This window comes from Ammospiza nelsoni, chromosome 2 (genome assembly GCF_027579445.1).
Source record: "Ammospiza nelsoni isolate bAmmNel1 chromosome 2, bAmmNel1.pri, whole genome shotgun sequence".
Taxonomy (NCBI): Eukaryota; Metazoa; Chordata; class Aves; order Passeriformes; family Passerellidae; genus Ammospiza; species Ammospiza nelsoni.
The window spans coordinates 68,975,114-69,263,471 of NC_080634.1; the positions used below are offsets into that span (position 1 = coordinate 68,975,114).

The window sequence follows — 288,358 nt, forward strand, 5'->3', positions numbered from 1 at the left end:
CTCCTTTTTTGAAGTCGGCATATGGCATATAAATGATATATGACTTCAGGGTGTATTTCCATGAAAAAAAACCTATTCCGGCCTCTCTTCTCCTTGAAACACCATCCCATTATAAATTTAGAGAATTGAAATATAAATATATGATTAAATGTCTCTGTACATTGTTCTCTTACTAGTGTTACCCTTTCAAGTCCTTAGTATAAGGTATGGACAAATTTCTGTTGTTTTTACTGAACTTTTCCAAATAGCCAGTCTGAACAGATCCCATGTAGTTGCTGTGCAAGGTACCCAAGCCCAGTGCAGAAAGTCCTTTACCCACTTGGGCAGAAAAAGAGCCCCTGAACCGAAAGAAAACCCCTAGGAGGGATATTTAAATCGTAAGTAAGTGGTCAGGTAAGTGCCTGCAGAAGTGAGAGGACAGATAGCATATTTGGTATGCTAATAGAAACCTATTTACTGGAGGAAGTGACAAAAACATCAATCAAATCAGAAAGGGCTATTAAGAACCGTTAACTCCCTTTCATATGAGCAATGATTTCCATTGGGAAGTAAATAAATATTCATGACAGGGAGCAGTGACAGAAGTTTCACCAAAATTACACTCTGGCAAGGTTTCCACACTAGACAAATCTTTAGGAGAGACAGTTGGCCTGCATGTTGGAAGGCGATTGAGTGTTTAAAGAACCCCACATGTCCCAGGAAATCTATTTCTGTATTCTCTTTTCCTTCCTTGGAAATCTGCTGTAGATACAGTATTTCAATATTGCCCAGTTAAGTCATCCAAATCTGAGATTTTTTAAGGATTTAAAGACCAGTTTAAAATCATTAGAAGCCCCCACTTCCTCATACACAAGTACCTTCTCAAAAATATATTCTTCTGGTACCTTCTCAAAATTATACTTTTATTTTCCCCAATATAAAAAATCTTGCAGAAACTGATAGCAGATCCTGTTATCTCATACCATTTGAAAACAACATTTGTTCCAAAATCCATTTGAAAACAACATTTCCATCAGTTCAGGAGTTTTTATGCAGATAGTTCTGTCTACAGAGCTCTGAATTTATCAACAATGCAAAGTAATAAAAGGTTATTATGCATTTACAATATCCCATAACCAAACTGGAAAACAAGTACCTGCTGGCTTTTCCTATATTTCTGTAAGAAATAAATAAATCTTTGACTCTTATTTCCTCCTTTTTAAGCTGGCACATGGGAAGGCAAATTCTAGCTTGGTATATCCCTTTTCCACCTGTTCAGAATAGGAATACTTTTGTCCTTTTCAAAAAAAAAAAAATCAATGCAAGTTAATAAATATAACAGCTCACATTGCTTTAGTGGATTAGTAATGTAGCCTGAAATGAAATAACCTACTTACAAATATGGCAGCCTTCCATGCCAAGTTTCAGCCTGGAGCAAATTTTTATGGTTAAGTTATGAACCTCTAAAATGATGACATGTCCTTAATACACAATCTTAAATGTCTCCATCTTTACTCTTTTTTTTTTTTTTTTTATCAATTAAGGTACTTTTTGCAGATCTCTTTACAGATTGGTTTCTTGCAGGGAGTTGGCTGGTAAGAATAAATGCTTATGCCTTGTCTCAGTGAATGGAAGAGATTTTTGCATAGAAAAGCAGAATATTTTGCCTGATATCTTAAGTGGAAAAAAAGAAAAGGATACCCTGACTCATTTCCTTAAAAGCCACCTCCCTTTTTATCAAGATTGTATGTCAAAGTCACAGGAGCAAAAGATTTCTTCACTTCTCTCTGCTGAGAAAGGTAGCAATTTGAGGAATAAAGATTTTCTTTTGTCCTGTGAAGATTCTCTGATCTTGTGAAAGGGTCTGGGGGATGTTTAATTTTGTACTTTTTTTTCCTTTTTTAGATGCATTGCAGGGGTTTACATGTAAATGTCTAAGACTGGTGCCTAAAAGGTGAAAATATTTGTAAAACTCACCTGTAGAATTTCATTTCAGCTTGTTGCTGGTATATAAAAAAGGTCAGGGACTCAGGGCAAAAAGAGGATTAAGGAAAAAGGTGGTGATTTTTATAGACTGAAGGAAAAAAGGTTTAACACCAAGAGTCGAAGACCATTTAGTCATTTGAGGTAATCTCCAAGAGTCACCTGAGATGCCACTTGAAAAGCTTACAGATGTGATAGTTATGACAAAAAAAAATATGGAAAGCTGAAGCTGGACTTACAGTTGGAGACTACGCAGGAAACCCAGGCAGCCTCATGCTCAAGCAGCTAAATTTTTGCTTACAAGGCAGGATTCAGTTGGAGATCAGATCTTCCATATGTCAGTATCTATGTTTAGGTTCTCCTCCAAAGTCAGGAGCTTGATTCAGCTCAGTCTAAACGTCAATATTCAGTACCATTTAAACTGTCTCTGTGCTGGAAGAACCAGAATGCTCTTCCAGAGGTGCTCGTGTCTCCCTTGGGTCCCACGTCACATTTGCCAGCTCTGTGTGCATACCAAGAATGTCTTAAATGGCATGAGATGAGCTCTCTGCAGAGTCAGTATAGGTGTGCCCACAGAAACTGAAGAGCTACTTGGTTTGCTCTAAAATAGACATGCCGGGTGAAATTCAGTTACATAAGGAAAGGCACTTGTGGCCATTTCGGAAGTTCTAATGGACCAGAGATATCCTCACAGGGCTGCTAGATATGACACACAATTTTGGGAGACCTGTGGCCTCCCAGGGCAGCAACTAGAATTTGATGAAATACCTCCCAGTATCCGACACAACAGTATAAACCTACTTTCAGGCATGAATCTCATCATAGGCCTTTGAGTCAGTGGCAGCCTATCCTATCACCATATCCTATGGACACCACAGGCACAGCTTAGCTGCTTAACCATAGGAGCCCTTTTGAGGTGTCCTTGGCATGCTGAACATTGACATAGGGTGTCAGAAGTTACACAGAACCTATAGGAAATCCATATCCTTCACAGCTGCCTGAGTGCAAGTACTCAGGTAAATGCTGGGATATCTCATGTAAATGCACACCCATGTGTGGGCATCTGATCCTGGTCCTAAATCTCTGCAGGCTGTTAAGGGCTTCTGGAGGAGAGGTCTGGGGGTTTTGTCTGTTTGTTTCTTTACTGGTTTTAGTTATTTTTTTTACTATCTATAAGAATAAAATCAAGGCAAGAGGAGGGGAACAGAATCTTATAACAAGAATCACCTGAATACTGATTATGTGCTAGGGAGTAAGCAGGCTATGTAAAGGGAGTTCAAGAAAACCTCTGCCATTCAGATATGGAGGGGAAGAGACATTAACTGCTGCGCATTCAGTGAATTTGAAAATTACTGTAAGTGCATCTACCCATTTTAAAACTTCAGCCTCAAGCAACTGCTTTATTTTTTGTGATCATTGTAGGCAGCAATTGATACTCGCATGGCGTGTATTGTCCAGCTCAACTGTGGCAGCTGCACAAAACACTACAAATCTGATTTGGATGACAGTCTAACACCAGCTGTGCTGTGGTTCCAACACAGCATCATCACACCTCAGTGAAAAACTGTACCATGCATGCAAGTACCTAAAGTATGAACCAAAGCACATGGATTTGCTTTGGTGTTATCAGTGGTAATCATGCAAATCATAAATTTGCAGTAGTATCATCATCAGTTCTGTCCCTAAATCTGGCAATATTTTTAACTTGACCCTCAATTTGCTGGTCATTAGCAGCATTTCAATCACAGTATGGTTACCAAATATATAACGTACTTATATGTAATTACGTTACTGCAGCCTGTCTTACCCTGGACAAAAAGGCAGATTCAAGTGCTACCACCTGATCTCTTTCTGTTTTGTAAAAGGATGTTGTCTCAAGCACTGTGTAACTGATAAATCATTACTTGGAGGAAGGCACCTGGTCTCATGTCTCTTTATTGTCCTTATCAATATGCACTTTCAGGCAAGGGATAGAGTTTCTTGATGCCAGCTAAACATCAATACCATGTCACGAAACAGCACTTCTAATTGTGGTGCTGCATTACACTAGTATTGAAAGTTCCATGCATTTCTTTGAATAACATATTGTAAAAGGTCTCAAAAATAAAGTGGTATTTTATGAGATCACCAGTCATTTAAAATTTCTTCATTCTAAACCCAGTAATATGTGGGCTTCAGGGAATGACAGACAATGCTAATGTGTGACCCTGAAGCCTGTGCCTAATGATTGTGGTTGCCAAGTATCCCTGTTCTTTCCACAGTGACAGTCTATATCAAGACAAGAGCTGACTTACTAGTCAAAGTCAGCCAGATTTGCCTTTTGACCACTCTACAGTTCAGCCTCTTTTGTTATGGAAGCTGTGAGATGAGATTAGATTGTTGCTACTCATAACATAAATAAATAATGTACAGCTATCACATGTATCAGCTTCATCTTCATTCAAAGGTCTGAAAAATATTATAGTTACTATAAGGTTTTAATAATGTAGATTTTTGAATCCTTTCTTTACACACACCTACCTTTGAAAATATAAATAAATGTAGACCAGCATATCAGGGTTGAAGTTTATCTCAGTTTTTACAGAAATGACAATAGACATATGAATTGTAGGTACTTTTAAAGATTAGTATTCTCAGGACCTTTGGAAATGAAAGAAAAGGGAGTGCCTGGAGTGAAACCATAAAAGCAGCTGCCAGAACTAAAGATATATAATTAAATCTATAATTTTATAACAAGATCAAAAGGGACCAGTCTGATTAGAAAATAAAACAACAAAAATTCAGTAACACTTACCTATCTGATCATATTCAAATATATTTAAAAACCAGTTTAGAAGATTCAGTTGCATAGATAAGTCAATCAATAACTAGTTCTTGCATCCCTGAGTGCTACTTGAGAATGTTATCCATGTAAAAACCATTTAGGTACACACCATATCACATGACTGGAATCTATTTTGTTTTACAACCAAAGAGATTATTCCCTGACTGGATTTAGTCTAACTCAGGACAAGTCTAATCTTTTTAATGGTTTGGTTATCAGAAATTATGTTTCCAATATAACTTCAAACATCATTTCATGATCTTTCTTATTGTTGACTTAGGGGAATATTTTCTATGCGAGTGTTTACTCACCAATTTTATACCTGAAAAATTACCCATGCTTTAGTCAAAACAGAGGGTGAAGACAATTTCTGCAAATTTGGAGTACCTGACTGTCCAAACTTTAATGACTGCAGCCCCTTTATGAGCTTCTTAAGGAACCCAGTAGAACATTGTCATTGTTTCGGACACTTGGTGCAGCTGTAGACATTCTTGTCCCCTCTGTGTTGTAGAGCCAAGACTCAGCTCATGTTTCTGAGCAGGAATGTGTGGGCACCACTGGAGCTCAGCTTTCCCACATGGTTCAACATATCTGCTCTTGCCATAAGGTAAAATCAGGCTGATTTTTATTAGACTGAAATATCCTACAGGAGGTACTGGGTGACCTTCACTGCTGGAATAAAAGAAATGAGCTGAAATGGATTACTGTAAAAAATGGAAGGTCACAAAACTAAGAACTAGTAACAAGAACTTGGATTCTGAGCTGGGAGCTTACAAATTAGAAATGACAAAGGAGAAAGGCTGTGTCAGTCAGTCACAGAATATTTATGAGTGCCTGTGTGTTTTATCTGCAAAAAGCCAGCTCCTAGAGCACATCACAGAATCACAGAATTTATGAAGATGTTGAAGAGCACAGGGCTGAGGGTGGAGCCCTGTGGAACCCCAATGACAGGTCCTCAGTCTGATGTCACCCCATTCACTGTAACCCTTTGTGCCCACCCTGTGAGCCAATCGCTCACGCACCACAGGATGTGTTTATCCAGCTGTGTGCTGGACATTTTGTCCAGGAGGGTCCTGTGAGAGAGAGTATTGAAAGTTTTACTGCAATCCAAAAAGATTTTATCAGCTGGCTTCCCTTGACCAAGGAGGGTTACCCTGAAAGGAAACCAGTTTTGATAAGCAGAACTTTCCCTTCATGAAGCCATGGTGGCTGGGACCAATGACTTGTGTTGTCTTTCAGGTGTTTTTCAGTATCTCCCAGAATAACCTTCCACATAACTTTACCAGGCACTGAAGTGAGACTGAAAGGTCTGTAGTTTCTGGGTCCTCCTTCTTGCCCTTCTTGAAAACTGGGATGTTCTCCAGATTTCAGCTGGGACCTCTCCAGACTCACAAGACTGCTCAAAAATCATTGAGAGATTTTGCGATGACATCAGCCAGTCTTTGAGGATTCCTGGATGAATCCCATCAGACACCACAGATATGTAGGAATCCAGCTGGAGCAGCAGATCCTGCACAATTTCAGGGTTGATTGCGAGTTGATCCTTATCCTAGTCACAGTCCTCCATCTCAGGGCACTGGGACCCCCTTGGTCTGTCATCCATTTTGAAGACAGAGGCAAGGAATGTGCTAAACACCACAGCCTTGTGTCTCTCCCTGTTTATGAGGTGACCATCCTCATCCTGTAATGGTTCGATGTTATTTTTACACTGCCTTTTGCCAACAATATGTCCTGGCAGCTTCAACTCCAGTTGAGCTTTGCCACACCAATTTTCTGCCTACAGTGGCAAGCAGCATCTCTGTATTTTCCTCTTAACTTTGTTTCTACTGGGCATACACCTTCCTTTTTTTGCCTTAATTCCAAAAGAAGATTCCTGCTCAACCAAGCCTGCCTTCTGCCTCAGGTGCTTCACTTCCAAAACTTGGAATCGGATAAACACCAGGGAAGTTATATCCATCAAATATAGGAAAATATTAGTGTCATCACACACAATTCACATTTCAGCTGGAATACGGTGTGGGGCTCTGCTTATTCAGGAAAGATGAATTCATATGGAGGGAAAATGTCTAGAAAAAGGCTAACAGAATATTCAGGGGAATGAGAAGGAGAGAGCAGAAAGGAGACAAAAGCAGTGGTTCCATGTCACTTCTGCCAGCAGCAACCCAGCCATGTGCTGTTCCTGATTGCACATCTCTGCCCACTCCTGCCAGGGAACCTGGACACCCAGACCTGCCAGCTTATCTCCTTGGAATTCAGCCAGGGAAAAGAACAGTGTTAGGAACTCTAAATCTGTACATGATTTAATTTGGGGGAAGTTGAAAGATTTCTCCTGTCCCTCAGAGTACTGAGCTTTTGGAGTTGCCTTCTTATAGGAGTGAGGACAAAATTTTTACTAGTTTTCAAGGCAGCTGTGGTAGGATAACAATTAATATTACATGGCACAGTGCCCTTAAAAGCAAGGAGATGGAAAGAGGACTGCTGCTTCTTTTACCAGTCCCATACTTGTTTCTATGTATATGAAAGACTTCAGAGATGTATGTCATTTTTTATCTTTACTGCATTACAAAAAAAATAAGTAATAGCACAGAACTAGAAGAGAAATATTCCTCCAAAGGAAGAAGAATGGATTCATAAAGCTTGGCAAATTACAGTCATTGACAAATTAACTCTCTCAGTGAGAGATCAATATCAAGATTGTGCTGTGACTTGGGCTCCATTCCATGTGTCCCACAAAAGGGTAAAACCCCTGCTAACCATTCCTTTTTATTGTCACTTTAAATAAATGAATGACAATTTTATCATTCAGAGGACCTAGGAGAAGCTAATTGATATTTAGGTCTCTCCTTTTGTATCTCACACTGAACACATAAATGTGTGCACACGTGAGTGTTTGGGTGTGTATAAACATGTATGAAGTTGAACTACTATTTATTGTTCCATGCAAATAATTCCTCATGGTGCACAATTGCTACTCTACCAAAAAGCCAACTGCTGTGTACCAGTTTATTTAAGAAATTTCTGTGACCATATTTATGAAACCAATGTAGAAAACCCTCAACATTTAAAGGAAAAAGTAGAAAGAGATTGAGTAATGGTGCACTGAATGTACCAGGGTTTGGCCCAGTACATCCCCACTGTTTTTTCAGGCCAATCTCAATTTGCCAGATGTCACATTCTTGTCCACATCAGAGTTTCCTAGCATATACATCTATATATTTTTGTACTAACGTAACTCCTATCTTTCACTTTGCCAAATCCACTATTGGAATAATACTGATCATTAAACATGCAAATTTCATACAGATCCCACCCTCTGAAGAGAAAAATCAGTAGTCATCCTTTCAGCAAATGGATAGAAAAGGAACAGCCATATTTGATAGCAGCCTTCAGATGATTTGGATGGCTGGTATTTTAAGTCAGTCATAAACTCAGCCTCACTGGCCTGTTAAAGAGGAATATGGCTGCTTTGCAACACCAAAGCAGTGCAAAATGGATAGAGCACATCAGTGGAAATGGTCCCAGATGTCTTAAATAATAAAATAATATACTAAATGCTTTGCAGTGCTAATGTGCCTTGTGCACACAGATCTCAAGGCACCTTACAGACATTAATGAATTAAGCCCTGTAAAGTGGGTAGGTATTATCCATATTATGCCCAAGGGGAAACTGAGAAACAAAGACGTAAGATGATGGTCCAGGAATCCTGTGACAGACGTGGGAGTAGAACCCAGGTCTCCTGGTCCCCGCTCCTGGGCTGGAGCAACAAAATGCTCTCTAAATTCATCTGTCAGTTACTTTTTAGGTAAATTTAGTCCTTATGAAATTGACAGCCTCAAAGACCAAAGTGCTCAGTTAAACCACAGGACAGGTACATCACCAGCACTGGCTGAGCACATCTTTCCCACTCTGTCTCAATAATAAGCGTTAACTGTACTTGTTTAAAGGCTGGGGCTGCCCCTTTTGCGTCCTGCCCATTCAGCTCTCAGGTTTCTCAGTAGAGTCTATTGAACTACAAACAAGGTGGAGCTTGTTCTGTGAGAGCTGGTAGTAATAACTGGTGGCAAATATTATTTCTTATTCAAACTAAGGATTGAGTGTGATTCATCACTTTTGTACACTGTCCAGCCCATGTTTAGCAGGCCAGATTTTTGCTCAGAACTACAAAAATCATATGTCAAATGCATCAAAACTCAATAATATTATTAAGAAACTGGACGGTGGAGTTTGCTTCTCTCATCACAGCTTTGAACTCTTGCAACTGGAAGATAAATTAATGCCAGCTTTACGAGCACTATCACAGGATCACTCATACATGAAGGCACTTCAGGATGCCTCTAGTCCAAGTAACAGTTCAGAGCAGAGGTAGCTCTGACCAGGTTTCTCAGGACTTTATGCAGTCAAGTCTCAAAAATTTCCAAGGCTGGAGGCTGGATGGCCTCTCAGAACAACCTGATCAAATGCTTGGCTCTCCTCAGAGTGCAATTTCTTTCCTCACACCCAGATGGAGTTTCCACTGCTTCAGTTTATGCCCTTTTCCCACCATATTCCTCTGTGAAAGGTCCGGCTCTGTCCCTTCCAAAATCATCCATAGTGCTGTTAGGTGCCCCAGCAACTTCCTCTTTCCCAGGCTGAATAAATCCTGGTGCATCAGGTTCACCTTTGCAAAGCCAAACAACCTCAGTGGCCCTGAAAGGAATTCACCTCAGCTTATCAATGTCTTTCTTGTACAGGGCAGCCAAACCTGGCTGCATCATTCTGGATACAGGTTGATGATTACTGAGAAGTCAGAGATTAATAATTTCCCTTTATCAGCTGTCTCCACTCCTGCTGCTACTGCTCAGGATGCTGTTAGCCTCCATCACTGCCAGGGTACAACACTGGCTCAAATTTAGCCCCCTTGCTCAGCAGAAACCTCAGCAATGTGGTAGGAGGAGATAGAAGCTCTAATCTATGGCCTTTGCCAGTTCCAAATCCATAGTGTTTCTGCACAATGTTTCTGTGTTCTCATTTGCACCCTGTCCTCACACACCTTGCCTTTATACTGCCTTTTGCACTGGAATTCAGTTGTGAGTTCTAAGTTCAGCCAAGCTGGTCTCCTGATACATCCACCTTCTTACCTGAGCATCAGAGCGGGCCAGTTCTTGAGCTGGAAGATGGTTTGTCTGAAAGACCCGACAGCTTTCCTAATCTCCTTTTTCCTTAAATGCTGCTTCCCACAAGAACTCCCCCATCACTTTCCTGAGGAAAATGACCAAAGTCTGGCCATTCTGAGCCTGTGGGCTCTGCTCTGCTCCTTGCCTTCCTCGCTCTTTTTAGGATGTTGTGGAGCATTGGTTAACAGTCAGCTACCATTGACTGGCACACCCCCAACCAGTTTGTCCAGCAGGGCAGTACCTCACTTAGCATTTGTGTTGTCTCCAGAAATGTTCTGGATTGCTTCTTTCCTACTTGTAAGTTTCTACAAGTGAAGTGATTAGGATTTCTGACACAGGATTTTCCAGTAGGCATTTTATAGACACATTGGAGTGTCCCAGACCAACAGCACAGACCAAAGGAGGTGAGTTTGTGATTTGGGACTTGCACTTATAACCCTCCTTCTCAAAACCAATTTTAATTAGAAATATGGTATTTTTCAAAATGAGATTAATTAACAGAACCATTTCTTCAGAGATGTTGCTGACACACTATCATTTGAAAGTTTTACGTTTAAATTAGCTACTTTCTGAAAAAATCATTAGCTAGCAAAAACTTATAAGTTTGATGTAAAAGCCACTTGGAAAAAAAATAAAACATCTATTGTGTCAGACAAGCATGCTTCATATTAGAAGTTTATGCTTGTAAGTATATCTCACTGTCTGGAAAACCCACCCAACTTACACATAAACCAATGGCACTCCTAAGAAAAATTACTCTTTGCTGAGCTGGTTTGGATTAAAATCAGTGACCTATAGGCAGAAAGCTTTGTACATCATTAGTGATTCCCCAGGGCAGCCTGGTAAACACTAATGTTATGCCTTCTAGAATGAAGCTTGTTTTCTGGAAAGATAAGCTTATTAATTCCTTTTTTGACCTTTATTTAGCACTCAGGCAAGGTTGTCCACCTGCTGGACACAAAGGTAATATCTGTTGCATACATTGCTCTCAATGCCATACACATTCTACAATTAAATATTCCAACTTCTTCCTAAAGAACCCATGTCCGTTAAGTAGCAAACAAGCATTGCAAAACAATATCACCACAGATTGCTTTCTGAATGTGTATTGCAAGCTAAGAGTTCAATCAATTTTGCAAGGAACTTGTATGAATTTCTGGGGAGTTGTACACAGGCACACCAAAAGATTCTGTCAGTCATAGAAGATTTTACTTTTTCGAACTTGAGAGACAGTGTAACTGGATGGAGACCTAGGAAGGAGAGCAGCAGTCTGCTCTGCTTTCTCAGGAACCCTTGCTTCCTAGAAATATTCCCTGACTCTGGATCTTGGTTCTTCATGGTGCTGAACCATCAGAACAGATTTTCTGTGGTTTTGGCCCAGGCCAAACAACCTTCTTCCAGACATTCCCAGGGACTATGTAGGAGCCAGCAAAGACCAAGGACCATGATTAAGTGGTACCAATTTACATGTGGCTGCCCTGGAGGGTAAGGATTTTAACAACATTGATGTCAGCCATTCCGTGTTAATTAGTCTTGGTGCCAGAGAGAAGTCCTAAAAGTATTTAAAGTTTACCATTTTAGATCTGGTCTTGTGAAGACATAACACAGACCTCTCTTTTAAGGTTGCTAGAGTATTTAAAAGGCAGCAGAATCAATTTAAAAGGCAAAGACATTTCTGTTTTATTTGGGGAGCAAATTGAGGACTAGGGATTGCAGACTTAACAGGCAAGCTTGATCATCAGTAAAAATAAAACCCAGAGGTTTGGATTTAAAACTATAAGCACTCATGGGGCTTTTTTGCTATACACAATGGTCTACTCTATTAATGAAAGGCTATGCACACAGCCTAGTTTCTCATCTTGTCTAAATCCACATGTTGTTTCAAGGTAAAGGAAGGAATAGGGTGAAGATCTGAAGATCTATGGGCTGCAAATCACATTATTTGGTTTATTCCATTTTATATTAATTACAGCACAGTCAATGGCATTGGGGTCTTCTATACTACAAGGCATATTCTGTCTATAGATTTAATTCAGCAACATTGTCAAAATCTTATTTTTCTTATTTTTCAAATGTGTGGGCCAGTTACCTAGAAAGATATCTAATAATAGAGATTATTGAGGACATAGAATTGGGTAAAATGCTCTTGGCCTGGAGCTCAGTGCAAGTCAACCTTGTGTGCAAGTTAAGGGATGAGAAAGAGGCATTTTCATCCAGAATCAATTATCACAAATGATCCCACAGTCATGGCCAAAATCACATTACTCACAATAAATTAAAAATACCTGGAGATTCATTTTAAGTGCCTCTAGTTTTAGATTAAAAAAAAAGAGTTCAAGTTCAATACAAGCAAGGAAGATTCCATCTTATTATGGCCTCTACTGTGCCCTACTTTCTTTCAGTCAGAGCCTCAGCCTGCTGTGTCCATGCCCCATAGCACCCTCCATGCCCATTTTGGTGCCTCTGCTCCTTAAATGTTCCTGTCCTTCACTCTTTAGCACTCCTGTTTTCCCTTGCCATTTCTCTACATGCTCTTTTCTGTCTACCCTCCTCATATTTAAGTTGAAGATTCAACTATTCCTTCTTTTACCTTGAAACAACGTGCATTGATTTATACAAGGCAAGAAACTAGGCTAAGAACTTTTTAAATTGCTCCTGTATTTTTTTTTCTCTGAAATTACATATAACACACAGCATGTAAAACTCCAGAGAGACTGGCAGGTACTGCTGGTCAACATGAGTTGAAGCAGGCACTGCTTCAGTAGTTTCATTAGGCACTGAAACTGGTCTCAGACAGAAGGATAATTCTTGACATAGTTACCCATACTGATTAAATTTTCATAATACATAGCTGGGTCCAGAAGCAAATGTCAGAAAAATAATTCTGTGACCATTTGCAGAATTACATATAGCATAAATAGACCTAATAGGCTCATTTACTTCTTAAATGTTCCTGGAAAGTAAACATGAGTTAAGACTAATGCTGGTTTGCTTGTGTTAATGCTAGAGGAGGAAGAGGTTTGAGCCTGTATTAAGGATGCAAACATCTAAAGCACACAGATTATTCTCTACAGTTACTGTGTCAGGAGCTGTAGGCTGGGAAATGCAAAATTAGTAAACTGGCAAATGGAATACATTGATTGCTTTTATATAACAGAATACAAGTTAAAATAAATGGTCAGTGTCCTCATAAATCTTTGCTAGTGCTTTTCCACGAAGACAATTAAATAATATAACAGCACCCTTCACTGCTACAGACATGCAGTCACGAGCAATGCCTTTGTGATGAAAGAACATCACATTTTAATTCTTCACACAGACACTAATTTTTAGTGGTCTACTTTCCTGTAAGAATGACACTTTGAACAAGATAGTAGCAAGACCAAAAATGGAAAGTTTCTGAAGTTTTTAGTCTTGCATACTCGATGGCAGATTCAAAATCCTAGTGTTATTTTCAAGTCATTCTTTTGTATCTAGGACACAGGAACCAACAGAGGGAAATATTGCCACATGAGCTACATGATCAGTCTGTGCCATAAAATGCAATTTGATTTTAGGCATGAACTTGCCAAAACCCTTTCCTACTTAATTCAGTAAGACCTTTCAAGCCACAAAGAATATTAAACAAATTGAAAAATGTATCTTTGAAGAAACTGCAATGTAAATATTCCAGAAGAAAATTAAGAAATGTCCACAAATAAAATGAGTTGCTGAAAAACCATTTGATTCATTCTAATTAACACTCTTTCTTCTAGCTCATATACAGCTGGGTGAGGAGAGAATAATATTGATGCAGACAGGAGTCCTGCTTTCAGTAGGAAAGTACTCCCGTACCATCTTGCTTAGCTAAAAATAAAAAGAGAACCTTCTTTTGTTTAGTTATTGTTATTTCTCCATGAGAAATACACTGGAGAAAGGAAAGTTGTTTTTAGAACAGCACTGAGGCAGAAAGAATGGGAAAATGTAAGGCAACTGTTCTCTGATCTTCATGTACATCAATTGCATGCAATAAATTCCCTGCTGTTTGAGCACAGACAGAATCTCAAATGCACATATACTTTTGCTATTAGAAAGTATAAACCAAATAGTGATAAACAGCGACTATTTGTTGTTTAGATTTATATTCTGAGTAATATAACTGGGTGAAAAAAAAAGAAAAAACAACCTAGTATTGAAGGATGTATCATTTTTAATCTCAGTGCTTTGGCTACTGCCAACATCAGATAGAGTGTCGTATTGCAATAATTCAAGGATCTCTCTATTAGTTTCTCTAAGCCTTTAAAGTAAGGGAAGATGTTACAGCGGGAAATGTTTGGCACATTATCTAATTCTCCTCAGGTCTGGGACTTAAATTTATTTTAAGGAGAAATTCAAGGTAAGCTGTATTTTACTTAAATGCATTAATCATTTTAACTGTTATTGTTTGATACAATATCCAGTTGTGGGGTTGTATTTTTTTTTTTCTTTTCAAAGCCTGCAATAAAAATTGCTGTTGCTCCCTTCTGCAGTTCAGCTGCATTAGCAGCAGCATATTACGGCTCTGAGCTCCTGCCTAACATCACCAACTTTGGGAAGTGATATTCTCTAATTGCTCACACCCAGCACTTACATGTACGTGGCACTCAAAAAGGGTTAAGCAGCTGAATTCTCTGGAACAGTGTCACCTAAGGAACAATAGAAAAATCATTAGTGTGTTAACTGAAACAATACCATACTTTTCTCTCTATTGTTTAACCTTTCGTCCACATTACAAATATCTCAGTGTAGTTCTTATCTTTGACCTTGAGGGACTGTAGCTTTATCAGTGCTTCCGTTTAGATCACAGATGACCTTCAGCTGATATCATTGAGCCCTGACCTGCCTCAGTGATCTGCTCGCGCAGAATACATATGCTGAACAGTGCTGGTGTGTGCAGTAGGGGTAAGTGAATTATTTACAAAAATTTGAGTTGACACCTTTTATCAAATGTGGAAAGATGAAGACAAAACAGCTGCTATTGCTGTCGTAAGCAATCTGCTGGTGATTGAATAAAAGTGTCAAGAAAATGGCTGCTTGATGGCCTTTTGTTCTCTCTCATCCAGCTTGATGTTAGTTTGAGCTGTCAGTTAGGAATCACGGCACAGTGATTTATCAATAGGCTGAGTGACCTTCCCGAGCAGCCGGCGCTACGGCGGGCAGACAGCACCCTCTGCTGCGGGCCGAATCCGCTTCCCGCCGGGAGCAGCGGGCAGCGCAACAGCGGCCGCCTTCTCCTCTCTTTTCCTTTCCCCCCTTTTCTTTCTTTCTTTCTTTCTTTCTTTTTCCTTAATTTCCTGCCTTTGTTTCGTTTTTTATCAAATCTCGAAAGCTTAGCTGTGAATGTTACCAGAAAAGAAATTACAAAAAAGGAACGCTACGAACTGCACTACGTATTTCCAGGCTTTCTTCCAACAAAAGGGAAAGTACCAAGTGAATCAGTCACTGCTGCTGGGGCAAAACAAACTTGCTGCAGTGAGACAACGAGCCGGGGACAGGCAGCGCTGTCACACGGGGCCCCTTTGTGACGCGGGTTTCGAACGCGGTGCTTTTCTCGCACCGCCTAATTCCCATGTTTGTCCCAAAGCTCCCAGTTTTGCGGCTGGCGAATATTGCCACGCAATGAAACACTCAATCCCACGCAGTCACACCGCCTTGCTGAACTGTCGCGGCCAAAGGAGCCCCCGGGGTGCTCCACGCCGTGCGCCCCTCTGCAATAACCCGGCTCTCCTCCCTCCCAGCCATCCCAGCTCAGGAGCATCTCCCTCCTCTCGCCCACGGCTTCCCGGGGGCAGCTGATCCCGGCGGGGCTCCTGAGCTGTTCAGCCTGTCCCGAGGCTCCCCTGTCTGTCCCCGCAGCTCCAGCAGGGCAGCAGTGCTTTCAGGGCAGCCCCAGCCCCGCTGCTGCTGCTCGCAGAGCCCACGGCACCTGCAGCAGGCAGGCGATGCTCCGCACCTGCCATCATCGGTACCTGGTAATGATTGTTACAGGCTTTCAAAGACATTCGTACAACAAATTGCTTTCTGCACCCGTTTTCCCTCTTCGAGGTTCTTTTCACGTGTTTTTGTTAAGATTAAATTTTGCTCGGTTTTCTTTCACAGATTTCCAGATTTCCAGAATATTCTGACTTGGAAGAGATGCTCTAAATGATCTTTTTATCCCAGAGTTTATGGGACCTATATTCCTGTGCTGAATAATATAATCTAAGGTCCATCTTCTGCTTGTGGTGATGTGATTTTTGCTGCAATTGTCAGGTTAAACAGCAATTGTTGATTGCTGTTCAATTTTTCAATTTTTTTCTTTTTAAATTTTTCAATTTTTTCAATTTTTTTGTTTTTGTTTTTTACAGCTAAAGTAAAGAGTGATTTTCTTTTTGGAGGACCCTGCTTTTCATATACGCATGCCTGCATGCACAACATCCAGATTGCCTTTGCTTTTTCCAAGAAGTGGATTAAAAAGGGAACTAGTGACTTGGAAGGACTAGTTTATTTTCTGTATACATGCTGAGTTGAAAAATAAGTCAGTGAAAAAAGCTTTTCTTAAAAATCTGCTATGATAAAACAACAATTAACTATCCCAGGAGCTATGACTTCTCATAAACAAGTTTTTAATTTTTCTCTCTTTTGTTAGTTTTTCACAGCAGTTTCTTCTTCTATTTATTTATTTATTTATTTGCTTCCTTTTAGGACCCACTAGTTAAGCCTGCTTTTAGCCAAGGTGTCAGGTTCAGGTGAAGCTTTGTGAGATTTGTGCATATTGTGCAGGCCAGTTCCTGTGGTTAAATCCACAGCAGCAAGAAATTTCCACTGACACTGGGACCCAGATTCCAGGGCAGGCACCAATGAAATTTGACTTGATCAAGGAGAGAGATTCTCTTGGTGGCACACAGGTGACCAGGTGAGAAGAATACAATTCAAAGGATATCCTTGGGAATCCATTTACTATCCTAAACTGATGGAGTGCTAAAAAGACAAGAAATATTTTACTTACAAAAGGACACGAATTTCCACATCTCTGTCCAAGGCAATTGTAGTCAGTGGCTGAATTAGGTGTACACAGTCATGTAATTTCTTCAATTCTCTACTGAAAAAAAAATAGCTAAAAGCCTTTTTCCCATTTATTTTTCATTGCAGTTTCACTCATTTTCCCTGGCATGATTTCCTTTCTGTCACTATTGAGTTAGAGCCAATGCTCTGGAATAGTACAGTTATGCCAGGGCGAATCTGACAGAAGTGAAATCAGAATAAGGGCCAGCATTTTCTAGCAACAGAGTTGAAGCAGTCTTTGTGCTCACAACATGGCTGCCGTGCTGAGAAGCACCTTGCTGGCTTCGATGAAGGTTACTGAACTGCAACTTGTGCATGGGTCTTAAAAGCAAAGTTCTTTGGATCATGAGAGCCTGTAATAGGACATAAATGGACATTTCATCTATAAAATGCCTGCTCATACACTGTCCTCACACCATAGCTAATGCATCAAAATCTGAAATGGGTTCTATGTGACAATTTATTCCCCTGGTTACAGAAAATAATGTCTTGTAATATCAGTGGATTTTCTGTAGTACTTATGTGTTCTATTAAGATGTCTTGCCAGCTTGTAGTGTGAGTTTTATTATCAGTTTATATTATTTCAATAAAACCTGTTATTTTTGATTGTATTTTCCTGGGTACAAATGTTTATTCATTTAATTTTCTTGTTGCTTAGGTGTTCACTTTATTTCTCTCAAACTTAATAACTGGGGAAAAAAAGATGTGTTGAATGCTCTAGTAGCAAAGATCAGAAAAAGTATAGAGGGCGTATCTTTGGTGTTTGGGGTCATTTTCATAGGCATAGCATTCATATTTTTAATGAAGATATTGATTATTTGCTTAAAGCCTATGTGGCATTTTTCATTGAAAGATCTGAAACAATTTTGAAACCATTCAATGAGCATAGCTTCCAAAGGAGATGAGGACTTTGTAGATGGCATGGCAGTACAATCTGTTAAGAAGGCTACCCAGAACTTCTCCAATCAAAACACTGTTTTGCTTGCAAGAATTTTTATGGCGAAAATTTTGATGCCGAGCATCTTCTTACCCTTGCTGTGTTTCATCCCTCGCCTTTCGGCTCACATCATCCACATTACAGCAGCACAGCTCTGGAGACTGTAAGGAAACTCTCCCATCTCTTTGGGACATGACATAGATGTTCTCAAAGAATGTCAGAAATGCATTTCTGCTCTGAATAAGGGAGACTTATGTGAAACTCATCTCTTGCAGGCTGAGGCTGTTGTTTGGGATTGTAAGACACAGCCTGCAGGGACATGGTACAGCAGTCTTGAGGTGGGGTGAAGGGAGGACTCTTTCAAGCACGCTCCCAACCAGACATTTCTGGGAGAATTTACAGAGCAATTAAAGTCCAATTTACCATTGCAGCGGGGATTTTCACCCTCAGTAAGCCTACCTCAAATTTGAATGTATTCCAAATCTCTGAAATTATGTAAAGTGTGTTTATAAGTGACTAACATTTACCAGATTAATTCCTGAGAGATTCTATCCATGTCAGGCATGCCCCATCACAACTGCAAAGGGCTTTTCTTGCAACTGGAACTGAAATTCAGGTTATCTAAATGAAGGTATCTACACTGCAGCTATGCCTGTGTAAGTAAGTGTGTTGGAAGAGGAAACATGGAGATATGGACTATGTGGAAAATTATTTGGAGGGGGACTGAGTAAATCTCAGGATAGGGATGCTGGGCAGTCATTTGGGAGAAGAGTTTGGACAAGAAGCTGAAAGGTGAGAAAATGGGGTTTATGCATCTGTTGTTGAAAACTCTGTGGGAAAGAGACTGAGCATGATTTGTGGAGAAAACTGGTGGAGAGAGCTGGTGTTAAAACTTTGTAGAAAAGCGCAGCTTGGAGGAAATGAGTGACCTAAGTCCAAAGTGTGAAGCCACGCATGGTTTGTGCCCAGAAGTGCTGATCTCCCAGAGAATGGCAGGAAACCCAAAACTCCTAGGTCTGATAAGAGCCAAGGTCTATGAAAACCCCCACATTATTGTCCGCACATGACATCTGCACTGTGAAGCTCTCTTTATTTGTATGCCCTGCATAACTCATGATGTATTCAGTGAAGAGGATGAACCTGCTGCGCTAACAAGACAAACACAGTAATCTGGTATTCCTAGCCATTAACTCAAGTGGCTAATGTTTTTGTGATTGATGTCCACCATCCAGAAAGCACTAGTGATGGCTGTTCATGTGACATAAAGTGACAGTTCTGAGTGGGATTTTTTCCATTTATTGTCTCAGACATAAACCAAAATGTGGTAAAAGAGCTTCACGGGATTATGTCAGTCAAAAACTGAAACATCAGAATTAAGGTTACCTCTGAGAACTTTAATTTGCTCCTGCATCAGCATTTTAAGAACTCTTAAACTGACATCATCCCATTCTATCTTTTTCCCTTGCTCCATTTAATTCGTGTTGAGGCAAATGCTTAGTTAACAAACAGGTTTTCAGTATTGTTGCCTCCTCACTGTTCAACATATGAACCAGGGTCTTGCTGCATACAATTCAAATCCTGCTCTGAACACAGAATTATTTGTTTCCCCAAGGGTTTCTTTGTAAAACTTTTCTAAAACCTCTGGGAGATGAGTGTCGTTATTGCCATTTTACAGTTGGGAATAAGGGTACAAAGAATTTGGGTCCCAAAGTATTCACTGGTTTGCAATGTTCAGTTTAAGAACAACAAAACCAAGTATTTATGAGCATGTAGCATTCTACAATAAAATTACAATTTACTTCAATTTCAGTTTCAAATGCTTATTGCTTCTGTAAATCAGACTCCAGACACCCATAACACAAGAAACACACAATTATTGACCACCTGTTCAGTGACTTGCCAAGCATCCCACAGGAATTCCCTGACAGATGCACAGATAGAGTAAAATTCCCTATGGTTGCATTCAGCTCCCTTAACCATGACACCTTCTCTCCTTTTTTTGCAATCTCTTATGTTGGCCACTGTGCATGGGATTATTTCATCAAATCTGAGCCACCTAGAAGTTAGCCCCAAGCTGGTCATCATGCCTCTCTCTTGACAAAAGGGACATTGGCTGAATCACTAAACCTCTGAAGGCATACATTGGAGAGGAGAGTAGGTGTCCGTCCTTACCCACTGGCTACAGAAAGATTCCAGACTAGCTTAATAATTAGCACCCAAAATCTAGAAGGCTAACTTATGTTAAAGCAAATACTTCCCAGTATTACTTTATTATCTGTTAGAAAATAAGTAGACAGCATAATTCTTCACAAAAATCTGATAAACCCAGTGTTCAGGTCCACTTTTAAAAATGAATACAGCAAAATTTATGCAGGTGGAGCATATAAATAAAAATAGTCTTATAATGCATATGTCTAGTCAGGGTAAATTAAACCATAATTATTACCAGCCTTAAATATCCAACCTTACATGACTTTATGCAGCTTCGGAAGGTAGCTTAGTCACATTCTTGCAAAATTGACTTTGCAAGTAAAACCCTGCTTAACTCAGGCAGGACATGTCCTTGTCTCAGTCCTCTTTTTCATCTCTTATGCACATTACTGCCTGTATTATCACATTTTGTGATAACAATAAAGAGCCCATGTTCCGTATCCTAACAGAGGGTGGAATTTTCAATCCATAGAGAATCAGCTCAAATTCAAAGCCTTTGCTGAAGGCTATGTGATCAGCAACCCTTAGATAAAACAGGGTAACTGAGCTTGAAACCAAATTTTTGAGGTTCTAAAAAATCAGTTCTGTCATGAGTGACTGTGTTCTCTTTCTAACTAATGGAGAGAAATAGATGGTTTTAAAGACCCTCAGAAAGTAACTTTCCCTACCTAAATCTAGGCATCTGCATCTTACCCCTGGAGTCTGACTCCTGGAACAACAAAAAGCAAAGTGATCCAGTCTTGATCCACTCTTCTCCAAGTGAAAATCATGTTAAGCCTATGATCTGGACACAACACTGAAATCTGTGAATAAATTCTGATGTTTTGGAAAAGGCTGCCTCAAGATTCCATAGAATGCCACCAAAGTCACACAAATCAGCAGAGAAGCCAGCACAGCCTTTGCAAGAGGTTACAGATAATGTTTGGAATGAAGGAGCTATCCAGCCTCCAACAAAAGTCAATGTACACTGCTTATTTGTCATTACCACTCCTCTACATAGAATTTGAAGCTTGGACAATTTACAATTGTTGTATCAAGTGTCTTAGCCAATCCCATGTATTGCATTTGTACTTTTGCTGGTACAAAATGATAGGGTGCTCTCCAGCAGCAATGTCTTGGAGCAGTGGCACAAATGCAGCAGAACAGCTGCTGGTGTGAACACCTGGTGCTTCTCCAGATATCCACAACTGACTGCACAACAGCCAGGTGCACAATATCAGCTGTACACCTGAGGTGTATCAGTCATAGAAAGTGCTAGACTGCAGCTGCTGCTCTCTGCTGTGGCAGAGAATGCATTTTCATACCCCCAAAACAAGAATAATTAAGCAGAGAGAGAGAAAAAAAAAAAAAGGTAGGACTGCTGGTACAGTGTTCAGAGTGGGTTCCAAGTGAGTATGTGCAAACACAATGCACAGAAAAACTCATCAATTTCTCATTGATGAAATCCCCAGCCTGAGTCTTCATATATCATATCAGTGCAAAACTTCATCAAACACAGGAACAGAGACAGGTAGGTCTTGTCAGGATTTACAAAAGACACAGGAATACAGCTAATATCCAATACAGCATTGTCTCTGTGTGCTCCATTTATTTTTTCTAAGACATTGTTCAAAAAGATGCAGCCAGAGTCATCCATTTCATGGATTAAAAAAGTGAATCTTTTCCCAACTGCAATATTTTTTATTTCACATTGTCTTCAATCTCTAGTCTTCAATGTGCAGGGATAGTTGTCTGCCCTAAATCTCATGTACGTATGCATCATGACTTCTTCATAAAAGGAGAGAAGAATGTTGAATAATATGTAAATTTTATGTTGTAATGAATTGGGTCCTAACATCTTTAAAGGTCAGACACCTGATATAATACATCATGTTCTTTAATATCAACTACAAAATAACTGTAATAAATTTTGCCAGTACCATATCCTCACACGCTGTTACCCACAAAGAAGCACCAAAGGAAATGTGTCATTTGTCAAAACATGTAGGGAAGGTGATGTGTGTACAAGTAATTTTAAAAGTATTGCTAAGGTTAGGCATAGTTATACAAGTTACAAGGTTGACTTTTCAGGGAAGTAGCACATTGTCAACAAGCCTGTTGCTTAAATTCCCTAGAAGATTCATAAAGCCACAAGGCTATTTCTTTTACAGTGAGCTCACATCTAATGAAATGCCTGTGAATTAAAATTAGCTAGCAAAGCCAGATACATTTTAAATAGAAATTATTGCTGTTGATGTAGAGGTAACACAACACCAGTTTTAACTTAAAAACCAGTTTATTTTGTCACACATTCAGTAAAGCCTATAAGAGTACTCTTTAGGCCCAAAAGTTAAAATGTTTTAATATCCCGCTGAACAGGAAAATCATGGACATATGTTTCAATTTAAGCACATCCCTAAACGTTTAATATAAAAGGTAGTGAGAAGTTAAGTTCAATAGGCATTTCCTTAGCAGAATATCTCCTGGCAGTACTGATGCTAATGGGAGGAGAGATAGACAAAAATGTGAAATATACAAAGATTTTGCCTACTGTGATGACTGTACCCAAGATTTCTTGGGCACATCAGAGTGTAAAAAGGATAGGGCAAGCACACAAAAAAGTATGTACCTCTCTGATAAACTTTGACAAAGATAATATGTGAGCCAATTTACTGCTTCTTTACAGTCTGTGCAGGTAGGCAGCAAAGCCAAGGACAAGCAGTACGCATCCTCACTGCTTCCTTCTCTGGCTCAGTTTGTGCCTACTGTCCCTGTCTTTGAAATGTGAGGACAGTGAACCAGTTACAACCTATGTGAGTGGCCAAATCACCAAACTGTACTTTACAGAAACAATAAAAAATATGACGTGTCTCTGACCTTCTCAAAGCAAAAGGAAACTCAGGGTCACATCAGCACACAAAAAAATGCATTCAACCGTAGGTAATGCCGCTGATAAAATTTTGACACTTAACTAAAGGGAACTTCTGTCCAAGTCAATAAATTGTTTTTTGCTGTACTATGTTCTCCATCACACAGGGCCAACAATATTGCACTTGATCCTGGTCTTCCAGTATGCTCCTCCTTGTATGGCTGCTCTTTCTCCCACAGACACAAGGTAGGATTTAGATTCTCCTCATCCAGGTGTAGCCACATCCAATACAGTAGCTACTTGAGAGCTAGGTGTCCAAGTTCCAGTTATAGCCAACAGAAGGATCTGGGCTTTGATTCCTTTGTGTGCGTGTGGCAGCCTCTGGTCCTACCTGAGTCACTCTGAAGTGTCCCGCTGAATCTCATGCTGCTGCTTCCAAAGGTCCCAGCTGACACACAGCTGGGAATGTATGGACAGAGCATGCCTGGTGCAGCTGACTGCCCTGTGAGCTTAAACACCCAACTTTGAACAGATGTCTGCAATGCAGGCCCAGTCATGTAGATAAGAGAGCTTTGAGGTGCTCCCACACTTGCTGTTTTTCTTTGATAAGACCTACTTGGCCAAAATCAAACTGTCCACCTCTTATAAATAATGGCCTCCAAAGATATTGTCTGTTGCTGGGAACATCTAGAACTCTGAAAGCCAGGCAGGAGTGGTGAATGAACAGGTTTCACTTCAGCCCTAAAGAACAACAGCTTTCTCATTAACCATAAAATGGAGCCCCGACAAGAAGCTCTTTAACAACTAAACCTAGGAGGAATGAACGTGGTGCTATTTTTATGCATTTCTTTGTTGCCACTCATAATGTATTGTTATAGTTCACATTATTTCTCTGGTTCTATGGAGTTACAGGCATGATCAATGACAGAAAAATAGTCCCAGAAGAGAAAGCCCCTCTTAACAGCAAGAAAGGAGGTTCCTTTTGGCCCTCTTGCAGCAGGAACAAACCTGAACAGATACAGCATGAGAAACAGGGAATAATCAATGAGGTTTCAGTCTGTATATTTGGCAGATTATACTTACCTACCTTGCAAAAGTCTTTGGAAAATTACTGCTTAAGCCTGTGCAGCATTTTACAGGGGATAAAATGTGCAAATTTTTACTTTTATACATATTTCCTAAGATACATTCTTCCTTTGATACCAGGACATAACTATCATGTATTAAAGAAATAAGATATTTCCTCATTAGTGTAAAACAGATGTATATTATAGGATTATCACCTGAAGAATATAATTTTAATTTTGCCATTTCATAAAGAAGCCTTAATTCATAAATGTTAATGACACTGGGGAGTAACAGTCCTTTCCCTGGAGAAAGATTAGACCTTATATCATACTGTATATTACTGGACAGAGTTTAAACTAGAATTTTATTGTTGTGTGCATTTGATGATTCTTTCAGAGTTTATTCTATTATGTAAAATATTGTCATTCATATGAAAATTTTAGATTTGAGTATACATGATATAAACATAATTTTTTAACCACTTAAACCATTTCTGTTAAGGCATCGCAGTTCGCTCTCAAAGAGTGTGTCTATACAATGCATTTTTACTTACTAGTGTTGTTTACCACAATGTGTGATGCACAGTCTTCTAAAACTGTTTCCTACATTTTAAATTAATTCTAATACAGGTTTATCAGTTCCTTGTTATGGTGCAGAACTTATATTAAATTCTGTGATCCATAAAACCTTTTTTTGAATGACACATAGTTTAGTTTTTCATTTAGAGGCTATAAAAGTGTTCACAAAAGTTATGTTGGAAAAAAAATGATTGAAAGTGCTAAAACACTGTACAGAATATAAAATCCTTTCATAGACTTTTTATGACACATGAAACATGAGTCTTAAAGGTTTAATGTTACTGACTTTTATACAAGGCTTTTTAATTCTTGATTCCAGTTATGGTTCTGCAAATGAACTGTGACATTAAAAAGAATCAGGCTGGAACTGCCTTAGCTTTCTCTCTAGATGAGTTTCTTCTGGCCATGAAGGGTTCACATAATCTGCCCCACCCTGCCCACGTCTGGTTAGCACTAACTCGCTATAGCAGCAGCCAAGTGTAAATCCTGCACTGCATTAAATCTGCCTAACGCAACACATCCTACTCAAATTTGTCATTTAGGTTAGGTGGGCTTATAAATTGTTAAGAAGGGTGAAGTGTTACTTAATTTCCCTTTCTCTTAATATTTAATAGTGTGCTACAACAATTGGGCACGTGATTTAATTGACTGAATACAGAACCAGCGCTGATATATACTCAAATAAAGAGAGACAAAGCCAGTTAATGCATTATTTGCATAGGGGTGAAGAAGCTCAGGCTATTGGGAGCAGTGGAGGAACAGGTTCTTACACCTTCCAACAGCTAAAGGAAGCCAAATATTCACACATGGACCACTCTCCAGCTCAGCAGATTTCAAGGGCTCCCCAAAGGAGTAGTGTCACACATTCTCTGCGCCCTTCTGTGGGGGGATCTGTCTGTGGAAGACAACTGTACATGATATGTTCTCAGCCAAACATAGCCATGGTGCAGCTGGAGGGCTTCCCCAGCCCCCCAAGTGACCTGCAGCACATACACCACATCAGGGACCCCTCATGGGGGAAGGAACCGCAGGCTTCTTGCTCTCCTAGAACCTACCTCTGCACCTTGGATAATCCCATTTTCCTGAAAACCAGATCAACTCCATTGCCCCAAAGATTTAGGAGACCTAAGAATGATTGAATCTGGGTTTTCTTTGGCCTGGACATTTGCAGCTGCCTGCTTCAAGAGGTTTATCTGAGCAAGTTATCTGGGTATGTTTTCTATACAATCAATAGAAAGGAAAAGGATGGGACTAACCCCATCTTGAAATAAGTCTCTTACACCATTGGAAATGCCTATTTCTCTCCACAAAGGCAGCCAGGATGACTAAGTCAGGTGTGGGTTTATATATTGGATCTTGGCCTTTCAGTCACTGACAGCAGCCAGTCGAGAGAACACTGCAGCAGCCAACTGTGCCATATTGCAATTATTCCCTACTGTTTGCATTTATGCAACTAAAATTCCTTTATCTCCAAACACAATAGCTCTGTCTCTGCTTCTTACTGAGAAGAGCCCTAAGCTCATGCAGAATTCTGCCCAGCTGTCATTAAAGATATACATAAGTGTCCGTTTCGGCTGTTTGTCTCTGCATGGACACGCGTAGGATGGCCCTGGGACAGCCCACGCTTCAAAGGACAAGTCTGGACTCTTCAGATTTTCAGTCTTCGAATTGTTTATTATTTCTTATCTATAAATTTTTCTTTCAGCCCGACAGAGGGCTGACCAGCAAGGCAGCCAAGGGCACTCTGAACTCCCACTGGGCGGTCGTCTATTCTTATACCAAAAACTAGGTACATCATATTTACCTATATTTCCCAATACCTTTCACCCATATTACAAGTGCACCTTCACCAAGAACCAATCCCAAAGTGCCAACATCACCACAGAAAATGGATGACAAGAAGAAGAAAGAAGAAGGACAAGATATGCCCTGATCCCTCCATCTTGTCTCCATAACTCCCCTGTACCAAAATCCTAAAATCTATATTTCACCCTGTAAATACATCATTCTTACACCATTCATCCCAAAGTGACTCTCATGTCCTCAAACAGGTGGCACATCCCTTGCAGGGTCAAAGTCCAAGCACCAGGCACTTCTGGCAACATTCCAGGATTTCCGAGCCCCCCAAGGGTTGTCTCGGTAACTCTGGACATCCGGAGTGATGTGCTGCGTTCCCACACATAAGAGCCCAAGTTGCTGTGGCTGCTTATTTGCCACAACTTATTTGGACAAGGTGGGGGATTCTGGATGGTGCTTAAGGCCAGGCCCCAAACCTGTTTAGTTAACTTGAACAGGTACAGTCAAAAGCTGCAGGTGAAGAGGGTCTTTAGCTTGCTAGCTGGTGCAAATGTAATATCAGCAGATGAAATGATTGGCTGGGACTAAGTACCAATTGACTTTGGGGCTTGATGGAATCAAAATATTTGCTATAGATTCTTGTTCATGCTTGCTTTATATTTCATTACAAAACTATTATAGCTGTAGTATGCACACTTAACAAATTTCAGAGTATGCCATATCATAAATTATTGAACGGGAACCTCACTATTCTCTGCAGGGTTCAGAAACCTCAATAAAAGTTATCTGGCTTTCTTTTTTCTTTTTAAATCCAATTACCAAGTGGCAAAAACATTTACAGCAAAAGTTAATAGTGCATGATTGTGAAGCAACAATCTAGTTCATGTGCACTCTGTCCAGCAAATGTTATGAGCAGTGTGATTCAGCTGCTGATGAAGAAAAATTAAATGCTGTTACCACAGTACATTGATCTATTCTGAACTAATTTCAAAATTCCAGGATTTGCTTTGGTTGCTCTTGAAGATTTGACAAGCATATTAAGGGCAGACAGAAAAAAAATTGTATATTGTACATCGACATTAGCATCCTAATTTTGTTTTCATTTTAATTTTTAAGGTTTTTTATTTAGTTTTCATCTAGAGAACATCTTTGAGTTGCATTTGTTGGAAGACACATTACCTTTACAGTGTGAAGGAGAAGAAAAGAAAAATAAAGCTGTAAAGTGCCATGAAAAGCTGTCTGCTACAAGAGCAGTATTTCTCTCCTGACAGAAAAGCTCCATGTTCTTTTTCCAAAACCCCTCACTAAACTCAGAAACATCGATCCAGACATTTCTATTGCTTCCTTGCTCCACAGGTTGATTACATACCTCACAAAAACTCAGAGCTGTTGTAAATTTTTGAACAACAGAAAGCATACCACTTATCCACCCTGCAGCAGGATGGCATTTTCACTTTCCTTACAGCTTCCCCACCCACCATTTCCATTCACTCTCAGGACAGATTAAAGTATTAAGTTATGTTAAGCTGTAATGTAATGTAAATACAAATTAGAAGTAAGGTCTTGCTCTCAAATATCTGTAAAACCAATCCAGTAATTAGAAGAGTGCTTTTTCATGATATATCACAAAAAGTGACAAAATTTAGCTGAAAGAATAAAGGTCAAAATCTGGATTTTTTTGTTTTGTTTTGTGGTGGGGTTTTTTGATTGTTTTGGGTTTTTTGGGATTTTTTTTTGTTTTGGTTTTTTTTTTCAGCAAGTGCTTGGATAAAAGTTCCAGGGCCCAATTTCAAGCGGAGGTGTACTGGGGAAGGGGTCATTTTCTTACAGTGAGTCCTCTTACAGTCTCAGGTCTCCCTTTTCCCCTGGCTCTCTCTTCAGGGCTTCCCCACTTCAACACAGCCTTTTGGAGCTTCTCTCTGTAAACCATACATTTAGTCAGAACAAACCCATACTCAAAGCTTCCCTCTTCCCTGTTCTCAGTGTAGTCTAATACACGACTTCTGAGGTTAGAAAAGATATTTTCTCAAGCATTTTGAGGAAGGGTAGCTTAGAAATGAAAATAACACCTAGACAAGCTTCATCTCTTGGGCAAATGTTTTTACTAAAGTGATAAGGCATTTTTTCCCTCAAAAAATTCAAAATATCAGAATCAAAATAATTGTTAATTACAGTCTAAAATGTTGAAGACATTTTCTTAAGCTATTGAATTAAGGTAGTGTTAAGGGGTAGGAGGAAGAGTGAAAAGATGAAGAATTACAAGATAGCAAAGAAATTTTTCTTATAGGAAAAAGTGAGTTAACTCCTTGCCAAAATTCAGTAAAGGTACCTAACCTGGATGAACACTGAAAATAAACACAGAAGGAGTGCCACATGGATGTAAAGCAGAGCAAGAGAAACAGCATTAAAGTAGGGATAACAGCACTAGATAGGAAAGCAGAGCTAGCAGGAATACCACGAGTTGTTCAGTAAGGTTTTCTGCTATACCAGGTGTAGGTACTTGCTACCATGGTTTCAGAATTCACTTTCATTCTGTGTTTCTTTCCTTGAAAATTTCTTTTACCTCTCATTTACATTTTCTGCTTGTCCCTAAAATTCTTTTCAGTATATATAATCTTTTCTGTTACATTGGGTTGTTTTTTAGATGTCTTCTCACTTTCTGTGCATAGAAACTCTAGTTTATATATTTTTAACTGGAAGAAATGCCGAGTCTCCTGTAGATTTGACTAGATAAATCCACATGTAGGTTCCTTACTTGAAATTATTTATTACTCTTTTTATTATTAAGATACCCAGCTACAGATAAACTTCAGCTTTTCTTTCCATTAAATTCAGTTTGAATCAAGTTGTGATTGCTTGATACAAGACCAGCTCTTTTATTTTTTTCTGAAAGAAAGTCTAAACTAGCACTGTCTCTTAGCTCAGGAGGAGTTGGGGAAAGGTGTGCTGGGCATGTATCACTGCATGTACTTTTCTAGGCACTTGCTGTTGTCTCTGTTGGGACTGGGCTAATGGGAATTCTGTTGGAGTGTGATAAAGTCATTCTCATATTGCTATTAGCACCACTTAATTTAGTACAGCCTGGCTTTCCTCTACAATGGGAAAAAAACAAACTCATACTGACTGCACTTCTAAGAGTTTCCTTCTCTCTTACTGCAATAGAGGACTGCACACAACTCTAACCAGAAGAAAAATGTTTATAGCTGACTCCTAGTACTACACCAGGATATCCTTTATCTTTTTTTTTTTATGATTCTGGGACAGATTCTTTCTTTTCCCTGGAAGCAGTCTCTCCTGGGATCTGCACAGACATATGGTTCATGGGAGAGGCTGGACCAGGAGGGTCACAGCTGTGGGAGGCAGCTAACAGAGACCAATAATTTCTTTGCCTAGACTAGATAACATTCACTCTTCCTCCTCAATATGGACATTTTTCTAGATGGTATTTTAACTTACACCTATAATTTTCAATGCTTTAAAGAACCCTGCAAATGTATTATTAAATATGGAGCCTGTGAAAAGCTGCCCTTGGCTGCTAGGATTTGAATCTTGTCCATGGTGTTGATCTATTCTGCCTGCAGAGGGAATTAAATTAATGTCAAAGTCTCCTGGCCAATACATATCTACATCCACAAAATGGAAAGCATCTTGATTCTTGCAATAGTGGCACTGAGCTGACTAAAATAATATCCTTTTCACTGCCATTATACTAACACAATATAATTGGGGAATTGCTAGTGTCCCTATATTTAATTTTAGTGCCTCGGCAAATGATCCTAATAGCCTAATGGCTAGATGCTGCTGTTGCTAATGCTGTTCAATTGACTAGGTTTCAAAGTGCATCAATGAGTCTTTTAAGTATCCACTAGAGCTGTAAGGTTTCAGATTACAGCTCTTAAACTATATGTGATCTCTAATGAAAAAAGGGGGAAAAAAAGGAATTGATAAAGCAAGCTAAGGCAGCAAAGTCAGCAAAAATTGTGCAGGCGATCTAACTTCACTCTCTAACCGGGTGAGCACAGAAATTACATTTGGTCACTAAATAATGCACCTGGGAAAGTAAGAAACAATGCAAATAATAATCCATTTTTTAGTAATTAAATCTTAGCAAGGGCACAATGATGATTTTTTTCATAGACTGTAAGTATAATCAGGGGATTTGTAAACAAAAAATATTGCCTTGTAACTTTTTATGAAAATTAACGCATATCTAGTATTGATCCTGATTTGTACATGTTAAAACAAGTCTCCTTGGGTAAAATATTCTTGAAGTCAATAATATGCTGTAATCTCATGTGACACTAATAAAATAGCACAAATGACAATTCATTTTTGTTTACTTGTCTCCTCTTTAATGGATTGATAAATGTTGTTAAAAAAACAAACAAACTAGATCTTGGTGCATAGTAGGCATATTTCTAAAACAGTTCTGATTGATTTTTTGAGTAATTTTTGAAGAAACAATCAATCTCGAGAATTCTTTCCTGAAACATATTTTAATGACTGCTGATGTATGTGGTGCATATCACAAACACCAAAAATGCTGCGCTGAAGGTCTTAATCCAGCAAACACTTCACACTTGCCTCCTCCAAGCATTTGATTTCTCCAAACATACAAGCAGCTCCAGTGAGGCACAGCTGATTTCACAGATTTCAAGTTAAGCATATGTGTTTGCAGATTCTAGCCTAAAAGAAGCTGAGATGTCACAGAAAACAATTCTGTCATAATCAGAGTTATCTGTCTGCAATGCCAGCTGTATTTATTTCAAATTACCCAAATTAAAATTGCAGCTATTACCATTCCTCAAGAAGCTGTACTTTGCAGCTTCTCAGAAAGAGAATGGGAAATGGTGAAAGTGCTGTCACAGTACTGCTAAGAACTACATGCATTCACTGAGACAAAATGAGCAAACATGAAACTCTTCTTCTGCCAAAAACAATATTCCATCTCCTCGGTTACAGGAGAGAGAGAGACAAAAATTAGCTCATTTACTCCACCTGTACAAACTGCTGAAAGGAAGCAGGGCTTCAAGGTGCTGCGATGCTTTTAAATTTTGTAGGTATGGGCAAACATCTTCACAGGAGTAATCTCAGTAGTCTCAGCTGATATTTTGATGCTCATATAACATATCTAAGAGCTCACTAAATGGCAGAAAAATAAAGCCTGAATGGGGCAATGCCACCAACCTATCTTTTCAGAGTGGAGGTGGATTTGGAAGAGTGTTCACTGGATCGGAATGCAAAGAGCTGTTGGGTCCAGTAGAAACGTTCACAGATCCAATCTATGGATTAACTTGCTGCCCTTTTGCCCTGACAACTCCAGATCTTTACTTTCCTACGACTGTGTATTTGAGCTGTCCTTACTCCCCAGTTACAAAGATTCAGGTGTGACTCAACAGCACTGAAATGAGAATGAGCTAAGCAAAGCAAAACTGTTTCCTCTTTTAAACAGAGCCTGTTGGAGCTTTTTTCTTATTTTCTTTTTTTTTTTGCTTTAATTCTAAGAAAAATCTCTGCCTCATAGGTTTTCTGGACCAGAAAGGATATTGTCAATGCCTGGCAACTTTTTAATAAAAGGCAGGAATTGCTGCAAATAAACAATACATTTATTACAAAATCAGAGTACTGTCATTTGTTTTAGTTTATTGCTTATGAAGTAATCTAAGAAATTATTCCTTGTCAACAAAACCAAAGAAAAAGTTTTTATATGTAAACCATATCTATTAAAAAAATTAAATATCCTGAAAATTCCAGTTTAAACCAACTGAATTCTCTGGCTAAACAAGTTTTTCAGTGTTGCTACTCTGTTGTGTAAAGATCTGCCCCAGAGACAGGTTAACCTTTATGCTTTCTGCTATCTGTAGGTATGCACTGGCTGAAATACCTTTCTACCTCTTCCTGATTCAATTTAAGGAAACAGATTAATTGAATTACGTTACTTATTAAGTCCTTTGCTTTTTTTTTTGCCCTAAACAGCCTCACTTCTAGTCCTAAGCTCCTAGAAATTCCATCTGGCCCCCCACTGTTCCTTAAAACAAACACTGCCTATTTTATATTTGCAGTCCTGCTATCTCCCTGCTGAAACAAAAGGGTAGATTGTCTGCTGCAGGAGACACCTGGAAAGTGCACAAAGTACAAAGGCCAGAATTCAAAGGAGTTCCCAGTGTATTCAACAAGCAATTACTTCTGCTTCTGATGGGAGACTGTCATCTTCAAACACGAGGCATTCTTTGGAAAGATTAGTCCAAATTACATTTTATTACATTGGCCTTCTTGGACGGCCTAAACTTCATCTCGTTCTTATTCTAATGGAATTCAATCAAGGGTATTAATATATTGTTTATGACATGTTTGGAGTTCTTGTGTTATCAGCACACATTCATGAGAAGAGCTTCAAACAGTATCAGATAACAGTGAGCTGGATGTTGGATGTTGTACAGCACAGGGGATTTTATCATCTTGTTGAACCAGTGGCAGTGATTAAATTAAACTGTCTGAACAAAGCTTTTGCATGTCAGACTGTTGAATGGCAAAATGAAAGAGTGACACACTTCAAAGATCAAGGAGAGAGAGAGCTGAAAAATCATACTTACGTAACTTCTTATTTAATATACTGATTAACTGAACCATTGGCTGCCTGAGCTTTTACTAAACAATAACCAGAACAAAATATTTTATGCATCCAAGCATCAATACACTACATGTGAATGCCAAGGTGCATACAAAGTTTTAGTGTTGTTGTTCTCTCATCTCTGTGAGCACCACACTGAATCTTATCGGTTTTTCCCTGCCATACTTCCAAAAAAATTTCTAGAAAATATGATTTATGCTAGTTTCCATTACAGCTTACTTTTCATATTTGTGAGGTTCAAAGGCAAAATTCTTACATCTTCTCTAAAAGTGCAATACCGATATGCATCATTTTATGGGCACAAGTAGGACTGTGTGGGAATAAAAAGTGTTCATTAAAGTAAGGGCTAAAATACCCTGACCCCAGGATCTTGAAATGCAACAAATGCAACGTGGTAAATAACTTTTGTTCTCTTTTCATATCATTTAGAAGAAAAAGAAAACAAACAAACAAAAAGTGCTAATATGGGAAGACTGGTTGAAAGAGAAGTAAAAACAAATGCAGGACCTATTATTGTCCCAGAATAATTTCTGAAAATAATGACTTCAGGCAAATTTCGTTTCTATATGTGAGAGCTTTTAATATGTGCAGCATGATTTACAGTTTAGCATACAGATTGCTGATATTTTTGGTATAAGCTCAGATATCTTCCTTCTGCCAAATCTTATGTAAAAAAAAAATCCTGCTACCATTTCATCTATTACACTGCAATCTCCATAAAAAATGTCTTTCTTCTGAAATCCCAAATAAGAGAGTCCTAGATATAAAATAAATAGGCTGAACCAAAAGGCAATTTCTGTTGCAAGGTTTAGCTGAATCTTCACTGAGGATGGATTATTGGTCAGGTATTCATTTTTTTAAATATTCATTGCTACCATAAGTCAAATTTTAAGAAACATCAGAATGATTTTCTTTCAATTATCTGAGAACCCAGAATAGGTTTTGACCTTGTGCACAGTGCTAACATAATAGGAATTATCACTTCTTATCAATATTAATTTCATCTGATTACTTTACTTTGCACACTTAAACAAGCTTTAGTATCTTTTCTGCATAAATAAATAAATTTCCCTTATTTATACAGCAAGATTAATTTGTTTTCATGGGCAAAAATGAAAGCATCCTTATTTTTGTCAGAGCTGTGGATTAAAAAGCATCTTCTTCAAAACTTCCAGTGTTTTTATTTGATGGTAATATTCTTCCTTCTTATAGAGCCATAGTGCAATGACATGCATTAACATTCAAAACTAGAGAACACTTTCAAATTCAAATACACTTGAGATGGCACAGTAACAGAAATGGAGCCTAAGGGAAACAATTTTGAGAATAAACAGAGGACCAACCCATTAGAATATTCCACTGTGTATATCAGTTTTTATAATTGGTGGTACATATGTGTGTGTACATGTTTGTATTTCATTGCAGCTCTATGAATAAATCAAGATTTAATATTTATGGTAAACTGGCTAAATATGAGATGTTTCAGTGCACTACAGTGTTAATGCTATAGTACAAAGACACCTAAAAGTAAATATTACATATTAGCAACTTTTGAGGCATGGACAATCTAACTAAAATATTTGAAACTATTTTACTAAATAGCAAGTTTATTTTACTATTTTCCCAATATTTGGGTGTTTTTTTTTTTTTTTTACAAATAATTATACTTAAAATGCCTGTATATTTAAAATGCCTATAAAAATGCTGGCTTTATTATCATGCAAGTTCCTAACTGCTGAGATGAGCAGCATTATAGTAGAAGGAATTAAGGAAGCTCTTTTGTTTAATTTCAGTACTGCTACCAGAGAAGGCCAAAAAAATGGGTCTCATTATTCATATGCATATTCATGTAAGACAAAGAGAGTGTGACCCAGGTTGTACACCAAGTTACTGCATCCCTGTATGCTGCAGGTTTTTTCAATTTATAGACTGGAAAAAAAATGCTTTGTAGCATGTACACAGGTAACAATATATCTTTCACTGTGTCTAAGCATCTGTACTTATATATATAGTGCTTTGAGGTTTTATTCTTTTGCTTGCCCAATACAGGTGTAACTCACTAGTAAGGAGGGTGAAAGTACTGAATAGCCATCAGATTATAACAATAGTTTCTCAAATAACTATTTCATTTGATGTCTTTTAGCTATTATGTGATTTACTGAGACTTCCAATAAGACAATTTCCAGACATTTGTAGCATAAGGCCCTCAGCATGTAGGCATTTATTCATTCAAACAGTTGCTCTGCACTCAGCTCAAATACTATATGACTAATGGTAGTTGTGTCTCCAAGAATGAAATTCATCTGATCAATAATAAAAGGCTGTGTCTAATTTAATCTAGATAATTAGCAAATTAATATAATTTGATTTATCCACAAAACAAGTCAGACTGTGCCCCAAAATTGCATCTTTCCATCAACAAACAACGTCCTTAAGGCAAGCAGCTCAGCAGTAGACCTCATTATGGCAAATGTGAAGTTAGACAAGGTGAATCTTCATGCTAAATATCTGCAAAGTCAGGTTACAGCATGTGGGAAGCAGGTCTCCATCACAAACTGTTCAAGCGCATAGGAATTCTATTGTAGCTTGTAAAAGAAAAATAAATATATTCCATACAGGATTGCAACCCAAAGCAGAAACAAGATGAGTGCTTTCATGGGCTGTATAGGTATGAAAGAATACAGTAACACTCTGAGACATTTGTTCTTTGTCATCTTCTTCTCTTAAATAGGTGCACTTCAAATAATTGTAGTTTTTAAAATTATGTTCTCAACAGCAAAATTCATACTGTGTTCCTAGATCTAAAATAGAACAGTGTTGTGCTTTGGTAGTATTATTCCCCATGGAAATGTGTCAGGAAAAATGGCATCTAATCTTCATTTCCTGTATTGCTAAAGACTTCCATACCCTGGATAGAGTCTGGGGAAAGCTGCTTCTGAATTCCTTTCCTTACCATGCTATTCCCTACAAAGTCATACAGACACAGGCTTGAACAGTTCCATATTCCATATTGGAAGTAAAACCAGCAAAGAATGGAGTCCTGTTTGTCCAGTAAAAACCTCATTTAGTAAAGAACTTTACAACATGACTTTCTGCAGCTGGAGGACGCATTATTTCAACTAGAATGCCTGAGGAGTCCATTCCCATTCCTAATACCTAGGAATGTACTCATTATTCTTAAGCATGGCCATTAGAAGTGTTAGCACATCAACATAAAGCAAAGAAAAAGGTGGTTTATAGTGTGCAAAAGGAGCAAGGCAGTATGTTACTGCCTAAACTGTATGCTTGCATTAATACTTGTGGTCAGAATCCATCATCACACATCAATGCATTCCAGGTCATGTGGGAAGGGAGCACAGCTCTGAGTGGCACCCATAGCATGGATCAAAAGACCAGAGTGATATGCTAATTTGCTCTAAGATGAATAAGCATGTCAGCCACAGCATTTTATGTAAAACAGAACTTGTGAAGTTTTGTAATCAGGTAGACACCAGAGAGGAATTACAATAATCCACGTGGAGGTGACAGAAGTCCTGCATGGATTAACATTTCAGTTGTGTCCTGAGAAAATATTATCCCCAGCACCACAGCAGCAGGCACATAAGTGAGTAAAAGGCGTCGTGAGGATGGCACGTAAATGGCCACGGAAGAACACAAAGAGTAATGTGACTATGATTGCCTGTGGCAAGGGATACAGGGAAAAAATATAAAAAATGTATCTACAGACAATTCAAGGAATCCATTGAAGAACTTACATGTGTCTTTTATCCCCATACTATTGAAACACCTTTGTATCTTCATCTGAAGGCTCAGATAAATGCATCATCAATGTACTTAAACTGCTAATTTGAGATACATCCAGGAGAGCTGGAAAACTCCAGCCAGTGCCTGGCAAGAGAGAGGGCAACCCCTACTACATGCAGCACAGGGCTACAAAAGGTGTTCGCTCCTGAAATACTCCTGAGAGGAATTCTCTTTTTCATATATGGTTAAATACAGTGTTCTAATAACAGTTCTTACTTCTTTGCAGAAAGATTATCAACAACTAAAGGAGATCAGCAAAATCACTGGTGTGCAAGATGGCTGCTGCTTAGAAATGGAAAGTCACAGTGAGAGTGTGGTAAGCGAGTGAACGTGGATTGAAGAGACTATGAATAACCTTATAGAAGTGATTAAAATATTTGTTTAACATTCCACCTCAAACGTTTGTCCTCAACGAAAGACTTGTACAAGACTGGCAGCTCTGGTTAGGCCTCCTACCTTCCAGTGACAAAAATGGTACTCTATGCTGCTTATAGGGCAATTATTTTGGGCATGGCTTTAAAACACAAAGCTCATGTTAAATGTGTATACTGATGTTCCTCTGCTTCACTTTGTATGAAGAAGGATTTGCTGAGTGTCAATTAATCAAATTATATTTCCCCAGGGAATTACTGTCCATGCTGGACATGGTGTGAGTCTACTTTAAAACATACAGACACACACATACACATTTATATATATAAAACAAAACAAAGATTTTGCATTTTGATAAATATGGATATAATTTCTTTTTGCTTAGCTGGGATAGGTTGCATCTGGACAAGTGTTTTTTACGGGGACATTCCCCATGAAACTGGTTATCCTTATTCTACTGAATGCAATCAGGTATTTTAATTGAGAAAATTATTGCACATTCAGTGTCAAGTAGTTCAGTGGTATTTAACCAGATGCTAAATAAGTGTCAAATATGAGGCTTCACATTTTGAATATGTACACTGCAAACTAAAGATTAAGCATGTATAATTCATTATGTACATTCACATGTACATAACCAGGCATAATCTTTGTACTGAAAAGTAAATAAACATATAAGGCTTAAGTAGGACCTAAAAAGTGAGCTGGATTCAGGGCTTTACTAACAGATGAAAATTATTTTATAGGAAATATGCAATCCAAACCCATCAAAGTAGCATGTGTATCTGCAATGGTATTCAGTATATTCCTACAAGTTTTGTTTTTTATGAATTTACTACAATTAATACTTTGATAAGCATGAGTACAAGAGATGTATGAACTCCATTACACAGCCTCATAATTTTTTGTCACTGTCATTGTCAGTCCCCTGTCTTGCTACTCTTCTCTGGGTTTCAGATTTGAAATTGGCTTATGAAGTTTTTCAGAACTTCATCAGAAGCTGCATTACATTTAAATGAGTTTACCACTCCCCTGTTTCTTCTTGATTTTGATAATGAAATATTATAACTGCCCCTACCATTCTGTCTGACTCAGGGAAGCAAAAAACAGAACGTTTTCCCACACATTTTTGTGGCTTGGGACACTTTAAATCTTGCTAGGCTGTGCAGGAGCTGCTTAAGCTTCTCACTCTCCAAAGAACAAAAAACATTTTGGACAATTGAAGAACGTCATAGTCTTGGCCACCACTTAAGCCACTTGTGAGGTTTGTAGTCTGTATTATGTTTAGCTTGTTCATAGGCAAAGCCTTTGGACTATCACAAAGCCTGTGAAATAATCTTTAGCTTGTTCTAGATTTTGTCTGGGCTACTGTAAGGGAAAAATAAACAAAAAACAACTAAGTATATCTTTCAAGGCCTATTTGTACAAAGTCTTCTCTAAGACAAAAGAATCAACAAGACACTTGCAACAGTGCCATCTGCTGACTCCTATACAGTTAGCCCTAAAACAGGATTCATTTGCAACAGCTACAAGTTTGCAGAAAAAAAAGATACCCACAGTAATGCCTTAATTTTCATTTTAACCAGTAAAAACCAAATTAATTTCCATAGCTGGACACTGTCTGTGGCCAGAGAAGTGTGCTATATGTTTTCTAGATTTATAAACAGCAGCTAAAAGAGCAAGACATACAAAATTGTAGAACACAGAAATATTAAAATAATGCATCATATATTAATGTATCCATGTTTGGAGCTACAAAGGAGCTAGTTATGCATAGTTAAGGAAAATAGTGGGATTAAGAAAAAAAGCAAGAGGTCTTAATTCTACTGCTCTGTATTTAAAACTCAGGAGAAATTAGATAATTTGTGAATTAGCACTTACATTGTACCATTCTTTTGAAAGGGAAACTGTGATGACCCAGGTAACTTAAAACCAGTAAGCATCACAAAAAAGCCAGGGAAAATTAATGGAAAAGCTAATAAGCTGATGTGGGATTCAATTAATACAAAATTGAAGGAATGAATGTAATTAATGATGGTCAACATGGTTTTGTAGAAAATAGGTCTTGTTAAATAAAACTTACTTCATTCTTTGATGGGATTATTAATTTGGTTTATAATCAAGTCACTACTCTATCTGTAATTGCATGCTTTTGGACTTTCATGGGAGTTCTGACTTTAAAAAACATGACAGGCTTTTAATTTTTTAATGGCTTTCTCAGTCTCAATGAAAACCCCTTTCATGGGCTTCAGGAATTGCTTCAGAAATCTTCCAAAAATCAGTATTCAAAAGCAAAGCCAATGTTGAGACTTGATTTTAATAAAGAAAGGGCATATAAACAAGGACACGTTGTGGCCATATTATATAATTCAAGATCACACACAAGTAAGAGCAACCAAAATGATTTTTGCAGGGTGCTACAAGGTTCTGTAGCTGAGCTGATGCTTTGTCATGCATAACCTGGAACTAAATGACAAAATTTTGGCTTATATGATTTGCAGTTTACAAAAAGGCTGGCCGAGTGGTAAATGTAAAGGGAAGGCAGACAGAAAGAGGGTTTTGAACTGTTCAGCAAGGTGGACCAATTTGAACAAAAGGCATTTTAATGCAGATATATGAAAAGCTAAGGAACTGGCAACAAGTTGGGCCATCCTTGAAAAGTGGGCCACCAACTTCTGTGAAGCAATGAACTCCAGAAAGGACTTAGGGGGTTGCTGAGGAAGTATTAAGCAAAAAGAATTGTGAGTGTGATCTTGGAGCAAATCAGAGCAAATCTTTTCTCCACACACCACAGGTGAGATTGCTATCAGACTGAAGGGAAGGGGAAAACCCCACAGGTTGCAAAGAAGACAAGAATGAGTACTGGAAAGAAAAAGAAAAATGTTTTACAGAAAGGAAAAATCCTTTCAATTTATCAAAAGGAAGATATAGTGGTGACTTGATTATAATAGCTCCCTCAGGAGAAAATCCCACACACTAGAGGGTTATTTAGTTAAGAAGGAAAAAGCGTAGCAAGCAGCTGTGTACTGAGCTCGAGCCGGATAAATTAAAGCAAGAAATAAGGCACACAAAGTTTAACAGAGGAGATGATTAACTGTGGAACAAACCAACAAAGGAATCAGTGGATACACTATCTCTATTAATGTCTTCAACTAAAGAATAAATGTCTTGTTGGATATGCTTTATCTAAACAACTTATTGAACTCAATAGAGAGGTTGTTGGGTGAAATTCAAAGGCTTGTGAAATACAGGAAGTCAGAGTAGGTGATCTAATGGGAATATTTGCAAAGACTAATCTTAGCCTCAGGATACTAGTCTCCTTGGGTTACCTTTTCAGTCAGTAGAGAGTTTCCTTTAGAGAGCAATTCAGAATAACTTCAGTGCTCTCTCTACCCCTCTCCACTGGGAGCTTCCCTCTCTCCACTGACTGCAGAGAAAAACAGAAGTTAAAGAATAGTTTAAATAATCTGGGGTTTGTTTTTCTTTTCTACAAAAATACCACCACCATAAAGTATAAAATTGCAATTTCATTAAATATTTGGGAAAGGGCTTAGTGGGTGTGGGGAGTACAGGGACTGAGATGAGGACAGCTCTCTTTTCACTCATTAACCCTTGATAAACTAATCTGATTATACCTTGTTCCTGAAAGATTATCATCTATGGAGAGAGGCTGAAGATTAATATGGTACTTCTATCCTACCCTCTTAAATATCCTACTTTAGGAAATCTCCACCCTACCACCATTCCCTTCTCCTTTTGGAGAACAAAGAGAAGAAAGAGATTCAGAAACATATTTGGTGGAGACAAATGACCTCCTCACCAGAGGGTAGCTAGGAGTATTCCTCCTGCTTCTTTCTATTTTCATTGCTGGAAATAGTAGGAATTGTCTTAATTCTTATGTAACTTACCACATCCAATAAACTTGACTATTTATTTGGTGTTTATTTTAAACTGATGCTGCTATGATATGGGTACATCCATTGGTATATTTTCAGCAGGAGAGGTATATCTTCCTACACTTGCCAGGATGTGGGCACCCTTAGCTTGAGTGTGCCTTCTTGTCTTAAACACTGCAGATTGCTGAGTAACCACCAGAAAGTATTTAAACACACAAAAAAGAGAAAAGCTAAAGTGGCTACGAACTACAGTGGGTGACAGAACTTCCTTCAGTGCAGCTTCTAAGACACTGAATGAAAGGAAAAAGATGCCACTATCCATTTGCCATGCTGAAAACTCTCTCTTCTGTGGCATTTTACTACTGCTATAACCCTTAGTAAAATTTAAATACAAAAAATACAAAATGTTACAGTCTTAAACCTCAATTTTCTCTTTTGTGAGCCAAAGTCATGCAATCAATAGCATGCTTTTTTATTCTTCTTTCTACTATTTAAAATGTTTTTAAAATAAATCAAAAGGTTAAATTGCACCACTCCTTCATTAAACTGGAAATTGATTCTAAAATACTATTTATTAGAATCCATACAAAACTAATAGAGGGATATTTTACAATGCTGCAGCAGTGGTTGCAAATATTTGCCTGCCATCTAGTGGAATATGCAACAGTTTCCAGTAATACTTCTATTTATTCTCCTACTTTTTATTTTACAAATATTGGAAGGGCTTAACAATTACTGACATAAACACAAAGAACATGCATGATAACGGTACCCTTTCAATAAAATTATTAAGCAGCAATCTTTAATTGTTGCACAGGCAAAATAGTCATTTTTGTGGATATCGAGGTATGCAACACAAATCAGGTTCTGTCTGCTGATCATCTCAGATGTTGGGACAGACAAAGATAAAGCCAAATAAGTTGAAATTAGGACAAAGCACTGCCTGTGTTTTTTTCCTAGAGATTTTTTGCTTAAACTAAAAACAGATGCCAAATGTGACTTGGGCACATCATAGGACAGTAATAGCAAAACACAAATAAAAGGTGTATTTTAGAAGAATGAAGGATGTCTCTGATATTTATGTGATCTCTCTACAAACAACCCTGGCATCCATATACCAACGCATTGGATACCTACACTGCACAATGTAACATTCTAGATATATCTTGGGGATACCTAAATAAAGATGTTGGTGCACCAGGACACTGAGCAGATTTGAGCATGCAAGGTATTGCACAACTCCACTTTCTCTGATAGTTGTGCACATTTGATGACCAATCAAAACAGTTCTATCAAAACCATTTCCAGCAGAAGCATCAGTCTCCAAGAAAATTATTATTGAATAGTGCCTGATTATCTTGAGGAAATATTGTAGAAATGACTGCTGAGAAATTGGAAAACATTGAAGCCTGACCCTCTCTAATGAGAGAATTAAAATTGAGGGGAGAGGAGAGAGGAAAATAATGAATTGTGGCAGATGATGTCAGAAAACCCAACTCACAGAAGATAAATGGAAGAACAAGACATAGAACAACAAATTATAAAACTACACTAAGTTATAAAACTACACTGAAGGAGATCTTTGGAGTTTTAGTAAAATAGTTTTCCTTTTTATTTTAATTATTGTTATTTTTTAATATTTAGATGAAGGAAAAAAACTATTCTAACAAGTGTCCTCCCAAATGAAAATGAAAGTATTTTCCCAAACAAAATCATGCCTTTATCTCCCCCATCCAGGCATAGTTAAGATGAACAAAGTCCACATTCCCCTTCGATTCATGTGCTCTATTGCTTTTTTTATTAATTTTTGTAAAACTTCACAGGGTTAATGCCAAATCTGGCCCAATGTGTCTAAAAAAGGAACAGCTGCTGTGAAGTCATCTAATGAGAGCAGACAGCCACTGATGGACAAAGACTGGTGGCTTTACCACTGATATCGTGCTTACCAGTGAAATGCATAGCCTGAAATACTATGCTAAAAATGCCGGCCAGATTATCAGTTTGCAGAGTTATTTTTCTGTTTTCAATGAGTGCAATCATCATGGCACATGAGGATAAATAGCTGTGCATGTACCTCGTTTTGTTCCCATGCCTGTAACAGGTTTTGCCTGAAGTGAAGATAAACAAAACATTCCTTTTTGAATTAAAAAAGCACTTGCTCTGAAAAGAGCCTTTCTTCAGTCTGTATCTCTGCATATCCAGTATCTTACACAATTCAGTGTATCCTGAATTCTGCCTAAGAGAATAGCAAGGCTCCTCTTTACATGTCCTAGGAAATGAATGTCCAGATGTTTTTGTATGTTTACTTTCCAATGTGCAAGACCAGTGTACGATTCTTCTTCAAATCCCTCCTTGAATCTCATATGTGCCAGAGCACTGTATTTGCAAATTTTTAATATTTTTCCTTAACACTGATTTTGCAGCACTTATGTACCATAAAGCCCCAGTATTTATGTGCATATTATTTTAACATCCTGGGGTTTTCACAGATGTGAATTACAAACAGTAAATAACTACCTGCTGCTTACTATAGGCTTTGAATTCGAGACAAGTTTGCTGGTCACAGGAATGAGACTATTTCTCTGTCCTTGATTAGCTGCCCCCTCAAAAAACTATAATTAATCCTGTTCACAACCATATGCCCCTATAAACTGGCTCAGGAGGAAAACCAGGGCATGTACAGAGGAGCTTTCCTAGGAATGCAAGATGAAATGTCATAAGGAGTATACTAGGAGTCCTAGTGAAATACATGTATTGTATAGGTGGCCTTGCCCTGATCCTAGTTGTTCTTGATGGGCTGCAGCTGCGATGTCCTTCACTGGGCTGCAGCTGTGGCTTGGTTATGAAGATAACTGGGATAAAAGAGGGTGGGTTGGCCAGTCAGGGAGAGCCTGGAAGGAGCTCTGATGAAGAAGCAGGAGCAACACTGCTGTGAAGACTGCAACCATAAGAAAACACCAAGAGAAGGTATGGGACTCTAGGAATATGAATACAACAAAGGAGCTCTTCTAGTAGCTCAGGAAAGTGGGATGGAGTGAGAATGATAACTCAGCTCCTTCTAGTCACATCCTCACCAGCTACAGCAGGCAGCAATGCAGGAGGGGTTGGAAGCCTTACTGTCTTACCAGCTTCAAGGCCAAATGCCAAGGCAGTGTGGCCACCCAAGTCTCTCTTTCCTCTATCTCCTGTCCATTAAGTAGGAAAATAACTGTTGGTATCTTCAAATGAACTAATTTTGGATCTGGTGTACCAATAAAATAATCAAAATTAAATTCAGGCTAGGATGTCCATCAGCTTCTTCACCCTCCTGAGGCTTCCTCCCCTCCTAAGGGTTCCTCCTGACTCTTCCTTGGATAACCACAGTACAGTGTGGCATCATCTTCACTCCTTTATTTTCCATCTCCTCACTGAAAGTTAAATTTGAGCATTAAACTCCCACTCACCTACATAATGACACCACTGAGCTCTTTCAGAATTCCATTTTCATGAGCCAGTCTCTTTGTACATGTGAAAATTGGAGGTGAAAAACTAAGAATATTTATAAAGTGATAATAAAAGTGCCTAGACTCAATATATTCCAGATTTCCAGTGCAGATAATTAATAGTTGTGGTGTTTGGGTTTTTTGATCAGGGAACATTTAAATATCTTGGAAACCAGGCTTCCATTTATCTTACTGACAGAAACATCACAGATAGTCATCCTAAATATTCCTAATTTTCTTCACATTACTTAGAGCTGTTTTACACTGCCCTTCACAGACTGTGCAGTCAAAAGGAACTGCTACAGCCAGCCTTTCTGACACCCTGCAGAGAGGTACTGTAGACTTCACCCCAGAAACTGGATTAAAGCACATCTTTTGGAATTATTTTTAATTTTGTTTTAACATCAAGCAGTAGCCAGTTCTCATTTCCCTAATATGCCATGTCAAAGCTTACTCACTTTCACTCCTAGGAAGCTGTGCCTTACTTTTAAGGTTTGATTTCTCCAATAACACCTACTGAATCTGGTTTTCCCTGTAAGGTTAAAAAGATGCACCCACAAGACTTCCTTTATGTTCAAGGGCATAATTGGTGTTATTGTGTCTCTTCTCAATTTCTCTTTTAGAACTTGCACACCCCCTGAGTGCTTTGAGAACTCTTCAGGCTTACTTTCCCATCTCTAAAGAGTTTTTTAGCTTCATTTAAATTATCCTCATGCTTTCTTGAAGTATAAACATTGGGTCTGGAAGCAGTAAATAGACAGCACTATGGTTTTACTTCACTATTTCTACTTGATGAAGCTATTTTCTGTAAAAAGCCATTCTGTAATGGCTATTTCTTCTCATTCTGTCTCTTGTTACTTGACTTTATCTTTCATTCTTTGCTGATACACTCCCAAATTTACCAGTTTGGATGTTTGCTGCTATGTGAGGTGACTGGTCTGCAACTCTGTCCTTGCCCTCACTTCTTTTAAAAGTTGAAATTACTTTGACATACACTTCATTCTTTGAAACTCTTGTTTTCAAATTTTAATTAAATAGTAATATTTGTGTCTCAGAGTTGAATCTTCAAAGTAAACTAGGCTGCCAAAGTGCCATCACACACAGTAATGTAAAGCCCCTCTGTTCAGCATTAGATCTCCTTAAAGTACGTTGTCTACAGCCATACTGTATCATGGATCACTGCTGACTCTTAGGTCAATGTCATTTTTCGTGCCTTTTAATTTACAGTCTATTAAAATAATGAGGACTGCAGTGTTTCTGTGGCATGGAACTATGAGCATGCAAAAGCAGATGGGATGTTTGAAGTGGAAAGTGCTGGGGAAGAAGAGAAGGCTCTGGTAAGCAGCCTGCTGGGAGCAGTCCCTGGAATAAGTGTGCCTGTAACAAAGCACAAGTTAAACTCAGAAGGAACTAGTTGATTGAATCAAAAAGCAAATCTAGGATTGAACCAGTTATTTGCTCACCTAGAGAGCAGCAGGTGGGAAAGAACACTGGGGATCCTGATTGTTATCAAGCATGCCATGCTCTCTGCAGGGCTAGATTCACAACTGTGCTTTAACTCTCACAGTGAGAGCTGCTGAATGTGACACTGAAGACATGTGGCGTAAGAATGATGCATTTTCATTCACAATCACTGAAAAGGAATGAAAATAAATGGTCAGCTCCTGCCCCAGGTCACTAGTTGTCCTTTGCAGTCTTTGATACATTGTGTGCTGCTTGACTTGCTTATAATTAAGCTCAGAAAAGGAATAAAGCAACAAAATTTCCCAATGATAAAATTAGTGATGGTAGTAAACTGTGATGAACTGGAGCAACACATGGAAGATTGATTAGGAAAAAGTGGCAGATGCAATTCAGCACAAACAAATGAATTATACACATGGATATAAATTATCAGTTTCCACATATGAAAAAATAATCTCTAAGCATATCAGTCTACTAAAGAGTGAGATCCTGCAGGTACCATAGACGATGCAATGAAAACAGCTCAACATTCAGATCAACTTAAAAAAGCAAGTCAAATATTAGGAAGTACTAGAAAAGGAATAAACAAGAAAGTAATCAAACAGACTAGTACTTAGGTGCATGGCTAAAGTTGTGTGCAGTTTTGGTTCCCTTCTCAGAAAATAATATATCACACCCAGAAAAGTTTCAAAGAACAGTAAATACAGAAGCTATTCCATGCTTTGTGTCACTCAAATGCTAAAGCATTTCAGCTTTGAAGATGAAATTTAAAGGTGTCTTACGTATCTGCAGAAACATGGCATGGTAGGTAAAAGTTTGCAGTGCAAAGGACATTAAACTAGTGAGTATCAGGTTCAAAATGAAGAAGAAGTGGCAATTCTTTATGCAACAGACATTAATTGATAAAGGCTGCTGTTACTCAGGAAGCATATATAGTCCAAAGGAAACCAGACAACTACTGGAAAAAATAGCATTGAAAATTACTAAATAGACAAACTAAATAGATGTTCAGGAAAGCCTGGAATAGAAGACATTTAGAATCCAGGAGAATACAGAAGAAAAGCAACCAAACACACTTGCATAGTTCTTATCCTTCCTGAGGCAGCTGCCTTTGACTACAAAAGAAGCTATTGTGTTAGAAAAAACAACTTTTGTCAGGACCTGTATAGATATTCCTATGTTTATCTTCTTCAGAGTTCCAAGAGCACGTAAGGAAGGAGCACAGAGGAAAAGCACGTGCTGTTTGCTCAGCTTCTTGGTTAAATGTAGTGGAAGGTTAAACGTAGTGGAAGGCTGCAAATGCAGCCAAGACTTCTCAGCCATCACTGCCAAGCCTCAGCACTCACGTTCACATAGCGGGGATGCTATTAAAGTGATGGACTTACCTTGCACTCCCAATATTTCCAGTATGAAGCTTCCTCCTAGAGAGATTTTCATTTTTATTTCTCACCGGGAAGAAGAAAAAAAATACTTTTTGTATTTGTTGTGGATGGTATCCCAAATAAAAAGCAGTCAGGAGTTCTCTTATACCACCTTAAGAAGCAACATGTTTAGTACATTTAGTACTTTAAGTACATTAAGTACTTGAAGTACTAAATTAGTACCCTTTAGTGCATTAAGTAACCAATGTTACCATTTAGTTCCATGTAATAATGAAAATAATGCACTTTTAGTTTTACAGACATCAAACTGGGGGTTTGAATGTCAAAGGCATGCCCTTCTTCCAGAATTCTGCAAGACAAATGGTCTACCAGAACATGTCCAAATGTATAAAAGTCATAAGCTTACCAATGGTAAATGGTAGATGCAATTTACTGGACAGTTCAAGAATTATGTATAATTTTATAAATTATGTATAAATTGTCATTGCAGTTGTAAGCTGGTTTTAAGTATTTCAAGGACATTGAACCCAAACCAAAATCAAGTTATAAAAAACTCTGGAAATACATAAAACTAATCAATAGAGTGACATTCAAGGGAAGTCATCAGACTTCCTGAATTACCCAAAGATTTGGCTGTAGAGAAAAGGAAATGCAGCAGAAGCATATATTTTAATTAAGCTTCATTATTATTTTGGGTACATTTGCAATAGTTTACAGAAAATTTTCAGAGTTTAAGTTACACAAAGGAAATCTCATAGACTGAGATGTGACTCCTGAGACCAGCAAGAATGCTCCCCAAGTCTTGTCTCATTTTTGACATGTAGTATTGAGTGTAGAGAAAATTAAGTAAGTGAGCTAATTGCTCATTTGTGCTGATCTGACCTGGACTTTTCAGGGTATTTTCCTGAATTTTCAGATTTCTAAAGATAAATTTCATTGTTGATACCTTTTCATACAGTCAATACTCAGGTTATGAACATTTAAAGCCCTTTGTAAATTGCTGCTATGAATGTGCAAAATGAAACCATTTAAAAATTCCCTAGTTTGGTTATTTACAGCATCTTCCTGGAATGATGTTTTGGCCAGGCTAACTGGAAATAAAGGCAAGTGATTCAGTGCAATATAAATATTTTTCTATTCCCCTTGTCAGCAATATGAAGTATTTAGCTTTCTTGATTGCTTTTTGTAGCACTATGATCCAGAGTGTGCATGATGTAAGCTCTTCAAGTAAAAAGAACTTTTTATCTCTGCACAAATATAACTTCTGGCTCAACTAAGATTCCAGGTTCATTTCCAAATGTGCTTTGCCCTGTTAATCCTACATGTTGCTTTAGGTCCCATTAGTGCTACACTTTGAAAACAGCATAAAAATCAAAAGCCTTTAAAAAACCCCCAAAAACTTGCACAGCAGCAGATGAAGAACACACAAGAAACCATCTTCTTACAAAGCAGAACTCCTGGGTGCAGAGATACTTACTGGACATTAAAAGTTGTTTTGGCATCAGTGAAGGTTTCCAGTGCTAAATGAGAAGACATTCCTGTACCAAGCAGCTATTAAAGACTTACTGATACTCATCAATCAAATCAGATGCTTCTCATGTATGCACTATTGTATTGCAGTAACAATACAGCCTTAATATTTTTAGATCCTACAGTCAGAACAGGATAAATGTAACAAATGTAGCATCTGCTCTCTGTGAAACATTCCATGTCATCTAGAATTTAAATTTACATACGTATCTACATGGATAGCTGAAGAACTTCTGTTATCTAAGTCAAACACTTTTCCCAGAAATTTGAATTGAAATCAAAAGCACAATTCATGACCTACATTATTTAAAAAATGCTTTATTTATTATTTTCAGCTTGAGACTTAAGTTACTACCCTTGCTCTAAAATAAAGTCACTATGGGCTTCATTCCTATCTGGACCATAAAGCAAGACTAAAATTGCACATGTAGCTTTTCATGAAAGCAAAAGATAAAACCCATGATATACTACCACTTCCAAAGGATGCATTAACAAAACTGCACTCATTCTAACAAGGCTTGTTGGTACACACTAATAAATTCAACAAATGTACGATATCTGGAGTGATTTTAAATGTACAGGATGCCAAAGAAAACAATTGCCCTACATTCGCAAACAGTTCACAAAAATACCAATAATATTACCTGTGAACTTTTAAAAAACTTTTCAAAGCTATTATATACACCATTCTTTTGAAAAGTATTACAGAAATACTCTGAAACCTTCACATACACTTATTCAATTTTTTTTTTCTTAATACAGGCAATCTTCAGAGCTCCTGGTAAGTTTAACTCGGCATTCTTCTCATGCAGAGATTTCCTCCCATGTCAGCCTGTCATATTTTCAGCAGCCTAGAAGCAGAAAAAAAATTATCTCAAGTCACCAAAAGATACATAATGTAGATTAAATTTAATATTTTCTTGTAACTTTTTAAAATTACCTAGAGAACTTAGGGGTCTAAAAAAAAAAAGCTGCTTAGGAATTTTTTTTCTAATGAACACTACATTTTCCCTAAAAAATAATGTTTTCAGCTGCCATCACCCCTTACTAGAAGAGCCACTGCTGTTTGCTTGTCTTACATCCTCTATCTGAGCAGCTTTTATCTTGTACATTTCACCCTAATACTTCCAAGAAAGGCTCAAATGCACAAATATAGTTACCTCTGGAGTTTACTTCATATAATTTATGGTAATTATTACCTCATCCATATAGATTAGTTATTGACACAAAACTCAGAAGAATGACACTAATCATAACTGCATAAATCACACTACCAATTATTTGATTAACAAAATTAGTATTTTTATCACTGAATAACTACAGTCAACAAAGCACAGTTATTGAAGAATGACAGTGGTAGATTTTATATCAGTTATGGGACAAACAGGCAAAGGAGAGCAACAGGAATGGGAAACCAGTGAAAGCAATGGAAGAAGTAAAACAGCCCTCAATTATTTGCATACACAGTTAAATGCATATGTAAGACACATTTAAGCATAGACACAAATAGAAAATATGCATGAGCATAGAAAAATGTTAAGTTAAAAAATAGTCTGCAATCTTCCAGAATAGAAGCAAGATATAGGTTTCCCCTTTCACCTGTCAAAAATAGTCAAATATAAGATGCAGTAGTAAAACATCCTGTCTGTGATGTTTAGGTAGACAGTAAAGAATGAAAATCCTTTAAAATGCAAGTGAGGTTTTTTTAACCATCTACTAGTTAAGCAGGTAAATATACATATATGAAAAGCCCTGTATATAAACACATCATGAAATTCCCTCTTTCTGGTCTTTGGAAAGGCTCAAAGCACAGGCTAAAGAGGTAAAAGCAATATGTTAAGATGATGTTAACAAGCTGCATGTACCTGTTTACAGGTACTGCTGCAAACTCCTGAATCTGAGGTTTTAGTAATGAGGTGATACTTGTTAAAGGAGAAATCTATTTGTGAGATTGTGCAGGTAAGGGGACAAATGGTGAATATAATAAAAATTTCTGAGTTTTGGTTGTGGTCTTTTTCTTCAGAAGTGTTAGTTTAATTATTTTATTTCTACAAAACAGGTTATTTGTAACATTTCTTGTTTCAAGTCCAGCTGTATTCATTGCCTCCTCTATTGAACAGCTATTTTCCTTGATTTAAAAATGAGCCATATCAAAGTACAATTTACAAACCGAAGTGTAGCAAGTTACATGTGCATCTGACTCTTAAAAACAAATGTATAAGCTTTTTAAAGTAGAGCATTACCTTTAGAGCTTCTGTAGCCTTGCGCAGCTCCTTAATAACAGAAGACAGGGCTTCTGGATTTATCCCTTGTTCACAAAGCCGCACACAAATAGACAACGTCTCCATATCCAAGCCAGTGTTTAATATTCTTGAAATCTCAAACAGAACTGCAACAGAAAAAAAATGAAAGCACTTTAGTTCCTACAGACTATGAAATTTCAATGATCAAGATTGTTCTTCATCAACATTTAGATTCTACAGCACTTCCACAGTGAGAACATGGCAGGTGTCCGTTGCTGTTTGCAACAATATTTATGCTCAACCTTCTTAAGCTAAAAGCTACAGCTTCTAACATAAACATCATGCTTCCCTGGTTCAGGAAATTTAATACTGGATAACAGGTTTTGAAAAATTGAAAAAAAAAAACCCTGAAAAATTCAACAATTAACATGCCTGTCAATTAGGTAAAAGGTAGGCTATAAGAACACTTTCTGGACTCCAGACAGTGAAGAAGTCCTTTCTAATCTTTAGGTGTTGAGGCAGTGTCTTTGGCAGAGAGATGGAGCAGTTTCTCCACAACAATTCTGAGCTCTTAACAACTTTTCAGGCAGCAACTCCTAAATATCTGTATCCATCCTAAATAAAAATATATACATAGTTACACAGGAAGTGTGGGCTCCCAAATCAGAAGATTAGTGCACTTTGCACATCTGTTCTCAAAAGCCTTACTTTGTCTTTAAATCTGCCTGTTGTCCCTCCTATCTAAATCATTCCTGCAGAAGTGGAAAGAGTGAAGTTGTCAAGTACAGTTACCAGAACTGAGATTCTTTGTTCTTCCCAAAGAAGTCACTCTCTATCTGCACAAAATGGTTTTACCCTCTTGCAGCACTAGAGGAGCCATAGTGATCCTGCTAGTCCTGCCTTGCCTCCAGCAGCAGGTCAGAGCATGAAGATCACTGGCTGAAATGCTAATTTTTACACCAGCTCAACTCATGAAGGTCTGCACTAAAAAATCCTTTTGTAACAGCAGCTGTAACTTCAAGAGAAGGGAAGATGCTGACAAAATAACAAATTCACAGCACTATCCCTTGAACATTCTCCCTAGCCTCTACTCCCTCATTAGGGCATTTTCAGAGAAAGGCTCCACACATTTAACAACCCTCAACAGACTGCCTGGCTGCTTTCCACCCTGCATATAAGCTTTTGGTATAGGCATTTGGTGGAATTCCAGAGTCTCACACTACACTGAGAAACAACTCCAAAACACGCCAGCTTTGATTCCTCACAGTCAGGCTGAAAGTGAGCACCCCAGCTTTACCCCCCTGCTCACATTTCTCACGGCTTATCACTCTCCAAAGTAGTTCCCAGTACCCTTCCCTCACATTCCCCATCCCACAACAGCGCCTGAGGTCGGGGTTTGTTTTTATTTTTTTTCCATATCAGAATCCATTTTAGTTCTATACCACTGACTACTTATCCTCAAAGTTTTCACACAATATTGTAGTTTGGCCTGTTTTGAAGGCTTTTTTTTTGCTACCGCTGACACTGGCCCAGGGCCGCTCCCTCCTCTCAGGTCAGGTCATTTACATCAACCGTTACACATAACGAGAAACAACAGCAAATACATATGTATATACACACACATATATAAATATATACAGACGCTAAAAAACCCCTAGTATTCTATGCTAGATACCCAGCTACATTTAAAAAAGAAACAAAACCATGAAAAGGAAACGCCACGTTAGGTCCAAAGACACTCGCTCGGCGGGGGTTGAGCTGTTTCACGAAGTAAAACAAAACCTGCCACACGCTGCATCTCTGGGCAGCCGCAGCCCGCGCCCCTTTCCCCAAGAGAGACGCCCGTGCGCGCGGCCCACGGCGGGGCCAGGCGCTGTCCCTCCCTCGCGTCCCGCCCGTCCTGTCCTGTCCCGCCCGTCGCTGTCCCGCACCGTCCATGGTCTCCCTCACGGCGTTCAGGCTGGCGGCGTTGCTCGCCATGGCGACCCCGCCGCGCCCGGAACCGGAACGCCGCGCGCACGCCCGGGCCCGCCAGCCCCACGTGACGGCCCGGCGCAGCGCGAGCGCGGGCGGGGGCGGGCTTTCTTTGAATTCGTGCGGCGGCGGCGCTGCCGATTGACCCGTTCGAGAGAGAGGCAGCCCTGCCATTGGCCCGACAGTGCACACCGCGCTCCGTGATTGGTCAGAGCCCGGAAAAGAAGGCGGGGCTGGTTAAAGGGCCGCCCGGCGCGGCGGAGCGGGAGCGGCGCGGCGGTGGCGGCGGCCGGATAACGGCGGCAGGTGGCTGTGCCCGCATCCTCGGCACTCCCGGCGCTCCCGGCTCACCCGGCATCGCCTCCTCGGCGGCGGGGCTTGGCAGAGCGGTGAGAGGCTCGGCGCGGTGGCACCGTCCCGGGGAGAAGCGTGAGGAGGGGCTCAGCGGGGCTGCCTGCCCCGGGGGTCCCGTTCCCGTCGCGGCCGGGCCCGGGAGGCGCCTCCTGCCGGAGCCCCGCGAGGCCCGGGGCTGCCCCGGCCCGTTGAGGCGGAGGGCGGGCGGTTTTAGCGCCCGGGACCCGCCCGGGCCGTTAGTGCTGCCCCGGCCGATGGGGCGGCTCGGCCACTTCTGGTGTTAGCTGGGGTGTTTTTGTTTGTTTTGGGGTTTTTGTCTTGTGTGCTTGTTGTTCTGCCCTTGTTGAGGTGTTTGCTTGGCTTTTCTTAACCCCTCCTTTCATGTTCTTTCTTAACTCGTTTTCGTAGTTTCTGTTTGCTTGCAGTCGTTCGTACCAGCCTTATTTATCAACTTTATGCCATTAGGTCCAACCCATAGCTAACTTCGTTTTTGAAATGTTGCTGGTGCTTTAAAATGATTAATTCTCTCTGCCCAAAGCCTTCAGGGTGGCCCTAAAATGTCAAAAAGTGTGATTTCGATTAGTTATTCCTAATTTTGCTCTCCCTGTTTTTCAGGTATAGCTTAGTGTTATGGGTGATACAGAAGAAGCTAAAATGCAGATAACGCCAGAAACTCCAGGACGAGTCACAGTCCTGAATCCTTTTGAAAGTCCCAGCGATTATTACACTCTTCAGGAGCAGATTGTTTCCAGTCCTTCAATCTTTAAGTCAACGAAATCCTCATCTGTAAGATCCAGTCGTTAGTTGTGTAACTGTACAGATGTAGTGCTAATATTTTCAAATTTATTAAAAGGGGTATTTTGTTCAGTGTACTTCTTTAGCTTGGTACTTAGCATACGTACCAAGCTAAAGAGCTTTGGTGGCATTTGGAGTTCCTTCTCTTCACAGAACTGTGCTGCTTTTAAATACTGATATTTTCACTTAGTCTTCCTCCCTGCCTAAATTTATCTTCTCTTTAGATATTAGTGATTGAGTGCTAAAACCAGTAGAAAGTAGATAAAGACTAGTTGTTGGATGTGGTACTCTGATCCTACTTACAGTGCAGAAAACCAGTTTCTACTTAGATGCTGAGTAGGCTGGTTGCAAAAAAAAACTTATGCAAATTGCACTGGTGTTGTGAGCTGTTTGTGTACTCAAGTCAATGATTTTGTGTATCTGTGACTGTTTTTTTCATTGCAAATTACATACTAGTTTGCAGTTGAAATTATTTTCTGAGAAGCAGTAGAGGTGAATCTACTAATGAAACTAAAAAGACTCACTTGGTAGATACTTCTCCAAATATATTTGAACAGTACTTGGTTAAATAAAGGCATGAAGCTTCTTATTTCTGAATTGGATTTTGTTGTGCCCTGTGTATGGCATTTATGAGGGAAGCACTGCAGAATGTGCAGGCATTTGCAGCTCTGGTCTTAGAAATGGGAAGAGAAAGGAAGACTGCTCTATTATTTGGATGACTTGGGTTAGGATACTGAGTTTCTGTGGAACCACAGTTTGGACTGAAGAAGCAATTTAATTTCATCCCAAGTTATGTATCTTTAGTAGAACTGTGTGTTGGAATTCAGAAGAAACTGACACCTCGGTTTGTAAGTACCTGCTGTAATCTTCCACTTCAATATTGCTACCAGCAGGATAAGAAGCCTGACTGACTTACTTTATTTTAGAGTAGATCATTTAAATAGGAACACTTTTGATTGCTTTTGACAGAAACTATATGGAAGCTGTGATTGTATTGTTCCATTGAGATTTGTCCTGGGGTTTTATTTTTATCTCTTTAGAACAGCAAACATTAAGATGCCTGTTTCTTTCTGTAGACACCAGGAAAATTCAGATGGTCTATTGATCAGCTTGCTCTAATAAATCCTGTGGAAATAGACTCGGAAGACATTCGACGCCAAGGAATGTATTTGAGCCGTGCTAGGTAACTTACAATTTATTTTTATGCAGCTAACTTAGCTTTAATACTAGTACACTTGTTCTTATGCTTTATTAACATTTCAGCATAGCATTAAAGACTTTTTATTAAAATCTTCTTCCACAATTTTTTACATGATGTGGATGTAATATTTAGATGAGGCTACCTCTGTGTTGCTTCCTTTTAGTGTTAAGGGCTGCTGATTCACTCTGATTGCAGTTTGGAAGACAGCCAGATAAAAGCAGCTAGTGGAAGCAAAATGTCTTGCCAGTGATCATTACCAGACTACCTCTTCTGCTCCTTGTTACAACACAGTTTATCTTCTCAGAGTGCTCCACAGTGAGGCTTCTTTGGCCCCTGGGGCTCCTGCAGAAGGGCAGACGTGCTGGGGAAGCCCCAGCAGTCTCTTTCAAAGGTCCAGATTAATGTGAAGGAGGGGGCTCCAGTGCTAGTTACTTGAAGTAGTTTGGGAACCTTACCTCAACTTTTTTTCCCTTCTCTGAAAATAACTTGCATGAGGAAAATGGATGGGTAGAACAGTCTTGCTATTTGGAACTTATCCTGAGGGATAATTTTACATGCAAGTGGTAGAGCATGCCAAATGAAAGTAGCCAGGGAGAACCTTAATGGTGAACCCTGTAGACTCTCCTGAACGTTTCTCAGATACAAACTTGCAGAAGGAACTGCTCCTGAAGGCATGAAGCAGTGCAGGAATAGAGTAATGAACCTGTCCTGTCTAGATCAGCTTGCTCAGTCACATCCACCTTGATCTTGAATGTTTCCAGGGATGGGTCATCTACCACCTCTCCAAGCAACCTGTTCCAGTGTTTCAACACCTTCATCATAAAAACTTACTGGTTTTAGTGTTGGACTGAACCTACAGCTCTCATTTTGAATAATAAGACCTGTAGGACTATTGCTGTCCTCTTCTGTATCTGAATCACCAGGTCTTAATGTTTCCTGTCCTTCCTCTAGCAGCCAGTAGCTCTCAGACTAATGCTTTTTATATGTTTTAAGGCCTTAAGCCTAATGTTTTTAGGGAGTTAATTACATTGTTTCTGAAACCTTACTCAGACAAGCTTGCTTTAATGGAGTTGACTTGGGTGACAGTTCAGTGATGATGAGTGACATGGCCTATAGATACAAACATGCATTGTCTCAGTGGGTCCTTTCAGCCTGTCCCAATGTTTCATAATCACCGTGGTTCATTTTTTTTTTAACCATCTGCTGTGACTAGAAAGAGGCTAGTTTGTGTACGTGTAGATTTGCTGTGTCCAGTGCATGCACATACCTGAATCCACAGGGATTGTATGCTTGTTTTTTGGTACAATTATCTGCAAGAGCCTTCATAGATCTGTCACTTTAGCATCATCTAGGCAGATGCTACTGAAGGCAGCATGTCCAAACACTGCAGAAATATTTGAAGTCTGACAGGCATAAAAGAGAGAGCTGGGAGAGTTTATGTATTTGTCACATCTGTATGTGCTTGTGTTATCTGACTGACTTCTAAAATTATTCAAGGGTAATTCAGGTATATGAACTGTGAATGAAAGTATTAGGTGGTTCAGCTAAGAAAATGATGAACGTTTATAAGCTTCAAAAAATTTTACAGTAAATTACACTGTAGTAACTGAAAGTCAGGCTTGGAGGTGACTGTTAGAGGAAATAGAAATATAGAATCTCACACATCATGAAGTAACTACAATATTTTTTTTAAAAACTAAGTTAAAAGCTGCACAAGGAAATATAGTCATTGTTAGAAACTGAAACTGAAGAAGCTGTGGCAGACTGGGTATTTGACTAGAGAGAACTCTCTGCTAGGAAAGTGGGCTGTGTCAGGAATTTGAGTGGGCAAATTCCAGGAGTGTTTTCAGTTGCCCTTTAATTCCTTACAGCTCTGTTTTTTAGTCTGCTTGGTTTTATAGTGCAAGTCTAATCTCATGTGAATTTTAATAGTAAAATATGTTCATATAAAATTATTTTGGAAGATCAGTTATGATTGAGTTTTGGTGGTCCAGACTGGCTGAGTAAACAGACTATTTGCTATTATGTACTTTTAAATGGTACAAATATTTTTCAAATCAACTGAATTGAGAAGTCCATTTGTATTTCTAAATTTGTGTATGAGATCATTGTGTGTAAGAATAAAAACATCATAAGATTTAGGGTTTAGTGCAATTTAATTTATTAAGTTCCTCTTAAATCTATAAATTTATTATATGTCTGGACTTTGCATATTTTCCTTATGTGTTGGTTTTGATAATTGAGTTGTTTTTCATTTGTTACTTAGAATTGATAAGGAGACAGAAGACAGAAGGCAAAAAGCTATTGAGGAGGTAATAAAACTTCATGCTATCAAACATTGATTTGTCTACAGAAAAGATTCATGTCTTTTACAGGACTTCAAAACCCAGAAGCCTACCATATTTCAGTAAGAAAGTAATTTTGCACCCTCATCCCTTGCAGTTGTAGCTGGCAATCCACACACTCCTTTTCTTCCCCTCTTCTTTCAGAACACATGTAGGTCAAAACAAGAGATTTTTTTATTTTGTTTTTCTTGGCTAGTGGTAATGTAGCTGTAATATAACTCTTACTAACTTCAGGTTAGAAACAGCAATTGAGAATTTGGGGCTTTACAGTAACAGTTGGAGTGATACTGCATTTTTTTAAATATTGGAGAATTTGTGGGTGTTTGTTTTTTTTTTATTCTTCCAAAGTCTGCTTTGTTGGATGGAAGACTTTATTCTGGTAGCTTGTATTTTCCCATCCAGTTTTCATTTTGTTTTTCACTATTCATTTGGCTAGCAGAGAAGGAAAAATGAGATGTTAAAAATATTCGCTACAGAAATCTCCAATGTTGTTTTCAATTAAAAAATAAGTCTCTGATAGGCAGGTCTATCAGTTTCTGCCTCTACAAACAAAAAATGTTTTATGGTTCCATAAAAGAGCTCTGTAGTTGACCTGCAGCTAAGATGCTGTGTTCTAAATTTGCATTAAAAAGGGTGTTTCCTCTTTGTGAGCTATAACCTAATGGATTATACAGCTGAACAGCTTGAAACTCAGTCTCTGATAAAAGTTATACCTTTAGTAGCTGCATGTTTCAAGCTAAGTTTTTTTCATTTACTTTGAGTCTTGCATATTTTTTAGAACAAGATTTGCCATGTGTTTCTTGAAGCTTTGTAATAGCGTTTGTCTCCTCAGCATCGGGGTGTTTCTCAGTGCAGCTGTGATGGTAGACAGTTTCTGGTTCACAGAAAAAGACTGAACTGCCAGTACTCAAAAGTGTTTTACCCCTAACCAGTTTAGTCAAATACACTGACACTAATAATGTTGCCAAAAAGGCTTCTCACTTTGACTGTTACTGCAGTGTCTGTCACTTCTGTGAAACGCTCAATTGTCAAAATAAAACATAACAAACTGAAAATTTAAAACTAATTATTTTTAAACTACTATGCAAGAAGCGTGGTAGTGACAATTCAATTTTTAAAATGAGTAATTACTGTTAAGTGAAACTTGTGTGTAGTTTTCACTCTGCAAACTTGAAAGATCTGGGGTGCTATGGGTCATCAAGAGCAGAGGGGTCTTCAAATCAAATTGTTTTTTCTTTAACCTCTTTAGGCCTACAATAATGGAATGTTCTACATTTTCTTTTCTTGTTCAGGGTACTAGTCTAAATTTAAAGTTGAAAATTTTAAAAAGTGCTGAGATGGTTTGTTTTTATTCTACTCCAGTTTTTCACAAAAAAACTCATCGTTCCTTCTCCTTGGACTGAACATGAAGGCAAACAAGTTTCTCAGTTTAATTCAACTAAATGTAAGTTGTTTTTTTGTGTCCACCCAATATAATATAGCTTTTGGAGAATTTATCAAGCATAAGTTTGTTTTCAACCTCAATTTAAATGTTAAGAACTTGGGATAAAATATGGTGCAACTGATTGATTTTCAGCTGTTGTTGCCAAATGCTTTCTGTGTTTAAAAATTATTTATTAATTGAAAGTGTTGTATAATTTTCCTTTTTGTTATTCTTCGTCCTTGTTCTTAAATTTTTCTCCATTAATAATCAGTCTGCAAGCATTTTAATTTACACACATAACTTTGTATCTGTAACTATCAACTGTGTTGATACCAGTAATAGCCAAGTCTTCTACTTCACTTTTTTTCTTCAGATACTTGCATGTCCTCTTATTCCAGCTGCTTTCCTCACCATAAAGCATATTGGAAATAGAATTCTGTATTCTTTTGTTAGCAGCATAAATTCCTGTTGTCATCCTGCTAGCTCACTGCCACTAGTGGTGGTGGGTTTTCTAAATTTGTTTCATTTATGTCACTGTTAGATTTTGTTCTTAATGCTTTTATGGAAGTTTATATATAACCAGCAGAATACAAAACAAATTGATTACAAGATGGAAAAATGTGAGCTATAAAGTACTGTTTGCATGCCCTGTTGTTTGATTTGGAAGTCTTAAGTGAGTGGAGACTCTTGGAAGATTTGGAAAAGGCTAAGCTGTAAATTTTTTATCAAGGAAATGCAGCTTGTGGATAGTTCTTTAATTGTCAGTTGTAATATGATCACTTTAAGGGCAGAGAACATAAGGCATTATCTGAAATCTGGTAAAGTGAATGGAGAAAGAAAATAGTCTAATGTGTTCTTCAGCTGCATTAAAAAAAATTAGAAGTGTATCTTCACTTTTCTCCAGTCCAGACTGAACAATTTTCTGGAAATGTGCCTTACTTGGACACAGCCTGTTTAGCTAAGCATGAACTAATTTGTTTTAAATCTGTGTCATGTAGAGACAGGAGGAGACAAAGTTTTGGGCAATGTTGATGCTATCTCACTGAGCTTTTTTTGAATAGAAACATGCTGAAATTCTCTTGATAGCTATCATGGTAATTTTTTCTCAGTACTCCTTTCTGATCTCTTCCAAACATTGATGCAAAAATTTTGTTTGGTTGCATTATGTATTTTGACTTAATGTTGCTACATTTCAGAACTATGTGCAGTTCATGTTTAAATTTAAGTTCTATATTTTCCAGCCATAGATATAGATAACATTTCCCCGATTGGAAGACAGATGAGCTTGCAGCCTGGGAAAAGCAATGGTGAGTAAAATGCCTAAAATTACAGGCTTTCTGTGAACAAAAATAATGCACTTTTGATGGATATTTAATTTCAAAAGGAAGTTATTTGTTTGTTAGGGTTACTGTAGAAATAGTTTTTTGTGAACTGTATGGTTCTGTTACTTTTAATATCCATTCTCATAGGAATTTAATTCTATTTTACTCCCTTGTATTTTTTCAAGTAGAAAAATAAGTCTCCTGTAGACTGTGGAGTGCATTTTTTCCAACTCAGTGTCTACTTTTTCTGGATTAAAAAGTGAATGTGAGCTTCAGATTTATAAGTAAATTACAGTTTTGAAAAATCTTTAATATGCTGGATTGTTTTGGGTTAGGGAATCATGATTATTTTCTATGCCAAATAAATATCAGAAATTCTAATACATCTTTTAAACTGTATCATTTTAGATAAATAGTTACTGGTTTTCCCCAAGGTATTTTGATTTTTCTGCAACTTCATTTTGAATCCTTCAGAGACCTCTCTTCTCAGTTAAAAGCCTCTAGAGAGGCATTCCTAAAACTCTTGGGTTTTTATCTCTAAGCCTAGTGTGCTGCATGCAGTGTTGTCAAATCAGAATCGTACTTTAATTAACACTTTTCCTTATTGTAACTGTAATTTAAATACCTCAATTGCAGTGCAATTTGAAAGTGATTTTTTGTTTCTACAGCTTTAGCAAAAGATCACTGTAAGCTAATTTTGTTGGTTTTATTTGTTGCAGCTGCTTGTCAGACAGTATTGTCCTTGCCAGTGGATTTTAATTTAGAGAAAATACTAGGTATGTCATGTAATACCTAAATTTAATTATGAATGTCTAAATAGAAAACTTGGTTTTGTAATGTTGGCTGGGTTTGTCTTGTGAAATACTGACAACTACATGTGTGAATGAAAGTTTTATGTATTCTAAATAGGCAGTTACTGCATGACTGGAAATTGTTCTGCCTGCAGGTGGTTGAGGGGAGACCTCATTGCCTTCTACAATTTCCTCATGAGGGGAAGAGGAGGGGCAGGCATTGGTCACTTTTCTCTGGTGACCACTGACAGGAGCTGTGGGAATGGCCTGAAGTTGTGTCAGGGGCAGTTTAGGTTGAATATCAGGGGTGGTTGGGCACAGGAACAGCTCCCCAGGGAAGTGGTCACAGCCCCAGCCTGACAGAGTTAAAGAAGCATTTGCCAACGCTCTCAGGGACATGGTGTGACTATTGGGAGGTCCTGTGCAGGGTCAGGAGTTGGACTTCAATGATCCATGTGTGTCCCTTCCAACTCAGGATGCTCTGTGATTCTAGAGAGCCTCTTCTCTCCCAAACACGCAAACAGAGCAGTCATTTGTCTTACCAGAGCTGTTCTTACAGATGCCAGCCAGGAGAGTCTCAAAGCTCAACCTTGCCTTTGAGTAAAGCTGAGCTGTAACTCTGGCTTTACTGTACCATGGTGGGTACTAGAAGTTGTGTGGTGGCAAAAAAGCCATGACTGCAGAGTGAGGAGGCAGGAGCCCAAATTAACTGTCTGATTATAGGTGCTGCATCAAGCAATTGCTGCCACCTTCTCAGGCAAGGGGGCTGGAAGGGGCTGATCTTACAGCTCATGCGTAGAAACAGTAGGTGCAGCCAGCTCAGAGCCTTTTGGCTGCATGTGCCTATCCCAGTGCTGAAATTCAGAGCCATGACTGTGGGCCAGCAAAACATATTTATTGCCTTTGTTTTTTGTCTTGACAAATGCTTCCATCAATGCATAGTTTGGGAGTTGATGAAAAATTTCTCCTACAGGGAATATCCAACTAGAATAGAACAAGAGAAAAAAAAAAAGTTACCAAAATAATCCAGTAAACCTGAGCATATTTTAATGGGTCTTAGTTTATGCTTTCCTACTGTAAACAGCTAACTACTTGTACTTTTTTTAAGTCTAATCTGGTTTGCCTCTGGGTGTATCATGAAGATCATCAAAGCATATGGGAGACCTGAAAAAGAGTCTAGGTTTGCTTGGGTAGTAAAATAATCCCTGTTTGACAGCTCAGATGTGAGGAATAATACAGTTCTGGAGAAAGATCAATAAGTATATAGAAGCCAATGTTTTTATTTTATTAAATTCAGACTTTAGTATTGAGGGATGATAGACAGAAGTGGAACTACCCTTAGTAGACAGAGGTGACTTTTTGTAGGGATGACAAGCAGTCCTTTGGGATAGGTGCCTAAACAGATTAAATAGTTGCTGTATTGGTAAATTAGATTAAATGTTTTAATTTAATTAGATTACATGTTTTAATTCCTGTAATGGAATATATTTTTTTTTTTTCTACATTCGTATTGGAAACAATTTTTCCCCACATTTCCAGGTGAATATTTTAGAACTGATGAATTTGCAGATCAGTCTCAGGAAAATCTGAGCTCTTCATCACTCAGAAGAAAGCTGTTTTTAGAAGAGAATGGGAATGTATCTGCATGTTTGTCCCCTTCTTTGCACAGTCCATGTGGTAGTCAGCCACTTGGAGTGCTTTGTTCCATAGAATTATCTCCAGCTCGGTGCAGAAGCCCCCTGGACACATCTAGTTCAGTAAGTAGCCTGTTTTGTAGGCTGGGTCAGATGTACTTTATGGGAGAGTAGGAGTTAGACTAAAACTTTTTTTTTTACCCCCCCAAATTCTGAAAAAAAATATGTGAACAAAAGTCCTGAAAGAATAAATTACTGACTTTTTATTATTTCAAATTATGTTATGCTGCTCTTCTTTTGTATTGAGAATTATGTTTTAATTTTGTTATGAAAAGGGAGTAGCAATTAAAACATACAAAAGACTTGCTGAAAGCATGTTAAAACATTTTTTTGCCCATAAAATGTGTCTACAAAATGTCTTATTTAAATCCATGAATTGCTGCCTACAATAACAGTTGATATGAACATGTGATATAATTATATTTCCTTTAAATCTCATAAGCTCATTTATAGTGAAAGAAATGATTTGTGGATCTTTGAAGTGCAGTGCTAAATATGCCTTTTTCTTTCCCATTGGCCAGAGTTTTCAGATAATTAGACATTTATTAGAACACAGAACAAAATGTCCATTTTTTAAATTAAACAAGATGAACCTTATCCCCATGTGGACATAGCTAAAATGGTTTAGGTGATTTTCATCTGTGGGGTGGTTTAAGTGTGTGGAAAAAACCTACCTACACTGGGATAGTGTAGCTTAAAAAAAAAAAAAAAAGGTAACCTAGTAAAGAATTCCTACAATATAATTATAGGGCCAAAAGTGATGGGTGGATGAGGGAGTGGGTTTTGGTCTGGGTTTTCTTGTTGTTTTTGTTTGGTTGGAGGGTTTTTTGGTTTTTGTTTTTTTGTTTAGTTGCATGATAGTCTTAAGTAAGGTCATTCTGTTTTCTTAAAGAGAAACACTTTTGTATCTACTGCTGAATTAAGTAGATTGGATTAAATTAAAATACAAATAATGACTGACTTTTATCTGCAGTGATATGAGTAAGAAGTTTACATTAAACACTTGACTAGATACATAGATAGCATTAATTCTCTATTTACATTTCTCATGGTTCTTAAGTATAGTGGATAAAATAGTCCTAGCTGGTATTAGGTGGCAGTTGGTGTCCATTGCTCTTTTCCCCTGTGTGGAGGCATGAGGTCCAGGTGAAGAGCTGCAATTGGAATATTTAAGCTAAACTAGAGATTGTCATTGTAAAGCATTAGTCCTTTCCAGTGCTGCCAAATTAAGCATTTGAGTTAGAACAATTTTATGTATACACATGTTAGCCATAGTTTACATTATGAAAATAATACTCTGTGGATTTGATGATTTTTTTTTTAATTTATTTTTTCCCCTTTGTCCTTTGTGAAGGGTCAGTTTTCATCAAGTCCTATTCAGGGAGGAGCAAGAGCTTATAGTCTAGGAAGTATAACCAGTCCCCCATTTTCAGAGGGGTCTCCTGCACATAATGGTTCTCCTGCTTTTTCACCAATTGCTTTTCACATAAGAAAATCACCACTCTCAGGTATGGTTTAATTGTATATGTGTTACTCTATCTTGAGTAATAGATTTTTACTATAAAACTTCTAAATTCTTACTGGAAGGTTTTTCCTTTGGAGAGATGTTTCTGTGCTTGGCGGACCAGCAGTCTCCTGTATAACACATCTGCTGTTCAGCAGTGGAATATGTGAAACAATGAAATCTATATGCTTGCAACTCATCAACTAGGGAAAATATTTCAGAAGAAGGCACTGAGACCCAATAAGAATAAAGAAAAGATAAAAAGGTTAATTTAATCTATTGTAGGAGGGGTTTTAAAACCACATGCCTGAATTTAGTCAGATTACAATTCTGATTTGGCCCAGCCTGAAGCATTTTAATATCAATGGGCAAAGAATGTTTAGCTTGAGCTTTCAAATCATGCCATCATGAAGATTATTTGAAATGAAATGACTAATGAAGAAATCACAAACACTTTATGTCCTCATTGCTCTACGAAATGTCACTGTTTCATGCTGTGTCCATAGCTGGTAAGGTTTAATGCCTTGTTTATACATGATTTGTACAGGTTTGGCATGATTACACATATTTATACATGACTTTGACACATTTTGATTAATGGTATTTTACACCATTATATATAGATGTTGCACAGGTGTTTTCTCACTTGTTTGATCTTAAACTTCTTTGCTGCCAAAAACTTTAAATGCCTATAGATTGTGTATTGACATTTGTTTAGGAAAAATGAATGGGGGACTAATGGACTATACTAAACCAGCCTTCACCCATTTCCCTTTGAATACTGTATAGTAATAGCATTTAAAAATACAAGGTCTCCAATACAGCAAATGATGTCATAGAAAAGAAATTTGGTGGGATAAAAACTTGCCTTTACCATATACCATGGTAAAATGTGCGTATGGGTGATAGGTTTGGTTTTGGGTTTGCTTGTTTGGTTGGGTTGGGAAGCAACAGTCAGTGAAATACTCTGTAGTTGGCTATAAATTATTCAGTGGACTGCAGGGCCTTGAGAATGATGAGTTTTTTCTATCAGGTATCAGGTGAAGTTAAACTTTGCTCATTTTTTTTCAGACCAAAGAAAATTTACATTTCGTTCTCCAGATATTCCTTCTTCCTCAAGTAGGATGACACCCCCAAGTACAAGAAGTCCTTACATAGATGGTTGTTCTCCAATTAAAAATTGCTCTCCTATGAGACTTGGAGCCTGCAGAGGAACTGCCCAATATCAGACTTCTGTCATTAGAATACCAATTGCTGTTGAGAATCATGAGGATGAGGAGGACAAGGAAAACGCTTCTCCAGCAGAAGCTCGCTTCCCAGAAATGGATAATGGAATAACGGTACATCAGGAAGACAGTGATACTTTTGGACACGGTACACATCTCGTGGTGGCAACTGTGTCTATTGCACCAGATCACTCAGAAGGTTGTCATCAAAGGTTGTCATCATTCCAGGACATAGAAGGCTTAAAGGAAAATAATACTGTGGACATGGCTGATGCAGCTGAAGTGTCAGAGGAAAACACTTGGATGAAAGAAACAACAGGCAGTAGCAATACACCAATGACCAGCTTTATGACAGGCATTACTTTCAGCATTGAAAGCTCTCGCATGTGCATGTCACCTCTTGCAGAAAGCAGCGCAATTCCTTGTGACAACAGTAGTATTCAGGTAAAAATACAATTTTTGGTTTCTCTGTAAAACTGAGCTCAGCATAACTTGGAATACGTATACTAATCTGGAAGTAATTGTTATTTTCTCTTATTGGATATGGCATCCAGGCAGTATTGTGACTTTTATCCCTTCCCTTCATCCCCTCTTTGGGTGGAGTTAGCAACACAAAAATAATTGCTATGCTATGTACATTAGTATATTTAACTTGATCCATACTCATGCTGTTAACAATTTGCTTTTGTTATTAACTGGTCATAGTTGGTTTGTTGGATTAAGTTTGGTTAAACAAATGCAAATCATACCAGGTGTATGAGTGATTTATTTGTGTTAAATGACTACATTTTTCAAACCCAGCTTTTTGGTTTCAGGTGGACAGTGGTTACAATACACAGACTTGTGGAAACAGCATTATGGATACTGCAGGGGCTGAAAACAGTTGCAAAGAAAATGATGTGAACACTATTGTGTTTCAGAATAAATCTCAGCTGCTTAGAACAAAGGTAGGATTTGTGGTTAAAAAGTGATAGGCTTCCCATCTAAACATCCCATTTTATTTGGTTTCAGGGAGCCTGAGGGGAGAAACTGTCAGATGATAATAAAGATGTTAATGTAGTGTCGGTTCAGAGACAGTCTTGAATAAATGCAGGACAAATATCTTAAACTGGCAAAAAAAAATGTTTTATGATAAAAGCAAAGGCTTTGGAGGAAACTGAGATATATGCATGAATAGTAGTAGTGATGCTGTTCATGACTATTGTAGTCAGTCTGTAATTTTTTTTTCTTTTGTTCTTGCTGCTTCATTTATTGCTAAGTTTTAAGCATGTGCCTGTGGAGAAGGACATTTCTGGAGAAAAATTGTCTGCTGCTAATTTTTATAAACTTAGTGTTGAGTCCTAGACCATACCTGGCATGCTGACTTAGTGGGAAACTTTCTGTATGGGTACAGTCTTTTTACAAGCCCTTTGAGGACCTATCTGAAAAACACATTACAAATGATAATACATGTCTAGCAAAGCTCCCAACCTCTTAATCCTGTGACTGATAGGAAAGAGTTCTACTTCTAGAGACTTGGAAGCAAGGCTAGTTTCTTTGGAGAAGAGAGCAAAGATCATCTCTTCTCAGTAATTATGGTCACATGATGCTACCAACTTAGTAGTTTATGGCCTGCTATGTCTTGAAAGCCCTTCAAGGGGAGCCAGTACTGACCATTAGTACCAGATTATAGAAAAACCCCAAGTAAACCCATTCAGCCCTGACTTCACTTCTGGATGTGACATGCTAAAAGCCACTTCTCTGCCAAGGGAAAAGTGCTGACTGATGGTATCTTACAGACCACTGATGTCAAGTTTTAAACTGTTCATTTAAGACCAGGTCAAATGTGCCCTTACAAGAATAATAGATATTTTGTCATTAACTTCTGAAATACTCATTTAAGTTCCTGCCCCAGTCACTGTCTTGGACATGGATTTTATGTGTGCATGTACCTGCCACAATCACTTGTCTGGTATCAAGCCCATCCTAGAGGGACTTGCCAATGTCACACAGCTGCCTTTTCCCACTCTTAGTCCTTCAACTTCTAGGTCCTGACTAAGCCAAATTTTACTGTTTAGATTAGGAGTAAAGTGTGAAGGCATTAAGGGCTTCATTCAGATCTTACAACTGAGAACCCCAGGGAATGAAAAGAAAAAAGCACAGGCATTGCTGGCTGAAAGAGTCAAGTCAGGCTCATTCAGAAATTCATGTGAGCCCTTGAAATGAGGTAGTTCTTGCAGACAGCATGTTTCAAATATCTGTGTAGAGAAAATGTCTTCATTTCTTTCTCAATTCAGAAGGGTAGAGTTGGTACTTAAGTACTTACTATACTTGAATTTACTGTACTTGAAGTTTGTTATCTTGGATCTTGTTTCTTTTGGAGAATTTCTGTTAAAATTGTTTCAAAACTAACTTTTTCTTATTTACCTAGGAGTGTTCTGTTTTAAGCCATAAGGACAATCAGTTGCTGAGAACAAAATCTCCAGAGAAGCAATGCTGTTTTCAAAAAGCCAAAACACATTGCACAGTATTTGGTCAAAATGCAACTTGCAGCATTTCTGCTTGGAATCATAACAATGAAAATCAAGTTCGGGGATTTCACAAAAGTGGTATGTAGTTTTCTGATGGAGAACTTAATCTGTGGTTTCTAATAAATTTTATACATATGACCTCAATTACCTGGATTATATATACTATTTTGTTTTTCTAATGCAAATGTAATAAACTGTTTGATATATAGTAAGGAAGTTTTTAAATAATGTGGGATTTTTCAGGTCTTATTGAGAATTTATTAGTGTCATTAAGTGATCCTTTTTGAAAATTAAAGTGTATAGATTTGGTGCAGAGAAACAACAGGTTTTTTGTCAGAATTGTATTCCTTCTGTGACTAGGGTGGATTCCATGAGCAGCCTAAGATAACTTGCATAGGAACCAGTATAACTGCAAAATCACTTACATTTTAAGATTTGTCCCTCCTAAAGGCATGAGGGACATTCTTCTTTGTGGGAAAGAAAAGTGGAAGGGGTATTGTTGTGGTTTTGGATTGCTTTTCTCCAGCCACATATATTGTGTGGCTTCATAAATACTACCACTAGTACCAAGAGTAAGTCACTGGACAGACGTGAACTGCTGGGGTGTGATGAGAGCAAATGCCAAGTTTAGTTCTCTTAAAAATATAAAATGAGCTTTATGTCAAAAGAAGCTGTTTAGTAATTCTCTAAACAGCTTTTTCCTTGGTTGACAGAAATCTGTGATGTTAGTTGGGTTTAAGTAAAATGTATTATTGGTTACCTTAAAATTAAAAGCTAGTGTTGTGGCTTTGGTAATTGTTTTAGTATTAAACTTGATCAGCTGACACTACCAGTGTCTCTGAAGAACAACTGTGTCCAAATTGATGCTCTGGTACTCTTTGGAAGGAACCTAAGAAGGTGCAATAAGATTCATTGGTCTCAGAATTATCACTAAGAAAATGGTGCAGCCTTTCTTAATTCCTAGTATTATTATGTTTCTTACAGAAATTACCAAAATTATTTGATAAATCCTTAAAAAATAATTAACTTTTGCATGCCATTTATTACCAAAAGTATTAATACAAGCAAACCTTTGATCCTTTCAAGAAAACCATCAGTTAATTAAAATGATGGATTGAATGGGGGGGTCAGAAGCCCAGAACTCCCTTTGTATTATCAAATCAGATTTAGTCGAATTTGCTTGTATTTGTTTAAAAGAACCTTCTGGAATTTATAAATGTGAATAGTGGGAAAAAAATCCATATGGTAATCTTGTGGCCCTAGTGACCAAGAGGGAAAGAAGAGATAAGGGATACACTGATATTTCTGGGCTCTGTTTATGTAGAGCTCCGGTAAACTTCATTAGATTAATGTAAATGAAGTCCATTCTAACAAGTGTTCCAGGTGAAGCAGTCATCATCTCTTTTCATGGCAAGGACATCCCAGGATACTGGATGGAAGTTGTGCTTTCTGTCCTATTCCACAACCCACAGAAAAGCTTGTACCAAAGCGACAGACAGTGGCTGATGAGCAGCTATTGGCACACTAAGACTGAAACCTATTGGCCATATCGGTCAGATCTAAATTGGAAGGAAAGACAGCATTTAAAAAAAAAAATCTCAAAAGGGGAGGTGTGAACAGAATTGTCTTGGCATTAAAATCAAATCTCGTGGCATTAAAATCTGTGTGTTAGACCTGAGAGCTGTGTGTTGTTTGACTAGAACAGTTCTTGAAATACTTCATTAATAATTTCCTAGTGAAGGCTTTCTGAAAAGTGCATTTAAGAAAAAGGGAAATGCCTGTCCACATTATTTGATTGTAGATCTCACATTGTAAAAATAAATATAAAAAAGTTTACTTTAGAAATCTAATGAGCAAACATGATGTGTATTATTTTTACTTCTGTAAAAGTACAGAAGTATTTAATCACTCTTTCTGTAATGCATATGGGATTGACAGTAATGGAATCTGGTGTCCTGTATTAGCTGTTTCATTGTCCTCACACAGTGCTCCACTAAAAGCTGGAAATACACTGAATTGGTAACTGTTAAGGAATGAATTTTGTTGAAAGTAGATGAACTCAGACTTCTGGAAAACAAATTTTATAGAATAGGGCCTTCAAAATGTTCTTAGGTTCAGCTTCTGAGCATTGTCACTCAAAAGCAGATGCAGTTTTGTCTGAGATTTAAAAGTTTTGTATGACCTTGTGTCATTTCTGTTTCTCGTCATAATTTTAACATCAATTAAAAGGACTATAGAAAGAATTTATTTTTTCAATTGTGATTCCTAAAACAGTAATGTGAACTTAATGAACATTAAGCAGGGTATCCCAAATTATGATGTGTTTCTGAATTTTTCTGGGTTACATGTATAATTTAAGATTAGGTTTTACTTTTTAACGAAGTTTTTAAGTTATTTTCACAGTATGTTAAATGATTGGAGGCTTCTGAAGTATTCACAAGTAAAAAAGCAATCCCTAAAGTATTTAATTTTAACCTGTATTAGTATTTTCTTAAAGCTAAGAAAAGAGTAAGAGTAGAAATGGGTGAATGTGAGAAGTGATTAAGGATGCTCCCACCTGGATTGCCTGTATTTTTTGTCGTTTTGTAGTCTTCAGTTAGATAGGAAATATTTATTTTATGGAAACATGCCTATTTTTTTATTATGTTTGTACAACTGATTTGTAGAAGAAACCTGCTGTGCAAATTACCATGGAAATCACTTGACCATTCTGTTTCTGTAATTGTTCTTAATGCATTGGTTGGCACACATTGCACAAAATGGTCATTGTTTACATTAAATTAATATAAGTAGTTTTAATGAGAGTCCTTTAACATGTCTAATTGTAAATTGAGTAGTGAAACAAAATAAAGACATTTTTTTAACACCTACGTTGTTCAATTACTTCTTTCAGTTCTGAGGTGCTAAAGAGGATTCACAGGAGTGCTGACTTCTATCAAACTGTCAAACCTTCCTTAAGGCTATTAAAAAGAAAGTCTGCAATCATTTCTTCACTTTGCAGAAATATTTATTTTCACCCACAGGACAGAGGTGTAGATATACATGATTTTAAAATTTGTTCTGCATTCATAGTCATAAAAAAAAAAGTAGCTTTAAAAATTCTTTACAGATTATTAAAATGTGTATTTAAAAAGTAAACAAAACCTGCTTCTAGCATTTATTTGCCCATAGGGAAAAACATGTAAATGCAAGTACTTGTGCTTTCTTCGCAACTTTTACATCCAGCTATTTTCGTAGCTTCTTTTTCTTTTTCTCTGGTTCCTCCTTGCTGCTTGCCTCTGCAGAGAGACTTGCATGCGTATCATTTCCTAATATCTACAGTAAGAAAAAAAGAGAAAACAGAACATTTTTATTCAATTTTTGCTATCGCAGTAAAACTTGACTTTACTTGTACAGACCTTTTACAAACACTGTGTCAACATCAGAAACTTCTGAATAGACAATTATCTAAAAAGAGGGTCTACCATCTTAGAACAATCACAGGTAGAACACTCACCTGAAATAAAAGCTGAAAAAGGCAAAGAGAACCAACAGCCCCCTCCTGACAAAGCCAGCAGGTTGCTAGCACCCCAACCACCAGCTTGCATTAGCCTTACTGTGTGTCTGTTTTCAGTGTCCCTCACACTGGAGTCATGGCCTCAAAAGAAGCCCTTGACAGCTACAGTTGGTGAGCACAGGGCAGCTCAGCATGTGAATGCACAACAGAACACATGGGCTTCTCTGCCACAATTTTTACTGTCTAATCCCCACTTTTGAAATCAAAGGGATTCACCTCAACCCAGGCTGAAGGATGGAGAGATCAGAGCAGCCCTGCTGGCAAGGACGTGGGGGTGCTGGTGGATGAAACGCTGAACATGACCCAGCAATGTTCACTCACAGCCCAGAGAGCCAAACGTGTCCTGGGTGGCATCCAAAGCAGCGTGGGCAGCAGGGACAGGGAGGGGATTCTGCCCCCACCTGCAGTGCTGCATGCAGCCCTGGGGGCCCAGCACAGGAAGGACATGGACCTGTTGGAGCAAGTCCACAGGAGGGCCGCAAAAATGATCAGAGTGCTGAATGAAGCAGCTCTCCTGTGAGGAAAGGCTGATAGAGTTGGGGTTGTTCAGCCTGGAGAAGAGATTCCAGGGAGACCTTTGAGCAGCTTTCCAGGACCTGCAAGGGGAGCCTGCAAGAAGGCTGAAAAGGCACTTTTCACATGGGCATCATCCAGTGACAGGAAAGGGGGGAATGGCTTCCCCCTGCCCCTACTTGAAAGAGTGGGTTAGTTTTAGGAAGAAATGGTTTATTCTGAATGCTGAGGCACTAGAACAGGTTTCACAGAGAAGATGTGGAACACTTCCATCCCTGGAAGTGTTCAAGGCCAGGTTGGATGGGGTTTTGAGCAACTGTTGTCATGAAAGGTGTCCCTGCCTCTGGCAGGGGAATTGGAACTAGATGACTCTTAAAGGTCCTTGCAACCCAAACCATTCTATGGTTCAAGCTCACATAACAGCTTGAAGATCAGAATATATTCACATGTGTTTGGAACATGATATATTTACGTGATTTCTCAAGGAAAAAGGTAATCATGTTTGACTGTATAAATAGAAAGAAGCTCTTGCTTATTTTGGGTTCTCTTTTTCCTCTGTGGTAAGGGATACTCAATTGACGCAACCATCTGTTTACCAAGAAAGTTACATGTTCCTTACTCTAAGAGCATGATTTTGTCATGTCATGCAAAATACTTATTAGGCCTAAAGTGTGAGAGCAAGTGAAACTCCCTGTGTCCCAAATGCACAAAGAAGCTAGAACTGAAATGTTTTGAGACTAGATACAGTTATTAGGACATTAGAGTTCTTAAAACATTATCAAGAGAGAACTTTTATATTGTTGGAGTTGTAAGACAGCATTGCCATTGACACCTGGCAATTATACAGAGCTGAGCCACCCATCACATTTACTTCAGTTACACTGTCGTTCACTGGAGTAAAAAGAACATCCTATTGAATTTTGGCAGATTTTCAGAGGGACATTTGATTACAGAACTGTAAAATGCAATACATTACTGCAGCAAATCATCATAATTCCCAACAGTGGAAATATCCTGATGGGCCCAGAATAGAAGGCTTAATTTAGAGGGCTTTATTCTTTTCAACAGCCAGTGAAGGCAGACTTGTGTTTCATTGAGAGTGGATATGAAGCAATCATTACAAGCCACTGCTAAATTATGTTTTTTCTTCTGGGTTAAATTTCAATTTTACCAAGATGATTTTTTAACATTACTGAAGGATAATATGGTAAGAATTTTGTATCTTACCTTGGGTTCTACCAAGACCATCCTCATTTTCTGATGTTGGATGTTGGAATCATCTAACATGATGTTCACTTTAACTTTATCAAACATATGTAATGTTGTGTCTTCCACGGTAAGTGATGGCACCTGAAAGTTCAAATTTTGTATAAATACTCACCATTTGCAACAGCTTATGTTTCTATACAAATAAATACCTTTGTATGAAAATAGCACTGTTACATGTAAATAAAATAAACCAAAAATTACTACAGTGATTATTCAGTCTTGTAATATGTGATACATGCATTTTCTGCAGTAACTAATCAGATAATGAGATGTCAGTACAATCTATTATAGAAACGCATTCGTATCAGAACCTACGTATTTAGACTTACAAAGACTAAGTGGCATTCATTACTACAAGAGATTAATGAACTTGCATTTAGAAAAGCTCCTCTTACCCTTCTAGATCCAACTAGAATAGTTTAGTCATTCTGCTTGCTTACCTAATCAAAAAATAAGGTGTTTAAGAACAAACCTTAAGAATAATAGTAAGAACATACCTCACTGTTGTACTCCAGTTTTGGTGTTGGTTTATCTTTTTCTTCAAAGAAGACTGTTCCTTCTAACCCATACTTGGGAATCAGAACCACAACTGCATTTTTTCTTACAAATAATATATATGCATCTTCATTTACTACTCCCTTGGTTTTGAAGAACAGCTGTAACAAAAGCAGAACACACAATAAGGAAAAAAGCACTAAAACATTCCTTCTTAATTACAGAAAAATAAAACATTCAAATACACATCTATACTTAGTGATACTTACACAGCATATCCTGAAAGCAGATTTTAAAGCAGTCTCATAAACCTCATAACTCATATTTACTGTAGAATTAACCAGTCATATTTATAAAAGCACAAAACTAAAAGAATCTTCAAGATTCCATTCTGAGTTTTTTCAGAATGACCACAATAATGTTTTAAGCTTTTTGTCAGAAGCATCCCTCAGCCTTTATCATTTCTGTACTCTTGCTTGGTTTTGCTCTTGCAGTGTCCATAGTTCAACACATCATCTCAGAACTACTTACCTGTGTATGGAATGCCACAGAGGCTCTTTGTGCATATTGTGCCATTTTATGTCGGTAATTGAGATTTTTACACATCTCTGCCAGTTTGTGTTTATCTGTGAGCTCTGGGTAAGTGCTGTCTGCTCCTATGGCCACTGCCAGAAGCCGGTGCACTATAATATCAGCATACCTGCAAAGATGAGGTTAAAATCATCAGTGACATAGTAAGACACAGTTTTTCAAAATTAATAAAAAAAGTTTCTGAACATACGTTTGTTGTTGTGAATATTACAGATTTAAGTTTATCTAATAATGACCATCTGCTGGCAACTCCCTTTATTCATTCAGCATCCATCTCTCTGCTGATGCACTGCAGCCAGAATACTGTTATAATGTTTGCTAAGATAAATTTTCATTGTGCCAGAAAAAGAAATGAAGTTGTATTTTTAGACTAAAGAATGATCTTTCACCATGGCTTTTTAAGCCAATCATTCTTCCCTTTCCCATGAAATGAGACAAATTTAGTGTAGAGTCGTTTTTCAGTGCCATAGATCTGCAAAGCATAATCACATCTGAACTTCTTGTTATGTAACTTATTAGAATTTCAGCGGGAACATTTTAATACATCTGGTACTTCAGTGAGGAACTTTTTAATATATCTGGTAAGAACTAAAATTTACCATTTGGACTTCTAGAAGTTCTACAAATTATCCATAAAAATGCATAGGAATTTTAATCCATGTCCAAGAGATTTCACTTTAAATGTTTCTAAGGACCACAATAACAGTTATTTTCTTCAAAACTCAGTGACTTCTTGGTCAGATGAAAAACTAACATACTTTTCCAAGAAGTATTATTCCACTGCATGCAACAGCTGCCAATAGCAAGTTCCCAGTTACCAGTGTTTTCATATGGAAAATTCAGTCTCCTAAAAATTTAAACACAGTTTCTACCTCAAAAATGACTGAGCAAACTCCACCTCAGTCTCTGGCTGAGATTACTGCTGACTGACGCCAGATGTGCATTAGAGATATATTCCTATTGTATATTTTTATAATGTTACTAAACCCTAGGAGTTGTGGGCAGTAAACCTGGGAGTGTACAGGAAGATGGACTGCCATGTAAGCCACTGCTGTTTCAACTAAAATCTAATGCTGAATAAAATTTTTTTTTTAAATGCACACCACCACCATTTCTTCACAAATAAAACATTTCTTTTCTCTGAAGCTTTTGTAAAATACAAGTACCTTCTAATAGGTGAGGTAAAGTGAGTATAAATAGGTGAGGCTAAACCATAGTGATGAAAATCATTATCCATTCCAGAGCAGAAATAAACAGCTTGCATCATGCAGCGAGTGGTCAAAATTCGCAGCAGTGTGTTTAGGTAGGGGAATGTAGGAGATTCAGCTTTGTCTAATGATTCAGCTAAAGCTTTTGCTGAATCTGTCTTAATTTCCAAATTCTGAAAGAGAAAAAAAGAAAAAAAACAGGTCAAGCATTACTAGCAAATATTATGAATATAAGCAGAAATGTAACAGCCACATCTAGGATAATCTTAGCAACTGGCACAGGTATAGCACCTCATAACAGGATGGAATGCTACTACTACAAAAGCAAACAAACAAAATCCATCCAAGCACAGGTCCTACCCTTATTATTACTAGTGTATTATGCAAAAAATGAAATGCTGAGTCAGTAGCCTAGAATTCAGAAATTCTAAACTAAGAAATACTTTATGCCAATATTAACAATATACCTTTGGTTTGATTTTTCTATCCCTTTATTAAATCAGAAAGAATGTAAAAAAAACCCCACGAGTTTATGCCACATAAAGTTCTCACCCAAGCACAAGGTAAGTAATTGACTTTGTGGTATTTCCTGTGCAAAATTATTATAATGTATGCTTGGAAAAGTGAAATGTAAAACCAGTACTGTGTACGACATTTTTTTCCTGTTTGCAAGTGCTCTCTGATAAAAATTCAGGTAGTGTGAACATAATGCATTTTTAACTTCCAGAAACACAAGGTAAATTTCATCACATGATCAGTTGAATGCTCTTTCTGTCACATACAGCACTGACAATAAAGTATGATCCAGAGATCAAAGGATGCCTGTATTATGGTAAGATAATTGCATTTTCATTAAAAAAGTATAAATAAAGCATATTAATACCTAATTGTGATGGCTGCGTCAAAAGCAGTAAAAAAGCCACTTTGGTTTATTTGAAAGAATGTTTACCTGTGCAGAGAAATTTAGCTTTCCAAATGAAACAGTACTTAAAAAGTAATTTTCAGAATTAAATAATTTCAAATTAAATCATTATCATTATTCCAGTTTTGCAGCAGTGGAAAATTAAATGTGCTAGGTTTAGGCTTGTCTATTGCCACACTGAGAGAATCTGGAAGTTTCTCTTTAGACCTTAAGAAAAAAAAAGAGGGTGGGAAAGAACTGAAGGGAAAGAAAATCTGAACGTATATCACAGTAACTACAAAATTACAAGTTAACTCAAATAAAAGATCCCGAAACCGAAAAACTAAGTTTCTCTGTTCAGACTCCTTAATTAAATTAGACTTGTTTCAGGCTAAATAAACCTCTAGCTGATCTATGAAGAAGATGGAAACTCTAAACACATTTTCTTACTTCCTGACTTTAAGAGAAATGTTATTTGCTGTGACTGATCAATTTTTAAGTACATCAATAATGTATGTGATCAAAAGCCAAAAACCATCTCAAAAATCACATGTGACTTGGCAAGGAGAAATATTCACTGCTCACAAGTGCTACAATGTAAGACTTAAGAGAGTGGTATGTTTTCTTTACCTAAGAAAGGTTTTAAAAAGCACAAGATTCTTTCTTTCACCTAGAGGTACAATTATCCTGCTACAAATACCAGGGATTTCAAAGTGTAGCTGGTGCACTTTTAAAATACTGCTTTCCAGTCCTTATTCCTAGGTAAGTGGCTAACCAGAGATCATATACATCTTTTCATAATTAATTCACTTAATTAGCATGGTAAAAACTTGCCTTGGACTTTGCAGCCTTTACAAGGATGTCGTAATTTGATGGGGGAGGAGCAGGATGTTTCCGGAGCAAGGCAAACTCTGGGAACTCATCATAAATTTTTTGTGCTACAGAAATATTGGCAAGCAACATGAACTCTTCAACCATAGAATTTGTCTCTCTATCAAGATAAATACATTATATTGTTAGAAAAGCATTAGACATTTACTTTGAGTGCCTAATGAAGAAACATTCCACCATCCTAATGATGTTATATAATATTAACTAGTGGTTTTGAACATTTATACAACTAGGCAAGCAATTTTAAGATTAAAAACAATGCTTATAAGTTCCAAATACTAAGTCAGAAGAAAAAAAAATCCTGAAATATTCTAACATTAAAATCGAGAAAAATGCTCATTAAAATGCCTGGAAAAAACAACAGATAAACCTCTTGACTTCTTCCTACCAATTTCACATATGAATCATACAGTTCAAGAGTGCTAAATAAATACTGCAGTAAAATAGAGAAATTCTCTTACTGAGGATCAGCTTGACTAAAGAGGTTGTGGATGCTCTATCATTGGAAGTATTCAAGCACAGGTTGGGTGGGGCTATAAGCAACCTCATCTAGTGGGAAGTATCTGGGCCCATGGCAGGGGCATTAGAACTAGGTAGGCTTCCAAGGTCCCTTCCACTTCAAACCATCCTCTAATTCTATGACTGTCCTTCACTATTACAGGAACTTTGTATCTGTAATACCATTAACTAAATATTGCTACTTAAACACGTCTTTAATTCCATCCCTACCCTGAATTAACTAACAAATAAAATGCATACTTAAGCTCCTTAGTCTGCAGATCAATAGGATCATGAGTTTCACTGTCCATGTGGAAACGAACTTCTGGTGACGCAAGTGTCAAGGCTCTGCAACATAGTAAGTGGTATTAAAAATTACAGTAAGACAAGACACAGCAGCTGAGCTGCAAACCTGTAACATCATCTGGGGTTACTATGACGCTATAATTTAAAATTGGGAGAAATGAAAAATAAAATTAATATTTTAAATAAAATTTACAAGAAATGTCATCGAATACACACCATAGAATCTTCTAACATTTCAAATGCTACCCTCTAGCTGTGCTTTTATGACACTGTGAGATCCATATTGATTGATCTTGTGAAGAAAAAGTTAATATCCCAAATTTATATATTTTGGGAAATATAGATAAGCATTCTTATGCAAATCGAAATGGAAAAATACTTCTTTCTCACAAGTTTTCACCAGAAAAATGGACACAGAACCATAATAAATTTTGACAGCAAGAACAGTCAGACAAAAAAGGTGGGGGAAAAGGTAACAGGTACACTGCCTAGCTTACCCTTTATCAATTCTTTTCTTCTTCAGGACTTTTGCTAATTTGTTGAGTCCACGTAAGCTGGTAGTAATATCATCATTCATGGCTGCTGAATCGATTCTCATCTGTGCTTCAGCATATGTAAGAGAAGCCTTGAAGAGGTTTAAGAAACAAGACGTCATGACACATAATTGAACACACTAAAAAAAACCCCACAGTTCTTTCTGTCTTGCAGAACATGCAGCTTGCTGTCATAACTTGGTTCACAATAATACAAAGCTTTACAGTCAATACCCAAATGCTGGTTATTCACAAAGAATTATGGACAAATGAAGACAGATCTATGCAAGATATTAAGATACACCAAGCATTTGCCAGGGGTTTGTTTTTGGTTTTTCTGCTGATCATATGTGTTTTATACATTGGAAGTCTAATTTTTAGAAATGTATAGAACATCTTGAACATCCACAGAATCCACTGAATTTAACTGATTAGTTGGTACTTATCAGCCATGTCCTATATGCATCATACACATAGTAACTGCACACATAAACACCTCAGCCTTAGAGGCTGAGAAGAACACTGAAGAATCAAACATTTTCTTTATTTTTAGTATTTCAATACCATTTTCTAATTCTAAAACGGTATTATGAAGTCTGCTGATAATTGTTTTTATAATACAGTGTACAGCTTTTTATTTCAGAATTATACTAGTATTTACGTGACTTACCTTGGAATTTATAACACTCTTTGTAAATCTGGTTTTCAGAATTTCAGCCTTATGATTCATTTCCCATATGCATGAAAATGCAAGCCTATGAGAGAGAGACAGGGAGGGGAAAATCTGTTAAAATCCCTACATCAAGAGTAGTTTCTTGCCAGGATCAAAGTATGGATCATATACATATACCTGTCCACATTAGATCTCAGAGAGCACAAGTTGGAACTAAGTAGCTCTGGAACCATATCAATTCTCTGCAAAGTAAAGAATAAAATAAGTTAGTATTTTAACTTCCTGATTTTTGATGTAAAAAAAGCGTAGAGATATTTTTTCTTTGGCCAAAAAAGCTCAGAATACTGAAAGAAAAGTAAGCTACTTTAAGAAAATTCATTCCAAGATTTATTTTAGTTATCATCTTTTTAGTACCAGTGATTTCTGAAAAGAAATCATGGTCTGGAAGAAATAACCAGGACTAAATCTACAAAATCAGTGTTAGTGAATGCAAATCATAGGAACCTTCAGAGATTTAGCAAAAAAAAAAAAAAAAAAAAAAAAACAGTGGAAAAGGCAAAACCAGGCCACTTCTTCATTTCAGACTGGACTTATAACAGTATTCCAATTTCAGAACCACATGCTAATATGCTTCAAACCGGAGTTGAATGGGATATTGTCCAGATAGTGGTTTTTAAAAGATAAAACAGAAAATAAATTTGTCTTAGACAAATTGTCTACTGTTTTTTTTTCTCCTTAGTTTGGGGAGAATGTCTCCATTCCCAAGAATTAAAAGAGGAAAGCCATGAAAATCCAACCACTTAATCAAGCAAGAAGCTGTAGAAAAGAATTACTTTTTCACAGAGATACACTGTTGTTCCTCTTTTTACTGACTCCTCATCCAAAGCATTTCCTGGGCGAATAAAATGACTGACATCTGCAATATGTACACCGACCTAGAAAACAAGCATCACATTATGCACCTCATGAAAGAGAAACAGTTTTCAGAGTGAAACTTTCCCACATTTTTACAAGCCAATACATCCATTCCCAGTTCCTTTCAGCAGCTCCCATATTTTGTAATAAGACAGTTTAAACCTATCATACTGATATTAAAAAAGTGAACTGTTGCAGCAATTTTTCAACAAAAAGGCATTTGCACATTTAGGGGAAAGTTATATTCATGGCCAATGCAGCTTTACTTTGAGGGCCCAAATAACCTCTTCCATGTTCTTCAAGACTCACTGCAAATTTGTGTTTGCTTTTCTATTTGCTGGACTTTCTAGTCTGGCACAGCCTACTATTACAATTCCAAATTAATTTCTAAAGAAGATAATCTGAGTGAACCACATATAAGGGAGTAGAGAGTGGTGTTAAGCCTGTAGCTTTCAACTGCCTTTTTAAAATAAAATAGTAACTCCACAGGCGTTACAGCAGTAACTGAGCTTTTTCTTTTTTCATAGTTCCTTATCCAAGCTGTAAATATCCTTGTTTATAATACTTAGCTAAAGCAGTAAATAAATTTTATGCTAAATTCTCATGCCAAATGAGGATAAAGCAGGGTGAATTTAGAAGACACTAAATTCCCACTTTTGACACTGATCTGATGCAAATCAACTCCCTTATTTTATTACCACCCTGCAGCTGTGCAAACATCATTAATTTATTTATAACAGATCTGGAGCTTTGCACATGTCATTTACCACGACTGCACTGTTTGTAAAATAAAGGAAGAAGTAAGTAAATAAATTATTAGATTGATACAATACCTCTAGATTTCCATTTCCTATTTCTCTACAATGTAATGCATCGTCAATATCTGTACAACCAGGAGGATCAACACTACAAACAGTCAGATGCCTTAAGTCCTCCCTGTGTTTCATATCCTGAAATTTAAAATAAACAAAAAGTTGTTTTCAAGAACATCTTCCAAGTAAAAATGATCATTTGAGAAAGGCACATTATGTCAGACTTTCCCCAGCAACCAAGTATTTTCAGAATGTTTACTTTTTTTCAGCAGTTTGTTTGTTTTATGACAAGATCAAAACAGATATGCAGAAACTATAATGATAGAAAAAACAACACAGAAGATTAAGTACTAATATTTTTTTTTGTTTTATAGAAATGAGGAAGAGAATCAGAACACAACCATAGTTTCATCGCAATCTCAGAATTAGCAGGATGAGGAATTGAGATTTTTTGAAGTGAAATTTTGACTGATATCCAGCTGAATGACTTGTCTTGGATATAACTGCTCCTAAGTCTAGCTTTCTAAGGCTCAGATGTCTAGATAATTGAAAGCAACTGCACATCTTTGCAAAATAGCTATCTGTCTCCTTTGCAAAAAAAAACTTCTTTTATCTTTATATTCTTTAACAAAACCTGTAGTATCATCTTTATCTTAAAATATTTATCCCCAACAAATGCAGTTTTAGCCAAAATGCAAAAACTTGAAGAGGTCTTTCTTCCATAGGAAATCCAGCTGAAAGCTCCCACTAAGAACAGTCCTGGACAACATTTCTCATCTATTTCTGGGATATTCAGGAACCGCCACAGTTTGCATTGAAGGGGAAGGCACATTAATTACTACAATAATTTACAAATTATTACCTCTTCTGTAATGCTCCATGGCATTTTTGGTAGGAAACTAAGGACAGCCTGGGAAAAAGCCTGGTGAGGGACATCATGTTCAAGCAGGAGAACTTCTGTCTCTGTCTCTTTATCTCCAGCGCTTCCCAAATTCTTTACAAAATGACCCTGAGAAATAATACAGGTACATACACACACACACACATATCAAGCAATACCATTTGTCCAAAAGTATTTAAGAACATTAATGCTTATTCTTGTATTAAACTACACAGTAGAAGCAATTTAACTTTCTCATCTTTAAGAGAAATCCAATTTTAAGCACTTATTTAATGTAGTAAATCTGAACAGAGTCCATCCAGACTTTTTTCTTAGAATGGGTCTAAATTCTCCACAATTAAGACTCCAAAACTTATAAACGTGAAATCATTTTTGCAGGAAGGAAAACCACTGCTGCAAAAGCAGCAGAACTAATACACTCTCATTTATCTATGGGTTATTTAATGTAGTCAATCTGAACAGAGTCCATCCAGACTTTTTTTCTTAGAATGGGTCTAAATTCTCCACAATTAAGACTCCAAAACTTATAAACGTGAAATCATTTTTGCAGGAAGGAAAACCACTGCTGCAAAAGCAGCAGAACTAATACACTCTCATTTATCTATGGGTTATTTAATGTAGTCAATCTGAACAGAGTCCATCCAGACTTTTTTTCTTAGAATGGGTCTAAATTCTCCACAATTAAGACTCCAAAACTTATAAACGTGAAATCATTTTTGCAGGAAGGAAAACCACTGCTGCAAAAGCAGCAGAACTAATACACTCTCATTTATCTATGGGTTTGCCTTGTGCCACACATCTCACACCCTAATACCACATCAACTCTGCCTTCTCCCTCACTTCTCTGCAGTAGTGCTGTCTTTGTCTTAATGCTTCTTCCATATACCCCATGTTCCCTTCATTTCTCTAAACTAGTGGGAGACACCTGTGCACTGCTTCAATACAAGCTCTGCATTCCCACAGGAGCACTGGCAGACTCTTCAAAACCTGGCTACTGTTCAATACAAATGGAAGGCAATGTCCTCAGTTTCTCATACAGGCTCCATTCTTTATGCTGAACTTTTAACTAACTACTTTTACCCTACTGGCAATTTGATTGCATTGGGTGCATTTGTCAAATATCTGCTAGTGCAGTGATTGGTATGTGTGAATGAGCAAAATTAGAGCAAAATATTTGCACTTCTAGGAACCCAGACTAAAGTCCCTGGTTAATCTATATAAAGGACGTTAAGTAGCACATATATGTTCACTGCAGAACTGGATGAGTAAACTTTTTAAGTATGACAACCCCATAGCTGGTTTTAAGTGCAAATTAAATCATTTAGGGACTTCCTTAATTTGCACCATCAAATGGCACTCAAAGAATTTAAATCTCATCTCAACACTGTCTGCAGTTACTCAGAGTTGCAGATAAATATTTTATGTAAGAAATACAAAAAAAACAAGTAGTTAAAAGTTCAGAAGAAAATGCCTAAACTTACATTAGGATACCTGGAATTCCTGGGCCAACCATCAATAGCAACAATTATCCTTTGCCCTTCCAATGTATCTGCTTGTCTGGTTTCTATTCGAATGCGAGGAATTCTGCGATCAGCTGGTGTAAACAAATGGCGCCTTGCCTATGAACAACCAGAAAAAGGAACAATTGATTTCCAAATACAGAAGAAACACCAACCCTGCACTTGGAGTAAGTGGATCATTTCCTCACCTCTTTGATCTGTGACTTGGAAAGCATCCCACAATACGGCCGCCAGTTGCGTTTTATAATGCCCACGACTCTCCCCGTAGGCCTCAGCATGTCCTTGCTAACCGAAGTCTTCAGCTGGTGGAACACGGGTTAAAGATACAAAACTGTCTGAACTTATGTTCCACTACAGTAGGTAACTTAAAACTTAGTAGCAACATTTTGTAAGCCATTATAAGGACATAAATTCTATTATGACTTTGTAAATAGAACTTCCTGTGCTTCCCTGTGCTTTGCATGACTTTTAACATTTTCAGTATTTTCAATGACATGACTGAAATCACATCACTGTGAATCAATGTGACTTAGCAGAGACAGTGGGAGAAGACAGTGTTCTGCAGCCTTTTTCTGCTGTTCTTCATTTTTCTGACAGGATGTCCATTAAGAAAATCTAAAAAACTAATATTTTCCATGTTATGTTACAATATATTATTTTAATTTCTTGGAGTCCTTTTACACTGCCTAAAAATTCTCTACATAATTATTAAAAACTATTCCTATGAAATTCAGTGGAAAGGTAATAAGTGGATTTTAAAAGAAATTATCTTCTTGTACAGGGCACACATGCATGAGCAGGCATGCACATTATGTGGAATGACTGCAAGACTCAAAATTATTTTACAACAGGTTCCAAATGTATGTATTGCCTATAAAAGGTGACTGTCAGCATGACACAACACCTACTTCTAACAAATCCTAATCTGCATATCAGTAAGTAATGATTTACATTATTACATGACTACCACTCAGTAACTTTTGGATTCATTACACTTAATAAATAATGTGGGAATTTCTAGCAGAGACTAATTGAAAATGACCCATTTTATTCACCATCATGTATTTAACATAACTGTTTAATGATTTCTGTGTTCACATTTTATAAAGAGGATATGTGTTCACATTTTATAAAGAGGATATATAAAGCTAAAGGCTAACACTGTCAGGGTACCACAGATTTCAACTCTTCCATAACACCACGGTTAAGAAAAATTATTTCTTTCATACAATGTTTTCTTTCTCCTCTTCATTTTCAATGTTCTCTTCATTCTGGCCATCATCCTGCAGAACCACTGAGGATGGTGCCACCCATTCATCTTTTGCCAACAGCTCCACGGCTACAACATCTTCATGAATTGCTCGGTTTAAATGTTTCAGGCCCTGTACAATTATCTGGAATTTTTAGGAAAACAAAATGAAAATGCAAAAATTCATGATGATGAAAACAGAAGATCCAAATCTAGAGCAGAGTAACAGAAGAGTAAACATGTATGACAGGCTTTACATTCCAAAGAACATTTTAAAGTATGGTTGTGATGCAATTTTTTCTTCTGCCAAGATTTCTTACAGTACAGATGATCTTATTTCAAGATTCCAATTGCTTCTATAAGAAATTTGTTTTCCCCATGGTTTTGTTGTTTTTTTTTTAAATCTTTTTATTAATTCAGACAATCATATTTTTGCAGGATAGGGGATTTCACATACTACTGAGGAAGAGGAATACAAGAGATACAAATACCTCCAGCTGCCACAAATAGGGAGGGAGGAGACAAGTGCCACTGCTTGCAAACAGTGTCTGTACCACTGCACCAACTGAGAATCCAGCGGGCAGACAGATGGATTAACTGCTGGGTGGGAAACAGCCCATCTTCCCTCACCAGGCAGGAAAATACCAATTACTTTATCAAACTGTAATTTTAAATACATTATTCTTTTTTCCAAAAAGAGCACAGTCAGCATGTCAGCAGTCTATATCCATACAAATAAAAATATAAACATCGGCACAAACATCAGAAAAAAAACCAGAAAGGTAAAAAATTACTAATACCCTCCATTTTAACATATGCCAACATGAAATAATTAAATTTTAAGTCATTACTAAGGCTAGTTAAAGTTTACTGCATGGAGGTAAAATTAAAACTCACCTCTTTGTTTTCTTCAGCATCTCCATGAACCCAAACAGTAGCTTCAAGATAATTCTCCCTGTTTGCCCTGTAAGTTCCTTGGAGGTAAATACCAGATTTTATTCCTTGCTGCAATTTGCTAAGAGGAATATGTTCTGGGAATATTATTTTTCCACCTTCTATTTCTTTCTTTACGAAAAAAGAAAAAGAGGAGAGGATATTTTCAGTATTTTATATTCATGGTAATTTCAATACTGAGCTCTGGAACACAACACACTCAAGCTAACAAACTCCCTAATTGTAACTGTGAGTAGGTATGAATATGCACAACAATAAAAAGCTATTATTAAGCAGTACTTTTTCTAATGAAGCATCAAAAGCATAAAATGTGGCAATTCTAGGAACTTTTCTTGTTTTCCTGCAGTTACTTAAAAACATGCTGCTCAATTCTGATGAGTCTTGATTCTGATAAACACAAAGCACAAGGAAGAGGATGTAGCTTGTATTTGAGCTGCAGCCTGCTTTTATGTCAACTTAACTAATAACCAAATTAAAAATGTTTTTGATCAGTAACTTACTTAACATAGATTTTCCAGCAGACGCAAAACAAATATCTAAACGGTTTGCAATATATTTTGTTTTCATTTTGTTGTTTCTGTTATTATTCTCATCTTCTCAACAGTTATCTAAAGCAACTGGCTTCTTACAAATAACAAGATACATACTAACAGGCATATAAGCAGAACTGAAAATGGCTACAATATTTCCTTTTTACTTTTCAGTTATCAAAAAGTTAAATTGCCAAAATGATAATAAAGTTCAAACTCCTTGTATTCTAAACTGATGCCAGTACCCTGACATACAGTAAGTAATATTATACTACAAGCCATTTGTGATCAATTTATTTTAGAAAAAGAAAATAAAAACATACCCCTTCATCAGATACACAAGCAAGACGATCTACAAGCTCAGGATTAGCTGTCAAGCTTTTTATATACTCCTCACCTACAAAAGCACACATGTAAATATTTATGCAAGAGATGCATGGGATTTAGATATCAAGTGACTGTTCAGTTTATTTGAGCAATAAATTAAACATACATACTAGTTCACTTACATGTATAAGCAGTTATTCCTTCCTCCAGAGCTTTCTCTTTATTAATTCTGTCATTTGTTAAAAAGATAACTTGAATCTTTTCCTCATCCTCTATTTTCTTCAAGTGTTCGTTGTACCATTTCACTGCTACCCGAATGGCTCTGTCATTGCGGTCATTAGCAGTTTCTCCCCGATTCTGCTCTATGTACGTCTCTCTAAATAAATTTTAAAAACAAAGGGGGATGTTTGACAAACCAAAACAAATCCCAGCATCCATCTATACTTGAAATTTTCAGACAAACAAGATCAAGGCTGTTACACCAAAAGCATCATTATTGTAGCCATTGTTATGTGTAACACTCATGAGGCCACTGAAGGGCCAGGAGACCTGGGTAAAGAAAACAGGAATGAAGTGTTAATTTCTAACACAACCTTCTCACAGACAATTGAAGAGGTTTGCATGCAAGCTGTAAGCTATGGATTCAAGATTCCTTGAACTATGATACTGCAGTATTGGAAACTAATTGTGAACACAAATAAAGGCAAATTAATTGCATCTCCATTTCTTAGAGCTTTCTGTAACTAACTTAATGGAGTTTTGAATTCTGCTACAGACTAAGCTAACAATATTGGTAAAACATTGGAATATGTCTAAAAGGGACACTAAAATGGAAAATCAGTACCTTATTACTTAAGATAACAGTGCTTATTATTGAATATTCTAACCCCCTTTACATAATATATATGGATTTATACCAACTATAGACAGAAAACCTACTGGAATACCAACTATTTCCCAAAAGAATTCCTTAGAAATATATAGTTCTGTGACACCAGTGTAATTTTTCTTCCAGTCCACATGCTCCAGTTTTGTTTCCCATTTTCTTTTACTGGATACCAGCACAACTTTGTTACACTCCATTGCAGTCCTTACCTGTGATGCTCATTGGTGAAAGAATAGAAATGTTTTTCTTTGTTTTGAATCACGTCCCTAATCCGCTTGTACACTGGCGCACTCCGATTCCTGACTTCTTGCAGGACTGTCTGCAGCACAATGACATTCTTAATAACAGGATCTTCAAGGATATCAATCTGAGGAACAAAATGGAAATTAATCAAAATTGTTGTGTAATTCTATCCAATAACAGGACTCAAAATATTTCCTTGGCTAGTACATGAAAAGTACATTACACGAGTAATGAGTGACTCCTGCCTTTTTCCCTCACCACTGGGAAACAGGACAGTGTAGGAAGCTGCTTTCTCCTCCTTGTGGGGAAAAAAAAAAAGTCAAATAGGATTTTCCAGCCTCTTTGTGGCCTGAAGTGAAGATAAGGATTCTGATTTCCAACAAATTTGCCCCCAGTGTGTGCAGGATTCCAGACAAGTGTACACTCCAAATTTTGCTTACCTAAAATAGGATCCTATAAAATTTACCCTTAGTAAACAAAATGCAACTATGCACAATCTGAGGGAAATCTGATGTAATTTACAGGCTGCCTGCCTCTGTGAGGAATGCAAGCCATAAAATGGTACCCAACCACTCTGACACAGCTGAGGTGCCTATGCATGTGTAGGTTTGAGTTCTCCAGAAACAATCCCACTGTTAAACTGAAATTTTAACTTCCATGGAGTGAATCAATGGGCATTCTGCAAGCTGCTCTCTGCTTTTGAAAGACTTTTTTCTTTTTGAAGAATTTTGTTAAAATTTGCAGTACTTTTCTTTGCCAACTCCTGACATCAAGACAGAGAAATAAATATACACTAAAAATCCACATAATCTGTTGGGGGAAAAAGATGGGAGCTAACTTCCTAACCTCAAAGCAAAAAACTGTGCAAACCCACCTGCAAAATGAGATAGCCCTAAGGCTCTAGAGGGCACAGCTAAAAGGATAAAAAGCAATACCAGACCAAGCTCCTGTGAATCTGATGTTTACACAACTTGAAAGATTTAGAGCCATATTCACAGGGGAAGAAATCCAGCATTATTATATGCATAAGCTGAAGCACCAGGCCAAGTCTTACTGTGGCAAAAGTGTTTCAGTTTCTAGGCAAAACCTTTCCCTACCCTTACCAAGGCTTCCTAATCCTCACCTCTACAGTTCACCTCAACACACCTTGGTACATTCTCAGAGCATTCTATGGGACTCACATACATATTTCACCAACAAGACACCAAGAAGTCCACTCGTGAGAGGCTGAAAACATCCCTTGACCTGCTGTTTTGTGACGAAAATCCTTAAAACTATTGGGATCTCTGCTAAAACACACAAGTGTTGTTCCCCTCTCCAGAGTACTCCATGTTAGAATTTATGAATTAGTTACATCTCCAACGTGTACAGGGCTGCTCTATCTTCTACACAGGTATTCAAAAACAATGAAAGGAAAAAGTTAAAACATCAAGTTTGGGAATTTCTCCCAGCCTCAAAGTGTATTGTCTGCCCTGCTCAGACCCAGCTCTCTGCGCAGCTATGGATGGGCTGCAGAGTGAAGTTGCTCCCGTGCTCCTAGAGTCCTACATGGGATGATTTCGCACGCTTTATTCATTACATGAAATCAACATCACAGTAAAAAGAACCTAAACCTACACCCTGAAAAGCAGAAGAGGCACTCAAAAAAAATCAGCGACCACAGAAGATCCAAAAATTCAGTGAGGACATGAAGGCGCCAATCGCTATTTGAGAGTCCACCAACTTTCTCTGCTTGAATTTTTATACCCATACCAGACCACAACGAACTAACCAAATAAATAAATAAATAAATAGTGTTCTTTATCCCTACGATTCAGGCAGAAAAAAACCTCACAAAATCAAATCAAACAAAAGAACAACAAAAAAGAAAACCACAAAACAAAGGAAAAAATCACACACATACTCCTCCCCGATGAAACTCGAACACAGCCTAAGACAGACCAGGTTCGCTGATACTGCAGCCTTCTCCTCAGGAGCTGGCAGGGAAAGACAAGACTGCCCAGGGAGGGATCAAGCAGCCACAGGAAACACGGCAGGAGCCAGGCCTGCACCCACACGGGCGCTTACACCCACAGAGATTTAACAAGGCCGGTGCAGGAAGGCTGGAGCCTCCACATGGAGCCCGGTCGGGCCCAGAGGAAGGCAGCGGCGGGCCCTCCCCCACGCTGAGGCGGCCACACCATCCCTCCCTCCGTCCCGGAGGCGCTCACCTGGTGCAGGAGCAGGTTGGTGTCGGGCAGGAGGAAGTGCGGCCCGGGGCAGAGGCTGCTGGCGGGGCCGCTGGGCCGCGCCTCCAGCCCGGGCGCGCTCCCGGTGCCGGTGCCGGGCGGGGCGGGGGGGCAGAGGCGGCACGCGGCGGCGCCGCACGCGATGTCGTCGCGCAGGTAATGCTCGCGCACCACCTTCACCACCGCGCCCGCCCGCGTGCGCTTCACGAACGTCCGCGAGGTCAGCATGGCGCGCGCGCGGGGACCGCGGGAACGGCGCGGGAAGCGGGAAGCGGCGCGGGAAGCCGGAACGGCGCGGGAAGCGGCGCCCCGGTCGCCGCGGTGATGGCGTGGAAGGCGGCCACGCCCCCGCCGCGCTGAGGGGAGGCGGAAGCGCGCGCGCGCGTGTAGTGCCGCCGCTGCCCAGGGTGCGCGGGACAGAGCCCAGGAGCGGCCCAGCCCGGGCTGCTGCTCCCCAGCCCCGCCGCTGCCCAGGGTGCGCGGGACAGAGCCCAGGAGCGGCCCAGCCCGGGCTGCTGCTCCCCAGCCCCGCCGCTGCCGAGTTACCGCCGGGGCAGCTGCCCGCTGCCTTCCGCAGCTCCGGGCATCCTGCGGGACCAACGGTATTCACGCTTCCCGAGCTGCCCCCCGCTGCCGTGGGCAAGCAAGGCGGTGGTGGCGGCCCCGGGAGGGCAGCCCGGCTGCCGCTGGCCCGGGCTCCTCTCCCTGTTGGGCTCTGGGCAGCGCCGTCTGTAAGTAACGCCGTGGTCTGTGCCAGGTGATTGTAAAAGCCGGGGTGGCTGCTGGGTTAAGCAGCCTGGCAAGGACTGTGCTGCTGCTGCTGCTGCTGCTGAGAAGGCGAAGGCCAGCGAGGTTTGAAAGGAGCTCCTAGCTGGGTCGGGCCCGGGCTCTCCCCTCCCTGGCATCCAGCCGTAGGATAAGAGGACAAAGCCTCAAGCTGCTCCAGGGGAGTGTAAGGTTGGACATTAGGTGGATTTTCTAAACAGGGTGATTAGACATTGGAATGAGCTGCCAAGGGAGGTGGTGGAGTCACCACCATCGCTGGAAGAGCTTAAGGGAACGCTGAACGTGGCACTGAGTACCATGGTGGAGTTGATAAGGGGCTATTCAGTCGTAGGTTGGACACGATGATCTCGGAGGTCGTTTCCAACCTATGTGATTCTGTGATCAAGGTGTTCCTTTATCGTTTTCTCCAGTAAGTCGTGGTATGGCTCTTATAGGGCGCTGGATATGCCTAATGGGCTCTGGAAGTTTTCAGTGCATATGGTTTTGACAACATGCATATCTTTATTTAACTATAGCAACATACTAGTAAGCTAGATTCACACTGGTATTCGCACTGGTATTTAGGTTATTGTAGTCAAAATGCTTGATAATGATAAGCAAGAGGGTCCTCAGGCAGCAGCCCTCCAGAGCATCTCAAAGTGTTTTTCTTTGTTGAAAAAAGAAAATGTTCATGTGATACTGAGAAGCATTGCTTGCTTAGTGGTCTAATGTGGTGGTTAGTTTTTCATAATGACACTTCATTTAATTGTTTTGTTTCCTGCAGTTGATTCTTCAGCAGGCTCATCTCAAAGTATAGCTTAAAAAAGCTTTGCAAATAGTGGGAGAAAATGTCACATAAAAACTCTAAAGTAACCAAGAAAGTAAACATTTCCAGCTCCTTGGAATCTGAGGATATCAGCTTGGAAACCACAGTACCAACCGATGATGTGTCTTCCTCTGAAGAGAGAGAAGGTGCTGTAAAAATCACTAAGCAGCTGATTGAACGGAAGGAGCTGCTCCATAATCTTCAGCTGCTTAAAATAGAATTATCGCAGAAAAACTTGATGATTGACAACTTGAAAGTTGAATATCTGACCAAGGTAAGTAGTCTTTCTCCTTTCATTGTATAATCTTTTTTTGATTTTGGTACTTTTAGAGTACGATAGAAAGTTCTGTTCTGAAGAGAATTTTTTTGAAATAAATGATGGAGATGTACTTAGTTGGTTTGGGGATTTTCTTGGTGTGTTTTGTGTTCTTTCATGAGAAGAAGGGGAAACAAAGATATAGAAAGCTTCAGTGACTTCAAGTCATAAACACAGAGGAAAACCACCTGTTTCCTTTCAGAAATGACAAATTTTGTCACTCATATTAGTAGCAGAACAGGGTTTTGAACCTGAACTTGTGGAGTACTAGCAAGGGTGATCTGAGTACTCTTCAGTGCTTTATTAATGAAGATAGGGATGGAGTATACCAACATGCTAACAGTAGATTCTGTTGCGTACAGCATGCACAAAGATACATGAAATTAAGAAAGGTGTAGAAACATTGCCAGGTTTGTGTGCAGTTCATTTTTACATCATATTATATGCCAACTGCTTTTTATTGGCTTTCATAGTTTAAGCCTAACTTGAAATTAGTTGAACAAATAGCCATTTAGGAACTAAGCCCTTTTTTTACTTTTAGATCACTGGGACAAAGTCCGTATCATATTCTGAGGCCCTAGTGCATTTAGAGGTCTTTTAGACAGCAGTTACTGCACTGCCCACAGCATTGGGATCTTCATATTTTTATTTCAACTTGTTCTTTTTTGCAAAATATTTTTTTAAAAATTATTGTGGTAACTTATTTTGTTTTATACTCACATTCTTTTTATTTAGATTGAGGAGCTAGAGGAGAAGCTCAATGATGCAGTCCATCAAAAGCAGCTGTTGTCTTTACGACTGGATAGTCAGGTGGCATTACAGCAAGAAGATGCCAGGTATGGTGGAAGTAAAATTAAGAACTTCATCTTTAATAAATTTGTGCATTAATTTGAGTTCGTGTAAATAAGTTAGAAACAGATAATTATTAGTTGCAGGAATAGGATTTCTTTTGCAGGTTATATTAGTGTTTTAATTCTTAGAATTGAATTTACATATTTAATTTGCATGTAAGTAAATTAGAATTCAATTCTCACTAGCTAAAGTTTGTGGGCTTGGTTTTATGTTACCTAAATTCAAAATTTAGTAGGAAGAGGTAGTAAAAGTGTTCTTAAAACCAATAAAGAGCAAAAGGACTAGGCAGAGGTGATAGACTTTTCAACAGTTTAAACAGAATTTTTAATAAATGCAGCATAAATGCAGACTTGGGAAAGATAAGTGCATAATGTTTTGCTTTTCCCATTAGTGCTTCCTATTTGTCAGAAATGCTTTCAGCTGATGATGTAGAAACGCACATTCCATGTTGTTTTTCTGAAATATTTGGAGTTAACCAGAAAAACAGACTGGCTATCAGGCTTCTCCAAACCTTTTTGTCAGTTAAGTGTGAAGTGTGAGTTTCCACACCTGTGAAGGAAGAGCATTACTTCTATAGTCTCATGTTAAAGCAGAGCTTACAGCATGTGACTACTTCCAAGTCCTCTTCTGTAGTGAGGCTAGAACAGATTTAGGGATGTGGAGCCAGACTTGAGATTAGTTCCAGCAAAGTCTTTCAACTGAGAGCCGCTTATAGTCTGAAAAACATTTGTCACTCTCTATGCTTAGATGCACCAGAGTGGAATATTTTTGTGCTGGCCATACTTGAGTTATCTAAGGAGTGCTCAGTAAAAAAGTACAGATGTGCAAACTGTCATTAATTGGGAAAAGTAGTTTAACTTTTTCATGCCTATCTTTTAATTAGTTTTCTTTTCAGTCTTTTATTTAACTTTTCATCCTCATGTAATAGAATTGTACACACCATGGAGTGTGTCCTTATGTGATTCCTTTGATGACCTTAATGATCCTGTTAGCTGTACCCTGCCAGTGAGGTAGATGTTGCCTTGTAGTAGTAGCTGGTATTTTTTATTCCTTTTTAAGTAATGCAGAAATGACTATGTTTTAAATAGTGATTTTTATGTGTTTTCAAGAGTTGCAGCCAAAAATAAAAGAAGTAGGTTAGTTGTCTTCAATTTAAAGAAAATAAACACTTCTAAATGTCATGAACTGATGTGCAAGTTCTGTTGCTGTATAAAAACCTTATCACTGATGATAATTGTTGTATGGTGTTTTAAGGCTGGAGGTAAGGCTGCTTGTTCTATTGTAGTGGTGGTTGTTTTGTTGCTGCTTGTTTTTTTATAAAAGGACTCCAACTTTGTATGTTACAGTGGTTACAAAATTAAGGGTTGATATGACTGTGCTGAAACTTGGTAAGACCCAAGTTCAAGTGATTTCCCAACTCCTTGGGGTTTGTGTGGAAATACATCATTATTAGATTTCCAGAGTCCCATACCTTCTCCCAGTGTTTTCTTATGGCTGCAGATATTCACAGCACAGACTCCTTCTTCTGCAGGCAGTTCCTCCTTAGTCAGGGCTCCTCCCAGGCTCTCCCTGACTGGCCAACCCACCCCCTTTTATCCCAGTTATCTTCACTAGCCACAGCTGCAGCCCAGTGAAGGACATTGCAGCTGCAGCTCATCAAGAACAACGGGGACTTACCAGGGCAAGGCCTATATACAGATATTCAAGTACAATACTGATATTTTACTAGAACTCAAAGGCCACCTCTGCTATAGAAATAGATTCTACTTTTTCATGGTTTTAACCTTTTAGTTGGTAAATTAAGTTTAGTTCATAAATTCAAGTCAGCATATGTGGAGATTGTCTATCCTCAGATTCAGGTTGCGCTTGCAAAATATCCCTTGCTTTTCTCTTATGCTTTCCATATGTCCCTTTTGTGTTGTCAATGACTAAAAAGTTCCTGGCTTTTTATATGTACTGTATCTGATATGACTCTTTAACCAGGGTGGTATACATTCTGGCACTAATTACCTAATATTTGTAAATTTTTCCCTCTACAAAATGAGCAGAACTCCTTACTTTGCCAGGGTATTGTGAAACTTGGTCACTTGTGTTACTCATTACCTGATATCTTCTGTTTTCAAATCCATCTTGAAGGAAACATCAGGCTCTAATGAAGCAAGAAATGGAAACTATTTTATTGAGACAGAAGCAACTGGAGGAAACAAATTATCAGTTGAGAGAGAGGGCAGGAGACATCCGTCGTAGCTTGCGAGACTTGGAATTAACAGATGAATGCTATGAGAAGCTGCAGTCTCTTCCTGAAGATCAGCTTTCTATCCCTGAATATGTTTCAGTAAGTGTTGGGTTTTATACTGCTTTAAAATATAACCTGTATCTTGGATCTGGCTGGGACAGAGTTGACTTTCTTCTTAGCAGTCTGAGTCTTGCTGTGCTTTGCACTGGGGGCTGAAACAGCGTTTTGGCTATTGCTGGACAGTGCTTGCACAGCATCAAGGCTTTCCTTTTTCCCCATTCTGTCCTCCCCAAATGATAAATGGTCAGGAGATTGATAGGGGACACAGCTGGACAGCTGACCCAAATTGGCCAAGGTAATATTCCATACCATAAAATGTCATACTCAGCAGCATAAATAGAGCTATAGGAACAAAGAGAAGGTGGGGCGGTGATGGGGTGGTTATTACTCAGGGACTGGCTGGGTATCAGCTTTGATCAGTTTCCCCAGTTTCTGGGAGGTAATGAGTTCTTTTCTTTTTTCTTTTTTACTTTTTAAGCTCATATCTCGTTCCTTCAGTAATTGTTTAGAAAACTTGACACCTGAGTTTTCTTGCTTTTGTTTCATTCTTCTCACTTTCTCCTCTCTACATATAGGCTGCTGGGCAGGCTCAACCCATCCCAAGCTGTAAATTATGGTGGGTTGTGGTTTTATTTATCTCCAATTAGAAATAAAGGACCTTCAGAGGGAGATGTGTTTCTGGATCAGTCTGTCATGACTGGGTTCCAGTAAAGAGAGGAACATTTTAAGCCCTAAATCTGATGTCTTGAAAGAGAGTAGAACTGCTGACATATTTTAAGGAGGTTAAGCAGATGGCATGTTACACTTAAAATGTGAGCACACATTAATGATATGAAATACAGCAGGCTGACAAAAGGAATTTGAAACTTGGTTTGCCAGAACCACAAGCTGGGATTGCACTTGCAAATATGCCTTACTTTTCTCTTATGCTTTCCATATGTCCCTTTCCTGTTTGACTAAATGCAGGAGACAAAGTGTACCTTAAAGTATGCTTTAGGATTCATTTTCTTGATTTAATATGTTTGTTAATTATGGCTTGTGGGTATGTGAAGAGGCCACAGTGTACTCTTGTTTGCAATACAAAGCCAGCGGGATATATCCAGAGCATCCCAGCTGACTTATGAGAATGAAGAAGATTTAGACATATAAACCTTAATTCCTCAAAATATTAGCATTATACTTATCTGTAGAGCTTGTTATTAAGGAAGCTGTAAATGTTAAAAACCTTAGTACATTTGTTGAGGTATAAATGCTACATGAATTAATTCTGCAGATCAAAGTCATACTTTACTCTGCTCTAGATATGTACAGAGAAGTAGAAATTTTCACCAGCTTTTTAAAAAGCTGGGCTTTTGAAAGTGCTAGGAAAATCATAAGGCTCTGTGGGATAAACAAGAACATATAGCTTGGTTACTGTTAGATTATCAGCACCTAGCTGTCTGCTGTACCCACTGCCCTCTGCAAAAGTATTTGACAGGGTGTTGCTGATTCCTGTATCACCATGGTTGAATAAACCAGACTTTTAACAGAAACTGAAATCCATGTCAGTGGATCTATTGAAATTGGTGTGCAGGAAGTTCAGGACTTCATGAATTGATTGACAGTCAGTACAAAAGACTCTGTAGCCAGGCAGGATAGATACCAGGAGTTAGTAACCTTGTCAACTGCTTTAAGTGAAGCTGTCACAGCACAATTTAGATTTAATTTGTGAGTAGAAAATGGCTGTCAAAAAGATGTGAAGTAAGAGAGATGAATAGCAGCCACCTTCTACCTTTAACCTTCTGTTCTTTAACTCTTGTGTTCAACCAGTTAATGTTATTTTTATCTGTGACAAAAACTCCTCTACTTAAATGCTAGGTGAAGCTCCTCTCTTCTTAACACATTACTTTTTCTTTTGAAGAAGCCATTTTTAAACCTTTTCTTTTTCTGGATAAGGCATTCTAAAGATGTGTTGTAGTAAAGTGCTATGTTCTGCTTTTTTCAGCTTGTTTTAGCAGAGGATTAGTGTGAACCTAAAAGTATCAGTTAAGCTTGGTGGTTGTTTATCTTTACTTCAAGTTGTGCAGGTGCTGGGAGGCTACAGAACTGTTTTGCACATCCTGTCTGTGCATCCATTTGGCTCCCAAAGGCTGGGGAAAGGAGTTGGAAGGGAATGCTGTTTCCTGCTTTGCTTGCCTAAGGAGAAGTTGGGCATTTCTAGGCAGTTAAAATTTCTGACTCCAGATCTGTGTGAAGACTAATAATGCAGCCCAGTGATATAAGGGTAAAATTTTCCTTATTGAGAAAGGGTCCTGCTTAGACAAGTTGAGCAGGAAATTTTTGGACTTTTTTTTCTATTTATCAGTTCTAAAATATTGCCTTGCAATTCTCCAGAATGGAAGTAAACATGTATATAATGCTTAGACTTTATTTGGCACCAGGTCTACTGGACAAACAGCAGGAAGAACTTAAATGCAGATTTTGTATATAGAGGTACTGTAAATTTGAAACACTGGAATTAAAGCAAATGTGAGATGTTTTTCACTGTTCTTCCACAAAGGGGTGCAATAGTGACATGTTAGAACAAAACCTAAGTAATGTTTAATGCTAATGATGACAACTGAAAAACTGTATTTTGCACATCCTTCTCTTAAAATCATAGCTTTTTGTTTTGAACTTAGTGTAAAAGTTCAGATTTTTGTTTTGTCATTCCTGAGATGTTTTTAGAAATGGTATCTGTGAAATTTGAAAGTACTTCAGGCTGTTAAGTAGTTCAGCTGCCAAGGACCAGTTCAGTTTGTTCAGTAATGTGAATCTCTTGTGTACTCCACTGTAAAAAATTTTCAGCAAATTTTTAAAAAAAGGTTTCTGCAAGTTCTGTTTAACTGATTTTAATTGCCGTGTCTTTCAGGTAAATAATTTTGCTAACTGCAGCTCAGTTGCTGTTTGTTTAAGAAGGCAGTTAACTGATGCAACTGTTTTCACAGAACTTGAATTAACAGGAGCCAACTTTTTCAGCCTCCATACCCACCCATTTTTACTTTATTCTAGTTGTCCATAAAAAGTGATGGGCACAGGCTGACAGCATTTTAAAAATTGCCTAGAAAGTGGTAATTGTTTACAGCACACCTATATAAATTTCTGATTTTTAAGATGCACAGTTGTTTCTAAAATTCCTTTTAGAGTAAGTTTAGTTTCTGCTGTATTGAATTGGCAACAGGCAGTGTGTGCTTTGACTGCTGGGTTACATGAATGTTTATTGGCTATCAAACCAGCTAAATAGCAACAACAGTTGAACTGCTAAAACCTCAGCCTCATCTGCTGCATTCATTTTCCCTTATTACCATGCAATGATCTTTTCTTGGGAAGGCTGTGTAAATACATTTATCCTTGATACCTGTATCCCATGTAATCTTGGTTTCTACTGGGAAATCTGTTTTAGGGTTGTTGTGTTTTGGGGAATAGTTGTGGTGTGATAGCACAAGTCTCCTAGGTTTCTAGGGATATTGCAGTAAAAATAAAAGAACTTACTGGAAAAGCAGGTTTGATTTTTATTTTTTTTAAAGCACAATGCTTTAAATGATTATAAATTAGTGATAATCAAGGTTACTTTTTTCTTAAGAAGTGACCAATTGAATCATCAGATGTTACAGTTACAATGCTAATCTTTCAGTCATGTTGCACACTTGCCTTATTGTATAAAGCATACTACACCTGTGTTTACATTGCAAATTTCTATGGCTTCTGTGTTTTTAGAATTGTATGCTGTCAATTATATGAAATATACCTGGAACTTTTCTTTGTCTTCTGCTGTTTACAGGTAGCAAAGCAGAGATCTGTCTTCCTTTAGCATGGAAGTGCAATACAGCTTGCTCTTGAATGCTTACTTAATCTGTGCTTTCTTGTCTGTATTTCTTCTTTAATCATATATCAAAGAAAGCATTAGGGATGGAGGGCATGCAATAGCTTTTGCATGAAAACGGTGCCTACTTTTTAATTCTTTTCACACACACCCCCAAATGCAACATTTTAAGGTATCAAGTTAAGCTGGGAATAATAACCTCTGTGTACGTGTGTGTGGGTGTATATCAAAAAAGCTCTTTCTTCTTTGTTTTGTCTCTTTTTGTTTTTTAATACTGGCTTTGTGGTTTTACTACTGTATTTTCTAGTCTTTTTTCTTGATCAGAAGAGAAGTTCTGAAAAGGTTTTATGGATGTGAGACTTGCCTGAGACAATGCCTATGACTAGTGTGGAGGAAGAGAGAGGAGTATGCGTTACAGACTTTAAAAATTTTTTAATCCTGTTAGAAGTTGGGATGTTTTTGGTGTTAATTTAGCAGAGTCAAGTCTTTCAGAGCCTTAGTTTCCTGGTGCAGTTGAATCCCTATACCAGCAAGTTACTGCTGGAGGTGTGTGTGGAGGGGGTGTCATGGTTCCTCCTGGTTCTGTGCTGTTCCTGCTCCATGTGCTTGCTCTTGCATTGTTCTTGGTGCAAACTCAGCACACTGGGCTGGCAGAAAACAAAACAAACCAAATCTCTCAATTTCTACACACCCTATAAAAATTTATATTGTCTTGAGGGAAATTAGCAAGTTAAGTTGGTTACTACTGAAGAGGTTTTGGGTTTGTTTGGGGTTTTGTTTGGTTTTGTGGTTTTTTGGGGTTTTTTTTGGACTGTTAATCAAATAGGCTCTAGGTTTGGCACAAGGAGGTGCATGAGGCCATGTGTCCATTAGCAGCTGTATTTTTTTGATTGATCTGCCTGAGTGTAAACTGCCTTAGTTGTACAGCAATATAATCTTTACTTAATGGCATGCCCTAGAAATATTATTTAGTCATTATTGTCATAAGATGTTGAGCTGATGTGTTTTTAGGTTGGTAGTTTTGCAGTTGCAATTTGCTAGTTTCAACTTTGAATATCTGTCTTGTTCTTCTAGGTCCGGTTTTATGAAGCAGTCCATTCCTTAAGAAGAGAGCTAAGTGATCTACAGATGAAAAAGGAGAGTCTGACAGAAGAACTAAGTGGGTACAGATCCCAGCTGAAGTGTCTGACAGAGGTCTGTGCTCCTTAGTTATGTTATCTCAGTTCAGAAACTGTGAATACATACATTGTGAAAATCTCATTCTCCAAATCATTTTTTATGTATAAGATAAAAAAGCTTTTATATTGTATAAAAATTACTGCAAGGGAAAAAGGAAATAACCTGTATGCATCCTTGTATAACAGCTAACCTGATGCTATGGCTACCCTGCAGGATTTGCTCATGAGACTGTTCAGGGTAGTCTCTTACCAGCTGTGTTTTCTTTCTGAGGGCAAGATTTCAGGGTGGGGATGCTGGACAGGGGATCTGCCCAGCAGCAGCTGAAGACACTCTGATGATTCAGTGTGTGGTCTTTGAGATGGGGATGTCTTGGTAGTGGTTTCTATTGTTTAAAGTTCTTTGGAGTTGCATCTTCTCTGTTATGCTTTTCAATTCTTTGTATTTTAATTTTTGTATTTGTTTCTATACTAAAGAAAAAGATAATTCAATTTAATGTAAGATATAAACACCAGAAGTAGAGAAATAAATTATATAAATATTTTAAATTTTTATTTTTAAAGAGCTAAGGAATTGAAATAGTATAAGAAGTGTGGTTTTTCTAATGTATTTATCAATATTTATATTATTCTTGGTATGTATATAGCTAGGGTGATTTGTATTTTAACTTAGTTCTGCATGAATCTGCAGTGGGGACCACAGTTTCAGGTACTCAAAGTATATTTATCCAGGTCATGGCTAGCAGAGACTTAAATGACTGTCATTTTACTACTTCTCAGAATATGTTTTAGTTACTGCCTTTTTTTTCCCTGTGAAATTTGCTTATGGAATAATCAGGTGTAAGGGGAAATTCTTTATATAAGATTATCTTGTGAAATTAATGTACTTTCATTTCTCATTCTGATTGAATTAGAGAAAGTAGTCAATAAAATTTATGCATTTATGTCCTTCAGCATTATTCTGTGTCACCATCTCTGGTCATAATTGAGATTAAAGTAATCCTGTTAATTTTTGTCTTGCATAAGCATTTTCCTTCACTGTACATTTAATGTGCTTTGATTTAATAAAATTGTACAGGAGGATTGCAGCCTTTGAGATTTGACTGACATCTATTACTTCTGCTGAAGCAAATTAACAAGATAGTCGATAACAATAATTAAAGTTGTGCTAGAAACAATTTTCTTGGGACATTGATCTTTCTTTGATATAGACTTGTAATTTTGCTCTTTTTGCACCACATGGTGGCAGTATCCACCTTTCCCACTGATGCATTTCTCAAAGTTTGAAGTGCACTGTGCTTTTCTTTTATGGAGAGGCTCGAGAGTCTCTCTTCTGATTCTGGCAGGGTCAAGTTTTACCTTGTGACTTGCTGAGAGTCCCTGCAACAAGGTACCTCAGAATGTAAGGTAAGAGGAGCATCATCAGGATGTAAGGGTACTTTAGAATTTCTGTGCTTGCTGCACAGGAGCTGGCATACCTGTACATCTCTTGCAGTTTATGAAAAAGTCATTTCAAGGTGTACTGCTGGGGTAACTTTTTTGAGGTCTTCACTAAGGTCAAGCTTTTTTGCAAGGAATTTTATCACTAGGAAATAAAGTTTTGTTCAGAGCCTTCCCTAAGCTCTTACACTCTTTTACTGGATTTTTTTTTGTATTCCAGCAGTTCTTGTTTTCCCAGGTACATGAAATATAGTTGCTGAAGTTTCTTGCCTGTTATTTAATAATTTATACTGTGCAAATCCTTCTTCTGGGTTTCCATACAGTATTCTGTAAATTTTAAGTTTTCTTTAATCATTGGAATATTTCTATTTTTTGTGTAATTTATCAACAAAGTCTGTTATGAGTTTAAAACTTCTTTAGGAAACTGGTAGTACAGAAGTTTGAAATGGAGTCATCACTGAAGATAAGACAATTGTTTTTTGGGTTTTTTCTTTAGTGAGAATAACCTACTTCCTACAATAAGAATTCCTTCTTTTTTTCTATTCTTTTAAGATAAATTAAGGCTCTTCTTCATGAGTTTCAACACAGGTTTATTCCCTTTTTTGGGGACATAGAAAGGAACAAAAAAGTATGCTTAGGCCAAAACTTGGGGGAGGAGGATTATGTTGGCTTTCTGGTTTTTGTGGCTGACAGACCAGGTTAGAGCAGGTTTTATACATTCACCCTGAAATAAAGTAATAAGATATGAGATGGTATGTTTTAGACTCATAGGAAAGATTATCTAGCCAACCAAGAATTGAAAAAATTTTAAGGAAAATTTGAACTTAAGAGGTGAAGTCAACTTTAGGAGAATTTAAGTGTGAAATAAATTCATCATGTAAGACAACAATGCTGACCTTATAACTTTGTAAACTTGGCTTGGCGTGCTGCTGCTGATAGCCATTAAGGGCTGCTGAATCTGTAACACAGGCTCAGTAGGATAGGGAGCTGTTTCTGGCAACTAGTAGCAGAAAATGGCCTTTGAAGACTGATTCCTAGCACTGGAACGTGGTGTGATAAAGGATGTTTGTTATTCTGCTTTCTGTTTGTAAAGTGATCAGTGTAAGTGGTTGTGCTGAACAGCTGAATTAGTGGCTCTCTGCACACAATTGGTGCATCTGTGATTTAGATCAGTGCAGTTCCTCTGGTTCCAGGTCCAGCACCGCAGCCTGGGGGGAGGCAGTGGAACTGGTGAAAGCCATGTTCTTGTACTGCTGACTGACGTGTTACTAAATGTGGGGTACAAGCTTGTTTTAGTCCTCCTTTCACAGTCCTGCTTAATCCTTCAAGTATAAATAATGTTGGCATCACCAGTGTTGGAGGTAAAGATAGAGGAGGAAGTCCAACTATAGTGGTGTATTAGCAGGAGCTTCCCAGAAATAAAACCAGCTTCTGATGTGTGCATTCCCATGCTGAACATCAGTTTACTATTTTCAGAGCTGTTTGTTTCCAAAGTGGTTAGAACCTTCCCTCAAACAGATGTAATTTACTACTAGTGGGTTTCTCTCAAGGCTGGGAGAGTGTCCGGGAAGGAAATCTTGCTTTCCTTTGTACCTCCAGAAGATTAAGTATTGCTTTCTTCTTCTGGCTGGGAGTTTCTTGGCAATGTTTTCCTGGAATTTGGTATTGATACAGTTTTATCAGGGCTCCCTTTTCTTCAGTTACTTTTTTATATAAAGTTGCCTTTGGGATTTGCAATAAAATTTATAGCATGAGAGTATCTGAAAGCTGTGGTTATCCTAAAGACAAAGCTGGTTATGTGTAGGACAAAGATCTTTTCTAAGGCTTCATCTCTGAATCAGGATTAGTAGCTGTCAGGTTTTGCTAGACATAACTAACAGTTTTCTCTGTGATAATGTTTTGCAGCTGGAGGGAAAACATATCTATAGTCTTCAAAGAATAAACTAAGCTTTTGTACTCAAAGGATCACTTGGCACTAGATGTGTCTGAATATTAGAAAACTGAGCTGTTGTTGCTACTCCAAAAGGACTGGGATCCTTAAGGTTTCTCCTAAAGTTTGCATATCTGTAAATCTGCACTTTAGAACTCTTCCCCAGCCCCCTGACACCACTTCTTTCAAGCAGTGCCTTGATCATTTGGGTTGCGCAACTCTCTTGAGACAGATGAGGTCTTGGTCTTCGGTGAAATGCGTGCCTGTGTTTTTTGTTTGGTTTTTTTTTTGCTATTGTTAATATTGTTCAGGAGAACAGCTGCAAGGACAATACTCTACCAGTAACTGTGCGCTTGAGGCAGCAGTTTAATATTTCTAAGACTTAAGGAAATTTCGTATCTGTGAAAGTTTCCTTTTCTACCCAATACCTTTCTACTCTTTCGATACATAGCTATGTCTCGCATTGACTGCTAGCTGTGGCTCAGAGGTACGAGATGGTTTAGTTATACTGCTCTGTAATGATCTCAAGAATCCTTTTCACCTGAGAATATTTCACTAAAAATTCTAGTAAGTTCCGGTCCAGAGAAATAAACTTTTTATTCCTCCACTTTCTTTTGCTATAGAAGAACTTGTTCCAAAGCTATGCTTTTCATATGATCCTTGCAGAATATCTCTCCTTTGGAGTAGCTCAACATTTTTGTTTGTAATTTTTAGTAGTAAATAGTGACCTGTGTACAATCAGATTACCAATTTCCCATCTACAAGCAGAGTACCAATTTCATAGCAAGTTACTAAAGAGATGTTAAATTAATTATGTATAGCTTCTTCATGACATTTGGACAGTTGCATTCCAATAAATAATGTATTGACCAGTAATTTTTGAATGCAGAGTATGTAAACAATTGAAGCAAAATGTCATCTTTACAAAGAAGCAGCACCTCATCCAAATAACTGGAGGGAATTGTTTTCCCATCACAATAGTACAGTAGCTTTACATTTGTCTATGGCCTTTAGGATATGAACAAAGTGCTGGTGTTTTTAAATGATTCTTCAAAGATGCAGATGTTTGAGAAAAAAACTTTTTAAAAGCAGGATCACTTTCTTTTACAGGCTTATCTGTAGATGGTGTAAGGAAATCTGTGCTGCTTCTGCTTGATTGGCTGATTAATCTATTCCCTGCATTTCTATTTATCTTCTTATCTCCAAAGGCTTTTTGAAACATCAGTTAATCCCTGTCATGTATTATGTGTCACTAACTTAGTTCAAAAAGTATGTCACCTGGATTTTACACTTAAAATTCAGATAGGTGTTTATTTCAGTGACTGTTGTAAACTGCTGCTCGTTGCATACTGAAGATAGCAGTAAAGATTAATATCATTAAGCTGAGGTTTGCCATTAGATCTTTAGTTTCTCTATCAGTTTAGGGTTTTAAGTGGTGCAGATCAGGCAAGCTGAGAATCTTCTTGCTTGAAACATCATCAGTGGACAGTGTTTGTAAACCAAACGAAAGCACTTCTTAGCAGACTTATGCCCTGTAGAAACCTCCACCACTGGGTTTCTTGGGCAGCTCTGTCAAGAATTTCTTTAAGCAGTGATTGCCTATCTGTCTCACACAGGAAAAGTTTGGTTTTTCATTTGTTTTAACCATCTCTTCAGTCTGAGTTTCTGCTCTCTGCAGAAGCAAAAATTATTGAGAGGCTGATACCCAGTCTAGGCCATGAGGTCTTTGGAGTATTATGGCCATCACATTCAGTGTAAAGAAGTTCTGCTTGTCCTTTAATTATTTTAAGGTTTGTGGGCTTACTTAATATTATTTATTGGTATTATTTTCAGTACCTCCTTTCTGTCCTTAGAAGAGCTCTGTATCTTGATTCTTCTGAAAGCCCCTTTTTACTGCAGCAGGACAAAGCTGTTCATCAAGGTGTTCAACTTATCTTTTGAAGATAAATGGAAAGATAAAGCTGTTCCATTGCAGAGATCTTAAAATCAGTGTATATGGACAGTGTTAGAAACTAAATTAATTTCATCACATACAAAGCAAGGCTGCTTCTGCTTCAGCACAGGCAGCTCGGTTGTATGTCTTTAAGATGTATTGCTATGGAAGTGCAGAGGCTTGGGTATGTGCTACCTGGAGATGTGCACACCACATAGGGGGGTTTGTGTGTTAGCTTATTTACAGCCTGGACTGGGTATCAGCTTGCTTTGTCATCTTTCTTCACGTGTTTGAAATATTACTTTGACACCTTAAGATTAGGTAGATGAAAAGCAGTATCCTGTGGAGTATAATTAGTGTTTCTTCAGGAATTATATTAAATCTTAAAAAAACAAACATGACAAACGCCTCTAATTAAGGTAGGTCTTAGTATCACTTTTGCAAAGCAGAATTTAACTCTCCTTCTCTGGAATTACCATGCTGTTACACGACATTAACATAACTGCTACATGACATTAATAACTGATTTATTAAATACAGTTCAAAAGTAAATTTAGCTCTCAAGTATTAGAAGGAGCTGTTTTTGCAGATATTTGATATTCTGTTAATTGTGGCTTTAAAGCTGTCTATGACAACTTTTTCCAGAGGTTAACCAACTTAATTTTATACTTTTGGTAGTTGTCTTCTAACTCTTAGCTAGATAATAATGTAGGAGCTTCAGTAGCCCACTCAGTGAAGGGTGTGTGAATTGCAGCATGGCAGAATGGCATGGAGTATCCAAAGAAGAATTGTATTCTAAACTTAATCTTTCAATTTGCACTTAAAGGTTAAGTGCCCTTACCAACATTTCCTGTTGCAAGATAAATTATGTTTGCACTGGATAACAGGGTACTTGCACCACTATGGTACATATTTGAAACTTTAGCTAGCTTGTGCACACCTTTTAAAAATATCTGACAGAGACTACCATTATAATAACGCCATCTTTATAAATAATGACAATAAAACTGATTAAAGAAGAAAGTGTTTCACAGTGTTAGTTGGCTTAATGTATATTCATTAATTAGGGTAAACATAAACTATATATACCAATATGTGTTAGGATGAATAACAATCATGTCTTTACATGATGTATTTTTAATGGTAGACCATGCAGAATCCTCATAAAAATTTTCTGGATGTTCTGATTTTTGTGATTTGTGGCCTGAAGTGATTTTAGTTGTAGTGAAGATAAGTAGGTATGTGAAATATAAAACAAAATATTCTTTTTATCAACAGAATAGGTAAAATATGGCTAGTAGATTAGGGAGCTTTTCTGTAATGTCTTACAAATATTTCAGTGTGGTTTTTCAAGAAGGCATTTTGTCAGTGTTTCAGCTGATGATGTCTGTGAAGTTTATCAGTGTCCTTCTGTCATATACTCTATATATGCTATTGCCCTATACTTCCCTTGTCTATAGAAAACTAGCTATACAGTTATCCTCCTATAACTGCGTAAAGCATAGCTTTCAGCAATGTTGAAAAATTATACATTCATACAGTGTCTTTTACCGCAAAATAAATGTAATTTGCAGTTGCTAAATTCTTGGTTTAGTAATGACATCTTAAGGGTGTGCTCACCTTCAGTTAATAATATTGTGATGTCCATTCATTATAACCAGATAGCATGATTGTTAATCAAGCATCCATTAGTGACCTTGCTATCAATCACAGCAGTAAAAAACTGAACTCAGCAGTATTCTGGACATGGAAAAAATCTAAATGCCCAGGAGTATTCTCAAATTTTTAACAAGCAACTCTTTTTGTAGTCCATCAGCTTTACCTTGTGTAAGTGAATGAGCATTATTATTTTGTTTGTTCTTGTGAATATATTGCTAAGTAGTACAGTATTTAGGACAAGTAAGAAGGATAAGTTTGTGAAAAAAGTACCTATGTAGTAGAAAACTGAAAAATGAAATCTAGATTGGGGATTAAGGTATAAATTCCTGTGGAGACTTGGCAGGAATGAGTGTGATTAGGAAATCTGTTGATCTTCAAAAGGAATACCTAGTATTTTAAAAGATGAATACTCTCTGTGTATTCTCTTGCTTTGCTTTTGTTGTTTTGGTTTTCAGAATAATCTGTAAAAGTATATGAGGACGAAAAAGAAGGGGAATGGAAATTAATGCTGATGGACCATTAAGTAAATGATTCTGTTTTATTTTATTTTTTTTCTTCCACGAAAGCTTTCCATGATATTCTTCAGCAAACATTGATTACCAGATACAATAGCTACAATTTGGGAGTAACTGGCTGAAATCTTTCAGATAATGACAGATGTTGCTAAACTTGCTGAACAAACCTATCTCATTTTTTTCAAATTATCTAGCAAGTATCTTCACAAGTCTCTTGGCTTGTTTGAAACTGTTGTAAAGGTGGTGTGACTTTGGTGCTCCTAGTATTGGTTTGCAGACCACCAGCTGTTTATATTATGGTTTCTGGTCTTGGAAGTTGTGCTAATGGACAAATGCATTGGAAACAATAGGGTTAATCAAGTATTTGTAATAAGATAAAAATAAGTTGAGTATTGATATAGTTGGTTACTTTGTGATATGCTAAATTTCCAAATACTGAGACAAATGAAGGCATAACCTCCTGAATATTCATAAGAGGTTTTAATGAAATTTAGTTGGTGATTACTTCAAGTAAATATCAGTGCATTTGTGATCATTTCAAAATGTCTCACTTCCTAGAGCTATGAAGAAGAGAGGAGGAGTCGCTCAGAGCTTGAGGTCAGATGCCAGCGTTTAACACTGGAACTGGCTGATACCAAGCAGTTGATTCAGCAAGGTGATTATAGACAACAGAACTATGATAAAGTAAAATGGTAAGTATCTCTATAATTCGAGTGTTTAACTAACATACAAATGTTAATAAAGATCAGCCTTGATTGACCAGACTTCTTAGTTTTGTTTTTGACACACATATTTTTTCTTACCTCATACACTAATGGTTCAATTACCTCTTTTAGTATATTACAGACCTAAAATGAACAACATTCTGAAAACCAACGAATCAAATTATCTTCCTAAAGGTTATATTTTCAGATTTATTGTGTTTTCAAGACAGCCTAGCGGTCTCATTGCAGCTAAGGAAGTGGGAGCTGTTGATAGCAAGCATCTTGGAACAAGTACTCTTTTTTTATTCGTAGTTTAACAGCAATGATCTAACAAAAGGCCCTATGCTCTACTCTGTGCTGCTTGCTGAGTGAGTTAGGAGGGCAGGACCTTGGGAATTAATATTTACAACTTGAGATATCTTTGAAGCGATAAAATTTGAAAGGGCTGTTTTGAGAACTCTGGCAGATAATCTTAGGATTACCTTAGTGAATTTGTTTAACTGCAGGAAGTTCCAGTGTCTAGCTTTTTTAAAATACAGATTGTACTGTTATAGCCAATGTTTTGAATATCCATCTTGCGAAAAGCAATTGCAAAATAGTGAAAATAGACTTCTTGTAAATATACTCATAGATATATACCTCACAGTCCAGCTTCCAGACAGCTTTTTCAGTGTGCTTGCAAGTACAAGAAATCCGGTCTTTGGCACATTTGTGGAGAAATGTATTCAAAAATGGGGATTATGAATATAAAAGACCCTGTCAGCTCCTTCCTTAGCTGCTCATATGGAATGAACTCAGGCATAGTTACTGACACAAATGACTTTGCCCACTAAGTCATTTGAAGGGGAATCTGTCTTCTGGATTCACAGCATTTTTGGTTCACAGCAGTATGTACAAAAACAACCCTGGAATCTTTCTGGCATCTTGTTGGAAATAGGATGGATTGGTGCTGAGATTTGCTTCCTATATGCAACTGCATCTTAATAAGTGGAATGTAATAACTTTCATGTGAATGGCTCCAGTGTTTAACAGTGTGCATTTAGAATAGCCTTGAGTTGAGAAAAGCATGAATGAATGTGCCAAAACTGTATTTGAGAGAGTAGGTTGTATTCAGCTGGGTAGGCACACATGAAGAGGAGGGGAGAGCTCTGTTGGCATAACTGCATGAGGATATTTGGTAGTGCTGCAGGAGTAAATGACTTCCAGACTTGTTCCTGCTTTTAAAAAACACTATGTCAAATCTAGTTCTGCTGTACTACAAGTTATCTCAGTTTTAAAGCAATGCTATGCTTAATATAATATTGGTTAGCTTTTTTCTAAACTGCAAGCTCATACTGGCTCATTCATTTCACTGCTCTGACAGGGTGAGAGTGGAGACATAGTGATGCTTCTTTGTGCATGGAGAAAGCTCTTTTGCTCAGGACACCAGCACAATTTTTGCAGCTGTGTCATTTATATTTTAAACATGACAACCCACTCTGGTATCAAGGCTGTGTGCAGGGGAGAGTACCTACTCAGAGCAAGTATACATTGCTTTTTGCTCTGTTAAGAAGATGGTAATGAAGTTGTTTCACTTTTTCATTGGACTTCCATGTCTACAAAAGATTGAAGAGAATGTCATGGGAAATAGCATCAGAAGCTTGATGAAGCTAAAACAATGGGTACTTACAGATCATTGCTAAGAGAAGAAATGTATAGCCCAAAGATACACTAAAGAAGAATAATCAGAGGAGAATGAGTACTGTAGAATTTGAGTAGGAGTACTGTAGAATTTTCTTTATTTCTTAGTATTTAAATAATACTCAATTGTTTCATGTAAAATGATACTGCTCCAGGTGTTAGTAACTATTAAAGGTTAAGATTATCACCAGTTGTTCTGTGAGTGACTGATTGGAAGAAGTCAGTGTCTTGAACTGGAAGAAGGCTGAGAAATTAAAAAGGCAGAGGAATTTTGTTCATTACACTTTATGCATCTAATAGTTTGACTTTGCTTTCACAGTGAACGTGATGTATTTGAGCATGAACTGTCAGAACTCAGAAGAAACTATGAAATACTGGAGGTGTCATACAAAACACAAACAAAGGAAAGAAATGACTTAGCAAAAGAGGTAAACATAAATTTCTTACCTTAGTAATTGTGTATTTCATAATCTCAGGAATTTGATTTTTTGTCTAATGAAGGTTGTTAGGATCATGGAATAATTTAATTCTAATGGTCTCAAGAGACTTAACTGCTCCAACCCGCCCATGCAGTACAGAGCAAGATTAGGTCAAGTTGCTTAGGGCTTTGTCAAGTTTTTTAAGTCTCCAGTGATGGAGATTCCACAGCCTTTTGGACAATCTGTTCCAGTGTTTGTTTGCTGTCTTGTGAAAATGCTTTTGTAAAAACTAATCAGTTGGTACAGCTTTTTTTCTGTAAAAAAAAAGCATCTTGTCCTGTAAGTATATACAGTCAAGTCTCTGGCTATTTTTATGTGTTCCACTTGGATAGCTGAAGTTAACAATAGTATTTTCCCCAACCAGATTTCTCTTCTGAAGGCTGAAAAAAGTTCCAAGTATTTCTCTTAACCCCTTGTACATCATATGCTGTAGTTCATGACCATCCTGGTAGAGCTCTTCTGGTCCTGTTTCAGGATGTTAATGTATGTCTTTAGGATAGCATGTCATGGGATATAGCACTCCAAATATAGTCTCACAGGTGTGGAACACTGGATAATAATTTTCTTTAGCCCACTGTCTGCATTGTTGCTAGTATAGCCTTGTAGCCTCTTGGCCTTCTTTGCTGTCAGGGCACATTTCTGTCCCATGTTCAGTTAGTTCAACAGATGTTTGCCTATCCAATCCGTATTTTGCCAGCTTTTCCATACAGCTGTTACAGGAGCTGCCTGAAAGCCATGCAAAAGTAAATGACACAGACAGTGATCCCCCCATTCACAGAGCTAACATTTTTGTCAGGTTTGATAGGTTTGGCCTTGGTAAATTCCTGCTAGTTTTTCTGTCACCTTGTTGTTCATATTCATGGATATAGCTTCCAGGGGAATTTACTTCATAATCTTTGCAGGGACTGAGATTACATTTACCAGCCCAACTGAGTGCTCCTACTTGAAGGAAGATTGTGGTAATCAGAAGCCTTGATTACTTGCTATGATCCTTCAAATGGCTGGTCAGCCTCACAGCACCATAGGCTATCTCCCTCAATGCTGGTCGAGTGCTTCCCATTTTTTCCTAGGCGTTATATGCGTGCCATTTTCCTAGGTATGTGACTTAGAAGGCTGAAGCAAAGACAGACTGAACTCTGCCAATGAGCTCAGGAACCTGGGAGGCCCCAGGGGAAAATTTACCATTGGAAGATGAATGCTGTGAGTATGCTTGATATGGTTTAACTCCAGCTGGCAACTAAGCCCCACACAGCTGTTTGCCCATCCCAGTGGGATGGGGGAGAGAATCAGAAGAGTAAAAGTCAATAAAAGTCATGGGTTGAGATAACGACCATTTAATAGGCAAAGCAAAAGCTACACACACAAGCCAAGCAAGTCAAGGAATTCATTCCCCACTTCCAGTGGGCAGGCAAGGGTTCAGCCAGGGAAGCAGAGCCCTGCAGGAATAGTGTGGAAGATCTTTGTGTGTTAACACTTTAGCAGCTGAATAAATGAGACAGACTACTCCTGAGAGTATTCAGGGGAGATGTGTTCCTTAGTGTCCCTGTGTAAATAACAGTATTACAGATAGAACAGAGGCTAAAACTGCCACTTTAAAACAGAGGCTAAAACTGCTGCTTACAGCTACTTGTAAAATAAGGCAAATCACTGCTCTGTCCAAATTTACAGGTAGCTGTAGAGATTGTCAGAAACATTAAGGAAAAAAACCGAGTTTCTAATAGAAAGTACCCCTTTGGTTTCAGGCTTTGTTAGTCTATTTATTCCTCAGTCTAGCATTGTAAGAGGACATCAAAAGTCAGGTTTGTTCTCAGCATGCAAGAATGGCCAAAAAATACTGTCCTGTACATCAAGTTTGTACATACATATGGAGTACTGCAGAATAGCAGCAACAATGGCTTTTTTCATTAACTTTTTACTAAATTAATCAGAGTGAACAAAAGTAGCACTACTTTAAACTAAAATATCACTTCAAACTGTGTATTACTTAAATCTCTGAAAGGTTTCTGCTGATTTTTGTGTCTGCTGATACAGTATCAAGTCCTGGATTGGAAGAACATCCAATTGGAAGTTTTTACACAGTACTTGTTCCAGAGGAGGAGTAACTGCTTGCTTTTCTTTGTGTAGTAGTCTATGATGTCTGTTCACTGTGGATATACATGTAACATTATACTTGGAGACAGACCATGTTTACTTTTTTTTTCTTAAATCAGGTATAGAACAGGCATTTATACCTCACCCTGAGTGTGGTGCTCAGCAAGTGGGCTGTTAGAGAAGAGCATACCTCTAAGAGTCCTGTTTGTATATAAGTTGTCATCTCTTTAACTTCTTCCTCCATGTCTTTGACTCCAGTATCTTTCCTAAGTAACCTTTAGTCCTTCTGTGACTTAGAAAAGGTGAATTCTGTCTAAACCATGTATATTATGTCTTTATAGCTGTAGGAGGCATGTTTCTGATAAGTTATTAATTTACCATTCTTTGAACTTGGTGTGTGAAATCCTCTGGAGCTTAAATGGCAAAATTCTTTAAGAGGACGAAACTGTTTTGTTATCATGATTATGAAGTTGGGCTGCCTTGCAACAGTGTCCTTTATGCTCTTTGCCTGTTCTCTAACTGTGTTCACCTTGAATGGATGGAGACTGCTCTCCCTCACACTGCTTCTTGGTGTAGGAAACATGGTTGATCTGATGACAAAGGTGGCTGTTCTCAACATATTCTTGTTCCTATTTTGGCATCAGTTTAGCCTTCTGTAGCAACACCAGCTCTTTGCCCTTGTCCACAGCAGTTGTGCCTTACATCATCCCCAGAACTATCAGTTTTACCATTTCTTTACAGAGCAGTAATCACCCTGGTGCCCTTAAACATTTCCCTGCTGTTCCTGAGAATGTCACAGTCAGTATGACGGGTTGGCACCAAGATTCTCCATCGGTGTTTCTGACACAGCACTATGCAGTACTGCTGCTATTCCTCCATTCAGTGCTTCAGTACTGTTTAGATACTGATGTAGATGAAAGAACCTCTTTTTTCAGGTGCTAACTACTGGAAATAAATAATGTAAGCTCATAAAACGGTATTTTTATTAAAGTCTTTTTTTCAACTTAAAGCTTCATCAACTTGTTAAAATAAAGTGTAAATAGAGTCTTTTGCTTCAGATGATTTCACAGAACAGAGTTAAAATTAAATTGCAAATATGTGTACATAGGTTAAATACTTATCTTGAAATTTGTGTTAAAGTGTTCTTTTTAATACCTTTTATAGCTGGCAACCATACAACAATCCCTCAACTTGTTGCAAAAAGATAAAGATTATCTGAATCGCCAGAACATGGAGCTTAGCGTTCGCTGTGCACACGAAGAAGATCGTCTTGAAAGACTGCAGATTCAGCTAGAGGATGCCAAAAAAGCTAGGGAAGAAATGTATGAAAAATATGTTGCATCCAGGCAAGTTATTGTCTGTTCACTTCTATGAGTAGACAGATTATTTAACTGTTTTCCCTTGTTTCTTGTACAAATCCCATTTAATTAATAATAATTTTCAGAAAGCTAACTCATATTTTTTTAACTAGAAGCAGGACACCTTTCTTGGGTCAAAGAATGTATCACAAACAATTTTTTAAACCTTTATAAGACCATAGCAGTGGAAGTAAACTTTCAGCATAAACTTCAGCATTCATGGCAATTATTCTTGTAGGTTTGCTCAGTTAATTATAAAACAAACTTCTTGTTTTCAATGTATATCCATAAATCTTGTGTCCTCTATAACTAAGAGGGAGTGTGCTAATATGATTCTCCTGATAGACAACTAAAACAAAAATTGCTACCTAAACGAAAACAGAAGGACATTCTTGAAATGATGAGTTATGGAGCTCCAGCCCATATCAGAAGAATTTTAAATTTTATTTTTCCTTTCAATGCAGTCACTCAAAGTTTTTTTAAATTTGTTTTGCATGTTTATATCTCAGAACTATGTATTTCCTTTATATTCACCCAGAACTTCTGTAGTTTAAATTAAAAAATTGTCTTACTTTTGAAAATTTAAGAAAACATTCTTTTTAGGTTTTTTTATGATAGACCTCTTTGTTGTGTAAAAGGTCTTCATAGAGTATTTGTTATAGTGTGGCACAGTTGAAGAAGGAGAAGAAATAGATTTACTTTTATCTTGAAGGGTCAACTGAAATACAATGTCTCAATGAAAAGAAAACGTGGAAAATCTCCTTTTACAAAAGGAAAAGGAAATAAAATAAAAGGAAAACCTGACAGCAAGCATTCTCCATTTTAATATTTTAGGGCATCTAGATAATGTGAGGGAGTTTTTGACCAGCTCAAGTACTCATTTCTAAGAATTATGGGTTATCACATGTTTGGAAATCAAATTAAATCTAAAACCTTTTACAGTTGCAAATGCACATGTCTTCATAATATGCTTTTGTTTCCAAACCTGTGATTTTTACCAATTGCTTAATTGCTGATTAATTATTCTTGAACATTATGCTATCAAATTTTGACATTCCTTAACTGTTAAGCGCTTACAACATAACCCTGTTTTTGTCAGAGAGATTCTTTATGAGATTCCTTGCAATCTGTCATGAGCTTCCAAAGTTACAAAAAAAGTCAATGTTTCTCTGAAATGAAATTCTTTTATCCTGATATCTTCTGATACTTGTGGTTTAAAAACTTTGTGTTTTAAATAATTCATATGTTACATTGACAGGATAAATTCCCAGATTTTGGGGGCTTTTGACTTCACAAATCTCCACTCCATTTAATTTTCAATTGAACTTTTTATGTTTTATTCCCCTCATATGAGATGCAGATAGTACACAAAGAAGTCTTGTAGTGGCATGGCAGCATTGCAAGTCAGTAAGTTAATCAATACTTACCCAGTAATGAAGAAGAAAGTGAGGAGTTAAATGGTTACTTAATATAAGCACTTGTTTAGAGGCTGACAAAGAAGTTCTGAAAGAATGTTAATGTTATGTGATTAATCAATATTAAATAACTTTAAACATTTAAATCTGTGTGCAAAAGACTTCTGTTTATTCACAGTTAAATATTATTTATTCCTGGTTGATTTCTATTTAATTTATATAACAGCATAGGCTGATAAGTATTTTAAGTCATTGAGAGGTAAATGAATAAAGATTGAAATAAAATGTAAAATCAAGTAGAACTCTGCTCTTGTAAAACTGTACCTCAAGTTTTAATATTTTAACTAGTGCAATATGTTTCGTTATTTACAGAGACCACTCTAAAGCAGAATATGAAAAGAGACTACATGAAGAGTTGGAACAAATAAGGTTGAAAACAAATCAAGAAATTGATCAACTAAGAAGCACCTCAAAAGAGATGTATGAACGTGAAAACAGGTAGGTAAGGTGTAGGCAGTAACCTAACTGAGGAAGAAATGACCAAGCAGTGTTTTGTGCTTAGATATAGTCCTAGCTGACTAACTCTTTGAGAGGTACTCAAAATGTAAAACCTAAAATGAAATTATACTTGTATGGTAAGTTTATGTTGTTATATTTATTATTAAATGATGGACAGCCAACATTATCGCTTGAAAAGGAATATTAGAATTCACGTTCTACATTAGATCTGGTGGTTTGAGGTTTGTTCAGAGGTATAGTGTTAGTTAATTGACACGGGATGACAGTTTACATGTCATGCTCTAGGGGCAATCTTGAAACTGCTGGGAATCCAGAAGAGCAAGTGCTGATGCAGAAAATAAGGCAGGAAAAACCCAAAAGAGATAAGACTTAGGCCTGTATGAAGTAAATCTAATTGAGTTTGTTAATAGCATCATGATTCAAAAAAAACATTGATTTCCTGTAAATTATTGTAAAATTCTCTTGAGGAAGATTCAAGTCCTGCTAAGACCTGCATGATGAGTCTGTGTGTGTGTCATCTAGTTGAATACCATGGAATTACATGCACATGCATAAGCCTTTTAGGAACTAAAAGATTTGGACCTTTGGCACTGAATTTCTTTTTTAGCTTGTTTTTTGTCCGTTTGATTGCTTTAAAATGGGAGGAGTGCTTAATAACTTTACTATAGATGTCCTGAAAGTGCTGTGTGGAGAAGGAAATGACAGCAGTAAAAAGATATTTGTAGCATTAGCATCTGTTCCTCTGATAGGTAGTTTTGTTACTGCTGGGAAGAGTAGAAAAAGAACATGGCTTCTGCTGTATTTCAGTCAGCAGAAAGGTTCTAATTAAAAAACAATTACATCATTGTGTAGTTTTGCTAGTGTGAGTAAAATACACATATACATCCACACCACTTCCTGTATGCAAATCTATTTTGAATTACAAAGTATGAATTTAAGCATGCATTACTTTGGAGATTTGACAAGCGTCTGTATATCATTGAGAAAGCTACTGAAAGATATTTCATTTGTATCTGGAAGTGCTTTACAGAAGTTTTCTCCTCATTTTGAAATAATTACTTCTGAAATGCAAATCCCTTAGATTTGCCTACATGTTTAGAAAAAAAAATTTAAAAGAAAGCTTTCTAGCATATGTTCTTTCTAGAAAATACTAAAAAATCCACTGTAAGGCAGTCTGCCTCAATGGTAAGACAAATGGAACCTCAAATTGTGAGCAAAACAATTTGCAATGAATCTGTGTAATGTGATGAGATGCTGTTTGTGGCTGAAAATAAAGTTAAGATGCTGGTTTCATCCTCCTGCTCAAAGCATGGAATGGTATTACAGCTAAGTTAATCCAATATTCAGTTGCTCATATTCTTTGCCAAGCCTGATGTGCCTGATAGTTCCTTTGAATTTGTTGGCACGCATTTTACACTAGGATGAATCAGTTCAAGAAACTGAAATGGGAGGGGGCAGCTAATAAAGAAGTGATGCATTCATGCCTAATTTTTTTGGCATCAGTTTCACTTGTATGACTGTTGTAAGCATGGGCTGTGTTTGCATTAGCAAGCATGAGTGAATTCACAGGCATGTGAATGTCTGCAAGAGGTTTGACACTGGATTACCTGCAGTCCATTCCCATAGATCAAACACAGTTTAGTAGTTGAGCGTGTGAGATGCTTTCCCTAAGCACCTTTTCTGATGTGGTCGAATCTGACTGCAACACAGTTTGTGCATTCTAGACCAGTTTAGGGATGTGATATTTATTGCATTTATGTGCAATAAATGACTGTTGTGAAGAGGTTTATGTGAAAACCTAATGAAGATGCCCACGAGCTGCTGCCTCCCATGTCTTCATCTCACCTTTTTTCTCCCCATGCCCATTCTTGATCCTCTAGATAATATTTCTGTCCCATTTACTTTCATTGTGTGATAGGCTGGCTAAATGCCTTGCAAGGCCCCAGTGCAGCCATTTGGGTAGGTGCTTCACGTCCTGTGAAGTGGCAGTCACACAGCTGACAACTGGCAGCATCACTGGTGTGTCTCCTGGCTCTCTAGAGAATATTTCAACAGACGTTATATCACATCTATGATTGTGGTCTTGTTGGTTGAATAGTCCCTCACTTGTGTCCTTTTTCCTCCTATTGCATTTTCAATTGATTAGTTGTTCAGCTAAGCAAAAGAGTTTATTCTCTAAATGAGGCTCTGTATCTCTCCTACTGTTTCATTTTTATCCCACCTCCACTACTCTAGTCTTAAGGATACAGCTCTGGACTCCTACTCTGAGACACAACATGCTTGATTTTAATGCTGTTAACAAAATATACTGTCATGTTGCCATAATTTGGTATGAGTCACTTTTAAACAATCTAATCTTAAGGTCAGTCCCTGAATTTCTGCACTAAATTCTATAGCCTAGTAACTCAATTTTTAAAGAAAATTTTGTTATCTTTCTCTAGTAGCCAGTTAGCTGCTACATAATTTGGATGTTAATTTTTTCTAAGTAACTGTTTGCTGTTCGTATGAATTACTTTGAATACAGAAAAGTGCCACTGACAACATTTATTCTAGAAAATAGTCTTTAAACCAGAAATTATATACCTTTAGTGTGATACAATGACATAGGTTAACATTTACATGAGCATAATGATTTTCTATTTTCCTTTGTTTCCTGACTTTTCTCCAAAACTGGCCTGAGCCTTTAATTTCTCTTTGCCTTAAGTCAAAAAATTGTGAGGAGAGTTAAAAAACAAAACTGCAGTAGGAAGATCTTGGTTGCATCCACATTAGCAGTTCAGTTCAGATGAAGAATATGGTGTTGAAGTGAGATCCCCTAGTCATAGCTGCTAGCCGTGGCTTTAGGTTGCCTTGCAGCTGTCCTTGGATTTGCTTGTATTTGTAACATATAAATAAGATTCCTTTTAGATAAAACAAAATCGAAAGGATTTTTTAAGATCATCTAATATATTTCAAGTGCTGGTGAATGTTCATCATAGAAGCAAACAAGAGGTAGAGTAAAATCCTTAAAACAGTCATAACAGGGATTTCTGATCCTCAACAACCACTGTTAGCTCCGGCAAATTGGCTGGTGCTCTGTTACACTGAATATTGGACATTGAGTTTATATACAGTATCTAAGCAGTGCTTCCCCTCCTTATAGTCTAGTGCAGTGTTAATTTATGGCCTGCTTGCAGCATAACAGTCTGTGAATAACTAATTCAAATTTTTAAACACAAATACTATATGTTTTATTCTTAGTATTATGCTGTTCTCATTTGTGTTGGTCAAATAATAATTGAGGTCATTTGAGCATCTTGACTGATTCCTGGTTATAAAAAAAATGAGTATCAATTGATTGTAATAAAATGTTATTTTATGGTTCTTTGCAGATCAAAAATGTTGACAGCAATAAAACCCAGGAGACTCCTGGGTTGATATGTATGATATGCAATAACATATGCATCACAGTACCTAGACAATTGGTAGTAGGATTTCTATGTTTACCTAAACTTTTCTTGCTCTATCAAAAGTTGTGAATCATCTCAGCTAGGCAGACAGCATTCCTGCAGTTATTCCCAAAGCACCAAGGAAAATCGTTGGAATTTATTTAATTCCTGCAAAAAAAAAATTTTAATTCTAGTATTCTAGAATAATTAGAGTTACATGTTTCCACATGTAAATAGGTGATTTGATAATAGTTTTTTACAATTTCAGAACTGGAAGCTTTGCTGGTATACATGAAAACAACCTGAAGTAAAGCCTCTGTAATAAATAGGTGGATAGACAGACCCTTCTGCCACTCTGTGAGAGTTGAAGAAGGTAGCATTGAAATTTGTATCAGAAAGCAGTAATTAATGAAGCAAGGCAGTCTTGTTTCTAACAGATTCTTAACAGAATAATTTTTGTTTCCTTCAGAAATTTGAGAGAAGCACGAGATAATGCTGTTGCTGAAAAAGAGAGAGCAGTAACTGCTGAAAAGGAATCTTTAAGAAAATACGATCAACTCTTAGAACAGTAAGTGTTTTAAAATACATATAAAAATCTAAAGGTATAACAGTGTTTATAGCTAGGAGGTCTGAGTAGGAGGAATTACTTTCTGCTTACAAAGAACAAATTGAATTACAAACTCTGCATTTAAATGAAGTTGCAGACTTAATTCTTGTAGTAAATTCTTTCCATTATCACTGCAGTAATAAGATCAAAGTTTGGTATTTCTCCTGCCATACTGTAGAGACAAGCGAACATAATTATTCATTTCATAGCAAGAATGTCAATTTTATACTGTTACAGTAGCAGTGGTCAAACTCTGAACCTGTTTGTGGGGTTTTTTCTTTAGTTGAGAGTAGAAAATATGTTTGTAATATGACTTCAATTAATAGTTTTTATGAAGTTTGGATAGAGGGCAGTAGTCATAAACAATTATGCTTGCTACATGTTTCTCTTCTTCCTAATCTCTTCTCAGACTCTCATACTCCATGTGTAGAATATATTGTCTATACCAATGCAGAGTTCCATTCCATAGAGAAAGAAACTGTAATTGATTTTTTTGTCTGTTTACAAGCACTCTATGTTCTGTAACTCCTTTTCCTTACTTTTTGTAAATTTGGAATGTATGCTGTGGTTAAACTAAGAGCTAATGTAAAGCTATGGACAGTAATCAAAGTTGTTCAGGTTAAGTTTGTCATGTGTCTTTAGTTTTGGATTTAATTCATTGTTTAATGCATTTTTTTTTCTATAATGAAGTGATCAGTTCATTAAGTGACTGTACTACCTACTATCTACTCAAAGGAAGTACTAGATGAGCCTTCTTTGCTCTGAATAATTTTTAATTACAGTGAAAATGTTGTTAACTTAAGCGTAGGAACAAATTTATTGAAGCTTTTAATTTTTATGTATAACTCCTAAATTGCAGTGGTGATACTATTGAGGAAATAGCATTGCCAAAGGATTGAAAAAATGTGATTTCTAATTGATGATGTCAAACAATAGGGGTAGATCCAGAGCAAATGAGATGGGTCAGAGGATTTAAGGGACTTGACTTCTGATTAATTCTAGTTCAGCTGAATGGGCCCAAGGGTGCCGAATGCCTTTTAGGGGTTAGAGCACATTGGAGGGGTTGTTGGGTTCTCAAAAGGAATTCAGTCTGCAAACTCTGAGGTGATGGCTCCACAATGCAGAAATCAAAGTCGTTTGAACAGGGAGGCCTGGAAACTTGGTTCAAAACTGATCTCCTGGGTTAAAATAAAATAAAATGCTAATGTGAGTCAACACATGTTTCTTTCTAATGAGAATCCTACCTTCCACTGTGGTAAAATTTACTAAGACATGGGGATTTCAGATATAACTGGAAACTCCTCTTGAAAGTCAGTCTGGCATATCATAATTGGAGTTTGCACTTTTACTTAATAAAAATCCTAACTTTGCAATTCTTCTGTATTTATTTTTGAACTTAAGGACTGTGGAGAAAATGCTTTTCTGTCCAGCTGTATTCCCATGCATCTAATGTGTCCTTTTTCATACTTTATTTTTGTTGCTTTTTAAATTTATGTTGCTTCATTTTGAGAAGGTATGTCCCACTGCAATTAGAAACAGGAATCTTACTTGATACATTTATGCTTCTTTGCTCTTATAGCTTTTTCTAGTGATAAGCCCTCCAGTTAAGTAAAACTCTCATTTCCTCGTGTTAAATAAATTAATAAGTTGATTCATGCTGGGTTTTGGAGTTCTAAGGAGTAGATCACTCCTCAGAAGATTATTTTCTGCTTGGGAACATGGAAAACCCATACTAGCCTTTTTTGAAATGTTGGTGTCTCTCTTTAAAAGTACCTCACTTCTAACCACATAACAGGTGTCAAGACCGTGACTTTCTCCACATTCCAAATCATCTACCTAAGCGAACTGCAAAGTAACTAACTGGCATGTTGAGTTGGTAGAAATACCTTAACTTGAAAGACCTCCACATTCTGAATTTACTGTGGACTCACAGGTGACAGTTCTGTGGAACAAAGAAATTTTCTGATATCACCAGAAACCCCTAAGACAAAATAGGAATACCTGTGTTGTCCAGTTCTGTATTTAAGTGATTATAACAGCTTGTTCTACTTTAGTAAAGACAAGGTGACTCATCGTAGTTACCACTGGTATCATAATCTGTATAAACAAACATGTTTGAAAGCTTCAGAAGTATGTGGAATGTTGACTGGCCTGAATGGTGGTTAAATAAAGCCCCTGGCAAATCTTGTGATCAGAAGTGTAACTAATACCCAATTTTCTAGTCAAGTGCAGTTATTTTCATTTTTTTTCACTTATGTTTGTGATACTTTTCTGTGAACAGCTATTTACAAATGCCAAGAAAATACCAAAGTGATAATATTCATGAAAGAATTATATTCAGAAAGGATCTGCTGTTTCAGCCTTTAAATAGACCACTGTGATGTCAGGATGTAAGTTTTGTTGCTCTAATTGCCATTTTACATCTGTAATTTCTGTCTGAGAATCTATGTTTCATTTGCCTATGACAATGACAACAACCTTAAATTATTTGATATTTTTGGATTTAAGTCTTGTTGATGTCACACACATTCTGAAAAAAATATGACCAAAGGGAAACATTTTCACTTGTTCGTGGTAATGTGACTTAAGACTTTTTTCTAATTTCAAAGCTATATTACCTCAGTTGGAATTGTGTAGGGGTAGAGTAAGCAGAGCAATTCTGTAACAGCTCTGTCATCTGCATGGTTAAGTGCAGGTACTAAATATGTTCCAGCTTTTCCTTCTTTTGAACACTCCTGGAGCATTAGTTTCAAACTACTGACTCTTAATCTATTACTTCTCCTTGCCAAAAGAAAAAACATCCAACCCACCAAAACACCAACAGCAAAAAAAAACCAACACCAGAAAAGTAGAAGTGCACTGTGGTTTGCTGTTGGGCTTTTTCCTGATAAGTTGCCTAGTCTCCTCTAAGGAGCAACATAAAACTTACATGGTTTCTTTTCTTAAAGTGGACTCAGAGGTGTAATATGGTGTGAACTCACAGTTGAGCACTTCACCTACAAGTACCATCTCTTGCCTTTGATTGTTGACTTCCTTTAAAGTCAAATTCCTTAAATTTCTTCTAAAAGGAGTATAATATCTTTTTCCAGGACCCAGCTATATCAGTGGAAACTGGTTTAAAAATTCTAGAATTATTGGGAACACGAGTGAAGTTCATACAAAACCTTTTTTTTCTTAGTGAGAAAAAAATATGCTGCTCACATCATCTAATTGTACTTTTCCTATTTTTGTAATGATAAAGTGAGAGGTGTAGAATAGTGAACAAAATAGGTATACAGTAAACAGAATATGAGTATTCAAGAAAATTGTGTTATGACAAGTGTTGTTCCTTCGACTTTGCAGTGAACACTATTCATAAAAACCCTTGGTTTTGTAAAAGCTAGTTTAACTTACCTATTCATAAAAACCCTTGGTTTTGTAAAAGCTAGTATAACTTCCTGCCTCTGTCCATTAGGTAATAGGATATCTTTAATTGTGTTCTTTTTTTTCTTTCTTATTTGCATATACACAGATACACAGATGATGAATTTTAAACCATATTTCTGTAGTTGTGTTCAGTCAGAGTTATGACTACAGAAATCATTTAGAGCCTTAGGTTTGTTCTATAAAGATTTTAAAGTATTTTGTAGTATTTTTGTTATTTAAACATTTCTGTGTTGATGTACATAGCTCAGTTTGTAAAAATTACTGAATTTATAATGGATGATCTGCTACAGGTAAAAATACCTTTAGGAGTATTTCTGTTGTTTCTGTTTGGAAATGCTTTTCTCAAATGAGAAACAAAATAGAATAAAGATTATTGACATTTCTTGACAGCATTTGTCTCTGCCTCATAGATTCAGAAAAGTATGGAAAAAGTTGTCTGCATGTTTGTGTTTGCAGATTTATTGCTTTTCTTTCCAGTCAGCTGCAAGGTGACTGTGCAACTTAGAGACTTATTTTAGTCTCTCCGTAGTCTTTTTCATTTGAATCTCTTTTATCCCTATTTTTTTTGTTCTTCATAATTGTGGTATATTTTAGAATTTATCAGATGCTATATGATGCTAGTCATCTGTCTTGAACTTTTTAGGTGATGGAGAGAGGGGATCAATTCTGTTCATCAAATGGGTTTTTAAATAAGATGAAATTAAGATCCCTATATCTGCTTATTAATTGCACACAAACCTAGAGGACTATCTTAGGTGAGAAGATAATTGGATAAATTTCCTGAATAAATAAATGTTAGAATACATTTAGAATCTCTGTGGAGCATGCAGGAATCTCATCCTTTCATTTATTACATAATACTTTCATTGTTAACAGAAACATTAAAGCTAATTACTTTCCCCATCTGATAACATATTTTTTATAATCTGGATGTTGCTGACTGCAGTGACAGGATTCTCACATTAAAATTACAAACTCATTGTCTATATGTGCTGGACTTACTGCTAATATTTAAATAGGGGCGTGTTATCTCTTCAAGAATATTTATATCAAATGAAGATTTCAATAATGAATTTTAAAAAATCCATACTGAAGACTGCTGGCCAAAATAGTTCTTGGGCAAAGCTGCCATCACTCTGTGATAAAAACTACTGTCAGAACTTCCTACACATGGATGCTGGGTTTCTATGTGAGGTGTTATGCAATCCCTTGAATTAAAGAGCTGTGTAGGTCTTGAAAATCACTACCACTTTAAATTTACAGTTTCAATTAATTTTGTTTATGATTTCCAAAATGCTTTTTTGGTAATAATAATTTGCTGCTGCTGTATTCATTTATGACTTCCATCATATGATGTGTATGCATAATTTTTAACACTTAGAATTTCTCTCAGAATAAAGCCTAGCCGTTCAATGGCATTATTAGACCTTGTTTGGAATTCAGCCCTAGCCAAAGTAGCTATTCCACATTTCCCATAAAACAACCTTCAGCTTGTTCTCCTGATGAGAAAGTTAAATAGGAGGTACAACTAAACGGGGAAAATTTCATGAATGTAATGAAAATTGCTGAAAGACGCCCTCTCAGAAATTCTGAATCAATGCAGAGAAGTTGTGAAAGAACCAAGAGCAATAAGATGATGGAGAAGCAAAGAAAAAGTCAGTTTCCCAGGTGACTAAGTCTAGCTTATTTCCAAGCTGTAGAAGCAGCACTGAAATCCATAACAGAAAAAGTCTATGTATCCTGTATTTCTACTGAAATGGCTAGTGAGGCTCCTACTCTCTTCCTTTTCTTCTGAGGATATGTTTATTTGAACTTTGCATCTTAATGGATGTAAAGTTCAAATAGGATGCATTTTAATAAACAGGAGAAAACCTACTTAACTCATTTGATTAAATAGATGAATAATAGTGTTGGGAAAACTGCACACTTGCTAAAGCATGCCTAATTGGTTTTTGTTCTTAGATTGCTAATCAGGTTCTTAAAATTTTACATTCTTAGCTAAGATAGTGTTCTTGCAGAATGAATGTTTGAGCCCTGTAACCAGTCACTTCATAACTGTAACTGTCTTGATGTTGAAGAATTATCTGCATCAAGACTCATAGGAATGCTAAATTAGTCTGATGTCTGACCTTTCTGAGCTTCATTACATCTGGAACACAGGCTTTGAAGTTTGTTCTCTTACTGTGCAAGGAATGTTTAATGATTATATTTATAGCTCTAAAAATCTTTTATTTCAGTTGCTCTTGCCCCAGCTCGTAAGAAACAGTTCTCACAAAATATTTTCAGCCTCTGTGGGATGCTTTGGAAAAGTTGTAATACCAACATATCATCATATCATAAAGATTTTCTATAAGCCTTGTTGTTCTCATTTTACTTTTTATTTCCTGCTAGCCAAATAGTTTTAATCTTAAAATATTATGATTAGTAGAGGCAAATTGTTAAGGTGTTGCAATGGCTATTCTGAGTACCTAAGAAACTATTTATTTACTCACTCTTTCAAGTCCTTAGGGTATTTTTGCTAGCCTGGAAATGTTGAAATCTAACATGTCCTTTGAGAACAAATTCAAAAGCACTTGCAAACTCCTTCAAAGAGGGATTCTGCATTATAAGGATGCTGCTGCTGTTTATATATATTTCTTCAATTACTGGGTTGAAAGATCCCCTGCAGTCCATGATTTTTCTATGGTTGTTAGTATTCCTCAGGTACACACCCATTTTTGTGACTCACTGCACCCAGCTTCTCATTAATGGTGAACACTGCCAGGAAGAACAAGTAGGGGTCCTTTGTAACTCCTTACCCAATCATGTTTCAGGTAGTAAATTTTACATGGGCTCAAAATGAGACTGGAAAAGCTCAAGATAAATTTGAGAATCCCTTTACAGGCAGAAAGCACATTGCCGAAATGCTTGAGTGAGAAGCAGTTGAACACTAGTGGCAGAGGATTAGGGAGAAATACAGAATATGCAGAAGTTTTTCTTGCTTTTCTCAAAACACACTTTTGCTGCAGTTGGAGCCAGCTTTATCAGGCTACATATGCCTTTTGTGTGATACATTACAGCCACTCTATGTAGAACAGGAACTGTGAAACACAGGGGAACTTCCCAGCCTTTTTAATGCAGGTGCTTTGGGTCCCTTCGGAAAGGGGACATCACACTGGATGTAATGACAAAAGATACAAGTGAAAGCTTTTACCTGAAGAAATTGTTAATCTGGGTTGTTTTGAATTTTTTCAAACATTGTTATGTATATCAGGTTATCTATGCAAATAACGTGTTTCTGGAGTGTTTCTAACCATCTGGGCTTGAAGGACTAAATGCATGTGTGAAGTCCCCACCAGCACTAAGTAGCCCAAAGCATTAACACTTCAATGGCACATGAGAAAAGGACCTGTTTATAGGAAACCCTCAAATATATGTTTCTTAGAATACAGAAGAAAAGCAGGTCACAAATAACACCATGACCATAAATACTGCCAGGGAATGTTAATTGTATATGTTTACCAAAACAGTGTGTTATAATGCCAATTCAAAGGCTAAATTCTTCAAAGAAGGAATACTGTATTTTCTGTGTATCTGTACAAAAATTTTGATCTTCAAATTATGGCTATTTGTGTAATATTGTATTTAATAAAACTAACAGCATTTTAATGGTAATTTTCTTCTATAGTTACTTTCTCAGTCTGTGGTTACTCCCTGGAAAAGGATTCTGATTACCTTGTGGAAAAGGATGTTATGCTATACTCATTTCCATATAGCAAACTTTGAAAGAACAGTGTCCAATAGGTGCTTGTGTGGTGTGAGAACGAAGTTATAGCTTTGTGATGTTAAAACCTCGTCATAAAATCTGAAATGTTGGACAGGAAGACTTAGCATTGATGAGTGAGAGCTTTGAGCTAAGTGTTGGCTAGAGTTTGTCTTCTGCAGAATCACATTGGAATTGTCGAGAAAATGCTAGATATAACTGAAGAAAGCATTAGGCTGGTCCTCATTTCCATGGTGGTGACACACATTTCATGTGAGTAATTCTTACAAATAGGAAAAATGATGGTATGTGCTTCTGGAATAGAGCATAGGTAAATAATTTGTAAATGAACAAATTAAAAACTGTGAGTAAATGAAGGACCATCATAGTATATTCATTCACAGGCACCCAGAATAGTGTACATCATTGAGCCAAGGTACTTTCCTGCCATAAACCACAAGGAGCTGTTTGCCTTGGACATTAGTTCATCCAGCATTGACTATGCCTAATTAACCACATCAACGACTTCCCAAAAGAGAGTGATGTATGATATATATGTGTAATGCTCACAGCTGGTGCGTCCACTGTTCACAGCTGATGGAACCACCATGCAAGTCCTTGGCAGCTGTTTTGTTGCTTTCTCTCTTCATGAGATTGGCATGTCTGGTGACCAGTGCCTTGATGAGGAAAGAATGGAAAGTCTGGGATTGGAGAGCTGATTTCCCTTTTGTATGTTCTTGTTTCCAGATAAGATTGCCTCAAGAATGTATCCCAGACTTTGTCACAGTTGACTCAGAGTTGTTTACATTCGGGGACACCAGTAAATTTTTTTTGGAATTGTATATGTTCAGTGTTGAAGTATTGCATCCCATATTGGACAGTGGGAAGGCCACAAATGTCCTTCAGTTTACTCAGTGCAAAGCTACTTAGATATTTTTTGCAGCTATTTATGTTTCTGGCTGAATGATCTAAAGGCACAGTTGTGTCTACTTATATGACCGTATGGGTAACTGTGAGTGTATTCTGTGAAACCAGCAAAATGCATGTGCAATTAATGTTCCAGGCATAGTAAGCCAGAGTTCAAGAGCTTCTTAAGGAATAACTTGATCTGGGTAACTGTAGGGTGGAGGTGTGAAAGATCAGAAATCAGAACATTTTTACCAAACATCATTTATCCATAGTGATGCTTTGCTGTGACATGACATTTGAATCATGGGGTACCAAGAGGGTGGTACTACTTTGAGCTGTTTGTGATATCAGTGAGGGGAACCTGGTTTAGATTAAAAAAAAAAAAAAAAAGTAACTTGGAACCTTAGCAAGACCAATAGGCTCTTTAGTAGGAGATGGGGGAAGCATTTGTTCTGGATGGGCCTCCAAGGAGAGCACAGTGGGAAAGCAGATGTGCTGGTCTCCTCCATAGGGTGGCTGCTGATGATTAGAGAGAGGATTTGTAATTCTGTGGGAGGAGTGTGGTCAGAGGCAGTAAGTGCACTTGTACAGAACCTGAGCACTGAATAAACCCAGCGAAGATGGAATGGAGGGGTGCCTATGAAACACTAAATCAAGGGGCTTTGCAACTCACAGTAAAGGGCTCTTTTAGTTCTTACCACTGGGCACAGTCCATACAGGTCCTGTTCATGTGTCTATACTGCCAAGCCTTTCTTGTGAGCCCTGTTAAATAGTAGGTTTTTGTATTAGCAAAGAAACAAATGTTGCCACATCAAGAGATAGCTGCACAGACCACCCTGCTGACTCATCCAGTGTGGAGAAGGTACAGACTCTGTGTGTGTGTCCCTTTGAGGTACTCCAGCAGCAAAAAAATTGCCATAGTTTATTCAACTTCATACCCATGAAATAAACAAAATTGAGACATTTTCTCTTAAGAGGAAGTAAAATTTTTCCATCAAGTGGCAGTATAGTTGTAGGAATAGCTGTCACTAGAAATACGTTCCTTTGCGATGAAGCTTGGGCACTACATAAAACGCTTATACCTGTCAGGCGCTTAGTCTTTATATGAAATGTTGGATTTCATAATAGACATGTAAAGTCTACATACCTGTACTTACAAGCCTATTTGTACATCTCTTGTAAAATTTAAACATTGGATATGTTGTCAAAATGCTGCAGCTCTTGGCTAACATTTTAATATAAATACTACTGCATGTGTATGTATATAATCTAGTGTAAGCTTTGATGTGGAACTTGTCATCTGGAATTGTTTTCAGAGATATTTTAATTGTTTCGTGGAAAGTGTTGCCATGGATAAACTGATATGGAACTGCGCTGATTCATCCCTTCTGAAATTTAGCTTAATGTTTGTTCTGATTTTTCTAAGATCTTTAGTGTTTCCATTCCAGAAATATAATCAAGATCATAAGATTCAAAATGCTTGAAAAAGCTAAATCTTCCCATTTTACCTTGGATACATTGCTGAGGTCACTAGAACTGGTTGTGGGTTATAGAGAGTGAAAGAATTTGTCCCACTCAAAACACTATGGGGAGGAGAAAAGGTTTTATTTGTGCAAAATGGTACTGTAAATAGATGACAATAATTAGAAACCATAGTCCTTCCCTTGTCTTTATAAGCTGCTCGCTTCAGGTAATTAACTGACTCCTGAGTCTCTGAGTACACTCATGATAGAGGGTTTCTCTGAACAGTAAAGGGCAGCCAAAGTGTGATTAATGATTATCCTGTGACCCTGCGAAATGCCCAGTATTGGGTGGAATGGGGGCTTTATTAATAACTAATTTTGAAGATTTTTTTACCTAAAGCCAGGTGAGGAAATACTGTGTTTTTATTGTCTGTTGCATGTTCCTCTAGAACATTTTTGTTTTTACGGACCGTTACTTTATAGAAGCTCGTGAGGCTGGGTTTTTTGATATTAGGTTTGTCCTTTATCACACTGTTCCCAGTCATAAGTTATGAAATCTGGGTCTAATTTTCTGTGTCAGAGTTCTTTTTTTCTGTTTTCAAAGTATTCTATATGCGTAGATAAATGGAGTACTTTTCAGGTTTATTTTCTCTGTGCCAGATGCCTTCTTCTTTTAAAAGTAAAGAAACTTTTTAAAGTAGTGCATTTGCTGAAGATAGTTGTATTACTAAAATGTACACATCTACAAAAGTAGTTGACATGTTCTAAGTTAGAAGAGCTACCTTATGGTAATTTGTTTCCTTGCCAGGGCTGTCCCCCCACCCTGCATTTTCTTACCTCGTAAAATAATCAAATCTTCCTTTGTCTCAAATGATTATCTATTTAGACTGTACAACTGTATTAAGCAGTTTTAGTTTAACCATTAGAGTAAGAAAAAAAACGGATTCTTTTTTTTTTTTTTTGCTAAATTGATATCTTTTGGCAGAATTACTAATTGTTTTTGAAGACAGTTTTACATTTATCTTTGTAAGTCTCTTTTGTTATGCCAGCTGTCTAAATCTTTTCATAAACTTCAGTTAAAAGAACATATTTTCCGTGATTATTTTAAAATATAATGTTTACTGGAAGGGAAGTCTAGTGAATTCCCACAGATGAAGTGTGAGTGTATTTCTCCCACTTGTAAATGAGTTCTTATTTCCTACAGTATGTATTCTGGTACCACAATGAGTCATTTTCAAGATGTTTTAGTTTAGCTTCTAAAACATTTAAAAACTTGGCAGATCCATATAAATGAATGTTACATCTAGTTTTAGAAACTGCTTCCAAAGAGTATTTTGCTAAAATGAAGACTGTGAATAGACCTTTCAGAATGCAAAAGTGTCTTTTGTGATAAACCTGAAGTCATTTGCAGAGGGTCTTCTGGTTTGGCTTATTCATGATTGGGGATTTTTTTCCTCACGTTTAGCAGGTTTTGGTTTAACCATCTTGTAAAAGAGGGAGAGTACTTTTGTGGAAAAGCCTTAAATTTTACACATAATGTGTTGTTAATTGGATATTTTAGCCAGGCAAGTAGTATCTTTCTTCAGTATGTTAACTAAATTTTGCAAATTTTCATACTATTTTATTTTAAAATTTTTCAATTTTATAACTTTTTCAGAATTAATGTAGTGCCACCTTTGCTTTAATGTGATTTTTAATATGTTTAAGATTATATGTGCCATGCCCTACTTAAATGTTTTTCCTGACGCTAGCTTGACAGCTTAACTGTTGGGAAAAAACTCAAGACTAGATAGTTTGTATGGTTAAAAGGGACTGAGGAGTTACGGGAGTGGAGTGCGAGTTGGAGGAAAATGGGGGAGACCAACCCTGTTTAGATTCATAAGGAAAAAACAACAACCAAAACAATCACCCCAAACAAACAAAATCCCCAATGCAAAATGGCCAGTGTTCCACATCTGAGAAAGTCATGCCTATTTTTTAAAGAATATTTTATATTTTAACTTTGTTGTCCTGGTTTCCTGGCATCTGGAACATTTAATATAAGGAGACCTTAGATACTTTGCTCACATGTGAGACCTATGCTGAGATACACGCAGATTTCTGCAGTCTGGATTTGAATACCACCCTAAATATTTTCCAGTTGTTGGCAACATCTGTATTGTCAGTTATGGTACAGATAACTTCGCAACCCCCTGATTATTCTGTTCCAACTTTAACATCTGTATATTGTCCATGATGCAACACCATGTTATCAGTAAGATCTTATTGTAATTATCACTCTTAAAAAATTCTGTAGCTTTTTATTAGATTCAGAAGGAGATGCAGAAGGCATGTAAAACTTGGATCAGTAAGTTCTACCTGAAAAGATTTCTTGGAATCCATTTTTGCTTAGTTATGTGATATAAAATATAAAGGAAACCCGTTTCAAAACTCTTCTCCATCTGCACCCACCCCCCCTCCCCCACCACCCCACCACCCAGACTAGTCCTAAATATGTTAAATTTTCATCACGGACAAAATCAGAAAAAGGAGGAGAAGAACAGAAAAAGAAGGAGAAGAAGCAGTATAGGGGATTGAGAATCTTAATTGTTTTGTCAGACAAAAGCATTTTTCTCCTTACATTATATCTACGTTGGGAACCTTGCAGAGGATTGATGATAGGCAAAAGAGTAAGGATGAGAAGTGGGGAAGGGAATAGTGTAAATAAAAGAAGAGATAAAACAAAAAAATTGTAGCCATAAAGCTTCATTGAGTGTGATTCATCTGAGTGTAAAATAAATGGTGCAGTTTCCCAGTCTTTCTCTTTGGAAGAGTAGTCCAAGGCAAAGACAAAACAGTTGCATGAAGGGATTGGGTAACTGGAAGTCAGTGTGTTGGGATTCATGGCAGACTCCACTTCTTTGTTTCTGCCCACCCAGTTACCTTCGTACAGCTATTTGTAGAGATGGAAACTCTGAATCTAATTCATGGTACCTTCAATATGAATTTTGTTCAGTACAAGGTGAACATCTCTTTGCCATTCTAACACTGAAAATCTCTGAACATTATACTCAGAGATCTCAATTTTGTTCATAACACTCGGAATGTTGTGATTTTTGGAAGCATTTTTAAAATGTAATATACTGTTTGGATGAGTTCAAACATTAGTTTCTGAGCAAAGAAAGTAAAATGTAGCATGGATTTTAGTACAGTGTTTACTGTGGCTGTCATCAGTCTTGTCTAGTTTTAAATGCCTGTGCTGGGATGGAATCATGTCTATAAGGTACCTTTTTCTTTCCATTGGTTTATAAAGGGAGCCTGCACAACAGGCTCAGGTGTAGGTAACCACATCATGAACAGCAGAAGCCACACAGCTCAAGTCCTGCATGGCTTTTCTGAGTACAAGGACTTCAGCATAGACTCTTTGCAGAAATTCATGGGTTTTGGAGCTTTTGTATTTTACCATCAGTCTTACTCAGTCCTCCTCCATTGCAGAATTGTGAAGCCTTTAAGCATTTCTCAAAGGCTGGTCAAAAAATTGAATGTTTTCATTATGAAGTGGTATATGCCTTATATGCTGCTTTTCTGGGCCTTTTTTAATGAACTCTGCTGTCTTTCATGATTGGAAGTATTTTGATTGGCAGAAATTCAATCAATGTAGGTCTCGATATGTGATTATACAAAAGATTGGACCTGATTAATGAAGCTACAGAAGGTAGGAAGATACCATACTCCTTCAAAATTTTTAGTCTTAGCTACCTTGCAGTAACTCAAAAAGAGTTGCCAAACCCAAATGAAGAGGAAACTTGCATTTGTGTTTTTTTTTTTTAGGTAGAAAGGACAGAAAAGATCTGTGGTGGGGCAGAGATCCACTTGTTGCCCATGGGAAGGGTGTTGATTGCCCTAAGGAAGCTGTGACCCTGTGGGAAGCCCATGGTGGAGCAGGTTTGCTGTCAGGACTTGTGGCCTCACAGGGACCCATGCTGGAGCAGTCTGTTCCTGAAGGACTGCACCCATGGGAAGGACCCACACTGGAGAAGTTTGTGGAGGGCTGTCTCCCATAGGAGGGACCCCCATGCTGGAGGAGAGGAAGAGTGTGAAGAGTCCTCCCCTGAGGAGGAAGGATTGGCAGGAATGTGGGATGAACTGACCACAGCCCCCATTTCCAGGATTTCTGCACTACAGGGAGGATGACTGTAGAGAAAACTGGGAGTAAAGTTAAATTCAAGAAGAAGGGAGGGGTAGGGGAATGTGGTTCATTTTAGGATTTGGTTTTGTTTCTCATTACCCTTTTCTGATTTAATTGGTAATAAATTAATTTTTCCCCAAGTCGAATCTCTTTCGCCCATGATGGTGACTGGGGACTCATCTCTAGCTGTCCTTATCTTGACCCATATGTCTTTCGTTATATTTCTTCTGCCCTGTCCAGATGCGGAGAGATAGAGTGGCTTTGGTGGGCACCTGGGATCCAGCTGGGCCAATCCACCAAACTTTACTCAAAATGTTGGTTGAGAAGTACAGGTTTTGCAGGCATTAATGACTTTCCAACAGGTTGTCATAGTGATATCTGGGAGTAGATTTTCCCTGACTAGATTCCAGTGAAGTCTTACCAGTACCTCCTGTTCTCAAGCACCACCTAACCTCAGAGGCACTTAAAATCATTCCAAGTTGGAGCACGTTTAGGTAGAGGTCCTTGTGCATGCTCGGAAGTCTCCTGGTTTGGAAAGCTAAGTGCTTATTTTGATATGGGTAGGAGGTGCTTGAACTCTGTTCAAGTCCCTGAAGGGCCTGTTTTTATTAGAACACGGCTAACTCATTCAAACCATTGACTTCACTCCAGAGCACTGTTAAAAGAAGAGGTAATGGCTAAGCTTTGCCCCTTTTGTAACATGGTTTGAGCACTCCCCCAGAAAGTTTAAGACCCTTGTCCTTTCCCTCTCAGTCTCCCTAATTATTTAAACAGGTTTTGGTGTTACCTGGAAGTTATGTCAGTTTGTCCAGAACTATTGACAACATGTCTTGATTTACATGATGCGTGAGTTTAGCAAAATGCCACAAGAGGAAAAATGAACAAATTTGGGGTGTTTTTTTGGTGAAAGTCAAGCAAACAAATTCTCAAAATATTATATAAATGCAATTAAAATATAACTTTCAGAATCTTCTGGCTATTTCATTGTCTTGCTTGTACTTCTTTTTCCATTATTAAATGAAAAATCCTGAAAACTCTACGAATGTGGATATTGGCAATATAGTAGTTACCCAAAGGTTTATAAACATCATTTTTAGAATAAACCTTTTGGATCATTGATTATTTTGTCATTTCATGTAACCGTCTTTTCAGAAATTAAACTCTGAACTGTACTATTCCTAGTGGAGGACATTCTAGTTGTTGTGTTCAGATGGGGTTTTAATTTCCATTTCAAGATTATTTTCTCCTGGTTTGTATCACAGTGTTCCGATGATAGCATTAGTCAAATTTATCTATTGTTTTCTCCTCTTAAAATCTTAGACTTTGTTTTTCTAGATTGTGGCTTATTTGATTTCTCATGGGATAGATTCCTTGTTCTCTTGGACATCTGAGTACCATTTCTCTTAATCCTGACCTCACTTTAACACAGATAACTGGAACTCTGAATAATGTGTCAGATAATTTCCTGCTCTATCTCGTATGATACCATAATTTCCACTAGATGTACCTGAGTGATTCCTGGAACTTTGTGGCTTTTGCAGAGCTGGGTCATGTTAGCAGTTTAGTTATCCTAGTCACAAGTAACAAATCTAGATCCTTCTCCTCAGTCTGCTCTGTCTTGTAGGAGTCTGGGTGAACAGTTAAGTTTCCTAGCCCTGCTCTAGCTCTTCCATCCGTATATACATTGTTTCTAGTTTTGTGATTATGCTACATTATTATTTTTCTGTGAGAAACACACTCTGTCATTTCAGAGAAGCAAGCACATCACTAGAAGATGTGCAGTCATTTTTGCTGCAAATACTTAACATGAGATACAACTCACCTAAATGAACCTGTGCTGAGTACACTTACAAAGAAGCTGCAAATGTCTGAATTATTACCTTTCTTCAAATATGTTTTTAATCTACATTTCAGATCTCTAGCTGTTCCATGTTGTGTCAATAGGATAAAAAAATGGAATTGCTAAAAAAGAAAAGGAAGTAGGTTTCAAAAGTTGTAATTTTAGCTCTGGTGTATGATGCTAATCCATTTGAACTTGCATTGCTGAGTTGTGAGGGGAAAATAACATTTGTGAAAAGTGAAAATAGTTGCAAGTTGTTTCTTTGTTCTTATCATTTAACAGTTTAACCATACAAATCTGTCACAGCAATTTTTTTCCTGTATTAGTTATGAAAAATCATATAACAAATTACACTGATTTCTCTGTAATTTTTTTACTTTTCTTTTCTAGTTTTAACTTTTCTGTACACTTTATTTAGCAGATACCAGATTAAAATATTATGGAAATGTTAAGTGATATTCCTTTTTTTGTCTTTTAGAAATACATAGATTTTAGGCACATTTGTTTTTCTAATTACTAGTCATATGGACTATCTTTTTTTGTCCTCTTAAACAGAAAATATTTGATCTGTAAGAATGCCTTTTTACTCCCCTCTGGATTTAAGGAAGAGAATAGTAGAAATTATGTTGCAGTTCAAGTAATGTCCTTAGCTTTCGCTTGCCTCCTGTGCTTTAAGATTTTATTTATGTGTTTTAGCTCATGTGTGAAGTGAATAGACATGATTAAGCATCACTTAAATACTGAAATTCTATCATCATTATAGTACTTGTTATCTTTCTATAATGTTTGCAATTCAAGCAGCTTTTATACTTACTTGTATTGGCCTTCCTACTCCAGTTACCAGCCTGCAAAATAAATCCCTGTATATTCAAATTGATGCCAAGATGCCAGCAGTACAAACTGCAATGCATGATTCATAATGCAAACTCTCAGAGCATTTACTCGTGTACAAGTACATTCCTACAAAATGACAGTCAGATAACTTTATATATGTAACTGTGTGATCACTGAAAAGAGATTCTTTGTTGGTCTTGCATGTGTGCATATTTCATATCAATTCAGTGATCTTAAAGATGGTTAGAAAGTAGCAATTTTCTGTTACTCCCATTTTAATGCTAAAATAGGAAATGAACCATTTAAAAACAGAAAAAAAATCTAAACTGGTTTTGTTAGAAAAATAGAAATGTATTTTCCAAAATTAAAAATAAGTTTGTGTATCAGTTTGTGGAGGGAATATAATGAAGGAGAATCTTCTAAAATAAGGAAATAAAAAGATTACTGAAATGTTATTGTTTCCAATGAAAGAAAAATAGTTTTGCCAGTACAACATTGACGGTTATAAATATTTTTCTAGGTGTTCAGAAAAATCTAAGTTCTATCCCTACCAAATGAATTGTGCCCAAGACCTCTTCTTTTTCAATTTTTGTTCAAATTGCAATTTCAGAAATTGCATGCTAATAATGATAATATCTTGAGAACTAATAATACTTATAGAAATAACAATATTTGAAAAAAAGATACTTTTAAACACAGTATATTTGGCACACATAGGAAATTTTGCTCTTGAAACTCCATAGCAAAACTCTTGAACACAAAGAGTGAAAGAAACATATTTTAATATAAAGGTTTCTTTTCTCTTTTTGAGACCCTTTAATGTCAAATCGTCTGTCTTCTTCCTTTTTTTCTTTTTTTAACTTTATTTTGCTGTTTAGTATTCTTTTGAACAGTCCCAAGCTGTGCATTTCTTTTTTTTTTTTTTGAAGCTGCATAAATTAATTTGAAGTCAGTGAGAAATGCAAAACAAGAACTGTAAATGCCACTAAAGCTGGAGAAATGGAAATCCATAGGAGAATAATACCAAAGAACTATTGTTGCTTTTGTTATTGCAATTTAAAGTATAAAATCTGACCAAAGTATTTGCAGTACCAATAGACTGTGCTTTCTTAAATACAAAAAAATAAGTGAATATGCAAGTTATAATTCTCCTTCTAGTATATATTTTAATTACTTTCCTACCCACAAATTTTATGGTTCTATTTTATGTCTTCGTAAGAGTACAAGTACTTCAGTCTGCTGTTTATTTTATTAATTGTACTGCATGCTGTATTTGATCATGATCTGAGAGATGCATTGAATTACTTTAAACACATGCTTTAGATTCCTACAGATCCATAGTACAGTTGTTGAACATACCCTGCATTTCTAAAGAAGCAAAAAAAGATTGCTCACATTCATACAAGAGCTTGCTTCCAAGCCAAGAATGACAGATGCTGTTACAGCTGAGAAATGTTGTGTTTTAGGAAAACACTCACACAGTAGTTATCTTAGGCCAGAGTTTTAAAAAAAATCAATTTAAGGTGCCTTAAATTAAACTGGAGTTAAAGGTACTTGCAGTGTAGATGTTGGTTGTACAAACTGTCAAGGATTATGTTCTAATTCAGTAAATCTGCAATATCTGAATGAACAAAATAGTTTTGTTCTCTGCCTTTAATAATTTCACATGTGCCTAATTATTGTGTTTCTCATTTTGAGTAAATCTATTTGCAGGATTTTTTTTATTGTTTGTATTTTATGCTGTAGAGTGTGTGTTAATGATAGCATACCAAGGAATGGTGAAGAGGGGAGTTGTCTGTGCATAATCCAAACTTTTGTGGCCTGTATCTGACTTCACTGTGCCAAAGCAACATATTTGTCCTATTTTAATGTTCACATGATCAGCCAGAGTCTTTAAATTCATTCCATGTGCTACAGAGAATAATTCACATGAGAGATTGATTGTTATGTTTAGAAAGAATATAAGATAATAGAGTAAATGGAAATGTGGAAAGGAACGGAAAAGTATCAATAAAACAGAAGTACCAAATTATATATGTCATGGTTTGATGCTGGTGCAATGCCAGTGCCCCCATGAAAATGTCCTCTCCCTGGTGTCCACCTGTTGGTTTGACCACAGCATCCCAAAAAACTCACTTTCTTTTCAAACCAGGACAATATAGCATTCTATATAATGATGCCACAATTCTAGAAACAGAGAATGGTAATGACACAGATACAACAATGTGGCACTTAATGGACTAAAAGTCCTGATACTATTGCACTTGTGTGGTGATAGCTTTGCTTCCAAAATTCATGTGACTTTGCCTAAATAAGAAATATAATTGTTCTGAATTTTTTAAAACCCCTAAGGTGGCATAGAAGTAGTAACTTCTAAATTCTGTCAAATACATTAACTTCACAAGCCTAAAAGTAATTCTTTACACTCCAGCAAGGAAATCCAGAAAAGGTTCTTCCTGTCACTGACCAAAAAAAAAAGGCTATAGTAGTTGGGAAGGATAGCTGCACTTGTAAAAAGTTTTATTCCTTCATTAATTTATAATGATGTGTGTCATGGTAAGTGGCAAATAACCAATACTTCCTTTGCTTTCAGAAAGAGATTATATTTTATATAAACAGGCAAGTTCTGTTGAGTTGTGTTACATTCCGTGGCTAGGGAACAGAGATTCATAAAGAACAGTTTCTCTTCTATTTCGAAGAAGCAATTTTAAAATGAGATAAAATGCTAAATATTCTGAGTCTTCCCAGCGTTGGTGTTACAGGCAGAGTTGAATTAGCTTGATACTTTTTAATTATTCTGAAAGGGACAATATCTCTTGAAAGTTCAAAAAAATTTGTTTAAACAGTTGAAGCCACAGGCCAGAATAATCCCTGGTTAAAATTTGAGATGTATCTAAAATACTGTCTCTCAAAGCAGATACTCTTTACTTTTACCAATGTATTTGAATTCAAACAAGAATTTAAAAAAGTAATTTACATTGTGTTGGTCAAATAAGGTAATCTCTCTGGTTACTTTTGGCTATACCTAAGACTATGTATCCAGCTTATTGTATTTTTGCATTAATCTGATCTAGCTTTATACTAGTCTGCACATACACCTTTATTGACTTGATCACAAAGCTAAGTGAAAACTAATTTACTGTTCTCCTTACATTATGTATTGAGTGCAGCCTTGGAAAATGCCCTTCATTGCTGAAAGCCCAGACATCTGTTAGAAAACCTGCTGTGGCCAATTGCATTTCAAATCTTAGCACTAGAAATAACATCTTTTTGGTATCCCTTAGGTATTTGTCTCCTCATGTGAACATTCATACACTCAAGTTTAATGACAATTTCCCATCTTTATCAATATTCATGCATGTCACCTACAATCCACAGTCTTACATTATCATACTTAGTCTTTTTCAATATGAAGCAGAGACTAGAGCACAAGGTCCAGAACTATACTGTGATTTCTGCTTTATCTTCACTTCTCCAATGTGTCACCACCACTTTCTCACTGATGGTAATTCTCAAATTTGACTGTAATGTTTTTTGTTTACTCTGCTTTAAAGAGGAGCATTTCATGCAAGGTCCAAAACATCGACAAGAAAAGCTAGTATTAAAAATTCCAGAAAGACTCTCATCTGAAAGAGTCTGGGAACTCCTTGACAAAAACAGGAAGCTTGGGTGGAGGTCCTATTTTGAGTAAAAGTGTTTTTGATCTTAACTTCCTAAAAACTTCATTCCCATGACAGAGACCTTTTACCTCATCTAAGGACTTAATTCCAGTAATCTGCTGATGTAAGGCTTAAGCTTCACTCTGGAGGACAGTTTACACTTCCATATCCCTGGAACTTAAGAAGTAGAAAATGTATTCTGTCCTCTGCCTGTAAGTTCAAAATCATTTTATGAATAATGATGGGGTGACACTATTCTCATATTGTTTGCTAAAAATAGGCAAAATAAGATCTCCTCACTTAGGAATAACTGATCAAATTCATCATGTGATAGGAGTGTTGAGTAAATCAGTACCTACCATCAGTAGGATGGTTTGTTCCCAGCTGAAAAATAACTGAAGTGAAAAGTCATTATTGAAGACCTGTTTTCAAAGAGCTTGGAGATAACACAAGATTATACATCAACAGGAAGTAAGTGTAATTCATTCTCTTCAAATTCTAGCAAATCAGAGATGAATTTGAGAAGGTTTTTTTGCTTTCTAGCTGGGAAAGCTGCAGAGTGTTTTTCCTATGTTGCTTTTGCCAACAGGAATCATCTGTACAGTAAATCCCCAACATCCTGTAACAATGGAGATTCAGCAAATGGAAACATAGCTAATAATGTTCTTAGTAGTGTTCTCCCTCTCAGGAGTACTGCTGAATTATCAGTTTTCCTACTCAGCATAGTCACTGGATATCTGATATGAGGAAATGTTTTTCAATGTGTCTGAGTCAATCAGATTTTTGAATTATTTTATGCTTAGGTCCCTGATGTTTTTGAGGTAATGTGGCTACTGCTACATTACATATTGCACTTTGAAGTGTTTGGCCCTTTAACTCCATCAGGCAGCAACAAGAATTTTTTTCCATGTATCCTTCTGCAGGGAAGTTCTGCACGTGCTTTCATTTGATATTAATAGACATCAAACGTTTAAATACTTTTTAGCATGTGCCAGAGTGATCCTAGGGAGCCTCAATGCCTCAAGAGCTTTTTTACTGGATGAAAAAGCTCTAATACTTGTAATCATAATGTATTGGATTTTCACACTGCAACAATTATGTAGTAAAGCCTGTGTCACTGTGATGGTCCCCAGCACAAATTGACCCGAGGTTTGCACTGCATGTCACATGTTTTAACTCCTGAAACCCTTATGCTTTATGTTGCTTTCAGGATGGTAATTCTGCAGGTTTTATTGAAGATTCCTAACCCATACACTTGGTGGTTTTGTGGGGAATACATATGGAGTAACTAACAGTCTGGATGTCCTGAAGCAATTTACCTGTAACTTTAAAGTAGGATTTCTATAGGCACATTTGCAGTGTACACTGTTTATTGCTTGCCTTTGAATGTCTGTTTGTGATTACCAGGAATTCTGAGATTGGAAAGAAGTGAAAATATGGGCCAAACTCCAGCCCACTTATATAACAGTAGTGAAAGTATTAGACTGTGTATCCCATTAGTACTGCTAAGACAAGCATGCTTTAGTGTCATGTACATACAAACACTGCATCTCCAAGAACAGCTGACAGTGTGCAGATTTTCTTATTTTCTGACAGATGACTCCATTTTGAATTAAGGCAAATTGAGGTATTACCCTATTAAGGAGTTTCAGATTAAGCCTAAAGTCTGGTTCTAGCCTGGTTCAGGCTTTAACAGCAGAAGAATGGAATGCTAAGAATGAAGCTCAGAGTGGAACACAATTTAAATTACTTTGGAAAAATATTAAACACCTTCACCTACTGAAACTTTCTTGTAATAAACAAAGCAAAAGTATTGCAGATCACACAGAATAAGGTTAACTGAAGTGCAGTGGTAACTAGACTGTTTTTCAGTCATGACCTAAATATTAATACAGAACTGGTAAAGAGATGGCCAGACTGAAGTTCAGCAGTTCATTCTTCCAATTTTAAAAGGAAATTAACTTCTTCTGTAGTATTTAGGTCCCCATTCAGTGGAAGTTTTGTAAACCCTAAGAATACAAAAGGTTAAAGCCATATTTTATCATACTGTTCAGTGAATGGGTTCCTTTATCAAAGGAATTAATGCTAACAATATGAGATGTCCGAAGAAACTAACCATTAGCTCTTCAGTGAGTACAAGAATTGCATCTGCAGTTGCTTCCTTAGTTGGATGATAGATGAGCCACATTCTAGGGCTCCTAGAAAGAATGGATAATGACAGGGATGAAATGGTAAAAGCACTGGACACACAGAGTAGTAGGAGTTTTCTCTTTTTTCCACAATAAAAAGATGCTGACTTTGATATGCTACTCAGCTGGGACAGGGAATACTTGGAAATCACGAGTGTCTTTGTCCACAAGTCCCATTAGGGGAAAAGACCCAAAAGAACAAACATTTGTTTTCAAGTCCTCTACAAGAAAAAGGAAAATTATACTACTTAGTTGTGGTTATTGCAGGGATTGTGATAGTTCAGCTAAAGAAGGAATTGTTGAAATGGTGAGAGAGAACAGAGCAAATGGGAGGAAAATAGAAAAAATAGGACAAAGATATGTAGGAAGAACGAAGAGAACTGGGCATAATCAGAGGAAGCAGAGAAACAGAAAATTTGATTATGAATGAGAATGATATACACTAAAATAAATTAATTTCAGTGCTTTTTGCTTTTGTGCCTTTGGAGAAAAGTGGTTCTATCACATCTAAGACTCTTAGAATATATGCATGAAACTTGTATTGGAAAGTCTGTAGTATTCCAATAGTTCATGAATCCTGACTTCCTCTTCTTCTTTTCAATACTAGATTTTGTTTTCCTTATTTTCAACTGCTTTTCACAGTACTGCTCTTCTCAAATTAATAACTTAAGTTGTAAAGGCAAAGTTGGGTCTTTCTATAAAAATTTTGTTAAACTTGTCAGATGACAGATAAAATACAGAAAAGTATGCTGTGAAAGCAAATATGCTCAAGAATGGAGACAGCTTGGAGTTAACTGATTATTTTTCACAATAGTTACTGCATTTTTTAAGTATTTTCATTTCTCACATGCCTCAGCAGGTAGTATAGGATAATTTGATAACTGAAGAATTTATTAGGATAGCCTGCTTTATAGAAAGCTTAGATTCACTTGACCTTTTTCATGTTTGCAGATGAAGAGAAATGGGATTGTTTCATTAGTGTCATAAGCAGTTTGGTGATGTATCTGTTCATTATTCATTTACCACTCCCAAGCTCTTATAAGCATGCTTAGGGTGACTGTAGCTTGTTCCTTTTGTTTTGGGCTGTAAAAATGTCTTCCATATTCTCTTGTGCTATTGATACCATTGTCTGTCTGTTTACTGTTCCTACAAAGACTGTTTGCTTTGAAAGACTTGTACAGTTCAAGAAATTAGAACCAATATATGTTTCATTTCTGGATAATGACACACATAAATATCTACACTTTAGGACTTGTAATAAACCAGCCAGTAACACTTTATTATTTGATAATTGTCTCTAGAGCTGAAATGCAGTTGATGAACTTTTTTTGTTTTTAAGTCATGCTTATGAAGAGAGGTCTTCACACTGCCTTCTTTGTTTTCCTGTTAATGGTAATGTGGTTCCAATTGCTGTGACTGCTTGGGAAAGGACATTTTACATATCTTAGATTTGAAAGAAGACAGATCCAGTTGTGCTCCCCTACCCGCTGCTTGTCTGTCAGTCATTTTAGTATCCTTTGATGCCCATCTCTGCTGTTGCCATTACCGTGTCTTTCCATCCTTTGCTCTTCTAACAAAAGCTCCCCTGAGCTGCCCAGTTGCACTGAAGCATGCCTGATGGCCTGCAGGCAGCTTAATGGAAGCTCCTTTAAGTTCTGAAAAACAGATGGAAAGCCATGTATTTTCTAGTATCATACTTCATTTAAAACAACTGCTGGAAATACATTTATAGCAGTCTTTGGTATGTGAATTTTAGTATATTAATAGTTTTTATGTAACATTCATTTGCTAATAAGGAAATGTAGATTATCTTCTGGGGGATCGTTCTTCTTGTCTTTGCAGGGAACAAATGTTTTTTGTAAACAGCAAGCTCAGTATTAGCCAACAGTATACTCTTACAAAATCCTGTGCTGTATTATCAGGACAATAGTCAAGACATCAAGAAAAGTCCAGTTTCAAGATATCCAATAGAAGCAACATAGTGATAAACTGGAGTGAATGCAGAGGACAGCCACCACAATGGTCAGGGCCGGAGCACTTGGCCCAGGAGAGAGGCTGGGGGTGTGTTCAGCCTGACCTCTGAGGCTCCTGACAGCAGTCCCCCCAGAGCCTCTGGACAGGTCACTGGGAAGATGGAGCCAGGCCCTTCACAGCAGGGCATGGAAGAGGGATGAGAGAGTGTCAGATAAAACAGAAGATTCTGATTTGGTCTAAAGAAAATCTTTTTCACTAACAGCACTACTGTGAGCAGTCTCCATCCTTGAGTTTTCAAGACCTGAGAAGCTAAAGCTTTGAAAAACCTGGTCTGATTTCATAGATGACCTGGCTCTGAACAGGATGTTGGATTAGATATCCCCTGAAATCCCATCCAACCTCCATTATTTAATAATTGGTTTGTATTTGTATTATTGAGATGTTATTTTTAAGGCATAATTTCACTGAAGAATAAATGGAATATTATGCAGCAATATGCTGACCTCTCATAAGTGATTGCAAGCACTAAGACCATTCATTACATTAATTATTAGGGGAAAAGGTAGTTTGCTGTCCCTCATTGCTAACTGTAGCACTTTTAGGAACATGTCCTTGAAAGATAACAAGGTATGCCTGTACCTTGAACTCTGCTTATCAGGAAATCAAACCTGTTATGTGTGATATAAAGGACATACCAATCCTTTGCTAAATTATGGCAGTTTGTACCCTAACCTTCTGACCTATTCTGCTCAGCTCACAGTGGGGAAAATGGAGGGGGAGTAAGCAGTCTCTGGTGGCACAGCAGTTACCAGCTCTGTCTGATGGTCTCCCAGACAAAGCCCTACCTCAAAAGATTTGTCCCTACCTTCTCATTTCACTCCCTATCCTTTTCCAGGAAGGTGCAGTGATAATGCTTCCTTTTCTTATTTTTTCCTTGCTGATCATCCATTTTTTTATCACTGTGTAAAACAATTTTAGTTTTTATATTATTGATTTCATAAAAGTTACGTTTACAGAATTAAGAACTTAAATATTTGTATGTTTATTTCTGACTGTTTTAAGGAGGTATATGGCATTCCAAACATTTTTCTTCTTGTAGTTGGTAGTTGCAATGCCTTTTAGATTTTATTTCTTAAAAGGAGAGGAACATTTAGTTGCTGCTCCTGTCATTTATGTAACTGCTGTTCTCTCAATCTTTTGACATTGACTTTTTCCCTCTTTGCATTATTGGCATTAAAAATCATACAGTAATTATCTTTTGTTAAGTACATACATGCATATAAAGTATGTTAATGAATTTTCTATTTAATCAGAGGAACAGGAGCATATACCTCCACAAATAATGAATTCTGTTTAGGCTAGCAAGTGATAATCATTCCATGTGGAATCACAAGAAATACCAGAAAGCATTTATATTGACTTAACTGTATATTTGATTAAATATAACCTCTCTGGCTAGTGGGAAGGGAGAGTTTAAAGACACAAATTTTTGTATGTTTATCCAAGAGGAAAAAACAATTCAGACAACAGACTCAGAGTCTTTCTGTAACTGTTGACTCCAATCTCTTTAATTTTCTTGAGCACTGAAAAACAATGTTTGTGATGTTTGTAGTGCAGTAATAATAATGTAATGAAAAATTTCTGTAGCTTCCAATGTCAGATCTGTTCAAGTCTGTTTTATCTGCTACAATAGCAATTAATTACAACTATTTTCCAGAAACATAAGTACTATAATAGTAAAGTAGTAGAATTTCTCAAAAAGCCAATATTTGGTTTAAGGAAGTAAATTGTGGAATCATTATCAAAATTGTACAGTATCTTGAAAAAATTATTATGAATAGTAGAAAAAAAAAAATGTCAAGTCAGGCAATTCCAAATGTATGCTACAAACTTGGAACTTAGTGTAGAGAAATATTAAAAGTTGATGCTTTCATTTCTTAATGTTAAATATCAAGAAACTTGATGGCCTTTTCTTCATTCAGATCTGTTTTATATTTCTCATATCAAAACCTCTCACAGTTACAATTTCAAGTTATTCCTCATTAATCAATATACATAATTGGGGAATAAGTCTCTGTACTATTCCTTGTTTTATTTTTTATTTAGTACAAAATTCAGCTTTGTTAGTATGGCATTTTTTTGCAAAGAATGAAGTAAACCAAGAAATGAAAATGAAAATAATAAACCAAATAAAGTTAATGGTTTGGGATAGCATGAGAAATCAAATAGAGAAAAGTATACATAGAAAATATGACTAAAGATTTAATGAGATTTTAATAAATGTACTTTGGGTTCTTTCTGTTGGATTAAAATATGTACCATAGACAAAAACATATTGCATTGCCGGGATCCTTTTCAATTTGTCACTTCAAAGTGATGGTTTTTTTAAACAAAGTATTTATTTGTTTGAGCAAAGATGTTGATTAGGCAATGGGAAATTTATTCATGCTTGTTCTGCTGCTCATCCAGATGTATGGTCCACCTCAGAAGCATGTTTCTCATACTTCCAAGATCCACAGCTTCTGCCATTTTATATGCTAGTGCACACAGATGCAAAAGATAACTTTGTGCAGTGTATTGAGGCTGTGCCATAAGCAATAGAACTCTTCAGCTTCTTCTGACTTACTTTGGCTTGAGGTGCTGATGTCTGCACCCTTTAGCTTGGCTGTGTTTCCCTCTTGGATTGTTGTCCTGAACTTAGGAACATTTATGAAACTCTTTCCTCTGGTATCTCTTCACTAGGCTTCAGAGAACTCATTTCATAGCCTTTCTGTTTGAAAAAGATGGATCTTTAATCTTTCTTTGGGCAATTTTGAAGCTTCATTCAAGGGATTTTGTGAGGTGGTAATTTCCATTTTTGGATTCCCAATTAGGTATCTCTGTGCCCACATCTCCTGAAATACCTGATCTGGTAGGTATTCTCAGACCAGCCATGTGTTTCATGCTTCTATATTTTTAAGCACTAAAAACATAAATGAGAACACAATGTTATGTATCTTGACTAATTTGTATAGGCAAAGAGAAAAGCAACTACCATTAGATTCCTAAAAATTACTGAGGTGACTCTGTTCTCCTATTTATGTATCTAAAAAACAAGTTTTGAGGAGGAAACAGTAAAATTATATCACATCCTTTATTATATGCTCACTCGTTTCTTCAGGTCCTTTCTTTTTGTTAAGGATGCTGTCACATCCTTAATGTCTGTATACTGGTAAAGTTCAGTTATTTTAACATCTTTTGCATTTATTTAATTGCATTTTTTGCATTTTATTTCATTTATTTCATTTCAAATAACAAAAGAGTCACTAAATATGCTGTTTATTTAAACCAAGAAATAACAGTCTAGGTAAGTGAGCAAACTAAGTATACAGAGGCAGCACTGTGTTATTGCAGAGTAGCAATTGCACCCTGGTTCATTTTTTGTAAGAAAGGCATGACAGGAGCTGCTCTTCTGTTTTTTACAATTGCCCAAAATAAAGAATGCACTTTTAGTAAGTGAAAGGCTATATTTGATGCCCATCAGAGCTCCAGGATTGAGAGAAAATTCCCTAGTGAAGTTTTATTAGGAAATTCTCATGACTGAGGCATGACGCCCAAGCACAGGCTTGGCAGAAGTGGTCTCTGCCCAGCAGTCTTGAAGCTGTGTCCTGGTTCAGGGGAGAATCTTACATTTGCAGAGTGAGAGTCAAATAAAAGAAAGCACAGTGGCATGGTCCAGAGACAGAGAAACAAAGATGGATTTCTGTCCCTGTCAGTTAGCACAAGTCTCTGTAATTTCAGCAGATACATTTAAGGCTTTCATGCTGTTCATTCTTGTAGTCTAGTGTACACTGGGCATTAGTCTAGTTAGGGTAGAAAGGGTCCTACATTCTGAAGAACTTCTATTTATTGCAGAAGTGATTTTGGGTTTAGGAGTCCCAAAGCTCCAAGGAGTGGAAACCAGCTGTGTATCTTGCTGAGTGTGGATGTTTAGAACTAGCACTTCCTATAAACTGCAAAGTAGAATGGGGAAGTTTTTTTTTGACAGAATGAGGATCAGAGGCCAATACAAAATAAATGCTTAGGATGCTGCAAAACACAAAAATCTGCTTTGAAGCAAGCAGCTTTAAACAAAGCTTCTAAGCTTTCTCTCTCAGATTTTACTGAACCACATGCAAAAGTACTGTATGCTTAATTACTTGATACGAAGCAAATGTAACATCTGGTAAGAACTTGAATGCTAAATCAAGTTTACCCTTTAGTGTCTAAGCTATATGTTTCTGGATTTATTTTTTTTAATTACAACCTGAACCAGGAATATTGTACTGAAAAAAAATCTCAGCATGTTGTTTGGGAAAAACAGATTTTAAGTGAAAATTATTTCAACAAACAAATTTTTCATTGCTTAAACAGTTTGCAAATGACATGTTTTATCTTGTGTTTAATCATTACAGTCAGAGCTTTTGTTGTTATTGGAAGTATTTAAATTTGTTGTTACCAAGTGCATTGTTATTTTAGACCAGATTAGAAATAGTTTAATGTATTTGATAGACATGAACGAAGTAATAAATACTACAAAAACCTGAAAATTCCTATAAAGTTGGTATAAAAACTTCATAAAATATGTCTTTTTAAATGAATGACAGATTTCTTACCCATTTTCCAGTAAATATTGAAACAGACTTTCATTTTGTGAAATCAGCCAGATACATGACTAATGAGACTTAATCTGAGTGCTGCAAAAGCTGAACAATGACAGCACTTGAAAACTAAAGATCTGAGTTCTTACATTTTTAATTATTTAGTGAGTAGCATGTGAACACAAATCATGGGAAATTTTTGATTGTTCAGAAATAAGGCAACCAGTTTTTAGTGCCAAGGAACAAAAAGAGAGCGAGTGGAAACAAGATCCTTTGAGTACCCATGTTTGAACTGGGGTCTGGCAGTTTGCTGCATGTGTGGACAGGATTTGTGCAGTCTGTGGCAGATTGAATTTAATTGAGGTCCTTCTGGACCACTGTTTCTCCTTCTGTGACTCCAACTGGCACAAAGGAGAGTAAGGAAAATTCATTTGTGTACTTTTATACTTAGGTTAGGGCACTTTGGAACTGAGGAGGACTTAACAGGCAGACTCAGTTGCAGAAGGTGAAGAAAGTTAAACTAGGATTTGAACCTCAAATTGCAAAAGGTATGGATGGGTAGGATTTGAGGAAGGATGCCAAACTCCAAGGGTGGTGAAGGAGTAGAGAGAAATCCAGAATGCAGAGAGTAGGGCTATAAGATAGGAATGGAGGCTGAAGAGGCTATGAACATAGAAAAGAAGAAAAACAGATGTCCTGGGAATAAAGAATGAAAATAGAATTGGAATTCAAGAGACTGGTCTGGTGCTAGGACAGAGAAGGACAAGGTCAGGAGCACGAGGGGGCATGTTGGGGCTGGAAGTAGGAGGTTTCCAAGAGGACAGGTTAGGGACGAAATGTCTTTAGGTTTCTTTGCAAATTTGGCACTGAACCAAAGCACAGACATTTGTACAAATATGAGAGTATATTCTAATTGCCTTAAAGATCTTAGATCTGGAACTGACCCAACTGTGTACTCAGGGTGATTTCACAACTTACAGGGATTTTTTCCATTTTTAAACTTGAAAACAATTCTAAAATATATCCCACAAAGCTTTAGGTTGGTATAATCTGGTTTTACAAAATTATAAAATTGTAAAATTAGATTTTCATGTTGTATCATTTTGGTAGGACTTTCTTTGTAACATGCATTATTTTTATTTACTTGCTTGGCATTCTTTCTTATCAACAAGTTTAGTACTAGGATTTGTCATTTCTTAAAAGGGTAATTTTACAAATTTATTGTCTTCTAATGTACAATTGTTCAATTACCTTTTTAAGGAGTACTGCTGTACATCTCAGGTTCTGTAGGTGGGCAGTTTATAGTCCCTCCATTCAAAAAGACTTGGTTGCCATATTTTCTTCAGTATCCAGACTATATGATTTTACCATTAAATCTTTCTCTCTGCTCTCTGGTATGCATATTTTGACACATTATTATATCATTATTCACTACTTGAAAAACAAGCTTCTCTGATTAAAATATCTTTCAAACCTTACAAAAGAGAGTTCAAGTCCCTCTCTTGAGTATTCCTTCTTCTCCTTTACTCTAGTAATAATTTTTTTGATAACCATTGTATCACTGCATTAGCAAACTTGAGGCGTCATTGACTGGTCAACCTAATGGCAGAGAGACATAAAGGAATGGAGACCTCATTCTAGATGATTCTTACGTGTGAGATTTTTTTCATTGGCTCAGTCTGTTATTTCTCTTTGATTCCCAGCCCTCATTCTTCTGTGAGACTACAAACTCTACTCTTTCATTATATCAAGTTTGCTAAAATTTCTTGACGGAGAAAAATCCTGCAGACCCACATTCCACTGTTTGTTTTTTTCCATAATAGTAGTATTAAAGCATGGGGTGGTTTTTGGTTTTTTTTTGTTTTCCCTCAGAGACCATCTAGGCAGATAAAGGAATGTATTTCAGCACATTGTGTTACATGACTCTGTACACACATGCACACACACTTGAGCTGAAATAGTAGCCAAGAAAGCAGAGATATTATCTGGCTGAGGAAAAGCAAATATGACAGAGAAACTCTGAATGGTGCTGTGGTGAATGAGTTACTAGTGAGATCAACAGTGTAGTAAGGTTAAAGGAAAACTGACCCATCATAACCTTACCAGTGCAAAACAGATATCATGCTCGTGTAAACTACTTCAAATTTCCAAATCAAAGGATAAAACTTCTTTCTGAAGTTACTGTTCATAATTGGGTAGAGAAGCATGCTCTGAAAGCACCCAGTTGATTGAATCATCAGAGAACTACAGCCTTCTCCATCAAGTACAGAGAAGTATGGGTTGCCTCTGTTCATGCATATTTCCAGTGTGTCAGCTCAGTACAGTACAGGTCATTGAAGCTCAGAGTGGTTGAAAGTCTGAGGCTGTGTACAGGAAGGCATTGCTGTTTGTTTTGTGTTGAGGTGGAAGGTGTGAATTTGTTGCTGGAAGTCAATAAATATAACTAATAATTAAATTAAATTTGTGTGTTTCATTGGTTTGTTGGCTGAATGACATGGGTCTTCATTAAGACTTAATTCTTCCCAGGATTATAAACAATGTGTGTAACGGGACAGATTTAGTGTCATGTCCACAGCCACTTGGGTGCAAAGTGTGGAGAATTCTAGGGTGCTGAAATTTTTTTGTGTGGTAAAATGGAAACAGGAACATATAGTCAGAAGACAGTAATGAAAGTATCAGCACTTGAAATGACTGAAGTAGTGGATAGGTAACTGGCGTTTAGCAGCTTGAGTGCCATAACTCTGTTTGAGAACAAATGTCGTGCTATTGAAAACAAAATCGTTTTTAAAAGAAAAACTTTAGATGAGCTCAGTATGCAGAACTTCCAAGCTCTGCTCATGCAGTGAGGAAACAATCTTATTCATGCATTGGACTATTTATACATAAATGGCTGTCTACAGAGCAATTATCAGGGACATCATAATGACACCTGTTTGTTCTGTTCAGATTAATTCCAGTGAAAATTGTTCCTTCTTTGTGCCTTAGAAACATTCCTACATCTGAAATCCTCAGGGAAAATATTTGAAGTAATCCTCTTGGTTTTGTTAAACACTCTCCATCCCACCTAAAGATTAGGTGCTAAATAGGGTGGAATTGTGTTGCAACTGTTATTTGACAGATGACACCTAACACAACAGCCATGCTGGGCTAGAGTAAAGGTTTATCTGGAAATCCTGCAATTTGTTGTGAAGTGGCTTCAGTGTGATAAGTACCATCTTGCATTTAATGGTACTCCAAGAAGTTCTCTGCGTCAAGTTGTTCAGTATTCTCTCAAATAAATGTTATTTTTTAGCATCCACAGCATCTTATGGTAAGGAATTCCACAGCTTTCATGCATGAAGAGCAATTCATATTTGTTCTCATTCTGCATCATTGGATGACTTCTCATTCATCTATTGGAAAATACAGTTGATTCCTATCTCTGTTCTCCCTTCTCATGATGTGACAAGCCCCTTATTTCTTCCTTTTCCTTATACCATCTCTTTTCCAAGCTGTAGGGTCCTAGCTTGCTTAGGTGATTTATTCCACACAGTGCAATTGTGTGAGTGTGTGATGTTGCTGCATGTCAGATGTAACCCTTCCTACCCTTCTCTGATGCTCTGACACTTCTGTTCCTTGTCAGGTGAGGTTCTAGAATGGTTGCCAGCATTCAGTAATGCAGGCAACAACATGGAATTGCAAAGTGACACAGTGAGTTCTGTATTATTTATTTCTTCCACAGCAATTTCCAAAATGTTTGTTTTTACCATTATTTAAAACTGAACCAAAGTTTTAATGGTTTTATCAAGTATAATAAATCCTGAGATCTCACTTATGAATGAAAACTGTCAGGTAAGAGTTCATCATTTAATGTATACGGTAAGGAGCATTTTTAAAACCTGTGATTTACTTTGCATATATGTCTTTTGAATTTTGTATGTTATTTAATGTGAAGGTTCTTTGGATTATCTCCTGTTCTTCACATCACCTAAATTTTCATCAATCTAATATTATAGTATTCTATTGTCAAACTTTTTTACACCTTATTTTTGAGATTGCCTGTTAAGTAGAATGGATGAATAAGATAAATGATAAAAGTCCACTTCTGAGTGGAATCTTATTTGTCACTTATAACTACCTTATAGTGATTTTCTAAAAATTATACTTAATTTCTGTTTTTTGAGAAGGATCTGTGATTCTGAGTGACTGTGGAAATAATTACACCATTGTGGTCTGAGTTTTCTTTATATCTTTGGGTATGGAAGAAGCAGTGTAGCAAATACCCATATATCTCAAAGGGTGCACCACTGATATCACTGATGTCTAATGCCCCTTCTCCCTACCACATGTAACACATGGTGGTGAAGAGGGAGGACAAAATTTCATTAGTGTCTCTCCAATGAAAACACTTCAGTGCATGCATTTGTCTACCAAGAAGGAGATTCACATTGATCTAACTCCTTAAGAATAAGGAAAATAGGTATGCTGTAAAATCATTGTCATTTGATTCCACATTAATAACATATTTAGAAAAGCCATTGACAGAGGTTTCCACCTACTGTGTTGTATTGTCATTATAATAATGAATTTTCCTAATGCTGTCCTAAATACAGGTTACAGTAGTTGCATACTAATACTTATTAAAGTCTACAAAATACTGTATTAATTTTTGAAATTTATATCTGTGGTGAACAGAACTAGGATATATTCCAACTTTGCTTATTTTTGAATTGTCAAAACTTTTTTTTTTTTCATTTTTCTTTTAGGTATAGACAAATGCAGCTTGGCACAGAAAGCAAAGTTGCTGAACTTCTTCACCAAAGTAAGTTAAAGTCCTTTGAAACTGAACATGTTCAACTCATGCAACAAGAAACAGCTAAGAATCTTTCACAGTGCCAAATGGAATGTGAGAAATACCAGAGAAAGTTGGAGGTATGTTATATAAAGAGACACTTTACAGGGCATTAACATAGTTGTTTTCAATTTGAATGTAAAGTGGAAAAGCTTGGAGAAAAAGTAACAACATGGCATGGCTGAATTAGTATCTCCACCAAACTGTGGTCAAATGACCCAGAAGCAGAGTCAAATGACACAGCTTACTATGTTTGATCAGTTTAATGGAACAGAAGGTCACAGAGAGAGGAAAAAGCAAAACAATCTCTCATGGAAAGATGTTAAAGACAGAACCTCATTCATGTGGGGCTTATTTATCTGCTTGTATCACAGAGCTGCTTATGCCAGTCTGTGTGAGGATTGTAGGGAGAGAAGACAGTTTCACCAAAAAAGGTACAGTGAATTCAGTGTCATTATTTGCAACTAGGACCTGTAATAGTACTGTTACATAATAAAATAATAAAATAATTTTTATTGATATACAATTTCTGGAATAAATTTTTCTCAGCTAAAAAAGTCAAGGTGAGCATGGTGTATACAGCATTGAAAAGACCTAACCTTGCTAGTCCTGGCATGATGGGTTACCTTGGTGGGATGCTAGACACCCACCCAGTCACTCATTCCTCCTCCTGAAGAGGATGAGCGTGGGGTAAATAAGCTTTTAAAGAGCATGGGTTGATATAAAGATAGGGACCTCACTTGCCAATTACCATCATGGGCAAAACAGACTTGATCTGGGGAAAACTAATTTCACTTATTACCCATCGACAGGTTGGATGGTGAGGAACAAAGACAAAAAGTAAAACATCTTTGCCCACCCTGTTCTCTTTTATTTTAACTTCCCTCCCTCATTTCTGACCCTTGTACCTCCCCCTTCCAGTGCAGTGCAGGGAGGGATGGAAAATAGGGGCTCGAGTCAGTCCATAACAGCTCCTCTCAGGAGGAGTTTCCTCCTCACACTTTTTTATCCTGCTCCTGTGGATCCTCTATGTCCTGCAGCTTCCTTCAGGAGAAACTTTCCCTCCTATCTGGGCTCTCCACAGGTTGCAGTGCCTTCTGGGGATGTCCACCTGCTCCAGTATGGGGTCTTCTATGGGCTGCAGTGTGGCCATCTGCTTTGGTGTGGTCTTTCATGGTCTGCAGGGAAGCAACCTGCTCCACCATGGGCTGCAGAGCTCCGTGGCTGTGGCAGCTGGAGCACCTCATGCCCTCCTCATGTCACCTCAGTGTCAGCAACATGGCCCTCTCTCACTTTTTTTCCCCTCACTCCTCACTGCCATGCACCATTTTTGTGCTTTATTAAATAGGGTTCCCTTGAGGTGCAGCACTTTTGGCTGAGGGACACAGCCTGGGCACCTGCAGCCAATGCACCTGTTTATGTGGGCTTTAACCACTTGGGCCTCTTCATCTCTACAAGCTTAGAACTCATCATCTTCAAAACATACATATCATATCCTGTTCACTTATTTTAATCTTGGAAATGTGAGTATTCCACAGAGAACACTTACTTTAAAACCACATTTCTTCACCTGTCCAAATTTAGTCCCAAAAAGATATCATAGAGTGCTATTTATGAGATTAAATGAGATTGGTAGTTTCAAACGAATGTCAGGATACAAACTGGACTGGACAGAAGAAAATTATTTGTATGGCAGCCTTTGTTTTTTGGGGGAAGGATGCCAGTCTTCAGATTCCCACATTTCTAGTGCTAAACCTGGCTAAGTTGTTTATGAAAAGGAACTACAGAGTGGCAACAGAATTAGAGAGCTTCAGATAGACTTTAATTTCTTGTTTTGTCCGTATTGGGACATTCAGATCCTGGCTGATGGGGTTAGTTGTGGTCACAAGCACTGGGAGTGCCAGTTTTGCTAAACTTAGAGGTTGCTAAATAGATTTTTAATTGCACAGACATGTCTAAACTTGGAGAATGTAGTTCAATTTGAGTTATATTTTCATTTTCTTTGTGGAAATTTTTTGATCTGACAATAACTCAAATATTTGGCATTCAATTCTACTGACACTTTTGGCACTTGTTTTTCTCTTTAGAGAGACACTTTTAAATTCTTTCATTTAGAAATATGCACTTAAGTGCTCTTTCATTAAGAAATATTCTTGCAGAATTAATATTTGATGTCTGAAGCTTTTATTTTTTGTTCCTTTTGACTGAATTCTTGGGGTTTTTTAATTTTCTTTCTTATATATAGCATTAATGTACTAAGGTTTTTTCCCTACCATTACAGGACGTTAGTCTTTATTAATAGTGTTGGCACTGGTATCTTGTGGCTCAGCGACAGCTTTCTGGACTAACTCTCGCTTTTATTTAGGGCATAGAGTAGTTTCTCTTGCTAACCTAGGAAACAGATGGTTTTTATGTTGCCCAGTTTTGACATATACATGTATTTCTTCTGTGACACTGGACTGAACCTTTGATATTCAAGTGGCTTGTTTCTCTAAGCATTGTGAATTCTTTCATGGTTTCAACAGTGACTCTAATATTACTGCTCTGCACACTGTGCATACATTTCTGTACCTGCAAATCTATATTCACTTGTCATTCTGAATGTTTGTGATTTTTACTTGGAACTTAATATGAAATTTCACAGCAGTACCACTTGGTTATTACTTTACCTGTATGGTGGGATTTTTTCTGCAAAGTATGTAGATTACTATTTTACATATCAAGGACTTTCTTATTCCAGTTTGATGTGTTTATTTGGTCAATGTTTTTTCCTATTATCAAGTACTTTATCAAACTTAAATTATTATGCAGGCCTTCATAGCTTTTAATTTTGAATATGAGTCTTTTGTTTAAGCTTAGTGGATTAAGTATTTACATAAGTCTTGAATGTTAATAGCATATTACCTTTTATTAATAAGTAAGTAATAAGACTGGTATGGCTTTAATGGCAAATTTTTGTATTTGTATTCTGCAAAGGAATGTTCATAAATTGATGACTGAAGTCAGAATCCAGTTAAAGCAACAAAAATTATTGCATTTATGCTATTTTGACTGCTGTGTGTAAATTTTTTTAGTTGTTACCTGGTTTTTCCTAAGTTTCCTTTAAAATTCTTGCAGCTTTTTCAGACAGCTTCTTAGAATTAATAAGGCCTCAGCAGATAGGCCTAAGATCTGAGAGTTTAATCTTTGCAAGATCATATTATTGAAAGAATAACTACTTTTTAAAGTACTTTAATCTTTGCTGTGCAAAACTTACATCAAATATTTGCTATCATACCAGTACACATTTTATATGTATTATATTTTGCCTCATTCAGAAATCACTGTAATGCTGAATCCCTGATCTTTCCATTATTCATTCTCACAGGTGCTTACAAAGGAGTTTTACAGTCTTCAGTCTTCTAGTGAAACCCGCATTATTGAGCTTCAAACACAGAATTCTGAGTTTCAAGCAAGACTAGATATGTACGAAAAACTTGAAAAAGAGCTTGATGAGATAATACTGCAGACAGCAGAAAGTAAGTTCTGTCACAAGTTGTTTTATCTGTAAGTGTTTCTGGCATTACAGTATCATTTTTCTCATGACTTGGAAAGAATTACAGTGTCTGTCATTCTTCTTCGTTATGCCTGACAAGTAAAAGGCAATAATTATTTTGATAGAAAATATTAATGGCGGGTTTCTAAGTGTACCTGTAAATATTTATCAAACATCCATATGTTTAAGTTTGTGGTTATTGAAAATCAGCTCAGTATTCAGTCATTTCTCTTTTCCTTATTCTAATTTTCCATTATAGTTAGATACACTCTTTAGGATTTGTCCATTATTTTAGTACATTTTAAATGTCAGGAAGCCCTCTTTGTTGACAGGCAAATACAGGTTTTATATTTCATTACAGTGATTAATGTGAATTTTTTAACTAATTGGAAGGAGGAAAAAACCTCTTCCTTCTGTTGAATTAATAATAATTAGACATTAAGTAGTTGCTTGTGGCAGCTCAGTCTGTTCCAAGTACTAAACCATGGATTAAATTCTTACCTGATTACTCTTGAAAATTTCTGTCTCTCATTTGAAAAAATTAAAATGTTCCCAAACACAGCAAAATTTGTGTAAAATCTCTATTTGGTTCTTAGCCTAAATCAATCCACAAAGCAATTAATTTCTAATTAGAAACTCTGACTCTAATCTTGAAATCTTTTAGCCAGTGGGTAGACAGAGTAGGATATTTTAAAATTTCAGACTAATTCAACTGTCATCTCCTTTTCTCCTTCTTCCTCCTTCAAAAAATAGTCACAATTTATAAGTATAGAAGTTTATTGCATAAGCTTTATATATAAACAGTAGTGTCTGATAAAGTGTGCATTATCAAGATGTAGTAATGTTAGTGACCAGACTGCACATGCTTTATTAATTTTATGCACTGCAGCCTGTACTTAGAATGGCCTGAGTACCCAAAGGTTCCAGTCTGACCATAAGCATGTTTGCATGTTTGCTGTATACACACTTCTGGTTTAGTCAGTAATACATTTTTTGAAGTATTTGTGTGTGTGTGTGTGTGTGTGTGTGTGTGTGTGTGTGTGTGTGTGTATATACCTGCCTAAGGAGTATTTATATATTAACACAGAATTTTTGGACCTTACCTTCATTTTCTTCAAGGAGAAAGTAGAGTTCAGAACACTGGTTTTTGTTTACATTGGTTTACGTTTTCTTACGCATCTTGGGACAGCAGTTAAGTTTCATTATTCTTAACTTCTCAAATATCTATTTTAATTACAATTAACATTCTATGCTGCAGAATGATAAAGAAAGGAAAATTTGCAAATGAACTGTTATTTTAAAATATAGTGACTTTATTTTCTGATTTCCTTGGAGAAAAAAAAGCTATTAAATAGCTTAATATTATTTCAATATACTTTCTCTTTAATACTGAACTTGCTATTTCACTGTATTTGATATAGAAAGTTAACATTAATACTAGTTAAGTCTAGTATATTAGGGAAAACAGAAGGAAAAAAGTAATTTTTTAAGTAAACACTTTGAAGGAGAAGACAGATATACTTCCTCCTGTGTCTCAAATTATGCCCTGATAGTTAAATGTCATAGATAGGTAATGGTAGAAAAATAACTGAAAGGAAGTATAACTATTTTTTAAATCAAGTGTTTTATGGAAATACTTCAGTCCATCTTTCTTGGAATATAATTTAGACTGAAGTATTGTGTGGAAGACAATTAGAGTTTTCTACAGACTTTAGTGATAATAAGGATTAATCTTCATTCCTGTGGTCACCTCTTTATATTTAAATAGCATATAATTCTTTTTTCTTCATCCTGAGTCATGAAGCCTCTGCTGTTTTACACTATTTAGGGATGTCAGTGAGGGTTGGGTTCTCTGGACTTTTTAATAAACTGTGTATTTATTTACACATGTGAGATGGCTTTTGTCATATAATATATAAATCACATATATATGCACTTTTTTTTTTCCCTTTGGAAAATATGCATGTGGAAGAGATCACTGAATTTTTACTGTTACTCCCTGATCATTATGCCTTACTTTATTAATATTGAAATGACATGAAACAGCTTATTCAGGAAGCTATCAACAATTTATATAGCCAGTTCTTACAGTGCCTAAGAGGTTTCCAGATGAATAACAGTAGTAAATTTCCTTGGCCTTTGTCTATTCTTCCTTTTCAGAGTACAATCTTCATGCTAGGGTATTTTTGTTGTAGACTAGTTGTTTGATTTTTCTTGTTTCCATTGCTCAGTATCTTTCTAAGAAAAAGACTGAACCCATCTATATCCTCACAATGGCACGTCCTTGCTGAGTAGCATAAGAAACTGTCATTAAGAAGTGTCCCCTAGCTTATAAAATGTAAATTTACACCACAAAGTCAGGTGAAGAGCCTGGAATGTTGTAAGAGAAGAGAAGAACACACTGATACAGAATATTATTTTGATACCTACAACATTTCCAATTTCTTTTGTGTTTGTCTTCCTGATGTGACATTTACTGGGCACTAGAGACAGATCTGAATTTACAGGACAGGATCTTACTGACGTTTTTCTGAGACATTTGACACTGAATATGTAACTAAAAAGAAGGGTATTAACAAAGCAGGATAAATTATTCTTTATGGTTTTCTGAACCAGAGGTGTTTAACAGCACCTAAGAAGTCTCTGTCATATTTAAGACAGCTCTGAAGTGCTGGTGTCTTTGTAGTGCCACGTTAGTAAACTTTTTCTGTCATACTTACTGAAATTTCTATATTGTTTTTAATGTACTAGATATGTGACTTACCACAGATGCTGTTCTAGAGGCTTTTCTCTTTCTAAATGTGTTTTAAGAATCCTTGTTTAAAATAGCATTACAAGGGTATTAGACAAGTGGCAAAGAAGTTACAGCATTTTGCAAGTTGTTGAGAAATGGAGGTATTTCTGATTTTGAGGCACTTGAGCATTAAGAAAGATGAGTCAGATAGGACTCACATAATTTCCTACATTTGTTTCTCCCATGTACAACTATTTGATTCAGCAAAGCTTTTGTGTGGCGCCTGGGCTGGTGTTTACTTGTTCTCCCTCCTTCTCTCACACCCCTGCCGCTCCCATTTTTCTCATTGTCCCCCTTTACACCTCCTCTCTGTCCCATTCTCTCTGCCTCTTTCTATTTCACACATACACTTACTCTTTTTCTTTTTTTTTTCTCTGGCCCACTTCATCTTACAGGAGAGCGGAAACCAGAATTCCAGAACTTGAAATATGAACATAGACATTTTAATCTTGCTGCTATTGGGATTTCCTTTCAAAGCAATTATAATCTGTTTAAAACCCTTAGAAATGTGTTTTCAGAAATCAATCACCTATGGAAGCAGAGATTATTTTTAATATTTCTATTTTGCATGTACTTAAGAAGCTCTTTTTTTGGCCTTCTCTGAAGAAATGGATGGCATTTGTTTTCATCAAGTGTGCTGAAATTTCTGATCACACAGCCTTTCAAAAACCATAGTGAGCAGCTTCACTGTGACCGTTTGCAACATCAGATGTGTCCCTTCTGGTCCCATGGACTTTGTTATGTCCTGTCACTTTAAACACTTCAAATTTTGTCTTCCTCTGCCTTCTCATGTATGCACTGAAAATTAATTATTTAGGTTAAAAACTTAAGCAACCTAACTTTCTACTGCTGAAGTAAAGTTATACAAGTAGTATGTATTTTGTGACCATACCAACAGTATGAATATTCAAGATAATTGAACTATTTTTCTTTACTTTTGTATTGCATAAGTCTTATGTTAAAGATAAAAATGAGAAGTGTTGTAAGTAATTAAAGCGTGGCACTAAATTTGATGTTAATGGTGAAAAAAACTGTTCCACTCAAGCCCAGAAGGTTGCACCAACTGAAAATTTAGCTTCTAGAAAAATGTTTTTGCATGTTGAGTTGTAGATAGAATTGCTTAGAAGTTTATAAGTTCTGGCACTGTTCTTCAACAGCCCCTTTCTGCATTTTTTTGCAGTGGAAGATGAAGTTGAAGCGGAAAGGGTTCTTTTCTCATATGGATATGGTGCTAATGTTCCTACAACAGCCAAAAGACGACTAAAGCAAAGGTAAAAAAAGATTACTTCATGAATTCACTTGTTCGAGATAAACTAAATGAAGAATACATGCATTAGGTTTTGTATTAAGATCCAGCTAGTTTGATTAACATGAAGAGGTTTTTTAATGGCTTAAGTTTACAGGAATAGATTGAGAACTAGGACCTGTTAATGTAGTTGATACATATGAATGAGCATATTTTTGTAGGTCATTTTAAAACCTCTTCTCATTGACTTTTAGAAAGATTAATTATAATTGTATAAAATTAAGCAGCTGTAAAAACAGATTAGTTACATTGTTTACATTTATATAATAGCATATGCATTATTAATAACCTAAAAATCATTGTATTTAATAGTAAGAAAAACTTACTATGTCACGATATTAAGAAGGACAGTAGTTCAGAGCATAACTATTATATCTTCACTAATACAGGGTCTTATTCCACTTGCATTTTTTTTTAGTTTACTGTGATTTGGTCAATTTGAAAATTTGATCAACAGACTAAAACGATGCATAGGTGAAAAACATGCCTCTTGATCATAGTAATTTTGAACTAATAAATTTATATTACGCATTGTCTTTAAGAAATAATAGTGACATTTGAATGGCTCATTGTGAGCTTGTGTGTAGTGGCTGTGACTCAGTTCTCCCACACAACTAACAACGGGGTAAAAGGAAATGACCTCAGGCTTGCCAGGGGAGGTTCAGGTTGGACAAGTTCTTCACAGAAGTGGTTGTCAAGCATTGGAATAGGCTGCCCAGGAAGGTGGTGGAGTCACCGTCCCTGGAAGGTGAAGAGTGTGCAAAAAACCTCCATGACCCTGTTGCACACCTGGTTTAGAAAACTGTTGAGAGCTCTATAGCACCATTTCCTAAAGCTTCAGTTTATTCCTCTTTTGTCAATAGTTTGGGCACTTTTCTGAGTTTCCACTTTGATCCTTCTTTTTCCTCACTTTATTCGATTCAGTTTAGATTATTTACGCATATGACAACTCTGTTGAATTTCCTTTGAATGCTGAATCTGATGATCAGGCCAGGATTTCAGATATGCTTGGAAGACACTTTTTGAGCTTAGAAGCAGCTCTCTTGGAATGACTCATATACTCCACTTTTGTTCCAAAAGGCATTGACTAATAAACTGACTTAATCCTTCATAATAGTGTTGGAGACTTCATAGAGTTGCTTTATCTTTTAGAATTAAAAAGATTTAAAAAGCCATAAAAGACTGTGTATGGTTTACCTGTTGTTTTGATACAAGGAAAACTGCCAGGCAGATAATGTGTGTGATGCCTTTGGCTGCCAAAGTTTTTAAAAGCAAAGACTCTGACATCATCCTCTATTTAGCACCATTAAAGAAACACAGATAAATTTTCTGCTCTCTAGGATTGCTTAAGGAAAGACAATCTATTACAAATGGGAATAATCTTCTTTCTGGAGTCCACTACCTGCTCTTTAATCCCAGACATATGGGATGCTAAATGAAGAGCTCCTTTAAGTTCACATCATGCACTTCAGTCTCTCAAAGTTTGTACAAAATGGACCTTTTCAAGCAGTGTGGGGTCTGTACTTCTTTGGCCACTTGCCAGAAAACAGCTCCTTCATTACTTCAAACATAGGCATCCTTAGTACTAAATTGAGCCTGCCTGGGAGCGCTCTGAAGCATCAAGACCAAATGGCCTGTAGAAACCTGTTGCCATAAAACAGTTCTCAGTGTAGGATAAACTACATGTGAACAACATATTGGCAGTAATTTGCTTGCCATGCTGACTTCTCAGCTATGCCTAGGAACTGCTTGGGAAGTGTTAATGAGAGAATACAAAACACTACCAGGATGACTTTGGTGGTTTGCTAACAAGGAATTACCACATTTTTGAGCACTGCATAATTTTCTAGTATAGTTGGAATCAAATGTTTCCAGCATAAGATGCCTTTGCACATCAGTCCCTTTGTCTCTGCTTTCAATTCAAACTAGTCAAAAAACATACTAAAAAGTATGCCTGAAAGGTGTACTTGTGTTATCCTTAAATATTTGCAAATTCAGGTGAAGTTCACCGAGTAGTTGAAGCCTGGAAAATTACCATGGGCTGCATTCCTAAATTTGCCATGGGAAGGTATCCAAGTTTTCACTTACACTCTAATAGCTACTAGTCAAAAAAGTGGTTCCTTTCTCTTTTGTACTAGATGAGATTAGTGCATGAAAGAGTATGTTTATAACACAGATAAAGATTTTTAAGACTTCTGCCAAATCCAGAAGTCTATTCCATTTTACTGAGGAAGAGATGGATGTTATGACTGGTCAAATTTTCCAATAAACTTCGTACAATCATCTAGATTTATGCATGCTTAAGCCTGAGCTTCAGGTCAGTCAGTCTGCTTTCGACCACTCTACCCTCTCCTAGATTCTGTATCATAGTCAGGAAATGGTTGTGGAGTTACTCAAGAACCACCTGGATGCAGTCCTGCACAACGGGCTCTGGAGGTTGGACTGGATGGCCACTGTGTTCCCTTCCAACCTTGCCCATTCTGTGATTCATAGGAGTTTGGAGGACTAGGTTAGATGTCTGCTAGCAGGCTCTGCAGTGCATATTGAATCTTCCCTTTCCTGCCCATGGACCTGTGCTCTTGAATAGATTCACACCTCTTTCATTCTGGACATAAAGCTTACAAGAGGTTGAGGATCTAATTTTTTGACTAGGTTGTTTAAGTAGGTCAATAATCCTTTCTCTTCAAAGTTAATCTGTGACTTTACATAAGAGTTTATTTAAAACAAAATTTGCAATAATATTAAATTATTTAGCATATTAAATGTCAGACAAAACAATTTTGCCTCTCTTTTGAAAATGATATAATACTACATTTTCAGTGTTTTGCTGCAAAACATATATTAATGAGCATCTTTAAACCATTATTTAAGTTAGAATTAAAGTGAGTTTGTAAAATTGCTAAAAAGTAAATAATCATAATTAGATGAAGGATTTTCACAGTATTTCTACAGTTGTGTAGTATTGGACAAATTGTTATTACTATGCATAAAATATTACAATAGCATAACTCTGGGAATGTTATTTTAGTGCTGTTACATTTTGTAATATTTTGTAATATTTTGTTTTTCTAACTTTGATTATGCAGCATGTTTAACTCTATAGTTTATGTATGTTAATGTTTAAGCATTGGTGAAAAATTAAGGCCATCAAATCCTTTAGTATAAATTGTAGAATTTCTTTTGCCTATCTTGGAAAAAATTCAAGTTGAGCTTGCTTTTTACTGGCACAGTGTTCACTTGGCAAGAAGATTGCTGCAGCTAGAAAAGCAAAACTCGTTGCTTGTGAAAGATCTGGAACATCAGAAGGAACAAGTAATACAGATTTCACAAGAGGTAAATCATTATTACACAAAAATTCAAATATGTAGAAACATTACGGAACAGCTGTTCATAAAATGAAATCTTTTCTAAATAGTGTTTTTTATCTATTTGATGTTAAAAAATGGCCTCATAACTAACCAAAACTCCATGATAGAAGTTTTCAAAGAAGTTTATATTGTGTTTTGCAACTAATATTGAAAGGAGGATTACTTTACAGGCTAAACAAGAATGTAAGCCAGACAGACAACATTTTGATTTCTGAAGAGAAGAACAGCCAGCCAAGCTAGTTTGTTCTGTTTGATACTTAATTGTTCAATGAATGCATCACTACTTCTTACACAGCTCTTCTGTTAAATCACTTTTGAAGATATTTAACAAACCTCAGCTTGAAAGGTCCCAGAATTAGGGCAAACTAATTTTTTAAAAAATCTTTAAATCATCTTTTAATTTTTCTCATAGGAACAAAAGGACAACTAGGTTTTCTATTAGATGATGCCACCATATGTAATTTCTAGGCTTACTGTTTCAGGAATAGTAACAGCTTAACAGTTTGATTTTCAAAGCCACAGTAATTACAAATTAGAATTACTACACCCAAGTACTTCACAGAGTGCAAATACTGAAATTTCTACATATTTTTAAATTACTTGAATTTTATAAATTGTATGTGTATATGTATGTCTATATAGGTTATTTCAATGCAAGATACATGTACAGTGAAGTTTGGGGATTTTTTAACCAATACTTTAATTTTTTATGTATTCTTAGGTATATCATGGTAATTTCTATTTGACTAAAACATACTCTCTCAGGTTCTTACTTGGAAGAAAGGAAATTGGTGAATCATAGTTATCCTTGGTATTCTTCCATATCACTATTCTTTGTCTTAAATTGTTCTGTGTTTCACTTCATTCCTTACCCACAGTAGTTTTTTACTTGCTTCACTGATGAAAGATTCAGTATCACTGACCTTAGTTCAAATTCCTGCAGCTTTCCACAGGAGCATCTTCAGCTAATTTTTATCCTGTCATTAAATTTTTGATCTTTTACCATATAATTGTATACAATAAATCATAATACAACCCAGTACAAAGTTAAACTTTTTTGTGTAAAATTCTAAAACTTTTCTTTGCCGTCTTTACATGATTTGTACTCCCAGCTATTGTTTTTCTTGATTTTTTTTTTAGAACAAACTAGGGATCCTGTAGACAACAGCATGCTTAAGTAGACCATTATTTTTCTTTCCACTGAGAGTTTGTTCAGTCATCTAGATGAAGTCTAGAACATGGATAAAAAGCTGATGCAAAAGTGATTTTTTCAGCTTTTGGTTTGAACTTGGCTCAAATACTGCTACTTAAGTGCAGTATTTATTATACAACCTCTTCAGCTTTTTAAAGGAGGGAAGAAAATACCACAGTAAGTCAATAAGACCATAAACAGAGGCATTGTGACTCTACTTTTATTTTTAATCAATGGAAGCTGTTACATTAAAACCCTTGAAAATGCAGATTGGGGGAGTGTAGAGAGTGGTATCATTATTGCAGTGAAAATAGCACACAATTAGAACATAAAAGTGTGAAGATAGTGTACTAGTAATCTATTTGAAGGAGGTATGTTTCCTTTTTTGTGTATATAATAAAAGGTTAGGAGTTTATATTAATATGCAATTGGTTGAAAACAATAATATCCAATAATAGTTCAGTAATAATCAATTATAATTGTAATAATCAATAATCAGTAATAATTGTGCTTTATAAGTTAAAAAATTAATGGTAGTTATACCTTTTTTTGCAGCTTGACAGAGCAAATTCTTTGTTGAACCAAGCACAACAGCCATACAAATACCTCATTGAAACTGTGCAACAGAGAGATTCTCAAATAAGTCTACAGAAAGAACATATTGCACAACTTGAAAAAGATTTCAGGTAATTCAAATCACTGATTCTTGTTTTACTTTCTCTTAAACTGAGGGTAAAAAGCACTTATATTTTTATCATTAGAAAAAAATTGTGCTATTGTCCACAAAGTTGAGATATTAACACTCCATCACTGACCAGCTCCAGTCTTCATGCTGGAACTGTAGCTCTTGTTATTTCCCTCACAATGTCAGAAAAGGTAGTTTAGTTTTGGAAAAGTAGCTGTGACAGATTTAAAGTGAGTTTGGAGTTGAGAAGAGCTCTCAGGAAGTAGAGAAGAGTTCAGAAAACTAGAAGGAAAGAATGACACACCATTTGTACAACAGTAAAAATCAAGAAAAAAGTTGGAGAAAAATTATAATAGCATAGTCCACCAGTAAAGGGTATTTCAGCCAAAATTAGAGCATATGCTCTCATGGAGACTCTGATTTGCTACTGTATCCATCTGTCAGCTCTCTCTAACCACTGAGCAACTTCCCTAACATCTGATTCCCAGGTAAGCTGTTACAAAATATTATTCCTTTCAAGGAAGTTGATGGCTGAGTCCCACTGCACTACAGAAGAATTAGCATTTTAAGTATTCGGTGTTTATGTGGTGTCTTGGTTTAGGAATAGCAAACATTAACTATTAGGAGATATTAATGTGATTCTGTTATGAAGCAATTGCATGAAAAATACAGGATTTTCCACTAATCTACTGAAGCAATTAAAATAAAACAGGATTCACCCTAGCTAGTACTAATCTTACATATTGTCATACATATGTATGTATTCATAGTGTTTTGATGGTTTGGGATGGTAGTTATCCCTCGAGGATAACAAAAAATCTAAAAAATGCCTAAACATGCTTATTATCCAAGCAAATCTATATATGAATCAATAAGTTTAGAAATAAACTGAAATATTAATTCATAGTTCCTGACGATATTTTTCACTGAGCTTAATTTTGATTCACTAAGACTGGATCTTTTTTAATTCCAGAATCAAGTGTTTTTAATATTTTCCTAGAGTTGTTACATTGTAAGAAACACCTCAAAGATTAATTATATTTTTCCAGAAAATGAAAAATTCCAGTGCTCTCTATATACAGTGTCTTACTTTCCATTTGTGAAAAGTATCAAAGAATTGGTCACAAACTTTTAGATTATGGCAATAATAATGGAATGGTTTTGTTATCACAAAGTAGTTCAAAAGTATCTCAAAAGGAAGATAGAAGGGGAATGCATAGGTGAGGTCATTTCTGAAAGTGTGTGTTTCATGCTTTAAAATCTAAAAGAACTTAAATGTGTTGTTAACACTGATTTTCTTGAGTTAAATGGCTCATTGCCAATAATCTGTATGCTTAGATATTCTTCTTAAATTTACCTTACAAACTAAGGTACCTAAATTAGAGACTTAGGTTAACTTTCCTTAATAGTTCATGGAAGAAGTGACATCTCCAAAAAGTAATTCAGATTTTGGGTGGAGTGAGTTACTTCTTAGAGATGCCTATTGCTCTCCATTAACTGTAAAGGATTTTTTTTTTTTTTTTCATTTTAAAGGGACTCAGGTTAAGAAAGAAAATGAATCTGCCCTAGAATGTGAGCATTCATGGTAAACATGCCAGCAGTACTCCACTGTGGGGAGCTGGGGTGTGCTCAGCATTCGTCTATGTTGCTGTAAATGAAGTGTGTGGCCTGACAAAAAAAATACTATAGCAGAAAAAAGTAACACTTTGCACATCAGTTATTTTGGTAATTTTTTTTTCTGGTAGTTTCCAGTATTCCTTGTAAACTGAAAATAGCTTTTACTCCACTATCCCACTATCACAAGTTTGCCCAGTTTCATAGCCCAGAGAAATTCTTGAGAACAGCCTAATGTTTTAGGGCTTTTTGTGCATCTTAGTAGTCCTTAATTTTGTTATTCATAACTCCATATTTAAAACAAAGGTCCTAAACTGTTAGCTGGTATTCCCTGGCATACATGAGAAATCATAATCTGGGATGAAATTGATAATGTTGATCCTTTGCTTTCCGATAAGTGAGAGGAAGGTTAGAGGTAGGGATTTCTATCCAGAGAAACATTACATTCAAGAAATTTCTTGTCATGAGGATAACCTTTTGGAATCTGCTGATGACAGTTTTAAATTAAAATATCCCTTAGGTGATTTCAGATTACTCTCAGCTATTCCAGAACTGAATCAGAATGGGATTTAAGTAAATTAATGATAATCCTACCAAATATATGCCAAGTGAAGCTCTGCTGGATCAAAAGATTTAGCCCACTATTCCTATCCCTCTTAGTTTATTAAACAGCATTTTGTTGGTTTGTGCATGGAATATTTTTGAGAGGATGAGTTCAGAGAATTAATGCTCCTCAAGGAGAGCCTTAAATTCTGCAGATAATGTTGGTGCTATTAGAAAAGTATTAATGAAAACACTAAATATGGTTTATGAAGCCTGGTCTGTCTGTATTTCAGAGCTGAAGGAAAATTTTAATATTTGTAAGACCATTTTAAAATGAAATTGTTCTTTCAACCATTACCTATGATTAATAGTTGATAATACTGCAATTCTGCAGCAGCCTCTATTCTGAGCTTTAATTTGTGCTACACAAGGTACATTATTTTTTAACATTTTAAGTACAGTAATGCATTAGTCTTTTTTCTAAACAGCAATTTCACAAGAACCAGCTACAGGAAAAATAGTGCTTGAATTCTTGTTTTCAGATGAACCTTCAAAAATACTAGTGATTTTTTGGGTGCATAATTTTTTTAATCTCATATTTGAGTACCAGATTGGAGACAAATTAATGTAGTGTTGATAATGCCTGCACCCTGAGAATCAAGACTTAATTTATCCTTACAGCTGCTCCATGCTTGATCATAATTTTCCTTCCTTTTTATTTAGTGTGCAGATTCAATGGTGGAGGGGTGTTCTTTTCATGTTGTTTTTTTATCTCATCTGCTCATCAAAAGAGAACATTCTGTAAATCATGGATTCCCCAAGCAGAACAGGCACATCTGTGTTATCAGTGCCAGTGTTCTCTTATCACTTCCCACTCAACTGGAGTGTGGAGGGATCAGCAAGGACTTATTTGCAAGTGAATTTACTTTTTTAGTCTTAATCCATAATTGCCTCCTATACACAGTGATCACTGCCAATAGTCTTTATAGAACATACTCCTGGCGTGATTAGGTTCCAGCAGATTTCCCAGGATGATGAGTCAACACTTTATTGCAACCTATAAATGTTTTGCAGCAACCTGCAGCACTTTGTACTTCCATGTCTATTGAGAAGTTTGTTGGTTGTACTGGATGTGAGTTTGATTCTGTGATGAAACAGAGTGTTGCTTAACAGCAGATGTTGTTGAATCAGCACAAGAGGAAGACAAGCACAAGGAAGGCTATCTATGACAGAAATCTCATTTTGGATGTTCTTGGGCCATATCTTTATCAATTTTTCACAAAATAGCCTAAATTCCCTTATATAATGGTCCTTTAACAGGCCACAGATGTGTTCAGTATTCTCCACACTCATAATTCTATTAAAGTGTCATTTTTTACAGCAGTTATTTCTGCAAGAGGAATGGGAAAGATTCAGGCAGATCATTTTGATATAGTATTTTTCACAAGTCCGGCAGACCCATCTAAGTCTCTTTCCAGCATGGTCTTCAAAGTTCACTTCAGCTAGAGCAGCTTACCTGCCTTCATCCCTAATTGTCACACCTGTAGAGCTAAGGGTCTTTCAGAGCCTTCATATCAAAATATCTTCCTCTCTTGGAAGGACTGTTCAAGTGGTGCTCAAGGTTGCCTGTGTCAGTAGCTGTCAGACCGAATCACAGAGTGGTTTGGATTGGAAGAAACCTTTAAAGATCATCTAGTTCTACCTTCCTGCTATGGGTAAGGACATCTTCCACTAGATCAAGTTGCTCAAAGCACCATTCAACTTCTCACTGAAAGGAGAGAAACAACCAGAAAACTTATCAGACAGAATTAAAGTAGTGTATCCAGCAGACCTGGAGATACTTTGTTGGTTTGCTGAGAAGCGTGTCCCTTCTGAACATGTGGATCTTTAGCCATACCTTCCTGAGAGCTGCAAGAGCTGTTGTGGTTGGGGTAAATGCTTAACTGGGCTGCTGCCATTGCTGGGATTTGCATGAACAACTTAGGGACCCACTGCCAGGTGATTAAAGGGGTGCTGATACCACTGCTGAGGTTCAGGAGTGAAGGCACAAGCATATTATCACTCAGGGAGAAGGAGAGGTTGTTTAGGATAATGAGGCTCTGTCAGGTGTTGCCCACATACGGTGTTCACTCCCACTCTCATTCCCATCCCTTTAGGATTCTCCCAGGCAGGCCATGGGCTGTGCTGGAGCTTGGCCTCAAACAGAACTTGGCTCTGGGAGCAACACACTTTGTGCTTCTGAACTGAGCCATGCACCTGCAGATAGGTTTCAGATACAAAACCTTGGTCTTGAGTGACAGGGCATCTGCAGGATGCATTTATAGGTGGTCTGCATATCTCAAAATACTCTGTTAAGTAACTTCTTATTTATATTAGACCACATAGCACTCCCGTTAATAAAAGTAAATAGTGATGCTTAATAAGAGCAGTGCTGTGTGTGAGGATGACTCCTTGCTGCTATAAAGAAATCTCTCTAGCATACAGTTCTTTAGCCAGAAATGAAAACATCACATTTAGCACTCCTTTGGAAAAGAAATGCTTGTAACTATGTCATGCTGTGGGAAAACAAATCTATGAGTTTCATTCTTATGTATGTAGTGAAGTAATTGTAGTTTTAGTACATAATTTTCTGCTAAAAACATCTAGGTTTATAAATAACTGGAGATGTTAAAAGGACTTCATTCATAAAGAGAGGGTATTTATTTTAAATGTAGTTACTCAAATTTCTCTGTACCAATGGCTGGTTTTAAAAGAGGTTCACTTACGCAAAAGCAATACTCAAAAGCCTTAACTGTGTGGAAAATCCAGAAGCCATATAAGGATTTTGCTCACTAAGAAGCTTTGTACTGAAATGTTCCTTACCTAAACATTTTGGGTTCTCTAATTGCCATCTAAACATAAAGCTCAACATAGAGTGTTAGATGAGTTTTTCCCATCAAAGAATGGGCAATGAGCTTTTTATGAGAACATTACCATTCTGTGAAATATGCACCATCTATTCCAATAGTACTGCAGCTTCCCAGAGAAATGCTCCAAGCAAAATTTGTAGAAATATGTCCTTTTTTTATACATTTTCTGACCTATAATACAACTTTTAAAAAGTCTTTGGGTTGGTTTTTTTTACAGTTTGAAAAATTAATTTTAATTTGGACATTTCATGGATAGGTTTTTAAGCCTCCTGAAACATTTCAATTAAAATAATTAAGCAATACTCTCCTAAATCTGTTTAAAACTCTGAGCTGTGATTATTTAGCTGCACAATGAGAGATCACTGAATTGTCATGTATTCTCTCTTGGAAGGAACTTTTGTTTGGAAAATGTTTTATACCTCCCTTTCTAATTATGTGACTTAAGAACAACATTTGACCTAGACTAATAATTAGCTGCTTACTTTGAGCTATTCATCTGTAATTTGCAGACAAGGGATAGCTTCACTACATGGCTATATTATATATTCAGTTATATGTACAAAACCTTTACATATACTATTTGTATTTCATTTTTTTATATCTGAATATAAAATGAAAAAAAAATCAATATTGGACTACTCAGCTTCATGCTGTAAGGGCAAATTAACAGAAAGGCACAGTCTATTTCTTACAGCATCTGGAGTACACAGTTCCCTGAAAAAGAGACATACTTTTGTTTCCAAACTGAATAGAAGTAATAAAAAAATCCAGTACTATATAAAACCCATGTTTATTTTGTGTGTCCAGCATAAACATATTATTCAGAATATCTAATTATAGAAGCTTCTGAACAGGATAGTAAGTAATATATTTACACTTCAGCATTAAAAATGGTTTAGTTGCCCAAATTGAAAATAGTTTACAAGGCTGAAACTGGGAAATGTTAGTATCTATTCTCCAGAAAAATCATGTTGCCTAAAAATGTCTTACATATGATATCCAGGCTACCATGGCTTTAGATCCTGAGTGATCTAAGCAAGACAAAACAAGCCAGTGGTTGCTATGAGCAATGTGTATGCATATGACAAGCGTATTTTATGGTGAGCCCGCATTCCTGGTACCTGGATTCATACCTGGCTGGGCTTTAAAAGCATGATGGAATGAAACTAGATGTCCTCACAGACAATTTGGTTTCTTCTGGAAAGCACACAGAAAAAGCAGGATTTGCACTGCTTTTCACTTAGTTCTCTAACCTGGACTTTTCAGGCCGCAGTTCTCACAACGTGCACTTTCTCCACATTCAGGATGAGGCCATCAGTGACCAGCACTGTGGAGCACATCATGGTTTTATCTTTTTAGATGGAAGTTACAACCCTTGAGCTCTAGTGTTAGAAGCTGGTTTGCCTAGACTCATAGATGGTGGCTTCAGAATCATTGCAAGACACTTGAGGCACTCCATCACCAAATGGAGCAGCTCATCCTTGCCTTCAGCTGTAGGTCTCCACTGTACATGGCAAATCAAGTTATTTTGGTGATCCATGTGAAAAATAACCTTTAAAAAGACACCAGTGTCCATCCAGATCAGTGAAGGACCTTCTTATGTGATGACAAAGTGTCTAGTACCAACAGAAAGAGGAGGTTTACCAGCATGTGGCAAGGCAAGGATGATCTTTCAACAGTTCTCACTTAGGTCAGCTAAAACAAATTGTAAAGCTGCTCTCTGATTTGTAGCACTGCCACTTAAACTTGGACTAGGTTAAACTACTCTTTACTGGGAGTGTAAGGTATGTTAAGCCTAGAATCTCTTTGCTGCTATCCAAGACGTTGGTTCAGAGCTTTTTAATCCAGAAACTGAAATGGTCAGTTTTATTCCCAAGATGCAACTTTTAAAGGTATTTCTGTTTAACTTGTCATATGTTATCATTCTGTCTGTTAACTATTTTCCCACTCTGTTAAATGTGCATATGCCTCTTGCAGTATTCCTTCATGAGCACATGAATTATTCCCTTCTATCTGCAATGATGAAAAAGCACAAGTATTGCAGAACTACAAAATTCAAAGTCGCATATGCTTTGGTAATTCTACATCAATGTGTACGACAGAAAAGACATGAAGTGCTACTGAATGATGTAGTAGTCTATGTCCTATATTTTACTATAAACAAAGAAAATTAGAACTGCTCTACATTGATCACTTACGTCATATTATTTCAGAAGGTATAAGCAGTATAAGTAGAATAGGTTCTATTCTGTAAATGAAACTGAACCTCAAACATGAACTTCTGGTTCAGTCTGAACACCAATGATTATGCTTATTCAGTACACTAAAGTCTTAGAGAAACTTGTATTATTGCTTCTCTAATAAGTTTTTGAGCTTCTAGAAGGATTAGTTTATGTTCTTAAGAAATACAGAAATCCAAGAAAAAGTGATATGAAAGTAACAACACATGAACCCAAGAAAAAGAAGGTATAGCAATTTCATCATGATTAAAAATGTGACAGAAAATAAAACTCTTGAAAATATTAAAATATTTTTATAGTTTTTAAAATGTTATTACTTTTCTTTTAAATAGTTGAAACAACTGAGCAATTTGGCAAAAGGATACATTTTTTTTCTGAGAATTAATGAATGCCTAGAAGGAATTGACAGTCATAATTTACAATACAGAGCTTGTAAGGAACTGCCAGAAAATCTCTGGGGCAAAGAATGATGTTGCTTATTTGAAATGAGCGGATGATACACGGCCAATTAAAGATTGATTTATTTTGTTGATCATTTCTGGATCAAATATTGGAAATATTAAATAATTTGTGTTTGCAACATATTTAATTGCTCCATTTATGAAATTTTAATATATTTGCTTTTGAACTCCTGACCTGTTTGTGGTATTACATATTTGCATTCCATATGCAGAATTGCATTTTTCATAGTTCTTGATTTATGTTACAGTTTATATTGTACAACGTATTTTGTTAAGTCATGTTAATGGCATACATAACATGTCTTCCAAGAAAATCTCTGTGGCTGTTTTAACAAAATAGATTATATACTGGTATTATGCATGTATTAGTCTAAAATTTCATGTTAGAAACTGATGCTAGGCCTAAATAGGAAAATGCATTTAATTATTGTAGAACTGCTGCCTGGAATCACAATGTGTATGCTAAACATTTCAAATGTTCATGTGCTATAACTATGAAGACAAAGAGTGATTAAAGTTAAACATTACATTCTGCTATAAAGGTATGCCTTCATGCTAAATCAGTTTTCATACTTGCTTCATAGGATAAGCTTGATCCCATACATTATCCTGGAATAAAAATATTAAAAATAACAAAAATATCTTTACAATTTTTGCAGAAACTATACAGCTAAAGGGAGAAGAGCTGTATGTTTTTCTTCCTTGTATTTGCTATTTTCAGAATTCTAAATACAGTAGTATAAAGAGTTCATATGGTGTGCTACTGCTAGTGACTAATACAACAAAGAAATCCACATTTTGATACAAAAGTGTAGGTATAAGGAGACTTACTTTGCTTATAAAATAATCTCATTTTGCCTAGAAGAAACCAAGAAATGGTAATAGAAGATTCTAATCATTTAAATTACGCTTCAGAGGGAAAAAAAGAGGCATTTTATGAAGGCTTTGAATAGTTTTTCCGTTTGACTAAAATAAGAAGTTGTACGTACATTTGGGCATATTTATAAAAATTTCAGTGCTTGAATATAGAGAAGGATCATTTGATACAATTACTTGAGCAGATTTTTATTGTTGCCAGTATTTAGCTTTAGAAAATGCATGTTTCAGCCAGAACACAAGATTAAAAGAGATTATCTGTTGCTATTACTGCATTTCCTATCCTCTTTTTACCAGTCTTTTAAATAAAGAAAAGACAGCTTTGCTGCGTGTCAAGAATCAAATGGCAGCAGATTTGGAGAGACTTCTAAATGACCGTGAGGTAATATTCCTTTTTTAGCATTACTACCATAAGTGCACTTTTTTGCTACTGGGTCTTAAACCACGGAGAACAAAATGGTTTACTTGGATTTGATTTGTTGGGGTTTTCTTGTCTGTCGTTATCAGCAACACAGGTGACCATGTCTGTTGGCTGCTGGGGAGGGTCTCAGTTACACTATCAGTTGTTAAATTCTCTCTGATGGTTTATTGTCTCTGTTTTTTCTTTTTTTTTGCCTTGAACAATGTATGGTGATTGCAAGCATTTAACAAGAATCTAGATAAACACAGTGAAATTGATACACACGTAATCTGCAAGGTCTGCTTTTGCCACAGTATGCCTCAGGGATCTCTCTGTGCTCCCCAGTCCTTGCAGCCCTCAAACACTGGACCAAACCACTGTTCAATTTATTTCCTGTACACTCTTTTGAATCCCTTTTCAACTCCAAAAGAGAAGTTATGGAGAGGAAACAAAACAATAGTTACACAGGTTTCCAAGAAGAGTTGAGGTACTTTTTTGTATACTTACCTGAGTTTCATCTGAGCAAGAATCAGGGTGCTACTGGACTGGATTATACTCTCAGATCTAAAAGTATGCAAAATTGTGCTGCTTAGGGAACCCTAAGGGCTCTTGTCAAGATTTTTATCTGAACAATCTTAAGAGATTAATATATGGCGTAGGAGAGAAAATCTGCAGATTAAATGTCTGAAACAAAGGATGAAAATAAATTAAGTTTACTGCAGGAATTTGAGAATGTGAATAATAGCACAGAATTTTCTAAAGCTAAAGAGTACTGAAGATATAAAACCAAAAGCTGACCTAAGCAACTATTAAATCTTCTCCCAGAGGTGCTGAATGATTTGGCAAGGATTTCCAGAAAAAAATACAACATTAACAAATCAGGAATGAGGAAAAACAGTGCAAATTATAGATACAGAGTGATGGGACCTCACTACCCACTTACCTGTTCAGAAAGTGGTTGTAGAGGCATAGCAATAGTTCCCTGACAGCATCTTTCTTTTCTCTTACTGGTAAGAGAAAAGATGGAGAGATTCCTTTAAAAGAAGCTACAACTCCCCTAAATTATCCTGTCAGAGTTTGGATTATCACTCATTTTAAAACATTATTTTCATGGAAAACTGACTATCCAACTCCTGAAGTTTCATTCCACCTCCAAAATTGTTTTCCTTCATCTCCTTTTCATACTATTCATCACATTCCCTTCTTAGATCAGTAAACCAAAATCCGTGTCATTAATTGGTCCAAACTAGTTTGTCTCTCCCAAGCACTTAAAAAACTCCTTTTTGTTAGAACCAAAACAAAAGAGTTTCACTAGCAGCTGAGTCCAAGTGAACCTCAACTTAAATTAAAACTACTAATTCTGTTTGCTGAGTTCCAAACCAAACTAATGTATGATTTAAACATTTCTAGATAGTTTATAAACCTTACCATTATATGCATGCTTTATCATATCCTTACATTAATGATATGAAAAATACTCAGAGGAAACATGATGTAATTGTATAAACACGTAGTGTTTTTTCCAATATTATAGGCCCTTGGCCTAATTTCAAATTAATTTCTTTCAAAATTTCCTGTTCCTACTCTTTCTTTCCCAACCTCTGGTGCTGCCAACTAGTTATGCTCACAGAGCAATCACACTTGGGTGCCTACTTTTAGTAGTGTCATATCACTGAGCATGCATTGCAGCTGATTAAAAGCAGTAGAAAGTGATAAAAGAAAAATTTTTCCATGTTTTCTAAGGAAACTATAACATTTCTAACTTAAAGCTATGCAACATTTTTTACATCCAAACTACATTAGCCCCTGTGAGTACCCTCATAAACTATTCCTGATATGCAGCAGTTTGCTTCTTTGTGTCATTTCACCATTCCAGACTTTAAATTCTGTCAAACAATCAAGGGAGGCTGGCAGAGGAAGGCTTGATTGGAAAAGAAAAGCAAATGCTTGAGTCTGAAACAGACTTCTTCGATCTTTCTCATACCCTGAATGTTAAGAAATTGATCAAATATTTCCAAAATTAGTACTGTTTTCTGAAATTTCTTTTTACATCTGTTAAAAATAGGACATATTAGTCAAACAGCGATAATATTTTTAAAGATACCTCTGCAGAAAAGAATATGAATAAAAAATATGAAAAAGAAACATCAGAAGTTGCATGTTTGAGGGAAGAAAACTATGAAATGCCAGTACAACACACAAAAAAATTCTCCTGAGAAACAAAACAGTAGCTAAAAACGTTTCAGGAAAATGTTTGAAAAGAAGAGGTAGCTTTTGTGTTTGTATGTAAGTTTAACTTTTGTCAATTCTCTTTATTCCTTATGCAGCCTTTTATTTTTTACTTCTAATGCAAACTTCTTCTAGTACTTTTACACTTCATGAATTTCTCTAAAAGGCAGTTATCTCATGTATTGAAATCGTTGTACAGGATAGTGAGTTAGTCTTTGACTATACTTCTTTGCCATCTTATTACAAGATTTAAATTTGCAGTAACGTCACAATTTTCCAGTAATTATCCTTGCTGACAGAAATAAAGAATACAAATTTTCTCACATCAGGTTAGTAAAGGGTTAACTGCATTTAAACAGATTGCAATTTTAAATAAAACTGACAGGCAACCTGTAAATACAGATCCATACACTTTGAAAAAAAAAAGATTAATTATGGGTTTATGTGTTTGGTACATGCTATCATGTAACAGGGTTACTATCAGCCTTATTCAGTCATTGCACATACTAAACTGTCATGTCTTGTTAGGAATTACCTTGTTGCTCTCATGTTTGCAAGTAGAAACATTAGAATTCTTGAACAGATAAACCTAAGATATTCATAGTTAAGATAAAATGAAGTTTAGGTATGTTAAAAGTAACTGCTAAAAGTACAAGCAAAATGCCAAAATGATGTTAATGCTGTCTTCCAGCAACAAGTTTCAATAGGTGCACAGCTTTGACTTCAGGTATTCCAGCCTGTGTGGTCTGAGACTGTATTAACTCTTTTTAATGGAATGTTAGAGTTTCAGGGGTTGGAAGGTTATTTAATTTTTATCGCTTTGTGATATCAGCTACATTCATAATGCTGCTTTGGAGACTATTATAGCATTTTATACAGTTTTTAAATAAAGAACTTACATTCATGATTAATCTTCTCTTTTCACAGATTTTAATTTTAGAAGAAGAAAGTTGAAAGTTATACTTTGAATCTTGGAAGAATTTCTGTAGGTTTCTTATATGAGCTCTTTTATTACAGGAAAAAATTACACTAAATGTTAATGTCATAAAATAGTTAATTATTTCAAATTGTACAGACGTCTAATTTGATGATGAATCTTGTATTTTGCTGTGGGACATCAAAGTGAAAAATAGTTATTTGATTATGTAAAGCCTTAAAAGCTTCTGTCCACCCATGAAGGAGATAAAAGGAAGGTTGGGGTTTTATTCAGACTCTGTTCTTGGCCTAAATTCTGAATTGTTTCTTGGCCTGCTTCTTCCTTTTCTGTCTGAATTAATTAGTAAATGAATGTGGAAAACAGTTTAATCTAGTTTTTCATTTAGATCACTGAGAATCAGCTGGTAAGATAAATTTTCTTGCATTCTTCATGTCATTAAATGCAAACTTCCCTATTAGAGGGAGTTCAATGGCATTATCATGAATGAGCAATATCTAGAATGATGTTGAGATCATGTTGGAGGTTCCTAATAAACCCTTCTCAGTGCCCCTTGTCTTCTCTGAGCTCTCAGAAAGGTCTGGGGTGCGTTGTACTCAGATGCCATTTGTACACCCCTTAGTGCAAGACAGCAAGTTAATGCAGCCAGATTTCTCAGTTGATTTTAATATATTTTCTATGTTTTATCAAGGTATTATTATTTAATTGTTTTTCTAGATCCATCAGAAAAGTACAAAACATTGGAGGAACAATGTGGTGTCCGATTAATAATCTTCCAGTAAATAGTGTGGGATTTTTTTTAAAAGGGATATTTCAGACCTCCAGAATATTTTTTTTTTTGGCATTATTATTTGTAGAGTCTGTTCTCATTTTAATCAGCTGAACTTCACACTGTTGACACTCGCAACTCGAATAACCGAGCCACACCAACACCCACTTGTAGTTTTAATTCTTCCCACTAAATAATTAACTGTGTGGCCTGGCTCCATCTCTGGAACTTATTTCCCATGTGTCTTTGTATAGTCAGGGAAGAGTGAGTAAGAAAGGTGTTCCTTCAAAGAATAAATCCAGGTGAAATTATACATCATGCCTGAGTTGACCCAATAACACTATAGCTATAACACTACCTTACCCCTTTGCTCCTGATTCTCCTGCTCCCTCCTCCTGTTCCACCAGCTCTGACACACTTCTAATGCTGCAGTAGGACACTACTGCAAATCACTAAAGAGATTTGCAGATTTAAAGAAAAAAAAAAAAACCCTACAAAGGTCTATTGCTGTCTGTTAAGTTAGCAGTTTGAATGATCTTTGGAAAGAGTCCAGCAAAGAAAAAAAAAAGTAAAAATATTTATAGTCAGTATTACTTACCTGTGATAAAGAGGGCATTTTGTGTCCCAAACTGTGTAGAACACCAGCTTCTGTGCCATCCTTTATCTGCATTCAAACGTTATTCCTTTGTGCATATAACGGGCATCCATAATTTAAAGGCACTGAAAATGCAGTTCTCTCTTAGATGCTAAAGTTAAGTGGGATGAATCCACTAAATCTTTTTGTTGAAGCTCTTGATGCATGATTCCTTTTATCTAGTTTATTGGTTTGGTTTTTTTTTCTTTCCAACAGTCAGCCTTTGACTAAAATATTTACCATGATCTCTGTGATCCTAGCAATTCCATTGCCTTTCATGCTTGATGCAGTTGTTAGCATTTTGTAACATCAGAAGTGCAATTCTAGACTTTATCCATTGGCTTTCAAACCTCAGATGAAAACTTGGAAGGGCAGAATGTCAGCACTCAGATGTTTGGCAAGAAGTTTTAGTAATAATTTCCTGAGGTTACATTTAAGAGGTTATAAATTTGCTATGCTTTGATGTATAGCATTGTACTATTTCTTCAGAAATTTAAGATACAGATGTGTCATAATAAAGAAAACTAATAATGTACACAATTAAATCTATTTTAGCTTTTCCAATTCAAACAGTGTAGAAACTGAGTTCTAAAATCTTGAAAATTAACTAGCTGGGGTTTACATTTTTAATGTGAAGTTCATAATCCACTGGGGTTTCGTGGGGGGAAAAAGCAGAGCAAGTAGAATGAATTGAGTTCTTTTTATGTTTCAAATAGAAATACTGTAGGAGATCTTAAAACAAAAAAAAAGAGACAGTGGTATAAGATACACCAATAGAAGACTTTAATAGGTGTTCCTTCAAGTCCTAAGATCAGGGTTTTTTGTATGAATATAAAAGACTTCATTTACACTATTTTTTTAACTGCTTGAAATCACCAGTATCTGACTCAGTCTGGCAATACAGTAATTTTTAACCTAAAAAAGTCAAACTAATACTATGAAATCATTGTCATAAGAAATAGAAGGGTAACATTTATTACATAAATGCTGCAAATTCAGGCTATTTACAATAACCATTTATTTCCTGCAATGCAGTTGTTTATGCAGACATGATTCATTATCAGCCCATGGATATTATACACCAAGTAAGAAGATATGACAACCTGCTGATATTTTGTCTGCTTTACACATCTGTGCACTCACCCTACATTAGCAGCTGTGCATACAAGTGATAGAATGTAAGCTTGCTGAACTAGTCACCTGCCTTATTGACACATTCATGTGTTACTGTGCCAGAGCTCTTCAAGTGAAGTTAGCAACCAGAAACCAGGCTCTGGCTGTCTGCTAGGGGACAAAGTAGAAAACATGTAGTAGTTTAAATAAACCTGGTTGATATCAATCAGTTAAATGGCTACAGACACATGGAGTTTTATTGCTATTTGTTTACTTAAATCCATTTAGCTTATATCAGGAAATTGTTGTTTCACTCAAATTGAGTGTTAAATCTGTCTAAATATGTGTACCTGAATTGGTAGGAATCTTCAGCTAGATTGGGTTAAAATTTATATTGGTTAACCATTGCAAGTTCTTATTCTATTTAAAACATATTAAAAAATAAAAAAATTCTTAGTGAGCTGTTCTTGCTGCAAATAGTCTACCAGGTTAATATTAAAATGCTTATTGCCTGAGCGCCTGTTATGTTGAACTTACTTTCTAGTTGGCAGGTGAGGAGCATTCCATGTGTGATGTGTAACTCACCATTTATGAGTAAACCTAATGCTTTTCCCTTAAAACCATGTTACTCTTTCCACTTCCCAGGCTTTCACAGTTTCTTATCAATATGTCAGAATAATTCTATTTATTAACTGAATATTTCTGTGGCCTTCACCATTGTAGCTGAATACCTGTCTCACAAATATTATACCCTCAAGTTAAGCAGAAAACTGTTACTATCCCTGTTTTGCAGAAGCAATAATCAAAATAAAAGAAAAGGTGTTTTGTCCAAAAATCCCCCATTTGTGGAAGAGGTTAAGAGTTCATGTGTCCTAATGTAGTATCTTACTCACAGCCAGCTTTTGTTTGTTACATGTCTCAGTTCAAAAGCCTGAAAAGAAAATCTCCTTAGCATTTATTTTTCCTAACTAGATACAAATTAACTCTTTCTCTAAGTCATCTTCTTATATAGGAACTCATTGCATTTTGGAAGCAGTTTCACAATTACATTTTCTCTTCATATCATTCTGAGAATTTACATTCATTTTTTAATCAATGTCTCCTGGAAAAGGCCACTTTCCAATGTCCTGCCAGTCTCTTAAAGATTAAATCTTAAAAATTAAAAATGTGAATTAAAAAAAGTTTTTATTAGATCTGTAGGATGGATATTTTGTATTTTTTATATAAAAAGAAATTTCACAACAGGCCAGAGGTCTTATGTGAGTGAGATTAAAGGTCTAGCTTATTTTGTTCTAGGAAACAGAGGATGTGGTGGGAGGCAAGAAAATGAGATAAGCATAAGGCAATATTGTTTAGCATAAGTTAAGAACAGAAAATAGTTATTTCATTATCTTTAAAATGTTAAAATCTGACTTATTTGTTAGGTTTTGATAAATGGTTGCCAAATGCGTTTTCCAAGTGTGTTTAAGGTTGGAGAGAGTCCATGTGACCAAGAGGAGAAACAGTTACTAATTAGTCATATTAGGAAATGCATAGTTTGTGAAGGGCTCCAAGTGTTTTTTCAGAGCATCTATAAATGATCAGGCTAATGTTTCCAAGGATTTACATAAATGCTTATGAATGCTAGATTTGAAACATGGCCACATGAATTCAGAATTCCATGACATTGTTCCAAAATTTTAATGTTGACAGTGTTTGAGAATCCAGTAGCCTCTGTTCTTGCATTCATCTTTATGTCAGTATTCTGCACAAAATCCTGGTATTTCTCAATAGTTATCCTGGTTTTTTGCCCACAAGAGCAAAAGAAAAGTCAGATGGTTTTATTATTTTTCTTTCCTTTTTTTTGTGGAAATGCAAGGGGTCCTGAAGTATCTCTGCTTTACCTTACTTGGACCATTCCACTCTATATTACCAGTTTGTCCTTCTTACTTTTGTGTTGCCTTTGCAGGATACCCTTCACTGATAAATTCTCTGTGCCTTGATTTTAATTCCATCTCAGCAGTGACCTTGAGAATTCCAGATGAGTTTTCAGCATTTCATTATTAGTCATACTTTAAGGTCTGGCTAATACTATCCTTAGCTGTAATTAAGTTATGCTGAAGAAGATTGACTAGGAATAACCTAGGACAGAAAGCCAATATGTTGGATTTAGGAACCTGGAGAGTAGCAACAGCTGCCATCTGCAAAAAAACAGAGGTGGAGAGAAGTTCAGACGCTCATAAAAAGCTTTGGAGTCGTAAGGGGGAGGGCAGTACGTGTTTAATCAGGGATGGAAGCTTAGTGGATAAAAGGAAAAACTACTTTGTTGGGGAGAGGGGAAGGAAGGGGTATCTGCAGGGGTTGGGAAGACACAAATGAAAAGATGTGATTGGTAACAGGTGCCTTCAAACAATCTCAATCTCTGCCTCTTCCCCCTCTTTTTCTGTGTAAAAAGATTGTACACGATAATGTCAAAATTATTTGTGTTTCTAAAGTGAGCGACTTCCTGCTCATCTATGTGCTGCAACTTGTTTTATATTAAAAAAATGCTGATGTACAATGCTTAGCTCTCTTTTTAAATGTTAAGCCACAGAGTAATTATCATTTTTCTTATGCTACGTTTATGTTCCAAGATTCTAGTTTCTATTAATGTTCTGCATGTTTTCTAAGTAGATTACAGGAACATTTCTGCATCACAAGTAAGCCCCGGAGCTATTCTCAGCTTTAAGCTTGGAGAAACAAAGTGACATTTACATAGCTAAACGAGTGTAGAGAAGCTTCTGGCTCATTTTTTACAAAGAAAAATATGCTCCTAAGCAGTAGTTCTCATCTTTTTGTTATCTATTTTGTTGCTGTCAAGCTTTAATAAACAGTGAATTCCAAATAGCAGTGAATTTAGGAAGAGGAAGGACTTAACAACACTGATTCTTTTCTTTGAGCTGTATTATTCAGAATGTGTTACTATCTTTAATATATATTCTTGCAAGAATAATCTTTCCCTTCACAGTGTATACAGTAAGCAGTTGTGTAATAAATAGGAGGCTTCATAGGAAAAATGCAACATATATAAGGATTATGGGATGGAATTGGCATGTGTATTTTAAATTATATGGCTTTGAGGGAGCTAGAATCAATTAAAGGGATAAACTTTTAAACAAGAAATTGTTGATTAATCTGAAATTGTTCATATTTTCTCAACATCTATCCCATGTTATATTCTTTTTTCCCTGGATTGGCTATGCATATTTCTGTCTCATTCTACTGCATATCCAGCTGTGTAAAAATTTTACTTTTGTACGTTTCATGATAGCATTTGACTATTACCAAGTGGAAAGTGAATTTAAATACTGTAAGAAATAGCAAAGACAGGGAGAATTAAACTAGAATATTACCATTTCAGAAAATACAGTAGCTTCTACATAATAATGTATGAAAATAAGGCTGTTTTAGCATATTAGCATGTTAGCATCTGTCTCCTCTTAGGTGAACTTAAGAAAGCATACTTTTTATTAAATATTGAGTAAATGAATGTGACAATGGCTCAGCTAAAAAAAAAAAAAGTACTTGGAGAATTAGTTCTAGTTACAATTGCAAATATATTTCTGATCCACAATGCCAAAGTGAAAAAAACTTAACAATTTGACATGTTAGTTCTGAATTATGAGACAAATTATTTAATTATTTCCTATTTTTGTAAATAAGTTAGGAAGATTAAACTGTTAAGAACAAATTTAAGATACAGCTGAAATAGGCAGAGATTTTTATGTATCTAAAACAACAGAAGCTGTTCTCTGCAGTGACTGGGACATTTTATTGTTGCCACAGTTCTAATGCATTCACCTTATAAAACTGGAAGTAGTTTGTAGAACCATATAGTCACAGATCTGTCAGTTCATTTTAAGGTTTTTATATGCACTGGGATATAGAGAACTAGTGAATTAAGTGTAGTGCAGAGAAGTTATCAACATCCTGCATATGGTCTGGCATCTTTCCACCACCCAGTTATCAGCTTCATTTGTTTGATCAGGACATTTCATACTGTCTTCCAGTTTCCAGCTTTACAGTGTGATCCATATGCTTTAGATGACCATATGTGCAATTCTCACACTGAAATTCTTGCTGACTTCTTGTATTTCCAGTACAGCTGCAATTAGGATGCAACTATGTCAAATACACTCTGCCTTACTTGAAGGATTGAACCATGACTTGTGATGTTTTCTTGATTTCATGGGCGGTTGTTAAAATCTTCTTTGAGCTCTGTTATGGATGTAGATTCTGCTCCTGATAGGCAAAAGCTCAAGGAGTTCCACTGTTGAAGCTGAGTTTGCACCAGTTGTGCCACTGCTTCCTACCCATCTGCAGTCTTAAGTAAGGGAATGGACTGGCTGACCATTTGCTTCATTTTGCTGTCATGTCAAAATGGCATTTCTGCACTGTCTTTCTCCTGTCTGACAACTTGCCATCATTAATGACAAGTTACTGTCCAGTGTTGTGAATCCGTGCTAATGGTGTTGGTCTTTTTCCACTTCCAGCCAGAAAAGGGAACTGATAATTCATTCCAGATTATAGCCTACCTTCTGCAGTATGTCTCTAGCAGGAATAAAACCCCTGAAGGACAGTTATAAAATAGTTCTTTGTGTGAATTGTCAGTACTTCTGAAGAGGAGACGTTGTAGGTACTACTTCTGTTTGAGAGTCTCATTCCTTGATAATGACACATATGTCTCCTTTCTGTAGTGCACTCCAAAGTTTGAGTACCATACTCAAACTTCAAAGTGCTGTATGCAAGTCATTGCATATGTTGAAAAGTTTAACCGGGTTTTGTTTCAGGTTTTGTTGTTGTGCAGAAATATGTTTATGCCAAAAGTCCATACAGTGAGCTTTGGTTTTTTACCTCCATTTTAACTGGTAAATTCCAGTGCTGTCAAAGGTACTGCCACTGTAAAGATGATTTGAAAAGTTACTTGTCAAGTGACAAAGTGACAGAAATGGATCTTGCCTAATATAAAAAAATATCAGGTAGGTATCTACACCTGAAAATCATCTAGGGATTTGCAGTTAGGAAAAAGAAACAGGTACTATTATGACGTGATTTACTATTATGACCTTAATTTCATTTAAAATACGCAAAATTATTATTATTTTTTTAATTTCTCACCAACAGCAATATAAAGGGATCAGACAAGCTAATTTGCCTAGGTTTAAACATTATTACTGAAGATATCTAAAGATGCATGTGAGGAAATCCAACCAAGTATCCAGTCATGTGTTCCAAAGCCAAACTTTAGTCAGAGTTGTCACGTGTTCCAAAGCCATATTGCAATCAGAGTTCTCACAAAGATCCCTGTCCACCTTAGTATTAGCAATTAAATGATACAACTTTATTTCAATGTACTTTTACTTTCACTAAAGTTTCAGTAGAAGTCTAAGAGGGATCCAAGTGAGGAACTGCACAGGACTTCGTAGAGGGCAATATCCTTAGCATTTCTCTACCATCACCTGATGTGCCCATTAATCTTGATCCTAGTGAACACCTTGAGACAGTCTACTGTGAAGATGGTTCCTTCTGAACCACCCTGCCCTGACTTTTCCCAGATTAAGATAATTTTCCCTCAAGAAGAAGATATAGGAAGTAGAAAACTTTCTTTTTATCTCTGAATCCTCTCTTGTATATTGAACCTGAACTTTTCATTCTTTAGAGACTGAGAAATCATTCCAGAATATGCTCTTTACAGAACACTACCAAATGAGTATAACATTCTTAAATGCTGGTTTAAGTTTCTCAAATCAAGGTTCTTTAACAAACCTGTAGCTTCAATTTCTGAACTCTCTTTTTCCCTGTGCAGACTTGTTTGAAGACTACAATAGCTGAGTAACTAAGAGGAAACATGCAGGTGAAGACAGATTGTGCTGACTTGCCATGAACATGTTTTTCATGCCAGTATGACTATCTTCTCTCACTTGTATGTTCTAATATATTAATTGGTTTTATTGTTAATGTTATTTTAGAAGTTAATGAAGCCATAATAGTCACCAGTCTGCTACATTCCAAGCTACTATTTGGCTTCCACACTGAGAAGAGTCCAGTCTCTGGTCTCAAGTTGTGGTGCACTAAAAGTCTTTTTGTGAAGCAGTTTTTTGTTCAATCCCTTCCATGCATGGGGGGTGTACAGTCAAACTCCAGACGATACATATTTTATTTTGAGTTATAGTTTAACCACATGGGGACCATATGGCAGTTAAACTGAAGAATATCAGCTTTCCAAAGGAGGTCCTGACCATACATACTTTGCTCTCACAGTACAGGAGACTTAGGGATTGGGAGTGAGAATACACATCTAAAATTGTCACGTTAGTGCTCAGCTCACAAATTTTGAAAGACCTTAACTTTTGATCAGCATCCCTGAGGGAGGAGACCTTAAGTTTTATCCCTCTTTCATCTGATTTTTCTGATTTTGACAGTGAAATTGTTTTTCTGTGCTATTCTTTTATGCTGTGTTCTTCTCTGGGAACACTTGTCAGTCATCAAAATTCAGTGGTTCTGCCAGAACCTGATACATTTTGTAGGGCAGAAATCTCTTGTTCAGCTTCCACAATACAAGTTCTCTGCTTCAAAATGGAGTTGTAATCTAAGGTGAAGTTTGCAATTGTAAATTCTTAAATATATGCAATTGTAAATTGCATATAGAATTCCTAAATTCTATATGCAGAGCTTAAAGTAGAATGCCACTTGCCATGATAAAGGTTCAGTTAACTGACATTCTATTATCAGAGTCACTTTTGCTTTAGAGAACATTTACCTGAGTGCAGTACCATGAGCTTTACTGCATGAGGAAAGAGCCAGATGGATCTGACACCCACTGGTTGCTGCTATGATTTTAGTGATATGAAAAAGCCATTCAATTTACCATTAGAATGAGCTACCTTGAGACCACACAGTATATATCTCTTCCTACTGAGGAGTTCCAACTGTTTGGTTTGATCTACGTAACACTTCTTTTCAGGATCATTGTATGGAGATTTCTTGAGGTGCAAGACTTCCCTGCTGTAAGAACCTAAGAATTGACATGTATGACATTGATTCCTGTTAGCCAGTTATTTTTTTTTTAAGACTGTTATTTTGTATCTGCTTCCTGAGTATGATAGATAGATAGATAGATAGATAGATAGATAGATAGACAGACAGACAGATATGTCTCATTAACTGCTTATATAAATTTACATAGTTATTATAGCTATATATACACATATATAATGTTAAGTGCTATTGCAAGCTTTTGAGTGCACATAAGAGGATTCTTTCTTCCTTTGATTGTAGTTACATGACAGAGACAGAAAGAAAAAAAAATTATGCTGTTGACAATTTTCTGAAAAAAAATGAAATTACTGTCTTGATACTATGCTTGATTACAATGTTTAATGTAGGTATTTCTTTCACATACTTCATCAGTTACATGATAAATGAGCACCTTTTTATGCCTCAGTCATTTCCCACGACACAGTTCTTTGTCATTTTGTGATTTTGTTACAATACCTAATATTCTGTTAATTTTGAATTAGGAAGACATAAGCTGCTCTTTTGGTACATGTATGTTTGAGCATGTATCAAGGACATCAAAACCAATGTTAATGGAGTTCCCTTTATAGTATCTGTAACTCAAAATACACTTATATTTTATATGGCTCCATGCCTTATTTTTGCATTTTTGCATTTGCATTTGCTTATCTTCTAGTTGCATTGCTAGTTGAAGGAATCAAATTTTATCCTTTGTATTCCAAAACTGATCCATTTTTCTAGGTCCTATTTTAGTTATCCATAATAGACAGGTAAAATATATTTTAAATAAACTACAGCTTATTTTTACTTTTAATTTAAGCTCAAACATCATTAGAAAGTCCCTGAATTTTCTGAAGTATGAGTAGGTAATACCCTTTTTTATTTTACCTTTTAAAAATTACTTACACTTCTTCAGTTTGGTTCTTTTAACACTGTTTTAAAGGCTGATGATTTCCAGTTAGTTCCTCAACACCATTATTTAGCCTAATAAATTAGCAAGGTAGAACTTGGGAAATATTCCAAACTAGAAGACATTTTAATTAATGAACACTGTGGAAAAGACTGCTGTCTATCCCTTTTGTGTACCTTAATAAAGAGTCATAGAAACACTTAAGTTGGAAAAGACCTCTAAGATCGAGTCCAACCTTTGTATCTCCTTCTCCGCTTCTATATTGGCACACAAAATTGCTTTTGCTATTTTTAACTAAGGTTGTTGGACATAACTTACCAAAAATAAATGGAAATGAGCAAGTAGTTTCTTCTGATACTATTTACAATGCAATACATGTTACCTTACTTCACCTCCTGCTACATCACTCCCAGTATTCTCAGTCCATTCATTCTAATCAGTTACTTTGAATTCCAACTCCTTTTCTGGTTATGATGCAGAATTATCAAGTATTCTTTATAGTTCAAGTAATCTTTACTAAATATTAATTAATATCCATAAGTAGAATACAGGATGCTAGATTGTCCTAAAGTATAAATCTATGTATGTTTTGGAAAACCTACCAAGTAGATAATCTGTGGTGTGAAATCTTGTTCTAAAAACACAGTTAGTTCCTTTTAAGAAAATAATTTGATACTTCAAATCTGTGTGCAAGGGGAAGTATGATTGCACACTGGCTATTCAGGATTAAAGTTGTTTTAGGCAAAGTAGAAGCCTGAGAAAAGTAAATGATAAGGAGAGTGAGGTGAGAAATGGATCCAGCTTATCACAACTAAATTTAGGTATCAAAATGAAGGTGTCTGTGGTGAGGTATCTTTCTGTGCTTTATAGTTAACAGCAGCCTAATCAGCAAGACTAATGTTACAACACCAACAGTGTCCCACTTCTGAATAGAGTCACTTTCCAATCTGCATTGTCTGTAATAGAAAATTAGATTCTTAGCTCATGGTTAGATACTTATGTTTAGATACAGCAATTTAAGTGTTTCAAGTTCGAGTGAAATCCCAATTAATGTGTCACATAGCTCATTACTTTGATTTTTTTGGACTTGTGCTGGTACACAGAGCAACATCCTTAACAAAAATTCATCAGGTAGCTGTGGGCAGACTTTCAAAATATTTAATAATATAGTCCTGATACTTGTTTGTATGGGTGACACTAATTGTATGTAAGCACTGTTTTTGTGCCAGCTGCACAGGTTACTTTTTTCCTTGTGTCATCTTAACCCACTGGTTTTTGCCAACTGCATTGTTTTCCATGTGTCTGCACTGCCACGTCCCCACGGAATGTTGCGTAAGCGGTGAGTGGGTGCTTGTGTTCCCGTGGTTGGTGACAGGGAGGCCAGAGGTGTAAAGCCAACCCAGGGAGGAGCTGGGTGAATCCACTCCGAGGTGTTGGTACTCATAATCCTCCCAAGAAGGATTTCTGTCTGGCTGTCCAAAGCCAAAGCCCTCAAACCTGGAAGCCTCAAAACAGTGACACGTATCTTGCGTAGCATGGCTTATATGTCCAGGAGCCAGCGTGGCAAAGACCAAATACTTCCCCAGAGAAATTGGGAAATGCAGAGCTTTAGCAACACTGTTTTCTACAGTGCACTGAGTAACTGAAGGAGATATTGTAAGTAAACAATGTGCACAGCTCTGCCTGGGCATAGAAACATGGACTTCACACAGTAAAAAGTAGAATTTTACTCATCCATTTCTCTTCACATCTTCCTTTACTTAGCTTATCCTGAAGCTAGTACCTGTCCTTTTCCACAAAAGATTCTTACCTTCTCCTTTGAACCCTCTACCTGTTTTCCCCTTTTTTCAGAAGGTCTTGTTCCCACTGGAACAAGTTCACATATTTCTGCTAAGTACAATCTTCAGAGCTACTTTTTCCTTGCTAGCTTTCTAAATCAACTTGCTGGATTTTAGGATTGGAAAATAATACTTACAGAATCAAGATAGCATGCCAGCAGTAGCAGGTACTCATGACTGTTTGAAAAAGTGAAGGTAAGAATTAAGATTGTGTTCAGGAGCACAGAAATCTGAAGAGATGGTTAAAATTACTGCAGTTCAAGACAGAGTTTTGTTTTCAGTTTTTCCTTTGTTGACTACAGCAAATCTCTTGCAAATATGTTGCGGCAATTTTCTTTTCTTGTTTAGCAGTACACATACCAGTAATTCTGTTGGATTCAGTGTTTCGTGTGCTATTTATTTTGCCAAGTGTCTTAAGGTCTTTCTTACTAAATGAGGAGGGGGTTTAAAACAAATATTAAGACAACCTTAGCTAAATCCGTATGATAAATTTGGCTGTGATGCCAAAATAGCTTCTTCGTTGTGGACTAATTTTTCATCCCCACTCCCTGTCATTCTTTCCTATAGCTTCACATTAGAGAATCCTCCTGTAACAAGGGAAGCTTGTGTGAGAGCTGACTCTCCAGAGCCTGTTCCAAGTCTGAAAACACACAGTGCTGTCAAGTACAGGACAGATTCTATTAAGTCGAGAAGACTTTAAACTGCCAAGTGGATCTTGACACAAGAGAATTTGACCCTACACATTCAAGTTGCTACTCTGTTTCTGAAATAAATCTGTGTGACCGTTTTTGTGTTTTGCCTTGTTCAAAGGTGCAACTATTTGGTCCACAGAATAACACAGTTTAAGTATAGGAACACCATTTGCTAATGTCAAAACATTGTTTATGTACAATTTAATCTCCTGTGATGGTGTATTTATTTGCTATATACTTGCTTGAGTTATTTTCATCAAGAAATTCTGTCTATGTGTTGCTTTGGCAACATCTTTGCAGAGTTTACAACTTTGAAAAACATGTTGGCATCAGCTATGCAGTCCTTTTAAACAGCTGCTCTGCAGTCATGCTGTTTCAACATGCCACCACACATGGCTGAATTATGCAAATAGTTAATATTAAATGACTGAGATACAAGAACAATTTGTACACTCGATAAAGCTGGTCTGTGGAGTGTAACTTCCATTCATGTAACTCAGTTAGTGTTCGACAATTTAAAGGCTTCAGCATGTTTCTTTTGACTTTGTTTCTTGTATTAAAGGCAGCAGTGGACAGAGAGAAGGCATATGGCAGGAGTATTTTAAAAGGCTGATGTTTTTTTTTAACTCATTACTAATAATTCAATGAAAATAGAATGTACATCAATGTCATTTTCTAGCAGGTATTAAATAGGTAAGATTTAACAAATATTTGTCATTCAGCTATAAACACAAATTACCCTTTTCTGATTGAGAGATGAGACAGAATGTTAATTATATATAAGACTAATACAGTAACACTGTTGCTTATTGAAGACAACACGATTTGTAAAAAGCAAGCAAACAAAAACATTAATGTTCTAAAACATGTAAAATTGTCTTAAAATTTACATTGAAAGGCTTTTCTACTGATCTTGCTGTTCTAATTCTACAATAATGAATGCTCTAAATAATACTACTAATAGTAATAATAATAATTAATTTACATTAATTATTTCTCCTTCTCTTTACATTCTGTAACTTACTTTATAGTAATCATAACCATTACATGGGGGGGAGAGGGAACATTAGGATGTAGATGTGGTGAAACATGACAAAAGAAGATGTGCAGTTAAAGTCAGAAAATGCTATGTTTTTTCCTTTATCACTCTACTGTACATTTTGAATAATCTGGTTTGTTCAGATTTAAGTATTAAGGAAAGATTACATTTTTAATTCAAATTGTTTTTATAGGATATCCAAAAAAAGGCTGCATTTCTATATATTCTCATTCCTTTTTCCCCACTGAAACTTTAATTTTTCACAAAACTTATTTTCCATTCTGATCCTATTTTTACTGTACATCCTCTAAAGGTTCTTAATTGATTCTTCTTTTCTAATATGGATATAAAGAAATATATCCAGATTATAAAGAAATAGTAATGTATTTATAATTTTCTGTGCAAGACCCAGTGCTCAAAAGTACAAGTTGCCAAAGTCATTCAAATTAGATTTGTACAGACCCTCAGCCTGAAAAAATAAATGCAAAAGAATTCTTTTAAGTGGAATGGAAGTTGAAGTTAAAAGAGATATAATGTGCTTCTTACTACACAGTAAATGTTCTCTTTTACAGCCTTTAAGCAAGACAAAAGTTGAGTTTTATAAATCTTCTGTGCCTATTTTATTTTCTTACTTTGCTAGGGTTTAAGTAGTAATCTTCTTAATTATAGCAAGTATATATTCTTTTTTACATTTACGAATCTATGTTTGGTGAATATAAATTTATTATTAACAAATAAATATTTATAGGTTCAAATGTAATTTAACATAATAACTTAGCATTGTTCTTTTGTGGTTTTATAGGAATTAGCCACAATGAAGCAGATTATTTTTACTCTACGTGGTAAAGGCTGTGAACAAAATCTACCTCAGTCTCATATTGGTGTAAAAAGTGCAACTGGAAAACAATCAATCCCTTTGGTAAAACTGCTGCCAGAACATGAAGAAGAAAATATATTTACACCTAAGCCAACATTATTTGTAAGTACTGTGATAAGAGTAAGTGCCAAAACTTCTGATGCTTCTCCTCACTTTAAAAAAAAAAAAAAAAGTGGATTCATCCTTCAGGGAGATGTGTAATTAATTCAGCTCTTTATGGAAACAGTCAGTGTCAAGGAAAAAAATTAGAGTTTTTGATGTTTTTTAATGATTTTGTTACTTTCTATATCTTAAGCTCACAGCAAACCAGTTCTTTTTTTTAAAAAATACCATTGTTGTATTACAACACTGAGGGGCTAGCAAGATTTTAATAGTTGTAGGGATTCACAGACCATGTATACTAATTTAAATCTACTATGATTGTATGTAAGTGGAGTTTGTACATATCTATATTAAGAAGCAGGAGTGAGGAAATAGGTGTATTTCTGCATGCTTAAATTGATATATATTAATATGTATGTGCTTATGTATCTAAATATATATAAAAAACAGAACACCAGTATTGATATAACTTCTGTTGCTATGGAAGCCTGATGTTATAAAATCAGTATAAAACCCTGTTTTATTCCTTCACAAACTAAAAACTTGGCTTTTAATATTTGAATTGGCCCTCTTCAGATTTAGTGCCTCTGGTATTGGAAAGTTTCCTGAAAATGGTTTAGAAGTTTCTGACTATGACTGTGTCTGAACTAATAGATTGAAGACAGCCAAGTTGAAATGCTGAATCACAAAGCAAGTCATTACTCTTATTTACAAACTTCATAATGCTACCTTTCTCTGGGGTGAACTGAGTGTATCCACACTGCGTAACATATGTGCTGATTTGGTCCAAAGAGAACTCTTTTTTTCTTTTTTTCTTTTTTTTTTCTTATTTTGTTGGGTTTTTGTTGTTGTTGTTTTTTTTTTTTTTCCTGATAGAGACTTTAACATACAGTGTCTTAAATAATAGGAAGTTTGTAGTGTAGCACACCCACGTATTGGGTGTATAACACAAAAAGTAGGAAACAGTAGCATCTCTGGGACATGACATGAGGACATTTAGGAGTTCAAATTCTGCTTGAATAGCATTATTAGACTAAACACAGGCTTATCCAGTGCTGTTTCATCCACAGTCCTTTTGGTAGTGCTAAATCATACTGCCCAAACTTTGTTTTTGATGGAGCTATTCAGTGATCCGAAACATAAGCAAACATTTTGTGAAAATGATCTGGGGTTTCCTTGCATAATCTGTCTTGTCCTGCTTAGGGATATAGAAATTGTGTAGGAATACAGGAAGACATTACATTAAGAAATTGTAACCAATTTCTCTGTGAAAAACTCTAGCCTTTGCAGACTTAGGAGCAGAGAACTGAAAATGGGCAGATGGCACATGTTTTCTTCTTAGATAGGAAAAGAAATCAGTAGTCCTGTAAAAATCCTGCCAGTTTAGGTCAATTTCCAGAATTCTAAAAGCTTGAACAAATAGACCAGATTTGTTTATGTAACTGGAGTCTTCAAAAATAATAAAGCAGACTTTTAAATTAAATTATTTTTATGTTTTGGAAGAAAGAATGAATAGAGAGGAGTCAGAAAAGGGAACTAGAAAGGAATAAGTTTAGGGACAACAGACTGAGACAGTGCTCACTAACTAAAGAGATTATACCCAACCCTGGAAGCAGAATAGTCCTTACCTTGTTCCACCTCCAATTGATTTGTTCTATTTCTATTAAAACTTAAACTATTTTATTTTATACAAACCACCACTGAATTTGCAACAAGCAATCCTGACTGTGTAGCAGTAACCCATAGGATTATGAAGGCAAGGAAAAGTTGCTCACAGACCATTCTCTGCAACTAAAATACCTTGTACAGAGTTAGAAAACTTCTGTATTCTTTTATTTTCAATTAAATATTTTTAAGAACTATATTTCTGCATAAAATGTTGGTCAGTTTTTGCACACCTAAGATCTCTTTTCTAAGATCTATTCCTTTCTTAGCTGGAAAACATAGATGATGTTATTTCAAATGAAACCTATTTATGGCACAGTTGATGCTTGTTTTCATTGTGACATGTATATTTTTTTAAAAATTAGTTCATTTTCACCATAAAATCTGCTTTTTATAACCTGGAAATGGGAAGGTTTTAATACTGGTATGTTGTAATAGTACCTTTAAATGGGTTATTTTGGTTTTGATATTTGCATTTAAGCAAAGAACTCAACTTTGAACTACATAGGAAGGACAGAGACTTGGGTAGATTGTTTAAATTATGTAGATTGTATGTTTTTCTTTTGTTCACTGTCTCACAAATAAATGTTCTTTCTTTTACAGACAAATAAAGAGGTACCTGTGTGGTACAAGAAACTGAAGAAGAAAACATCAGCATAGCATTTTTCAAAAATTATTCAAAATAATCCTTTGGGGAGCTTTTCTTAAAAGAAAGTTATTTTCACCATAGTGATGCTCATTTTACTGTAAAAGCAAACAACTGGTTTGGTTTTAACTGTTTCTTTTTTGACTGTCAAATACTCTTATGCTTCATAAAATAATTTCTAGATCTCTCATGTGAATAAAATGTGTGAAAATTATACATGCAATAATTTTGCTAACATTTATTTGAATTTTAAAGATAAATAAACACTAGTGTGTTCTACAAATTATAATCTGGGTAGTTAAAGGATGCATTATTCAGGGTGTTCAAATTAATGCATGTTTCAGCCTTTTTATATTGTTTTTCCTGGACCCTGTGTTTCATGCCACATTCCTTGCAACAATTCTGACTAATGGAAATTTTCAAAATATACATGCATTAGTATTGTATTTTCTATAAAGGAAATTCATGTCAGCTGGAAACAAAATTTCCTACTGGCCTTAATTTATAGTTCATCACTTGATGTCATTTGTATAACCAAACAGGCATTAAAATACTTTGAAGAAGCAATAAAATACATCCTAATTATCAGCACTGATACTTAATGGGCTAGACAGTAGTGCAGTTACATCAATGTAATAATAAAAATAGAACCATGATGGGTGAGGACTGTAGTGTGCAGTAGGGAAATGGATAACTTACCATATTTAATTGTATGAAAATAAGCTCAAAAGTCCAAGAACACATTCTACTTGTTTATTCCACTCCACCATCTATTCTAATTATACAAAAGTTCTCTAATTTTTCAAAGCATTCTTGACTGCCTGTGGTACGTTTCTATGTATAACGTAAATACAGATCTTTTAAGTACTGCATACTGAAAATATTGCTCAGATTTAATTTAAAAGAAAGCGCCTTCTTCTTAGTGCCTTTTTCCTTGACAATATCTCTTAAATTGTCAATGTTTTCTAACCTGGACATGAACAATAACTATTTACTATAAAATACTGAGCTATATCAAGTTATGATTCCCAGATACACTTTTCTTCATTTTCCAAACAGTTGAAGCACAGTAATACTTCCTTTGCTCCAGGAAAGCTTCCGTTTCCTTTTTTTTTCATTTTCTTGTTCTGAGAGACCAAGGTAAAAATTGGTAATTGCTGGTAATAAAAATTGCTGGTAATTGCACATCACATATTTAAAATTACCATTCTGTGAGTGAGGTAGGCCAAGTATGTAGACAGAGGTGATAATCTTTTATTAGACTAACTGCTTCTCTCTGGGGAAAAAAATCACACAAATTTTGGGCTCACAAACATTCAGTACAGTCATTTCCGAATAAAGTTTCCAGAAGTTAGGTTTTATCTAACATATATTTTTATGTGACTAGAATCCTTAACTTTTATTTCCTATAAAACAGTTCCCATATGCAGATTGTAATAGATATGAATGTGATTCAGTCCCTAAATGAACTTCCCATAGTATTTTGTTTATCTGTTATCAATGAATAACTAATAAACTGTATTATCTAGAAGGACTGTGAGCTATTTTAGGCAAGATACTAGTTGGAATCTTAAGTATTTCCAATTTGTTTTCCTATGGTGCGTTTGTAGACAAATTGGTGAGATACAGACTGTAAGATGGGTGGCACACCTACCTAAAGAAAACATGATCAACAGTGCCATGTCCTGCTGGAATAGTGTCATCCCTTGGCAAGTTCACAGGCAATACCAGATTTGAGGGAGTAGTAGATGGAGAGGTCTCAGAGCATCTTAAGAGGCTGGAAATTGGGTCAACAAGAAATGTATGAAGTTCAACAAATGCAGTTGCAGCCCCACATCCAGGATGTAATAACCCCATATGCCAACACTGCTGCAAAGCAGCTTGACAGAAACAGACCTGCAGGTCCCAGTGCACAACAAATGGAATGTGAGTCAGTAATGTGCCAGCCAGCCACATCCCAGGTGGTTATTACCAACAGGACAGCCAGCAGAGGCAGGGAAGTGATCCTTCCCTTCAGTTTGGCACATGGGAGGTCACATCTGGAGCCTTGTGTCCAGTTTTGGGCTTGCTCAAGAAAGGCATTGACATGTTGCAGTGAGTCCAGCAGAGGATGGCCAGGGGCTGAAGCACCTGATGTAGAAGGAGAGGTGGAAAGAACTGGACTTGTACAGCGTTAATATTAGAGGGCATACAGGAGGAACTTGCAGTCTCCAACTACCAAATGGGATGGTACAGAGACAGAGAGCCTGGCTGAGCTCAGAGATGCACAGCAATAGAGTGAGAGACAATGGACACCAGATGGAGCACTAGAAAACTCGATTAGCTGTTATGAAAAATGCTTTTACTGTGAGAATGGTCAAATACTGAAACAGTTGCCTAGAGAGGTGGTGGAATCTTCATCCTTGTTGTTCAGAACCCAGCAAACTCCTGAGCAAACTGGTATAATTGGACTTGACTTTGAGATGGACTAGATGACTGATTATCAGAATTCCAATTAAATTAGTCTGTGGTATTATTCCTAAATTATCTGATATCAGATAGTGACATTAATTTACTTAACACCATCCAAAAGGCAAAATTCTGTTTAATTCTTCTATGGAAGTGCAATACCCAGGAACATTTTTACTCTTAGAGAGTAACTGTGCATTATAAATTTCTGTGTCCTCCAGGCAGCCTGATTTTCTAAGAAGGCTGACAGAAAATTAGGCTGATTTTGTGGTGACATTTTATTGATATTTAAACAGTTCTTCAGATGATAAAGTGACTTATTCTGTCAATTAAAAAAAAATCTCAGGATTGCGATTTTTAGGGCTTTTTGTAATTATTAACAAGGTCCATGTTTAAATGTGCAGAAATAAAAGTAGTTCATTAGAATATACTGATAACACACCATGCTGTTGGTAGGTTCTTGTAATACATGTGGTCCTTGTGTAAATCTCCTCAATACTTTGGGGTTTTTTTAGTTGAAGACTGTATTTTTTCTGTGATTCTTCACTAGACTGCAAGGCTGTAATTAATTATCTAGGAGGAGACCTTCTAAGCTTCTCATGAGAAAGCTAGAATGTCACTTAAATATAACTATTCAAACGTGAGATGCCCTACAGCAAAAATTAATGAAGCTTTTTGCTCTCCATGTAATGAAAAGGCTCAGTTGCAGTACCTGTACAGCACTTTTACTGATGTTCTTTCCCACAAACATAGTTGTCAAATGAATTATTCCATAATTCTTCTTCATGGTCTTTGCAGTCTCCTATTGTCACAGGCCTTGTGTCAATGATGTGTGAGTCAAAAATAATGAAGTAAAGAGAAATTTTGAAGGGTAGTCATGCATGTAAGCAACTTGTGACTGAAGTGCCCAACCCACATAATCATCTTCAGTTCCTCTTTTTCAAACCAAAGGGAGCAAAGCCAAAAATAATCTCTATCTGCTATTACATTTCTTGGTACATTAAGTAGGTGTTACTTAAGTGATAAGTTTTGTAAATACCTGGGTTGAACAGGAAAGAAAGAATGCTTTAGAACAGGTTGGGATTTTCAGGGTTCTTTAACACTGTAATTGCTTTCTCGCCTTTCTGTCCCTAGTCTGAAGCCAAGAAGCTGAAGTGCATCAAGGTAATCTCTTGTTTGAGGAAAAAAATTGAAAACATAACTGCTTTTTTAAATAAGGCCTAAACTTTTAAGGCTTACTGCTGAATCCTATGGTATTAATTCACTGGCATTGTAATTTCTAAATATTTCCTGTACGAAGAGATAATATACCTTCTGGATTAATAGTCTTCATTCCCTTCAAGATTTTCTGCACAAAACAGCAGTGAAACTTTTTAAAAGAAGAACATCTATGAATTCAGAAATCAATTGAGAATTTGCCAGTATCACTGCTACCCAATTTCCTACCTCTTACACATTACCTGTTATTTTCTTTTTCTTCAGTTACACTTTTTTATGATACCTAGTTCCAGCAAAAAAAGAGGGACACTTAAATCTATTAAACCTCAGACATCTGCAAGATGGTCAGGCAGAATTCTTTTACTCCTGGTAGGCATTCATTAACTTCCATGTCTTTGAAAGACGTGACTCAGAGAGCATGACATTGTAGAAACAAATTACTACCTTTTGAAGAAGTATTTATGTTATTATGTATATGTGTCTCAATCAATTGTCAGTCTGTAGCACATTTACATGAAAACAGATTTATACACAACGGTTTGAGTCTGTAACATCCTGTCATCTTTCAGGGTTATGCTTATTAGGGAGGTCTACTGAGGAAAGCATTTCTCTCCCTGTTAACATTACATTTAATAGATCATATGGCAGACTTCTTACTGAGTCAAAGAAATGTATCCCTGGTATTTTCTTATACCAAAGAATATCAAGAATCTGTATCCATTCTCGACCTTTGAAAATGAAACAAGTATCTCTAGAAGATCAAGTTTTGCTTAGTGTCTTTGGGCAATATTATCCCCTTCTTAAATTCCTAGGATTGATTGGGAACTCTTGACCTTTAAAGCGCATACTTCCACAGCTTCATTAAGGCAGTTACGCTTTGGGTATTTCAGACTGGGGCTGGGCAGCAATCAGCAGCAGCAGAGGGTGCCAGCTCCCGGGGGACGGCATCATGGGCGGAAATGGACAGCACTTGGGAATTGTGGAACAGCGAGTGAGAAGCTTTTAGCAGCAGCAGAAGTAGGTATGGCTCTTCATAGGTGTTAGACCCTCTGCAGCTCTTTTAAGCCCTCTGCTGACAACACAAGAACCACAAACTTGCTTCCACAGAGGTCATTTTGTGGAGTTGGCTGGGTTTCTTTCCTCACTGATAAGTTTTCCATAACAGTAAATACCTGTGGTTTTTGTTTCTTGGTTTTTCTTTTAGAGAGAGAAAGACTTCTTTTTCTCAGGATGTTTGACCTAGGTTTAAAAAAAATGAATATTTCAATCGGCTTACCCTTTAAAGGATGAAGGGGACAAAAACCCCCAGCAAATTTCATCCTCATGAAAGAAGCAAAAGGCAAAAGTAATAAATGCAAGAAGTTAGGATTGATCATGGAAATAGCTTTTACTCAAAAACTTACATGTTTTCACAGACTATGTGCCCTTTTTGAAGATACTACAGAAATAACCACAGTAAAAGAGAATGCCGCTTTGACTGTAGCAATAGAATCAACTTTGTTTGACCATGAATAATTGAAGTCTTTGTGTTAATGCTCCTTTTAAGGGAGTAGTGGATCAGTAAATGTAACTTAATTGCAGGAAAAGTCTTATGGATGGAATTTATGACTGTATTTCAATGAAAGTCTTTTCATTTTTCCTTTTGGTTCAATAGAAAAAGGATTACTTAGATTATTCAGTGTTGCAGCTGAAACTGTTAGCAATTCCCAGTGGTCCTGTTTTACATGATTTTAGAGATTCATATTGTGGCATGCAAGTCTTGCTTTCTTATTCAGTTCTTTGGAAGAATTTGTTTCTTTGTGCATTATTGTTAGGTAATGCTTGACTTCTACAAGGGAATTTACATATGCAGTGTACATGTGGGTTTTAAATGGGGTTGTTACCTAAGTGCAGTGGTCCTTTTTAGAAAAAAAGGTTGAAAATATTGCCACTGAGTTCTGTCTGAGCCCTTGAGAGAGGGTTGATTCTGTGCCCAAGCTTTCTCGCCCTCCCCTCTGCCAGTACAGGGCCGCAGATACAGGAGACCTGTCACTCTGTTTCACAGGACTGGTTTCCAGGCAGTGTAAACACAGATTCACACGTTGTCATCCGCAGCTACATGTAAGATGTTCACAAAAAAATCAATATCACTCATCTCCTTCATGGTGCTGTGGGAGTCTCAGCAGAGGAAAAATACAATATTTTGGTGCAGCCTATTCACTTGCCACCTTTTCCTTCCTGGTTAGCATATAAATAACATTTAGCAAGTCTCCATTTTTGGACATTGGAAATGATGCAGTTTGCCAGGATGGCTAACTTCATCAGACATGTTCTGTGCTCAGGTACTGACCAGACAGCTTCTAAAAGACTATTGGGCACCACTTTTTTCACATTAATCTCTGTTTTACTAATTTATTATTTAAATACTAAGTCCCCAGAATCCGCTCAGTATTTAGGAGTAAAAGAGTACGTGCCTGAAAGTAACAACAAGCAATAAAGGGACTAATATGTCAATGACTTGAGCCTTACTGAATTAGCACATTCCTTGTCATTTTGTGTCATTTCTTCCATTATTGCAGTAATTAAGGTTGCAGAACTGCATTTGTGCCATTCAGCAAGGAATGGAGAACAATAACAGTGCTTACCAGCAGCAGGAGGGAGCTTACGTTTCTTTCTCAACCCCATGAAATCTCTGCAGGCTAATCTCAGTGCACAGCCAGGCTGCCCTCCTACACAATGGAGACTGTCTGAAACCTCCCTTAGGGAAACCTGAGTGAGCTGATTAGATCTCTTGTCCAAGAAAGCCAAATACCCAATGCTATGAAATATAGTGGTTTTTCATTCTGACGCACCATTCCACATCTGGGTAGGCTGAAACCTTTGTCAAATAGATTTACACCATGATAGTAACTCTGAGATAGATGAGTGATTTAAAAACAAGTACAGAGTATTTTCAATCCATTAAACTATGTTAATGGTTTCAATCCATTAAACTATGTTAAATTACAAAGAAACAAACTATATAAAGTTATGTTTCCGGCTGCAGCAATATCAAGAAATTTTCATAATACACTATTATTATTTTGTAACTGTAAACTGAAATAATGTATATAAATACATATACATTTTTAACATTTAAATTTTTGGGGGGAGTTTGATTATTTTTAATACAAAGCAAAATATTTTTCTGTGAACATCCATGTTTTAAGGTGCTTCTGTTAATAAGTTACATTCCAATAAAGTATATTGAAATTAATTTTATTTTAAAATATATTTCTTTATAATTAATACAACATAATATAATCTAATATAACTATAGTAATATAATATGTTTTATTTAAATTTTATTATATTTATATTTTAAATATATATACTTTATTTATATATTTTAAATATATATACATCATCTTCATGGACTTGTCTAATCTACTGTACTGGCTCCAAGAATTGTCAGATTCGTGACAGGCACCACATTTACTTATTTAAATGACAGTCCTGATTTTCATAAAAATATACAGTATCTTTGATAATCACTGGATGTTTCTGGAAACAGGGTTCCCTGATCCACCTTCTCAGCTTTGTTTGCTGTTATTCTTTCATGTAAGAAGTTTTCCGTGTTCTTATCTGTTCAATGTAATTTCTGAAAATATAAAGATGTTAAAGATAAGGTTCTCCTGCTTGGGTACCCCTGAGCCATGGAGGTACCAAAAGCAGGGATGTGCTGGGGTTCTCAAGAATCACCTTGTCTTGTCCTAGTCATGACACCACAAAGACCTGCTCTACACAAAAAGATGACAGCTCGAACATTGCTTCACTCTTAAGAAATACCAGTTGTTGGGTTTGGAATAGGAGCAAGTGTGATCCTGAACATGGATTTATTGGAGCAAAAACTGGAACTGCATCTGAATAAACCTGAGAAGGTCATTGGCTTAACAGCTTTATAGCTTTATAACTGTTATAGTGCTTTCGTAGGAAACTGAGTATGTACCATTTTCCTCAGGTGATGGATAGGATTTAATGTGTTCACAGAAGTTCCTTTTGGGTAAGATGATAATAGGGGCATTCCTGAAGAAAGGAGTGACCTTCGGCTTTGGAAAGAAACTGCTGAGACAACATTCAGAGTTTCCAGTCTCTTGGCTTGAGGCACCTTCTACAGACTGCATAAAGCTCCTCAGTACAGTTACAATACTGAACTTAATATACACCTCTTCCTTCTTCATTTTCTGATGTCTACTTTAAAAATACCAGTTTTCTAGATTTTATTTATCCTGTTCTTTAGCACCTGACTCTGTTAAATAGTAAGAAACTTTTGGCAAATACTAGAGTATGAATAGTGTGACTACTTGAACACTTGACTTTGCAAAGCGTAGAACTTTTCAGCTGTATGTTGCCAGCTAGATGCATTTAGTCCAATAACACAAATTAGGGCTATAGCATTTGATGGAGGGTGGATATTAAAAAAAGACAATGTTTTAATGTTCAACTAATTGTAGAGGGGAATTCCTTAAGTTGTATAATTCAGTGTGGCTTCTTTGGCTGTTTGGTTATTACTTAGCTTTCTGTGAGCACTGTTTTCACTCCTGTATTCAGAGCAGAGGGAAGTGGGCATTGCATCACCTTGTGTCTCAGTGTGATATTTTTGAGAAAACACTAACATGAGACTAGTTTATAAGTACCACAATGTCCTTGGGATAAAAAACATAGAGCTGGTTTTGATATTCCTAAATTAGAAACCAGGAAAGTTTATTGCCACTGCTACATACTATAAATAACGTCACCTGGATTGGAAGTGCTGTAATGGATCATTGCAAAATGCTTCTGTTGATAGAACATAGTTGACCAAGCTGGTCTAACCTACTATGATTAATTATCTCATAGGTGAATTTCACTGTCTTCAAATAGTTGTTTTAACCTAAGATTTAAAACAGCTGTGATGGATGCAGATGGTATTGATGAAAGACAGTTTGTGCATTTGCAACCTGTTCTATTCACATGGTCTGGCCTGTGAAGCAAAAGGAAACCATGAACATGAAGCAAAAGGAAAAGAGGTAATTTCTTTGTCCCTTCCACTTTTACTTCTTTCATTTGTCGGTGAAGTCTGAACGGATAACTCAGAATTTGAAAAACTGTAATACTGCATGTGAAAACACTTTAAAACACACAGAACAAGATGTTTATCCTGATCCTGACTAAATGCTTGTTTTAATACTAGTTTGTTTCTCCTGTGCACTAAAATGCAGATATTTTTCCACATTACATGTAGTTGTGTCATATCTTACGGTGATTTGTACCTGATACCATGTGCCAGATTTATGAATCATTAGGCTCTACTCTTGAAGTGCACAGAAACAAAGTTTTTCTAATCACTAGAAGAAGCTTTGTTAATCTACAAAGCTATCAATATACAATCTAGAGAGAAAGAAGCCTTGTTCTGTTAAAAGATTGAATCAACTTTTCCTCTCCTTTATCGTATTTATACCTTTCAGGCAGCACAGGGATTAAGACATCCTGCTAGAGTCTTGCCTCATCCCACTTGCCCCATTAGCCCCAGCTCGTGCGTAAGCGGGCTCCGCAGCCTAAGTAAGCACGTTGGGAACCGGTCAGGTGAACGCGTCTGAGATGAGCTGTACCTCCACGAGCAGCAGCTTTCCACACCACAAACAACAGCCATACTCCAAACTTCCATTAAGTCACCCAACGAGAGTACTACTTACAGCTCAAATGTGAACATCCAAAAACATTTTTTTTTTTAGTCTAGAGCTGTTCTAGTTAGAAAAAGAAAAATTAACAAAGCATCATTAAAATGGAGAAAGGTTTTTATTTTGGTCTCTTGTTCTGAAAGCATTTCTTTTTTTATTTATTTTCTTTTTTAATAATTCAAAAAGCATTTTCAAAAACAAATTATGGAAAAAACTTTTAGAGAGATATTAGGGGAAATTAGCTAAGCAGGTTGTAACATATGATTAAATAAAGTAAATTAAATGACTCATTTTGAAAAAATCCTTTATTACCTAAATAAATTCATATCCTTATTCTAGGTGCAGAATAAACCTGTATTGAATATTGTATATTTTGTTTGCATGCTTTTCCAGCATGTAGAAAATAATCTGACACTTGAAGCTGAAGCTATGAGTACCAATATGTCAACAAACAATTTCATGTTTTTCACCCGAAAAAATTATTTATTTCTGTTAATCGGGTTCTAAATATTTTCAAAATGACAAGAAATAATGAGGGGGGGAAGTAACATTGTATTAACTAACTGTTTAACTATGTTGAATATTATTTACCATAATCTATTACTTAATATATGTCTGAGAAATTAAAAACATTCTAAAGGACTTTGAATGCATCTGCAGCTCCTGGGAATAGTATAGTTAGCAAAACTAGGGTGAGAGATAATACTCTCCTGTGTCATTGGATATTTCCTCTTCTGTAACATTTGATTTGACTTTTTAAATGGACATCTTATGTGATTTATTTGGGAAGAGAGATATTTTTGTGTGCCAGCATTCTGATAGATGTATGTCACTTCCAAGTCCCTACTGTGAACAGACATTTAAGCTATCAGCAATAGCCACTGTCAATTTTCACCTATCATCTTATTTCTAGATTGTTGCAGTGTTGGCAAATCTGTCATTTTCTGGCTATGCCTTACCTAGAGTAAATGGAACTAAACAAAACTGTGTGGAGGCAGTTGCTTCCTTGATGGACTGAGTTCCTCATGAGGCAAATGGAAACCTTGAAAGAGGACACAGCTGTGCCTTTCATTACCCTGTGCAGTTAGAAACACAGACATTTCCTCATCCAGCAGGATGAGTGGTGCCACCAATTCTGTAAGCCCCCAAGTGAACAGGAGATAGGACTCACGTGCAGCCACATTTTATCAAGGCTGATCAGCTTTCTCATACGGGAGGACTGAAGTCTCTGAGGTTGCCACCTTTGATTCATTCATCTTTCTTACTGATCAACTTGTGATGGCCACTAAACAAAACATAAATTCTGATGAGTTTTTAGCTTCAGTAGTGAGTTCAGACACATTCTCTGATTTCTGGAGTTTTGATGATCACAATTTCAAACATTTTTATCACAAAATGTTAAGTGTGTGCTGTAAATCTTCTTCTATGGAGTGACTGGGATGAAAAATCAAGCACACCTTTGTAAGTTTTCTTGGGAAGCACCTTTCCAACTCCTGACTCACCCTTGTACTGCAGCCCGAGGTATGTTTTTGTAATCCCTACTTTGCTTTTATCCCTCCTGAAAAGTGACATCCAGTTAGCCAGCTCACTTATGGAAAGATGTTTCATGTGTCTTTACACATTAAGTGAGGTCAAACCTCACTTAGTGAGGCAGATGCATAGAAAATCAATCAGTACTTGCTGTTGAAATTAGTTTTTTGAAATTACTTGTTCATTCCTAAACTTCTATTCAAAACATGTCAATTGAGTTACCAGGGTGTTTTTTAAAATGGTAATGGTCATCTGAGTTGTTACCCTTATTATTAAGTGAGAATCCTGTGGTAATATTAATATCCTCTGACTAGCTGAAAATCCTGCTTTTGCTGCTGAAGCAGCTGTTTCTAATTGCAGAAAGGCTGGTTCCTTCCAATTGTTGGGGGTTTTCCTCCCCAAGGGCAGACTGTTTGGATAGACAGGAGATGCCACCTAGTTCTTTCTGCCCCTTTGAACTTGGGTGGCTTCTTTACACAGATCATGGAAATGGAGCAAAAAAACTGCATTACTTGGTTACTTTAATTGGGAATTCCTGAGCATGCTGCACATGCCATCAGCTCTGTAAGCTGCATCTGAGTGATTCACAAATACTAACAAGAAAGATCCATCAGACCACAAAAACAATGATAGTGAAGCAACTCCACCATGGGAGTCTTATCAAGATTGAAATTGTCTAAATTTAACTCCAGTCACTCAACCCCAGCCTCGGCAGATCTTTATATGATAGCTCAAAGAATCCATTTTCAGTTTCTGCTCTAACTAGGCATCCATACTGCATGTAAGTTATAAGTGTGGGCTGTAAAAATCCTTTTAAACAGCTTGTAAGCTTGTGCTCTTGAACTACAGGGACTCCTCAAAATGTAACTCAAAAAACAAGTTTGCTGGTGCCAAGTTTTTATTAATTATACAAGCTTTTGTCTGTTTTGTTTTTTGGGGGGTTTTTAACAAAAATAAAAGGAGGCATAAGGAAGAGGGTCATAAGTAGGAAAGACTGAAAATTGCATTCTTAAAATGAGCACCTCAGTTTGCTGCATGTCCATCCAGAATTCAGGTGCTCCAAAGGAAGCCGTGTCTGCCTCCATCTTGAGGCGCAGCTCTCTCCTCTGGCTACACAACAATATTCCAATAGACACTGCAAGTGCATGCAGGCTCAGCAGCTGAAGCGTGAGGGACTGACTGCACCCCAACTTGAGCTGTGGATGCTGAAAATGACTGAGCACTTCAGTGAAAGAATCCTCTGGGTATAACAGCTCTGCAAGGTTCACCTTGGATGTTTGGACACCTAAGATTCACATCTTTTTTGGCCATCTGAGGAATCTAGCTAACTAGACATAATTAATCTATGAACCTTTTCACGAACCTTCTTCATTTGTATCTCTGCTGAAAGATGTATAGTTGAGAAGCATCCCACATACCAAAGAATCTAGGGAATTGTTGTTTCAGTAGACAGGTTTCCCACCTTCATTATTTATTTTTCCCCCACACTTAATCTCAATAAAATTGATCAACTACTATGTTTTCTTTTAGGAAGGCAAACAGCTTGTTGTAAAAAACCAATCAGTGCCCCCACATGAGACCTTATACACCAGCATGGCAATATTCCATTTGAAAAAAAGTTGAGACTTGGCAGTTAGGAATTTCAGTCAAAAATGTTGAGCAGAATCTCGTGATATGCTTTGCAAAAATGTGCTCTTCCTAAACTCTGTTATATTTTGTGACCAACTTTATCCAAAGGTAATGCAGCAAAATATTGGTTTTCATTAGTGTATACAGAGTGGAATAAATAATGCTATCTATTTTAATAGATTCACATACTGACTGTTCACATTAAGCTGCTCAAATTAATGTCACAGTGGTGCAATTCATAATTAGTTTCATCATTTAATTTACATTTCTAGGTATTGGTTCTAACTCTAGCTTTCTTAACAGAATTCTGGAACATGTCTAATCAAACAATTACTGAATATCAATCCTGAAAGTTTGCTGACCATGTCTTTTAAAATTCCTGGTGTGAAGTTTTCCAGACATGCTCAGCTAAGACCATCAACAGTAGCTGGTTTAATATGCTCTTGAATTACTGTTGAAACGTAAAGTATTTTGTCATTATATGACACAAATATCTTGCCTTCTCTTTCCCCAAATGCAGCACAGAAATATCTAGCATGGTTTTTTTCTCTCTGCTTTTCAACAATTCTGCATCATTTATCTAAAAACAGACAATTGTTAGAGTTCTTAATACATTTCATGGACCTTTTTTAATTTTTTTTTTTTAATGCAGGTCATTGACTTCTTAGGCATCTTTCTTTCTCCATGTTATTTTTCCATAATAACTGCCATCAAAGTTATATTTGCTGTTACTAGTTCTTCTCCCAGCTGTTGTGTCTATAATTATAACTTGCTTTACAAAATGCCCTCTAAAGAGGCAGAAGGCAAAGGGTTGTTCTTTTGAGGAAGAGGTATTTTGACTGCCATGGGACTGTAGACTTCCAGGACTGCACTCACCTCACTCAGCCTACAGTTTATTTCAGCTTTGTCTAATGCAAAATTTGCCTACCCTAGATGCAGGACTGAGTACAGATATGGCTTAGTTTCAGGAATTATGCAGATATTGGCACTAATAGCATGAACTCTCCTGCCACAGCCCTAAGGGTAGAGATCCACGGCACACTGAAATTTAGGTTTCAACTCTTCTCTGAATGGGGCAGCTCAGGTCCCACAGGGAACATAACCACACAGGCTCCTTAGCTCCTCTGGATAGCCAAAGCTCTCTGTCAGGGCCTCTGTGCTTCTCCAGGATCACAGTCAGCAGCACACTGTACCCTGCAGACACTGGCCTCTAAGGGCTCCAGAATCTTCTCTGAGCACCTCACAGGCAATTGATTAAGGGGCTTATCCCTTCTTCTCCTACTTGAAAGGACATTGCAGGAGAACTGAAGGAATTTTTTTCTGACCACATCCCTTAATTATTTTTTCTCTCAACATCACGATTTAGTTCCAAATGAGCATTCACTGCCCCACCTCATTATGCTCCTAGGGATTGTTAGCCTAGCAGCTCATGGCTTTAATGCCCTCCTAGCTTGTCCAGCCAGACCATCCCCTCTGCCATGTCCAAGCCTGTAAAGGCTCCATCTCCCACCTGGCAGACCAGGATTTCACAAGACCCAAACTACTCTCGACTATGTTATTTCTCTAATCAGGAGATTTCAGCCAAAATACGCAATTACAGCAGCTTTACAGTTAGCGTTTGTTAACAGATCCTCAGCATAAACATTCTGGAGCCAAAAAGTGCTTTTTTTAGCAGTAAAAAATGTGGGTTTGTCTCGCATATTCAAGCAGTTAAAACACCACATAAGACCACCTATTGCTAACAAGCATTGCCAACACCGTTTGGTCTTTTAAAGCAGGCAGCCTCTGCATTGGACAGGGGAGGTGGAAGTAAAGAATGGTGATGGCTCCCACTAAACTTCCCAGTAATGGGCAAACCACCTTGCCAAAAACTGTGAATGCTATTTTTGAAGTACATTAGCATTTCAATTAATCTTGTCTCATTACCACACATGTACAGATTTCCATCTGCTCTAATAGTGCATAAATAATTAAATGACATGCTGAAGGAGCGTGTCGTTGTCATTTCTGGCCCTTCCGTGCAACAAGTCAGAGCCAAGCAGCTGTATGACAACGGATGAAAATACAGGAAAGACTCATCTCCTAAAGCTGAGTCAGTGACCTGTTGTTCTCAAAAAGACCTGTTGTAATAAACAGCTTCCAGTTCAGACATACACTGAACATACACACATAAAAACCCACCAAAACTCGTAACAATAAATTATTTTTCTGTATTTTTTCTCATCAGATGGGCTGAAAATATTTGAACTGTACCTGAAACCTGGGTAATATGAGGTAGTTTACCTGAAGTTAAGGCTTCTTAAAATCCGACTAAAGATTGGGTTCAGCTACTGAGTAAGATGTCTTGTTCCCTCCAGACAGGTTGATGATTCTTAATCCAAGAATTCGAGTAATGAGCAGTTGAAGTTTCCATCTTGAAACATCTGTTCCGCCAAGTCAGCACTGGCCTTGATAAATAGCAAATCAGACTGATGCATGCAAGTGTATACACACATGCTCAAGTTAAACTTGAGGGAAAATACTTGAACAAACCTCTGCATAGACAGATTTATATAATTAATCAGTAATTAGGCTTTGTACAATGCAGACTGACTCAGGTCAAAACACAGAAAATGCAGACATGGTAGGATCTTTACCTGCTGCTGCAAAAAGTTTTTTCAAAGGTTGTTTGTGGGTAAGTTTACATACCTTTATTTAGTTGTCACAAACCTTCACTGCTATTTTAATTTACTCATCTTGCAGTGGAAGAAAAATATGTTTAGCTAAAGGATGAAAACAAACCACAAGTAAAATCTGCGTGCTTTTAGTAATCTCAGCAAACTTTAAACAACTATAAAAGTTTGCCTAATTTTTAACTGTGCAAAATAAAACCTTGCATATACCTCTCATTTTATGAAGTCTGTACCAAGATTTGCAACAGTGACTCTACCTGAACCTGCAGAATAAGGGAATCATTTCTTTTTGCAAGTTTGTTATAGTCTTTATATCCTAAAAAACTGTCAAATCCAGTTCTGGAGTCACTCTGTTGAGCAGGTTTCTACCTGATGTGATGTGCCAATTCAATTCCATCAGCAAAAATGCCAGTCTAGTTCAGGAAGGTGCACACTTCACTCCCAGCAGAACAGCAAAGAAAGCCTGAAGAACTCCACTGGAAATGGGAAGGTTTGACACAGCTGTCCTCTACAGTATACAGGGAGGTTGGCACAAGAAAATCTCACTTGCTGAACATCCTTCTAAACAAAGCTTTCTCCGAAGGGAACTAGAGGCATTTTCCTGATTGTAAGGCTTTGCACACTAGAGCAGGCGTGGAGCGAGATGACTACTGAAATGTCAAGAGGGGAAAGAAGTCAAGATGAAATGTGGTTTTACTCAAGTGCCAGACTGAAATAATTAAGGAGTGCCATTTATTATTTCAGCAGGAATATCCCTCTCTCCATATGGTCCATCACAGTATTTCTGGTACAGTGAAATGGAAAACGGGAACTGGGCTTGCCTTTCATAAGCCAAGGAAACACCTCCGTAAGCAAATCCTGAACCAGCAGGAGATAAAGGTGCACAGGAATAGACTGTCATTTCATGATTTCCCACATTGGCTTCAACAGAAAGTCACCCTGCTGCATTCCTTGGTGTGGTGCTGCTGGATTATATAGCGCGAGTGGCATTCGCAAAGCCTGTCATGAGTTAGGATGGTACCTCGTGGCTGGTGCAATCCTGTCTTCAGAGGAAAGTTAGCACGAGAAAAATAATGACTTTCTTAAAGTAAAAGGATTGTGCAGGCTCTTTGGAAAGTTAGAAGTAAAAAGAGAAACCATTTCTTGCCTTGGGGAGATGGAGTCTAAAGAGTGGCCAAAAGTACAGACAGCTACTGTTTTGTAAGTAGCAAAGTTCATGCCCACTGCTCTAGTAAATTTACATGAAAAAATGAGGTGAATATTTGCTGAATCAGAACAGGCCTCTCGATGTGTTTAAAGCTCCTGAAATTATAATCAGACATCTTCCTGTGGCTTTCAAGCCTAGCTTAGTTCAGCTGAGGTCCTTGGTTTTCCCTCACCTCACCATTACGAACCACTTGTCCACGTCTTTCCAGTCCTTCCCTATGCCTCCAAACAACACGTGCAGGTCCCTGTAACTCCGGCTCTACTCTTCCAGCAAGACAGTGTGACACAAGCACCCTTCCTAAGAGGTATGTCTTATGGAGTGGTGAGTTAGGAAACGAGAGAGCCTGTCTCCATCCTGGCCCCCCTGCTGAACTCCCTTGCTCCCAACCCCACTCCCACAGGCAGTGCTCGGCTCCTCCACTGCCAAGCTCCCAACTGCCTGGGACTTGACATTTGTTCTTGTTTTCTCCTGTCTCCCCTAATGGGCACAGCACTAGTAAGCGAATAGGAATGTACAGAACAAGAGAGTTCAAAGTAATTGAGTCTACATTCATTCAGAAAGCCTGGATCCTTGCCCGCTCAGAACCTGCAGCATCCACATAGTTTCAGAAGGTTTAACCCTTTTCCCCTGAACCCGGCAATGCTCTCTCAAGTGCAGAGTGTTGCTCTTCTCTTGCCCCTGACTGTGGACACTGAAACGTGTCTTTCACATACCTAGCTCTAGGTGTTTACCAATCCATGCTTTATTCCTCCTTTTCTGTGCTCTGCGGGACAATAACTAAAGACCTTGAACTGTCATTTTTAGAAGATGCAACTTGCGTTGCAGAGGAATGATCACTTAGCAAAACTACTAAACATATCTGCCTGAAGTCTTACTTGCACAAACAGGGCTGTGCTGGGTTGAAAACAGCTTACTCAGTTTTCTGCTGCAAATTCATCTGTTAAGGTGTAAGTTCATTTCTACCTCAGTCTGAAAAATCAGTGAAGAATTAGAAACGTTCCAAAATTATTACAGCTGTAAACTCCTTTTTTTTCATTATGATTATGAATTCTTTCATTATGAATTTTTTCATTATGATTAAATTAAACAAATTCTCATTTCAATTTCATTTAGGAGATCATATTAGTTGGCAGCTTATTATTGACTTTAAATTTCTAAATAAAAATTATTTGTATAAAGAAGTTTAAAATCTAATAACAATGGGAATTCTTGAAATGACCTATCAAATAATTTTTGTGTCTGGATCTAAAAGTGCATTTACACTATCTGTAAAATAAGTAGTGCAGCAATATGTAGGTCAGATAAGCAGCGAATCTGAGCAGGAACAAGAGCCTATCAGACTTTCCTGTTTAATTGTTAGTTATAGTAGAAAAGTCAAAATAAAAAATTGCTCTTTAAAATTACATAGTCTTTAGTAATTTTCCACTGATTGTTACTTGACAAAAGACTGTAGGACATAGACCATCAGTAGCACAAAAAACATGGTGATGAGATTGGATTTATTCGTCTGCAGTTCAGACCTAATTACATCCTTTCTAAAAAATTTAAAACACATTCAGAGATGCTTCTGAAAATGTTTATACACAGAGCTTTAGTCTGTGATACCATTCTAATTAACCTGCCAAAGCTTTTGCCAGGGCAGGCCCTTTATAAATGCATATATATAAAACAAAGCAAAACAAACAAAAATAATACAAACAAACAAAACTTTTGAAATCGCCTGTTTATCATTCACTTAATCAGACGGAGAGAAAACATGCAAATTGGGTATGCAAGTCTTAGAAACACTTCATTTACTACAGCCACAGGATTAATACAAATGTCTGAAAGTTACCAGGACATGCACAACGTCGGACGCTGCCTAGTCCTACGTTGTGCCTCATCTGTAAGAATTTGTTTCCAGACAGCAAAGTGTAGTATTGCTAGTTTTGCACTTTTAAAGCTGTTAGAGAGTAGTTTATATTAAACTTCTCCTTTCAGATGGTCAAAAACATAGTTTGAAGCCTAACAAGGTTGGCATAAGGGACAAGTCAGGTATTCAAAAAGTGTAGTTTGAAGTTTAACCTTACACTAGGGTTATGTGAAGGGCATTCACAAAAAACAAGACATGATTTTAAAATCCGATGGTTGAAACACTTGTTCCTAGGCTTGAGTGGGGAACGAAATGCCAGCCATGAATCTTCAGTGAAGTTGCATATTGCCTAAACGGGAATACGTGTTGGTGTCGGATGGAAAAGAGCCCGCACGGCTTTAAACGCGGCGCTGACGGGAGTAGCTGGATCTACGTTGGTAATAACAAGCATCAAGAGGCTGCATATTGCTAAACAGACAGTTCGTGAAAAGAAATGTTATGCTGAGCTCTTCCCTGGTTCTGTAATTAGCTTTCTGCATGCAGGCTCTGAGACATCCTACTCGCTGCGGACTGGGCGGCAAAGGGGAGGAGTGCCAGGCTGACCAGGAAAAAAATGCTTTTTTTACGTTTTAAAAAAGAACCTTGTCTGTAAATGATAGGGGATAAAGACGGGGAGGGGGAGGTTGCCAACATTTCTGTGGATTCCCAGACTCTCTCCCTGCAAACCGAAGGCACAGGGCTGGGAGAAAGGTGGAAAGTTTGTGCTTTTTTCCGAAGCTCCACTACATGCTGTAATTTTCCCATACGACGTGAGCCGGTCGGTGTCGCACGAAAGGACAGCGTCCCTCCTTTTTCTGCTTCAGCGAAACATGCGGCAGCTTAGTTCACCGTCCTGTGTCTACGGGGAAATACGCTTTGCGCCGAAACCACACCTCAAAACAAGTAAATAGAAACTTGCCTCATTTCGGTGGGGGGGAGGAGGGGGGGAAAGAGAAGGTTCAATCGTCTCTACCTCTTTTCCTCTACCCGTCTTCCTCGTCCTCTGCGCTATTTCTCTAAAATGCTGGAAAACTTTATTTCCACAGTGTACGGGGTGGGGAGGGGGCGGGTGGATGTGTACTGCCGGGCTGATAATTATTAGCAGCAGGTTTCGAGTACGAGTTGCCTTCAGGACAAAAAATAATAAATCTGAACGACTGCCTTTAAAACCCTTTTGAAGATGAAAGGTAGGACAAGACAGTTGTTTTAAAGTGCCCACATTAGCAGCGCTTCTTTACAAGACTGAAAATAATAGTACAAGCACGAGAGAAGCCCCGGCGGAGCGCCGCACTTGCTGAAAATCCGCTTCCACTGCGGGACGAGCGCCGCGCCGGCCGCTCCTTTCCGGGGACTGCGCCGGGCACCGGGATCGGGATCGGGATCGGCACCGGCACCGGGACCGCTCCGCCATCAGCGCCGCAGCGGGGCAGGGCCGAGGCGGGCCGGGCCGGACCGGGCGGCGGGGAGGAGCTGCCCGCGCTCCCCGTAGGCAGGGCGGGCGGCAGGGCCGGCCCCCAATCCGGGCTGGGTGGGGTATAGGGGGGGCCGGGGGTGGAGTAGGGTGAAATAGAGGCGGGCGTGTGTCACCGGGTAGATACCCGCGGCCAGGTACAGGCGGAGGCACTGACGCTAGCGGAGTGGATGCGCTCTGGGCTGGTGCTCCTGGGCAGTGAGCGCAGAGCAGCCGCCGCCCGCCCGCCCGCCCGGAGCCGCCCGCCCGCCCGGAGCCGCCCGCTGGTCCCTCGCCCTGCGCCGGGGCGGGCAGCCCGTCCGCGCCGCGCCCGCCGCCAGCCCCATGGCCACCAGGGTGCTGACCATGACCGCCCGCCTGGGGCCCGTGCCGCAGCCCGACGAGCCGGTGTTCGCGCAGCTGAAGCCCGTGCTGGGGGCCCGGGAGGCAGTGATCTTCCCCGGAGAGGACCTGAAGCAGCAGCAGCCGCCGCCGCCGCCTCAGCAGCAGCAGCAGCAGCAGCACCCGGCGGGCGGCGGCGCGAACCTGCCGGCGGAGGAGATGGTGCAGGTAGGCAGGAGCAGCGCTCACGGCCGCCGGTGGGCACTCGGTGCTGCCCGCGCGGCCCCGGAGCCGCGCCCCGGCCGGAGCGGCCGCAGCGGGGCGGGCGGGACTGGGTGGGGCCGGGCTGCGGGGCGAGGGCGGCGGACACCCAACTGCGGGGCTGTGGCGGCAGCGGCAGAGTGAGCGTGTGTGTGTGTGGGTATGCGTTCGTGTGTATGTGTGTGTACGGGGAGCGGCCACGCCGCCCATCCCGCCCGTGCGGAGGGAGAGCGCTCCCGTGTTCCCGCCGGCGGAGCGCGGCCAGGCGGCCGGGGCCGTCCCGGCGAGGCGGGGGGAGCCGGGCTGCCCCCGCCAGTGTGTTGAAAGCTACAGCTGCTGCCTTCGCACTTGCCCGGCGGCAGAATTAGAGCGGCCGCCTGTCCTCCTCGCCCACGCAAGGAGTCATGTTCGGGGGGCGGGGGGGTGAGCACACGACTCGCTGGTAACGGGGACTTCCCAGGACTTGGTGCCTGTCCCAGGAGGCCGTTTGGGAGCGGATCCGCAGGCAAACAGCTGGAGGAGCTAAAAGCGGGAAGGTGCCGACCGCAGCCGGGCTCCAGCCCGCGGACGTGCCCGCTCCAGGGGCGGCGCCCTGCGAGGCACCGGCGTTGCCCCGGTCGGCGGAGAGGGAGCCCCGGTGCCGGGCAGCGCTCTGCCGGGCGCTGCCTTTCGGTGGTGTCTTCCCTAAGGAGTAAATAAGTCCCCGTCTTCAAAGCGAGCTGCCCTCGACTCGTAAACAAGAGATGGAAAAAGTAGCCTGGCATGTCGGGGCAGATCCAGATCAAAGGGACGGGAAGGCGGCTGTGTTTGTTTGTGGTGTTTACCGGGGGTCTTTGAAGAACGGTCCTAAAATCCTCTTTCGGACTGAACAGAGTTGCTGTTTGTCAGCTGCTTTCGCTTGCGGGGTGCTAAACGGGTCTGGTATGAGCGCTCTCTTGACAGGGCAGGGGGAATGTAGCATTTGCCCACTGAAGACTGCATGGTAAATGTTTTGCCGATGACTGTACACCAGTAATGTATAGGGCTCCAGCCACCCACGGATTCCCTCGCACTACCGTGCTAAGAGGGTGATTTTCCAGTAATTAAAGAGCTCTCCGAGAACCGAGGCATGGATAGGGACATGTTTATCACGCTATTAGACAATTACACACTGCATAGATTATTATTGGTTTAAGTGTAGTCCTGGAGACACTTTACACAAAGAATACTCTTATGTAGTCAACCCGTCTCCCATTTATTCGATATTATTAGTAACTTTACACTTCGGTGTTCTATTTCTAATTAAATCCCGTTCTTCTAGGGATGAAAAATCATGGAAGTGTGTTATATATATAAACATTATTTGAAGTATTAGTATTCAGATAGTCAGCTGAGGATGTGGCTTTTACAGTTAGCATTTCAAAGAGAAGCGGGTGAAACAGATAGGCAGTCACCCTGCTCGGCAGTGAATTCCAGAGCAGGAGATCTGCAGATTAGGCACAGCGCCTGTCACTTCTGCGCCTCACACTGTCTTTTAGGCATAAAAGATGAAAAGTTTGTGTATGCTGAAACATCAGATCTGTCTCAATGTGTGAACGCTTTGTACCGTGACTTTATCTCCTTGTCCTTGATGATGTTGATCAGCATGCTGATTGTAAAATCAAGCAGGTTTTCATTAGTGTGAGCATTCATAACTTCCTCTCTAGGTGTCTTGCGGCTGGATGAACAGTATTGCCTTTTATTTGTAAAGCCTCACATGACTTGGATGCCATCATCTTTCTTAGCTGGTAACAAATCATGTGGATTATGGTCTGTTTTGTCTTTGTAGACGAGATGTGAGATGGAGAAATACCTGGCACCTCAGCTCCCGCCCGTTCCCGTCATCCCTGAACATAAGAAATACAGAAGAGACAGTGCCTCAGTTGTAGACCAGTTTTTCACCGACAGCGAAGGGTTGCCTTACAGCATCAACATGAACGTCTTCCTGCCCGACATCAGCCACCTGAGAACTGGCTTGTACAAATCTCAGCGACCCTGTGTAACCCACATCAAGACAGAGCCGTCTTCAGTCACCATCTTCAGTCACCAGAATGAAACTACTGCCCCTGCCCCTGCTCCCACTCAGGCCCTCCCAGAATTTACCAGCATCTTCAGCTCCCACCAAACCCCCGATGTGAACAACATTTTCATCAAGCAGGAGCTTCCTACTCCCGATGTGCATCTTTCCATCACGCCCCAGCAAGGCCAGCTGTATCAGCTCTTGAGCTCGCCGGATTTAGACATGCCCAGCGCCGCTCCCCAGGCGGCCGTGATGGACTCCCTCAGCAATGTCTCCATGCCCTCAGCCATGGCGGGCCTTAACACGCTCTCCTCGGCTGTTCCACAGACTGCAATGAAACAGTTCCAGGGCATCCCCCCCTGCACCTACACCATGCCAAACCAGTTTCTGCAGCAGCAGCAGGCCACTTACTTCCCTCCTTCACCCCCAAGCTCAGAGCCTGGAAGCCCAGACAGACAAGCAGAGATGCTGCAGAATTTAACCCCTCCTCCGTCGTACGCCGCAACTATAGCTTCCAAGCTGGCGATTCACAACACGAATCTACCAGCAACTCTGCCCATAACACCCCAGAACATCCAACCTGTCAGATACAACAGGAGAAGTAACCCAGATTTGGAGAAAAGACGTATCCACTACTGTGACTACCCAGGTAAGCAGTCTCTGCCAGAAAACCCCAGCTCTTGCAATAAAATTTTAAAAAAGTGTGAATAATAATGTATGAGATATAAGTGGTTTTCTTTAGCTGTGGTCTACACCTAGGGAGAACCAAATAGGTCTTTGTCCAAGTAGAATTTGTCTTCATTGTTATTTTTGGTGGAAGATTCTCACATTCATTAAATAAATTGGTATTCTTCATGTCATTTGTCATTCTCTTGAGCTCATTTTACCATGTTAAAAAATAGAGACTCTGTCAAAAATAAAAAAATAAAAATTTTGGGCTTTGCTAGTCTAGATCAGTGTCACTGTCCAGTATTCATTATGGAGCAGAGGCCCACTTTGTCCAGTGCAGTACAGCTTGCTTTGAATTTTCTGGCACTGCAAGAGTAATTTCAGCTCTCAATAGCCGAGGCCACAGCCATTCTTCCCTGTTATGAACAGGGGATTCAACTGCCCTCATAAATCCATAAAAACCATCTCTGAAAATTGTCTGCAGATTGATTGCCTTCTGCACTGGAGGGGAAGAGGGATCTGACTGGAAGGTGTGCTGCCGTGTAGGTGATCCCAGACACAGGGCGTGCACACCCGCTGTGAGCGCAGAGGGAAATTCTGCTCCCCCTTTGCCAGCTCTGGCTGCCATGTCACCCATTCCGTGTGCCTTACAGTAAATGCCCAGTGAAGGAGTTGTGTTGAGCCCTGGGTGACAATGACATGGACTCTGGCTTGATCAGGTCCTCTTGGAAATTTTAAAAAAATAATAAAATAATCCCCCCCTGCTAAGTTGTTGACTTAAGTAGCAGGTGTTACTGTACATAGATTGTAGCAGCCATTGGCCTATATACTACATTACAAAGCAGTAAGTCGACCAGAAACATACATGTTTTTCTCTTTTCTATGTCAAGCAACATATCTCTAGGAGCATTCTATATAGAATTTTGCTTCTAAATGCCAAAAATTACGCTAAAAAGTAGTAAACTTAAATGTGTCCAGATAGTATCCCAGCACTGAATGAGGAAATTTAAACATAGTGTGGAGTGTTTTCTGTTCTCCCTACTGAAGCCTCTTTGCTTTTTTTGGTTTTTTTTTTGGTTTTGTTTTGTTTAGGCTGCACAAAAGTTTATACAAAGTCTTCTCACTTAAAAGCGCACCTGAGGACTCACACAGGTATGTATGCACTCGCCCTCTCGCTGTCTCTCGTTCGTCGTGGCTGACGCGGTTTCTGACAAAGCAGGCATGCTGGGTCTGCCAGCTTCTCCCTGCTTTCTCTGGGGTGGTGTGGACAGACTGGCAGCTCAGCTACAAAATACTTGAGGATTGGTCAGTGAGAAGTAAAATTTGTTTTATTAATGCAGTTTTGTTAAACCTCAGTGGAACTCAAAATAGCTGACTGACAACGAGGTAGATGGAAACTTACCTTTTCAGTCTAAAATGCCATTGAAGTGTTAAAAAAAAAGCTTTTTTCCTCCCTGACTAGTGAATTAAACATAGTAAAGATGTTTTACTTTTGAAGATGTATCTGAGTAGATAGAATTTTCTGGCTTGGGCTTTCTTTCTGAACTTTTGGGATTATTTAATCTTAGAATTATTTACAAATGTCATGAAAACTCTGAAGATATGTCCATTTACTTTGTACTTGGCGTTAAGTGGGCTTTATTATTTTTATGAAAGACAAGTGGTTCTCCATGTTTATTTTTTTAAAAAAAGGACATAACTTCGATTTTTTAAATTTTTCATTTTGTTGGGAAAAGACATCAAAATGAAGAAAATTAAAAGTGTCAGTGTGTCACAGCTGTTTTTTTGTACCCTGATCAAACTCTGCTTGCAGCTACAGAGGCCGCCCCTGTTCCTGGACCCTCAAGGAGCAGAGCTGGGGACGGTGTTGGTTGTGTGGGTGCAGGGGCTGAGAATGCTGAGGACAGTGGCTGGGAGGTGGAGCTGCCCCAGATGCTCTTCCCAAGTGTTCACCTGCTGAGGCAGGGGGGAGAAGGAGAGAGGGAGGGAAGGAAAAACACATAGCTCACCACCAGCACGCCTGAAACTGTTAAGGACGTTTCTTTGCTGGGATCTTGGTACAGAACCACTTATGCTAAATTGGTGAAAAGCACATGACTGATTTTGTAAAGAAATTAAATGAAAGGGACTGTGATTCCTGTTTTTAGAAGTGAGTGTGAACCCTGGTTCTTTTATGCATGGGTTTAGAATCAGAGCAAAACCCGAGTCACAGTCCAAGCAACTTTGTTATTGAAGCAGACTGTGCCATTCAAGGAGTGAGTTTTCACCTAAGCTTAAATCAAAACTTGTCCAGAACTATGATCTAACAAAATGTTTCACTATCTCTATGGAAACAAGGCCTTCTGTTCAGCAGCTATTATAAATGGATTGTTAGATTGTGGTAAATAAGTTATGTCCATGCTAAGTGTTACTAAGGAAATCTTGTTTTCAGAAATGAAAGTTACCTGTGTTGTACAGTGAAAAATTAAAAGCAAGTGTAGAAAATTGTTTTGCATTAGTGACAGGCTAAGCAGCTAAGCACCAACGCTGTTAAAACTATTCTTACTATATAATCACTTGCTAGTAGTAAGTTTAGTAAGAAAGGAATATTTTCATGAGTCTGTAAATCCGAGTGGTATGATAGAATCCCACTCTATGAAGTTTAATAAACAATCTGTAAATTTAAGTGTATGGTTTCCACTTCCGCACTTCAGCCAGGAACTAAATACCAGTTTTAAATATCTTGATTGCTATTATAAAATAACTAGGAAGAGAGATAAAAGCAAAGCTTTGGTCTAAACATTAACACTACATAGTCAGCATTTGAAATGAATGCTTTTCCTTTTTTAAATCCATTTCTATCTTTTTCTGTGCCTTGAGTGGTAATGACTTCAGGGTTTACAAAGTTAGTCCTTGTATGCATAGAAATACATACCTCATGGCTAGCATATATTGCTTAGGGTCACTAATGTTTATTGTTGCCTTCAGTTTTTTACCTAGAAATGTGGATAAAACGTGCAAAGGTCAGAGGAGCTGATGTATTCATGGAAACAAGAATGTTGTTTTAGATAAAAATCTAGTGAACTTAAGCAGGTCTGTAATACAAAGGGTCTTCTGGGGAGGTGAATGAAGGGATAAACTGTCTAAAGCGTGCATTACATGCAAGAATGCGAGTCAGTATCCTGTTACCTGCAGTATTTCAGAGTTTGGATTAGTTTAACTCTCCTGAATATTCACTTCATACTTGAAGATTTCCAGCAGCGATTCTGATCTCTGTGTTAACATACGATTGAAGTGTGTTTCAAGAGCCAGATCTCTGACTTAATGTTTGATCGATTAAGGAATGCTAAAGTAAAGGGGTGCAAACTCAGGGAAATCTGTGGAGTTGCTCAGCCTTCCCCAGGACTGCAGGGGAATCTTGCTATTGATCTCTGCAGGGATCAATGCCGAGGGCTAAATTAGGGGATGTGTATCCCATCCCCCCAGAACTGTGAATTCATACAGCACTAATAAGTTTTGATTTTTCAGTTTTAAAACATTTTTAAAGGACTTTGTATGAAGCTTTTACCTTCAAAGTCTAAAGCAAATGTCACGTAAACCGTTTTAATAAAGTTGTCTGTGATATTCTTTCAAATCCCTTCAGGGATAGCAGACCTGTTTATCTGGCTAAACCCGTTCTTTAGTAATCATGGACCACTGAAGTTGTTCTCTCCTTATTCTTAGTTTCTTAACAATACCTTTTAAAATTGGCTGCAGTCTCTCTCTCATCCCAACCAGTCCCCGCCCTTCTCAGCAATCTGTCATCTTAAAATAAAAGAGCCTGAAGCAAAGTTTGTCTGCCATTAAAAGTCAAGACAGACCTCATGGTTTTCCTTTTGTATTGGAAAATCTCAACCTTTTCACAGTACTTATTTAGCAGCCTTTCTCTTCTGAAAGGCTTTCCCTGGGTTTAGTAGATGATCTTTGAGAACGAACCTAAAGGAAATGTTACTTTTGATGGATGGAATGTAGGCTGTAGTATATTTTTTCTTAGTTCAGATGTGAACATACTGGCAGACTTTATAAATTACATCTAAAAAAAACTATAGGGAATGGGCAAGAGAAAAATCCTGTATCTTCTTAGGTGTTCCCAAGCTGTTTACCTTACACCAGGTCAGGTGGTATAAAGTGATATAGTTATGCTGATCTAGTGTAGTTACATTGGACTCTTGCTGTTGATCAGGAATCCAGTATTCCTGCTAAGAGCCGAGATAGGGTTATGTATTTGTACTGGTTGCTGAAGCAGACACACATTTTTCTTTCCCAATATAATGCTTTACCATTTGTTCACGATGAAATAAATTTTAGTTGGTAAACTGGCAACCCCAAAACAGAATATGAACAAAAGTTTGAGTGTTGAAAAGATACAGAACATTGTTCGTCCATTTCCATGCAGTTCTGGAGCAGGTGTGTGGTACATTTTGATACCTTAAAAAACTTCAATATGATACCTGAATTTGATGTTTGTTACTTCTGAAACAGGTTAAATGGTACTCAGTATTTTAAAGTACTTATTAGAACATCTTTCAAAACAGGTGGAATTTTTGACCTTTTGAAGCAGATGGTTTCTTTTAAAATAATGTTACCTGTTCGTCATGCAACAAGTTTTGTTTCGTACCCGGCGTTGTGCAGCTGCAGTATCTAACGTGTGAGAGGGTTGTGCATTTATCACAGGCTGTTCAGCAGCAAAGCCACCTGAAAGCTCGGGCATAACAGCTCTATGTCCAAACTGAAACGTGTGCCAAATCTCTGGGAAAAGCAGTTATTTGCGTATTGCAGATAAACTTCATTCAGTTCTTCTGCCATGCGAGTATATGCACATGTCCATATCACATAATCATTTGGAAACAGTGGTCCTATAACGTATCCTTTTAGGTTTCTTTATGTGCCAAACGTTTGGATTGTGGATGTTGACTGTTGGCTGTACAGGCACCTGGAGTCCCATGCCTGTACACTACCTGTAGTGCTGCAGAACAGCTGGCCATGGAGTCAGTGGGGAGGTTAATTATTTCTGTGAGCAACCGCACACTTCAGAATTGTGTATGTTTTTGAGAGGAAAATCTGTGATTGTTTTGAACACATCAAGGCACGCGCATTGAGGACATTTTCCAGCTGTGTACTGGTTTTCCGTATACAGAGTCTTTGTACAGGCATGTTCTCTGGTCACATGGTGGGCTTGCCATTAATAGTTTCTAGCATTAACTGCAGAACTATTTCATCTCTATCTATAGATCTAGCTTGTATTTGGTGATGGGAAGTGGAAGCCGAGATAACTCAAGAGAAATGGCATTTCCCTAATGAGATGCACTCAAAATACTTCCACTGTCCCTGGTTATTTCAAATGTTTATGTAGGAGCGGAACAGCTGCTGACTTGTGCGGTTTGTCAAGGTGTTAAACGTTTTATTTTATTTTAGATCTCTGCCTCAATAGATCCAGAATTAGACCGATGGTGCATCAGGATTAGAGCCAGTTGTAAGCAGTAGACTTCAGCAGTCCCTGGGACTTGGCGCGCTCAGTTCACCATACCTGTATAGGGACACTTGTTCAGGGTGCTGTCATTTGCCCGGGAATTCAGGAAGGGAAGCCTGGTTTGGAAGGGAAGACAAGTAGTAGTTGGGCTCGTGCTGGAAGAAAAGCACAAATGAATTCAAATCATACCGAGACTTGGGTGCGGGATTCTCTTCATGGTGTGCAGATGAGGAATGGAGCCCCAAAAGACTCTGCCTTGCACATGGTTGCAGCCATAGCAATTCTTACCCTGAAATCTTGAAAACAGCAATTAAGTAATGCTTCTGTGCAGATCCAGCTTCTTTGACCTGTTAAATGGATGAGTTGCATAGATTACATTTTAAGGAGCTGTCAGTAAATGCCATCATTGATAGAGACCATAAGGAAAAGTGGAAGAGAGTTAAAGAAAACTGTTGACAAAGTGCATTAAAGTGCAGTGTTGCTAGACACTGCTGAAGGGTATGTTAGTATCTTTTATTTATGAATTCTGCTAAATCCATTAGTTGCCTGTGTGAGAAATGGAAGTACATTATTTTCCTGTGCAAACCACAGTTTAAGGGAAAATAATGCCTTTTTTTCAAACACTTCATGAATGATCGCGGGCCTTGGGAATAATTGATCTGGTTCTTTATCTGCAGTTATAATCAGAATGGGAAGTGTTCAAATGTGTTGCTCAAAAGAGGTTGAAATGTTAGCAGCATAAAACTAAATTTTATGTAAACATTACTGATCATTCTCACTGGTATCCACCATTAAACTTCTATGAAGCAGGAATTAAATTCCGAGGTGTCAGGTGAGGGTATTCCAGTTAGATTTTAGATATTGGAAAGAAAAGCCTAATATGTTCTTTTTGATTAAAAGCCTAGAAAGTCCCTCTAAGCATGACAGCTTAAAAAAACTGTTGTTTCTGTCAATTGCTCCCTGAGAGGATTAAACTTCAGTTCCAGGATATTTGATTCTTGATAAGGAAACTGTTGACCTAAGAGACCAGCTTTAAATATAGTTCAGTTTGAGACCGCCCTACATAGGCTAATAGTCCCAAGATTCACAGCAATTGCCAGTGATTAAAACTTTCCATTATTTGATCAGACATTCCTTATTGTAATTAATTTCTGAGGCTTGACTGGGACGACTGACTCCCAGTTCCAGGCAGGGTAGCGTGTTGCTTGTTGTTTGTTAGATGACCTGCACCTCCCATTGGTGAAAGATTAGAAACATTTAAGTAATGTCCTAGTTTAGTCTGAGTATCTTGGTAGCAGCATTCCTGTCCTGTCAGGGTGCATTATTTATATTCAGAGATCTCTTAACAACTCTGATTAAGGACATATTAAAACCTTTGATTTTGGCGAGTGCACAGTGCTTTGCTTTGAGTTAAAATGCCTCTAATGTATTGCTTTTTTTTCTTTTGCTGTATGTGTGCATACAGTAGATGGAGATCTGGAAGTTTAGAGTATGCGTTTAATAAATTCCATTTTAAGAGCGCCTCTTATCTGACTGTACAAAAGCCAGTGTTATTGGTGAAAGAGCTAAAGAGCAGTTCTTGTACCACAGGCATAGGTGTGGAAATGTGTTCTTCAGCACAGGATGTGTAGACACAGCCGTGCACCCTAAATGGCATGGATTTCTTATAAACCTACTTAAAAAAATTCCTTTTCTCTGTGTTTGCATATCTCCTTGAAGAGAGACCACCTCTGTTAAGACAGAATGTTATACCAGAAAGAAAATAAACCATTGCACAGGGCAGTCAAGATTCCCCACTAATCCTTGAACAGCATAAGACAACACTTAGCAAAATAAGTGTGCTTCTAGCACTGGTGGGAGTGCTGAGAAGGTAATGCCTTCTGCACCTCTGCAGTCAGACAGTGAATTCCTTTGGCTGTCCTCTTTGATCACCAGTGAGTTGTCTTTTATTCCTGTTCGTGCTTCATTTATCAGTGACCGGACTTTGTGCTGAGCTCAAAGCTCTCTGTTACAAAATTCCTTAAAATGCTGTTTCATTGTGAAGGAGTATTTAATAGTACCCCTTTAGCCACTGCTATAGCAGGCAGGGACCTTATTGCATTTAGAAGTGTGCTGCATATGCTGCTCATTCATACCATTTGTGGATGGTTGTTTCAAGGGCTGCGTTTGTTTTGCACACACAATTAGCTGGATGTAACCGGCTTGCTATCAGTCCTCTCATCCATCTCCATCTTGGACAACTGAGAATTTTAGTACACTAAAGATATTTTAAACAAGTGAGGGATTACTTATTTTGAAAATCCAGCTTTTTGTTCTTTCTCAAAAAAACCCCCAAAACCAAACCTAGAAACTGCTTTTAATGATGACTACAGCACTTAGCACTTAGTCAATAAGAGAAAGAAGATCTGATTTTAGGTAAATGTTGAGAGCAAAAAACTTCTGAATGCTTGCAGACACACACCCCAGTAACCCAGTCAGAGTATAAAACTATGGTGCTGTTAGCTAGGGAAACACTATTTCAAAACAGAAAAAACATTTCATTTGTTCTTATTATTTCTAAAATTTGAGGCTATAGCATATCAGGAAATTACAAGAACTGATGTTAATATGAAAAATTTGAAAACAAATGTGCCAGAAATCTTTGAGACAACATAAATCTTTCTAATAATCTGTTTTAAAGCTGAACATGATAAAGGTTATGCACATAACTGGTGCAGTTTTGATACAGAAACTTCTGCTTTGCCACAATTTTATCACACCTGCCCAAATATTTTTAAGGCCAGCCACTTGCTGCTAGAAATAGTTCCATAATAAGCACAAGTAATATTAAAATGATTGCAAGACTGGAGGCCGTGGGGAAGGGGGTGCGGGGGGGGGCCTGTCTTTATACTTTTATACCCTTATGAGCTGTAATCAGGAGTTGTGATTTTGGAGTCTCTGAAAAGTGTACTATTTGTTATTCCTTAAGGGAGCTCCAGACTCACTGCTCTGACAGAAATCTCTGATAGGAAACAAGTGAAGTTGCAGGCATTGGCTGGTGTAATATCTGTATTTGGATTTCTGCATACCAATAGAGTTACCTAACTTTAGGTTTGAAAATCCAGCCCTTGCTGTTTACAGCTTTTTTTTTAAAGAAAGCTGTCCTGGCAGCGAATTGCAGAAATAAAAGAAGTAAAGTCATACGACTCTTTGATGAAATAAGGAAGCTAATTTTCTTATTAATGGGGAGATTCATCAATAATGGAGTCTGTCAGTGACTTGTTTTTTCCAAGCAATTTTAAACAGAAACATGTTCTTGAGCAGAGGCTGTGTGTTGAAGATAGAGGGTGTCTTCAAAATGACCGTGTCTCCCCCCGACGCGGGTGACACTGTGCCTCACCCAAATGAGCGTGGCCACAAGGGTCACTGCCAGCGACTAGAATTGAACGTTAGGAAAGCCAGTGGTGCGTTTTGACACAACTAAATCAGAAGATAAATTAAAGGGAGAAGAGGCAACACAGTGTGTGTACTTTACTGGTCCAGACCACTCTCCTGTGGTATTGATAAGAAACCCGAGATCTGTTGGGGGAGATTTTATCTGTTGAAGCGGCTGGCTCGTGTAGCACGTTATATGTAGACATGTAAATGTCTTTTGGATGTCCTGGTAATCTCACAGCATTATGAATAATTTTTTTTATAACAAATAGACACTTTGGAAGCAAAATAGTCTCCTTTCAGGTTAAACTCCCTTATCTCTTGCTGCATGCTTTCTTTAAAGACCTTCCAATCTAAACATTAGGGCTTAAAATTTCTGTGCTCAAATACAAGTCTCATTCTCATGCTCCACAAATGTATGTTTTTTAAACTGGAGAATGGATGCATATTAAGAGCTCAAGAACTTCAAAATATATTTTGTGATGTATAAGCCTAGCAAAATATTTTAAACCATTGATACTGGAAGGAGGTTGTGCAGAAATCCAATTAAACTTATGAAATCCCTATCCTGTTGAAGTATAATTTAAAGGAAAGCAGTTCTGTTTCCCAGAAGTGCTGTGTATAATATTTCTGGCTTGGGAAGAAAGGATTGGAGTGTGCTATTTGGCTGGAAATCGGTACCAGCTTCCTCCATGGTGTTTTAGTTGAACAGTGTTGACATTCTAACAAATCCTGTGGAAGCTCCCCTGAAGTGGAGGAGTTAGCTGTTTTCTTGCCTTTACAGTGAAATATCTGTTTGATACCATGGTCGTGTTCCAGTAACTGAGCTGTACTGCTCTCATGTTTGATGACCAGTGGCATTCTTGGTTTAACACCCTATGGAAGCCCTAAATTGCTGGAGGAAAACCAAATACTTCTGAAACTTTACAGCTACTGTATTTCACACAATCATTAAAGTAAACAAATCTTACATTACTATGTAGCCAATGAAAACAGTGGATAAAGAGTTCAGTGTCCCTTGTTGTGTATACCTGTGTTTTTTTAAAAATAAGTCTTCAACCCAGATTTCTCTGACCTTCAAAGTCAGCACAGCAAAGAAGTAGGATCACTTCAGAAAAATATGTGAGACTCTTTTCCCCTTGTTTGCAGGAACTTAAGACCAAATTCTTATTTCTGCTAAATGACAAAAAGCATGTGTATAGGTTGAGAGAGAGAAAACACTACCAGCTAGTTGTTCTGCTTGCTCTAAAGGAGTGAAAATTAATCTCCACCTACTTTTTTTTACCCCCCCCTTCCTCCTTGCCCAAAAGGAAAACATTTGAAATTGATTCAGTTCTTAAATAAAACTTTCCAACGGAAACTAGCATTACAAACATAGATATTCAGTATTTTACCCCTAGGATTTATTCAAAATAATCCAGGCCTCTACACTGGCACTAAAAATATATTTTCCAGTTCTCACTGTTGGCCAAAGCAGGGGTTAAAAGCAGCGTTCTGGCTTTAATTTCCAGTACATAAAAGTAACACTATTAAAACAATCTGAGTAAGGCACCAGCTTGTTCCTGTGCTCATCCCCTGAGCAGTGCTTGGTTTAGCTCAGGTCTGCAGCAGTCTGCCAGCAAGGAGGAGTGGTGCTGTTCCGCATGGCACTGCCTGAGCTTTTCCCGGAGCAACACTGGTGTCCAGGATGATTTGTGGCTGTGGCAGGCAGTGATGTGCCCATGGCAGTGTGGTGAGCTGCTGAGCAGTGTCTCTGCAAAGTTGGGTGCCCTGGGATTTGATGGGGGTCCTGGCATGGGACTCAGCATTGGGAGGCTGTGTCACCCAGCAGGGCACAGGGATTGACTGGGAGGTTGTGTCACCCAGCGGGGCACAGGGATTGCCTGGGAGGTTGTGTCACCCAGCGGGGCACAGGGATTGCCTGGGAGGCTGTGGCACCCAGCGGGGCACAGGGATTGCCTGGGAGGCTGTGGCACCCAGCGGGGCACAGGGATTGCCTGGGAGGTTGTGTCACCCAGCAGGGCACAGGGATTGCCTGGGAGGCTGTGGCACCCAGCGGGGCACAGGGATTGCCTGGGAGGCTGTGTCACCCAGCGGGGCACAGGGATTGCCTGGGAGGCTGTGTCACCCAGCGGGGCACAGGGATTGCCTGGGAGGCTGTGGCACCCAGCGGGGCACAGGGCTCGCTGCTCTTGGCATGCCGGCACGTCCTCTGCCAGGAGCCCTCACAACACCTGCCGACACTGCTCGCGTGTTAGGAAAGGTTTTAACAGGGGACAGCTTTTTTTGTTGCTGTTTGGACTCTGACAGGGTCAGGTGTCACCTACACAGGACAGCTTTGAGGCTGCTTTTACAGTGCAGCATAGCCTAACACTCAGTAAAAGCTGTATTTCATACCTCCTCAGCGCCAGACTTGGAAACAGATCTTAATCTCCGGGTCCCCATTCCAGTCTGGTCTGGATATTCCTGGGCATTTGTTAACTAGTGCTGTTTTCCTGCCCTCTTTACCTTCCCTGTCATTCCTTGTATAATCCTGCAAAACACAAGAAGAAGCATTTGGAGTAGATGGAGGCCTGACTGTATATGCTCTCCCTGGCCAGTGAGGGTGTCAGGCTCACAGCACTGTGAGTTCAGCATCAAGTATAATGTGGCAGCTTTGAGTGAAAACTTTTAAAGAAGAATTTAAAGGAAACAGGGAGAAAAGAAGAAAGAATGGAGGAAAATAAATAAATACACTGTCTCTAAATTAAGAAATTTCAAATACAGGAGTAATACTTCTGTGTAACCTCTGTGTGTGCACATGTGCCTTAACACAAAATGTTCAAAGATCATCTCCCTGGTGCTGTGCCTTTGGATCAGCAACACAGGCTTTTACAGCCTCCACTGTTAAACCAATTAAAATACATTGAGGATCATCTATATAGTGCAAAAGATCCCTCACTGAATAGGGACATTTTCTGTTATTCTACTCTGAAGATCAGATTTGTTCTCAGCTGGATTCATTGGTGTTAGAAAAGCTTACACACCATGTTTGAATGAAATTTGTATTTTAGCCTACAGTATGTGTTTCATGGAGCAAAAAAGAACCCTATATGATAGATCATTCCCATCTTCAATCAGCATCAGAGTTTACTCTGAGTAAATTCAGCTGTGACACAAATCTGTGATGATTTCTGATCTGATTTGTGATCCACCAAATAATTACAAATTCTGTGAGAGGTGATGCCAGGCTCTTGTCTTTCCTAAGAAATGTTATGTTTCTACCATGACTTCAATAAATCCCAGTTGCTGTTGATGCAAAGAGATTGTTGGTTAGGTGAGTAGTTAGTTTTTTCTTGAAAAGTTCTAGTTCTGGTTGTGACAACACCTGCCAGTACAAAGTCACATCCCCATTATGGGCAGAGGGTTCATTCTGCATTCAGTAGTAGATGAAATCTTTCTAGCTGATCAGATGAAGCAGTAGAAACTCCCAGACAAAAGAAGTTTCGTAATTTCATCTGCATGATAAATACGTGCCTTTGAAGTAATGGTTTGGAGCTTCTCAGGTGGTGTTACCTGCATAACTGATGCAGAATAAGCACTCTGATTGCAGGATACCGGTCCCTCTCTTTCTTCCGTGTGCGGGTGTGGTAGTGAAACAGGGAAAAGTAGGAGGCACTTCAGTCTGCAGTAGGATTGAGCTGTCAGTGCAAAGGTTTGGGACCAGTGGGGATGTAGAAGATCTGTAAGATGGATTAGAAAGAAATGTTTGAAAAGCTCAGCTTTGGTTGGTTTCTGTTCCAAATGAAGCTACTGTCAAGTGCTTTGATATGCTCGGTTTTCTTTATCTTCTTGACAAACAAGTCAAATTAATACAAAATAATATAGATAGCAATTCACTCTCCCAACTCCAAGGTGTTTTTGTCAAACAACATCAAACATTAACCTCTTTATTTATATGAAGAACATTAACCTCTTTATTTATATGAAGCTTGCTTGTGTGGTGACATCATGCCCATACAAGCTCCTAGGCAGGTGTACATACACGTGTAAAATTCTGATTTCACACAGAAGTCATCATGGCTTTGTGAATCCATATTTCCCCCATTTCAACAAACACCTGTAAATTGTAGGCATGCTTAAAATACTGTGTTTCTAGTTCTAAAATGGATGAACATGAACATTTCAGGTGCCTGGGCCGGTTGCTGCTGTAACACAGCAAGTTTTGAGATGCCATGTTCCTCCTGTGTCAGTATAGACTGCTGAAGACAGCAAGAACTTGCCATCTTAAAATATGGCTATTTAAGCACCTGATTAAAGACATTTTATTCTGAAAATGGGTGCCTTGAACTTGGAGGTGCTTTCTCCTATTTATAGCTAGCCCCAGGCAGGATACCACAAGTTTTTATTGCTTGTGACATTTTAGGAAATACTATCCCCGTTGTGTTTGTAGCACACTGTGCCCCTTTCTTCACACATCAGAAGCTCTTGAACAGATCTGCACACTGCGAAGAATCCTTATAGAAATCTTCTTTGCCATTTCAGACCTCTTAAAAAGGCACTGTATAACTTGCCCATTTTTGAAAGGTGCAAGTTAAGTTACAAACCAGTCTTGATTGTCACACGAGACTGCTTTTTTTTCCCCATACTCCCTCCCATACTGTGGTGAGTGTAAAGGAGCAGGTTTTGGTCTCATGCAGGCTTTTTAACTCTGCATTACTGTACAGTAGCTCTCTCCAATTTGCATGTTTGAAAGTTTTGTACATTTTAGTGAGGTATTAAATCCCATTTTCAAGAGCTGAAAAAACAAAGGGGCTGTTAGTTTGGGGCCTGATGCACAGAGCTGTGGATAATGAGGATATGTAATGGGAGAGCAGTGCCGTTCAGTGCGCACTCAGGTCAGTTTTGTGCTGAGGGGTGGCAGCTGATGTTCCATTTCTGCCTGCTCTGTTCCAGGTGAGAAGCCCTACAAGTGCACGTGGGAGGGCTGCGACTGGCGGTTCGCGCGCTCCGACGAGCTGACGCGCCACTACAGGAAGCACACGGGGGCAAAGCCCTTCCAGTGCGCCGTCTGCAACCGCAGCTTCTCCCGCTCCGACCACCTGGCGCTCCACATGAAGCGGCATCAGAACTAGGAGCTGGACTGCTCACGGAGGCTCTCCTGTATCTATGCAATTCCCTATTGACTCTCGACACACAGCTGAAATTAGCTGAATTTTTGAGTGTATCCACTTAAAAAGAGATCTCAAAAAAGAACTGGAAATGTATATTTTGTATATTTATGCTGAAAAAGGGAAGACACTGTATCACAATTGCCAGAGTGTTCAGTTGTTTGTTTGCTTTCATGATGTATATGGCTTTATTCAGCAGGTTTCATCTCTTTACAAGTATTATATCTCAACACATTGCAGCTTATATACTTTTTTTTTCCTCTTGCAGTGTTTTGACCAAAGCACTGTCATTATTGTGACAATGTTTAGTAAACAAATTAAGGAGAGGATGCAGATGAATGCACACAGTGGAAAAGCCATGAACTGTAATCTGTCAGGTTTTTACTGGACATACTTAAGTACATGTGGGTTTTTTTTTTTAATGTTAAGCCGTTCTGTGGATATAAAATACATAGGAAAATTCATAAACAGCCATAGAACAAAGCATTTTGTTCTGTGTGTTGCATGTTTGCTATGACAAAGATTTTGTAAATATGCAAATCATCTTTTTAGGTTTAATACAAAAGTTTTCTAAGAAACATCTGAAAAAAGCAGTTGTTTTACATTTGATAACTTGGCACATTTATAAAAAAAAGTTACTTAAATACCTCTCAAAATAGTACCAATTTAGTCAGATGTTTTGTACCTGTTAACTCAATGTGTGCACTGAATATTCAAAGCAGGAGTTTGTTTTCAAATTGCGTAAAAGGGCAAAACACAGAGAATGAACTGTAAAGTAAATGTTGGAAGCTGAAATAGCGGGGATAGTTAAAATGAACACAGAATGTTAAACCTCTTACCATAAGCTAAACTTAGTATCACTTTAAAAAGAAGGATTTAGGATGCAGTTTTCATACATAGACACATTAAGCTGGTTCAGCACCAGTATGATCTAGTTTCATGTGGATATTGGATGTAATTTACTAGAAGGTAAAGGATACAGTAATTTTTTTTTTCTAATTACAGTGCAGTTTAGTTAATCCACTATTCACATTTACACACGCAGGGACAAATTTACTGCTTACAGAAGTAGCTAAAACTCCACGGAAGTCAATTTAATGGTGCCCTTTTATGCTAACAATGACTTTGATCCACCGTGCTCAGCCTTGAAATCATAGATGGAGGGCCAAAGATGAGGTTAGACCAGGTAGGATTTGGCCAGACAACAGGAGAAAACCAAACAAACCTAAGAAGTGTCGGAACTTCACAAGCCGTAATATTAAGCTGTCAACCAAAGGCTAAAATAGACAATCAAAATACCAAAAAAAAAAAGGGTCTTGCAGGAAAACCTAGCTTTGTTAAAACTGTTGTTTGTCTTTATTTATTTGTGGTATATGATAGACTCTTCTTTTTTTAAGACAATTTTACGTATACTTGATAAATTATAGTTTTGTTTGTTATAGTTAGAAATGTTGCTCTCAATGTAAATAGTTGACAAACGATGTAAATAATTTTGTAAGGCTTCAAATGTTTATACATGGAAACACATGCAGAAATTGGTTGCTGTTTTGCTTCTTTTGCCTCCCCCCTACCTTATTTTTGTATTGTGGTATTTCCTATGCAAATGATGGAGCAAACAGCTGTATAGTTGTAGAATGTTTTGAGAGAGAATGAAATTGTTTATATATAAAGACTTTTTTTTTTTTTTTGCAAAATAAAACAAAGTGCCTAATGTATGTTTGCGTGCATGTGCTTTCTCTAGCTCCTGACAACGAAAGTTCTGTGTTTTGCAGTAGAAGCTGGAAATCATGACAGTATTAAGTGAAGAATGTCTATTCTAGATAGGGACTGCCTCTTTGGAAAGTACCTGGCACTTCTGCAGCCTGCCCTGATGGAAATTATACATGGGAAGGGATAAGGGTCGGTGCTTTTCTGCTATCTGAGCTTAAAAGGAAGTGACTGGTTGCCTGGAAAGGGTTGTAGTTGAGCATCCACAGTAGCATGATTGGAAATGAAAGGCACCTGTTGGGTGTATAGAAGTATACACATTCCTTCATGTTTTCAAAATGGTTAAAATCTATTCACACTCATTGACAGTGTTGCCCAAAAGTAATTTCTCTCCAAAAGGTCCTTTCATGCCCTAGAAAGGGCAGGAAGGTCCCACAGCACTATGCAGTATCAGCACTACGCCTGCCATATCAGTGTCTTGTTTTCAGTGTTTCTCCCTTGGAAGTGGAAGTACAGTTCACATGAAAAATTCAAGTGATTGTGTTTGTTCATCTCTGGGGGTACATCTCTCTTGTTTCCTCCAGGCTTCAAGGGAAAAGGCATGCTGGGCTTTTAAAAATCAATTTATCTTAAAACCAATGAAAGAGTAAGTTTAAATATAGGTTTCTAGCAAATGTTAATATTCAAACCAATCCTTTATTCAAAATACCATTATTATCTCATAAGCTCTGATTCCTAAATCCTTTCTTGAAATTCTATGCTCTTTCCTTACAATCAAACTTTGATTTTTCTTCAATTGATTTTTCTCTCTTAATTATTGTCTTCCACATGTCATCTAATCTCTCCTTTTACAAAATAGTTAGGATGGCATTAACCAACTTAGTGAAGACCCAGTGAACTGCTAAGAAATTCTCCCTGCATCTCACCTAACTGCACAACTACAAAAGTCAGCAGAACAATGTTTTGGAGCATAGGGAGAGAGAGCTCCCAGAAGCGTTGCTGTGCCATTACCCTTTCCTGGTCCAGCCATTTGAAAAACACCCAAGTTTCTTTCAGGCATTTCTGCTTGGAGAAGAAGCTGGAAATGAATTGGGCAGCTGTCCATGTCACTGGGAAAGAGCTTCTAGAGCTTATTTTGCTGAGTACCAGCGGCGATGGGGGCATTGGGATTGGCAAGCTCCTCTGTTTAGCTCAGCCCCTGGTCTGAGCTGGACTGCTGGTGGGTTTGGTGGCCCCTGTCTCCTCTTTGCTGAGTTTTGTCTCAAGTCAGTGGATGATGGCAGCACTCACTCCTCTGTTTTCCAAGCCTTTTCACAATGAAAGCCCACTGATTGCATGGTTTCAGCCTCCAACATTGCCTCATACTTCTTTTAGATGTTTCTATTGCTCAGCTACCTGGTTGCATAAACCAGCCTAATGGCTTCATATTAATCTTGAATGAAAGGCCATAATTAGGCTTGTCTACTTCAGCAGCATTTAACCTGATGCAAACAGAGAGAGAGAGAACAGACCCATGAACAAGAATGTTACAAAACCTAAAGCAGAGGGGCTTTCTTTTCTGGCAAGTACTATAGCTGCCAAGCACAGTATTAATAAAGGAGTTCAACAGCTGCCTGGTCTGAAAACCTGCAAGGAAAGAAAAGCACTGTTACCATAGCCCCTGCTCAGTTCCTTTGCAGCAGTTGGCACAGAGTCCCCCAAGGTACCAAGGCTACCCTTGAGTTCAACTCTCCAATTACCCTTCAGAACCCAAATTATCATTCCATGCGAAGAGAGAAAATCCAGTGGGCCTACTGGTTTTTCTGGCGGCCACATGAACAACTCGTCCTCCACCTCACTGGGTGCTGAGTCTCTTCCCATGGTTTTCAATGTGACCTGACAGCCTGATCAGAAGGTCCTCTGCCCACTTAGGAACCTCGTTACCTTCATCACCCAGGATCCTTGCACGGATCCTTGTTTTAATCCGGTGGGTAATGAGGCTCTGTCACGCTCTGCAGCTGCCATAGTGGTGTTGCTATTGACCTTCATGAAGAGTCCAGCTCAACAACTTGCTATTAGCCAAAAGAATGTGGTTGATTACTCATGTACTGAATAATGTATCCTGGCACTTTGAGTGTGTTAGGACAGAGGGAATTTATTGGCCACTGTAAGTAGCAGAAGTAGCCCAATGGATATGCTTTTAATAAAACGACTGGCGTACTTTGCTTGTGTTTACTTACTCCTCTTCTCCTGCACTGCTACCCATAAGGTTGTTGTTGTCATCTACAATGTATCCAGCCCCCTCACCAATGCTGCTTGTTTGGGATTTGGGATTTGAGCACACTCAGGCCACTGGAGAACCCATGGAGACCAGGCAGAGCCCAGTCTGTCTACAACAAAGGCCAGTCCGTGGCAAATGGAGAGCACCTTTGTTCACCAGATTCCTTTGATGTTGTTATTGTCCTTGCTAAAAGTAGTTGCTGTTTATATATAAATATGAATATAAATATATATTGGGGTTTGTGTGGGCATGCTCATTTGCACATTCATTTAAGTTCTGAATCCTGGAAAGTACTTGCTCCTGGTGACCCGTCACAGCAGCAAGCTCCACAGGTTAGCTGAGGAGAAGATGAGTGCTCCATGTCCTCTCCAAATATCCAAGCAGCTGGGGAAATTTAAAACTCTGTGTTCCCTGTTATGTGTACTGCAATGAGAAAGAAATGAAATTATGAATTTCTGTTTCCAAGGAGTATATAATTTCTTTATTTTGGAGTCTCCTAAATGAGGGGTGGAGGGGGGGAAGGGAGGGAGATATGGGGAGAGGGGAGGGTGGTTATATTATGAGACAAAGTGAATTCACACTGAAAAAGAAAGTAACTTCAGCTAGGCAGGTTAGAAATGTGAGTTATTTCTGCAGGAGGACCTGTTCAGGTGGCAGTAGACAGCATTCTGAAGTGAGGTCTCCAGGATATCTTGTTAAAGTAGGCTTCCTTTCTCCACTTTTCCTTCTCAGTCTCCACCCTATTCTGTTTCTGCTGCCCATCAGTCTCAGGCTTAATTCCTATTTCCAATTGCTCCTATAGCTCCAGCTCCTGCTGTTGTTCCTTCCCACCCAGCTGGGCAGCTGTGGTGATGGGCTTGGGCCAGGGCTGCCCCAGCCCTGCTCTGCCTGCCTGTGGCCCAGTGCTGCACTGGTGCTGGCTAGAGCACCCTTCTCACCTGCCTCAGGTTTGAGTTCATGGCATAAACAATAACAATGTGCCTTGTTTGTGTTCTGCCAGCCTCCCAGTGCTGTGTAACAGGGGAAGCTTTCTCCTGTATGTGCGGTGCTTGTGCCAATACACAGGACTTTTACACTTAGTGTGATCTTTATCCCACACAGGGCTCAGGAACCTGATTAGAGCCTTCTCCTTCCCATGGGATCAAGCAAAGATATGTGGTGCCAAAGGAGATTCTCTACTTTTGAGGCAGCACCTTAGAAAGGCTTCAGAGTGGAGTCATGGGATATCCAACCTTTGTTTCTGTACTGACCTCCCCATTTTCCCATTTCACTCTTTTTTACTGTAGCAGAGTCAGTTCAACAGCTTTGGCTACAGGAAGATTTTGAAAAATGTGGTTTGTCTCTTTCTCAAGAAACAAGGAGTCACACTGGCTGATTTGCCATCTCCTCTGCCTGGGAAATCAAAGTCTCAAGTCTCTTCAAAATAATATCCCCAAAGGCCATTTCTCTTCCCAGCTTCTCTCCCCATTTGTTGTTTCTGTTTTTACTTGTTTTGTTTAGCTGGCTATTGTTATTGTGGTTTGTCATTATTTCCAACCCATTGGGGTGGATCACTAGACCGAAAAAAGGACATAGACCCCTCAGAGGGACCAGAGTCCCAGTCTCCCAGGTCAGTACCCACGCTGAGAGGATGCAGACTCATAATTCTCTTTTTCCTGTCCCATGAATTCTCCTGGCTGCTTGAGCAGGATGAATGCAAATGAGCAGTGAGCTCTCACTGTGCCCCTGAATAGTCCATGGCCTGCTGGATATCCTGGGAAGTTGTGGACATGTGCTTTTGGCTTTCTCAGGGCCAGCAGGAGCCAGTACTGCATCTCCAGCCACTGGAGCACTATTCTGCTACACAGCTTACTCCATCAGAGAAGGGAACCATCACCAAATTGCTTCAAGCTAGTGGCTTAGCAAAGAAAAACAGCAGCAGCTTGTAAGAAACTTCATGCTGTGGACACGTAGAAAGCGAGCCAGAAGTGTGCCTTTGACATTAAGATCCCAAGAGGATTTTGGCAGGGCAACACCTTGCTGAAAGGTGTTCTGGATCCTGAATGGGGATGAACATTGAGTCCTTAACAGCATGAAGCCTGAGGCTCTGCTACAAATCTACAAAAGCACAGCTCTAGGACCCCATTAGGAATTCTAAACACATACATTTATCAGTATTTAAGCTGTAGGGTCAAACATTAGCAGTATGAACATTTTCTGGATTGTGTGCTTACATTACACCCCACCATAGGTGCTAAACTAAATCCCTTTTAGGTGGATCAGATGTTTTGCTTCTGTGAGGAGAAATGTGCAGCTTCAGTTACTCACATGACTGGAGCAGGCTTGAGAAATCTGTTTCTGCAGGCTGCGTTGGCACCAGCGACGGCTCTGAGGTCTGGGTCTGTGGGAGCAGCCTTCTTCCTTGGTGGTGTTGGTGCAGAGCTGGCACCACTGACACCACCTTGTAGGTGACTCTGGGCACCTTGCACACTTTGGGCTCTACTGGGCAACCACCATCACTGATTGAAATAATATGCTGAAATAGGTTCCATTTGAAAAATCGGCTGTATTTAAGTATGACAGAAAAAGAAGATCTAAAGTCTTAGTGTATTGCTCTTGGGGAGTTTTCACAACAAATTTCTGGATGCCAGTCTTGTAATCTGCTGTGTCTCCTGAGGCGGGATACAGATGTGATCCTTTAAAAGATATTTATCTTCCAATTTCATTTGAATACAGTGAGATTTCTGCTGTGGAAGATGGCAAGAATTTTTGCCTGATCAACAACATTTCCTCTGCTGCCTATTATCAGTCAGTAAAAGCCTTACATGGTCCAAACCTTTCCCCTTAGCCCATTGTGATGAATCCCTTGAATGAACATTCAAATTCATAAAGTGTGGGTAAGAAAAAGCAATAGAAACATGTTCAGATACACTTGAAGTTGAAATTGGTTTGGCTTGTTTTTTCTGTTCTCTGTGTTCTCACGTAAGTAATGAAATAACAGTAGTTTTCTTATACAAATATTTATACACTATTACTAAATTTACCTGTGGTTTCCTTCCCCTCCACCCCAAAAAATTAATAAATCGCTGTTTTCCTAATACTGTGTTTGGTTTTTCTCCTGTGCTGTTATCAGGCCAGAACTAAGAGTCATTCCTCCTTTGAAGAAGCTCAGACAAGTGGGTAAGCCAGGCTCAATGTCCCCGGGGGAAAACTTACTTCATTTCTGAAACATTAACAACAGCAATCAAATGAAATGTGAGTATTTTCAGAGTACATTCTGTGCCTTAGGACATTTAAGCTAATTTCTTGAATAAAGGAACTTTTCAGTAACCTTAAAGAAGCGTGCCCTGAAAAGACAGCTCTGAATGCCAGCTATTTCTGACATGTACCATCTGCAGACAAATTAGTCTCAGGGAACCCACATATTCCTGTTTTATCATCTTCAGGAGATTATTTTGTGTATTTATGTTGTGTAGCTTGCATATAGTAGGCTGGTAGATGATCCTTCATTTGCTTGTGTCTGGGATTGCTGTTTTGCGATAGTCCCTTAGAGACAACTTCTGCTGTTTCCTCTGCCTGTTGTTCCCTTTGTCCCTAAAATGGGGAACAGGGTTTTATCTGGGGTCTGGTGACTCAAAAGAAGATGACCACCTGATCCATTTTCAACTTGTTTCCAAGCAAGTATTCTTCCCATGCAAATACCACCAGCCGCTGCTGCCATAAGGTGTGTGGTTGGTGCACCTTACCATGCCTGGAGAAACATCTGGGACTGCCACATTTGCAGATAAAACCAGATTACTTTGAACTGTATGCTATTTGAACAACTATGGCTGGGGATGGTTTGGCCCGTGGCTGACAGACATCCTGATTTGAATTGTTTTCCAGCACTCCATGTAAGTGCAGAAAGTTTCTATCTGCTCCATCTCAGACCTCTAATCCTTAATGCCATCGGAGATTTGGCAAAATGAGCAGATATTTTTGGGATTCATTTTCCCTGAGTGTCTCATCCTTGCATTTAAGCCTGAACATCTGAAAAAAACCACACTTAGCAATTAATGGAAACAAATCCATCTTACAGCCAAGGCAAAGCATACAGTTGGTCTACAAGCAAATGTGTGTGTTTATGCCAGCAAGGTGGGTAAGCAGCTTTCTCCTTGCAGCAGCACAGTTGTACAAGCCTTGTTTGAGCAACCAGAGCTGTGTCTGTACTCGTAAATCAAACATGGCTGGGACCGTTCCCTGGCGCTGAGGCCAGAGGAGATGGAAGCAGTGCATCCACATTCCCGACCTCCTCTCTCCTTGCTCTGCACACAAGCTGTCTGTTGAGAGTGGCCCCAGCCCATGCCAGCTGTTGGCCTGAGCTTGGGAATTGTTTGGGAAAGTTGGCCCTGGCTCTGCAGTGCCAGGCACTGCGCTAACAATTAAGCAGCACAGACAATTGCCTTCCAGCGCCTGGAAACGCTCCCCAGAGCTGCTTCATGTACCACGATGGGCATTAGCTTTGGATTCAAGCTTTGGCAGATTCAGCTTGGCTTCCCCCGACTTTAAAAGGAGGGAAGCAAACAAACAAAGCCCCATGGCATTCAGGGGAGCAGTTCTGCTGCATGTGGTCCTTCTTAGAGCCTGAGAAATATGCAAATACACAGGCTCTATTGATTTGCTTCAAATTGCTCTGCATTTACAATAGAATAAAGACAAAAAGCAGAAATTACCCAGAAAATTGCCTCAATATAATGAAAAGAGGAAAAAGCAGTTTATTATTATTTTATTTTATTTTATTTTATTTTATTTTATTTTATTTTATTTTATTTTATTTTATTTTATTTTATTTTATTTTATATGTTAGTTTGGTTTGGTTTGGTGGGTGACAGAGCTTGAGGAAGAAGTCTAGTTGCAGGGTTCAATGGAGAGGCTCTGCAGGGCACTATGTCGACAAAAGGGGAGGAAATATTCAGAAATGTTCCTTTAAAAAAGGGAGACAGAGACAGAGAGGAGAGAAAAGAAGAGGTCTAATCCCTTTGAAGCTTGCAGTTTTATGAGAGCTATGTCCTTGGGAACTGTGCACCAAAGATGACTAGAGCCGCTTCAGGCTTTGCAAAATTACTACAAACATAAGGTAAGTGGCTTTATCATAAAATTGGAGTGGCCATTAAAACTTCAAAGGAGAGGTATGACCTGAATTTTACCTGTCACAGTCTGGAGTATTTATTAGAGGAAGACTTGATTCCTTTCTTTAGTTAACAACCTGATACTCACGTGAGGTCATGAGCCAGATTATAGTTTTCATTGGTGGGATGACAGATTAGATGTTAATATTTTATTGCTCCTGACCTTGGGAATCCATGAACTATTGGACAGATGAGAGGTGAAGAAAACTCAACCTGGCTCCTTTAGGAATGAGAGCATATTTCTAATATCTGAGTGTGGTTGTAGTGGTAGCTATCCATTGACTAGCTCCCAACCTGCCTGGCTTTGACAGGACACGTACCTTGGAGGATGTTAGGGATTCTAGGCCTTGCTTTAGGAGCCTTGCCAAGCAGTGACACTGCCCCTTTACTGAAAAAACTTGAAATTAGAATACCTTAAAGGAGGGGCAGATTCAGCAATCAAAATGGTAGTGAAAGATGCTGTGATAAAGCCACCCTTGTCCAGGAACACCCATGTGTTTTTCAAACCTTGGTCCTTCCTCCTAAATCTGCTGCTGGCTGGCTTCACTTGAGCCAGAGCGTTTCAACATCTTGTCATCTCACAGGCACAGGTGACTCCTTCCTTTCATTCTTGGTGGTGCTGCCAAGTTGGTCACCTCTTTTACTGCCTTGGTTCTTTCTCATTTTCAGCCTTCTCTTTTCATACTTTGAAACTCTTCCCCTAGAGACAGGTCTGCCTGGGGCTTACCTTCCCTTCCAGTATTTTCTGTAATTCTTCTGTTCACCCCCAACAGGTGCTTTTAATGTCCCTTTTAAATGAGCAATTGCCACACAGACCTTTGACATCCCACTCTGCTTGCATTGCACCCTAGCACGCACTTGTGGGAATGTTCTTGCCTGCAGCTGTGCTTGTAAATGACCAGAATAGTTTTACTAATATTTGCATTAGATTGAGATGTCTATTGTTTTAAGAGAACACAGTAACAGCATTTTAACAGTACACAGGTGGGATCCTCTGTAAAACGGTTAATCTGTACATTTCAAAGTTTGTGAGGTAACTTCTGCGATGTCCTGTCTGAGGAAATAGAAGCATTATGAGCTACCTTGGCTGAGGCCAGTTGAGAGCAGAACCTGTGGGTGTGCATTCTGAAACAAATACTGGCCCTTGTAACTATTTGCAAATAGTTTCCTAGATACTGATTTTAAATTGAGATTCCAGTGGTCTCTAGGTGCCTAATCCTGAACAACTGGCAAGATGGCAAGCTTGATAATACTTCTAAAGGTATCTCTATGATCAGTTTAAGAACTGTGGTCCTTTTGCTTACTAGGAGTAATGATGGTGGTAGCCAGCTTTTGCATCAAAGGCTTATTACAGGACTACTTTTCCAAGGACTGAGAGGTCCACAGGATATTTTACATTATCCTCCTGTTGAGGTGTCACTAGCATGGCATCTCTGGTAGCCTAGTCATGGCAGACAAGGAAGGGTAAGGAACTCCTTGAAAAGGAAGACTGGATTTGTGTCAATTTCTAAGCCAGGGATTGCTATGGTACATAGAAGTAAAGTAGACATATACAATCTAGAAGTTTTATTTTAAATGCAAAATTGTCTACAGACAGCCCTATGACAGGGCTGGCTCAGACCTCTTCCAACAGCGTGAATAAACTTGCAGATAAGGTTGCAATCTTTGAAATAAAAGAAAAACAAACTACAACAACAAAGGAAAATGACAACAAAACAAACCCAACCCAATCCAAAAGAAAAATCAGCAATCTGGAGATGAAAGCCTGTTTCCCTAGCTGAAGACTAGACTCCAAGCCATCCACACTTCAGCACTGAAGTGACTGAGAACTGCAGCTCTCCTGAGTCTTCAGTCTCTCAAGATGTCTTTATTCAGTCTTGTCACCTCCTCTTTAGTGACCCAAAAACCATCACCTCATCTCCCTTGCCCTCAATCATCCTCTTTCCCTCATCTTCCCTTGTTATCTCCCAATCCTAGCACCAGGTTATCATGACCATTCATGGCCTGTCTTTTCTTCCTTCCTTTCCCCTCCCCATTGGAGCTGTGGTCACTCTGGCTGGTGGCATGGCTGGATGTCCACCCCAGCTGAGGTCATCTCACCATGTTGCTACCAGGAAGATCATTCCTCCTCCAAGATTGCAAGAGAGTGACTTATCTTATTCCTCACCACAGCAGGCTCATTGCATTCCCCCGCTTTCTCCCGCCACACCAGTACCCCAATCCCCTCACATAAGGAAAACCTAGGATTAAATTGTTCCACCACAGCTACAAGCCACAGAAAAACTGGCCTAACTGGTTGGAGACCAGCCAAATAGCAATACAGTGGATCATATGTCATGGGTACTTATAGAAATGAAATGTCACAGCACTCACATAGGGAAGGAAGACTTGGTCCCAGGCCATGAGGTGTAAAAAAGCTTTGCTGGAATTTTTGCCAGTTGAAACTGATCATAAACTACTTATTGCCATTGCTAAAAGAGGCCTGGCAAGCATCTTGCTGGGAAACATTTTTTTTTCAGTTACAAATATGAGTTGCAAACTGAATGCAATCCTGAGCAAGATTTGTGAATCAAATGGACTCTTTTGAGCACCTTAAAAAAAAAAAGCCACAGAATTATGTCCAGAGGTGGGTTATTTATGTTGGAGTTTTATTAAAAAGCCTGTTTGCGACAAAATACACAGTGTGGCTGACATCTATAAGGATGTAATCCCCAAAAAAGGAGATGCAACTTTCAGCATGTTTCTGGGAAGGTCCATTTTCAGTTTCTATCATCATGTTAAAAGAAGCTCTTACGACTAGTAGGATTTTCATTTAAGTGGTCAGGAGAAAGAGTCCCTAAGTGTTACAATAAAGATGAGTGTTTTAAAGAATAATGTGAGTCGCACAAAAGCAATCTAAGACCAAAGACTGGCTTTAGGCAAACAGAGAAATATGTAAAGGCTTGACCTGTGTTTTTGATAGGTGACAAAGAATTCATTTTTATTTAGCAAAAAAGTTCTACTTGCAAGTGCCACAATCAGACAGAGTATGTCAAGTATCTTTTTGCTGGACAGGGTGCATCATAGTCGGAATGTGTGTCACAAGTCAGGCAAGAGCTAAGTAACAGGATAAAATGGGCAGTGGATAGTGTCTGAAGTAGGCACCAGTTGCATCCAGCCTCTCTCCTGGTGTCTCATTCCCTGCAGAGCTGGTACCAGCCCACTGTGAGGACTTGCTACAAGCCAGCCTGGTCACACTACTGTAGCCTCTTGGCTTTGTCAGGCCAAGTCCACTTGTTTTTTTCATGCCACTACACCATGTCCACTCCATTCCTGTGCTTCCCCAGCCCTGCCTCCCATTCCCAAGGTTTTGCCTGAAGAGTCTTCCAGTTCCAACACTCCATCTTGTCTTTTTGTATCCTGACCAGTCTTTCCTCATGCCCAAAATGCTCATTTCCATTAGTAAACCATGGTCATGTAGTTGTTGTCTTCCTCTTTCTCAAGTTTCTTATCTGGACTTGCTGTCTGTGTTTACACCATTGGACCCAAGAGTGCTTCCCAATTCCCATGACTGGATGTGTGGTTAGTCATGCCCCAGCTCTGTTGAGATGGAAACCTGGACATGTGCGCTGGATGGGAGCTGCAGCGTGTCTCAACAGGCCGAGCCATTCGGATGACCAGGAAATGAGGGCCCCAAGACATGCTGCAGAGCAAGTAAGTACAGATGCAGCCACTGTTTCTCAGCTATCTGGCTCTTCAGTCCCAGGTCTCAGTCCAATTTTCCATACTCAGTCATCACTCCCATCTCCACACCCAGCCAGCATAGGTTTCTGTTCCCTGCTTTGGGACAAACTCTCAAAACTTATCCTCCCAGTGGATCCAACTCTGATCCCCTGGTCTGACTTTGATGTCTCACCCTTCAAACCACATCTCTGCTTCCTCCTCCCGCTGCCTTGCTTCTTGCTCTTGGTTCTTGAGCACGATCCCTTCCCACTCCCAACCACTGCCAGCAGCCACTAAGCCATGAGGAAGGGCTGCTTTGCTTCAGCCCAGCTGCTTGGTGGGGGCACTCAGGGCTTGGTTCCACAGGGGTCAATGCTTCCCCCTCTGGCCTGTAAGGGATCCTGTAGTCACTAAAGGTTTGATGCCAGTTGCCTTGGACATAGTGCTGACCACAGTGTGAGCAGACCTTGGTTCCTCATGCACAGTGAGACCAGAGTGCTGCATGGGAGATTTAGAGAGAGATACCTGCCCAGACTTGCATGCCCTGTCTGGGACCATGTTTGTGCAGTGAGGTCACATGTAGGAACTTGTGAGAAATGTAGAGTTCAGTGATGCTGAAGGAATTTAGCCTGAGCTGGTTAAAACACCTGTTCAGATGAATGCTGAGCAGGTGCAGACCTCAAATTTTAAAATTTTTCAGCTTCCTGAGTTTGTGTAGATTTTCATAGGGGTGGGAAAAGACACAGAACTAGATCTGCCATTATTGTTGGACTTCTGAGATCTGACCAGAAAACACAGAAACCCAGGGCTGTTTAACAGAATTGCTTTTCAGGCCAAAATGCCAAAAATTATTTCAGCAATAGCACGGAAACAAAAAGAAAACCCTTCAGGAGATAGACAGATACCTGTAAAATTTTGGGCTATATTGTTACATTTTGACAGATTACATGCAATCTTACCTCAGCCGGGAAGTGCCTACATTTACTCTAAAGTGTACTCGAGTGCCTACATGTACTCTAAAGGGCTCAAGATGGGTGGGAGAAGAAGACAGGAGGCAAAGAACAGGGTGTGTGAAGTCCAGAGATGCCAAAAGGGCAGTGCTCTGTGGGACTTGTACTGTCCTGCACTCCAGCTGGAGGCCAGATCATAAAATGATTGAATGGTTGGAGTTGGAAAGGGTATGAAAAGTCATCTAGTTCCAACCACCCCCCTGGCATGGGCAAGGGCACCTTCCCAAGAGCAGGGTGCTCAGGGCACCTTCCAGCCTGGCCTTGAACACTTCCAGGGATGGAGCATTAGTAAGGTCACTGGAGTCTCAACCCTGCCTGCTTGGGCTGTCTTGGGCTGTGATGTCTCACACTGAGCTCTGCTGTGGCATTGCTGGGGCTGCCCAAGCAGCCAGAAACCAGTGTGCATCCCTGTTTTACCCCTTTCTGGAATCATGACATATACCCAGATCTAGGAGCTCAGAGGGCCTGCTCACATCCACACCTCTCAGGGACCTGCCAAATGTCTGATGTTTTCTGAGGGTCAGCCGTTGTCTCATTCCCTTGGTGCAGTGTTATTGTTCCCAGTTCAGTGTTTTCCTTTCCCCCAGCCCAGCTCTTCACTAGGTCCTTCATTCCGTCTTCTTACACGTCATATTCCCTTGATGGCTCCTCACCTCCTTTGGGGCGTGCATGGGAGTTGAAGGAGGCGCTGAAGTCTCCCAGCTGACTGACACCAAACACCATGAAACAGCCCAGGTCACATACCACATCCAAGGCAGCCTAACCCTAACAATCCACATACTGCTTTAGCTAGTGCAGCCAAGAAGAGCTGTGACTTTCAGGTAGACCTGTCATACCAAACTCAAGCAATTTGCAGCCTCTTTGTTCCACAGCTGTGTCAGGTTCTAGTCTGACTTGAATGGGAGAGGTATTCTAAAAACTGCTTTTGTTTATTTATTTTCAAATGTGCATACCACAAAAATTAGATTACGGTTTGGATTTTGTCACAGCTGTCTCCTGCAAGACTGATTCTGTTTGTAGCAAGTATTTTGTGGAGGGTTTATTCTATTAATTATATGCTGCCACCCACTTATTTCCTTAAGGCAGATTTTACATCTGTGATTTCTCTATGAAGTTTCCTTTCTTTAAGGTAGCACATCTCTAAGGTGGGCAGACCAACAGTGTAGAAAAAGCTTTTACAATCCAGGGGTCAAATATGTGTCTTCTGTTTCATCAAGGGATAAAAAGTGCAGAGACTGTGTGACAGACAGCTTTAATTTGTGCTAATGCTGTAAGCAATTGCAAACTAAGGACACAGTGGAGAATCCAGCATTGCCTTGATCTTGCAGTCCCACATATGCTTGGCATTTGTAAACAAGGAGAAGCATAAGATAAACACAAAACAGTAAGGAGATTATAATTTGGAAATTTGTTAACATAATTTGGTTTTTCTTTACAGTTAAATGGCAGAGTGGCATCTTGCTGTGTATGGAGACCCAGCCATTTGGGCTGGAAACTCAGAGATGGAGGCTGACTACCAAAATAGCTGCATTGTATAAACCTCACAGGCCAGCCACACACAGAGACATCTCTAATATCACTGTAAGTGTGGTGCAGCATCTCTGTCGTGATGTAGTGAACGGTGCCTGACACACAGAAGAACTTCCAGCATTCTGATACTCTATGTCTCCACAGGAAAATCTGGGAAACCTGGAAACTATGGTTCTGTGATAACTGGAGGTGGTCATAGCCTCTGATGAGTTTGTCAGTGCTCTTTTATGACAGATTTGCTGATACAGGAAATTTTGGGGCATCCATCTCTCTCTCCTGCTTGGCAGCCCTTGCTTGCCATAGCTCTGTGTTTTGTGTTTGTTTGTCTTTCTGTCTCTGGGTTAAGGAATATTTATTTATTCTGTTCAACATGGGGTCATTTCTGAGGGAAGGATCAGAGAGCCCATCTGCATACCATGGGTATCCCTGGCTGATGGCAGCAATGCCAAGGAGAAGGTGCAAGAGCTGTATTCTCCTTCCTCTTCCTCTGTCTCACAAAGGGATGGAAGCAGCCTCTTCGATCTTGAGCAAGGGTTTTAAATGTGAGGTGCTGGGTATGGAAGGATTTGCTGCTGTGTCCTTTCTCAGCAAGTCAGGTGTTCTTGGTCTTACCTTCTCTGTATGCCCAGAGCACTGCAGGTAAACCATGGATGGCGTGTGTACATCCTGCAAGGCCTTTACTGCCAAGCTGCTTCACACAGTCCTGCCTGAGGCCATCACCACCTGGGGTCAAACACATCACTTGCAGGTTCTGTGAGCATCTCATACCTTCCAAACCACCTGAAAACCATCTTTTCCTTCTCCCTTTCAGGTAGTCTGAGTGTAAACTGGAGTGGAAGCTCAGCCCTTTCACTCTTTGTAGGATGTTGATAGAAAAAGCAGAAAAATTTTAGCTTTCAGATTGGTATTTTCACTTTAGTTCTCTGTCTCTGCTCTCATCTGCCCTTTAGTTGTGACGAAGGTTTGTTTGGAGTAGTTGTGGTTTACTACTGGAGAAGGAAATAGTCTGCTTTGGCAAACCTTGCAGCAGAAAGTCTCCTGCAACTTGGTTGTCAGATTATGTTTTGTGACTTTATTTGCAAATACAGCTCAAGGAGTAGAAACTGAGTAGTGCACAGTTTGACAAATACATTAACCCAACCCCCTTTGAGAGAGCTGATTTGGAATTTTCCAGAGCCCTTTTCCAAAACCAAAAACTTACGAGCTCAGTTCTTTTTTATTTTCTGGGTAAGTTGTACTTCTTCCCATATACTGACTTCACAAATCATACCAGATCACACTGCCCATTACCTGGAGTAATAAGGGGTGAAGAATAACATTGTGACATTTCTAAGGTACTCAAAGCATGTGAGTTTTCTTCAGACTATTGATACAGGAGACCTCCTGATGTTGGTAAAACTATAGGAAGCTATACCTCCAACACCTGCCTTTCCTTTATTTTTTTTTTAAGGTCCTTAGGTTGCACAGCTGGCCTTCGCTAATAGAAACCATCTTCTCAATAGCACAAACAAGGCTACAAATCCCCAAATCCCACAAGAGAATTTGAACCTGGCATTTACACACTTAAAAATATTCACCCATTTAGAGTAATTTCAAGTTTTTGATAGATGAAAATAAGAATATGCTTTAGTATAACTCACAGTTCTCCACTTTCTAAATCTACCCTGATGCAAGTTATCAATGAACAAGATTTTTAGCTCTCCTAAGCACACTAACATGACAACTCCATTTGCTAAGAAAACCCAAATGCTCCTTAAATAAAACTGAAAGGAAGCTGTGGCACCCCTGCTTAACAATAGCAAACAGAAAACAGTGAGAGAGCACTTGATGTTGAAAATCTAATTTTCGTCACCATGTATTTATCAGAGCTTAGTTCCCATTCTTGGCTGATAAGGAATAACTAATCATGATTTAAGCATTTCTTCAAACCTAGCAACCTGTTGAACAGCTTCTTAATGTGCCTATCAATCATTTGGAGATAAGGATAGTTTGCACTCATAATAGCTGGTTGTAAAAATAAACAGAAGTTACTATAACTAGTTCAATCAACAATGGGATCTTTGAGGTCAGAGTGGAAATAATCAAACAGTAAGTATGAATAGGCTGTAATTTTTCTGATTAACAAATGTTTTGCTTGTCATGTGATCTTGAGAGCTGCTCTTAGCTCTTTAGAGGACTAAAATACATTTCAGAATGTATGTATTTACATTGGGGGTTAAACAAATGTATGCACATACCAGTTGTTTTCTAAAGCTATTTGTTCATGTGAAGTTTTTTTTTTTCTTTTTAATTTTAAAAAATATCTTTGTCCTAAAGTTAAATTCTCAACTGGCCACCATACAAAGCATCTTGGATAAAAAACGGAAACCTAGTAGCACGCAGAAAGTACCGTGGAATGCAAACTATAAATTACTGACATACAAAATAAACATATTACTCACATCTCTCCAACACAGCTGAAAATATAGCAGCCAACAGGAACATATTGCATCTCAGTTCCAGTTGCTGATCAAAATAACAGTGTCCATATATAGCTACTAGTTGTGTGAAAGGAGTCAAAGAGCTGTGTCTGTATCTGTATGCACATCCAAGTCAATGCCATTCACAACCTGGGGACTGACGGGACGCTGATCGCAGTTATATGAATCCAAAATAGATGTTCTGATCACCTTCTGGAGGCACCTATCTTTGTCAAAATTATTCAAAGATCACAAATCCCTCTCTTTATTTTAAATTGCACCTGTGGTGCATACCTAAAATGTAAATGTAGAAGATGTGGATATAGCTTTCTTCTGTCCTCACGTTGCCTGTACAAAAATACAACCTTCCTCTCTACCCTGAGGTAATCATTGCAGTGAGTTCAGACAAAGGTAGATAACTCTGCAGCTCATAGACTGTACTGATATGTGCAGACGAGGTGGAAATGTGTCCTCTGAAAAGATAGAAATCACAGAATCACTCAGACAGGAAGAGACCTCGGGAGGCCTCTCATCCCACCTCCTGCTCAAGGCAGGGTATGACAAAATCTCAAACCAAGTTGTTAGGGCTTTAATCTGGTTATGTCTTGAAAATGTCCAAGGAGCTGTTATCTTCATAGTGATTTTTTTTTTTTTTAATTTATAGCCGCACTGAACCTCCCCCCTTTTCAATTCGAGGTCACTACCTCTTGTTTTCCTGCCACGTTGCTCTGTGAAGGATGTGGCTCCATCTCCTTGCTGGCCTCCCTGTGGGTGCTGGGGGCTGCTGTTGGGTGTCTGAGCAGCTGCCTCTTCTCCAGGCTGAGCAACCCCCCTCCCTCACCCTCTCCTCGCCATTCGAGTGCTCCAAGTGGCATTAAATTACGGATGAAAATACCTGTGTTGTCAAGAAACCACAGCATATCTGCTCTATCAGTGTGTTACTGCTAACCCTATTCATTCAATCATGAAAGGAGTGACAGACAGCACGCTCTCTGGGATCTTACACAGTAATTCATGTCAGCCTTTTTCTAGAACACAAAGTTTGGCCTTATTTTGAAAGGCAATGAGCACTCAAAACTTCTGTATGTCTAACACCTCCCAGCAGCCATCTCTGTGTAAAATACAGCAAGGGTGTTGGCAATTTGGTTATTTTGGTATTCAAAAGGAAAAACCAGTCAGGAGGGAAGAAACTACAAAGGAGCATTCTAAAGGAAAATTTGTTTAAAGACCACGGAAAGGATGAGATTCACTGATGTCTAGGAGGAAGAAGCTTCAAATGCCATGGAGTTATTCTGAAAAAAACCACCTTTCTGGAACACCTGATGGTGTGGAACTCAATTTAGCATATGAGATCTGAATCGGTTTTGTTTGAGGAAAAAAGATGTTCTAAATGAGATGCTGTGACTGCTTCTCCTTCAGCTACTTTGATCTTTTTTGAGTCATCTTTTTTAATTTGAACACAACATAAGAATACAGCAATAGCAGCCTCTTCAGGGCTTGATTAAAGAAAACAGACTATAACAAAGAGATGAGCAAATCTCCAGCATTGCAGAGAGTTTAGCTGGGATGTGTCTTTTCAAAGAAATATCCAATTTTTATTTAGGGGTCTCAGGTGGAGAATTCTTTTGACCCTCCCTTTGTAGATTGTTCCAGTGGTGTGTCTATTCTCTGAATCCAGGGGTTAGAGCAAATGTGTTCCTTCAAAGGGTCCAAAGCACATATTTAGATGAATTTTTGAAGTTATTGTGGGAGTCTATGGATGTGTGTTTGATTTAAGCCCAAGTCTAGCACTGTGCACCTTGGGTTTATTTCATAAACTTAATTAGACCTATAAGTAAATTGAGTGGGAAATAATGAATAATCTACTGAGGACATCTATATCTATGAGTCATTGGCTTTAAATAATGACACCTTTGGAAACCATGCTGAACAAATTTATGTAAATCACTCAGGTCCCCGGTAACAGAATTCTAAAAAATGTCTTCCCACAAGTAAATGGCCTAATGAGAAATCCTGCATTATTCTGACTTGATAAAAATTTATTTTTATTTTTTTCTGAGACTGCAGTAAGGGCTTATTTGTGGTGCCAGCAATGGCTGCAGAGCAACAGTTCTTATTTTAGTGTAACAGACAAGCATCTGTGATGTTTGCAATAGTATCAATTGCAAGTTTAAAAGTTTAAAGCTTTCTCATAAATCCTGGCCATAAGGAAATGGATTAAAGAAATAAAATATAGAACTTGTTGAACTTGTATCTATTTTAAACTGTAAGGATTATACCCGAGAAAGCCTTTTGTTTTAAAGCAGCCATCTCAACATCAGCTAGAACAAGATTGGGTTACTTAAAGGGCCACTGACAACTCTGTTGAAATGAACCCCTGTGACTTAAAACAAGATCCTTCAGTGCCTGCACTGTGTGTTGGGTTCCTGCTGCTTTTGTTCATTCCTCGCTCTCTCATCCCATTGCCTTTACAATTCTGTAATTCAGTCAAAGAAGACATGGAATAAGGAGGGAGAAATTCCTTTCCTATCATTCCCACCCTGGGGAGTGAGTTCCCCACCAGAGAAGAGAGTGTGGCTGCCTGGGGAGTGGTGCTGTGCTGCTGGGGAGGCACACGGCTGGGGCATGGACACCTTCTGCACACTGGCTGAAAACATGGGGGGACAATTTAAGAAATCAAACTATAGTTAAACTAATTTTAAAAAATATTTTGAAGGTGAAAAAGTGGGTGGTTTTGAAGTCATTTTCTGAGCAAAGACCACAAAACAGAGACAGTATCAGTTAATGAATGAGATTATGGAGTCTGGCTGGTTATTTCCCCCTTCAAACATCTCCTCCAGCTAAAAGAGTGCCTCACTGATGTAGGCTGTGTCTATAGAACGTGGGGGCTCAAGTCAGGTGTGTGAGCTTAGGTGTTTGATGAACATTTCGTGTTTGATGAGCATTTCTTGTTTGGTGACATTAGATCTCTTGGGACAGACAGGGCTGGCCACTGGGACAGGAGTAGGGCAGATGTTTGGAGGCCATGTGGGATCCTCTGGAAGTATCTTGTGTGAAGTGCAAAGACCAGATCCAGGCAACTGAACTGATGTCTTCAGGACAGTCTGTAGGGGTGGGATTCAGCTCCATGCTGTAGACACCAAAGCTTAGGTCTCATTGCAGGCACAATATGGGAACCAAGTGTCTGAGAAACCAGCAGGGTCACTGGGGTTTTAGCCAACACAGTAAGTGGGGTCCAGAGCTTTGTGGTAGGTTCTTGCTTTGAGCTGAATGGCTTTCTAAACCCCAGCCAACAGATTGTACACTCCAGTTTTTATAGATAAGTGGTTATACAGTTTTGAATGAACTGCCTGGGATGACACTGAATATAAGGAAAAAAAAAGTAAAAAGTCAAAACTTATCTACAATTACCTGTGCAGGGAACTGAGCAAATCTGAGGCAATCTCTGTTTTTTAATGAGCTGAAACTAAACTATTAATTTCATGTTTTTGTGAAATGTAGATGACACCTGAAGAAAGTATCTCCCTTTTTTTTCTTTTTAACTAAAATCTCATAGTAAGGACCCATTCAGCATGCAAGTCCTGCACAGCAGCTGGGAGTCCCATCCCCTTGTTTTCCTCCACAGGACTCACCATGGTGTGCATCCAGCCCAAGTTCTCACTGCTGGACAGTAGCACTGATTCATTGGGGAGGGAAAGAAATGTCTGAGTCCTGGTCTTCTGTTTCTCTGCTGGTTGCCCAAAATCTCTGTGGAACAGAAAGACACATCTTTTTGCTGGTCCCTTTCCTTATATAAAAGGAAATAGTTGGATTTGCCAGGTAATGGATTGGTCTGAGAGTTGAAATCAAATGGAAAAACAAAAAGCCTTTAATTTCTGTCTTCAGAATCTTGGACCTTATTGATACTTTTTCCCTTATTGAAAGTCAGTCTTCCTATGCAGGAGTCAATGCAGTTAATACAATTTTTATTTTGGTAAAAAATAAATTTAAACAAAATTTATCTTTATCCTTGGAAAAGAAAGACAAAAGGGAAGCTTTCAAACCATATTATCACTTAATTAATAAACAGTGAATCTGCAGGGTGCAGCCATCCAGGGCATGTGGAAAGCCAAGCTTTTCTATTATTTCAAATACCAGAAAACTGATGTCTAGTTTTTTACATCTCTGTGCTCGATGAAGATGTGTCTGAACCATTTTCAGGAGTGAGCACAAGAAATGCAACACCTTGACCAATTTCATATTTTAGTTTCACTTTAAGGACTAGGAGTTTATAGTCTTATACAGCATTGTGTTACTGTGGTGACAGACTCCTTAAAATATTTATAAAATAGGAAACAGATTGTCTGATTGCAATAAGGGGATGACAATTTGTCTTTTACAAACCATGAAACACAAACTAACATTTTCCTACTATCTTACTACTTTTTCTAGGTTTGTGGTTGCACACAGCGGTAGAATAAGGGCTTGTGCTGTTATGTAGATACTAAACAAATTCAATGTAAAGAACATTATATGTAATATTTTATATGTAGATTTGACAGGAATAACAGCATATTCTAGAAAAACTCTGGCACTCTGTGTTGCCAGAAGAGGATACTAATAATTTTAGCTTACATGAAGAATTCGGGGATGCTCAAGGAGTACCCAAGGGTTTCCTGACTTTTTAAAGAAGTGCTGACATCCTGTGCTTTAAGAATAGAGTGTGCATGTGTGTATCCCTGCAAAGACACTAAATTCTCTCAATAGCACAAATTGCTCTCTATGGTCTCTATTGTTTCCACACATTCTGGTCATATTGGTCCCAAGAAACAGAAACGCCCCCACATCTGCATGGGCTGCAGAGGACCTTGTTTAGGCAGCTGATTGCTCAGGAGGCTGTGGCATATCCACAACTGGGGCCAGCTGCTCCTCTGCTCCAGGAGACTGATGAGTATGGGTGGCACATCAGCAGTGGCATCTAATGACAGATTGGCTTTTCTGGAGTAATGGCTTAGGACAGGTTACGGCTGCTATTCTCAATTTTTTCTGTTGCTTTGTGGTCTGTAGCTGCAGGTTCTCTATTAATGAACCCTGTGTTTTGACAAAATGTCCCAGCAGAAATCAATGACTTGGGATCTGCGTATGAATCCACACATCTTTCTTTTGATAAAATCAGTTTTGGAAACAATTTGCTCTCAGGCTTTAACTGCAGATGTACCAAAAATCTTACAGCAGCCCACACAGTTCAGTGAAAAGAACTGCATTATAACCAACCTAACTGTTATCTTGGCTTCCCCTAGTCTTATTTAGATAAAGAGAGATGTGAAAAATGTGCAAAATGCATGAAAAAAGACCAAACATTAGAGTAAAAAAAATCTGCCTTTATGCTAAACCTCCCCACTTCTAAATTTAAATAAATATTTCCAAAATACATTTCTGAATATATTTCTTATTTAAAGCAAAGAAAAAGCCCCTGTATGGATAGGCTTCAAAACTCCCTAATTATTCCTGAGTCTTGTTATAGTCTGTCAGATAATTGTTTGATCTTCCACTCTTTTAAGTCAACGTCAAAACTCTTACTGAGTTTAATGGGTTCAGACTGAAGTAGGGAATTTTAAAAATACAGACTCTTGGCACCAGGTACCATAACATTTTTGAAGGTGTATAATGTTAAAAAGGTTTTTTAGCAAGCAGCAAAATTAATTTCTTTGAAGTTTTACAGCCTATTGGGCATCTGAAAGTGCAACAAGCACACAGGATGCTTGCCCATTGAGGACTCTTGGAAAGTTTTAAATTATGAAAATTCCAAGTGCTGTAAATGATGGTTGAAACCCTTGTTTGCTTTCATGGTTCTAAACATTCAGATTTTTCACAAAAAACTAGTGCACAGTTCCCTCCTGAGTACAGAGCTGCATCTGTGTTATGGTGACAGCTCCATTCTTTATCCCCTCTCTGAGTTCAGACTTCAGTTCTTTGTTGTTTTGAGAAGCTATTTTTCTAAATGCAACTGGCTGAGAGGATTTTGAAACATGACTTTCAGCCAAAGTAGTCAAGAACTGCCTTTGCATTGGTATCTTGCCATAGCAATGGATGATTTTTTCCTCACCAGACACAAAATCAAATGTACAGACGGAAGCTGCAAGGGGCTTTGTGTCCTTGCAGTTTTCTCCTTGGTAGCCCATGACAGCCTGCAAAAGGAGGTGCTTGTTTTACTCCATGGGTCTGTTTACTTTAGCTGCTGGCAGTGTGGGTGCAGGGTACCTGCAAAAGGGGGAAAGCATGTCTTCCCTGTGTCCTGCAGCAGGATTATTCCAGCAGCCTGCCTCCAGGCTGTCTGCAGGGGCTGTGCAGGAGGATACTGTGCATTGCATTGCCTACTGGGTACAGATGCTCGTAGAACCAAGGTGGTTCACATCAAATCAAACACTGCTCCTCCTTTTTCTTGCACCTCACCAGCTGGCAATATGAATGCCCACAATGTGGTAACTCACTTGAGAAATACAGCATGTGGCTGGTCTGCCTGTCTGCCAGTGTTTAATTTATCTCTTTAACTCTATGGGGCAAAGATCTTATCTCCCTCTATGGAGAAAATACTGTGGGGTTCTCAGTTGAGCAACCTCAGTTCTCATTGAGTTATCTCACACATTACACATTTTACTGGACTGAGATGTTGACACTTGCCATGAGGAGATCCCAAGTCAAAAACATGGGCACATCCAGCACCATATTCACCAAAACACCAATGTATAAATAATGCATAAAGTGGATTACAGAATCATGTAGTGTATCTGAATTTATTCCTGGACTAGAGTGTTAGGTGCTATTACAATCAGGATACTGTAGTGGCATGTATGTTAACTGAAACACTGTGCAAATTATTAAAGAAAGTTTAAATTGCAGTGAGCAAATTAGACTTGCTTAGTTGCCAGGAAAACAGTTTTAATGGAAGGTGTGTACTTAGAAAAAGGAATCTGAACTGGAATCCTTGGATGTGAAACAGCAGCTCATCAAACTGCCAGCAGGAATGAGCCCCATGGTCAAGGCTTGATGGTGAGACTGTGCTGGCTGGTGCTGGCCATCTGGCCATTGTGTCTAGGCATCTAAGCTTTGTACTGCTGAAATCACTAAGACAACTGATCTTAGTTTTTGGTTTGTTTAGATGGGGTTTTTGCCCCCCCCCCCCAAAAAAAGGTAATTAAAATCTCTTTTCTAAAGTTTTGTACGCCAAACTTCAAACTTGGACTGATTTGCGTGGTCAGAGGGGAGCCACAGTACGTGCCCTCAGATAATGGAAATATCAAACTGCATGACAGACCCTTCCATGGGGAGGGCAGAGAGATGCACTGTAAGTGCACAATTGCCACAGCTGCTGCAGAATTGGAGGGTGTGCATTGTTTGGGATAGGAGGACAGCTAGAATGTCTACGTGGCACAAGGCACTGCTCTGCAAAGCTGCCTCTAAATGAGTCGGAAATAGTCTATCTTTGTGCAGTTCCCTCCTCAGGCTAGTGAACTCTGCCTCCTGGCAGGGCTGGTTAGCCCATATGAAGTGCCATGCTAATACAGCTAAATTGTGTTTGTTACCCACATTACAAGATTTCAGGTCAGGTTGGCTATCTCTGCATTCAACTGCAGCTTGGCAGTGCCAAGCACATCAAAATCCCTGCAAATGTGAGTCTCTGAGCTTGGCTCTCCCATCCTCCTCAGAGCAAATTCTTATTGCAGGCAGTGGGAACTTAGCCCAAGGAGCCCATGACTGGGCCTTTAAACATTCAAGACCAACATTTTGAATAATTGACTCTCTAGTTTGCCTCAGGATATTATGATACTTTTCAAAGGCTGGTTCCAATATAGCAATAAGCCACAACAACGTGTGTGTTAGTATGAAATCGGTGCATGCCTCCAGTGCGTTGGCATGGAGCCCTTACCACCCAAGAAGTATTCCCGAAGTGATCCAAAGCCTACTGAAATCTGTGGAAAACTTTCTACTGACTTCAGTTAACTTAGATTTCCATTGACTTCAGTGGACTTTGGAAAAGTCCCAGAAATTCTCATGCCTCATATGAGGACTGTTTACCTGGAATAATCATTAGCTAAGATATACAAACAACTCTCGGAACAAGGACCAGCACCTAGGACTCTTCTCCTTTGTGACGGATGCAGAGTCAAATCCTTTCTTGCTTTCTTTCTCTCTGGGTCTCAGGGTTTGTTTTTGCTGCAGTCTGGCAACTTCAACATGGTGGTGGCTGGAGCACTCCCTGGAGACTTGGAAGCTGAACCTCTCCAGATGGGAAAGAACCATAGGCTCCATATCTACCATGTTCTTCAGGAATGCCCTAGCTGCTAAGTTGTTGTATACAAAGCAGTTGTTGTCAGCTCTTCCATTGTCTAGGTTTTACAAAATGTGGTATGAGACACTCTTTTGTCTTTCTAGGTCTTTCAAGTTAGTGCCTTTGGCAGTCACATCTGGGTACATACTTTTGCTTATGCTTCCATTGAACACAAATACAGATGGAGACCTCCAAATAAAAGCTCTTAGATTGAGGGTTATCAGGAGGACTTATTCAGGTATTACTCTGGCACCAGCAATTTTTTTATTGTGGGATGGGAGCTTCTTGATGAGTAAACTTTGATAATTGGTTCTGCAAAGGTTGTAGAGGTGATGATAAGATCTGAGGTTATAGGAATGTGCTAGGCTCTTTGGTGATCCTACAAGTAGAGTGGTATTTCCACAGTCAGATTAGTTAAAATATCCCAGTAGGGAAGGAATTTAAATGCTCACAATTCTTGAATTAGTATCCTCATGGAATAATAAATTAGTAATTTATTTCTGAGATAAAGATGAGCGATTTTTTCAAACCATTTCATCTACAGGCATATTGATTAATGTATTAATGGAAAGGCAATAATCTAATAAAGCATTTAGGTAATGTGTTGTTAACAACAAATGTGCTGTTAATAATAGTTAATGTATATGTTTAGCTAAATGTACACTCATTAATCAAAGCAGAGCAAGCTCCAACAGTGCTCAGTATTGCTCTATCAGAGTATTGTCAGCTTGGACAGTGCTGTTAATTATAGGCCAGATGTTGATAATCTTGCTCAGCTCAAGGAGTTGCTTGTTCCATCAGTAGCCTCAGGGGAAATTTCTACATTCAGTCTGAGATGCTCCCTGAGGCTGCTCCCAAGACCACATGCACTGAGTCTTACTCTCCACTAGTAAATTAAATGGTGCCAGGGCACTGGAACTTAAGTCATCAGAGCAGTTGCTGACATGATTTTGGCATGGGCCACCAAGAACTTCCCGAAACAATTCCCTGGCATGACTGGGGACTCAGCAGAGGCCAGAGACTGTTCCCTGGTGGTCACACGAGTCTGACCACCCTGGTTTGGGAAGTAAGAGAATTTAATACTAATGACATGGTACACTGTGAGCTGGCCAATTTCGATGCAGGAGAATGGTCCCATGCAAGTGTCATTCATTACTGTAAGCGCAGCTGGACTGCACAAAGAGCAAAATCTGCAAGCACAGTCCCAACTGTGGCTGAAGTCAATCTCTGCAGAGTCCCAGAGACTCATGCTCAGTTCACTGTCCTGTGGTGCACCCCCCAGGCCCCCATCCCAAAGGCAGCTCTGCCAGGCACACCGGTACAAACAGGAACCTGGGGCATCAAGGGTAGCCCTCTTCCCCAGACACATGGGTATCCCTGTGGGTTCTGGTAGGTGCTTCTGGAGTGCTACAGCTGCCGCTAGTTGCATGCAAGCACTTCTCTTTTTTGTTTGTTGCAAACAATGGATTATAGAGGTTCAGGTACTTGAAACAACACCCACGGAGGCCCTTCAAAAAAGGACACAGGTGCATCTGTGGCACCCTCTTGTAGTTTACATGGATATTGACTGCTAGCCCAGTCTGGTGTGTTCAGTGTGCTCACTCACCTGTGAAAAGTCAGTTGTGACCATAGCGTTCTGCAAAACCGAGCCTGCGGTAACCAAACCAAATATTGTCTCTTACTTCAAGCAGTATATACATATATACAGAGATATTGCTGACTTGTAGCAACTGATGATAGAGCAAGTTCTGATGCCTCAGTTAAATTGTGCTGAGTCATTAATCAGTGGCCCTACTTTATTGTTTTTGACATCACTTTCTACAGGTTGAAGAAGTTTACCTTTATAAGAAGCAGAAAGTTGACAGATATAGTAGATAATTCTGTTATGCCTGTTTAGAAATGATTAATGCTAAACTTTTGAACAGGTCTGCCTTGAAAAGGAAATGTCACCTGTTCAAATGCAGCTTTGTATGTTCTCCTGCGGTAATGTATTCAGTGCTTATCAACATGCTGATCTGATGCGAGTTTCAGGGAGTAAATGTGAGTTTCAGCAAGTGAAGTCTGATCCTGCAGGTGCATGTTTAGGCAAAACTACCATTAGTTTTAATGAGAGTTTGTCTTATTCAAAAGTGCCTGATGAAGCCAGCAAATGGGTAATGAAATATGTGAGCACAAGGGTGGGTTTTTGTTGCTCAAAATACATTGATGTGCCTTTGAGACTTCCATTCTAAAGTGTTTGGAGTTTGCTTGAATTTTTTGTGCAAAGCCAGTCATTGGAACATTTTTATGTTTTATTAAATTCTCATTTTATTTCACTCCCTTCCGGCTGCTTAATAAAGAGTTTCCAGCTGTCTGTATTTCCACTTGGTAGATAAAGTAGATCCTTATTTTGCAAAGCACTCAGGAACATTTATAACTTAAAGTGTGTAAATGGTGCACACTTCCGAAGGCAATTAACTATCAGTGGGCTTGAAAATAGTGACTAAAAATATAGATACAGGGTAATGGGGTTTCTAAGGGTGCTTAAACATGTTCATCACTTGCTCTCTAATGATTTCTTTAGTACTCCATGTAGTGATTAGAGAATAATAATCGCAGAACTCACTTGTACAGTAATGTATTTCAACAAATTACTGTTTCTGTATTATGGAGAATTAGGAAAACAGGTTAAATTTAACAGGAATGCAAGAAATAAAGAGAGAGAAAATGATTGCAATACATGAATGTAATTTCCTCTCTGGAGTTATATTAACCATCTACAGGTTTATTACCACAGCGCCTCTCTGATATACTGAGGCTCCCACTCTTTCTGGTACTAAGCAAAATAAGGACTCTTATGATCTATCATATTGTTTGAAGAACTCCAACTGTTTCTCCTCTTCATGATTTGCCTATGAGCTGTTCACGTTTTCCATGAATTTGTCCATTGTTTGGATTTGTATGAAATTTATTTTCTGGGAAAAGTCTATTAATTAACTAACCAAGGAACCAAAGACTGGGGCCAAAGGGACAGATTTTCAAGTACTCACTAGGGAGAGTTCTGTTTATACATATTTCATGGGAGGGGTTATAATTTCAAAAATAATTGTGGTGGTTTGGAATTTGTAAATGCTTTGGGTGGATACTGTTACATACTACGTTTTTGAAGTAACTAACATTCAAAAGACATTCTTAGTTATTTAACTATTCAGTATTTGAGCTTCTCCTTAGAAAGTAGTTTGACAAATACCAACACCATGGAAACTGTAATATTTATGTACTGATCGAACACAAAGAGAACATTTCCCCAACCACTTATCTTTGTACAGGGTAGACAGTTCCTCATTCCAGAACTGTCCCTCTGTCTATCTATCTATATGTATCCATTTATGTATCTATCTATTCATGTTAAACCTGCCACATCCAATTCTTGATGCATATTATGACAATTGTCTCAAATAAAATTTTTGTTGTTCACATTCTGTCATTGATCTGTTTGTATATCAATATCATTGATAGTCCATTTGATCCTTCAGGTTTGTGACAGCTGAAACTGCAATTCACTATGTCTCCTTTTCTCTGCTGTAAAGCTGCCTGCAGACCTTACAGGGCCAGAGGACCAAAGAGCCACTAAAGTTTAGCACCTCCTGTGTCACTGTGCAGAGAAAATTCATCAGGAAATTGAAGGCTTGTGGGAGAATTTTTTTTCCTGGTCATTTTCTTCCTTGTCACGTGTGCTACTACAGCAATGGAGAAAGATGCAGCTCTTCTCAGCTGCCAGAAGAATGCACTCCACCTGGTTTTGTATCATCCTTGTCCCTCCTGTGATGCAACAGCACCATTGCCACTGTTGGAGACTTCCCACTGCTCTCCTGCAAAAGCCCACAGGACCCCAGGGTATGCAAGTAACTGAGTCACCTCCTGTCCCCATGTAACACTGAGGGGAGCTGCATACCCTGTCTGAAGAATACAAATCATTATGTAATCACAAATCCCTAACTGGTCATGCACCATACACAAGCATCAGTTTTCATCAAATTTAAATTATTTATCAGGTTAAAATGTACTGCCTTTCACTGCACACAGAAATAAAAGAGTATTTTCAAAGAATCACCAAAAAAATCCTTTTAATGCATAAATTGCCAGGCCCTGAAATGTCATTTCTGACACTGATTAAAGTAAAAACTGCAAAATAGTGGCTGTTTGATGACAACCTCTATAATGATGCCCAAGGTTTTTGTTTCCTCCTTGTTCTGTGTACCAATATGGACCTAGTGTAAACAGAAACATGAGCTTTCATTATCTTGTATTCAAGCTACTGCAATAAAAACTGCTAATGGAAGAGGAGGAAAGAAGAGAGAAAAGATCAAATGCCCTAACAGATATTTACACAACATAAGAGTTTTGTGGCCATGAGATTCTATTCTGAGGTTACATAGAGGGAGTGAAGAAAGAAACTGCACTTTCAGAATACTTTGTGACAAGAATAGGTGGGAAAATAATTATGTTGCATGACTAACCTTTTCTTTGTACAGACACATTATAGGGCAGATGCCAAAGCAAACAGTTTCTAAGTGAAGCTTGATTTTTACTCATTTGCTGTCTGATCAGAAGTATTTATAAATGCCTGTAGTATGAGTGTGTTTAGTGTACTTTTCTTTTTTTAACATGCAAAATTTGTTAAATCATGGATAGAAAAGTTCAGGCATTTATTTAAAAATTGTTTTACTTTAGAATTTTGTTTAGAATAGGGATAACTTCATGTTTTAGCATGAAAATATTACAGTAATTTGACCTTTTCGTTCTTGGAGTGGATAACTAACCTACTAAAGGGTGAGTGAACAGTGGATAAATATTTAGTGGGAATTTTCTGACACTGTATTTCATTATATTGTGACCAAAGCAAGGCAAAACAGCTTGGAGGAAATAATTGGCCAGAAGGACAGCCTGAGACACCTTTCTTAAAGAGTAAGCATTCACTGCAAAATTGTGAAATCCTTGAGTAGGGTCCTTGCAGACTTTCATCTCCATCCCAGCCTTTATCTGTTTTTTCATGAAAGGTCAAGACAACAGACTAGAGTGCGCACACACACACACACACACACACACAGAGACAGAGTTAATTTGCAGCTGGCACAGACAGGATGATATTCCAAGCACTTTGGAGATCTTCACAGATCAAAAGGGCAAAGTAGGGGAATGGCCTGAAATTCACAAAGAGAAACTAAGCAGGGGGAAATGCAGAGAAGTGCAGTTTAGAAGGAGAAGTCAAGCACACAAGTGAAGTAAAGAATAATGATATTTACAGCAGCACAACAGGAAAGGATTACTCTGAAGCACATGCCAAGTCAGCAATCCGAGGCTGTTGCGAACAAGAAAATTCATCATGATGTGATCAAAAACATCATCTGTAAGACACAGGAAGGGACTGCTTAGCTCTGTCCGGCATTGGTGAAACTTCAGCTGGAAGACTCTGCCTGCTTTTGGGTGCTTGCACTTGGGAGCAAGGATATAGGCAAAGTCCAGGAGGGGGCAACAGGCAGAGGAAGAGGTTTAGAAAACAGGACATACAAAAGAAGAGAGCCATAGAAAGAGAATTACTTGGTTTAAAAGGACTGAAGAGGGGATGCAAAAGTCTGCTACAGTAAGGAGATTACCACAAAAAGATAGATTCACTTGAGGGAATTGAAAATCTCCTTTTTTGGATGCACTAGAAAAATGTCTGTAGGGGTGATTTGGGAACACAGCAACCTCTTAAGTTCATTTCCAGTCTTATACCTTTGACTCATTGAGCCACCACATAAAACTGTTTCTGAAATCAAACATCTATTTTAAAATTGATTATTAGGAGACTTCTTGGTTTAGGATATTTTTACCATGACACCCTACTACTTTTTGTCTGCAGAAAGAAAATCTTGTAATTCTGATGTCAGTGTTTTCCTATTACTTGATTTTCATGTATATTCATGAACATTCAAATTGAAGCTCTAATTTTCTAAATCGGAATTATGTTTCAAAGGGTTTTGCTGTAGTGTTGTGGAAATTTGTTAGATGGCAAATACTCCTTTAATCTGTTTCTTCCCAAATAGTTAATCCCAAAGGGTAAAATTTTAATCTCTCCCTCAGAACAATTGTAACATTTATATTTAATGTATGTACTGGCATTTAGTTGTAAAATACATGTTTCCACTTGCTTTGTATTTGTCTAGATTCTTGTTTCCAAGCCCTATCTCAGTATTTTTCACTGGCGCTAGGCATGTGCATTTGCATCACATTTGTTTCATTTGCATCACTTTGCATTGTTTTCTGTTTCAGAGCACTTGTCCTTTAGAAATATACCTGCCAAGAAGTAGTGACCTCTGAATGTTATCCTCAGTATATTCAATAAGAAAAGTTTGTGAGAAGAATTGCCTTTTTTTTTATCTTGGTAAAATTTTGTTACCGTGAATGTCTTGAATTGATTGAGAAGAAAATGTGAGGCACAGATTTAGAGCTGAATTTAGCATTCTGCTTAAAAGAAAGACAAAATGCTTCATTTATTTTTGCATCAGAGAAAATGGAGAGGCAGTTTTCCTTTAGAAGAAAAGTTGTGAATGTGACAGCAATTTTAAAAATATTTTGTCTTAAATCCACATTTCTTTCAACAAAAGTATTTGTGTCCTGTCAATAGCATTCATCACGAGATCCATTTGTTAGCAAAGAGACACACATAAACCAATTAGAGTGCAAGGTTGTGCTCACTGTAGCAATAAAGCAGGCTGTGCTGTTTGGAGAGAGAGGTCACAGACCATTGGCTTTTAGGCACTTTGAGAATCAGACATTGCTGTAGCCAATGCAAGGGATATATCACCTGTCACAGATTCATGGACAGCACAGATTCTGTAGTCACAGGATGGGATTTTTTTAACCTAGGATTTAGTCGGGGGTTTTAGTGCATTCTTTGTGGGCTGCACATTAATGCACACAAGTGGTTTCTCCTAGGAAAACTACAATGCAATTAGTGTTCACCTTCTGTGCAGTAGTGAGATGTCTGTGTCCTCCTTCCTCCCACAGGGGTGGCTGCAGGTTGTCTGGAACAGAGCTCCAGCCCCAGCCCAGCCCATAGGCCATGGATGCCCAGCCCAACTGAAAAGGAAAATGTTTTCCTGTGGGGATGTGGCAGGGGAGAGAGTTTTGCAGCCGTGGGGCATGAGTGAGGCGGGTGCCTGGCAGGAAAGCTGTCAGGTCTCTGAGGCACAAAGTCACCGAAGCCCCGCCACGGCTGTCCCAGGCACTGATGGATTCTCCGCTGCCTCATGCCACTAGCAGGCCCCATTGGAGGCCCAGCAAGACCACCATGTATTCCATGGAAATTTCCTCCCCAGCGCCCAAAGCTGACTCTTTCTTGGTCAGAGATCATGGACAGTGCCACACAGCTGCAGGGATCTCAGGAGACCTGCTCGCTATTCCAGCCCGTTCACCTGGGCAGGTGTGTGTACAACAAGGGTGCACCTTCCGTGGTTATTTTCCCTTTGAGGCAAGGCTGAGGGAGGTGAAATTATTTGCCTGGTATATATTTCTTTGTGGTAATGGGCAAACACCTTTTTCTTGCTTTTGGCTTCCCTTGATTGAACCTGCAAAGTTAAACATCTTTGCTATGTATTTACCCAGCCTGTAGGGCACCATATTCTGGCTTCATTCTTCATGTTTCCTTGAAGCCAATGAAGCAGGACTGGCTTTTGGAAGTGCAGAGGCTGGGATATTTACCCTGTGTTGTGCCATAACCATCTAGGTTATGTCAAAGGATGCATCAGGACCAACATAGACATTAACTCACTTCTCTCAGTTCTAAGATCAGCAAGATTTATTTTATTTTTATTGCAAGGATTTTTATCCAGTTTTTAATCCCAAATTTTAGCAACATATTTTTGTTAATGATTTGAAGTCAAGCCTTGCCATGCCATGGAGTTGAGTAAAGCAAAATAAATTATTCTTACTTGATCATTTCTGCTTGAAAATTCAGCAGAGATTCTCCACTACTTTCAAATAAGACTAACAGTTTCCTGAAACAAGGCAGAAGGCTGTGATCAGATCTGAGCAAAATACGGAGATGTGTAAATCTGTGCTTGCAGCTGTCTACACAGCTTCAAGCACAGAGTATAGAAATGTACTCTAGTATAGGACATAGAAATTCTTTGCTATGCGGAGCAGGTTGCGCAAAGAGGTTGTGGATGCCCATTCCTGGAGATGCTCAAGTTCAGGCTGAAGGCTTGAAACTAGGTGATCTTTAAATCCCTTCCAACACTAACCACACTAAAATCCTTCTGGAATACCTCACTGGTGTAGAAGTGATCCACTTCCAGGCCTATGGCCAGTATAGACAGGCTTCCTACTGGCGTGTCCCTATTTTTGAAAACCTAGAAATCCCATATGTAGTGACAGCACTGTCCCAGAAGAAATGCAGAACACAGACCAAGCGCTTGTTGTCCACGCAACTCCAGTGTTGAATTGTGTTGAGGAAAGAGACATGTTGAGGAAAAGATCAGCTCTGAAAAAAGGAGAATGAGGTTAACATGAGGAATGGGGGGGGGGGTTGAGCAAAATATTAAAATAAGGACCAAAAACTCTCACATATGCATTCAGAATCCAGCATAAACAATTTCTAGGACAACGCACTGACAAAACATGAACAGTCAGACATTAGATAGTAATAGTTAGATAGTCAGATTAACTCTTGAAACTGGTGGTCTTTGAACTGAGATACTTCATATCTCTGAGAAAGTACTGGAAGGTGAAAGTAGATTCAGGAGAGAGAATTTGTCTCTTACTTCCTAATTTGTATGCCAGCTGCATCTACCTTGTGCATTAGTAAACAACAAAAAATTATGACGGTGAATCTGAGGCAATTCTCTGTACTCCACTGGTGTTTCACTGAGGGCTGGTTAGACACATAATGCTGATTCCTCTTTGTTGCCAACTGCTAAACTGTAGCAAGTCTCTGGTAAAGAAAAGCATAAATATCTTCCAATAGTGGTGCTTGCCACTGGAATCTGGAAGGGAATGAGTTTGGCTCATGCCAGCTTTCCCCCAGACAGGTAAGTGGGTCCTGGACAGACAGCTGGTATCAACTTCATTTCTAGAATCAATGTGCTGTGAAGTAGATCCACATTATAGCTCTACTCTAGTGAATTGCACCACATTATGACTTCACTATAATGAACTGAACCAAGTCAAGTCCTGGTTGTTCCTTTATTTGGGAGGGCCTCTGTGGTAGTCACTATGGATGATAGTAGTATAGTAAATTCCTCTTGAGAAATGATTTTTGGTCCAATGTAGTTGTTGTCCATGTGCCGCAGTCCAAACTTCCACAAGTGGCCTCAATGGTTGGGTAATCCAATGTTTCCAAAAAATGAAAAGGAACGCAAACTGCCTGTTTGACTGTAGTTAAGACATCATCCCTTTAGCAACAGCCATTTTGATTATGAAGCAGTGATCCCATTTATTAATGTTACTATGCTACAGACTACGAAGTATAATTCTTATCAATAATTTCATGTACCTACACAGTTCTGGTTATTTTCTATTAAAGCACCTTCTGTTGTTACCAGAGATGCTTTGTTTTAGATCCTCTTGCAAGACCTCTTCTACCCTAGACTTCCCTTCTTTCTCTTTTTCCTTTTCTTTGTTCTTTTAAACATCTCTCACATTTGGAACCTGCTGCTTCTCTTGTCCTCTGTCTATTGTAAAAGAGACTGTCCCTCTAACAGCTCTGTGTCTGGACGTTACACTGGGGATGGCTGCCTCTGTCTCCTGATCATTACTTGCCTGTCTATGACACATGTACAGAAACATCTCTCCAAGAGGTTCTGTTGACTCCTTATTTGAGTAACCCATGCACTACTTATGAAAAGATAAGTAACACTAAAAAAAGATGCCAGAAGTGTTGTCCATCTACATCTAAGCCTTAGATGTACTTGTGCTTTCCACACAAATTTTTTTCCACAAGCCTTAGTCTTGTCACCCTTCCCTTCTACTAGAAGACACAGATACCCAGAAACTGCTGCTTGTTTCCAACCCTTTCTACTTCAGGCTGCCTTTTAACAAGTTTTAAGTTTCTTTGATCGTGATCTTGGAAACATCCATCTGCAACCTACCTGGAGCCAGATGGTAGACATTTCACTGTTAAAAGTCCCTGTTCTGAAAGACTCCTAGGTATTGTCTCTGAAAAAATATTGATCTTTGTCACAATTCTATCTAGTATTTGTTTTTCTTAACAGTCTTCTTTAATTCTGTACAATTGAAGAAAAATTCAAACAGATAAAATGAAGTACCAACGATAGTCATGAAAATTATAGAGATATCTCATTCTTTACAACAATCAAATGAATATGAAGTGTTTCACACACTGTAACCTTGCAAGCTGGATATTACACAAGTAAAAATAAATGCACACACCCATAAAACTAGTAAAACTGGCTGTTGCAGCTACACACAGTTCCTTGTGTTCATTAAAATTCTATCTTTATTGAGTTTATCTAGATTGGCATGCAGATCAAAGTGAAAATGTAATAAATAAAAGAATATACATAATGGAATCCATGGAAAGAAGCTATTCAGAAGATAATTCCAGTAGGTGAATCGCAATGAATTTTTAAAAACAACAGTGCAGAAGCATTTGAAAGACAACACGTCATGCAGTGTTGAAGGGCCGGATCCTGAGGCCATTACTCACATGCGTAGACACACTGACTTCAAAAGAATTACTCACTATGAGTAAAGATAGTTGGAATACGACAAAACAACAGAGCACTGGCTCCTCTGGCACAGCTGTGTAGCTGAACAACATCTCTGTGTAAGCATGATCCTGCCAGCGATACCCAGCTCAGTCCACAATGGCAGCTCCAAACCCCCTCTGGAATGCAGTAAGCACCTGCGTAAGCCAGAGGATCCTTGACCAAATGGAAAGTGGGAACACAAATACTCACAACAATGAAATGACTAAGTTTTCCTACTGTTGTGCTCACCTGTGCTGCTTATGAAATAAATTTTCTTACTTACCTAGCTCTGGCTGGCTTTGCACAGCCCATACATGGAAAAGGGAGTTGGATCAGCCTTGTCTCATCCATTATTAAGTAAATAGTTGTATTTTACTGAACTGAGCCACAGATTTCCAAAGCTGAATTTTCATAGCAGTTTAAACGTATGGAGAAAGAGCAGTTTGACTTTCAGATGTCAAGGATGGATTTTTAGGGCAAGCAACAAAGAACAAAAATTTCTTTTACACCTTAAACTGCTAACTTGAGTATTTTGAGACAGTCATAGGACATGAACACAATGTTATTTTGCTGAAATTTTTATTGGCACAATTACACAAGTGAGACAAAGGAAGATTTGGAAGGTTAGTCACAAAAGGTGAACAAGACAGAAACTAGATGACAGATTGTAGACAACAGAAACTAGAAGACAAAGTCTGCATATTGTGGGCTATTGCACAGAGTTCAATCCACAGTATGAGAGAATATGTAAAAGAAACCAGACAAAAGGGGAGCCTAAGAGGAAGCTTTCTTTAATAAATACGGAAACCTAAGCAGCAGCAATGGCTGCTGTTCACATCCCCTGTTTCAGCATCTAGAGGCAACAAAAAGACCTGGGTATGGCAGGTTTTGCTTTTCTGGAATGTAAAATTGAGAGAAATTTCTCCTGCTTTGGTCTTTCATCCCTTTTATGTTTAAGCATTCTTATTATGTACGTAGTATAACCAAGAATTAGCCAGGCTGTCGTGCCATAAGGATGAGTTTCAACAGAGAAAAACATTTGTCTGTGGTTACAGACTGGCTCTCTGGGAAAAAAAACAAAACAAAAACTGGTTGCGGCAGTACATCCTGGAACTTCTAAAAGCAAAGCATGAGGCTAAGTTTACCTGTCTGCCTACCACTGCCTAGAGTGTTTTCCCAGGTCTCAGCTAGTTTATAACACATGGTTACCTGCAGTCATGTGAAAGTGTTTTCAACCAGCCTGCTGTCTTATTGGCAGCCACTGTTATTTAATGTAAAAAAACATTGCATATTATTTTGAAGTAGTAGGAGGCAGCATCCCCTTCCTCAAAACATTAATAGATCTTTTGAGCCAAGTCCATCCTACCTCTTTGACCCAATTTCATGTTTATGTGACTTAATCTATCCCAGCAATATTATATCCATGTGTCATTTTGGAATAAAACACTCTAGTGAATCAGTACCCTTTGCTCCTTTCCACATTTTTCCACTGCCACCATGAGGGATTCAAGGAAATTTTCCACATCTGGGACCTTTCTGAATAAGGAGTAGAAGATATTGGCATCCACAAAATCCTCATACACATCTCAAGAGATTATGATGTCTACAGTACTGAAAAAAATGCCACCCAGGTTATTTCAGTACTTTTTTTTTTCCTTTTTCTTGTTTATATTTTGTGAACAAAACTAAAGCAGACTCAATGAGATGAGTGGAGCCTTCTCTTTAGAGGAAAGAGTGTACCCAGCTCATTGAAACTCCTAACTAACTGACACGGAAGTTAGCTGCATTATGTGGGCTTCAGGCCATCCTCAGCACAATCAGTCCTCTTCAAGCTGAAACTTGCTGTGTTTAGGCAGGTTGGAATTTCTGAACAGGTTGTTCAGCCCTATTTTCTATGCTCGGTTGCCCAAGGATTTGTTTTCTTCCAAGAGCAACAACAAAGTATTTAGCTTACAAAAGTTTTGAAAGAGTCTATATAATTTTGAGAGAATTTTCTAGCCTTAAAATGTGCAGTTCTGCTAGGAAAGTCACCAGGTATTCAAGATGGAGTGGCTCAGCGAATTACAAAGGCTGGAGGGCTGATACCTCCAGCTTTTCTACTAAAACTGTGACCTTTAAGTATGCTGTGACATAACAACGGTTTCTCAGGATCTAGAGGTCTAAGTGAGGACATTTCAGGACTCTGAGGAAATATTCACCTGAAGTGTTAACATAATTTTATTGGATCATATTCATTAATGAGGTGCTTAGAACTTAGAAAGAGCATGACTGTCAATTCAAGACTTAGTAAGATTTAATATATTTTCATATAGTGTTTATATTTGTGTGGTATTTGATGGTGTGGGGCTTTGCCACAAAAGTGTAACAAAATGTTTCGTCAGCATATAATATCCAAGTAAACCTATATTTGCTTGAAAAGAAAAGGAAAAAATGAAGAAAAAAAAAGACCCAAGTCCTACAGAAAAGAGTCTGCCAGCATCTCTTCCAAAGCAGTGAGTAATAGTCTGACTTGCTTCCCATGAAGGGAAAAAACCCAAACCAAGCATAAATTCAAGCAAGTGACCTAAACATGAAACGAAGAATCCAGCTCAGTTGTCAACATGAATCAATATGATACCGATCTTGCAAGGTTTTCTACTGCTGTCTGTCCTGTCCATGCTAGAGATTGATCTTAGTGTAACACATTGAGTTGCACATTTAAACAGCACTGTATGAATAAAAGATACATATCCAACTTACTCAATTTAGTAGTTATCTTTCCTGGTGGAGCCAGCCTTGCACTTGTAGAGTCCTACAAAGTTCTATGCTGCCTTCACAAGCTTTGTTCTACTGCAGTAGTTCAAATAAGAAGAAATAAAAGACCTAGAGTTTTTAAACAGGGGTTTCAAACCCTGCCAGTAGCCAGTGTTTCTATTGGTAGCAATAGAGTTAGATATTCAGATCTCCACAAGTCTGTGGTACTCTGCATACAGCAAACATGCTATCTGTTGGATAAGTCCTTCCAGTTGTAATGTGTTTTTCTAGCTTCAAATTCCAAATAAGCAAAAAAACCTGGAGGTGTTAAATGCCACATGGAGTGCCTGGAAAGAGACAGTCCTCACTGTAAAATGTTTGTGAGGCTGGAAATAAAGGAGAAAGAAAGTACCGTTATTCCTGTTTTATAAGTACAGGCATCAAGAGATGAAAAGATCTGCCTCTGTTATTCACAGAAAGATTATCATTGACTTCAGTGGGTGTAGTATCAGCCCTATAGCGGTATGAAACTTGGCTCCTAATTACACCAGGCCCACGTAGACTTAGTTTCAGCCACAGTTCATTTTATCGCCAGGTTGTTAACCGGTGAACCAAAGGTATTTCAACTGCTGACAGAGTCTGACTTGTGGTTCTGGGCTCCCAGGATGCCTGACTAAGAGAAACCCATGTCCAGTCACGTTTAGTTTGTGCTCCAAGTGTTTGGCTTCCATCAATGGCTTGGGATGGCCTGTTCTCTGCAGATTAAGAGGAAATAATATATGACGCACAGGCTTGTCTCCTTCACTTCAAAGTGTGAGCAACAATGACTCACCCACCTCCACAGACATCTTTAAACCCTGTGCTGAGTTTCCTATTTTTCTTCTTGTGTCATAGATAGCATTGCTGCCTTTTGTTTTCTCCAGCCTACCTTCACCAGCTTTGCAGAATTTTGAATCCAATCTGGCAATGAGGTTGAGCTTTTTTTTCCTTTTTTGCAGTTCTTTTGGGTTCCCATATTCTTTCATAGTTTACTTAACCAAACAGCATGTGTTTAAGTTTCTCAGTATACTCCAAGTGTTACCAAATAAGAATAATCTGCATAATATCTACGTGAAAAGGAGGCTTGTTATTCACACTTTGTTATCATCCTGTCCCACAGACAGCTGCTGTCACTGTTTGCCCTTTTCAGTGGCAGTGGGCTAAATTCATCCTAGTCACAGACGGGGGTAGGTGGCTGTGGTGCAGTCACCATCCATTTGGAATATGACACGCTGGATTGAGTTATTCTTTCACGGAGCAGGGAAGCTTATTGAACAGAAAAGGTTAGTTAAACTAACTGCAGGCCAAACTGGGGCAGGAAAAATGTCCATAACTTATTCAAAATATACTTCATTAGGAAAACCATGAAAAAACTCAATAATTACCTTATTATAAAAGTTTTGCCAGATAACACCATAGCCTCACCAGGAAGGAATTATCTGCTGTTGTGCATGCAGTCTGATGCCAGAATTCAATAAACCTGGGTCATCCATGGTTGTGTAGGCAGTCAGTCCTGTAGGCTATTATTCCACCACCACTGCTTCTCCTACACCAGAAATTTTGAATTAAAATGACAGTGGCAGCTCTGCCCTGTGTTGAACCTAGTGCTGCTGATACGCATTAGACGTGGTCTAAGCAGGCCCAAAAATGGGGGATCCTCGGGGGCCTTAGACAGTGAAATACCTACTCTGTAAATCCCAAATGCACTCTCAGAAATGCCAGTCTATGTATTTAGTTCAGCAAGGTGTCAGTGGTGTAATTTTAAGCATAAAAGTAAATTTTATAATGGAAGTTTTGAATACCTTAGTGGGGCAAACGTTATAGGGAAAACCACTATTCTCTTTCTTTGATTAAATTCTCCTTGTTTGCACCATAAGTGCTTAGGTGTTTTATTTGAATCTTGCTGAAGGCACCTGCCTGTCTGAGCTTCAGCTCTTCTGGGTGTCCAGAGCACAGCTTTGGCACATGCCCAGAGCAGTTTAAGCAGCTTGATAGATATCTCCCACCTATGAATCAAGGCATTCCTCTGCTGAAGTCTCCTGGGGAGCTCAAACCTGCAGACATTCTCAAAAAAACACCCAACACACACCCAGAAAGCTCCTTGGAAAATGATTTGTGGGTGATTTTTAGAACAGACAGTGGAGGAGGATCTGCCACCCACCTTTCATACAAAATTCTTGGTTAAGTCATTTGCTTAGGAAGTTAGGCACAGATTCAACACTTTGGTCTGTCTGAAGGGGTTGAAACCAATTTTTTTCCAGGGAAAATGTCCTCTTCTCAGGGACTACACTGTTTCATTCACAGCCTACTTTTTCTCTTCAAGTTATATTAATGTATAGCAAAAACTCTCAAAAGTCAATAGACAGGCACCTCCACAGAGGTACCTCATACTGCAGACTGCACAAAGTACTTTTGGGCAGAAACTCGATTATACACTTCGTGGTCAACATCCTTTCAAGTCAACTCAGACAGGTAGGACATTTGATATTTAAAAGACTAGAGGAAATTAAATTCTAGTCTCCCACTTTGTCCTTCATGATTTTACTTCTACTAAATAGACTAAATCAACTAAATAGACAGAAACATTTCCAACACCAGCCCATTTTAGAGTGGGGGAGGATAAGGAGAAGTCCAGACATAAACAACATTTAGAAGAGACAAGTGTAAGATCTGGGAATTTTACCAGTGGAGGAAATTTTCCCTCAGGAAAAAGACACATCAGATTAACTGGGAGTTGGTGGAGTCCTCTGAGGAAATACAACTACATACATCCGAAAGGTCTGGAGGAAAAGAGATTCTGAGATCAAACTGAGTGAAACTAAGGGAAAGGGGGAAGGCTCTCATCTTTCCCACCTTCCTGCTTCTACCTCCAGGGTCCTCAAAATTTTGGAATGGAAGCAGTGATGCAACAAAAACCCCTTTCTCCATCCTGCACCGATCTTTGATTTTGAAATGACAGATATGTTTGATATGATAACCTTTAATGCCTCTGGGTGATTTACTCTAGAAAAACTACAGCAGCTGTGGGTTCTCCATCCCTGGAGGACTCCAATACTCTCTCAGCTGGAGAAGGCCCAGCTGAAATACTTCCATATTTGCAATAGTTCCATTTTGACCTGGTAGTTGCTGTAGATGACCTCCAGGGTTCTTTTCCTACAGGTTTTCCCATGGCCCATGGTTCTAAGAATCTAGAAAACTTTTAGGCATGGAGACTTCCTTATCTTTGACACCTTACATTATATCCTTGTTCCATTGCCCTTTTTTTTTGCTCAAGATGACAGACATGTATCTGCAATATCTCACAATGCTGGTGTGCTAATAGGCTTGCAATACTATAATCTGAGTTCTCATTTCTGTAACAAAAAACAACTTAATTCAGAAAAAATAAAGAAGACCATCTGAGGAATTTATGTGCCTCTTGCTAAATTCATTTTGCAGTTCAGGCGTCTTTCTAATCTCCCCTTTTTGGCCCTCAAAATCACAACTTCTGCTTGACCTGTCTGTGGGCCAAAGAGCAAGTTGACTTGGATCTTTCCAGATTCTCTTAAGGCCTATTTCTGAAGCCATAAATAGTTTGCTGAAGAATGAAAACACACCTTTTCCTCCATGAATTGGTAATACAGCTCTTTTGTGTTGCTCACAGCTAAAGCTGATGGGAGGATTTGGAGCAAATTCACTTTGCTTTGTAATGATGGAGAATTTTTGTGGAATCAGAAAAAATTTACTTATTTTTCCTACCAAAGAAAACCCCTCCCCAGAATAAATTATGAAGTAGGCATCATTATACTATTTCATTGGTTTGTTTTGGAAATCAGGAGGTGTGGGGCAGTGCCTGAACCCGAACTTTGCTCCACTGCTGAGGTACCAGAGTTACATCCCAGCCACCCTGACTCTCTCCACTCTTATGGAGCCACCAAGTCTCCCTGCCACCCTGAGAAAGTGCCCATCATCCTCCTGCGACATTAGAGGGAGTCTGAGATGACTAAGCCCTTAATTTACGTGCCTTACATGGGTGATTAACGTTAGGTAGGATGAATTGTGACTGCAGTGTATCATTGAAACATCTTACCTTATTTTCCAGATCAAAGTATCTCATGTTTTTGTTCTGATGAAACAGTTTGGTACTTAACAAGAAGACCACATAAACATTCAACATATAAATTACAGAAGCCAGCTGTTTACTGTATCTTTCCATTATCCTGCAATTCTGGTTCAAATAATATATTATGGCATGTGGTTTATTATGGACTTCCACTGTGAAGCCATAAAAATAAACATATATCCCTAACTGTTACTAAAAATGAGAAATTTTGGGTTGAAATGCAAATTCCCCTCCAAGTCAACCTCTTAAAAAAATTTAATACTTTTTTCTCTGTGGCAGTTTCTCTAATATTTGGTTCAGTTGTGACTCAGCACCAAAACAAATTCTGAAATTATATTTAACATGAACCATGTTCCTAACTTTAACCAGCTTTTCTGTTTCAGCAACAAGAGGGCATTGGGATACTAGTTCTTGTCTTAAAGACTGAGTGAACAGTTCGAAAACAATGAGAAATTCCAGTGATCTTTGTTGGTAGTGGGTCAGTGGGGTAGTGCATTACCACTAACTGCTGAATACTACTCAAATAATTTGACTTTAAGATGAAAAAATAAGCTAAGTGTTTAAGGATATGATGATTACTTTTCAAAAAAGTTCAAGGTCCACAAAATCTAAATGGATATTAAGTATAGCTCCTTACCAAAGTGTTTTCTAACAATAGTAAGAAAGTAACCAGAGACTTATACAACCTTAAAAAATACCCAACTAACAAAAAACAAAACAAAACAAAACAAAACAAAACAAAACAAAACAAAACAACACAAAAAAAACCCCAGCAAAAATAAAAACAAAAAAACCATTTCGATTTCTTTGAATAGAATGTGAGCTGAAGAACATGCACACACGAAATCCATTTGCCGTACTGTTTGACTATGCACTGTGCAACTAAAATGTTAGAGCATCTACCATTAAACTAAAGAGAAGCATGCTGTGACTTGATTGACCTATGCATCATTGCATGCCAATCTATTTGAGTTGTTTCACAGTTTGGAAACACTCTCACATAATCCTACATATATGCTCAGCGCACTTGTTTTTGGAGTTAACTCACCTTTCTTTTGAATAGTACACATAATCTTCAAGGTTCAGCTAGGAAAACAATTTATAAACTGTGATAGTAAAAAAAGCATCTCTGATGCTTCTTGTTGGTGGCATGGGGCTGGTACTGATTTCACTGAATTTCTTTTAAAGTCCACTTTATCTGCCTAGCAAGAAATCTCTCATGTGATGGTAGGAAGAGATGTCATGGTGCTATTACAGATAACATATTCGAGTCAGCAGTGGACTGTGGTCAGGACTATGTAATCAAGGTGGTTTGTAAGTTGAGACATGTTCCAGCCGGATGCAGAGGAGGTGGCTTGGCATTTGCCAGGAATATCCATCCTGCAAACTGTCAAATCCACAAACACAATCCATCATGCAGAATAATGGTTTCCTCCTTCCTGTCCACTCCACGGTCTAAATGTGATTATTCATCTTGAACGCAACCAGTCTTTCACATATGCTTTATTTTATTGCACACAATCAGAGGCACACCATGCTATCCTTAGAAAGTAAATATTTATTAATCTTCATTAGCAGAAATGCTCTCCGTATTGGTATATGACACTTGAAAGTAACCATCTGTTTTACGTGTTATCGTATGACAACAGATGACAATGCTTGATTTTTCAACAATAGTCACCAATAGGGTGAATAAGTACAAGGTGATGAGATCATCCTTACTCCTACTCACTTCTCTGTGGTAGGTAAGGACTGAAAAATCAGGAAAAAATGTAGAATTCCATTTCAGGATTTCTCAGTAAGTATTCACGGTATTCCTGAGAAAGTCTGCAGCCCTAATGAATGGTAACTTTCTTTTGTAACTTACATCAGAAAAATTTCACCTGCTGTCTATATATTAATATAATCTATTTTTTGGCATTTTTTTATCTCTAGTAACAATATGTAGCATTCAGTACAGCTTTTCAGGAACTGCCTTAAAAAGAAATCCTTGGTATACCAGAGATTCCTAGCCAAATGAGAGCTTAGAAAGATGAATGTATTTATCAGCAATCTCCAGGGAATCAATTTTATGCTGAGTTAGAATGCAATGACAAAGTAAACCGGTGATTTTTTTTTGCTTTCTAGTGCTAAAGCAGCTCTTTTTTTTTTCTTATTTTTATGATTTTGGGTTTGAAAGCAGGATTTCTCCAAGATGCTTGCAAATTGAAGTCTGAAGGAGAATTAGGAAACAAACGTGTTTACTGAGTAAGACTAAGCCAATGCATGAGCAGGGGAACAGGAAGGATCATAAACCTGAGAGACCAGTTCAAACGAATTTCCACAGAACTCCTCCCTTCAGTTACATTACTGTAAGTTACAAATATTACATCATCAGAACAAATGATTATTTGCTAATCCATGATTCAGAAGGACAACTATTGTTAAACAGCAGCCTTTGGAAACTGCTTAACCCTTCATCCTCTCTTTATCACCACCACACGTAAAACAAAGACGCTGTGAATGAAGCGTGTTGGGAACACAGTGACTTGTGAAATTGGTAAAGCGCACATGCACTCCTTGATGCAGAGAAATGGCAAAAGGTGGCAGGCACTCAATGTGGCAAGAGGAGCCATTCATACAGTCACAGAGTGCTGACAACTCATTTCTGAACTTTGCCTGAAGACTGTTGCTTACAATAACTTCTTTGATGTAAATCTCTAATTTGGGTAATGGACTTGGGCAACCACAAATGTATCTTACAAAGTACACTGATACCCACATCTGCTCAGACCTCTAATTTTTTTCTATCCCAATGAATACTCCTGTCAGAGGACAGAAATCTCTCTGGAAATTAATGAATATATACAGTGAACCACAAGCAGAACATACTACCAAAATCAGAACATAGGAGAAGGAGATATTTAAGGACAAGCCTCTGTTAGTGTTTTAGTTTAGGTTGGGAGTACTGCTTTGAGGGGAATCTCCTGACCACCCCTAGCTAGTGCAGAATCATAGACTGGTTTGGGTTGGAAGGGACTTTTCAAAGTCATCTAGTCCAAACCCCTGCAGCAAGCAGGTACATCATCAACTAGATCAGGTTGCTCAGGACTCATCCAACATGGCCTTGATTTTTTCCAGGGTTGGAGCGTCCACCACCCCTCTGGGCAACTTGTTCCACTGTTTCACCCCTCTTTTCATAAAATGTTTCTTCCTCCTATCTGTCCTTTTAGTTTAAAACCACTATCCCTTGTCTTATCACAAAAGGCCCTACCAAAAAGAGTGTCTTTGCCTTTCTTATAATCCCCTTAAAGTAGTGAAAGATCACAATAATGTTTCCATGGAGCCTTCTCTTCTCCAGACTGGACTATCCCAATTCTCTTATCTTTTCTTCACAGGAGAAGTGCTCCAGACCTCTGATCATTTTTATGGCCATCCTCTGGATCTATTCCAACAGAACCCATGCTCTTCCCATACTGAGGACCCCAGCAGGATGCAGCACTCCAGGTAGAGTCTCACCAGGACAAAGTGAAGGGGCAGAATCACCTCCCTCGACCTGCTGGTCAATGAAGCTTTGGTTTGCATCATGGAGCCTCTTAAAACATGGAAGCTAGATTCCTTTCGGATGACACTGACTAAATAACGTGCTCCAAAAACATACCTAACACTCTTCCATTGCTAATGGAAATTCAGTCAACAGAACCAACCTAGAACTAGTCTGATGTCAAAGCCCAGAAATGTGTGCAGAGTACCCAACATTCCTCTTCCCACTAGTCTGGATTTGCTAGGGCAGCTGGAGGCTTAGATAGCTCAGGTTTTGAGACACTCACTGCGGAGCTCTGAGGCGAGTCAATAAATGATCCAGACCACCTCACTGCAATTTGCAGGTATTCCATTTGTCTGCAATATGAATGCCATTTAAAATTTTGTCTGCTGTCATAGATCCTTTATTCTCGGAGTCCTGAGAGCCTTTAGGAATGCCCATTTTTTTTTGGTCACTTCTGAGTATTCTCCTGTGTGCTGTTGAATGTAACCAGGCCACAGATGGGATTGATTGTGGTCTGGAAAAGTGTGTTTCTTTTTAGAGGAAGTTCTTATGGATAGTTGAATATTGATTGATTTTCTTGGGGCAGAGTTCACACTCTGTGTGCAGATGATCCTCTTGACTTTGTTTGTAGTTTTATTATGCCAGATAGCAATGGATTACATTGACATAGTCATGGATTACATTGATGTAAATGGCTGCATTAAAGATATAAATTACTTCCACTTTCTGTCTACAAGTAGTATGGAATTTTTCAGTCTACGTGTAAGAATTTTAGGTATAATTGCAAAGGAAAAAGCACTTCATGAGAAGGATGTCTGAATTCAGAAAAGTTCCAAATTAGACAAGATAGGTCAGAGAAATCTTCACAAGCCCCTAAACAGATGAGTGTCTGTTTTCCTCAGGTCTGAGTGTGTAGGATTCAGCTCAGCCTAATTTATGGTGTCTGCAGTGTAGATATCTGCACCTCAATTAGGTGTTAAGCTCCTATTAAAATTAATGGAGAGTTTGAAGGTTGCCTAAGCACAGCCTTCTAGTGTCATTTGAGATGCCATCAAGAACAAAAGATATCTGCATAAAGCCTAAAGATAACACCCAAGACCTAGGGGTGACCCATGGTCTTTTGGAGCAGCCTAAGGGTGACAACACATAGCATCTAACCCTTCAGTAAGACTTCTGTGTCTAGGAAACTGGCTTGGATATCAGCTTTCCCTTAACTCTGAAGGGAACTTGTTCAAGCCCAGATACAGACACTTGTGATGAATAGCTTAAATTCAGGCAAGATAAATTCTTCTCAGTATTTCATAATGAATGCAATGGAAGTGGTAAAGAAGTACTGGGAGTGGGAAGAATAGCCCTGTTCACAGGGCAGAAAAGGCAAAGGTAGGTTGTGGTACTATTAATGAACACAAGTGGCATATTTATGTATGCTGGAAATAGACCTGTGCAAATAATGGATTTTTGGGTTTGGTGGTTGGACTGAAAGTTATACAGTAAATTCCTTTTAGTTAACCTGAAATAGATTTTTCTTTTGCCTCTCTGTGTGTGTTTTTAACTCATATAAGAAATGTGTCTCATCAGCTTTGTTAATGACAAGAAACTAAGCTTCTATGTAGCTGCAGCACTGAGTTAGGCATGGTAGCCTGTGGCAGTGGATTAGAAAGGATGCTAGGTAAGAACTACTGGCTCATGAACTGTAAATTGCCACCCAGTGATATGACAGGAAAGAATAAATAATCTTTTTTTACAGCATGACTGGAAGCTTATCTGCCATATTACGTATTTTATGGGTTCTGCTCTGCAACTTTTGCTTTGGATTGTGTTCATTGGAAGTGCCACAATACTTATTCACCTATGTAAGCGAGCAAAAGTGACTCATTACACAAAAAGATTGTGAAACCAGGCAGTATATCTTATGTATTATCCTATGTTTTCACCCGTCTCTAAAATAATCATGTAAAACCCATCATTTGGGGGATATATGAGCCAGATTCTTGTGCTCTGACATCAGATTTAGACTTGAAAGTTTTTCTGGTTTAATTATATTGTTAAACTGGTAAAATATGTCAGTTTAAATGATGCTATTACAGTTTTGGAATTACTGAAACTGCTGCAGGTTATGCTCACTCAGAATCTAAAATAAATTATAACGGCATTAAAACTTACATCCCAACATGACTGTGTTTGCAGGACAGCATATACCTGTACTTGTAAAGCTGCTAGATTTTACCTACTCAAAAGGGAATTCTCAGGTGAATGAAATGAACAGACTTTGAGTCCTGATCAACAAAAACAATCTATATTAAAAAAAAGGTAAAAATACCTCTGATATTGAGTTGATACCCATGAACAATTTAACACTATATATATTTAGGAATATATGAGTTGAATTTTTCTAAGAAGATACATGTTGATACTTCAAGTTATCATATGGAAGTCGTGCAGTTGGCAGCAAAACTTGATTTTCCTTAAAAAAAAAGGAGTTATATTAATATTTACTTGATTGCCTGATAAAAGTAATACTACAGAAGAATATTGCAAAACCTTGGAGACTTGGCATGCTTTTCTATGTGGGTGGAAAAATGTTGTGCTGAAGCCAAGCTAGAATGAATCATGAAACTGTAGCATAAAAAACATACTTGATCTATTTTTTTTTAAAAGAAAAAAAAAAAAGATGACAGCTAGAATAATAAAATTGTGGTCCTTACAAGTATATGCAACGTAAACATGTTGCTGAAATAATATTGGAGAGTATGTTATGGAGGACAGACTTTGATTGTAAGGACAGCAGTAGGGTTTTGGCCTTCATTCCCAACTTTGAGCTCTGAACTAAGAAGTCCCATCATCCAAGACATTCTCTATGGAAACTCAAGAGGCACAGGATATCCCATGCCCTATAACTTCCAGTATTAAGGGGCATATAGTGGGATATAACTTCATTTATTTCAGTATCTTCTGAAAATAATACCCCACAGGTCAGTGCAGCAGAGGATGGCAGGCAGGTTTCTTTAGCCTTTATGCCTGTGGTGTCTCAACACTTACAGGACAACTTCAGGGAAAGGCATGCAAAATTTGATTGCTATGCTGACACTCCATCTGTCTCCCTATCAAGCTAATGCCATAATTACCAGTTTGAAATAAAGACATGTGTAATGCCAGGTAAAAATAAGAGTGTGCTAATCCCATGCGTGAGCATCACCGCGTGTGTATGAAATGGTGCTGGCTGGAGGGCAGGGACCCTGCCCTGACCTGGAGGCCAAGTGACACTGGCTGCCTTGCATCAGTCCTTTCCACACATGACTCATCCCAGGGACTGCACGGAGGGACAATCTTTGGGACAAGGCCAAGAAGTGAGCTAAGATTCAAGCAGTGTGACCATCAAGAATCTAGTGAAGAAGATCTCCAGCAGATTGTCTCTATAAATATACCCATTGTGGTTTTTCACAGGGAAACAGTCATTGCAGGTAATCCTATTCTAGATATTAAAATTATGTAAATGTATCATATGCACATACTCCATTGACTGTTTTAGTCCTGTGCTTCTCCTTATATAACAATCATTTAAACATGTTCACCAACTGACAAACATGGAACTATGCTTGAAGCATTTATACAAAAAATGTTATGGTATTTTTTTAATTAAAGCCAAAGCTCTTCTTTGGATGGACCAGCTAAAGAAATAAGGAAGCAGAAATACCAGATGCATGGAGAACAATCTTCATGGGACATCCAATTTTGACGTCTTTTAAAAAAAATTAAGTGAAGTACTATTGAAACTTCAAGGAATTTGCTTTTAAGTTTTCATGAAGAAAAGAATAGTTTGGAACAACAAACAAAAAAGTATACTCCTTTTTGAAAGGATCAAAACATCATGAAGAGTAGACAAATCAACACCCAAGTGGGAGTATGCTCAGAAGCACATGAGAATGAATGGGAGGAGTGGGAGAGTGGGATGTGCTTTTGCCTTGTGGATGCTGCTTGCAGCTATGTCTCCCTGCCTCATGCATACGTGTGAGTAAAATCACAGGGCTCTTATCGCTCTCCCCATCTGGATTTGAGGCCACTCCCCAGGCAGGCAAATTTGTCAGGAGCTTTGGCTGGGCATTATGATTTGCATTTGGCCTCCAGGTCTTCACTTGAGGAAGCTTGCTCCAAGGTCCAAATTCTGCCACTCTTGCTGTCATCAAACAGTCCCTTATTTCCCAATCCATTCACTTTCTCTCAGGTCTCAATTTGGCCCTCAATTAGCAACACAGATAAGATATAATTTACCTCATCATTTAAGGTATCACTGAGATTTTTATTAATATCAGGGAAATTAATTCTGCATGATATCTCCATGCTGCCACTAACAAATAATTGTGTAGGGGCAGGGGACACTGAAGAAGAAACCCTTGAACTCCATCCTTGTCTCCATAACCAAAATATAACATGTCCTGCTCTGATGCTTTTGTGCCTATGCCTTCACATAAATATTTTAACTTTTTTACTATTGGTTATTATTATTGGTTGTACAATTCCATAAACATGAAACAACTTCAAAACACATGGCCGGTGGTGTTCACTATAAATGAAAGTTTTAAACTTTGCAGAGATTATATACATGTTCAATATAATATATATATTGTATATGTTCAAGATAAGATATATATATAGAATATATAGACCCTTTTCTCTCTATTTTTTTCACTTCACATGAGGCCAGGAAAAATGTGCTTCCTCTCAACAATTTTTATAACAAAATGAAACACATTTCAAATATATATATTCAAATAATGTTAAAAACAAATGTGTAAGAACTAAGAGCTAGAGAAAATAATTAATCATGATATTTCTGACAAACAATATTTTTGTCAGCTGCTTTCAGTCAATACAAGAGAGAAAACTGAAAACAATAAAGTGTATGAATAGGTAGAGCCTATTTTCTGTAGTTAGCCAAACAGTAAATATTACTGTACCCCCAATATAGTACTATAATCAACTGCTTCTTTCAACAGTCACTGTGAGAAACACGTCTTCCACAGAAGTAATGTCTCCATATTCCCTCAGGAAATTCCCACAGGATTTTCTGATCATTTAATTCTCCATGTTAGAGATTTCATACTGTATTTTTTTCAAAACTTTGATTTTCTCTTCCATGTTTGTAGCACATTTGGCAGTAGATAAGGTTTTACACTTTAATTACAAAGCAATCCTTCCCAAATAGCTCTCTTAATTTCTCAGAGCTTGGTACTTCCTATACCACTGAAAGACAGAATGTGAAGTTCATATTTTCACATCTCTTCCAGAACCCAGCAAGCAGATGAGTAGTGAGTGAAAAGTTTGTCAGTGTCTGAAGGAGCCCCATACAACCACAGAATCACAGAATCACTAGGTTGGAAGAGACCTTCGAGATCATCAAGTCAAACCCATGCCCTAACACCACAGCTAAACCATGGCACCGAGTGCCACATCCAGTCTTTTTTAAACACATCCAGGGATGGTGACTCCACCACCTCCCCAGGCAGGCCATTCCAATACTTTATCACTCTTTCTGTGAAAAAAAAACCAAAACAAACCATTGATTATTCTAATAGAAAGAGTATAGAGCTAGAACCTGGAGTTCTTCTAAGAAGTGTCTTGTTTATGCCTCTACCCTTTGACAACTTTTCCCTTTCCTAAGATGATAGCATAATTCTTTCATTTAGCAGTGGGCTCCTTGGTAGAAAACTTGCTGGAGAAGAACAGAAACAACAACCAGAAGCTCTAGCTGGTAGAAACATAGCTGTAGAAACAACCAGAATGGGGACATCAGGGAGCAGCTCTATGGGAAGGGCTTTGTGGTAGCACACACACAACCCTGACATGATAGTGGCCCAGGAATAGTAGTGACAAGGCAAATTATCTCCATAGCTGTGGCAAAGTGACAGAAAGAGAGACAATTGCCAAAAAATCACTGTATCCCAATCAAAAGTATTCAACAGTTTGAAGTTCTGTAGGTCATCAGGGAGAAATGTAGGGTGCAAAAAGAACACAGAGAAGATGTAACACAGTGAACCTTCTTAAATAATTTGTTTATGCGGTAATGTAATTATGATATAAACTTCCTTCCACATCCACCTTTGTCAGTGGTTTCAGGGGTATAAGAGCATAAGAAATACAGGGCTAAATACAACAAATATCCCCACAGCTCTGTCTTTGATACCACTCAGGAACAGTTGCTTAGAATGCATTTCTAGAAATGAGTAGGATGTCTATCTTTAAAAGAATTTTCTGGACTTTCATGATCAAAAGAGTTTGGAGTTGTATCCAAGTCATTGCATGTAACAGTCACTGATAAACTCTTCTGCCATGCTTGACTGATTTCCACTTTGAACCCATTCATATTTTTTGTCCCTTTGCATTATATACAGGGAATATGTAGTCATTGTATGAAAACATTCTGTGACCCCTCTACTAGTCCCTTCATTAAGCAATCTCCATTTTATGAATTTTGTGGGAATTGTCCTTCTCTAACAGTTATGGAGATCTGTATATATTCTGTTCTTCACTCACTGTTTTTTAAAGGGAAGAATCCTTTGTTCTGTAGTTGCAGTAAGGGGTAAGGAACACAAAGAAGAATATATAACAAATACAGATGTAGGAACTGGAAGTATGATGAATGCTCCAAGTGTTGTGCACATTGCTACTATTAGTCATTCATTAAAATTAAAACCAGCCAACTCTTAAGTCCCAAACAGATAAATTTGATGCCTTGGTCCTATTTTTTTCAGAGGAGAACCAGATTCAGAGAGGATTCTACAAGGTTTCTTTCTTGTGGTCTTGTCCACCTAAATCTGAACACTGGACCTTAATCCAAAGTAAGGACTTCAGTTTCTTGTACAATCAGATGCCTATGGAGTCAGTGGCTATGAAGCAGAATTTCAAAGGGACATCCAGCTTACGTTAGGTTAGTCATGTCTCCATGCTTTTTTTAATGTTTAAGTTATTGTTTGTCGTATTAGTGGCCTCTGCATGTGCAATTATCAGTGCCTAACTTCCGCACACATCATGTAAGACACATAGAAATGTGTAACTTCTGCTCCAAGAATCAGAAACAATTAATTATTTAGATCACTTAAATATCAAGTATTTTTTCATTTTGTTTCCATGTAATTTTATTTCCAAGAAAGCATTAGTACTTTGTACGAAGCGTGTGCCAATAGATCCATCAGGACTCAATCCATTGTAAAGCTAAATTTGCTTATTTAACTGTATTTGCAGTCATGGCAAGCTATTTCTTCACCAATGACAAAACTACACTATATATTTTCTTTAAAAAAGTAAACATTAAAATATATTGCCTTACAAACATGCCAGCAGCTTCACTGTTAATGGGGAAAATCTCCACTGATTTATTTGTTCTATTGTGGTGGGCCTGTCCCCAAAGACAGGGAGCTTGGCCCCCGTTTTCAGTATTGGCCTTTGGAACTCCATCTGCACTGTGGCTGTCCTTATACCTCACTGACACTTACAAGAGATGGAGCAGGAGCAAATTTCCCTAGAGTCTTGCCTGTGACTCTGTGCTTGCCAGATAAAACCCCTTGGCAGCATCCTCCACTCTAGAGCTGGAAATTTTCTTCTCTTCCAGTAAATACTTAGTTATGTGTTTCTTTAGCTAGAGATAGTGTGTAGCATTCTGTTAATCACTTCAAGAACAGCAAAAGCAGTTTTTTAATGTTAGGTGAGGGAAATGTTTCCAGTATTGATGACTGTTCTATAACTGAACT

General features: G+C 38.0%; 5 protein-coding genes across 8 annotated transcripts; 3 read left to right on the forward strand and 2 right to left on the reverse strand.

The window, feature by feature from the left end:
- Positions 1 to 49,304: 49,304 nt before the first annotated feature.
- MZT1 (mitotic spindle organizing protein 1) lies at positions 49,305 to 53,334 on the reverse strand. Its single transcript, XM_059466682.1, has 3 exons — positions 53,177 to 53,334; positions 51,246 to 51,391; positions 49,305 to 49,853 (listed from the first exon to the last, which is right to left on the reverse strand). The coding sequence occupies exons 1-3, from the start codon at positions 53,223 to 53,225 to the stop codon at positions 49,830 to 49,832; spliced, it is 219 nt and encodes a 72-aa protein (XP_059322665.1). The 5' UTR covers positions 53,226 to 53,334; the 3' UTR covers positions 49,305 to 49,829.
- A 128-nt stretch (positions 53,335 to 53,462) lies between these two features.
- On the forward strand, positions 53,463 to 71,250 carry BORA (BORA aurora kinase A activator). Of its 2 annotated transcripts, none has more exons than XM_059466997.1 (12): positions 53,463 to 53,608; positions 54,189 to 54,359; positions 55,445 to 55,551; positions 57,836 to 57,881; positions 59,277 to 59,358; positions 60,579 to 60,644; positions 61,379 to 61,435; positions 62,990 to 63,207; positions 64,499 to 64,652; positions 65,720 to 66,318; positions 66,690 to 66,821; positions 68,285 to 71,250. In XM_059466997.1, exons 2-12 carry the CDS (start codon positions 54,204 to 54,206, stop codon positions 68,468 to 68,470), a joined length of 1,803 nt encoding a protein of 600 aa, XP_059322980.1. In that variant the 5' UTR covers positions 53,463 to 53,608; positions 54,189 to 54,203; the 3' UTR covers positions 68,471 to 71,250. The 2 variants fall into 2 exon arrangements, with proteins under 2 accessions (XP_059322980.1, XP_059322981.1); XM_059466998.1 differs by having other exon boundaries at positions 53,550 to 53,648.
- A 119-nt stretch (positions 71,251 to 71,369) lies between these two features.
- Positions 71,370 to 90,617, reverse strand: DIS3 (DIS3 homolog, exosome endoribonuclease and 3'-5' exoribonuclease). The gene is made up of 21 exons (XM_059466589.1): positions 90,366 to 90,617; positions 88,122 to 88,279; positions 87,209 to 87,402; positions 87,023 to 87,096; positions 86,113 to 86,280; positions 85,196 to 85,360; positions 84,155 to 84,268; positions 83,928 to 84,065; positions 82,408 to 82,554; positions 81,567 to 81,683; positions 80,652 to 80,753; positions 79,996 to 80,060; positions 79,816 to 79,900; positions 79,110 to 79,237; positions 78,568 to 78,654; positions 77,752 to 77,908; positions 75,975 to 76,189; positions 74,749 to 74,917; positions 74,220 to 74,378; positions 73,681 to 73,803; positions 71,370 to 71,699 (listed from the first exon to the last, which is right to left on the reverse strand). Exons 1-21 carry the CDS (start codon positions 90,609 to 90,611, stop codon positions 71,610 to 71,612), a joined length of 2,901 nt encoding a protein of 966 aa, XP_059322572.1. The 5' UTR covers positions 90,612 to 90,617; the 3' UTR covers positions 71,370 to 71,609.
- Positions 90,253 to 196,498, forward strand: PIBF1 (progesterone immunomodulatory binding factor 1). Of its 2 annotated transcripts, none has more exons than XM_059466591.1 (18): positions 90,253 to 90,380; positions 91,933 to 92,248; positions 93,026 to 93,126; positions 95,279 to 95,477; positions 100,354 to 100,473; positions 108,490 to 108,623; positions 110,635 to 110,743; positions 114,050 to 114,231; positions 116,031 to 116,156; positions 120,075 to 120,173; positions 153,781 to 153,946; positions 157,234 to 157,384; positions 161,376 to 161,466; positions 164,732 to 164,834; positions 166,617 to 166,747; positions 175,687 to 175,771; positions 193,785 to 193,961; positions 196,230 to 196,498. In XM_059466591.1, exons 2-18 carry the CDS (start codon positions 91,997 to 91,999, stop codon positions 196,284 to 196,286), a joined length of 2,283 nt encoding a protein of 760 aa, XP_059322574.1. In that variant the 5' UTR covers positions 90,253 to 90,380; positions 91,933 to 91,996; the 3' UTR covers positions 196,287 to 196,498. The 2 variants fall into 2 exon arrangements, with proteins under 2 accessions (XP_059322574.1, XP_059322573.1); XM_059466590.1 differs by lacking the exon at positions 90,253 to 90,380 and adding an exon at positions 90,871 to 91,114.
- An 18,917-nt stretch (positions 196,499 to 215,415) lies between these two features.
- Positions 215,416 to 235,072, forward strand: KLF5 (KLF transcription factor 5). Of its 2 annotated transcripts, none has more exons than XM_059466709.1 (4): positions 215,416 to 215,448; positions 218,406 to 219,285; positions 220,398 to 220,457; positions 233,143 to 235,072. In XM_059466709.1, exons 2-4 carry the CDS (start codon positions 218,418 to 218,420, stop codon positions 233,319 to 233,321), a joined length of 1,107 nt encoding a protein of 368 aa, XP_059322692.1. In that variant the 5' UTR covers positions 215,416 to 215,448; positions 218,406 to 218,417; the 3' UTR covers positions 233,322 to 235,072. The 2 variants fall into 2 exon arrangements, with proteins under 2 accessions (XP_059322692.1, XP_059322690.1); XM_059466707.1 differs by lacking the exon at positions 215,416 to 215,448 and adding an exon at positions 216,333 to 216,565.
- The last annotated feature ends 53,286 nt before the right edge of the window (positions 235,073 to 288,358 follow it).

Excerpts from the sequence above, each read along its gene's own strand:
- MZT1 (XM_059466682.1), bottom strand. The coding sequence starts at position 53,225 with ATGGCGAGCAACGCCGCCAGCCTGAACGCCGTGAGGGAGACCATGGAC. Across the intron at positions 51,392-53,176 it reads CGTGAGGGAGACCATGGACG|TTCTGTTTGAGATTTCAAGA; the intron begins GTGCGGGACAGC and ends TTTCTGTTGCAG. Across the intron at positions 49,854-51,245 it reads AGGCTACAGAAGCTCTAAAG|GCTGCTGAAAATATGACAGG; the intron begins GTAATGCTCTAC and ends TTCTGCTTCTAG.
- BORA (XM_059466997.1), top strand. The coding sequence starts at position 54,204 with ATGGGTGATACAGAAGAAGCTAAAATGCAGATAACGCCAGAAACTCCA. Across the intron at positions 54,360-55,444 it reads AGTCAACGAAATCCTCATCT|ACACCAGGAAAATTCAGATG; the intron begins GTAAGATCCAGT and ends TTCTTTCTGTAG. Across the intron at positions 63,208-64,498 it reads CCCTGGACACATCTAGTTCA|GGTCAGTTTTCATCAAGTCC; the intron begins GTAAGTAGCCTG and ends TCCTTTGTGAAG.
- DIS3 (XM_059466589.1), bottom strand. The coding sequence starts at position 90,611 with ATGCTGACCTCGCGGACGTTCGTGAAGCGCACGCGGGCGGGCGCGGTG. Across the intron at positions 81,684-82,407 it reads CATGGAGCATTACAGAAGAG|GATATGAAACACAGGGAGGA; the intron begins GTAATAATTTGT and ends TTTAAATTTCAG. Across the intron at positions 74,379-74,748 it reads CTGTGGCATTCCATACACAG|CTGTTCTTCAAAACCAAGGG; the intron begins GTAAGTAGTTCT and ends CTTTTGTTACAG.
- PIBF1 (XM_059466591.1), top strand. The coding sequence starts at position 91,997 with ATGTCACATAAAAACTCTAAAGTAACCAAGAAAGTAAACATTTCCAGC. Across the intron at positions 93,127-95,278 it reads TTACAGCAAGAAGATGCCAG|GAAACATCAGGCTCTAATGA; the intron begins GTATGGTGGAAG and ends TCCATCTTGAAG. Across the intron at positions 95,478-100,353 it reads CTATCCCTGAATATGTTTCA|GTCCGGTTTTATGAAGCAGT; the intron begins GTAAGTGTTGGG and ends TTGTTCTTCTAG.
- KLF5 (XM_059466707.1), top strand. The coding sequence starts at position 216,341 with ATGGCCACCAGGGTGCTGACCATGACCGCCCGCCTGGGGCCCGTGCCG. Across the intron at positions 219,286-220,397 it reads CCACTACTGTGACTACCCAG|GCTGCACAAAAGTTTATACA; the intron begins GTAAGCAGTCTC and ends TGTTTTGTTTAG. Across the intron at positions 220,458-233,142 it reads GCACCTGAGGACTCACACAG|GTGAGAAGCCCTACAAGTGC; the intron begins GTATGTATGCAC and ends GCTCTGTTCCAG.